Below are 223,777 nucleotides of genomic sequence, written 5' to 3'. Positions count from 1 at the left end.
ATGGTGGTGCTGGGGGGATAGATTTTTTTTTAATCATTGGTTGCAGTTCTTGCTAGTTGATCTCCAGTGGCATTGCACGTGGAGAGTCAAAACCAGTGCAACTTTTCACATCAACCAAGGGAGATATTTGAACCAAGACAGGGGAGAGGGTGAGAACAGTGAAGGTAGACTGAGTGAGGGGTAGGGAAGGGAAAGGCATTGAGGAGGAGGACAGCAGAGGGGTGGGGAGAGGATGATGGTAAGAGAGAGGGGAACGGAAAGGAGGGAAGGAATAGAGAGGGAGCAGGATGAGAGAAGGAGGAGGGAAGAAGGTGAGGTGGAGAAGGAGAGAAGTGATTTTATGATCAGTGCTTCCTAACAGCATCACTGCTGAGGGAAGACTCAGCTGAGAAAAAAGAAGGACCTCTAGTAACTTTGTTGTGGAAAATAGATTTATTAGAGCAGATATCACAGAGAAGGAGAAAATTAGAGAAAAGGATGAAGTATTTACTGGAATTGGGGTGGGAGGAAACACGATCCAAATAGTTGTGGGAGTCCGAGCTCATAATAAATATCTATGGACAGCCTATTGCCAAAGATGGAGAGAGAGAAAGCCAGATAAAGGAGGGAAGAGATGGACCACACAAAGGCAAATAATGGATGAGAATTGGAAACACATTTGGAGTTCTATCATTTTTATTAGCAAAACAGCCAAGTTCTTACAAAATGTTATGATTCTTCCAAGTAACTTGACTGCAGAATATTCCAATATTTCAGATGATGTCATCATTCTTAAAATATAAGCTTGTGCACACACTCAACACTGATTCAGGATGTTAACAATTGATTATTTTCAGTTTATTTAATTTAATTGAGTGATGGCTGGAAGAGTGAATAGAGACCCAACACAAACAACTCTCAGCCAAACATTTGCCTGAGAGAACTGAGACCAGCTGCAATCCATGAGATTTTCTTGGGGTGTGTCAATCACAATGAGCCATGCTGCATTGAATCTCACCTCCGTTTCACTGGCGAGTTTGAGAAGGCATGGGAAACCCGTGCAGGTAAGTTAAAATTCATTTCAAGTTCAGAAAATTATCTAACTTAAGTATTTGAAGTAGGATGCGCATGCGCATCCAAATGCACCTGGGTTAAACGCAGAAGTGGGCATGTTGGAGCCAGGTATGTGATCCCGCTGATGAAATCAACCATTTTTACTATCCACCCGCCCCCAGCCCACCCGTTCTTGGGAGTTAAAATTACCCCGAGATGTTGGCTTCCCAAGCCTCTGCTGATTTATCCCCTCAGGTTTTTCCACCTTTTGAGGAAGTATACATGTTCAGTGCCTTGATGTGGTTTCTTTTGTGGAGGGGGGAGGAGGGGAGAGAAGCTTTGCTCACCCCGGTGGAATATTTGCAGCAATGGGTCCTGTTTGTTAACGACAAATTACATAAGTACGGTGCAAATTATGTTGGGGGAACAAAATCAGTTTTCAAACACGAATAAACGCTTTTTTCAGACTTTTACAGAATGCAAGTATCTGGCAAATTAGTAAACTTGTTAGGTCTTGCACACTTACAATTTCATATTTCGCCAGTAAATTGCAAGTTGCATGATCCACTGTAATAAATAAGTTTATGCTTTATAATCTAATCCAGTGACAAAAGTATATTAGTAAAAGTAAGAAGAAAAACTATCTTGTGCATCCATATTTCATGAAGTCTTCTGTCACTGCAAGGAGTCATCTGTCTTCCTCAGGCGCACAGAAAAAATTATATGGCACTGTGGAGCAGAAGGTGAAAAATCAGGAATTCAAGTTATTTGTGTAAATGCAGAGGCCAACGTATGTATATTATTAAGCAACCAATTTGTTTGGTAACTTCCCATTTCTGAGCTCTCTTTGCTGGAGTATTTTTGTCTCAATTAATATTCTTGTTTTTTTATTTAGCACAAAAGCAGGATAGCCTAGAAGGTTAAAAAAAATTACAGGAAGGTAGGTCCAAGGTTCACTCCCTCGACTGTGCAGAGTTATCTGATCTCAACTGATGATGAATCAGTACAGTTTCCCTCAGCGTTCTTGGGTTAAGGAGGGGGAAATCGACCAGGGCCGACCGATCCCTGCTGGTTGTGTATAAGTGTGGATGTCATAGAATCATAGAAAGGTTACAGCATGGATGGAGGCCGTTCGGCCCATCGAGTCCATGCGGGCTCTATGCAAGAGCAATCCAGCTAGTCCCACTCCCCCATCCTATCCCTGTAGCCCAGCAATTTTTTTCCTTTCAAGTATTTATCCAGTTCCCTTTTGAAAGCCATGATTGAATCTGTCTCCACCACCCCCTCGGGCAGTGCATTCCAGATCCTAACCACTCGCTGTGTAAAAAAGTTTTTCCTCATGTCACCTTTGGTTCTTTTGCCAATCACCTTAAATCTATGTCCTCTGGTTCTTGACCCTTCCGCTAATGGGAACAGTTTCTCTCTATGTATTCTGTCTAGACCCTTCATGATTTTGAATACCTCTATCAAATCTCCTCTCAATCTTCTCTGTTCCAAGGAGAATAACCCCAGTTTCTCCAGTCTATCCACGTAACTAAAGTCCCTCATCCCTGGAATCATTCCAGTAAATCTTTTCTGCAGCCTCTCTAAGGCCTTCACATCTTTCCTAAAGTGTGGTGCCCAGAACTGGACACAATACTCCTGTTGTGGATGAACCAGTGTTTTATGAAAGTTTATCATGACATCCTTGCTTTTGTACTCTATGCCTCTATTTATAAAGCTCAGGATCCCATATGCTTTTTTAACTGCTTTCTCAACCTGCCCTGCCACTTTCAACGATGTGTGCACATATACCCCCAGATCTCTATGTTCCTGTACCCCTTTTAGAATTGTGCCCTCTAGTTTATATTGCCTCTCCTCATTCTTCCTACCGAAATGTATCACTTCTCATTTTTCTGCGTTAAATTTCATCTGCCACGTGTCCGCCCATTCCACCAGCCTGTCTATGTCCTCTTGAAGGCTATCGCTGTTTACTACCTTTCCAAGTTTTGTGTCATCTGCAAATTTGGAAATTGTGCCCTGTACATCCAAGTCCAAGCCATGAATATATATCAAAAAAAGTAGTGGTCCTAATACCGACCCCTGGGGAACACCACTGTACACCTCCCTCCAGTCCAAAAAACAACCGTTCACCACTACTCTCTGTTTCCTGTTAGTTAGCCAATTTTGTATCCATGCTGCTACTGCCCTTTTATTCCATGGGCTTCAATCTTGATGACAAGCCTACCATGAGGCACTTTATCATTTTATGTTAGCTCAGGGCAGGAACTATGCTCTGCTGTCGTGCATCTTGTGGTTGAATTGCTGGCCTAACCTCACTGACTACAGTGGCTAATAAGTCATGGTCACCTGGACGAGATAACGGAGGGTGACTGCTGCCTATGGAACTGAGTCCCTGTAAGGTGTCAATGCCTCCTGGTGAAAATTGGTGAGATGAAAAAAAATGTGAGCACCCATTAACGTCCCTTTATTGAAAAGCGGGGTACGTGCTATAATTACTTGTGCTCTGTTGAGTAGTGTAAATTCATTTAAGATGTTTTCTCTGCTCTTGAATTCATGCTGCGATATGGTTTGTAGGGTGCTGCCAGCCATCTTGCCCTACTGCCTGTTCTTCATTTATAAACCTAGCCAGTAGTCTATTTGGTCCTATCCTCACCTACATCCACATATGTACTTTCTACTAGGAGTCACTAGAGTGGGTACACAGACTGATTTTTCCTCTCCCTAATTGGGGTCACCGAGGCCGATTATTGTGCCCCCCACCATTGCCCTGTCTGAGATAAACTACCTCAGTACAGATCAGGGACTGAACCTGGCACCTTCCTGATCTGTACAATTCAATACTATACCACATAGCGCATTTATTCTGCACCATCAGGAATAACAGTCTTAATAAGCCAGACTTGAAGCTTTTCATCATTGGGAATTGCTGATAGCTTGGGTCTGATGGGTGATGTGATTGCTTTTTACACAAATATTAAATAATACTGATTCTATTCTAGAGGTTTGCAAAGGAACTGGAACTAAACAAACGGGGAAAAAAAACCCAGGAACTTTATTGTATAACTGCCAGTTTTGATCCGCAGTGATTAACAGCCTCACTGTTTTCAGGAAATCTCCTTCCTACTTTTAGCCGATGCACACATTCAACTAGGTACTTTACTTTAAACATAAACAGCCTGTTTTAGGGACTTTTCCTGTATTTAGACAGATGTAAAATTACATCAGTGCCCCATAAATGATTATACTTGGAAAGTTTCTAACTGTTTATCTGGACTATTAGAATAAGTTTTTTTTTAAAAAAACAATTCATACAAATATGTAGGCAATTCATACATATGATGGTTGTCAGTGCCAAGAAATGGGACACTTTCCCTTTCAGGTGTTCAGTGTCAAGATCAAGTACCTCGAAGTTAACCATAATGCAAGTCAGATACAGAATAAAGCTCCCACTACTAATGGCCCAAACGCAAAAGCACCTGCTGCTGGACTATTGAGACATGCCCAATTCCTACTCCAGCCGTATTTAGAATCATGGAATGATACAGCACAGAAGGAGGCCATTTGGTCTATCATGCTTATGCCGGCTCTTTGGAAGAGCTATCCAATTAGTCCCACATCCCTGCTCTTTCTATAGCCCTGCAAATTTTTCCCCTTCAAGTATTCATCCAATTCCCTTTTCAAAATTGCTATTGAATCTGTTTCCATCACCCTTTCAGGCAGTGCATTCCAGATCATAACAAGTCGCTGTGTAAAAATTTGTTTCCTCATGTCGCCTCTGGTTCTTTTGCCAATTACCTTAAATCTGTGTCCTCCAGTTACCGACCCTCCTGCCACTGGGAACAGTTTCTCCTCATTTACTCAATCAAAACCCTTCATGATTTTAAACACCTCTATTAAATCTCCTCTTAACCTTCTCTGCCCTAAGGAGAACAACCCCAGCTTCTCCAGTCTCTCCACATAACTTAAGTCCCTCATCCCTGGTACCAGTCTAGTAAATCTCTTCTGCACCCACTCTATGGCCTTGACGTTGGTTAAAGAATCAATTACAGTTGTGAGAAGGGATGATATGCTAAATGGATCATCATTCGAGGCCATACGGGTTGAGCAAAGAAATAAAAAAGGGGCAGTCACACTACTAGGAGTGTACTATAAACCCCTGAATAGTGAAAGGGAGATAGAAGAACCAATATGTAGGCAAATTTCCGAGTGCAAAAATAAGAGGGCAATAATAGTAGGGGACTTCATCTACCCTAACATCAACTGGGATTCAAACAGTGTGAGGGGCACAGAGGGCGCAAAATTCTTGATCGGTGTCCAGGAGAACTTTTTTTAGCCAGTACGTGACAATCCCAACAAGAGGGGATGCAATTCTAGATTTAGTCCTGGGAAATGAAGATGAGCAAGTGGGTGAAGTTACAGTGGGTGACCATATTGGGGATAGTGACCACAATTCAGTTAGTTTTAGCATTATTATGCAAAAGGACAGAGTTAACTCAGGAGTAAAAGTTTTAAATTGGGGGAAGGCAAATTTTACAGAACTAAGAGGTGATTTGGCAGAAGTGGACTGGACACAACTACTTGAGGAGAAATCAGTGGCAAGCCAATGAGAGGCACAAAAAAGTGAAATTCTACAGGTACAATGCAGACAAGTCCCCTCAAAGAAAAAGGGTGGCACTGCCAAATTTAGAGCCCCCTGGTTGTCTAGAAGTATACGGGGCAAGATAAAGCAGAAAAAGAAAGCTTATGACTGTCACAGAAAACTAAATACTGCAGAAAGCCTAGAGGAGTATAGAAAGTACAGGGATGATGTAAAAAAGGAAATAAGGAAAGCAAAGAGAGGGCATGAAAAAATATGGGCTAGTAAGATTAAAGAAAACCCAAATATGTTTTATCAGAAAATTAAGAACAAGAGGATAGCTAAGGAAACGGTGGGACCTATCAGGAATGATGAGGGTAACTTGTGTGTAGAAGCAGAGGATGTGGGTAGGGTTTTAAATGAATATTTTGTCTCCGTATTCACAAAGGAAAGGGATGATCCGGACGTAGTAGTTAAAGAGGAGAGGTGTGAAATATTAGATACGTAAACATAACAAGAGAGGAAGTACTAGAGGGACTGGAATCCTTGAAAGTTGATAAGTCACCAGGGCCGGATGGATTGTTTCCTAAGCTATTGAAGGAAGCCAGGGAGGAAATAGCGGATGCTCTGATCATCATTTTCCAATCCTCGCTAGATACAGGGAAGGTACAGAAGGACTGGAAGACTGCAAACGTAGTACCATTGTTTAAAAAGGGTACGAGGGAAAGGCCGAACAATTATAGGCCGGTCAGTCTTACCTCGGTGGTGGGCAAACTATTAGAATCAATACTGAGACATAGGATAAACTGTCACTTGGAAAGGCATGGTTTAATCAGGAATAGTCAGCATAGATTTGTTCAGGGAAGGTCATGCCTTACAAATCTGATTAAATTCTTTGAGGAAGTGACGAGGAGGATTGATGAAGGTAGTGCATTCGATGTTGTCTACATGGATTTTAGTAAGGCATTTGACAAAGTCCCACATGACAGACTGGTCAGAAAGGTAAAAGCCCAAGGGATACAGGGAAATGTGGCGAATTAGATCCAAAATTGGCTCAGTAACAGGAAACAAAGGGTAAAAGTCGATGGATGTCTTTGCGAATCCGTTTCCAGTGGTGTGCCACATGGCTCAGTGTTGGGTCCCTTGCTGTTTGTGGTATATATTAACAATTTGGACTTGAATGTAGGGGGCACGATTGGCAAATTTGCAGACGACACAAAAATTGGCCGTGTAGTTGATAGTGAAGAGGATAGCTGTAGACTCCAAGAAGATATCAATAGGTTGGTGGAGTGGGTGGAAAAGTGGCAAATGGAGTTCAACCCAGAGAAGTGTGAGGTAATGCACTTAGGGAGGGCAAACAGTAAAAGGGAATACACAGTAAACGGGAATATATTGAGAGGGGTCGAGGAAGTGAGAGACCTTGGAGTGCATATGCACAGGTCCCTGAAGGTGGCAGTACAGGTAGATAAGGTTGTGAAGAAGGCATACGAAATGCTCTCCGTTATTAGCCGAGGTATAGAATACAAAAGCAGGGATATAATGATGGAACTGTATAAAACGCTGGTAAGACCACAGCTGGAGCATTGTGTGCAGTTCTGGTCACCACATTACAGGAAGGACGTAATTGCTCTAGAGAGAGTGTTGCCAGGATTTGAAAATTGCAGCTATGAGGAGAGATTGGATAGGCTGGGGTTGTTTTCATTGGAGCAGAGGAGGCTGAGGGGTGACTTGATTGAGGTGTACAAAAATATGAGGGGCTCAGATAGAGTAGACAGGGGAAGTACCTGTTTCCCCTAGCGGAGAGTTCAAGAACCAGAGGACGTAGATTTAAGCTGATTGGCGGAAGGATTAGAAGGGACATGAGGAAAAACTTTTTTACCCAGAGGGTGGTGGGTGTATGGAATTCGCTGCCTGAATTGGTGGTAGAAGCAGGGACCCTCAACTCTTTTTAAAAGTACCTGGACCTGCACCTAAAGTGCTGTAAGCTGCAGGGCTATGGACCGGGTGTTGGAAGGTGGGAATAGAATGGGCACCTGGTTGTTCTTCGAGCCGGCGTGGACACGATGGGCCAAATGGCCCCCTTCTGTGCTGTATCTTTTCTATGGTTCTATGGACATCCTTCCTAAGTGTAGTGCCCAGAATTGAACACAATTCTCCAGCTGGGGCAAACCAGTGTTTTATAAAGGTTTAGCATAATTTCCTTGCTTTTGTACTCTATGCCTCTGTTTATAAAGCCAAAGAACCTGAATGCTTTTTTTAACAGCTTTTTCAACGTGTCTTGCCACCTTGAAAGATTTGTGTACACACACCCCCAGATCTCTCTGTTCCTGCACCCCTTTTAAAATTGTACCATTTAGCTTATATTGCCTCTCCTCATTCTTCCTACCAAAATGAATCACTTCACACTTCTCTGTGTTAAAATTCATCTGCCATGTGTCTGCCCATTTCACCAGTCTGTCTGTCCTTCTGAAGTCTGTTACTATCCTCTTCACTGTTTACTACATTTCCAAGTTTTGTGTCATCTGCAAACTTTGAAATTATGCCCTGTATACCCAAGACCAGGTCAGTAATATATATCAAAAAGAGCAGTGGTCCAAATACCGACCCTTGGGTGTCCTTGTGGCCTCCATGAGTGACAGCGCCAATTAGTCTCAAGTTGGGAACAGTTTTGCGCTATGGTCCAGACCAACTAGGTGAACTGGATTGAGATTGCCACTGATTTAAAATGTCTTTACAGCCAGCAAATAGAGAGGAGATTTTCATTCCATCACTCTGGGTAGGATTCAAACCCAGGTCCCAAGAGGTGACAGTCTAGTGACTAACCAACTGCACCAGTCTGTCCCCATCAAAAGAGGTTTCTCATTAATTCGATAGCTTATTAGAATTTATAATGAATGATTGATTTCCAACTTTCCGTTTGCTTCAATGTCAGATCAATCTCAAACTTTAGCTGCTGATTTAAGAGTAAATAACAGAAAAAATTCTGTTTTTTTAAAAAAAATTTAACCAGTTAAATTGCTGCTTTATCTTTTGATGTTGCTCATTTTTTATATTTTACACACAAAAGAACAATATTATGCTTTGTTAGTATCATGTAGTCATTTAATTGTAGCCTTTTATACAATGTCTTTTTTTTTGTAAGAGTAAAAGTTGTTAAGAACATCCCATCTTTATTAGATTTTCTTTTTAAACATCAACCTTGCCTATTTTTTATCTCTCTTCTATCCAACCCACAAGCCCATACTGTGTTTCATGACTGGAGAGGGTGGGTGGGGGGAGTGGCCAAGAAGCAGAATGCAGTCTGGATCTAGATTGCCAGTCTTGATCCTAAGGACAAGAAGAGACATTAAAAAAAATTGTAAGTTCATTGCCATCTTTTCCAACCCCTCTCCCTGATGGCACATTTTTTCAAGCTGCAAGTATTAGCCAGTTAAGTATGAAAGAGAAAAAAAAATGCCAGTTCATTCTCCTCTCGCATTTCTTGATAACGGCTTGAGAAATAACAAAGAGGAATGAAGGTTTTAAAAAAAAAAGCAATTGTGAGAACTGGGTGGCACATTTGAGTTAGCAAACTGTCTCCTCTGCTGGCTGTAAATATCCTTGGTGAAATGTGTTTGGGTAGTCTGAAACCAGTTTGCAGTAAGCACAACAACACTGCTCTGAATTTGACACAACTGGCATTAATATGACAAATCTCCTTCAAGAAATCCACTTGAATGGCTTGCACAGAACAAGTACAGTAGAGATTGCTGTTACGAGGTTGGGGCTAAAGCTTCTTTTTGGGGTAGAGTAAAGGAAGGTTTATTCTGCACCTGACCGTGCTGACATGGGGTGAGAAAAGTGGAAATATGTTCCATTCTTCAGCATGCATATCCCTATGAAAAACACAATCTTCCCCTCCAAAAGGAAAATTAAGATGAGGGTAAATTGAGGAAATCAAGTGAAAGAAAGATAAAGTAAAACATATTGGCTAAATGAAGGTAAAACTGGTTGTGTTAGAGCACCTTTGGTAGTGTACATAGAGCTGTGCACTTCTTGTACTTCGTAAGAAAGGTACACTTATCTTCTACTAGTTATTTTTAATTATTGTTCGTTGACAACACCCCAGCTCTACCTCTGCACCACCTCGCTCAACCCTTCCACTGCCTTTGTGTTGTCAGACTGCTTGTCCAACATTTAGTCCTAGATGAGCCACAATTTCTTCCACTTAAACAATGGGAAGATTGAAGCTGTTGTCTTCAGCCTCCATCACAAATTCCATACCCTTGCCACTGATTTCATTGCCCCCCCCGGCATGGTTACTGCCTTAGGCTGACCAGTCTATTCGCAACCTCGCGTCCTATTTGATCCTGAGATGAGCTTCCAATCCCATATCCTCTCCACTACAGAGACCGCCTACTTCCACTTCCATAATATTCCCTGTCTTCGCCCCTATTCAGCCCATTTGCAGCTGAAACTCTCATCCATGTCTTTATTTCTTGCAGACTCTACTATTCCTAGTACCTTCCCATTAACCCTACTCTCTGTCGCCTTTCGCTCAGCCAACTTCCTAACCAAGTCCATACTTTTCCCTCGATTCCATGGGCTTCTATCTTAGCTGACGGTCTCTTATGTGGGACCTTATCAAATGCCTTCTGGAAGTCCATATAAATAACATCCATTGACATTCCCCTGTCCACTACTTTAGTCATCTCTTCAAAAAATTCAATCAGGTTTGTCAGGCACAACCTACCTTTCACAAATCCATGCTGGCTCTCTCTGATTAACCGAAAATTCTCGAGGTGTTCAGTCACCCTATCCTTAATTATAGACTCCAGCATTTTCCCCACAACAGATGTTAGGCTAATTGGTCTATAATTCCCCAGTTTCCCTCTCTCTTTCTTAAAAAGCAGAGTGATATGTGCAATTTAGTTGGCTAGGCTTTGCACTCTGCTTTTCCTTCCATAAACCCCTTCACCTCCATCTCCTCCTTTAAAATCTTTTTGACCAAGATTTTGGTCACACCTAATAATCTCCTTCTTTGGCTTGGCTTCCAGTCCTTTGTTTATGCCTCTGTGAAACGCCTTGGGGCATTTTTCTACTTTAAAAGTGCTATATAAATGCAAGTTGTTTTTTTTAAATTACTAAAAATGCATAATGTGGCAATAGGATCTGCATGGTTAAATTTGCTAGAACAAATCACACAGATTTATACATGTATACAAGCGACATTTGAATAACGTCTGTGAAGGTTTTTTTTACTTGACTCCACGTGGCATGTCCTATCACTAGCTGAGGGCAGGCCCTCATCCAATTCTGCTCTTGCTGCAGCTGGTGGGAAGTGATTAAAAGCAGCTTGTTGTGATGGCCTTATAAGGTTCATTGTTTCCCTATGGGGTAGTGATGTCCTACACGCTCTTTCGGATGGTGATGAAATGTGCCACGTGCAGTCAAATAACAAAGAGAAACATAAAGGTGGCACCAGCTGCAGCTGACTCATGCTGACATCATGTCATACATACGTGTGTTACAAATGGCAGCCTGAGTTTTGGAGGAAAGTCAAAACCAATAAATCCCCAGGGCTGGATGCTATACACCTGAGGGGGTATTGATACTAGGGATGAAACCCATTAAGTACTGACAGTCATCATGAAGGAGTCAGTAAATACAGGAGAGATCCCACTGGATTGGAAACAAACCAATGCAGTACCTATTTTCACTAAAGGCAATAAAACAAAACCTGGGTATCATTAGCCTTATATCAGTAATGGGCAAAATAATGGATTCCATCATCAGGAACAAAGTTGGGAATTTTCTATATGACAAGAACCTAGTAAGTGGCAGCCAACACTGCTTTTAGAAGGGGCAGATCATGTGACCAAACTCCTTGACTTCTTTGAGGAAGTAACAAACTAAGTGGATGTTATGGTATAATATGCCTGGACTTCCAGAATGCCTTTGACAAAGTTCAATATGAAAGCTGAAACACAAGCTTAACACATTGGGTAGCCTAGGTAAAACTTGAAGATGAAAACAGTGGCTACCAGTTAGAAGAGTGATGTCAGGCTGGGGAGATGTACTGACTATAGCACTCCAGCGATCAGTGCTCGGGCTCCTACATTTTCCAACCTAAATGACCTGGATTCAGCAATGTAATGTCAGACTTGCATATACAGTAATAACAAACTACAGCAGGCAGTAGAGCCTGATGAAGCAGCCAAGGAATTACAGAAGGACTGAGACTGTATTTGCAAGTGGGCAGAACTATCACAGATGAAAGTCAATACAAATAGCTGCAGGATATTACACATTGGGAAAAAAATGGGAACATGCTTAAAGAATAGTGCTGAATTAGCTAGGGGGAGAGGATTAGAGAGATCTGGGAGTGATAGTAGACTCAGCACTGACCACATTTCGTCATTGTGCAGCAGCAAATAAAGGTGTCAGCTGTGGCTCAGTTAGTTGCACTCTCACCTTTGCACTGAAGGGTTTGTGGGTTCAAGTCTCACTCCAGACAGTTGAGCCCAAAGTCTAGGCTGACACTCCAGTGCAGTATTAAGGGAGTGCTGCACTCTGAGATGCTGTCTTGTGGATGAGATGTTAAACTGATGTCCTGTTTGCCCTCTCAGGTGGATGTAAAAGATCCCATGGTATTATTTTGAAGGAGAGCAGGGGAGTTCTCCCCAGTGTCCTGGCCAATATTAATCTCTCAGCCAACATCAATAAACAGATTATCTGGTCATTATCACTTTGCCGTTTGTGGGAGCTTGCCGTGCGCAAATAGGCTGCTGCGTTTCCTACAATAGTGACTACACTTCAAAAGTGCTTAATTGGCTGTAAAGCATTTTGGGATGTCCTGAGGCCATGAAAGGTGCTATATAAATGGCAAGTCTGTCTTTCTTTTTAGTTTGTGTGGAAAGTCAGTTAAAAATCAAAGCTAGGATTTCTCCAGGCCAATATGGAGTGTTGGAGTGATGGGTTGGGCTTTGCACTGGCCTGACTGACACACTGCTGACCCCAGTGAAGTTTCTGGGATCAGCCTCATTTGATTTGATTGCAGTGAGCTCTTGGTAGTATTCCCGCCTGGGAGCTCAACGCTGTGAGGTGTCAGTGGGAGCTGGGAAATGGCAGCAGTCGCAATACTCAGGTATTTGCAACTGCTTCAATGGTGTGGCTCAATCACCAAGGTTTCAATCCAGCTGCTTCCACTAAAGAACTAACTTTGCTGTATTTATAGTTTTATCCCTTGATCCTCTTCTGATTAAAGTGGTTGCTGTCTCCAAAAGTTCTTTATTCTGGATTTCTTGTCACCTAATAATAACTCCTGGGGGAAAGGCCGAAAAATGGGGCAAACCCAGCAACAGGGCAGAGAAAAATCCAGCCTCATTATCAGATGCACAAAATCGCTGCTTTGTAGAGCTACTTCTTTCCTTATATTCTACCCATGTGTTAAAGGGGATGAAGACCCACAGATTAAGGTTTCAATCACTCTGGAAGTGCCCAGTTAAAAAATGATTGCAACAGAAACTGGTAGAATTAGAAATCTGCCTGTGAACCTGACGTCTCCTTTATAAGGCCTCTGCCAAAGGTGATTGAGGGTTTCAAATAACTCAGCCTGGTTAATTATGTGATCGCAGGTGAATATTATGAAATGGAAGTCACTGGAATGGCAAATGAACAGCAATGAATCAGGAAACTTAGACGCATGGTTTTGTCTCAACGGATTGTGCATTCATAACCAGTCCAACATAAGTTTAACAACATCTGGGAACCATTTTTGGAGTATTGCAATTTGTTCCAATGCCAGTTGCTTTCAATGTGGATGCAAAGTTTGGAAAACCCTGATATCTGGTTGTAATGTAGTATTATGTAGAATTACACAAAAATTACAGCACAGAAACAAGCCATTTGGCCCAAATGATCTGTACCAGTGTTAATGCTCCACATAAGCCTCCTCCCACTCTATTTCATCTAACCCTATCAGTATAAACTTCTATTCCTTTCTCCCTCATGTACATATCCAGCTTCCCCTTAAATGTACCTATGCTATTCACCTCAAATACTCCTTGTGGTAGCAAGTTTCACATTCTAACCACTCTCTGGATAAAGAAGTTTCTCCTGAATTTCTTATTGGATCAATTAGTGACTATCTTATATTTATGACACTTAGTTTTGGATTTCCCCATAAGCAGAAACATTTTCTCTATGACTACCCTATCATACCCTTTCATAATCTTAAAGACCTCTATTCGGTCACCCCTCAACCTTTTCTTTTCCAGAGAAAAGATTGTATATTATATAATATAAAATAGTAGATTGTATTATCTTATTGTAGTCAGTACCATGAAAAAACACTATAGAAATATTGCCTTAAATTTCTTTACAAATTTAAACAAGATCCTTTTGTTCCAAAATTAATATGAAATCATTGTAATATAATCTTACAGTGACATACAGCATGAAGCATTAAAGGCTATTTATTTCTGAAAGTGAGTGTATACAGCAAAATAAAATTTCTTCATGCAGGGCTGTGTTTATGTTAGTTTTTGATCAGGGTAAGAATTGAGTTTTCAAATATCCATATTGCAGTTTAAACAGAACTTAAATAGTCACTGATTCTCTTACAGACATGTTAGTTAGCTGTGAGTATTTACTGTGCATGTTTGGTCTTTTGTGATTTGTTTATGGCTAAAGTGTTTTTCACTTTGTGTTGTGGTCTTGTATGTTTTTGAAGTATTTTTGGATTTCCTGGGATATATCTGCTGCGGATGTCCTTTGTGTAATGATCGTGGAGTACCTGCTTTGTTTAGGGATTGTAAATCAATCCTGGAATTTTCACCTTATAATTTTCTTTTTGAGCAACTGTGAGATTTTGTGTCAGAGATCGTTTATAAAGGTGTGTTGCAATTAGTATATTGGTCTGTGATCCATAGTTTTTAGTGAGGTAGATATTTCTGTCTTGCTATTTCAGAGTCTCTGTTAAGGCAAAAAGAAGGCAAATAGGCATTACTTTCCTCCTTTAATGTGAATTCAATGTTGGGTTGGGTTTTTCAATTGTTCTTGGTATTTCACTCAAGTATGTATTATCTAGATAGTTTTCACTTTTGGTTTGATGGAATGTTCAGCAGTGATTTACTGAAAGTAGTAAAGGTGCTATTCAGTACTGATTGAAGAAACAGACAAACTCCTTGAGTCATTAGATAGATAGTGAGTACAGAGAGAAAATACTAATGCTGTATGTGAGTCATCATAGATTGCTCTTTGGGCAGTATTGTTGGAGAACTGCCTATGACATGAGAAAAACCAAGCGAAAACAAAGAATAACTAATTAAGCAACCAACAATCCCATCAGTAGACAATTTATTTAAAACAATTTATTTCCACAACAGTAGAAAATATTCTTTGGGCAGGAGTTAGGTGGTAATTCCACCAAATCCTTTTAATGTAATTCCATGATCAATTTTCTTAATTTTTACAGAAGGCTTTTGGGAGGATCCATAAGAAAAGGAATACACTTAAATTTCCTTTTTGCATATTAGGTAGCTTAGCAAAAGGGTAAAGCTAGAGACAAGTATAACAAGTACAGATGTCTTTTAAAATTAACTCTATTGATTGCTGACAGCACAAAGGGTCACATGATTTGTTGTGGCATGCCATGGAAATATCCAGGGTTCTGTTATGGATCAATGCATATTCCAACAAACCTAGTTCAGCAAGTGATAGAAGTTCAAATGCAAAGTTCAAGGGAGAGAATTCTGAATGATGTCACTGTCTGGGAGACAGTTCCAAAGATATCAATGGCAGTGTGTAAAGCTTTATTGCTAGTATTCCATTGTGACCGTTTGGATTAATACAAAATCTTGAAATGCAGCTGCAGTAGGTCTTGTATAAAGGTCTGGTTTAAGCATCAACAACTCATCATGCTGGTCATGATCTTGCAGAGGACTTACATCTGCACTGCTGGTATTTGATGGAGACTTTTTGGATTGATTTAGAACATTGAAATACAACTGCAGTTTGTATTGTATTCCTAGTATAAATATGGAGCGTCAGCAAGTCATGTTGCTGATCCGGTCATAATTTTGCTTTGTAGCACCTCGGCAATTATGTAGATGGACTTTGGTATGGAGCATATCAACCACCAAGTTCAATGATTTCAATACCTTTGGACAATTGTGAGTTCAGAAACAAGAATTGTTTTTTTTTCTGCAGCCTTATGAGTTTGAAGAAGACATTTAAAGGTGGGGAGAACGGAAACAAGGCAGAGTGGTTTAGGGAGGAAGTTCCAGAGCGTAGGACCAAGACAGCTGAAAGCTTTTACGAATGGTGGAACAGAGGGAGGGGGGGATGCATACGAGTCTAGAGTTTGAGGAAAAAAGGGCTTGGAATGGTTCACAAGAGTAGAGGAGGTCAGAGAAGTAAGATGGGGTGAGACCATGCAGGGATTTGTAGAAGGCGATGAGGAGTTTGAAATCAATGTGCTGGGGGGACACAGTGCAAATATAGGTTAGCAAGGAATGGAGTCCTGGGCAAATGGATCTTAGTGCAGGACAGGGTCTGAGTAGCAGAAGTTGGGTTTTATGGAGGGTGGAGCTTGTAAGGAGAGCATTTGTTGAAGGTGACAAAAGCATAAATTAGGGTTTCTGTTGCAGTAGCAGTAAGGTAGGGGCTCTGGGTTGTGCAGCACTCTGAGTTTTGAGGATTATCAAAACTCAGCTTCAACAAGCAGTCGCAGAGGGAGCAGAATCAGTGACAAGAGTACAGAGATTTTGGCATAGGCCAAATATGATTGCTTCAGCCTTCCCAATGCTCAACTGAACTATATTTCATCTCATCTAAGACTTAATGTTGGACAGACAGTCTATCAGCACAAAGGTAGTTGTGGAGTTGAAGAAAGTGGTGGAGAGGCAGAGCTGGATGCGTTTTTACCCTAAGAATGCTAAGGTCGATTATAGCACTGCCTAACTTCGATCAGCTAACTAACCACAGATTAGAAATCTAATTTGGGACCGTCCTGCTCTGTATGGCTTAGTGCCATATCATGTAGTGAACCAGGCAGTGACCATCTCCAACGAGAGAGAGCCTAACCACCTCCCCTTGACATTCAATGGTATTACAATTGCTGAATCCCCCACCATCAACATCCCCGGAGTCACCATTGACCAGAAACTCAACCGGACCAGCCACAAAAATGTTATGGCTTCTACAGCAGGACTGAGGCTGGGTATTCTGAAGCGATTGGCTCACCTCCTCACTCCCCAAAGCCTCTCCACCACCAAGTCACAAGTCAGGAGTGTGATGGAATACTCTCCATTTCCCTTCATTGGTGCAGCTGCAACAACACTCAAGAAGCTCAACACCATCTAAGACAAAGCAGTCTACTTGATCAGCACCCCATCCACCAACTTAAACATCCACTCCCTCCACCACCACTTGCTACCTACAAGTTGCACTGCAGAAAGTCGCCAAGGCTTCTTCAGCAGCACCTCCCAAACCCGCAACTCCCACCATCTAGAAGGAAAAGGGCAGCAGATGCATGTGAACACCATCAAGTTCCCCTCCAAGTCACACATCATCTCAACTTGGACATATATTGCCATTCCTTCATTGTTACTAGGTCAAAATCCTGGCACTCTGTATCCAACAGCATTGAGAGAGTACCTGTGCCACATAGACTGCAGCGGTTCAAGAAGAAGGCCCACCACCACCTTCTCAAAGGCAACTAGGGATGGGCAATAAATGCTGGACTTCCAGCGAGATCCATATCCCAAGAATGAAAAAAGCTTTACTCAAGAAGTCGAAAACTTAATTTTTTGATTGGTAGATGTGCTGCTGGTGAGACACCAACTTTTTACTTATTCCAATTTTCCATGTCGAGCACCTAAACGTTGCACGGTATTTTTTCAAAGGTGCCAATAAAGTGGTGGTAAAGTGTGCCAATTTTGCTTTATTGAAACTGTCAGGCCATCAGGAGGATCAGTCAATGTTAACTCTAATGGGGGAACATTTAGGGAACAGTGATCATAGTATCATAAGGTTTAGATTGGTTATGGCAAAGGACAAGGAGCAATCTAGAGCAAAAATACTTAATTGGAGGAGGGCCAATTTCAGTGGGTTGAGAATGGATCTGGTCTGGGTAAAATGGAATACAAGATTGGCAAGCAAAACGGTAATCGGACAACGGGCGGCCTTTAAAGAGATGCTTCGGGTACAGTTTAAGTACACTCCCAAGAGGGGAAAAGGTAGGGCAACCAAAGCCAGAGCTCCCTGGATGACAAAAGAGATAGAGAGTAAGATGAAGCTTAAAAAGGGGACGTTTGACACATCAGGTTGATAATATAAGTGAGAACCAGGCTGAATATAGAAAGTACAGAGGATAAGTGAAAAAGGAAATGAGGGGCAAAGAGAGAGTATGAGAACAGACTGGTGGCTAACATAAAATGGAATCCAAAAGTTTTCTAAAGGCATATAAATAGTAAACAGGTAGTAAGAGGAGGGGTGGGGCCGATTAGGGACCAAAAAGGAGATCTACGCATGGAGGCAGAGGGCACGGCTGAGGTACTAAATGGGTACTTTACATCTGTCTTTACCAAGGGAGAAGTTGCTGCCAACATCACAGTATAGGGGAAGGTAGTTGAGGTACTGGATAGGCTAAAAATTGATAGAGGAGATACTCGAAAGGCTGGCTGCACTTAACGTAGATAAATCACCCGGTCCGGATGGGATGCATCCTAGGTTGCTGAGGGAAGTAAGGATGGAAGTTGCAGAGGTGCTGACCATAATTTTCCAATCCTCCTTAGATATGGGGGTGCTGCCAGAGGACTGGAGAATTGCAAATGTTACACCCTTGTTCAAAAAAGGATGTAAGGATAAACTCAGCAATTACAGTCAGTTTAACCTCAGTGGTGGGGAAGTTTTTAAAACGATAATCCGGGACAAAATTAATAGTCACTTGGACAAGTGTGGAATAATAAAGGAAAGCCAGCACGGATTTGCTACAGGCAAATCGTATTTAACTAACTTGATCGAGTTTTTTGATGAGGTAACGGAGGGGGTTGATGAAGGCAGGAGTAAATGTTTTAAATTGGGGGAAGGCAAATTTTACAGAACTAAGAGGTGATTTGGCAGAAGTGGGCTGGACAAAACTACTTGAGGAGAAATCAGTGGCAAGCACTAAAAAGTGAAATTCTACGGGTACAATACAGACACGTCCCCTCAAAGAAAAAGGGTGGCACTGCCAAATTTAGTGCCCCCTGGTTGTCTAGAAGTATACGGGGCAAGAAAAAGCAGAAAAAGAAAGCTTATGACTGTCACAGAAAACTAAATACTGCAGAAAGACGAGAGGAGTTTGGAAAGTTCAGGGATGACGTAAAAAAGGAAATAAGGAAAGCAAAGAGAGGGCGTGAAAAAATATGAGCTAGTAAGATTAAAGAAAACCCAAATATGTTTTATCAGAAAATTAAGAACAAGAGGATAGCTAAGGAAAAGGTGGGACCTATCAGGAATGATCAGGGTAACTTGTGTGTAGAAGCAGAGGATGTGGGTAGGGTTTTAAATGAATATTTTATCTCTGTATTCACAAGGGAAAGGGATGATCCGGACGTAGTAGTTAAAGAGGAGAGGTGTGAAATATTGGATAAGGTAAACATTACGAGAGAGGAAGTACTAGAGGGACTGGAATCCTTGAAAGTTGATAAGTCACCAGGGCCGGATGGACTGTTTCCTAGGCTATTGAAGGAAGCCAGGGAGGAAATAGCGGATGCTCTGAGGATCATTTTCCAATCCTCACTAAATACAGGGGAGGTACCGGAGGACTGGAAGACTGCAAACATAGTACCATTGTTTAAAAATGGTACGAGGGAAAGGCCGAACAATTATAGACCGGTCAGTCTTACCTCGGTGGTGGGCAAACTATTCGAATCAATACTGAGAGATAGGGTAAACTGTCACTTGGAAAGGCATGGTTTAATCAGGAATAGTCAGCATGGATTTGTTCAGGGAAGGTCATGCCTTACAAATCTGATTAAATTCTTTAAGGCAAGGAGGATTGATGAGGGTAGTGCATTGGATGTTGTCTACATGGATTTTAGTAAGGCATTTGACAAGGTCCCACATGGCAGACTGGACAGAAAGGTAAAAGCCCATGGGATACAGGGAAATGTGGCGAATTGGATCCAAAATTGGCTCAGTAACAGGAAACAAAGAGTAAAAGTTAGTGGATGTCTTTGCGAATGGAAATCTGTTTCCAGTGGTGTGCCATAGGGCTCAGTGTTGGGTCCCTTGCTGTTTGTGGTATATATTAATGATTTGGACTTGAATGTGGGGGCACGATTGGCAAATTTGCAGACGACACAAAAATTGGCCATGTGGTTGATAGTGAAGAGGATAGCTGTAGACTCCAAGAAGATATCAATGGGTTGGTGGATAGGGCAGAAAAGTGGCAAATGGAGTTCAACCCAGAGAAGTGTGAGGTAATGCACTTAGGGAGGGCAAACAGTAAAAGGGAATACACAGTAAACGGGAATATAATGAGAGGGGTAGAGGAAGTGCGAGACCTTGGAGTGCATATGCACAGGTCCCTGAAGGTGACAGTACAGGTAGATAAGGTTGTGAAGAAGGCATACGGAATGCTCTCCGTTATTAGCTGAGGTACAGAATACAAAAGCAGGGATGTAATGATGGAACTGTATAAAACGCTGGTAAGGCCACAGCTGGAGCATTGTGCGCAGTTCTGGTCACCACATTACAGGAAGGACGTAATTGCTTTGGAGAGAGTGCAGAGAAGATTTACATGAATGTTGCCAGGGCTTGAAAATTGCAGCTATGAGGAGAGATTGGATAGGCTGGGGTTGTTTTCCTTGGAGCAGAGGAGGCCGAGGGGTGACTTGATTGAGGTGTACAAAATTATGAGGGGCCCAGATAGAGTAGACAGGAAGTGCCTGTTTCCCCTAGCGGAGAGTTCAAGAACTAGAGGATATAGATTTAAGCTGATTGGAGGAAGGATTAGAGGGGAAATGAGGAAAAACATTTTTACCCAGAGGGTGGTGGATATATGGAATTCGCTGCCCGAATTGGTGGTAGAGGCAGGGACCCTCAACTCTTTTAAAAAAAAAAGTACCTGGACCTACACCTAAAGTGCTGTAAGCTGCAGGGCTACGGACCAGGTGCTGGAAGTTGGGATTAGAATGGGCACCTGGTTGTTCTTCAAGCCGGCGCGGACACGATGGGCTGTATGGCCCCCTTCTGTGCTGTATCTTTTCTATGGTTCTAAGGCAATATGGTTGATGTTGTGCATATGGACTTTCAAAAGGTTTTTGATAAAATGCCACATAATAGGCTTGTCAGCAAAATTGAAGCCCATGGAATAAAAGGGACAGTGGCAGCATGGATACGAAATTGGCTAAGTGACAGGAAACAGAGAGTATAGACCATAAGACCATAAGAGACAGGAGCAGGAGTAGGCCATTCGGCCCCTCGAGCCTGCTCCGCCATTTAATGAGATCATGGCTGATCTGATTTTTACCTCAACTCCACTTTCCCGCCTTTTTCCCGTATCCTTTCACTCCCTTACTGATCAAAAATTTGTCTAACTCAGCCTTGAATGTATTCAATGACTCAGCCTCCACAGCTTTTTGGGGTAACGAATTCCAAAGATTCACGACCCTCTGGGAGAAGAAATTCCTCCTCATTTCCGTCTTAAACAGGCGACCCCTTATTCTGAGACTATGCCCCCTAGTTTTAGATTCCCCCATGAGGGGTAACATCTGCTCAGCATCTACCCTATCGAGACCCCTCAGAATCCTGTATGTTTCAATAAGATCTCCTCTCATTCTTCTAAACTCCAATGAGTATAGACCCAACCTGTTCAATCTTTCCTCATAAGGCAACCCTTCCATACCCGGAATCAACCTAGTGAACCTTCTCTGAACTGCCTCCATTGCAAGTATGACCTTCCTTAAATAAGGGCACTAGAACTGTACGCAGTACTCCAGGTGTACTCCTGCACAGTTGTAGCATGGTTGCCCTGCTTTTATACTCCATCCCCCTAGAAATAAAAGCCAATATTCCGTTTGCCTTCTGGATTACCTGCTGCACCTGTATGTTGACTTTTAGTGTTTCATGTACGAGGACACCCAGATCCCTCTGTACCGCAGCATTTTGTAGTATTTCTCCATTCAAATGATATTTTGCTTTTTTATTTTTCCTCCCAAAGTGGATGACTTCACATTTTCCCACATTACATTCCATCTGCCAAATTTTTGCCCATTCGTTTAACCTGTCAATATCCCTTTGCAGACACTTTGTGTCCTCATCGCAACTTGCTTTTCAACCTATCTTTGTATCATCAGCAAATTTGGCCACAAGACACTCTGTTCCTTCATCCAAGTCATTGATATATATTGTAAATAGTTGAGGCCCCAGCACTGAGCCCTGCGGCACCCCACTAGTTACAGATTGCCATTTTGAAAATGACCCTTTTACCCCGACTCTTTGTTTTCTGTTCGTTAGCCAATCCTCTATCTATGTCAGTATATTACCCCCAACACCATGAGCTCTTATCTTGTGCAGTAATCTTTTATGTGGCACCTTATCGAATGCCTTTTGGAAATCCAAATATACTGAATCCATTGGTTCCCCTTTATCCACCCTGCCCGTTACTTCCTCAAAGAACTCTAATAAATTTGTCAGACGTGATTTCCCCTTCATAAAACCATGTTGACTCTCCTTGATTGTATTATGAGTCTCCAAATGTCCTGCTACTACTTCCTTAATAATGGATTCTAGCATTTTCCCAATGACAGATGTTAGGCTAACTGGTCTATAGTTACCTGCTTTCTGTCTCACTCCCTTCTTGAATAGGGGTGTTACATTTGCGGTTTTCCAATCCGCTGGGACCTTTCCAGAATCTAGTGAATTCTGCAAGATTACAACCAATGCATCCACTATCTCTGTAGCCACTTCCTTTAAGACCCTCGGATGCAAGCCATCAGGTCCAGGGGACTTGTCAGCCTTTAGACCCATTAGTTTACCCTAGTACTTTTTCTCTAGTGATAGTGATTGTTTTTAGTTCCTCCCTCCCCGTTGCCCCTTGATTTTCTACTATTATTGGTATATTATTAGTGTCTTCTATTGTGAAGACAGATACAAAATATCTGTTAAATTCCTCTGCCATCTCCTTGTTTTCCATTATTATTTCCCCAGTCTCATCTTCTAAGGGACCAATGTTTACTTTAGCTACCCTCTTCCTTTTTATATACTTGTAGAAGCTTTTACTGTCAGTTTTTATATTTCTTGCCAGTTTACTCTCATAATTTATTTTCTCCCTCTTTATTATTCTTTTCGTCATCCTTTGCTGGTTTTTAAAGTTTTCCCAATCTTCGGGCTTACCAGTAATCTTTGCCATGTTGCATGTTTTTTCTTTTAACTTGATACCATCCTTGACTTCCTTAGTTAGCCACGGTTGGTTCAAACTTTTTGTGGAGTCTTTCCTCCTCACAGGGATATATTTTTGTTGCGAGTCATAAAATATATTTTTAAATGTTTGCCACTGCTTACCATCTAATCTGTTTACCCAGTCCACTTTAGCCAATTCCGCCCTTATTCCTTTATAATTGCCCTTATTTAAGTTTAATACAGTAGTTTCAGACCCAAGATCCTCACGCTCAAACTGGATATGAAATTCTATCATGTTATGATCACTGCTTCCCAATGGATCCTTTACTTTGAGATCATTCATTAATCCTGTTTTGATTATTACCTGAGCCATGAGCAAATTGGCACAGGGTAAATCAGATCAGAGAGATGAATGTGTGGCTCAAAGATTGGTGTGGGAGAAGTGGGTTTCGATTCATGGGGCACTGGCACCAGTACTGGGAAAGAGGGAGCTGTTCCGTTGGGACGGGCTTCACCTGAACCATGCTGGGACCAGTGCAGTGGTGAACGGCTGTTTTTCGTTCTGGACAAAGGTATACAGTGGTGTTTCCAGGGGTCGGTACAAGGACCACTGCTTTTTTTGATATAAATGACTTGGATTTGGGTTTACAGGGTACAATTTCAAAATTTACAGATGACACAAAACTTGGAAGTGTAGTAAACAGTGAGGAGGATAGTAATAGACTTCAAGAGGACATAGACAGGTTGGTGGAATGGGCAGACACATGGCAGATGAAATTTAATGCAGAGAAGTGCGATGTGATACATTTTGGCAGGAGGAATGAGGAGAAGCAATATAAACTAAATGGTACAATTCTAAAGAGGATGCAGGAACAGATCCTGGGGGTACATGTGCACAAAGCTTTGAAGGTGGCAGGACAGGTTGAGAAAGCGTTTAAAAAAACATACAGGATACTGGGCTTTTTAAATAGAGACATAGTGGTCAATTTTCGGATGGCCGAGCAGGTGCATTTGTGGCGGGGGGGCTCCTAAAATTGGGGATTCCCGCAGAGGGTCCGGAGCCCGGCTCCAACCCGCCCACTTCCGGGTTCCCTAATGACGCGAATCGGTGCGCGCGCAGCCTCTTCATGCGGGACTCCCACCGGCAATCAAAGCCGGTGGGATCCCACTTAAGATCATTATCTGGGTACTTGAGGTCGTTTACAGACCTCATTAGTTGGAGATTTTAGGAGGATTCGGATTTTGGACTACCCAGAGCGTGTTTCCCACGCTGGGGGAGACACTCCCTGTTTAAACAGACGTGTTGCAGCCAGCAGCAAGTGGTCCATTTTAACAGGTGCAGGGTAAACCCTCATTCATTGCAGCAGGGCACTCTGTCACCTCAGAAAAAGTTTTGCCTGCCATACCGTTGTCTCCACACTCCAAATTATTAAATCATACCCTAAACTCTGCTGTCCAAACACATTTACCTACTTTGTGGACCCCCTCACACTCACACCGTCAGGATGGTGGTGGGGGGGGGGTCCATTGCTGCATTCATCACTCCACTGGAGGATGAGCAACATCACCAGCCTCGCCAGGCATGCCGTCCACCTCCGCCATGTGGAGCTACACAACACAGTGTTGCGCAACAGGCACCTGCACAATGTAGTCGTGAAACTACACATACACCCACTGTAGGGTGACCCAATGGGTGGCATCAAGGGTCTTCATGGAGAACCTCATGAAAGGGCCTTATTGCACAAGTCAGTCAAGAATGGCCAAGACGTGGCAGTAGTGGTGACAATATAATATGTAATGTGAATTGATCAGAAATCAAATATAAGTAAAAACCATGACAAATCCTCAAACACCCTTGTGCATCCCCTTCATGCTCACAACACGTTTGCCTTACGCTTCCTACTACACAAACGTGATGCATGCCCTGTGGCTGCAGCACAGGTCGCGGCAGGTGCGGTGAGGCTGACCGTGAAAGAGATGCACGAGAGGGTGAGTATGAGACAGAGCCATGAGATTGTATGAGGATTGGGTTGAGTGGTAGTGGTGGGATGAGTACTGGGGAGATGAGGAAGTGCAGGTAAGATGAGGATGAGCTTTGAGTGGGTGTGAGGAGTGATGTGATAGAGTAGTGTTGGCAGTGCAGAAGGAGATGTGGGGTGGGGACAGTGATGTGGCAGACAGAGTGTAGGGGAATGAGTAAGAGTACTCACTTTGGCTGACCTGGTTGGGTCATTGAAGCGCCTCCTGCACTGTATACAGATGCGTGATATGTTGGTGGTGCTGGTGACCTCCTCTGCCACCTCGAGCCAGGCCTTTGTGGTGGCAGAGGCAGGCCACTTCCTCCCGTCCGCCGGGTGGAAGATCTCCCTCCTCCTCCTCCTCACCCCATCCAGTAACACCTGGAGTGAGGCATCATTAAACCTGGGAGCAGCCTTCCCCCTGGGCTGCTCCATGCTGTAATTTTGCCTATTTTCTGCAGCATCAGTCAGTGGACTTTGATCAGTCAGGGCTCCTCCAGCTGACAGCCCATGATACGGGTTCGCAGCCCTCCCACTGCACAGCTTTCCAGCGTGAAACCAGCCGACCCCCCCGCTGCCAACCTGCCTCCCTCCTAATATTGGGCCCATAGAGTACAAAGAAGGAAGTTATGTTGAACCTTTATAAAACACTGGTTCAGCCACAACTGGAGTAATGTGTCCAATTCTGAGCACCAGACTTTAGGAAGGATGTGAAGGCCTTAGACAGGGTGCAGAAAAGATTTACTAGAATGGTCCCAGGGATGAGGGACTTCAGTTACGTGGATAGACTGGAGAAGCTGGGTTTGTTCTCCTAAGAGCAAAGAAGGTTAAGAGGAGATATGGTAGAAGGGTTCAAAATCATGAAGGGTTTAGATAAAGTAAATAAAGAGAAACTGTTCCCATTGGCAGAAGGGTCGAGAACCAGAGGACACAGATTTAAGAAGAATGGCAAAAGAACCAAAGGCGACACGAGGAAAAGCTTTTTTATGCAGCGAGTAGTTATGATCTAGAATGCGCTGCCTAACAGGGTGGTGGAAGCAGATTCAACTGTGGCTTTCAAAAAGGAATTGGATAAATACTTGAAGGGAAAAAATTTGCAGGGCTACGGGGAAAGAGCGGGGGAACGGAACTAACTGAATTGATCTTACAAAGAGCCAGCATGGGCTCAATGGGCCGAATGGCTGCCTCCTGTGCTATAATTATTCTATGATTCAATGATTAATTAGGATTTTCCACTGGTTGGAGAGCAAACCAGCTGTGTGAGTCCATGCCCACTGTGACATTTTTGTTTCTTTGCCAATTATCATCGTGATAGTTGAAGTTCCAGACAATAAGAATAGTAAGTATAGGTATAAACGATCAATGAGATAAGTAAGCAAAGGTAGAACTGCCAAAGGGTGACAGATAGTAATCAGTTGCCAAAAACACTTTATCGCCTGAGAAGTACTTCAGTTCAAAGGACTTTAAAGATGCTGGATTCGAAGTTTTGCCTGTGGTATGGTGCCAGTTCTGAGCTCTGTATCAGATATAATCACATATCTATTACAGCAAATAATTTCTGTGGTACAATTATTCAGTGTGGTTGTGAATTATTGTATACATATACAGTGTTAGCTCTTATATTCAACAGGTTTGAAGTACAGATAGAAACACAGCATGTAAGCAGGCCAGAAAAAAACAGTACAGCTTTACTATTACGTTTTTTTACGTCAGGAACAAAATTCGGAATTGTTAACCATTTCCATGCGTCAAGGCAGCGTTAGGAATTGGCTAATAGTTGATTTCAGATAAACGCAAAACCGATCCAAGCATAGAATTCCAATGTACCAAATGAAGTCCCAGTCATTCCACTGTGTGGAATCCTTGATCTAATCATGAGATTTAAGTTTAAAATTTTAATCCAAACATAAAATATCGCCCAATTATCCATTTTTAATGTTCAGCACAGAAAGTATTCAATTCACTGCTAAATTTAATCAGAAGACAGTGACATATCAAAGACATCAAACCAGTTTTGCATAAATTTTGTGTGTGTTTGCATTCCTTTGTTGAATGAATTTTAAATGGTCTGCGGTATGAAGATTTGCAATTTGGCTATTTAGAACTACTGACAGAAGTGTAACATGATAAACTGCTTATGCACATATTAATATTCAACTGTACCATTATTGTGCAAATTACATAAATGTTAATTAAGGGGTTATTTCATGACATGAATGTAGGATTCCAGTTAAAACTAATGTAATTAGGGGAATTCTAGTTCTTAAAACATCAACACATAAATTCAATAGAATACATAAATTTATCTAGAGGCCTTGTTGGTATTTTCAGTATCTGATGATGATATTGCACATCAGGGAAGGAAGATAGTACATGAATGAGAGAGGGAGGTGGGCAGGTGGGATTCTATCAAGGAAGGATATGCCTAATGACCTTTTTCGGTTCCTAACAATTTTAATTTTCTTGTGTGAAAACAGTATTCCACAGATTGCCATCTATGAACAACTATTTTGTGGTTTATGATCATGGGAAGCAGGGTGTATGGATCCAGATAGAATTAGTTTTAGTGGCACTTCAGCACTTGGAAATAAAAAAAATAGTGAATGTTTAATTGGTGTCCCACTGCACGTTTATTTATAGATAATGACCAAGTGTATTATACAATTATATTTACAGAAATATCTCCTGGAATTATTTCTCCTCCTGCCCTCACAGTCACCTCCGAAGTATCCCAAGGTAATACCATGGGCCCTGTTCTTTTCCTTGTTTACATTCTGTCCCTTGAAGACATTATTTACAGACTTGTGGTCAGTTTTCATACAAATGCTGACGACACTCAGCTATACATCTCTACCATCATTCTCGATTTTATGACCATCTCCATGTCGCCAGACTGCCTATCTGAAATCAAGTTACGCATGAGCCGAGAACCTTCTCCAGTTAAACATTGAGAAAACGGAAGTCATCTTATTTGACAAAACAACTCCATGTCTTTACTCATGACTCCATCTTCCACCCTGGTTGCTCACTCTGGTTGAACCAGAGGGTGTGCAATCTTGGTGTCCTGTTCAACTCAGAGCTGAGCTTCAAACTCCATATCCTATCGCTCACTAAGATTGCATACTTCTACAGCCTTCGCCCATGCCTCACCACCCCCCGCCCCCGCCCCCGCCCCCCGCAATGCTGAAACCCTTAACTGTGTTTTAATTACTCGAACATCTTCTCATTGGCTTCCCAAGCTCCAACCTACACAAATTCCAACTTGTCCATAAACAAGTCCTCCTCATCCGTTACTCCTCTCCTTGCCAATTTCCACTGGCTCCCTTCATTTCGAATTCAAAATTCTTGTCCTCATTTACAAATTCCTACATGGTCTCAATCCACCCTATGTCTGAACATCCTCCAGCCCTATATTTCAGCCTTTCAGTCCTCCAGCTTTGGCCTCCTGCATGTCCCTCCTCCTGGTGTTCCTCACATGATAGCAGAGCTTTAGCTGCCTTGGTTCTACCCTCGAGAGGTTCCTCTCTAAATCTCTGCCTTGCTACGTCCCTCTTTGCCTTTAAAAGTCTCTTAAAACCTATCTTTTCAACTGTCCTTTTCATCAACTCTCCTAATTATACTATCGTGGACTGTACTATAAAATGCAAGTTGTTGTTGAGTGAGTTGCAAACTCATTAAATAATTTAAATAACCTATGATCTGTGAGTGAAAATCTTTTCCTCGTTTACATGCTGTCCCTGGGAGACTTTACTTGCAGACACATGGTCAGATGTTATACCCTATAGTGGCATAGTACCACAGTTTGCTTTGCTTGAGGTGATCAAGCAAAGCAAAGTGTGGTATTATGCCATTAGGCAATCAAAGATTAGCAAAATAGCCTGGTTTTGTTTGGATCAGGCAATGAAGCATTAGCAAGAAATCAAAGCATCCCTGCTACTGTGCAACTGGGTAATCAACATTAGAAAGCAAGCAAAGCAAGCCCCAATACTATGGGACTGAGCAATCAAGCATTAGCAAGCTAGAACTCCTAGTTTTATGTGAGAAGGAAATCAAGCATTAGCAAGCCCTGGTACTGTGGAACTGGGCAATCAAGCATTAGCAAGCCCTGGTGTTGTGGAACTGGGCAATCAAGCATCATCAAGCCCTGGTATTGTGGAACTGGGCAATCAAGCCCTAGTATTGTGGAACTGGGCAATCAAGCATTAGCAAGCCCTGGTATTGTGAGATTGAGCAGTCAAGCCCTGGTATTGTGGTACTGGGGAATCAAACATGGTCAAGGATGGTCAGGATTGGGAACTAAATATACCGGGTTATAAGGTCCATAGGAGAGATACGGAAAATGGAAGAGGGGGAGGAGTAGCCTCAGTGATTAGAGATGAAATCACTTCAATGATAAAGGAGGATATAACGAGGGGTAAGCAGCCAACAGAGACCTTATGGGTTGAATTGAGAAATAGGAACGGATCTAAGACTATAGTGGGAGTTGTGTATAGGACCCCTGGCAGCAGCTCTGAAGTGCTAGATTGTATAAATGCAGAGATTAGACAAACGTGTAACAAAGGCATAGTGGTCTTAATAGGGGACTTTAGCCTTCATTGGGAAAAGCAGACTAGCAACTGTCAGAAAGGTAGTAAATTTCTTGAGTGTGTCCGGGATAGTTTTCTACAACAGTATGTCCTAGAGGCAACAAGGGGGAAAGCCATACTAGATTTAGTAATGAGTAATGAACCAGATTTAGTTAACAGCTTAACTGTGCGTGAACATCTATCCAATAGTGATCATAACATGATCGAGTTCAATGTAGTGTTTGAAAGGGAAAAAAGTGAATCAGCTGCTAAGATTCTAGACTTGGGTAAGGCCGACTTCAATGGGATGAGTCAGAGACTGTCCACAGTAAACTAGGCAAATCTGTTAATGGGTAAAACGACTGATGATCAGTGGGAAATGTTTAAAGAAACATTTAACGTGATACAGAATCGGTTTATACTCCTGAGGGGCAAGAACTCTACTTGCCAAAAAAAAAGCCATGGACAACTAAAGAGGTAAGGGACAGGATAAGACATAAGGAAAGGGCATACAAAAAATGGCACAGATCCTGGCGAATGGGAAAGATACAAAGATCAACAAAGGGTCATAAAACAGATAGCAAGAGCTACAAAAGGAGAGTATGAAAAGAAACTTGCAAGGGATATCAAAACCAATACGAAGAACTTTTATAGTTATATTAGGAAAAAGAGGGTGGTCAGGAGCAGTGTTGGCCCCTTAAAAACTGAAAGTGGGGATACTGTCATTGACAATGGGGAAATGGCAGACATGTTGAACAATTACTTTGCATCAGTATTTACAGTAGAAAGAGAGGAGAACATGCCGGAAATCCCAAGAAAACTAATATTGAATCGGGGACAGGGACTCAATAAAATTAACATAAGTAAAACAACAGTAATGAAGAAAATAATAGCACTAAAGAGTGACAAATCCCCAGGACCAGATGGTTTCCATCCCAGGGTTTAAAGGAAGTAGGTGAGCACGTTGCAAATGCCCTAACTATAATCTTTCAAAATTCTCTAGATTCAGGAACTGTCCCGTTAGATTGGAAAATTGCACATGTCACTCCGCTTTTTATGAAAGGAGAGAGAGGGAAATCAGGGAATTATAGACCAGTTAGCCTAACATCTGTTGTGGGGAAAATGCTGGAGTCTATAATTAAGGATAGGGTGACTGAACACTTCGAGAATTTTCAGTTAATCAGAGAGAGCCAGCATGGATTTGTGAAAGGTAGGTCGTGCCTGACAAACCTGATTGAATTTTTTGAAGAGGTGACTAAAGTAGTGGACAGGGGAATGTCAAAGGATGTTATTTATATGGACTTCCAGAAGGCATTTGATAAAGTCCCACATAAGAGACTGTTAGCTAAGACAGAAGCCCATGGAATCGAGGGAAAATGTACGGACTTGGTTAGGAAGTTGGCTGAGCGAAAGGCGACAGAGAGTAGGGATAATGGGTAGGTGCTCACATTGGCAGGATGTGACTAGTGGAGTCCCACAGGGATCTGTCTTGGGGCCTTAATTATTCACAATATTTATTAACGACTTAGATGAAGGCATAGAAAGTCTCATATCTAAGTTTGCTGATGACACAAAGATTGGTGGCATTGTAAGCAGTGTAGATGAAAACATAAAATTACAAAGCGATATTGATAGATTAGGTGAATGGGCAAAACTGTGGCAAATGGAATTCAATATAGGCAAATGTGAGGTCATCCACTTTGGATCAAAAAAGGATAGAACAGGGTACTTTCTAAATGGTAAAAAGTTAAAAACAGTGGATGTCCAAAGGGACTTAGGGGTTCAGGTACATATGAACACATGCAGAAAATAATCAATAAGGCTAATGGAATGCTGGCCTTTATATCTAGAGGACTGGAGTACAAGGGGGCAGAAGTTATGCTGCAGCTATACAAAACCCTGGTTAGACAGCACCTGGAGTACTGTGAGCAGTTCTGGGCAGCGCACCTTCGGAAGGACATGTTGGCCTTGGAGGGACTGCAGCGTAGGTTTACTAGAATAATATCCGGACTTCAAGGGTTAAGTTATGAGGAGAGATTACACAAATTGGGGTTGTATTCTCTGGAGTTTCGAAGGTTAAGGGGTGATCTGATCGAAGTTCATAAGATATTAAGGGGAACAGGTAGTGTGGATAGAGAGAAACTATTTCCGCTGGTTGGGGATTCTAGGAGTAGGGGGCACAGTCTAAAAATTAGAGCCAGACCTTTCAGGAGTGAGATTAGAAAACATTTCTACACACAAAGATACTAGCTCAATTGGTAAATTTAAATCTGAGATAGATAGCTTTTTGGCAACCAAAGGTATTAAGGGATATGGAGTTAGATCACAGATCAGCCATGATCTTATCAAATGGCGGAGCAGGCACGAGGGGCTGAATGGCCTACTCCTGTTCCTATGTTCCTATTAGCAAGCCCTGGTATTGTGTGACTGGGCAATCAAACATTAGCAAACCCTGGGACAGGGCAATCAAGTATTAGCATTCAAAGCTAGAGCTCTCTGGATGACTAAAGATATGGAGATTAAAATGAAACAGAAAATGGAGGCTTATGACAAATGTAAGGTTAATAATACAGTAGAGAACCAAGCTGAATATAGAAAGTACAAAGGAGATCTAAAAAAAGGAATAAGAGGGGCAAAATGAGAGTATGAGAATAGATTAGCAGCTAACATAAAAGGGAACCCAAAAGTCTTTTATAAACATATAAATAGTAAAAGGATAGTCAAAGGAAGGGTGGAGCTGATTAGAGACAAAACAGATCTTCTTGTGGAGGCAAAGGGCATGGCTGAGGTACTAAATGAATACATTGCATCGGTCTTCATTAGAGAAGATGATGCTTCCAATGTAGCAATAAAGGAGAAGTTAGTAGCGATATTGGATAGGATAAAAATAGATAAAGAGGAGGTACTTAAAAGGTTGGCCGTCCCCAAAGTAGAAAAGTCACCCAGTCCAGATGGGATGCATCCTGGGTTACTGAGGCTCTGGCCACAATCTTCCAATCCTCCTCAGATAATGGGGATGGTGCCAGAGGACTTAAGGACTGCAAATGTTACACCTCTGTTCAAAAAAGGAGAGAGGGATAAACCTGGCAATTATAGGCCAGTCAGTCTAACGTTGGTGGTGGGGAAACTTTTAAAGACAATAACCTGGGACAAAATTAATTGGCACTTGAAAAAGTATAGGCTAATAAGTGAAATCCAGCACGGATTTGTTAAAGGAAAATCGTGTTTGCCTAACTTGATTGAGTTCTTTGATGAAGTAATGGAGAGGGTTGATGAGGGTAGTACGGTTGATGTTGTATATATGGACTTTCAACAGGCATTTGATAAAGTACCACATACTGTAATAGACTTGTTAGCAAAATTAAAGGATTAAAGGGACAGTGGCAGTGTGGATACAAAATTGGATAAGGGACAGAAAGCAGAAAGTAGTAGTGAATGGTTGTTTTTCAGACTGGAGGGGAGTGTACAGTGATATTCCCCAGGGGTCAGTGTTGGGATCACTGCTCTTTTTGATATATATTAATGAACTGGAGTGGGATATACAGGGTATAATTTGAAAGTTTGCAGATGACACAAAACTCGGAAATGTAGTGAACAATGTGGAAGATAGTAACAGACTTCAGGAGGACGTAGACAGACTGGTGAAATGGGCAGACACATGGTTGATGAAATTTAATGCTGATAAGTGTGAAATGATACATTTTGGTAGGTAGAGTGAGGAGAGGCAATATAAACTAAATGGTACAATTTTAAAGGGGGTGCAGGAACAGAGAGACTGGGCAATTCAGCATTAGTAAGGCCTAATACTGGGCAATTCAGCATTAGTAAGGCCTGTTGCTGGGCAATCCAGCATTAGCAAGCCCTGGTACTGGACAATCAAGCAAGGTCTTATACAGGGCAATCAACCATTAGCAAGGCCTGGTACTGGACAATCAACCATTAGCAAGGTCTGGTACTGGGCAATCAACCATTAGCAAGGTCTGGTACTGGGCAATCCAGCATCAGCAAGGTCTTGTACTGGGCAATCCAGCATCAGCAAGGCCTGGTATTGTGGGTCTGGACAATCAAGCAATAGCAAGCCAGCCCTCGCCTTGTCCCCTCCCCAATTCCTTACGAGTTTCGTCTCACGCTTTCGGTCTCCCTTACGCCAGCTCTTGCTGTGGTCCGAAGCAGAAGGAGGTGCATCCTGGGAAAACCAACATTGTGGGGAGCGGAGCGGGGAGCGAGAAAAGAAAATGAGAGAGAAATAATCAGACCGTTGGTTTCGAGCACGACCGCTTCTCTCGCGAGCCCTAGGCCTCGCGCGCGCACACACTTACACACCGCAGCGTTCAACGGCCGCCGCCGCGCGAGGACCGCAGCTTCCAACGGCCGCCGCCGCGCGAGGCATGTGACGGAGGGGCCCTCGCGAGCGCGGCGCACTCGGATCATGGATAGGAATTACCCGGCGCCCAACTTCACCGACCCGCTGGTTCCTGGCGGGCAAGCGTGGTCGTACGAGCGGCCGGGGAGCGGCGTCAAGTCCAGGTAAGAAGGGCTGAGAGCGGGTTAGCTTTTGGGGTGGGTGGGTTGGTTTTACGGAGGGACCGGGGATGAATGTGTCGTTTCTTCCCTCCCCCTCTTGTTTTTCTTGTAACTCTGTGTGTGTTTGTATTTTAAAATACAAATCAGGGGGTTTCGAGGCCTGGTGCAAGACAGCGAGCTTTGAAGGAGGGGAGGGGGAGGGGAATCAAACCTGTCACTGTCCAGCGGCGGAGAGAGGGAAGACCGCATTGATAGGCTTAGGAAAGTCCGAGGCTGTCGGCCACTGCATTTCCCAAGACAGTTAACAGCCGATTGCCCTGGATTAATTTTCTGCGGGAGTTTCCCCCCGGGAGATTTTTTAATTTATTATTTACTCTTCGAAGGAGGGCTGATGGAGTTTGCTAAAGGCTAACGTGCAGAAGGGTCGGTGGGTGTGTTAAAAAGCGCCTCTTGCGCTGGGCTCAGATCGGGGCCCCGTCGTCGAACCTTTTGGAAAATATTTCCACCCTCCCCCCCCCCCATCTCATTTTATCTTTGCCCTCCCTCCCTTAAAAAATGGAAGCAAAACCAGATTGTTCATTTTTTAAAAAAGTGTGTTGGTGATTTAGTGCGAATTCGGGGTCGGTGTGTGACTACTTTGAGTTTTTCAAATAGAAAACAAAGTGGAGAAATTTTCCAAGTTTGCAAGAGTAGGCGTGGTCTGCAAGAACTACATGAGTTCTTTGCCGGGATTTCGAAGAGTTCCCAACAAGTGCTTCAAACTTTATCATAAAAAAAATCCAAGAGACCAACATTCGCATACACGTTTAACTTCGTTCTTAAGGCGCACATGTTTTCTGGTGTTATTCCAGTTTATATTAAATTGACAGGTTACGCATGTAAAATTAATTTAGGATTGCCACAGGACTATTTAATTGCTTCACAAGGTTTTAGTTGACTACATTCTGCTATTACAATTAGTTTTGTTTTAGGCAGAGGTATAAAGGCTGCTTCATCCATATTTTAGTTGCTTGAACTGTTTGCAAAAGAAAAAAAATCCGAGGTTGGATTGCTGTGCTATCACCAAAATAGCTGGATGCCACGTTTTCTATGTAAACATGGGGCCTTGTAGTAAAAAAACTTGCATTTATATAGCAGAGCTCAGGAAGTCCCAAAGTGCTTTAGAGTCAATGAAGTACTTTTGAAGTGTTGTGAGGAAACAGCAATGTATTAATGACCAGACAATCTGTTTCAGTAATGTTGGTTAAGTGATAAATATTGACCAGGACACCGGGGAAAACTCCCTTGCTCTTCTTTGAAATAGGATCACTTACCTCCACCTGAGAGGGCAGACAGGACCTCGATTTAATGTCTCAACCAAAAGATGGCACCTCCGACAGTGCAGCACTCCCTCAGTACAGCACGGGAGTGTCAGCCTAGATTTTGTGTTCAAGTCTCTGGAGTGGGACTTGAAACCACAATCTTCTGAGTGGCAAGAGTGGCACTGAGCCATGGCTGACACACAGGTAGTACATTTGTTTAAGTGTCTGGGATTTTCACAAAATTCCTTAAATTGGAATATTGGGAACTCTTAAAATTAAATCCTGTTTTTCCTTTCCCTGTAAGTTTCAAGATAGAAGATCTGTTGGCAGCACATTACTTCTAACTGAAGAATGTTATACTTCAATTCTGGACTCCATGGTTTAAATTCTAGACCAGTTCAGATTCAGCTAAGCTCTCTCACAAGTTTAGCTGCCTCTTAGCCAGGTCATGAGAGGGACAAGTACTTCACTATACATCACAGCACGCTGTATCACGGAGGAAAAATTGTCAGTGAAATCTGCCTTGTCCTTGGAAGCACACCTGTCAAGTGATGTATTGACATTGATAGTGGTTCTGGAGAAGTTTATAACCTAAATTTCCATTTACTTCTGACTGAATGAAGACAGCAAGAAGGGAATGAAAGGTGTGAAATAGAAGATCAAAAAAACACGACCACTAGATTATGATTAAAAGCTTATTTTATATTTACTTGATTTTAATTTTTATTCCAGGAGACCAGTTCCCATGAACTGGCTTCTAGTTTTTACATTGCCGCATCCATTTCTGTTATCCTCATAGCAGCCTTGTAGACCCATTTTTCTCATGTCTGAGTCTGTCGCCAGGATAAAGGAGCCGGATTTAGTTGTGTAAATCTTGGCAGTTGGCGCATGCCAGCCTCCTGGAATTTGAATTAAAATCAGGCCAGTATAAAGGAAGCTTTAGAGTAGTGTTGGAGTTTAACTGGCTTGCAAAACCTCTGCATGCATTCTAGCATGAATGAAATGTCACGGATTATTTAAATATTGGTATCAATTTGCTGGTTGTGTGATGTTCTTAATTCATACATTGAATTACTACCAACAAGCATATACCCCGATGCTGTATATCTCCTTTGCCAAAGTTGTTTCCAAGAAAGCTCCTCTTTTCCTCAAAAACTCTCAATTCTGTATGAAGGCCAAGTCTGTCGGTAACTTGAAAATTCCTGCTACATCTGGGAAGGTGCATCTAAAAGCCTTTTTTGCATTCCTGGACAAGTTGTTGTCTGAAAGATAATTCCCCCTTTCATCTCTAAAGTACCTCTCTGTCACAATCTTTCTGTATTTTAGCAATACTACTATGGTCAGTACTTCTCTAAGCTTTCCTCTAATTCCTTCAGAGCTACAAATATGCTGGCCTAGTTACTCTTTTTCCCTACTTTGTTGAGATCAAGACTCGGCAAATCTTTCTACTCTTAACTCATTCTTTCCTAGGATTTCAAAACTGTGCAGTTCCTTCCGCCTTCAATCTTCAGGCTGTTAAAATGCAAGCCTTTGTCACTTATCTTTTACTCCTGAACCTTGGTCATGTCATATGAGCTTCGGCTGTTCACCTTAGTTTCTCGATAAAAAGAAAGTGCTCTCCAGGCATAACCCAAGCTTGGAAAGACAACTATAATCTGCACTGCTGGGTCTTCTGCACAGTTCAAAAATTTCACGCATTCACAATTATGTTTTGCTGAAATTCTTTTGGGGAATCATCAAAGGTGTGGCTGTGTGAAAATTTCACTCCCCCGCTCCCCCACCCCCCCCAATTACACTTTACTAAAATCTGATTGTCAATATTGCAAAGAATGCTTATTCCACTACCTCCAGCAACACAAACCTTTATTTTTAATCCCCTTATGAACATTCGTGTTTATAAGCTGCACTAAGTTTGAAAGCATGTTTTTTTTTAACTGAATGCCAGTGACCTTTGCCAAATACTGATTATTTTAAAACTGATTGTTAATGAACATTTTTGAAGTATAAGTTTATTATATACAGCAAAGGCTATGGGCCCCGACAACATCCCGGCTGTAGTTCTGAAGACTTGTGCTCCAGAATTAGCTGCCCCTCTATCAAAACTGTTCCAATACAGCTACAGCGCTGGCATCTACCTGACAATGTGGAAAATTGCCCAGGTATGTCCTGTCCATAAAAAGCAAGACAAATCCAATCCGGCCAATTACCTCCCCGTCAGTCTACTCTCAATCATGAGCAAAGTGATGGACGATGTCGTCGACAGTGCTATCAAGCGGCACTTACTCACCAATAACCTACTCACCAATAACCTGCTCACTGATGCTCAGTTTGGGTTCCGCCAGGACCACTTGGCTCCAGACCTCATTACAGCCTTGGTCTAAACATGGACAAAAGAGCTGAATTCCAGAGGTGAGGTGAGAGTGATTGCCCTTGACATCAAGGCAGCATTTGACCAAGTGTGGCACCAAGGAGCCCTAGTAAAATTGAAGTCGATGGGAATCAGGGGGAAAACTCCAGTGGCTGGAGTCATACCTAGCACAAAGGAGGATGGCAGTGGTTATTGGAGGCCAATCATCTCAGCCCCAGGACATTGCTGCAGGAGTTCCTCGGGGCAATATCCTAGGCCCAACCATCTTCAGCTGCTTCATCAATGACCTTCCCTCCATCATAAGGTCAGAAATAGGGATGTTTGCTGATGATTGCACAGTGTTCAGTTCCATTCACAACCCCTCATAATGAAGCTGTTCGTGCCCGCATGCAGCAAGACCTGGACAACATCCAGGCTTGGTCTGATGAGTGGCAAGTAACATTCACGCCAGACAAGTGCCAGGCAATGACCATCTTCATCAAGGGCAATTGGGGATGGGCAATAAATGTTGGCCTCGCCAGTGACGCCCACATCCCATGAACGAATTTTTAAAAAATTTATAGCTGCATTCTGCGACAAGCATAAGCTGCCTTTCCTTGCGATACACACTTATTATTCTAAGGTGTTGGTATTGTTGTGCCAGACTTAGATGTTTGACTTGAATCTTACCTACAAGTCTTGTTAAGTAATTTGCCGGGAGACATAAACATTTGCTGTGTTATCAAATGAAAATGGCATGGGGGTAAGCTCATGAAGGAGTTAGGGTCCTTTCATTTTATCCCCCCCCCAGGTGAGTTGGTCAGACCTCAAGCAAAAGAGTTAACTCATCTAAATTATTAGATGTAAAAAGTCTGCAAAATTGTGTAAGCCCATTAAGTAACTGCATTGTAAACATTTTTGAGATACATTTAATATCAATCTAGCCTAAGCTGAATACCAAGGTGCTTAATAATGATAACTAGCATAAATATAGCAGAGATTAACTTGATTATAATTCAAGGTGTCAATTTTCGCTACTGTAACTTTGCCTTGCACATCTTAACAATGTTGCATGATTTGTGATGGGATAAAATTTAATTGTGGTATGCAATAGTATATGACCTGTCCAGGGATGGAGGTGGGGAATAAAGGACAATTATGGTATAATTTATTTCACTGCTTTATGAAAAAGGTCCGATACTAGAATTGTCCAGTTAGCAATCTTGGACTGTAAAACTGAACTCCGAATTTATTACTGTTGGAAAATCAGTGTGTAAAAGTTGAGGTCAGAATTGGAGATTTGTTTTTCATGTTTAAATGGAATCAATAAAGGGAGGGATATCAGTGTTGGGAAACCCTGTTCATTTTCTGTTCCTGCTAAAAGAAGATTTACACTGTTCCAATGCTGTCCATTTGTCTGCAAAATCTAATTTAATTAAAAAAAAAATTATTCTTGGGATGTGGCCGGCCAAGTGGAAGAAGTGCTAGTAGGTGAGCACTTTGGTGACGGTGACCATAATTTGGTGAGATTTAAGGTGGTCATGGAAAAGGACAGGGAGGGGCCGGAAATAAAGGTTCTAAATTGGGGGAAGGCCGATTTTAATAGGATACGGCAGGATCTGGCCAAAATGGACTGGGATCAGCTGCTTGTAGGAAAATCCGCATCGGAGCAATGGGAGTCTTTCAGAAGGGAGATTGAGACCATACAATGGCAACATGTTCCCGTAAAGGTCAAGGGTGGTTCCAAGAACTCCAAGGAACCTTGGATGTCAGGGGATATACGAGAATGGATTAGGAAAAAAAGGAGGGCTTTTGGCAGATACAAAAGGCTAAAGACGGAGGAAGCCCTCGAGGAGTACAAAAAGTGCAGGGGGATACTTAAAAAAGAAATTAGGAGATCAAGGAGGGGCCAGGAAATAACACTGGCGAGCAAAATAAAGGAAAATCCTAAGATGTTTTATAAGTATATTAAGGGTAAGAGGATGACAAGGGAAAAAATAGGGCCCATTAGGGACAAAAATGGCAATCTGTGTGTGGAGCCGGCAGATGTAGGAGGGGTTCTAAATGAATTTTTTGCATCTGTTTTCACTATGGAGAAGGACGATGTAGACATAGAAATACGGCAGGGGGACTGTGATATACTCGAACATATTAACATTGAGCGGGAGGAGGTATTGGCGGTTTTAGCAGGCCTAAAAATGGATAAATCCCCAGGCCCGGACGAAATGTATCCCAGGCTACTGTGTGAGGCAAAGGAGGAGATTGCGGGGGCTCTGACACATATATTCAGAACCTCTCTGGCCACAGGGGATGTGCCAGAGGACTGGAGAACCGCTAATGTAGTACCATCATTTACCTGACGAAGGAGGAAGCCTCCGAAAGCTTGTGAATTTAAAATAAAATTGCTGGACTATAACTTGGTGTTGTAAAATTGTTTACAATTGTCAACCCCAGTCCATCACCGGCATCTCCACATCATTATTCAAGAAGGGGAGTAGGGAAAAACCGGGGAACTACAGGCCAGTGAGCCTAACATCAGTGGTAGGAAAATTATTGGAAAAAATTCTGAAGGACAAAATTAGTCTCCACTTGGAGAAGCAAGGATTAATCAGGGATAGTCAACATGGCTTTGTCAAGGGAAGATCATGTCTGACTAATTTGATTGAATTTTTTGAGGGGGTGACTAGGCGTGTGGATGAGGGTAACGCAGTGGATGTGGTATACATGGATTTCAGTAAGGCCTTCGATAAAGTCCCGCACAGGAGACTGGTCAAGAAGGTAGGAGCCCATGGAATCCAGGGTGCCTTGGCACTTTGGATACAAAACTGGCTTAGTGGCAGAAGGCAGAGGGTGATGGTCGAAGGTTGTTTTTGTGACTGGAAGCCTGTGGCCAGTGGGGTACCACAGGGATCGGTGCTGGGTCCCTTGCTGTTTGTGGTCTACATTAATGACTTGGATATGAATGTAAAAGGTATGATCAGTAAGTTCGCTGATGATACAAAGATTGGTAGGGTGGTAAATAGCGAGGAGGACAGCCTCAGTCTGCAGGACGATATAGATGGGTTGGTCAGATGGGCGGAACAGTGGCAAATGGAATTTAACCCGGAAAAGTGCGAGGTGATGCACTTTGGAGGGACTAACAAGGCAAGGGAATACACAATGAATGGGAGGACCCTAGGCAAGACAGAGGGTCAGAGGGATCTTGGTGTGCAAGTTCACAGATCCCTGAAGGCGGCGGAACAGGTAGATAAAGTGGTAAAGAAGGCATATGGGATACTTGCCTTTATTAGCCGAGGCATAGAATATAAGAGCAAGGAGGTTATGATGGAGCTGTATAAAACACTGGTTAGGCCACAGCTGGAGTACTGTGTGCAGTTCTGGTCGCCACACTACAGGAAGGATGTGATCGCTTTGGAGAGGGTGCAGAGGAGATTCACCAGGATGTTACCAGGGCTGGAGCGCTTCAGCTATGAAGAGAGACTGGGAAGATTGGGTTTGTTTTCCTTGGAGCAGAGGAGGCTGAGGGGGGACATGATTGAGGTGTACAAAATTATGAGGGGCACAGATAGGATGGATACTGAGGAGCTTTTTCCCTTCGTTGAGGGTACTATAACAAGGGGACATAGATTCAAGGTAAAAGGCGGGAGGTTTAGAGGGGATTTGAGAAAGAACTTTTTCACCCAGAGGGTGGTTGGAGTCTGGAACTCACTGCCTGAAAGGGTTGTGGAGGCAGGAACCCTCACAACATTCAAGAAGCATTTGGATGAGCACTTGAAATGCCATAGCATACAAGGCTACGGACCAAATGCTGGAATATGGGATTAGAGTAGACAGGGCTGATGGCCGGCGCGGACACGATGGGCCGAAGGGCCTCTATCCGTGCTGTATGACTCTATGACTTGCAAGGCTGGCATTTATTGCCCATCCCTAGTTGCCCTGAGAAGGTGGTGGGCCTCTTTCTTAAACTGCATCAGTGGTTTGATACAACTGAGTAGTTTGCAGTTAAGAGTCAACCACGTTAGTTGGGACTGGTGTCACATATCGGCCAGACTGGGTAAGGACAACCGGTTTCATTCCACTTGGGTTTTTAACAATCTGACCACGTCATGGTCACTTTTACTGATAGTAGCATTTTATTTCCAGAGGTTTTAAACTGAATTCAAATTCTCAAACTGCCATGGTGGAATTTGAACTCATGTTCTTGTGAGTTCATTTGTTGATTAAATAACTTTTTAATATGCTTTCTTAGACTTTCGCAAACTCTTTGGAAGTAATTTTTATTCAGATGATGTGTTCCTTTTGAAAATGACAATAGAAGAAAATTCATATATTGGCTATGCAGATAATGTGAAGCTTGAATTTAAAAAAATCTCTGCTGTGGACATGATATGGAATGTAGGGTTAAACGATTAGACTGTCCGATGGAGAGCGTAGCATTTTGATATTGAAACCGTCCGAATCTCTTTTGTGATTTTTGGTTATTCTTTGATTAGATTTGAGAATTATGAAGGACAATTTAATTTTCGTTGGACCAGTCGTAAGCAGCATAAGTGCAACATCTGTTGGTGGGTTATCAGGTGACGTTGCTGCGCTAGATATTTGTGCAGTAAAATTTTCATAACTGGTGCGAATGTGGAACTGCCACATAGTGGTTGGAGCAGATAGCATTAATGCATTTAAGAGAGGTTTGAGGGATACGGGGGGCAGGGTGGGGAAGTAATTAGAGTGGGAGGAGGATCGTATGGAGTATAAGCGATATGCCAAATGGCCTGTTGTTGTAGATTCTCTGTAATTGCATGTGGCTATGGAGAAGTTGTTGCCTGGATTACTCTCCTATCGCTACTGAAGTAGGAAGTGTGGAGTGGACTTGCAACATTAGGGACCTAGAAGGCAACTTCATTGATTTTATTTTTGTGTTAATGATGTGTATTTCTCAGCTGTGTTTCTAACTAACATCAGCTCATTGGGAATCATCGATATACCGAAATTCTGAATATCTTAAAATATTGGACTGCCACCAAACTTGAAAACACGTTTTTTTAAAATTGAAAGCGTGCACACGAGGAATCCCTTGTACCTCTAACTATGCATCTGTAAACAATGAATTGTGATCTCAACTGGGTTTTTACCAAAATTCACAATTGTGAAGTTGCTTTTTAAAATTAACATGCTGGCAATGCCTGTTCTGTATCTAAATGTCAACTTAATCACATTTAATAAAATGTATCACAACGACTTACAGAAACCAACTAAATATTTGATGACTGAATCTTTCCATAGTTTATGTTCTGCTTGGATAAACTTATTGGATTGATAGCTGTGAATGGATTAAGCCCTATTTCCTTTGGTTTATTGTGACTTGGGTGAACGGTACTGGAGGTCTTGTGTAAATTATTCTTTAGTATTTTTAGATTATTTCAGGCAAGTGGTAACTTAAGTTATTATAGTCTATTTTGGCATTGTGTAGCAGAGTGAAACTCAATAACTGAATTATAATTGAGGCTTTCTGTTGTCCAGGTATATGGTATTCCAATGTTTACATTTTGGAAAGGTAATTCAGTAAATTTTTAGTCTGCTTTGATTCTATTAGCAATAAAACTTGTTTCTGGATAAGTTTCATAATCAGTCTACTTAGACATGTGATCTGCTGTTGGATTTTTTTTACTGTGAATGCAATATTGAACATTACTTTGCTTTTACATTTTCACGTGGATTGTTACTCATTCACCAATGATTTTAGTTTTGATCTGCCTCGTAAAATCTCTTCTATAAACAACTTTTGCTAAGGGAGTTCTGTAAATACTAATCAATTTTACAGGTTAACTGTAGTTACTGATAACCTGCCTGAATGAGTAGTGCTTGATGCTGAAGTTCACATAAAAGCTAGAGTTTCCGTTCCATTGTCTAAAAAGGGTGCCATGCACCAATTGGACATTTACATTTCCCAAATTCATGCAGTATTGCACTTCCCACTTTCTACTAAATTGTAGGACAGTTTTGTGCATGTCCAGATTGGGATTTGGAACAAGACAGGCCAAACCTGCTGAGGATCAGAGAAATGAGATGTACAGCTTGATGGATTTTATTTAACAAGTATCATTTAACAAATGTTGTTGATTGAACATCCTAGCTAAAAATGTACTGAGAAAATGTCAACAGGGTAATGTTTCTGTTAAGGAAAATAATTGTATATAAAATAATTATACATATTTAGTGGAAAATCCCAACATTAAATCCAAATTGTGCTTTTTTTTTTAAAGTAATGCAGATTTAAAATACTATTACATGGCAACTGATTAACATATATGGAAAATTGCATGTATTAATGCAGAACATTTTAAACACCGAAAGAAATTACATGGGTTGTCTATTCTTTATACCTGGTATTTGAGTTATTGTGTATAAAATTTAGGAAAGAAAACTTTATGTAGATGAAACAAATGAAATTTGAAATGTGACTGGGGGAAATCATCGATAAACCAAATCCAGCTTTTCAGTGAAATCTATTAACTGTCTGTTATGAAGTAAAAGTACAATTAAAATTAAGTCACTAAATTAAAACATCCCTTCATTTTAAGGTACATTTAATGTGTTTCAACCTCAGCTTAGTTTGCAACAGTCATATAGTTTTAGTGAACTTCTTAAAAAGCTTTGTATAGTTGGACAGAGGATATTTTATGGTTTTAAAATTATATGTGTTGAGAATTCCATCTAGTCCTTCATGCAACATGATGCAACAATGTATTGGTACTTAACTATGTAGTGGAAATATGCAAAATGTGTTCAACAGCTGTTTTTATTTTTTAAAAGTGCATGTTAGAAGAAACCTCCTACCCTGTAAGTAAGGGTGTTAAGGCATTGGATTCAGATTCTGTGTACTATCCAGTCTCTTTAATGTAAGTCTCCTTATTTAGTGTAATAGTTTTTTTTAAAAAAGTGTACCCATAATGTGGGTGATCAATTGTAAGTAGTACTAGTTTAGTCAGCAGCTTCACGGAGAGGGGTATTTGCAGCATTTATCATTAGTTGTGAGTATAGTTGATGCAAGTGGTAACAGAAACGTTCAGTGCCCTGTTGCTCTTCTGCATGGTAAGTGGAATTCTTCTGGTGTGTCTAGTATTGCTGTGTCAAAATGACTTATTTTGACAGATCTTCACAAATTTCATCAAGTTTTTTTTAGAGACTGAGTTTCTTTCAAGGTTGTATTTGTCTGGAAAAACAAATTATGAAGTTTGTCAGATTAGTTCCATCAAGCTATTTACTACGACACTCAAGAAAAGTTGTGCACATTAATGAACAAAAGTAGAAAAAGGACATATAAATTCCTAATAAATTTCCTTTTATTTGGAAAAAAAACAGTAATCAGATGGGAACTCTTGCTACAAGATTGTAGCCCTGATCTGACCCAGCCATTCTGTTGTAAGTCAGTTTATCTAAGTACATCACTTAAGTAAACATTATGCAAAACAGAAAGGGTCACCAAGGTTTAATTTCTTGATGACATCTCATCAGGAGCCGACTATAAAACATTGTAGCTGTGCAGATTGCAAGTTCCCAGGTTAAGTACTGTACTTCAGAAGTGATTGGTTTCAACACTCTAAGCATGTCTGCACTTTCCAGTTGTTCAGCAAGATTTAATTAAAATACACTAACAAAAATGATGCCGAGATGCATTAACAATCTTTACTGTAGTATGTTAAATTGTGTTATTCATCCAGAAGAACAGTTATCTTGCAAAACTACTGTAATCACAATTTTCCACATGTCAGTGTTTGGTTTGTGTGTACTACAAACTGCATGATTTTACATGATAATGGAAGGGAGACCTTTAAGATAATTCCCAGTGCACAGTCTCTGTCTCTGTATCAAAATATTTGTCAACTGTAGGCCTAGTTTTAAGTTTAACTAACTAACTATACAGTAGAATTTGGCCAGTATGTTTTATTCATGTCCAAGTCATGCTTATTGTATAACTAGTATCTCTGTGTCGCGAGTGCACGCTTTGTCACATTCCCCCTTTCAAATTCCTCATTTCTTGTAGTATATCTTTACATACATAAATCTTATTTATTGTACTTCCATCAGTTTGGCAAGGATAGGGATGATGGTTAAGTGCACTCTTGCGGGACAGGATGCAGGTAGTGGAGTTCATACAGCATGAAATTCAGGACACCAACAAAAAGGGCACTGGAGAAGTTAAGCCTGGAAGTAGTGAAAGTGTGGAAAAGGACTTCAGTGGTGAGGGTGTGGTAATGTTGTGCAAGTGGAAATAAGCAGCCTTCATGGTGCATAGTATATGGTGAGGAATAGGAAACACATGTGGGGGTAGCATCAGCTCAGGCATGAGGTGGTGGTATATCAGAAGTTGGAATCTTCCCTCATTCTATTGTTTACGAACTATACTGAAGCAGCGGGCCTAGACGGTCAAAAAAATACACAATATTGATTATTCTTTTCTCCCCCATTTTTCTCTGCACCTCTTCCAAAATATTGACTCCTTGGTGGGGTTACAGTTCCATTGGTGCATGTTGCCCTCCCGAACCTCACAAATTCTACTGTGAGCTAAATAGCGAGGGTCAGCAAGCTATTTAATTACAGATGTAATCGCCACCAAGCCTGATCCTGTCCTTGTCTTTTATCCACAAGTGCACTGCCTGCAACGACATTACCATTGCCGAATCCCCCACCATCAACATCCTGGGGGTCACCATTGACCAGAAACTTAACTGGACCAGCTATATAAATACTGTGGCTACAAGAGCAGGTCAGAGGCTGGGTATTCTGCGGCGAGTGACTCCCCTCTTGACTCCCCAAAGCCTTTCCACCATCTACAAGGCACAAGTCAGGAGTGTGATGGAATACTCTCCACTTGCCTGGATGAGTGCAGCTCCAACAACACTCAAGAAGCTCCACACCATCCAGGACAAAGCAGCCCGCTTGATTGGCACCCCATCCACCACCCTAAATATTCACTCCCTTCACCACTGGCGCACAGTGGCTGCAGTGTGTACCATCCACAGGATGCACTGCAGCAACTCGCCAAGGCTTCTTCGACAGCACCTCCCAAACCCGCGACCTCTACCACCTAGAAGGACAAGAGCAGCAGGCACATGGGAACAACGCCACCTGCACTATCTCCTCTAAGTCACACACCAGCCCGACTTGGAAATATATCACCGTTCCTTCATCGTCTCTGGGTCAAAATCCTGGAGCTCTCTTCCTAACAGCACTATGGGAGAACCGTCACCACACGGACTGCAGCGGTTCAAGAGGCGGCTCACCACCACCTTCTCACGGGCAATTAGGGATGGGCAATAAATGCCGGCCTCGCCAGTGACGCCCACATCCCATGAACGAATAAAAAAAAAGAACCTTGAAAAAGTGTTCACTTCAACCAAGGGCATTGAGACCAACTGTTTTGCCCTAACTTTCAATTCTATTCTTAATCCGACAATTGTCCCAGTCCTTTTTAAAAAGAATTTAATCAACATAGGAGTGACTATTTTTGATGTGAGTCTACTCAACGCATCTACTACCCTGTAGGAAAAATAATTATTCTAATTTTAACAATTTGGATTTATATAGCACCTTTAACATAATAAGTGTCAGTATGGCTCAGCTGTTAGCACTCTCACCACTTAATCAGAAGGTTGTGGGTTCAAGCCACATTTCAGGATTGTGCGCGTAATCTAGCTTTACGCTTGAGTGCAGTACTTGAGGAAATGCTGCATTGTTGTATGTACCATGTTTCAGGTGAGATGTTAAACTTGTTTTGGTGCTTCAGGGGAATGTAAAAGATCCCATGGCACTATTTGAAGAAGAGAATAGAGTTCTTCCAGTATCCTGATCAATATTGCTTTCTCAATCATTACCACATAAAACACATTAACTGGTCATTCATTGGATGTGAAACGCTTTGTTACATCTTGGGAACAGAAGGCATTATATAAATGCAAATTATTTTTTAAATTGTCCCAAGGTGCTTTACAGAGATGAAAACAGACATTGATCAGTAGAAGCAGAATAAGAGGTGGTGACTAACGGCTTGGCGCAAAGAAGTAGGTTTTGAGGAGGCTTTTGATGATGGGGCGAGAGGTAGCCCAGTAGTGGGGTTTGGGAGAAACTTTCAAGTGTTGAAGGTCATATGAAATCAGACCTGAATGCGCCATAACGCCTTACAGTATAATCTTAGCACAAAATGAAGCCATCTTTTTTGGCAACTACATGATTCTAGCCTTGTCTTCCATCAAGCTATCCAGTTGCCACCTTAAGTTTTAAAAGATGCAGACCCATGATGTACTCCTCAACTACAGGCTCAGATTTCTCCACCACATCTTACTTGTCACTCAAACTTTTTATTTCACCTCTGCAGCACTGAGCCCCTCCCTCCTACTACTGCCAACAAAATCTTAACCTGTGGCTTCATTGACTTGAGCCATAACTCTCTTCTAACTGAACTCTGACTCTATCCTCAACCAGTTACAACTTATTCAGAATGGCACAGCCAACATGCTTTCTTGCATAAAGCTTAAAATCCTGTCCTCTCCAAGCTCCATTGGCTTCTCATGCATCAGGAGTTACCTTTAAAATTCTTGTTCTCACACCCCCTACTCCCTCACCTTAGTGACCTCCTCCAGCCTTGTCCCCCTGCTCCACCTAAGGTGGCTGTTCATTCAGCCACTATGTTCCTGGCCTCTGAATTTCCTTGCTTTGTTTCCTTCATCTTGTCACCTCCCTTCCTGCTTTCAAAAACCTTAAAATCCTATAACTGAGACTTCCTAGCAGTTTCACATTTCCTGAATGATTTTAAGGTGTAGTTCACCTGGCCAACGTACACTGAATAGATACCTTGAGTTTCTTCATAAATGCTTTACTGACCTCTGTGTTTGCTATAGATGCTTGAAATAAAAATAGAAAATACTGGAACTGCATGGTGGCTCAGACAGCACCTGTAACTAGAAAAGACAGGTTAGCATCTTGGGTATAGATCCTTTTTCAGAACTGGGGTTCTGAAGAAGGATGTACACCTAACTGTCAATCTGCCTTTTCTCTTGACATATGCTGTCTGACCTACAGTGTATTTCCAGCATTGCAGTTTTTTTTATATAGATTCCTAAGACACAATGACTGGTGCTGAGATATGTCCCATAGTTTTAGTTGAAGGAGAATGTGGAAAATTAATACTATTCCCTGATTTCTGCTCCCCCAACCATCCCCAGTAATATTTACTTTATCCCTTAAAGGTCCATTTTTATTTTAGGTACTCTGTCTACTTTGATCATGGCAAAAAATGATACCGGGGAATTTCTAGTTATCAAGTCTAATTGTTAAGATTTTTGTCTGTCCTCATGTTCTCTGAGTCCTTCCAGCTGACCTTTCTGTGATTTGCAGTCTTAAGTCACCACTTTCTGATTCCACATGTATCTTTGATGCTTAGTCTTGTAAACCATTACTGAGCCTGTTATTCATATTTTTATAGATTTAAAAAAAAATGTAAATCGCATTTGTGTCAAAAGATTTTTTTGCTGTACTTAAGATTATATCTAAGAATAGTGTGCCTGTCTTATGTTGATCTTCATTGCTGAGTGGAAAAAATTCAGATCTCTACCTTGATGTGTTTGTTAGCCAGGCCTCAATAAATGTGTCTGGTTCAGACTGCAATTTAAAAGTCTCTCTCTACATATTAGCATTCCCAAGTGGAGGAGTTAATTTCTAATGTGTTCTTTTAACACCTGGTTTCAATATATAAATGTGTTGTGTGCTACTGGTAGTAAACTTGGTAATGAGTTCCTATGTACATATTCTTTTGGAATTGATGCTGATTCTTTGTGGGGCTGAATTGATTTGCTTCAGGGTTAGATCAATGTGTAATTTCATAAATGGTAGTCCTTTTATTCATTAGGTTCTAAATCTCTTTAGAATAGTAGTGTGTTATCCTGGTGACTGGTTCTCAGTGGATTTTGTTGGATATTCTTCTGTAGAACATTTAATTTTATCATATTTTCTATTTTGATTGGTAGTTGGTATTGGTGAACTTTTATTTGTGTCCCATGGCAATGTTGTGCATTTTTGCTCAAATAGCAGCAGTAACTACACTTCAAAAAGTAATACTTTGGCTGTGCAACACTTTGGGATGTTCTGATGATGTGAAAGGCACTGTATAAATGCAAGTTTGTTCCTTTTACTCCTTTGATTTCAACTCTACATTGACTTATTCTTTTGTGAAACTTCTGCATACATGTATCCACAGGGGATCAAGGAACATATTTGGGAATTAGTCTTCAGGTCTGCTAATTGTGTTACGTAGGTTGTTTCATAAATGTGTTTTTTATTCATGTTCATTGTGCTTTTGTAAGTTTCATTGATACTGACAATGTAGAATGTGCATAAAATTGAAACCGCCTATTTTGCATTGAGAGCATTCTTCATTTTTTTGCTGTACTTAAGAACCACCAGGTTCTGTAGAGTGTAATTTAATGATTTTTTAATAAGTTTGTGCAGTGAACGTTTTTGTGCTGTTGGGCTATAGTTGTGCAACTGTAAGTGTTCATTTGTGTATTTGGATGTTGACAGTTGTAGCATGTGTAACACCAACTTGCCTGTTGGCAATGACTCCAGGAGTGATAACTTTCTGTTGTCATCTATTTCATATATCAATTCTACTTCTGAGTGTAGGTTATTCTATTGTTTGCAGAAGTCCTGTAATTAGGGTGGGGAACTGGGTGTTGTGGGTAGAACACTGACAGGAATCCACCCCATTAAGGCTTTAAAGATTCTATATCAAATAAGTTTGATGAAACAGTCTCAATCTAGTTTCTAGTGGGCACTTCCCACAAATTGGAATTATTAGTACTTTCACTCAAAAGGTGGGTGATGTAGAAGTGGAAAAAGCTGCACAAGAAGTGGCTAGGATCCTCTTGTAAAAGTTTGGAATTAGACACATTGTCGGGACAGAACAGATTGAGCTTTGCTATGCACCTAACCTGTCCAACATTTCAACTGGGAATCCTTGGTGCTGGCAGTCAATGCCCAGAGTGGAAGAATATCAATTCTTCAGATCTAATGTCGCTTGCTTTGAGCACAAAAACTGTGAATTTGCTTTTTAAAAAAAACATTAATTTTTTTCATGGCGTATTTTGTGTGTGTGTGTGTGTGTGTGTGTGTGTGATCTACAAATATATCTCATATTTTGAGTTTGATGGTAATCTTTTCCAACATTAAATGTTGTAGAATGTCAATATGCCATTGCAATATTATCTGCTTGCTGTTGGTACAGATCAGCTGATTTAGTGGACTGCAGTGAGATGTACTGTAGCTGTATGCTCACTTTTAGCTCTTTTTGGTAGTTTTTATGACCTCAAGATGTTGATTTATGGATATATTTATATAATGTGAAGCTATATTAAACGGGATGAATATTTTCCTCATTGCTTCTGTCTTGAATGTAATATATGGATGATAAATAGACTTTATATACGTTTCAGATATCTTGCTGCCATTTTTTAAAAATGCGCAACACTTGATTCTGCCTGAAGCTGAAATATTAGGTGTAAATGGGTAGTTCTTTTTGCATCTGTATTCCTTATAATTGGGTGATATATTTGAATTTCAGTTGATATGTTTTGCCAGTTCCCTACTTAAAGCTGCTTTCTTTCTGATATCCTGACTCTGCATTCAGGCTGAATTGTCATTATAAGTGCAGCTTTGGTCTGCAGCAAAACTGCTTTGCACCGACTTCTGTTATAGTGAGAGAGTACTCTAAGGAAATGGTGTGAAGCTGATTAAAAGTGGGTGTCCAAAAAAGAAATTGAGTAGTACAATGAAATACCCTTACATTGATCAGATTTATTTTCTTAGCTATTGTAATATTTGTTCTCTCCAAATGTAATTGCTAAAAGCGAAAGTCCTGCTTCGCTTGTTCCGTGAAGCCGTTTAAATTTCTACTGGTAACCACGTGGAATGCAAAATCTTTAAAGTGCAGCCCTTTCCTTGTTATGGAGGCTCTTGAGTAATGTTCCTTCTACTTGACATCCACAGGAAGGCAAGCACAGACATTTCATCCTAATCTCTTGGATTATCATCAGGATACAGTTTGAATTATGCACAGATTTCTAATTGCATCAGTAATTTGAACACACCAATTTTTTAAAAAACACTGATCAAATCCTGTTTTTCAAACAGTTTTTCTTTCATTGGATTTGACTTTTAAAAGTCATACTTCAAAAATGTTTGCATGGTTTCCAAATCTGAATTGATTAGAACTGGCTTAAGTTTGTTAAACAGTATTGAAAAATAACTGTCATATCAGTTTCTTTTAGTGAAGTTCAGCATTCAAAACAAAGCTCTCGCACATGATGCAAAGCCAAGTATCTAATCTATCCATCAGAAAGAACAATCTGCAGTAAATTTAAACCAGTGGAAATTTTAAAATAAATTTCTAATCTTAACCAAAACATAACTGGTATAGATTGTAATTCTTCTACAGCAGCAAGAAGAATGGTACCAGGTTAAGGTTCATCTTAAATATAATTTCTTTGAAAAGCTTAATTAAAAAAAATTAAACATGGACTGCATTACCTTACAGTTCCTATTGTTTCAGTTTATTTTCTCTAAGCTGGTTTAGGTAAGCATAGCTAACTTTATTCTTGTCAAGTAAAACCCCCTGGTATGCAAAAATCCTTCATGGAATGTGTAATAATTAGTGTTTGTAAAGTATCCAGGACAATATCGATTGATGTATTTGTGTAATAGCTGCCCGAGTCTTAGCCAATTACTTTAAGTTGAATATGGCAAAGTAAATCTTATGTTATAGTTATGCTACCATTTTTGTGTTAATGTGAAGTTGTTTTGCCTGTGCTTTGATGTGAAAGTGGCAGTAAAACTTGGGGTTCAGGTTCTCATCTCACTCCTGAGTGTAATAAAGCTAAGTGCGGTAAGACCCCTTTATTGACACCACTGTCAGACAATGAGTTGTTGCACTGTGTCAGCCAATAAGTTGGAAGCGGGGGCAGGACGTAAGGCAGGACCCATAGCAAACAGTGTATTTTACAGCACACAAAGTCTATTTACTCAGCAAACAGTCGGTTTAAATAGCGCACTACAGCAAACAGTCTACAGAGTCTATTTAAAGAGTCTACGAACTAGAGGAAACCGAAATTGCAGCAACATCTCCCAAAAAGCAGGGTGATTTCTCCAGTAAAATGCAATGAATGGAGGATAGTTACGTTATACAAATTGATTATTTCTCCAGCAAAATGCAGTGAGTGGCAGATAGTTAGTACAAATTATGTGCATAAAATCAATCCCAGTCACTTACAGCAGTCTAGTCTGGAATAGTAGTGCCACTATATTCTCCAGTACACATTGGCTGGAATATAACTTGATTGGTTAAGCTTCCTGGGCACTTCATAAACTTAGTATTGATTCTTTTTAATTTTATGAAGCAGCATATGTTGCTGTACGCACTCTCCTAACATAAAAAAAAAATCATTGGGGAGCAGAACTCTATTTATATATTTGCAGCTCGATCTCCTCTAGGCTGCAATTTTCATTTAGCCTGCCAGTATAACTCCAGTCTTGCTAGCTGTATTTGTACTGCCTATACTTGGCCCATCTATACAGAGATATGAACTCCAGGGTATTAAATAGATGAATTGCATTATTTTAATTAAAAGTTTGTGTTTTAAAACTGAAAAGCTCATTGCTGTTGCTTAAAATATGTATTTTCTGGATCCGCTGAAACATTTTTTTGGGTGTGTACTGAACCAACTTATGCATATTCAATATTTCTTTGTTCAGTTTGCTTAATGCTTTTGAGAAGTAGCCCTTTGTATCTATCCTAGAAGCTGTTAACTCCTAAACAATTCTATTTTATCCCAAAAGCACTGACATGGGAACAAATTGATCTAGTGCTTGTTTATGGAGCAATATAGTCCAAACAATAGCCACTAGCCGTGCATTTTTGATTAGTAAATAAATAATAGACACAATCGTTGGGCATGTGATCTCAATGCCCATTTGCATGGCGTATGCATGTGTACTTCAACCGTTTTGTATGTTTGTTAGTAAAATGGTAAGACTAGAGCAGAGTGTGTGGATGTTTTTTGATCATTGTGTGGGCATTACTTGTTTGGTTACTGCTTTTTGGTTATAGAATCATAGAATGATACAACACAGAAAGAAGCCATTTGGCCCATCATGCCCATGCCTTTGCTAATATGGTGTGTGATGCGGAAACACCGGCAACATTTTATGGCGAGGGGAGCTGTCATCGAGGTCAGCTCGAACAACTGAAATAACCACTCCAGGGCAGCAGAAGAAAGCAAGCCCAACCAATAACTCGCAACTCCAACAGGGCACACCATGGCAAAGGGCAAACAGCATCCAACTGCATTCTGGATAGGGAGCAGGGGCGGGTCTGGCGTAACTTGTTGCGAGAGTCAACATCTCGGCAAAAATGCTGAAGAAGTCAAAGTATGACTCGCAACTGCTGGACAAAAACCTAGGAAGCTGCAATAAGATGTGCTATGCCTGATAAATTCATGCTAGAATTCCAAACTTTGTTTCTCATTGTTGTTGTTTTTGCTTAAGTAAATATACACGTGTAGTACATTTACCTGTATTGTGTGTAATGCATTTTCTACTAAAATTGGTGCATATGACTAAAATGGTGTCGCCATAGCCACACCTGTGGCTGGTCAGTGATTTCCATTGGATAATACAGCTATCGAGGCCTGTAATCATGGGTTCTGTTCTGTGGAGTGTCAGGAGGTGACCAAGAGTAGCTTTTACTCAGAACAGCTACTGATATACAAAGGGAACAAGAATGTGGTTTATTTATTCATAATACTAAAAGACTCCAGGATAGGCACCTGATCGATTTACCGGCTGCTCGAACATAAAAACATAAACAGACGTTCATAAAAAAAATTGAAACAAAATCATGTTATTTCTCTTTTATGAGCACAGTAAGCACAGGGATCAGTGCTGGGGACCACAATTGTTCACTATTTAAATAAATGATTTGGACTTGGGAATCATAAGTACAATATCAAAATTTGTGGATGACACCAAATTGGGGGGTATAGTGAAGACTGCGACAAAATACAAGATGGTAATAAACTTGCAGAATAGGCGTGTAATTGCAAATAAATTTCAATGTAGATGAGAAGAGGAGCAAAGGGACCTTTGGGGTACACATTCACATCATTAAAAGTAGCGACACAGGTAAATATGGCCATTAAAAAAGTAAACAGCACTGGGATTCATTTCTAGAGGGATACAATTGAAAAAGAGGTTATGTTAAACTTATATAGAACCTTGGTTAGACCAAACTTGCAGTACTGTGCACAGTTCTGGTCACCATATTATTAAAAGTATATAGAGACACTGGAAAAGGTGCAAAAAAGATTCACAAGGATGATACCAGAACTGAGCTATATATATCTATCAAGAAAGACTGAATAGGCTGGGGCTCTTTTCTCTAGAAAAAGAGAAGGCTGAGGGCTGACCTATCTTTAAGATTATGAAAGGGTTTGATAGGGTAGATGTAGCGATGCTTCCACTTGCAGGGGAGACCAGAACTAGGGCCGTAAATATAAGGTAGTCACCAATAAATCCAATAGGGAATTCAGGAGAATTGTTTTTACCCAGAATGTGGCACTCGCTACTACAAGGAGTAGTTGAGGCAAATAGCATAGATGCATTAAAGGGCAAGCTAGTTAAACACATGAGGGAGAAAGAAATAGAATGATTTTTTTTATTCATTCATGGGATGTGGGCGTCACTGGCGAGGCCAACATATATTGCCCATCCCTAATTGCCCTTGAGAAGGTGGCGGTGAGCCGCCGCCTTGAACCGCTGTAGTCTGTGTGGTGAAGGTTCTCCCACAGTGCTGTTAGGAAGGGAGTTCCAGGATTTTGACCCAGCGACGATGAAGGAACGGCGCTATATTTCCAGGTCGGGGATGGTGTGTGACTTGGAGGGGAACGAGCAGGTGGTGTTGTTCCCATGTGCCTGCTGCTTTTGTCCTTCGAGGTGGTAGAGGTCGCTGGTTTGGGAGGTGCTGTTGAAGAAGCCTTGGCGAGTTGCTGCAGCGCTTCCTGTGGATGGTACACACTGCAGCCATAGTGCGCCAGTGGTAAAGGGAGTGAATGTTTAGGGTGGAGGATGGGGTGCCAATCAAGCGGGTTGCTTTGTCCTGGATGGTGTCGAGCTTCTTGAGTGTTGTTGGAGCTGCACTCATCCAAGCAAGTGGAGAGTATTCCATCACACTCCTGACTAGTGCCTTGTAGATGGTGGAAAGGCTTTGGGGAGTCAAGAGGTGAGTCACTCGCCGCAGAATACCCAGCCCCTGACCTGCTCTTGTAGCCACAGTATTTATGTGGCTGGTCCAGTTAAGTTTCTGGTCAATGCTCATGTGGAGTGTAAACACTGGTATGGACAGTTGGGCCGAATGGCCTGTTTCTGTCCTGTACATTTTATGTAACTGGGGGACGTGCAAATTCATACATCTTCATATATCATCACGAAGTAAAAATAATGGCCAGTGATTGCAAAACCATACCGCTGTCTGCCTATGCGTGTTACAGCTTGACTGCAGCCAGAAAAGACGGCAACCTCTTCCAATAGTGACAATGCTTATATTTGCTGCTGGATCACTGGTGCCTCTGGAGTTCCCAACAAAACTAACTTCCTTTGGTGGGTCTTGATCTCTGGATGCAGTGGCATTCCTTGTTTACTTTACAGTGCTATCATCAAAGTTGGTGATACTCTGAGCCTGGAAGTGTTATAAAGTAAATGGGCCACTAAAAAAAAATTGTAGTTGCACAGTTTAGGGCTACATATTCCTGTGAAGCTGAATCTTAATAGGATATCTGAGATTGGATTCCCATTAAGTAGCTCAGCAAAACCAGTTTAATGAACGTAGAGCACCGTAAGACTTTAACACTTCAGTTCTGCTTGTTTCTCTTATCCGCTCCTCCCCATTACCTGATGTGTTGATCTGTTTTTGTCTTTAAATTGGTAGCGGGAAGTTACTGAAATTCTAAAATAGAGGGAGGCATGGCTTGATGAATAGGTGTAAGGAATCTTACAACACCAGGTTATAGTCCAACAAATTTATTTTAAAATCACAAGCTTTTGGAGATTATCCCCTTCGTCAGGTGAATGAGTGAAAAGGTTCTCAAATCGCATATATATTTTCATGCACAAGCTCGAGCACGACTTCTTCACTGCACAGGACTCCAACCAATGCTATACACCAGATACATCGACGACATTTTCTTCCTATGGACCCACGGCGAAGAATCACTGAAGAGACTACACGATAACATCAACAAGTTCCATCCCACCATCAAACTCACCATGGACTACTCCTCAGAATCTGTTTCTTTCTTGGACGCACAAATCTCCATCAAAGACGGGCACCTCAGCACCTCACTCTACCGCAAGCCCACGGACAACCTCACAATGCTCCACTTTTCCAGCTTCCACCCCAACCACGTCAAAGAGGCCATCCCCTATGGACAGGCCCTGCGAATACACAGGATCTGCTCAGACGAGGAAGAACACGATGGACACCTACAGATGCTGAAAGACGCTCTCGTAAGAACGGGATATGACGCTCGACTTGTCGATCGACAGTTCCGACGGGCCACAGCGAAGAACCGCATAGACCTCCTCAGAAGACAAACACGGGACGCAACCAACAGAGTACCCTTCGTCGTCCAGTACTTCCCCGGAGCGGAGAAACTACACCATGTTCTCCGCAGCCTTCAACATGTCATCGATGACGACGAACACCTCGCTAAGGCCATCCCCACACCTCCACTACTCGCCTTTAAACAGCCACCCAACCTCAAACAGACCATAGTTCGCAGCAAGTTACCCAGTTTTCAGGAGAACAGCGTCCACCACACCACACAACCCTGCCACGGCAACCTCTGCAAGACATGCCAGATCATCGACACGGATACCACCATCACACGAGAGGACACCACCCACCAGGTACATGGTTCATACTCCTGTGACTCGGCCAACGTTGTCTACCTCATACGTTGCAGGAAAGGATGCCCCGGAGCATGGTACATTGGCGAGACCATGCTGACACTGCGACAACGGATGAACGGACACCGCGCAACAATCGCCAGACAGGAGTGTTCCCTCCCAGTCGGGGAACACTTTAGCAGTCAAGGACATTCAGCCACCGATCTTCGGGTAAGCGTTCTCCAAGGCAGCCTTCGAGACACAGGACAACGCAAAATCGTCGAGCAGAAGTTGATAGCCAAGTTCCGCACCCATGAGGACGGCCTCAACCGGGATCTTGGGTTCATGTCACGCTACACGTAACCCCACCAGCAAAAAGGGATAAAAATTTATGTTTTTAATATTCTCTCTCTCTCTCTCTCTCTCTCTCTCTCTGCCTGCCATTGGGGTTTCTTTCTGTCTGTCTGTGTAATTGACACAATGTATATCCAGTGTACTGGGACGTGCTGTTCTCCGTGACTGGCCTGTTTGAACAACAACGACACCTTTTGATTGGTTTGATGCTGTCCCAGCCTAGTATAAGATATGCGATTTGAGAACCTTTTCACTCATTCACCTGACGAAGGGAATAATCTCCGAAAGCTTGTGATTTTAAAATAAATTTGTTGGACTATAACCTGGTGTTGTAAGATTCCTTACATTTGTCCACCCCAGTCCATCACCGGCATCTCCACATCATTGATGAATAGGGCAAGTGATTTGTTGCAGTGTGGCGTTCCACGACAAATCCTGCAATTTTCACACAACAGTGTGACTTTCCTTTTCTCCTCTTACTGGTGCTTTAATTTTAATAAGCAGAATTTTTTCTTAAAAGTGCCTGCATTCTATCTCTCTGCCTACCAGAGTGTGAAGATGGTTTCTGGCTGGTTACTCTAATGGCAGCTCATACACGCGGACATTTGGTTCCACACGGCTCACTGGCCCTTAATTCAAACTCTCCAATGCATTTTAAATAGTTCTGGTGAGCTGATGGCTTTCCAAATGTTACAGTAACTAGCTGGAAAGTTTCTTCACTCTTAGATGGACTGAGAGTAGCAGAACAACCAGCAGTTTAAAATGTACCTGAGGAAGGAGGAAGTCTCCGAAAGCTTGTGAATTTAAAATAAAATTGCTGGACTATAACTTGGTGTTGTAAAATTGTTTACAATTGTCAACCCCAGTCCATCACCGGCATCTCCACATCATGATTAAAATTAAAGCGCTGGTGAAGTGAAATACTAACTGACTACCAGGAAAGTATCCTCTACAACTGTCCACAACTTCAGCCATTTCTTTCAGAACTGCCCATTGATTTTTGCGAGTTTTTGCTGTGCCAAATCACTTGCCCTAATGATCTGTTTCAAAATGTGCTCGATCCCGGCTTGGTGGACATCTCTCCTTTTAACATGCAGGTACAGCAAGCAATTAGGAAGGCATATGGTATGTTGGCCTTTATTGCAAGGGGGTTGGAGTACAAGAGTATGGAAGCCTTGCTGCAATTGTACTGGGGTTTGGTGAGACCATACCTGGAGTACTGTGTGCAGTTTTGGTCTCCTTGCCTAAGGAAGGATATACTTGCCTTAGAAGTGGTGCAATGAAGGTTCACTAGATTGATTCCTGGGATGAGAGGGTTGTCCTATGAGGAAAGATTGAGTAGATTGGGCCTATGCTCTCGTTCAGAAGAATGAGAGGTGATCTCATTGAAACATATAAGATTCTGAGAGGGCTTGACAGGGTAGTTGCTGAGCAGATGTTTCCTCTGGCTGGAGAGTCTAGAACTAGGGGACATGGTCTCAGGATAAGGGGTTGGCCATTTAGGACTGAGATGAGGAGGAATTTCTTCGCTCAGAGGGTCGAGAATATTTGGAATTCTCTATCCCAGAGGGCTGTGGATGCTCAGTATAATCAAAACTGAGAAATAGATTTTTGGACACTAAGGGAATCGTGGGATATGGGGATAGGGCGGAAAAGTGGAGTTGAGGTTGAAGATTAGCCATGATCTTATTGAATGGTGGAGCAGGCTCTAGGGTCCATATGGCCTACTCCTGCTCCTATTTCTTATGTTCCCTCATACTGCAGTAGGCAGCATATAAAACAAGTCAGCTCTCTGTCCCCATGGCTTCCTGAAAAGATGTCAAAGAACACCATAAAGTGATGGATTAGAGTGGGTTCATGCACAGATGTTTAAATTTACTTCCCACTGGAACTGATAAAATGTATAGTACCCAGTTGCTACATATTCTTAAGTTTTTGCTTAAAATTTAGAAATTAATATGTCGGGGAAATAAGTTGTTAACATTACACTTTACACCAGTGCTGCGGCTACACTACTGGTCCAAAACCGGAAACTGCAGAATGTAAAAATGTATAAGCATCTTGCCAGCCTTTGCAAATGAGCCATATCTGTCATGAAGTACACTTTTTTTCAACAATTTTACGGAAGGCATGCACATGATGTTGGAAACTTGGCTTATCAAGGAATCATTTCGAGCAGAGTTTGACTCTGTAAGCATGATAATCATGATCCTGCATATCAGACTATTGTATTGAAATACAAGAGCCCAGTTAGCGTGGACCCTGAATCTGTTGGCAGGATGAAAGTGGCATGAGAGGAGATAACTGAACGTTTGTACAAACCACACCCCTTTTAGTTTTTTTTTAAAAGTTCCCAAAAGTGTTCTACTTTCAGCTAATAATCTTACTCATTCACACGAGTTGTTGTACTGTGGGTAGATTTGAATACAAACCAGATAACTTTCAAGAGATTGTCTTGTGACACTATAAAGATTTGTTGGCTTACAGTGTAACTGCCAGTCGGCATCTCTAAATTGTAATGCAGTCCCACAGAAATAATTTTGGCAAGCCAATATATGAGCTATTTTGAAAATGTAAACCCACCAAGATGATAGCAGTTAGAGATAGAAGATTGAGAGAAATAATAGCAAGAAGAAAAAGGAGCTAAGAAAAGGTGTGAGACAGGCAATTACAATAAACTTCAAAAGTGAGAAGAGGACAATGGATGAACTTGTGTTTATGCAGTGCCTATTAGGACATCCCAAAGTGCTTCACACCTAATTAAATTATTTTGAGGTGTAGCCAATGTTACGTAGGCAAGCATGGCACCAAGGTCCTACAAGCAATGAGGTAAATAACCAGTTAATCTGTTTTGGTGGTGGTTGTTGAAGGGTAAATGTTGGCTAGGACACTGGGAGAACGGCCCTGCTGACCTTTAACGGTGCCATGAGATCTTTTATGTCCACCTAAACAAGAAGACAGGATTTTGGCTTTAAAGTATCATCCAAAAGATGGCACTTCCGTTTCTGCACCGAAATGTCATCCTAGATTATATGCTCGTCCTGGAGTGGTGCTTGAACCTGTACCTTTCTGACTAATGTAAAGGTGATACCAAGTGAGCCAAGCTGATGATGGAGATGATTTTAGGAATTTTTAAAATTCAACAATATCTAGGTTCTTTTCCAATCATCCCATGTACAGACAAGCTGTATTTACATTTGCCTTTGCAATCCTGACCAATGGCTAATGCTGCTATATGGAGTGATCACCATTGTATTCTGGCTACTGAATTACACCTGTACCATAGTGTGGCAACCAAATTGTTGCTGCATAGGGATGGAATGATTGAGTGGGAGATAGAGGCTGAGGAGGCAGGCCACATAGGAGAAATTTGGGGCTGGAGAGTGTCGAGGTTGGCCACAATCAGGTGGGAATCGGGGCTGGAGGAGTTGCAGGGTGAACCACATGTACAAGGGGGTAGGCCAGAATTTGGTAGAAATTGGCAGTAAGCCACAAATTTGCAGAAGTCTGAGGTTGGACAGGTAGTTCAGATTCAAGAGGGAGTGGCCTCAATTGGGCAGGAATGGTCCGAGTGAAAAGGCATCATTCTTAAAAAATCCACGCTGCACTCCCTCCAAGGCCAGTATATCCTTCCGAAGGTGCAGTGCCCAGAACTGAACACAGTCCTCCAGGTGTGGTCTAACCAGGGCTTTGTATAGCCGTAGCATAACTTCTACCCCCTTGTATTCTAGTCCTCTAAATATAAAGGCCAGCATTCCATTAGCCTTTTTGATTATTTTCTGTACCTGCCCATTATATTTTAATCTATGTACATGGACCCCCTGAGTCTCTCTGGACCCCCACTGTTTCAAGCTTTTCACCATTTAGAAAGTACTCTGATCTATCTTTTTAGGTCCAAAGTGGATGACCTCACACTTATCTACATGGAATCCGTTTGCCACAGTTTTGCCCATTCACTTAATCTATTAATATCTCTGTAATTTTATGCTTCCATCTACTTGCATTTATATAGTGTTTTTCACGATCTCAGGACGTCCTAAAGCGCTTTACAGCCAATGAAGTACTTTTGAAGTGTAGTCAGTGTTGTAATGTAGGAAACGTGGCAGCCAATGGCTTTGAGGGTCCTGAATATAGTTGCCATCTGTGAGTAACAACCAGTTTGGCTTGCCTCAATTGATGGCAGAAGGACAGATTTCACTCAAGTTCTAATCTCAAGAAAGATGCACAATATTGCAGGGCTCAGAAGAAAATAATAAATTAATACATGAAGCCTGAGTCAGAGGAATGAAGAGTTTGGCTGGAGGAGGTTAGAGATATAGGGAGGGGTGAGACCATGGAGGGATTTGAACATAGGGTTGAGAATTTTAAATTTGAGGTATTTGGGGGTACCAGGAGTCGATGTAGGTTAGTGAGGATGGAGGTGATGGTGAGCGTGACTTTGTGGGAGATAGTACATTGATGGCTGTGTTTTGGATGAGGTAAAGTTTATAGAGGACAGGAAGCCGTAGAGCATTGGAGTAATCATGTCTGGAGAGAACAAAGTTACATCTGAGGGTATAAGAACCAGCAACCACTGCAAAGCAGACCAATCAAATTACTCTTTTACAAAGCTCCCATTTACAAACCAGGAAGTATCACAAAACCAACTAATCAAATCATTCAAAAGATTTAGTTCCAAATTTCTTTTAGTAATTATATTGCTTTTTGAGCCCTGACTGTATACCAGCTGCTGATTATATATGTTTTAAAAAAAAATAAAAGCCCAACATAATCAACCCATTTTATCTTAGAAATGCCTGCAACAACTTTCTCTGGAGTTCGAGTTCCCAGTGCTAGCTGTGTTTAAGCCTTCCTGCCAATGCTCCATTTCACTTTGTAGCCTGTGACAATTGGGTTGCTGCCATTTTCATGTCTGGAAAAATGTTACTGCTGGCAAAAATCTTTCTCTCCACTGCTGCAATAGATTTTCAGTTATCCAAACCTCATTTCTAAAACGTCTATTGCAAAAAAAAATCAAGCTGGGCTGACAAGTGTATCAGGAAGCAGTGTTTAGCGTGTTTACATGGGTCCTATTTTTGAGGGAGTTCTGCATGGTATCTAATCAATTTGTTGGAATTGGGTGTTTAACAGCAACATTGTTTTTACTGCCTTGATGGGTTATGAGTTTATTTTAAAAATGGTCACCAAAAACAAAACTAGTGTGCACAAACATGGAACTTTATTTCAGTGCAAACATCTCTACTTTATGGCTTCTATCCCATACTCCTAGCTTCTCAGCCCTTGAATGCACTCAGACATGGCCCCTCTCAGACAGTAATAAGTAATGATGTGGAGATGCCGGTGATGGACTGGGGTTGACAATTGTAAACAATTTCACAACACCAAGTTATAGTCCAACAAATTTATTTTAAATTCCACAAGCTTTTGGAGGCTCCCTCCTTCCTCAGGTGAATGGTGTGGAAATGAAAATTTCGAATCCTTCGCATTTGAAAATCACAGAACAACGCCTGGTGATTACTGCCCGTTGCCAAGGCAATCACAGTGAGCAGACAGAGAGGTGTCACCTAAAAGGCCACCGAATATACAAACCCCCCCAAAAAAAGAGAGAGAGAGAAGGAAGACAGTCAATGGCCCGTTATATTAAAAACAGATAACATTTGTTCGCTGGTGGGGTTACGTGTAGTGTGACATGAACCCAAGATCCCGGTTGAGGCCGTCCTCATGGGTGCGGAACTTGGCTATCAATTTCTGTTCGATTTTGCGTTGTCGTGTGCCTCGAAGGCCGCCTTGGAGTATGCTTACCCGAAGGTCGGTGGCTGAATGTCCATGACTGCTGAAGTGTTCCCCGACAGGGAGAGAACCCTCCTGTTGGGCGATTGTTGCGCGGTGTCCGTTCATCCGTTGTTGCAGCGTCTGCATGATCTCGCCAATGTACCATGCTCTGGGGCATCCTTTCCTGCAACGTATGAGGTAGACAACATTGGCCGAGTCACAGGAGTATGAACCGTGCACCTGGTGGGTGGTGTCCTCTCGTGTGATGGTGGTATCTGTGTCGATGATCTGGCATGTCTTGCAGAGGTTACCGTGGCAGGGTTGTGTGGTGCCGTGGACGCTGTTCTCCTGAAAGCTGGGTAATTTGCTGCGAACGATGGTTTGTTTGAGGTTGGGTGGCTGTTTAAAGGCGAGTAGTGGAGGTGTGGGGATGGCCATAGCGAGGTGTTCGTCATCATTGATGACATGTTGAAGGCTGCGGAGAACATGGTGTAGTTTCTCCGCTCCAGGGAAGTACTGGACGACGAAGGGTACTCTGTTGGTTGCGTCCCGTGTTAGTCTCCTGAGGAGGTCTACGCGATTTTTCGCTGTGGCCCGTCGGAACTGTCGATCGATGAGTCGAGCATCATATCCCGTTCTTACTAGGGTGTCTTTCAGCGTCTGTAGGTGTCCATCGCGTTCCTCCTCGTCTGAGCAGACCCTGTGTATTCGCAGGGCCTGTCCATAGGCGATGGCCTCTTTGACGTGGTTAGGGTGGAAGCTGGAAAAGTGGAGCATCGTGAGGTTGTCCGTGGGCTTGCGGTAGAGTGAGGTGCTGAAGTGCCCGTCTTTGATGGAGATTCGTGTGTCCAAGAAAGAAACTGATTCTGAGGAGTTGTCCATGGTGAGTTTGATGGTGGGATGGAACTTGTTGATGTTATCGTGTAGTCTCTTTAGTGATTCCTCACCGTGGGTCCATAGAAAGAAAATGTCGTCGATGTATCTGGTGTATAGCGTTGGTTGGAGGTCCTGTGCAGTGAAGAAGTCCAGCTCGAACTTGTGCATGAAAATGTTGGCGTATTGGGGTGCGAATTTGGTCCCCATGGCTGTTCCGTGTGTTTGGGTAAAGAACTGGTTATTGAAGGTGAAGACATTGTGATCCAGGATGAAGCGGATGAGTTGTAGGATGGCGTCTGGAGATTGGCTGTTGTTGGTGTTGAGTATTGATGCTGTCGCAGCGATGCCGTCATCGTGGGGGATACTGGTGTAGAGTGCCGAGACGTCCATCGTGGTGAGAAGTGTTCCTGGTTCAACAGGTCCGTGGGTACTGAGTTTTTGTAGAAAGTCTGTAGTGTCGCGACAGAAGCTGGGGGTTCCCTGCACGATGGGTTTCAGGATGCCCTCGATGTATCCAGGGAGGTTCTCACACAGGGTTCCGTTGCCTGATACGATAGGACGTCCGGGTGTGTTGGCTTTGTGTATCTTTGGGAGGCAGTAGAAGTCTCCCACGCGGGGAGTACGTGGGATGAGAGTGCGTAGGATGTTCTGAAGGTCTGGATCGAAGGTCTTGATCAGTTTGTTGAGCTGATGGGTGTGTTCTTTGGTCGGGTCTGTGGGTAACCGTCTAGTGTTCCTGGTTGTCCAGTTGTCGGTATGCTTCTTTGCAATAGTCCGTTCTGTTCTGTATGATGATGGCTCCTCCTTTGTCCGCTGGTTTGATGACGATGTTGCGGTTGGACTTGAGAGCTTTGATGGCATTGCGTTGTGCTCGAGTGACATTCTGGACTGTCTTCCGAGTGCGGCTGATGAATCTGGCATAGACGCATTTCCGGACAGCTTGAGCATACATGTCAAGCTGAGGGCAGCGACCCTCTGGAGGAGTCCAGTGAGACTCTTTCCTCTTCGGTTGCTGTACCCCGGATCCCTCTGTCTGCTGTTCCGGATCGTTGATTGTCTCATTGGGTTCGCTGCTGAAATCTTGGGGTTTGTGGTAGAATTCCCGGAGCCTCATTCTCCTGATGAATTCCTCTGTGTCTGCCGCGAGACTAGTGGGGTCCATTTTGGTAGTGGGGCAGAAATTGAGCCCTCGGCTGAGAACTTCGATTTCGTCTGGTTGAAGGGTGTGGTCGGACAAATTGACGATAGACTTCCCTGTGGTTGCAACCGTGGTACCAGGGGAAGCTTGGTCGATGCTGGTGGTGATGCCGAGTTTCTCAAGCTTCCTGCTCTTGGTTTTCATGTAGGCAGCGTAGTTCCGTTGCCTCGTCTGTTTGGCGGTATATCGTAGCTGGTCTGCTGTGTCCTGAGTACAGGTTGAGAGTATGGACTCTATCTTAGTTTCGAGGTTGCGGCGTCTGCTGTAGAGTTGGTGTACGAGATGGTTGCGGAGTGTGCGAGAGGTACGACGGCAGAGTCTCTCAGCGTAATCCGAGTTGTATGTGGACTTGAGTGGGTTCGTGATCTGTAGTCCTTTCGGGATCTTGTCTGCTTTCTTGCAGCTCTGTAAAAACTTGATGATCCAAGAAGATCGCGCATTTAGACACAGACATCAAGTTTTTACAGAGCTGCAGTTTTGGTCTCCTTATCTGAGGAAGGATGTCCTTGCCATGGAGGGAGTGCAACAAAGGTTTACCAGACTGATTCCTAGGATGGCAGGACTGACGTCTGAGGAGAGATTGGGTCGACTAGGCCTATATTCACTAGAGTTTAGAAGAATGAGAGGTGATCTCATCGAAACATAAAATTCTAACAGGACTGGACAGACTAGATGCAGGGAGGATGTTCTCGATGGATGGGGAATCCATAACCAGGGGTCACAGTCTCAGGATACAGGGTATGCCATTTAGAACAGAGATGAGAAATTTCTTCGCTGAGGGTGGTGAACCAGTGGAATTCTCTATCACAGAAGGCAGTGGAGGCCAAGTCATTAAATATATTCAAGAAGGAGATAGATATATTTCTTAATGCTAAAGGGATCAAGGAATATGGGTAAAAGCAGGAGCAGGGTACTGAGTTAGATGATCAGCCATGATCATTTTGAATGGCGGAGCAGGCCCAAAGAGCCGAATGGCCTACTCTTGCTCCTATTTTCTATGATTCTGTGATTACTCATCAAATAGTCAATTGGATATTTGTGAAGTAATCAAAAATAATGATAAGGAATAAGTAATCGGCAGTAAATTGAACAATTAAATCCCTCAATTTAAAAAAAATTACCATTCACAAAACCAACCTATCAAATAGTTTGTTTTTGGCTGCTCTTTTCCTCCTTCATTCAGGTTGTATGTAAGGCTAGAAATAACACTTTTATAACCAAACAAGCAACCAAACCATTACATAACTGAAGGTATAAATAAACTTGCCCATAAAGTTGGTTATTTAATGTTAAAATGCCTGCAAGAAGTTTTTCTCCTTTCCTTCCCTCCTTGTTTTGTCTAGAGCATGAGTTGAAAATTTTAACTGTGAGGTGTGGGTGGCAGAAAAAAACAATCAAAACACATTCTGGGGGAACTGATGTCTGCACTTCGGCCAGAAGGGGATATTTATGAGGTGCTTTGATGGTGACTTCAAACATTGTGGGCAGAGTCGGCCATGCCAGAAAATGTGTGGGTGTGGATGTCTGGTAAGTTCAGGATTGAGTTCAATGGTGATGTTCCTATACCCTCTGTGGTTGAACATTTACTTTCTAGGTTCTTGGATGAAGTACTGAAGGTGTCCATGAAATCATACCCCAGCAAAGAGGCAATACCTTCACGAGAGGAAAAAAATTAATAGGAAAAATGCATATATTTAAAAAGCCTATTTCAGTTCTACAGAAGTGGAAAGGTTTTGCATTTCTTTGAATGCTCTCTTGTACTTGTATGTGGATTGCTTATTTCCATTCTATAGTAACACTTCTGAAAATGTTGCCTTGTAACAGTACACTTTTATAATAAACTATAGAGAAGAGAATGTAAAACATGAAAACTCTATGGTGTGTGAAATATGGGTAGGCTAATGCATCTCATTCTATATTGTGCTGGACATACTATGATATGCGTTGTATCAAGTTTTTTATTATATATTTTTCTACTTTATATTTTAAGTTGACGAATTAGATTTTAAATTGCAAGTGTTGTGAAGTAAGGGAATATTTGTTTAGGTTTTGATGTAATTTGAAATGTAATTCTCTTTTAAAGCTCCAACTGTTTTTCCTCAGATTATGGCTTAGTGTGTTGTGGAAAACAGAATTGATGGGCCGCTAACTCAGTGCTTTGGTGGTGGGACAATTCTTCACGTGGAAGTTTTCTTGATTTTGGGTGTCAAGTAGAATAGTCAAACAGATGAATAGTAAAAGGGAAGTAGGGGGAAGGGAAAAAGATATAGCACATAATTAACTCGGGTTGCTCTTCTGCGATTTCTAATGGAGGATTAAGTTGGACTCTTCCATTGTTCAACATTTGATTTTTTTTCTGTCGCTTGCGTCTCTCTCTCTCTCTCTCTCTTTTTCTCTCTCTCTTTCTCCTCCCCCACCCACCCCTATATAACTGAAATACTTTTTACAAACTAATCTCCATGATTACAGTTTAAAAAGTGCAGTGGGAGACCTGAACACAGATATAGCTGAGGAAAAAACTGATGTGGGGAAGGACTTAGGCGGTAATTACTTGTATTAGTTTTTATATTGCGTAATGTCTTCTGAATGGTTACATTAACTACATTTATTTTATTTATGATTTATACTAAGAACTAAAGCAACCATTGTTTATATAAACAGTAGTAAGTTCTGGCAGGCTGTACTATTCAAGTTTAGAGGAATAAAAGTCACTCATATCAATCTTGTTGAAGTAGAACCTTAAGGTAAAACTGATTGAGTTATCTGATAAAGAATGAAAGATATCATTTAGTTTAATCTTCTTAACCTTTGCTTTAAAACCCCACACCTAAAACAGATGAATAGTAAAAGTGGAATTGCTCACCCACAGTACGTTGAGGTTTATTTACTTATTGTAAGTATGGTATGTGATGTGTACCTATTTAACTATTTATAACCTGCAGTTATAAATACTGTGGGGGTCATTTTAACCTAACCCACTGGGCGGGTAATGGGTGGATTCAGGTCGATCTCTCATTTTGCACCCCACCCTATTTTTCTCTATTGAAGTCCATGGCCAGTAAAATTGGGCAGGGTGTAAAATGGATATCCAGCCCAAACCCGCTTGCTTCCTGTCTGACTGGTTAGGTTAAAATGATCCCCTATGTATTCTCCAGCAAGCAATCAAAAATCACTTTATCATCTCTTAGGAGATCTCTTACAACCTCTTTCCAAATCATTTCACTGGCGATGTATCCTTCTCTGCCCAGCATTCCCTCTTTGTAATGGGGTAATCTCTGACTCATCGCGAGTAAAGATTGTGTCTAGCATGGGCCTATTGTATTTCAAAGTGTTGCACGTCAAAGTATTACACAGCCACCTGATTTCTGAATATAAAATATGATGCAACCTACAATATAGGGAACAAAATCTACCGAGCATTGCTAGTGGCTTGTGAAAACCACCAAAGTCAACACTTAATCAATGAAATAATGAGACCCAAAGGCAATGAAATCACAAAGTACATTTTGAAAATCTTCAGCTTCTATCCTGTTCTCACTAAGCAGAGAAATTAATACCTAGACATAAAATTACTAAACTTACGAGATGTTGCTAATAACATTTTGTAGCAGGCTTCTCTGTCTTTGAGAAACCTGTGTACTTGGAACTTGCCAGAGCTATCATACTATCAGCTGAATGAAAACGCTCAACCAAGCAGCAGACTACCACTCTCCAAAGGATCAATGAAATTCCGTGAAAGCAAACTGTGTACTAAAATTCCCAGCATACAGTTTAAGGTTGGCTCCCTTGTGAATCTAATGAACACCACATTTTGCAGAAGAGGTGCAGGGCACGTAGCACATCAGGATTTTTTTCAGGACTGACAGCAAGACTGGTCATTCACAAATTTACAAAGTGCAGGGCATGCTGCTTTGTAAGCTTTGCCTCTTGCTGTACGGCCGCCCCCCCCCCCCCCCCCCCCGCAAAAAGAAGTCAGACAGTACTAGAACTTCATTGGATGTCAATGTTAGTAGCAGTGAATAATTGAAGGGAACTGATTTTTTTCATAGAAACAAAAAAACATGAATTTATCTCCATCTAAAGTAACTGACAGGAAAGACAATAGTAAATACAAAGGCTAAAAACAGGCTGAAATTGAAAATAAAATAGTTCTGATAATGAAAACATGCTAATTGTTGTGTAAAACTGTCCTTGCCACTCTCATGCGCCTTGACCGCAAGAAGGCCTAGGATTTTGCCACTCCCAGATACCAGATAACAGAAAATAGTACTTCTGTGCACTGCTCTGGCCCCATGTCCAGCTGTTCCCAGCTACTGTATTCCCTTGCTTCATGTTGCTTTGCCCACTTGACTGTTTGTTTTTCTCTGCCTCTGTGCTCTACTCCATCTGATTACTCCATTCCCTGGTCTGCATAGTGGACTAACTGCAAGCAGCGTCACTGATTTGACATGGAGAAAATAAGCAAAATAGATAAAAGGAATAAAGGAATGGATGACAAGTCATGGTAGGAAAGTAGGAGACGTTACTGAAACTATTGTAAGATAACTTCTCAAAGTTTTATTTTTCAAAAACTGCAGACTTTTGTGAAATGCAGCTGTAATTAGTCCACACGTTTGCGTGTTCTCCTGGGAGGAGGGGGAAAACAGAGAGGAGTCTTTTATTAATATATTGTCTTTTAAAAACGTAAATGATTATATAATACAAATGTATGAAAATGACAGACCGGAAAAGGTCGGCTAATCCATCGGGCCTGCCCCATACGGTCATGGTGCAACTGGGCACCATGATCCTCAATGTTCCTCACCTAACAACAGTCACTTAATCTCCTGGGAGTGGCAAAAAAAAATGAGATTAAAAAACCCTAGACCAATTCAGGGGAAATAAAATATGGGAAATTCCTCTGACCCCTGAAGGTGATCAAAATGAGAACCAGGAGGCACATCACCCAATAGCCCACTTAACTTTTGTAGTGTGATATTGGCCATAGCCAGGAATTCATTTGGCTACCCTTTGAATTCTTAGAGAATCTGCACGAGCTGACAACTTGTTCCAAAGATCAATGACCCCCTGCAAAAAGAAAAACCGACTGACATCTCATCTAGTTCTATGCTTAAATAACTTAACATGCATGTCCCCTAATGTGCTGAGGCAGGGGTACAGATGGATTATGTTAGGGAGGTGGAATTGTAAAAAGACTGAGTATTTTTACCAAGTATATTATTACTGGTTTGAACAGATTCCAAACTGTTGAGTTGTAGAACTTAGTACAAATATGACCAAGAACCTAATTAAATCTTGTGTAGAACAAACATTCATAATGTATGTAAATGCACACTAAAATATACTGTGGCCATATAACTTTTCCCAGTTAAAAACTGTTGTGAAATAGTAATTTACTTAAATATAATAAAAGTACAAAATAGTGATGCAGATAAGATGGAAAGGATTGTGCATGTATTAATAATCAATAATCTTACTCTGATCTAGAATTGCCATCGTCACTACAGTGCAGAGTCTTCACACTTAATGAGCAGGCTGTTATGGAAAAAGTAATTTTAAAGACTAAATGATATACTTAATCTGTTAAAATACTATTTCCATAAGTGAGTGAGAAGGTTGGTGTTAATAAAACAGAGACCACTGAAGTGTCTGCTTGTTTCAGTTGGTATTATTCCTTGCTCTGAATCAAAGTCATGGGTTCCTGTCGAGGGTAGAGCACGTATTCTTGGTTGACACTCCAGTCTAACTCTGAGGGAGTGCTATATTGTTGGAGCTGCTGTCCTTTGGATGCAATGTTAAACCAAGGTCCCATAGTGAAGACCCTATCATTGAAGTAAAGTAGCCCATGAGAGTTTAATGCAAAGTTTTACATCACATCCTCCAACTCTTTGGAGTGCAGTTTTGTTAATTTCAATGCTGAGCCAGTTTTGTGCCCAAGCACCCAGACTCTCAGACCTGGCTTAGCATATTTTTTTTTATTCGTTCATGGGATGTGGGTGTCGCAGGGGAGGCCAGCATTTATTACCCATCCATAATTGCCCTTGAGAAGGTGGTGGTGAGCCGCCTTCTTGAACCGCTGCAGTCCATATGGGGAAGGTTCTCCCACAGTGCTGTTAGGAAGGGAGTACCAGGATTTTGACCCAGCAACGATGAAGGAACGTGGATATATTTCCAAGTCAGGATGGTGTGTGACTTGGAGGGGAACGTGCAGGTGGTGTTCCTATGTGCCTGCTGCCCTTGTCCTTCTAGGTGGTAGAGGTCGCGGGTTTGGGAGGTGCTGTCGAAGAAGCCTTGGCGAGTTGCTGCAGTGCATCCTGTGGATGGTACACACTGCAGCCACAGTGCGATGGTGGTGAGGGGAGTGAATGTTTAGGGTGGTGGATGGGGTGCCAATCAAGCGGGCTGCTTTGTCCTGGATGGTGTGGAGCTTCTTGAGTGTTGTTGGAGCTGCACTCATCCAGGCAAATGGAGAGTATTCCATCACGCTCCTAACTTGTGTCTTTTAGATGGTGGAAAGGCTTTGGGGAGTCAGGAGGTGAGTCACTCGCCGCAGAATACACAGCCTCTGACCTGCTCTTGTAGCCACAGTATTTATGTGGCTGGTTCAGTTAAGTTTCTGGTCAATGGTGACCCCCAGGTTGTTGATTGTGGGGGATTCGGCAATGATGATGCCGTTGAATGTCAAAGGGAGGTGGTTAGACTCTCTTGTTGAACTTGGTCATTGTCTGGCGCGATTGTTACTTGCTACTGATCAGCCCAAGCCTAGATATTGTCCAGGTCTTGCTGCATGCGGGCACAGACTGCTTCATTATCTGAGGGGTTGCGAATGGAACTGAACACCGTGCAATCAATTTTACTTCAATTTTACCAGGGCTCCTTGGTGCCACACTCAAACACTGCCTTGATGTCAAGGGCAGTCACTCTCGCCTCACCTCTGGAATTCAGCTCTTTTGTCCACGTTTGGAGCAAGGCTTTTAGGTCTGGAGCCGAGTGGTCCTGGCGGAACCCAAACGGAGCATCGGTGAGCAGATTATTGGTGAACAAGTGCCGCTTGATAGCACTGACGACGACAACTTCCATCGCTTTGCTGATGATTGAGAGTAGGCTGATGTGGCGGTAATTGGCTGGATTGGATTTGTCCTGATTTTTGTGGACAGGACATACCTGCGCAATTTTCCACATTGTCTGATAGATGCCAGTGTTGTAGCTGTACTGGTACAGTTTGGCTAGAGGCGCAGCTAGTTCTGGAACACAAGTCTTCAGCACTACAGCCGGGATGTTGTCGGGGCCCACAGCCTTTGCTGTATCCAGTGCACTCAGCCGTTTCTTGATATCACGTGGAGTGAATCGAATTGGCTGAAGACTGGCTTCTTTGTTGGTGGGGATATATGGAGGAGGCAGAGATGGATCATCCACTCAGCACTTCTGGCTGAAGATGGTTGCAAACGCTTCAGCCTTGTCTTGTGCACTCATGTGCTGGACTCTGCCATAATTGTGGATGGGGATGTTTACAGAGCCGCCTCCTCCCGCTAGTTGTTTAATTGTCCACCACCATTCATGACTGGATGTGGCAGGATTGCAGAGCTTTGATCTGATCCGTTGGTTGTGGAACTGCTTAGCTCTGTCTATAGCATGTTGCTTCCGCTGTTTAGCATGCATGTAGTCCTGTGTTGTAGCTTCACCAGGTTGATACCTCATTTTTAGGTACGCCTGGTGCTGCACCTGGCATGCTCTTCTACACTCCTCACTGAACCAGGGTTGATCCCCTGGCTTGTTGGTAATGGTAGAGTGAGGAATATGCCGGGCTTTGAGGTTACAGATTGTGCTGGAATATAATTCTGTTGCTGCTGATGGCCCACAGCGCCTCATGGATGCCCAGTTTTGAGCTGCTAGATCTGTCCTGAATCTATCCCATTTAGCACGGTGATAGTGCCACACAACACGTTGGATGGTGTCCTCAGTGCGAAGACGGGACTTCATCTCCACGAAGACTGTGCGGTGGTCACCTCTGCCAATACTGTCATGGACAGATGCATCTGCGACAGGTAGATTGGTGAGGACGAGGTCAAGTAGGTCTTTCCCTTGTGTTGGTTCACTCACCACCTGCCGCAGGCCCAGTCTGGCAGCTATGTCCTTCAGGACTCGGCCAGCTCGGTCAGTAGTGGTGCTACCGAGCCACTCTTGGTGATGGACATTGAAGTTCCCCACCCAGAGTGTATTCTGTGCCCATGCTACCCTCAGTGCTTTCTCCAAGTGGTGCTCAACATGGAGGAGGACTGATTCATCAGCTGAGGGAGGACGGTAGGTGGTAATCAGCAGGAGGTTTCCTTGCCCATGTTTGACCTGATGCCATGAGATTTCATGGGGTCCAGAGTCAATTCAAGGACTCCCAGGGCCACTCCCTCCTGACTGTATATCACTACCGCCACCTCTAGTTGGTCTGTCCTGCCGGTGGGACAGGACATACTCTGGGATGGTGACGGAAGAGTCTGGGACGTTGGCTGAAAGGTATGATTCTGTGAGTATGGCCATGTCAGGCTGTTGATTGACTAATCTGTGGGACAGCTCTCCCAATTTTGGCACAAGTCCCCAGATGTTCGTGAGGAGCACTTTGCAGGGTCGGCTGGGCTTAGTTTGCTTTTGTCATGTCCAATGCCGGGTGGTCAGTCCTGTTTTAGGTGATGGCGGATTGCTCCACCTGTGACAATGTGGGTGTATATTGTGAATGGGAATTGGGTCACTTATATTTGTGAATGCTGTCAACGGTAGGAGTGCAGTGGTTTTGTTGTCAATGACACTCTTAAGATAAAAGTGTCTGTACACTTCATAGGGTATAGTTTTCACCTTTTGTGAACTTTTCAGCCTAAAAGAGCACATACAAATCCAATTGTATTGCAATTTGATAGCTCAGCTTTGGAACAATGCTAATGGTTCTTGAACTAGAAACACCCACACAAAGTAATTTTAAAAGCCAAGATGTGATTTAAGAAAATCTTGAAGTTACTTATATATAAATGACCTGGTCTTTGGGTATAGGGAGTACAATTTCAAAGTTTGCGGATGATACAAAACTTGGCAACATAGTAAATAGTGAGGAGGATAGTAGCAGACTTCAGGAGGACGTAGACAGACTGGTAAAATGGGCAGATGCAATTTAATGTGGGTAAGTGTGAAATGATGCACTCTGGGAGGAACAACGTGGAGAGGTAGTATAATGTAAATGGTAGTATTTTGAGGGGGGTGCAAGAGCAGAGGGACATTTTTATATCTTTGAAGGTGGCAGGACAAGTTGATAAGACAGTTAAGAAGCCTTGTGGGTTACTTGGCTTTGTAAATAGGGGCATTGAATACAAAAACAAGGAAGTCATGCTAAATCTTTACAAATCACTGGTTAGGCCTCATCTGGAGTATTGTGTACAGTTCTGGGCACCACACTTTAGGAAGGATGTCAAGGTCTTGGAGAGGGACTTCGGTTATGTGGAGAGATTGAACATATTCTGGGTGGGGGACATCAATGTCCATCACCAAGAGTGGCTCAATAGCACCACGACTGACTGAGCTGGCCGAGTCCTGAAGGACATAGCTGCCAGACTGGGCCTGCGGCAGGTGGTGAGCGAACCAACACGAGGGAAAAACCTACTTGACCGCATCCTCACCAGTCTACCTGTTGCAGATGCATCTGTCCATGACGCTATTGGTAGGAGTGACCACCGCATAGCCCTCGTGGAGATGAAGTCCCGTCTTCGAACTGAAGACACCATCCAACGGGTTGTGTGGCACTACCATCATGCTAAATGGAATAGATTCAGAACAGATCTAGCAGCTCAAAACTGGGCATCCATGAGGCGCTGTGGGCCATCAGCAACAACAGAATTATATTCCAGCACAATCTGTAACCTCATGGCCCGCCATTTTTTTTTCTCTTTTTCCTCACTCTACCATTACCAACAAGCCAGGGGATCAACCCTGGTTCAATGAGGAGTGTAGAAGACCATGCCAGGAGCAGCACCAGGCATATCTAAAAATGAGGTGCCAACCTGGTGAAGCTACAACACAGGACTACATGCATGCTAAACAGCGGAAGCAACATGCTATAGACAGAGCTAAGCGATTCCACAACCAACGGATCAGATCAAAGCTCTACAATCCTGCCACATCCAGTTGTGAATGGTGAACAATTAAACAACTAACGGGAGGAGGAGGCTCTGTAAACATCCCCATCCTCAATGATGGTAGAGTCCAGCATGTGAGTGCAAAAGCGTTTGCAACCATCTCCAGCCAGAAGTGTCAAGTAGATGATCCATCTCTGCCTCCTCCCGATATCCCCACCATCACAGAAGCCAGTGTTCAGCCAATTCGATTCACTCCATGTGATATCAAGAAATGGCTGAGTGCACTGGATACAGCAAAGGCTGTGGGCCCCGACAACATCCCGGCTGTCGTGCTGAAGACTTATGTTCTAAAACTAGCCGTGCGTCTAGCCAAACTGTTCAGTACAGCTACAACGCTGGCATCTACCCGACAATGTGGAAAATTGCGCAGGTATGTCCTGTCCACAAAAATCAGGACAAATCCAATCCAGCCAATTACCGCCACATCAGCCTACTCTCAATCATCAGTAAAATGGTGGACGGTGTTGTCGACAGTGCTATCAAGCGGCACTTACTCACCAATAACCTGCTCACCGATGCTCAGTTTGGGTTCTGGCAGGACCATTCGGCTCCAGACCTCATTACAGCCTTGGTCCAAACATAGACAAAAGAGCTGAATTCCAGAGGTGAGGTGAGAGTAAATGCCGTTGACATCAAGGCAGCATTTGATAGAGTGTGGCACCAAGGAGCCCTAGTAAAATTGAAGTCAGTGGGAATCGGGGAAAACTCTCCAGTGGCTGGAGTCATACCTAACACAAAGGAAGATGGTAGTGGTTGTTGGAGGCCAATCATCTCAGCCCTAGGACATTGCTGCAGGAGTTCCTCAGGGCAGTTTCTTAAGCCCAACCATCTTCAGCTGCTTCATCAATGACCTTCCCTCCATCATAAGGTCAGAAATGGGGATGTTTGCTGATGATTGCACAGTGTTCAGTTCTATTCACAATCTCTCAGATAATGAAGCAGTCCGTGCCCGCAATGACCATCTCCGTCAAGAGAGAATCTAACCACCTCCCCTTGACATTCAACGGCATTACCATCACCGAATCCCCCACCACCAACGTCCTTTGGGGTCACCATTGACCTGAAACTTAACTGGACCAGCCACATAAATACTGTGGCTACAAGACCAGGCCAGAGGCTGGGTATTCTGTGGCAAGTGACTCACCTCCTGACTCCCCAAAGCCTTTCTACCATTTACAAGGCACAAGTCAGGAGTGTGATGGAATACTTCCCACTTGCCTGGATGAGTGCAGTTCCAACAACACTCAAGAAGCTCGACACCATCCAGGACAAAGCAGCTCGCTTGATTGGCACCCCATCCACCACCCTAAACATTCACTCCCTTCACCACTGGCGCACAGTGGCCGCAGTGTATACCAGCCACAGGATGCACTGCAGCAACTCGCCAAGGCTTCTTCGATAGCACCTCCCAAGCCCATGACCTCTATCACCTAGAAGGACAAGAGCAGCAGGCACATGGGAACAACATCACGTTCCCCTCCAAGTCACACACCATCCCAACTTGGAAACATATCGCCATTCCTTCGTTGTCTCTGGATCAAAATCCAGGAACTCCCTTCCTAACAGCACTGTGGGAGAACCTTCACCACATGGACTGCAGCGGTTCAAGAAGGCAGCTCACCACTACCTTCTCAAGGGTAATTATGGATGGGCAATAAATGCTGGCCTTGCCAGTGATGTCCACATCCCATGAATGAATAAAAAAAAGATTGGAGAAGCTGGGATTGTTTTTCTTCAAGCATAGAAGGTTAAGGGGAGACCTGATACAGGTATTCAAAATAATGAGGGGTTTTGATAGAGCAAATAGGGAGAAACTGTTTCTTCTGGCAAGTGGGTCGGGAACCAGAGGTCATAGATTTAAATAATTGGCAAAAGAACTGGAGGGGAAATGAGAAGTGTTTTTGAACAGAGGTTTGTTAAGATCTGGAACGCACTACCTGAAAGAGTGGTGGAAGCAGATTCCGTCGGAACTTTCAAAGGGCAATTGGACATTGAAGCTGACTAATTTGCAGGGTTATGGGGAAAAGGCTGGGGTGATTCGACAGCTCTTTCAAAGTGCTGGCACAGGCACGACAGGCCGTATGGCGGCCTCCTTTGCTGTAAGATTCTATGATTCTATATGACATTTCCAATAGCATGTAAAATGGTCCCAGAGGATTAATGCTTGGGCTCGTGACCTCCTCGTGCCACACTTCCGAATTTACCTTTTTTGGACTGCTATTCCAACTTGACGGTGGATGCCAGTAATTCCCATAGGGACTGCTTGTTTTAACTAAAGATCCAAAGGTAGCTCGCAAGACTCATGAAAATGTGGGTCTTTAAATCTCTTGAGCTACTGGAAGTTAGACTGGTGTTGGTGGCATGCGCATTTGTCATCAATGGCATTCTATCAATATAAAACCACCTTTACAGAGCCTGTTTAATAAAAAAAGCAGTAGGAGGTGGAAGACAACCAAATGTTAAGTGTCAGCTAATTTATTGTGTAATGACTCAATCTGCCCTTGGTTCAGAGAATGACCCATCAAGCCTAGAAAAACTGCATTTAAGTTTTAAAAAAAAATCTATATAGATGTTTTAGCTTTTCTTACTGTAATGCCGTTCCAATACAATAATTGAGGTAGTCAAGTGAACTCAAAAAAAAGCTATCTATTGTCCATGTATTGCAGTTATAATCAGCTATTATTTTTGATTTTCTTCCAAATAAAAGGCATATTGTATTTACCGTAAATATTATGCTTTACAAAGGCCCTGTAGTTTCAGTTGTGTGCTTTTAAAAACACCAGTCTTATCCAACGGATAAAAACATATTCAACTGTGTGAAAGCATTTTGCTTAGTTGCATTTAACTTTTTTTGAAAAAAAAGCTGCATCATTATAATAGAAAAATGCCGACACATGCCTGCAATACAATAATTTAAATTACTTTTGTGAATAAATTTTTGCTTGCGATATGCTTGGATTCTCATACCCAAGTTCTAAAATCAATTTTTACTGAAAGTGGGTCAAGGAAATTTCATGCAGCTAGCCTTAATATTCTGTGTAATACTGAGCTGAATTTCAAATCCTCATCTAGTCCATTGTCAGGATGGCGAATTCACTTCTGAAACATCGCATGCTCATGCCTTGGGCTGCCAGTGTCCTATCCGTGATTCTGATGGTATGCAATGATGGTACAGTGTGGAATGATAAGTATGTTGATTTTTAAAATCAAATTTCCCATTTCCTTACACCGGGAAGTTTGAATTCAACCTGTGTGCTGACCGTTCCATGTGCTGATACTGTTGCACACCAACAAAAGGTGAGTGGGACTTGAAGACTTGCTAACTGTAAAATTAATTTTTATGTACGTGCTTCTCTGATCTCAATGAAATCAGCAATCAAGTGGCTGTACTATAGTAGAAGAATCCAATCAAATAGAACAGCTTTAAAACTATAACTATACATACTTTGCAAATGTAACAGTGATCCCTGTCTTTAGAGCATAGATTATACTGATAGGTTATCTCAAGTCATGAACATATCACTCTTTTGTATCGAAGTGTATATACAGTAATCAAGATAATTGTGGTTCCTGAAGAATCTTGGTATTAACATTAAATTTTAGATAATTCCTTTTTCCATACCCATAGATTTGCTGGTCATGTTAGAAGTAGAACAGCAGCTTCCTGTGCTTGTATCAAGTGTAAATAGAACAATTGAATTCTGCCTACATAATTTTTAATTTAAAAAATCTAACAACATCGCTTATGAAGATGTTCAAGTTTTCACAACAGGGTCAGTTTTTATTTATGTGCTTGTGTTCCTTCTGCCTACGATCTAGCTCTACAATTGCCAAGGACCCTGAAGTAGAGTGGAAATCAGTATAGCTGCAATGTAAAAAAATATAAATATCTGCACAATGCAGGTCATTAGCTAGAAAAATAAAACATTTTAGTGAGTAAAAGTTCTAGCTTATTTTGCTCAAATCTCAAAACATTTGCTCAGTACCTCCTTTCAGATTTTTGTAAATTGACTTTTGCATTTATATAGCACTTTGTTACATTTTGCAAGAAGACACAAAGTGCTTCACATCCAGTGCAGTCACTCTTCTGTGAGTAAACATGGCTACCAGTTAGTACATATTAAGGTACCACAGATAGCAAATGAGATGAATGATCGGTTAATCTGTTTTGATGTTGGTTGAGAAAGGAATACTCCAGGACACTTGGCTTAATCCCTGCTCTTCAAATCATGCCGTAGGATTTTTAACATCTATTTGCGCAATTATAACAGGTGGACAGAATCTTGGTTTAAAGTCTCATCTGAATTGTGGCACCACTGAGAACGTAGCACTCCAGATGCTTCAAAGAGGCATAAGGGTAAATGGATAACAAGCCAAACAAGGAAAGATTTGGAGAGGTGACTGATAGCTTGGCTAAAGAAGAGGATTTTAAGGTGGGTCAGAGGGAAGTTGAGGGGTTTAAGGAGTGCATTACATAGCGTGGGACCTAGTTGCTGAAGCATGGTTGCCAGTGATGAGATGAAAGGCTGAGAAGATGCATAAAAGGCTGGAGTCAAAGGAATGGAGAGTTGGGAGGGGGAGTTCGGGCTGGAGGAGGTTATAGGGATTGGTGAGGCCATGAAGGCCACAAGGTTGAGTTTTTTTAAATTTATTCGTTCACTGGATGTGGGCGTCGCTGGCAAGGCCGGCATTTATTGCCCATCCCTAGTTGCCCTCGAGAAGGTGGTGGTGAGCCGCCTTCTTGAACCGCTGCAGTCCGTGTGGTGACGGTTCTCCCACAGTGCTGTTAGGAAGGGAGTTCCAGGATTTTGACCCAGCGACAATGAAGGAACGGCGATATATTTCCAAGTCGGGATGGTGTGTGACTTGGAGGGGAACGTGCAGGTGGTGTTGTTCCCATGCGCCTGCTGCCCTTGTGTGTTTTATTTGAGGTGTTATGGGACCAAGGGGCAAGTACAAAACCTGGTTCGGAAAAGGATATTGGCAACCATTTTGGATGAACTGAAGTTTAGAGTGTGGAGGATGGGAGTCCGACCAGGAGAGCACTGGACTAATTGAGTCTGGAAGTGGTGAAGATGTGAATGAGGATTGAGGTAGGGCAAAGGCAGGCGATAGAGGTGGAACAAGCATAGTTAATAGCTTGCTTATAAACGACCAGGACTATTAATAGCACTATACATTGTAGGCCACAGTTCTCTTCTATTAGAAAAAGTCTAACTGCAACTTCAAACTTTGTTGCCTTTTTTTTGCATGTTTTAAAGCATGGCGCCACTATGTATTCCATGATTTGGGCAGGAATGTTAACATTTTAATGTCTTCAATTTAGTTGAACATTCTAATCCAATTTCACATTAAATATTTATCCAGCCCTGACCATTGTTCATGTATTAAATTAAATATTTGGATTCTTAATGAAAATAAACCAAAATGGTTGTCCATGTTACAGAACTATTCATTATTTTACATATTGCACACAATTGTAGAAAATCTTGTGCAAATAGTGATGAATAAAATGTCAAATGCGCATGAAAAGTTTTAAAAATGAAAAACCTATTACTCATTTTCACAAAAATATACCAAGCTAACATCACATAATCAATTTCATATGTCCAAACTATACATTCTGTAATTATGGATGAAATTTATTTTGGGTGCGCTCACCTACACAGAACCCATTGCTAATAAAACTGGTAATTGTGTCCCATTTAAGAACAAGCTGCCATTAGAGCAATGTTACCACTTTGAAATGCCTTCATGTTAGTACGGTTAGATTCTTTTTAATGTAAGATAACAGTGGTCTACTATGTGTAGTGCTATTAATAGTCCTGTTTGTTTATTAGCAAACTATTAAATATGCTTGTTCTGCGAGTAGTAGCTTATAGAATCTGTTGTAACTTTATAGATCAGCATGCTAAACTTTGCTTTAAAATGTTAAAACTCTGTGTGACTTCCGTTTATGTAAAATTGATATATAAACTATTTTGGTAAAAGGAAGTTAGCTGTGTCAGTTACACAATAACAACTTGCATTTATGTAGTGCCTTTAAGGTAGTAACACGTCCGAAGGCACTTCAGGAGCGTTATCAAACAAAGTTTGACATATGTTGACATTTCTGCCCAAATCATGGAATACATAGTGGTTCCATGCTTTAAAACATGCCAAAAAAGGGAACACAGTTTGAAGTTGTGTTTAGATTCTTTTTAATATGAGAGCTGTGGCCTACAATGTATAGTGCTATTAATAGTCCTGGTTGTTTATAAGCAATCTATTAACTATGCTTGTTCCACCTCTAACATCGCCAGCCTTTGCCCTACCTCATTCCTTATTCATGTCTTTGTCACCTCCAGACTCAATTAGTCCAGTGCTCTCCTGGCCAGATTTTGATCCTCCACCCTCTGTAAACTTCAGTTCATCCAAAATGGTTGCTGATACCTTTTTCCAAAAGCTTGGTCAAAGAGGTCGGTTTTAAGGAGCGTCTTAAATGAAGAGAGAGGTAAAGAGACAGAGACAGAGATTTAGGGAGGGAATTCCAGAGCTAGGGCCTAAGCAGCCAAAGGCATGGCTGCCAATGGTGGGTCAGTGAAAATCGGGGATGCAAAAGAGGCCAGAATTGGAGGAGTCCAGAGATCTCGGAGGATTGTAAGGCTGGAGGAAGTTACAGAGATAGAGAGAGGTGAAGCAATGGAGGGATTTGAAAACAAGGATGAGAATTTTAAAATCGAGTCATTGCCACACCAGGAGCCAATCTAGGTCTGTGAGCGCGGGGGTGATGGGTGAACGGGACTTGGTTCAGGGTTAATGTCAAACTAACTTAGCCCATGGCAGGTTTCAACTTGTTGCTTGGACTTGACCAATCCAAGTTTTGGGTGCTTGAATTATTTAAATGTTTGTCTTCCTCCATTTTCTGCCAGTTTACTCTGTTCCCCATCTGCTCTCCTGAGGGATTTCACTCTTTGCTAGTTCCATGGTAATTGGTTGCTTTCCCGTTTTCAGTAGCCTGCCCAAGTGGTCTGTCTTGTGTAATCCTAGGGAGAGTAGGCAATCTATTTTACTATAGGGGACATCACAGCCAAGCCCAATAGTGATCTCTTCATGACATCCATACATGCGCATGCACAGATTTCCAGTGGAGGGGCAGGAATCCTGACCTTTTGATTTTTTTCACTTGTTCCTTATTGCTCACCCGGGATGCAACACCCCCACCGCAAGCCCAACTAAGATCAGCTGACTTAGCACGAACCAAGTATTGAACTTACCTAGTCCATGGCAGGTTTTTATGACTCGGGTCTTTATGATTCAGCTACTCATTGCCTTAGTTAATTACAAAGAAAGCATTTATATAGCGCCTTTCACAACCTCAGGACGTCCCAAAGTGCTTTGCAGCCAATGAAGTACTTTTGAAATGTAAGCTATTGAAGGAGGACTATTTTAATTTTAGTTCTTAAAAAAAAAAAATTGCCGCCTTGTCTTGTCCCCTTTTGTGCCTGCCAAAGTCTAAGCAACAACTTTATTAAATTCCCACACTCTTGGCTCTTTTATTGTACCCAGATTCACACTGCAACAAGAATTCCAGTAAATTTGTAGAGCTACATGATGTTAGAATGGAATTATGTTGACAGTTTCATATTTGAGTTCTTGATCTTTACTATTCTGTTTTCGTTACGTGCTAAGTGAAGGTCAGGTGGTTTGTTGGAGATCCAGTTGCCCTAGGTTACCCCCGTGCATATTTTGGCAGCCAACTAGCTTTAAGGCTTTTTTATATGATAGGAATGCAGCCGACATGAAATGCATAGATCTTCTGCCAGCTGCAGTCAAAAGTATAGAGACCCCCATGTTCAGGGAGCTAATGGCATTGTAGAAATGTGGGTCAACAATTGTGCCATTGATTAAGGGAGACTGTTTGTGAAGTCAAAACATGGAACCAGTAACCTGCATTTCCTCTGATAAAGCAACTGGATCTCCACATTTTGCAGCAGAGCTCAACATGAGCAGCACTTGATTTAAGAGTAAAAATGGGTTGCCCTCAATAGGAGGGAAGCAGCTAGGCAACATAAAACGTCTGTAGAGTATCATGGGCAACGAGTAGCTACTAGCCTGACAGAAGAATGTATATGGTGCTGGGGAGACTTTAGAAAAATAACATTCAAAAACTTTGTTACAGACTAGCTTCTTTTCCTTGTTTTAAATTTCGTAGGTTGTCCAGTTTAAAATTACATTTTCAACTTTATTTTGCCAAATATTTCCCATTTGCTCCACTACTTCTGTCTGAACGTGTTGACTGTTGCTGGCATACGATTCTTCAACATACCATTCAGTACTATATTGAGATACCACTCTTTGCGTAGGCTTAGACAATCGGTGAGTGGGAAAGTGTCATGGTTTGTTCCTGTTCTCACTTAATGTAGAAATTTACAGCACAGAAGGATACCATACGCCCCATCGTGTCTGTGCCAGCCATTTGCTAGAGCAATCCAAAACTAATCCCCCTGCCTTGCTCTCTTCTCAGAGCTTCAGTGATTACTCTTCCTTTTAAAGAGGCAATGGTCTCTGCCTCAGTCACTCCCTGCATTCCATACTCCAACTCTTGTGTAAAGTAATTTCTTCAATTCTCTCCACTTACTGTGTCAATTTTAAATTGTAAACAATTTTACAACACCAAGTTATAGTCCAGCAATTTTATTTTAAATTCACAAGCTTTCGGAGGCTTCCTCCTTCCTCAGGTGAACGTTGTTGATCACCCCTTGTTGCCAACACCCCAACCAAAGAAAATAGTCTTTTCCTATACACCCCATCATAAGTTTAAAACGTCTATTAAATCTTCTCTTAGCTTTCTTGCTTCCATGGAAATCATTTGTCACTTCAGCCTCTCCTCATAACTATATAAGTTCTCTTCCTTGTCTACATGTGCTCTTTCCATAGGGGATCACTGAATAGCGAGCAGGAGCATTGGCTAATTTTCCTCTTCCTAGCTCAAAGGTGCTAGGACAATTGTAGCATATTTGTTACCCCACTCTAGATCAGCTAACTTATTACAGGCTGGTTAACAAATGTTTGTTCTGTATGCTCAATTACATGCTGACTTTACCAACTAAGTCATTGGTTAGAGCCTGCCCCACCCACTTAAAACTGTAGCATAAAATGTTACAGTACAGCAACAGGCCATTTGGTCCATCAGGCATGTGGCAGTCTTTTTATTTAAATGCACCATCTAGTCTAATCCCACTCTTCAGCTTGCTTCCATACCATTTGGTTCTTTTTCAAGCAACAGTCTAATTCCTTTTAAAATTTATGGACTAGGCTTTAACAATGATTTGTATCAGGGAATTTTGTATTATGACTACCTTCTGGGCAAATAATTATTTTTTAACCTTTTTAATTCTTTTGAGATTTATCTTAGTGGTCTCTCATTACCATCTCATTGACCAGCAGGAACAATCTATCACTGTTTACCTAATCATAACTCTTCATAATCTAATGTAAACGCTTGGACTTCTCAATTCTGTTGTTATAGCTGTAACCCTTTTATTCTTGATATTCTAGTGAATCTACCCTGTCCCTTTCCTGTTGCTTTTAAATCCTTCCTATAATGGGGCACCCAAAACTGCACACAGTACTCCAATTGAATCCTAACTAGGATCGTGTACAAGTTCAGTATTACTTCCTTGGTGAAATCATTGATTGTAAAATTCTGGTTTGTGCCGTAGCTCTTTATAAACTTATTTTTTGCATTATTTTCTTTTTATTTGACCTTCTAAGGTGTATAGGATTGGTCACTGAAGCTACCATGGGGCCTAAACATCATAGCTATTTTTCTCTTTATATGCTTGTCCTAAAAAGAACAGTACAATATTTTCCAGAGATTCCTGCTTTGTGCCAATCTTAAGCATTTTGCAAACCTAAAAAAAACACAAAAATGTGGACAGGGTAAATTAAACAACATAAAATGTAATGTTCTAATGCCTCAAACACTCCTTGCCAAGCTGCGACAGACACTGGGTTGTATCATAGCCAAGTCCAATACGGACATTGACACACTTATACTTTACAGCAGTTTGGAGTTGGTCCCCTGGCTGTTCCCTCTCTGATGGAGGAATCATAAGGCTAACCGTAATGTCTGTAACTCCGCCATGGCTGAGATCAAGGCTTTTTAAAAAATTGTTTAATGTCATAAGGACAAATCAGGCTCATAGCATTTACTGATTCATAGTGTAAGGGAGCTGAACAAAATTAATTTTAACCTAGGATGTTTCAGCTGCAGATGGCTGTGTGCATTTATGGCGATCACTCATACCATAGCTAACTCTTCCAAGTCATTTTTTAAAAAAGCAATGTCAAAGCTGGTTGAATTTTAAAAGGAGACAATGTTGACGCACATTTTAAGAAGAAATAAAATTGGGTTTGTTCAACTACATGCAATATGTAAATTTCCATCTTTTTAAGTAGAAAGACATGGGATTTACAAGACCTGTTTTACCTTGAACCCCAAATTTAACCAAGCAGTTATTTTTTAACAAAGCTAACAACAATCCCATGATAAAGGATAAATGGTTAGCATAGCAGCAGAATATTTAGAACACTGATGTGTTCCACCGTTTACCACCATGTGCAATATAAGATCAAGCTCATTCATGTAGCTGCAGGATATGTCAAAGACAGCCAAGGGGGAAAAAGAACTTCAGTTAAGAGTTTCTGGATTTATAAAAAGACAGTGCAGTGGCACACTCAGACATCACACTGTTAGAAATGCAGAACAATCAACATGCTTGGTGCTTTTGAGCTGCAACCTGAAACTGACAAGCAAATTCCATGGCATAGTAATGCTTCCAAAATGGCGCATTATCCAATTTACTGTGAGCAGCCCTGCAGGAGGTCCAGTGGTATTTATTGTACATACATACTCCAATTTATATGGAGTTTCAGAAAGCAATAAGGAGGAATCACATAAGAGGCTTGTAGCACAGATAAAAGGTACATAGAATAAGGGGAATGTGGCTGCATTGCTACAGAGACAGTTGGTAGGCAGGAAGCAAAGGACGGCTGAAAGGAAGTTTCTCAAATTTGAAAAATATAGTGAGTGATGTTATACAGGGGTCTGTATTGGAGCTATTATTTATTACATATATAAATAATCTAGACTTAAGAATTGAGGGAACAATGTTGAAATTTGCTAATGACACCAAATTGGGGGGTATGGTAAATTGTGACACTGGCTATGAAAGACTACAAGAGGACATAAGTAGCCTAGTAGGGAGGGTAGACAGTGGCAATTGCAGTTCATTGTAGAAAAATGTGAAGTAATACATTTTGTAAGTAAGAATAGGGAAAGCAAATACACTATAAATAGTAAGAGTTTAAATGGAGTGGAGGAGCAGAGGGCCTTTGGTGTGCAGGTGCACAGATCATTAAAGTAGATTAAGCAATAAAGAAGGCAAATTGAGTCCTTAGTTTTATATCAAAAGGCATAGGATACTCGAGATGGGGCTGTAGTCATATGTTGCATTCTTTGGCATGCGATACGTAGCCTGCATCAAAACAAGCTAAGTGCCCATGGTTGGGTCAGCATGTCAGCCAATATATACCAAAGGCTTTAAATATTGTGTAAAATGTAACAATATATACGCACTCATTGAAGCTCACAATTGTATAAAATGCTTATTGCCTAAACAACATACCACAACTGGCCAAATTTGCCTCCGGCTTGAGAAGTACACCTGTGAGGAATGACTGCACAATGTTTCCTGCATTGTTCACAATAAGACATCCTATTCAAAGAAATCCAGTCATGGTCAGTTAGGTATCGTTGAACAAACACTGGCACCACAGGATGCAGAGGGATAAACGACTTCGCTTGGATCAAGAAATTGTTGTTTCGCAGTTTCATCCACCACAGCACAAGTCAGAATTAGAATGTTTTCACTGTGTAGATGCTTGTAGAACCTTAAATAGTTAAATGTCACACACAGCAATTTAAAAACCTCAGCAGAAATATGTTTACTATGGTAGAAGTATCCAGGGCAAACAGGTGACTAAGCAACAGAAAGTCATAGTAGGAATGCATCCTACATTGCTATTATGGAAGAAAAGGAGCCCAGGGGACAAGTGAATGATCATTCCTCCTGTTCCACTGGTTCCAGTTGGTAGTATATGCAAGACTGCCACGTTGCAAGATCCTCAGACGTTTGCTGAACATTATTATCTGGACTCGAATGCAGCACTCAACAACGCAGTTGGTGGTTCATTACTAACAGCTGATGTTATGGCTGCACTGGGACTTCCCTATTCCTAAACCTGTGCTAATGTGTGTGAGGGACGGATGTTGGAAAAGTAGATTTGATTACTGTGCAGGGCCATCATTCTTAGAATAATTTGCAACCTCCAAACCTGTCCCTACAGGTTTTTTTTATGGGGGTGGGGAGAGAGTTTGTGTTGGGTGGTTTGTTACTTCTAGTTTAGCGTCAGATCACTGGTGTAATGGCACAGGTACCAAGTCTTAATATGACATTGGAGTAGAAGACCATATGCAGGATCATATGTCTTGACATTTTCATGTGTGCGCTCAATACAAAATTTTCCCCATGCTATGCTAAGTATCTATGGTATGTGCATATTGCTTGAAGAACAAAGCAAAACCTATGCATATTTTTGCTTGAGAGATTTACATGTGGCTGGAAGATCATTCTAGGCCAGAACTAGATGAAGACTTTAGATTCCAGAGATGAAAAGACCATCTTCTAATTCACCTTTTACTTTGCATTTCTGTATTTCTGATTTGTTACTGCTTGGTTCAAATTTCATTGATAAATCAGCTACAAGAATGACAAACTTTTAAGTGATACTGTAAAATGTGCCAGTGCTGGACACGACTTAAAATAGCAGATCTGTGGTATTTCTCGTGATGAGTCAGAGGATATGCTTTTTATAACTCTAGTCGAGTTATGACATGTAATACATCATATATCGGGGCCATCAATTTACAGTCAGTATAGTAAGTCAGTTTTTTTTTGTTACTTGGCATTCTGGGATTTTTACCAGTGGCTTGGGGATCGAATTCCACGACTAACCATTTTATTGTGAAAACTGCAAATAAGCAACCTTGATTAATATATGTTCCTTTACTGTGTACTTAATTTTTTATCTCTCAACCTTTTTTAATGCCCAGGATACGCAGTGAGATGATAGGCAAGATGTATTGGATTGGAGGTAGGTACCTGGTATTTACCACACTGGGGAAAGGGAAGGTTGTGGAGTTTGGCAGCAGTTGGTGGGAGTCCTGAAGTTTACCAAAACTGGGGTAGTTGTCCTGAGGTTTAGCAATACAAGGGGTTCTGAGGTTTGGCAGCACTGGAGGATGAAATACGGGTTTTGGCTTACTGAGGGATTCTTGGGCATGTCAGCACTGGATGTCAGCACCAGGCAGCACTGATTTGTAAGATCTACCTAGAAACATTCAATTAGTTGCTTTTTGATTGGTATCTGGGAAATATATAAATAAATACGACAGCTGCATAAATAAATATAAAGATTCCACTGTGTGTCGCCCCCCCCCCCCCCCTCCCTTGTGCCTCTGCGGAATAGTAAATAAATAAATGCATGGATACTTTTAAGAAACGCATTTTTTTGCTTTCAACCACCAGCGAAATTGTGTCAGCAGTAAATATAAACAATAGACGGGACAGGTGCTCAATGTGTATGTTTCTTTTTTACTTAGCTTGATTCGCTTTCAAATGAAGAAAATGTTAACAGCTTTTATGTAAAACTTTAGCTCTAAATCTTATTAAATTCATACTCCAGTTTATACTCATAATTTTCAAAACGCAAACTGAAATACTGTTGTTTATAACACAATTTGCCTTGTCTACTGAGAAAAATAAATGAGATTGTTTTGGAATTTGTGGATAAATAAAAGCAAGCACAGCTGTGCAGTCAGTATTGTTTGTCATGTTTGAAATGGTCTCTGTTCTTTTTATGTCACTTGTTTGTTTTTTCTCCTTTCTCTGTGTGGGCGACTTAATAGCTTTACCTGAATAAAGCATTTGAAATTCTCTAGTTTACACAGAGACTGATCTCCCTTCAGCTGACCAAGTCATAGTTTGGGATGTGAGGGAGATAAATATAGAGTCCAAAGCCCAGGCTTTTGAGAAACGCTGAGACCTTCAAGTAAAAACATTAATTTAAGTACTCAAAATTCACATTTTACTGTTACATTTATTGGGTTATATGTAATTTTTAACTATTTTAAGCCTTTAGTTCGGAAGCTTGGGCGGGAATGATGGACAAACATTTTTAAAAAAGCGTTTTGAGTAATTTGATTTATTTGCACTTTCCTTGGTAAGAAATGTGCATATAACTGAATTATAATTAATACATTTGGCCCAAAATTAATAAATTTGTGCACCGACCAATCGAGTAGAAAAAAATTAAATCAAGGCGGAACAAATTTGGCAAGAGAGTTGTAAACATTTGCATTAGGTAGTGCCTTGTGTTTGAAGTGTGACAGTTATTTGAAATGTGATAGTCATGAAGTGCAAGCATACTTAAGCTATTAGATACCAGTAGATCTATTATGACGTTGCTCACAGTGCTCAGAGGATGCACCATCTTACCATCTATTGTTTTCATGTTGATCCTTCTCTCTCCTCCCTCTTCTGCTTCTCTACCTTCCTGCCCTCTGCCCTCTCTTCCCCCTCACCTCCTTTTCTTTGTGCGTGTGTGCCTGTCTCTCGCTCTCTTTATCTTCTGTCCATTTGGACAGCACGTAGTGTGGTGGTGTAGGGAAATTCTAAGGGCTACGGGCTGCATTTTCTTGCAGGTGTCGGACTTTTCAGGACAGAGGCTGCATGTTGGAGTAGTATGAAAGCCCTGTGAATGTATCTCTGTTTCTCACTGCTTTGCTTAGGGCACTATATGTTCGAATGTCATGATAAAGCCAGTATCCCGGCTATTTCTCTCTGCCCCCATTAAGAACCAAGCGATCTTGTTTTTATGGTCTCCATTTAATATAACACCTACACACTCTCATTTATTAAGAATGAAACAGAAAATGAGAACTGCCATGATAAAAATGTCTTAACTATGAGTGGCTTAATTCCCATTTAATGACTACACAATAGTTTTAATTCATTGCAAAATCATTGAATACTTCTGTGAATTATAAGACTGTAATCCAATCAAGGAACTTCAAACAACTTCTAAAACTACAAGATTGATTGCTCAGATGGTTTGGCTTAACCAGACCGTGATGTGTAACTACTGCTTTTTCACTAAGAAGGGGTATTGGGCCCAGTGCGCATATATTGGGAGTTTGTTATATTTTCACACACTTGAGCAGCTGGTCTATGACCTTGAGAAAGATCTGTTTTATGGTATAACTTACCTGATTATGAAGTTATATTGGTAATGAATTACAGAAAAATTAACAAATATATGTTACAGTTTGGGCTTTTTCCCACCACCTATTTCCATGTTTATGACTTGACAGTTTCCATAAGCAGATCAAATCTCTTATGAACTGAAACCAGCACTGCTGTATTCTGCCGTGTGAATTAGCGTAGCCCAGGTCTGTTATTCCCAAATTGCATTGAATCATTTATTGGAAAATACATGGTGCCCACCACGTTCTCCTGTCATCTCAGAAGATGGAAAACACTGCACTGTTAGACCATTGCATACAGGTTAATATTACGATCATGATTTATTTACAGATAAATAATACATAGAACTGGAAAGATTGGTAAAATGCCATACAGTATAGAAATCAAACTTATACAACGTACAGACTTGGTTAGCTGCTTAGCAAAATAAAATCTGAGGTTCTTTCAGCTTCTCTCAACAAGTTCTTAGAAAGGTGGTATACAAACAAGCTGTTTTTTTAGTGGAACTCTAGCTCCTTTGAAGGATAGAGGTATGATTGATAGAAAACTGAAGACCACAAGGAAGTCTCCAAATTATAAGGATGTTTTTGTTTTGAAGTTGAAGTCCTTTCCTTGAAGATTATATCAGTTGTCATTTTTGATTGCGTTAGGCTCAGAATGTTGTCAAGTCAGTGTTTTACCCTGTGACTGATATCATTTTGAAAACAAACTTTATATTGACGTATATTTTTGCTCAGCATTAATGGAATACAGAGCCATTTACCTCCAGTAGTTGTGTCATTGGAACACCATTAAAATTAGATCTCTGTCTGAATCATAGAATCATAGAAAATTTACGGCACAGAAGGAGGCCATTCAGCCCATCGTGTCCGCGCCGGCTGAGAAACGAGCCATCCAGCCTAATCCCACTTTCCCGCATTTGGTCCGTAGCCCTGTAGGTTACGGCTCTTCAGGTGCACATCCAGGTATTTTTTAAATGAGTTGAGGGTTTCTGCCTCTACCACCCTTTCAGGCAGTGAGTTCCAGACCCCCACCACCCTCTGGGTGAAAATTTTTTTTCCTAATTTCTGCACTTTAAATCTATGCCCCCTCGTTATTGACCCCTCCGCTAAGGGAAATAGGTCCTCCCTATCCACTCTATCTAGGCCCCTCATAATTTTGTTCACCTCAATCAAATCGCCCCTCAGCCTCCTGTTCCAAGGAAAACAACCCCAGCCTGTCCAATCTGTCATCATAGCTAAAGTTCTCCAGTCCTGGCAACATCCTCAGAAATCTCCTCTGCACCCTCTCTAGTGCAATTACATCCTTCCCATACTGTGGTGACCAGAACTGTACACAGTACTCAAGCTGTGGCCTAACTAGTGTTTTATACAGTTCCAGTATAACATCCCTGCTTTTATATTCTATGCCTCGGCTAATAAAGGAAAGCATTCTATATGCCTTCTTAACCATCTTATCTACCTGTCCTGCTACCTTCAGGGATCTGTGGACATGCACTCCAAGGTCCCTCACTTCCTCTACACCTCTCAGTATCCTCACATTTATTGTGTGTTCCTTTGCATTGTTTGCTCTCCCCAAATGCATTACCTCACACTTCTCCGGATTGAACTCCATTTGCCACTTTTCTGCCCATCTGACCAGTCCATTGATATCTTCCTGCAGTCTGCAGCTTTCCTCCTCGCTATCAACCACACAGCCTATCTTTGTGTCATCTGCAAATTTTTTAATCATGCCCCCTACATTTAAGTCCAAATCGTTAATGTATACCACAAAAAGCAAAGGACCTAGTACTGAGCCCTGCGGCATCCCACCGGAAACAGCCTTCCAGTTGCAAAAACGCTCATCGACCATTACCCTTTGCTTCCTGCCACTAAGCCAATTTTGGATCCAATTTGCCACATTCCCTTGGATCCCATGAGCCTTTACTTTTTTGACCAATCTGTCATATGGGACCTTGTCTAAAGCCCTGCTAAAATCCATGTAGACTACATCAATTGCACTACCCTCATCGATCCTCCTTGTCACCTCCTCGAAAAATTCAGTCAAGTTAGTCAGACACTACCTCCCCTTAACAAATCCATGCTAACTGTCCTTGATTAGTCCATGCTTTCTAAGTGACAGTTTATCCTGTCCCTCAGAATTGATTCCAATAATTTGCCCACCACCGTGGTTAGGCTGACTGGCCTGTAATTACTCGGTCTATCCTTCGCTCCTTCTTTAAACAATGGTACAACGTTAGCAGTCCACCAGTCCTCCGGCACTACGCCTGTATCCAGTGAAGTTTGGAAAATGATTGTTAAAGCCTCCGCTATTTCCCTCCTGGTTTCTTTTAACAGCCTGGGATACATTTCATCCGGCCCTGGTGATTTATCCACATTCAAAGATGCTAAACCTCTTAATACCTTCTCTCTCACTGTCTATCCCATCCAAAATTTCTCTCACCTCCTCCTTAACTTCAATCCCTGTATCATCCCCCTCCTTTGTAAAGACAGATGCAAAGTATTCATTAAGAACCATACTCACATCTTCCGCCTCCACACATAGTTACCTTTTTGGTCTCTAATAGGCTCTACTCTTTCCTTAGTTATCTGCTTGCTCTTAATGTATTTATAAAATACATTTGGGTTTTCTTTTGATTTTACCTGTTAATATTTTTTCATGCCCTCTCTTTGCTTTCCTAATTTCCTTTTTAACTTCACCCCTGCACTTTGTATACTCCTAAGCTTTCTGTGTATTGAGTTCCCGGTATCTATCATAGGCTTTCTTTTTCTACCGTATCTTACTCTAAATGTTTCTTGACATCCAGGGGGCTCTAGATTTGGCAGTATATTAACACTTTTAGACCTGTTGGCTCAACCAGCAGAAGGCATCTTTTTATCAGATATCTGTTTCTCATAGACTGAGTATCTTTAAACAGAAAGGTCCTTTTTAATCCTAGCTATTTAAAAATCATAAACAAAGACCAAAATAACCCTACCTTTGTTACAATATATAATACAGTAATGTTTGTTTGAGTGCTACTCTAAATAAAGCCTATTTCACTTTTATCTTTGCTTAAGTTGCTCAACTAATGTGACAATAATTGTGCCTTGCTCTATAGCTGTGATTTTCAGTCCAGTATGTTTCAAGTTCTCTGATCTCCTTACCCAAATCCATATGAACCATAGATAGTGAAGAAAGTCTAGCAAATTCATTGCCTTTAAATGTAGATTTGCATTTGCATCTTATTATCCAGTTAGTTTGAGTTGCTGCTGACCAAGTTTATAATCGGCAGTCGTGAGTAGGATTAATCAGCCATGTAAATATAATGGAATCTTTGACAAAAGCACTAACTTCTATCTTGTAAGAACACTGATTAATACCCTGACAGTATTCATTCAGGGCACAAGATGAATCTGTAACACTTAACTTTAACTCCTCATCAAGGATCTGCGATTTATCACCCAGTTTATGCCTAGGAGTTAATGACGTCTAAATTTGGCTCGTTGAACTGTCTTACATCAACCAGTTTGGATAACATTAGTATTTACACTACCAACCTCCCATCAGGATCCGCACAAGCTACTGAGTGAATTAATTAATCCTTTCTTGCCAATTATCAAAGAAGTGAAACTACAAAATCATGAACTAACAATTGTTCATTGACCTTAGAATCATAGTTAACAGCACTTAAACATTAAATATGCAAATAATTAGTAAGGTTAATTGACAAAATAGGTAGCAGAGTTTACAAAAGCAGTTAAGCTATGTCACAGTAATTCAGTAGTAAGAGCTTGCTGATTACCACAGAATCATAGAATGGTTATAGCACCGAAGGAGGCCATTTGGCCAATCGAGCCTGTGCCAACTTTTTGCAAGAGCAATCCAGTTAGTCCCATTCCCCTGCTCATTCCCCATAGCCCTGCAATTTTTTTCCCTTCAAGTATTTATCCAATTCCTTTTTGAAAGTCACAATTGAATCTGCTTCCGCCACCCTTTCAGGTAGCACATTCCAGATCATAACTATTCACTGCGTTAAAAAAAAAAAAAGTTTTTCCTCATGTCGCCTTTGGCTCGTTCTCCAATCTCCTTAAATTTGTGTCCCCTGGCTCCCGACTCTTCCACCAGTGGGAACAGTTTCTCTTTATTTACTTTATCTAAACACTTAATGATTTTGAACACTTCTATCAATTTTTTTTATTTGTTCATGGGATGTGGGTGTCGCTGGCAAGGCGAGCATTTATTGCCTATCCCTAATTGCCCTTGAGAAGGTGGTGGTGAGCCACTGCTGCAGTCCGTGTGGTGAAGGTTCTCCCACAGTGCTGTTAGGAAGGGAGTTCCAGGATTTTGACCCAGCAACGATGAAGTAACGGCGATTATATTTCCAAGTCGGGATCATGTGTGACTTGGAGGGAAACGTGCAGGTGGTGTTGATCCCATGTGCCTGCTGCCCTTGTCCTTCTAGGTGGTAGAGGTCGTGGGTCTGGGAGGTGCTGTCGAAGAAGCCTTGGCGAGTTGCTGCAGTGCATCCTGTAGATGGTACCTACTGCAGCCACAGTGCGCCGGTGGTGAAGAGACTGAATGTTTAGGGTGGTGGATGGGATACCAATCAAGTGGGCTGTTTTGTCTTGGATGGTGTCGAGCTGCTTGAGTGATGTTGGAACTGCATTCATCCAGGCAAGTGGAGAGCATTCCATCACACTCCTGACTTGTGCCTTGTAGATGGTGGAAAGGCTTTGGTGAGTCAGGAGGTGAGTCACTCGCTGCAGAATACCCAGCCTCTGACCTGCTCTTGTAGCCACAGTATTTATGTGGCTGGTCCAGTTAAGTTTTTGGTCAATGGTGACCCCAAGGATGTTGATGGTGGGGGATTTGGCAATGGTAATGCCGTTGAATGTCAAAGGGAGGTGGTCATTGTCTGGCACGAATGTTACTTGCCACTTATCAGCCCAAGCCTGGATGGTGTCCAGGTCTTGCTGCATGCAGGCACGGACTGCTTTATTATCTGAGGGGTTGCGAATGGAACTGAACACTGTGCAATCATCGGCGAACATCCCCATTTCTGATGGAGAGAAGGTCATTGATGAAGCAGTTGAAGATAGTTGGGCCAAGGACACTGCCCTGAGGAACTCCTGCAGCAATGTCCTGGGGCTGAGATGATTGGCCTCTAACAATCACTACCCCCTTCCTTTGTGCTAGGTATGACTCCAGCCACAGGAGAGTTTACCCCCTGATCCCCATTGACTTCAATTTTACTAGGGCTCCTTGGTGTCACACTCGGTCAAATGCTGCCTTAATGTCAAGGGCAGTCACTCTCACCTCACCTCTGGAATTCAGCTCTTTTGTCCAAGTTTGGACCAAGGCTGTAATGAGGTCTGGAGCCGAATGGTCCTGGCGGAACCTAAACCAAGCATCGGTGAGCAGGTTATTGGTGATTAAGTGCCGCTTGATAGCACTGTCGATGACACCTTCCATCACTTTGCTGATGATTGAGAGTAGACTGATGGGGTGGTAATTGGCCGGATTGGATTTGTCCTGCTTTTTGTGGACAGGACATACCTGGGCAATTTTCTACATTGTCGGGTAGATGCCAGTATTGTAGCTGTACTGGAACAGTTTGGCTAGAGGCGTAACTCGTTCTGGAGCACAAGTCTTCAGCACTATAGCCAGGATGTTGTCGGGGCCCATAGCCTTTGTTGTATCCAGTGCACTCAGCCGTTTCTTGATATCCGTGGAGTGAATCGAAATCTCCTCTCAACCTTCTCTGCTCCAAGGAGGACAACCCCAACTTCTCCAGTCTATCCACGTAATTGAAGTCCCTCATCCCTGGAACCATTCTAGTAAGTCTCTTCTACACCCTGTCCTAAAGTGCGCTGCCCAGAATTGGACACACTACTCCAGTTGTGGCTGAACCAGTGTTTTATAAAGGTTCAATATAACTTCCTTGCTTTTGTACTCTATGCCTCTATAAAGCTGAGGATCCCTTACCCTTTTAAACAGCTTTCTCAACCTGTCCTGCCACCTTCAAAGATTTTTGCACATATACCCCCAGGTCTTTCTGTTCCTGCACCCCCTTCCGGATTGAACCATTTAGTTTATATTGCCTCATCTCATTCTTCCTGCCAAAATGTATCACTTCTCACTTCTCTGCGTTAAATTTCATCTGCCATGTGTCAACCTGTTCCACCAGCCTGTCTGTGTCTTCTTCAAGTCTATTACTATCCTCCTCACTGTTTACTACGCTTCCAAGTTTTGTGTCCTCTACAAATTTTGAAATTGTGCCCTGTACACCCAAGTCCAAGTCATTAAAATATATCCAAAAAAGGCAGTGGTCCTAGTACCAACCCCTGGGGAACCCCTGTATACCTCCTAGTCCGAAAAACAACCATTCACCACTACTGTTTCCTGTCACTTAGCCAATTTTGTGTCCATGCTGCTACTGCCCCTTTTATTCCATGGGCTTCAATTTTCCTGACACCTATTATGTGGCACTTTATCAAACAACCTTTGAAAGTCCATATACACAACATCAAGCACATTGCCCTCATCAAAAAACTCAATCAAGTTAGTTAAACATGATTTGCCTTTTAACAAATCTATGCTGGCTTTCCTTTATCAATCCACACTTGTCCAGGTGACTTAATTTTGTCCTGGATTATAGTTTCTAGAAGCTTCCCCACCACCGAGGTTAAACTGATTGGCCTGTAGTTGCCGGGTTTATCCATGTACCCTTTTTTTGAACAAGGGTGTAACATTTGCAATTCTCCAGTCCTCTGGCACCACCCCCATATCTAAGGAGGATTGGAAGATTATGGCCAGCACCTCTGCAATTTCCACCCTTACTTTCCCTCAGCAACCTAGGATGTATTCCATCCGGACCGGGTGATTTATCTACTTTAAGTACAGCCAGCCTTTCTAGTACCTCAATCAATTTTTAGCCCATCCAATGTCTCAACTACCTTCTCTTTTACTGTGACTTCGGCAGCATCTTCCTTGGTAAAATGAAGCAATGGCACCCAGTCATGCCAGGTCGCATGTTTACTCCCTTGCTTCTTGGGTCTTTGCTAACAATGGATTGCACAAAAGTCCAGTTTTAGGCAGGGCATCTTTATATCCCTCTTAGTGAGTTGTCCTTGGCTCAGTTTTCTGCTCCTCTGCTGGGAAGTTTTCACTGTATGCTGAGCTAGCTCCGTTCTGTTTCTGTCTGCTTCTAAACTGCTCTGTATTCTGCTCAACTGCCGTTTTCCACCTGCTCCCCATTGTCATTGACTCCATTCAGCCCTGATATACTGGACCCTTGATGTGCGCTATTAATCACCGAGACCACTACTCACCTCTGCTGGACTCCTGGATCAACCCATGTCGACTCATGGTCGATTCTCCACATCTCCTTTGCTCTCCATTTTCCACGGAAAACTCCAAAACTCTTGCAGTTTGCTCACTGATACTCTACCCTTTACTATTCCTCTACCTTTTTACTCCCCTGCCCCCGTCCTAGGCTTGACTCCCTCTTGGATAGGCCCACAGCTTCCCTCTGTGCCCCTCTCGGCATTCTCTATAGGACCCATCGAGGCTATCGTCGCTGTCTCCTTCAGAGCAGCAACCCCAACTGCCCCATCCCGCTCTCTTGCTGACCTTCCCACTGGGGGCTAATCTTGCCAACCTCTTTTCTGTCCCAGTCACCGCTCTCATCGCTGACCCCGTGGACTCAGTCAGCAAATCAACATTCACCACCCCTCTCCGCACTACCCTCTTGAATGACCTTTCGCTTGTAGTGGATGACTGTATTGACATTATTGGCTTGACTGAAACTTGGTGACAGGTGATGACACCTTTCCCCCTTACTGAAACCTCCCTGCCTTGCTATGCCTTCGACCACCTGCCCCGCTCAAACAGTGTATCCTTTATCATCAGATCTCACCGTGTTATTCCCCCTGCTCCTCTGAGCCGTCTAGGCCTTAAGCTCTGGAATTTCCCTTCCGTCTCTCCTCCTTTAAGGCGCTGCTTAAAACCTACCTCTTCAACCAAGCTCTTTGTCACCTGATGTAGTATCTCCTCCTTTGGCTTGGTGTCAGTTTTTGTCCGATTATACTCCTGTGAAGCGCCTTGAGACGTTTTACTACGTTAAAGGTGTTAAATGCAAGTTGTTATTGGTAGCATTCTCACCTGAATCAGAAGGTTGTGGGTTCGCGTCCAGAGAATTGAGCACATAATCTAGGCTGACACTTCAGTGCAGTACTGAGGGAGTGCTACACTCTCGGAGGTGCCGTCTATTGGATTAGACGTTAAACAGAGGTCCTGTCTGCTCTCTTAGGTAGACATAAAAGATTCCATAGCACTATTTGAAGAGGAGAAGGGGAATTCTCCCCGGTGTCCTGGCCAATATTTATCTCCCAACCAACATAACTGAAAAAAAACATTATCTGGTCTTTATCTCAGTGCTGTTTCTGGAACCTTGCTGTTTGTAAATTCCCTACATTACAACAGTGACTACACTTTGAAAGTACTTAATTGGCTGTAAAGTGCTTTGAGACCTCCTTGAGTTGTGAAAGGTGCTATATAAATGCAAGTTCGTTCTTTCTTTCTAGCTCTGGGAAGCTATTCTGCAGATCACACCTCTCTGCTTTCTGGGTTTTGTGTCTGGTGAGAAAGGGAAATACCAATAATTGGAAAGTACCTGTCTATGCAACTTCTGCTCTGACCACTTACTCATAGCTATTATACACAGTTACCCAGCCAGGAGCTTAATAAAGATGCATATACAGCAGATCAATATCCTAGCAACAGCACAGAGTTGGTTAATGCATAGTCGTTCACTGACAGTGGTACAGAAACACTAAATCAGAAATGAGAAACCATCAATTAGCTGGGCGCAGGGAAATAGTTGGAGTGGAGTGGAGGGGTGGGGAGGGGGAGACTGTCTGTTCAATCCTTAAAAGCCATTATTTTATAATCAAAAAGTAACTAGTCCCCTTAAAAACCCAAAACTTGATGGGGGATGTTATCATCAGACTTTTGAAAGGAAAAACTCTTGCATATATAATCCCCACCACTTAAAACGTTCACGTTTAAAACAGGCAGTCACTTATATCGGTCAAAAAGTGATAACCATTTCCATTTGCATTAGCTTCAGATTCGAAGTTGCCAGTTATAGCATCGTAAGTGCACCGTTCACACCTCGTTAAGATAAACTGAATCTTAAAATAAAATTACATCACGTAGGCTGGGATTATCAAGAATGCTTCAGTTTTAATCCCAAACAGGATTTTTAAAAAATTGATATGTATGTATTTCACAACCAGGCAATAATCAGCCCACTAGAATGGCACTAGCCACTATTATCGCATTGGATCAAACTGGAACAGGAGTGTTAGTTGTTCAGGGATTGTTTTATTTACTAAAGCGGTGGAGCTACATACACAGGCAAAATAAACTACGTGACTTTTCATAAAGGCTCTGTATTTCATGCATATTAAGATTCCAACTGTTCTGAGAGATCAAAGATTAACATGGTACAAGACCAATCGCCAAATGAGCTAATGAAGTTGAAGTGTTTATTTTAATTGTTTTCACCTTTTGGTCAGACAGCTACTCCTACAGAAATGTTTTACATTATTTTGCAATTTCTCATTTTGTTGTAAATATATCAGTGTTTTAATTTCACGGTTATTCAGTATGTGACTTTAATGCTTACCATAAAATATTTATATTATTATTTCCCACAAAGACTTCATTAGATATTAACCAAATTTATAAATGACTTGCTTTCATCAGATCCTGGATTTGTTTTTTCCCCTCAAATCAAACTGTTGGAAACAGACTATTTATGCGAGGTGCTAAATTTGCACAAAATCATAAAATGCCCAAACATCTATCACTGGTCCAGAGGGATTGATACTAATGGTGCACACGCAATAGAAGAAAAGACAGAAAAGGTTACAAAAAAATAAACAAGGGAGTTTGCAGGTGTATGTAGCTTCTTGTTACAAGACTTTTAACTGCATTTTGCATGCAGACAATTCTATATGTGTCTGAGGAAGGGAGGGAGGAACTTTTTGTCGTTGATCATGGTTGTAGTTGGTAACTGAACTCCTTTTACTTTACAAAGAACTCTATCCTAGTTTTTCTCTCAGGCCTTTTTGGTTTTATGTTCAGTTAAGAGCACTGTAACAATTTTAAAAAAAAATCTTCCTGTTTCATTGCAGTGGACTGACCTGTGTGTGTTTTTATTTTCACCACTGCATCAAATCCTGATGAGACTATGAAGATTGCTGTGCAAATGAGTCTCTAGAGAAAGACAGCATGTTGAAACAGAAAATTCTAGACCATCCCACAATGTAGTAGTTTGCAATGCAATCCATTGCTATGCAGTCAAATCTTTGTGATGGGCCTTGTGCCAACTTGCCCAGTGGATTGGAAAAAATTACTGAAACAGCATACAATTTATGCGAATACAATAATTAGGGCATTTTGTTCACCTATTGTTAGTATTTAACTACTAATGAACTTTGCCATAAAATCAGGCAATATTCAATGAGAAAGACTGAAAAAGAAGTGTTTTACAATCCCATGATTGCATTTTAGTTGCATATTTAGAATTTGCGCAGTCTGGGTTAAAAAGTAATTTTATGTTTGCAAATACTTCTTCATTAGGACTGTTTACTGCGGTGTGTATTCTAGCATGTGTCAGTCATGCTCCAGAATTCTCACACCAGATTTTTTTTTATTCGTTCATGGGATGTGGCCGTCGCTGGCAAGGTCAGCATTTTTTGCCCATCCCTAATTGCCCTTGAGAAGGTGATGGCGAGCCGCCTTCTTGAACCGCTGCAGTCCGTGTGCTGAAGGTTCTCCCACAGTGCTGTTAGGTAGGGAGTTCCAGGATTTTGACCCAGCGACGATGAGGGAACGGCGATACATTTCCAAGTCGAGATGGTGTGTGACTTGGAGGGGAACGTGCAGGTGGAGTTGTTCCCATGTGCCTGATGCCCTTGTCCTTCTAGGTGGTAGAGGTCACAGGTTTGGGAGGTGCTGTTGAAGAAGCCTTGGCGAGTTGCTGCAGTGCATCCTGTGGATGGTACACAATGCAGCCACGGTGTGCCAGTGGTGAAAGGAGTGAATGTTTAGGGTGGTGGAAGGGGTGTCAATCAAGCGGGCTGCTTTGTCCTGGATGGTGTCGAGCTTCTTGAGTGTTGTTGGAGCTGCACTCATCCAGGCAAGTGGAGAGTATTCCATCACACTCCTGACTTGTGCCTTTATAGATGGCTTTGGGGAGCCAGGAGGTGAGTCACTCACTGCAGAATACCCAGCCTATGACCTGCTCTTGTAGCCACAGTATTTATGTGGCTGGTCCAGTTAAGTTTCTGGTCAATGGTGACCCCCCAGGATGTTGATGGTAGGGGATTCGGCTATGGTAATTCCGTTGAATGTCAAGGGGAGTTGGTTAGAGATGGTCATTGCCTGGCATTTGTCTGGCACGAATGTTACTTGCCACTTATCAGCCCAAGCCTGGATGTTGTCCAGATCTTGCTGCATGCGGGCATGGACTGCTTCATTATTTGAGGGGTTGGGAATGGAACTGAACACTGTGCAATCATCAGCGAACATCCCCATTTCTCACCCTATGATGGAGGGAAGGTCATTGATGAAGCAGCTGAAGATGGTTGGGCCTAGGATGCTGTCCTGAGGAACTCCTGCAGCAATGTCCTGGGGCTGAGATTATTAATATCACACTTTTGTTACAGATGCAAAACCATACCTTAAGAGAAAGAAGCATTGACCAGTAGCCTGTAATTTACAAGTAGTTACAACTGTCCCCTGACCTCAATTATCTGGATTTGCCTATCTAGAGGAACAGGCCAACTTTGTAGCTAAACATCACAACTGTTCCCTAACCATGACTACCACGGTGTAGATCATGGGAAACTGCTGTTATCTATATAATATAATTAAAATGGTGCGTTAGTGCACATTTAGTTGCATTTTCTTGTATGCAAATTTCTAGGAGATAATTGGGTTAAATTTCATATTTATAAAATAGCTTCAAATCATAACTGAAAAGGTAGGCACCGTACAAGCATTATAATCAGTGAGCAGGAACTGCCAATCGTGAAGTTTCAAAAAACTACATATTAAATGGACAGTGAACAACAGCTACCAATAAATGAAAGGGAAAACTAATCAAATTGCTCCAAATATATTTTTTGCTTTTTTCGCTTCAGCCAGTTTTCTTTAAAAATAGTCCTTTGCAGCCTGACCTAGCCCTAACCCCTAACTGCCATGCCAGTTCCAGTCTACCCACACCCAAATCCATTCATAGCCTATTTGGCTAAGAGTGGGAGTGGTGAGCCTGTCAGGCCCATGCCCAAGCTGTTGCCAGACAGTTTGGCCCACCACCAAGCTGGTTTTCAACTATATGTGCTTTTGTACTGTATTTGCCAAATGTAGTCACAGCAAATTGACTTCAGGGACTGTATTGAGGCAGAGCAATCTGTTTTGGAATTGATTGGGATGGGAATGTCAATGATCCTCAGTCCTCCTCCTTACAATGCAGCCAGATTCTGAGTCCCAACTTGACTGCTCAAAGGACTTGGAAGTGGGAGGAAGGGAATTCTATTATTTTGACTCGTTCTTTTTAGGGTGGTTGTCCATTATTCATTGGCTACATTTTACTGTACAGAAAAAGAGAGATAGTGAGAAAATATTTCTCCAGATATTTTTTGTAAATAGGAGGTTATAGCCAATCAATCTACTTTATCCCTGAAGGCCAAGTCAGAAGTGTTGCCACACCCCACAACTGTGTGTCACATTCAAATAGATGAGATATGCAGTCTGGAGTGAAGGAGATTGCAATGACTAAGGTTGATGACAGGATCATTATTTAGATTGCCATCATATTTAAATATGTAATTGTGGGCATATTAACCAGGCTTACCAGTTTTATAAAAGATTATGGTTACAATAATGGTTTTCATTTCCTATTAGTGCTGTTATTTTCATCTTGGTTTTGGCTTTTTTTTATATTTGACTCTCTTCATTTATCCTTTAAAACTTGAAATTGACAAGAAAAGATTTTGACTGTTTTATCTGTTTTTAAGAATTGTTGTAAGTGTGCTACTTCTCTGCCATTTCAGCAACTTAATTTGGATGCTTTCAATTTCAATTCCATTCTAGTTTTGTCTTTGCTCTCTGCTTTCCTTCTCTTTCCCCCCCCCCCCCCCATTAAAAAATAATCCTTTTTGTTTCTTTTCAGTTTGAGCTATGGAACATCACATCCAGAAACTGACCTCCTTCATAGGCAGGCTTATGCAGCATCTCACCAGCTGCCTGGCTACACCACTACACATCATCCCACAGGTACAAAATAATTTCTATTGTGGTTTTGAGTTTTTAAAAAAATGAAATAGTTGATGTCTGTGCCATTTGTAAAAGCATATGATGTGCATGAAGAAATTAAATAAAAACAGAAAATGCTGGAAATACTGAGCAAGTCAGGCAGCATATGTGGAGAGAGAAACAGTTCAGGTTGATGACCTTTCGTCAGAATTGGAAGAAGTTGAAGATTTAACAGTTTTTGAGCAAGAACAGAGCCAGGTAGGTGAGAGAGGAAGGGGAGGGGAGGAAAGAACAAAAGGGAAGGGCTCTGATAGGGTGGAGGGCAGGAGTGATTAAATGACAAAAGGGATAATGGTGCAAGGCAAGGAGGGTGGTAATAGGACAAGTAAAGAAACAAAAGATGGGTCTAGAGGAGCTGTAAATGGCAACATCAGAACCACTACCAGCACCTGCTGTCCGAAAAAAATGGGAGCGGTGGTTATAATTTGAAATCAGTGAAAAAATTTCAAACATTTTCTGTTTTTATTTCAAATTTCCAGTAGTCACAGTATTTTGCTTTTGATTAAGAACTTCGTTTTTTTTTAAGTCACCTATTCCCCTTTAGATTGATATTTGTTTCAAAATTTCTTTGAAAACTGTATTTTAATGTTGCCGCAATTTTGGGGATCTTATCATTTTTTAACCAACAAATAAATATGAAGTGTACTTGCTGATAGCATGATTTTTCCAGAGTCAGGTGGCTCTGGATTGGCTCCCAACTCAGTCCAAAGTCAGTTAGTTATAAAATAAATCGAGCCACTTCAGAAAGTAGGCAGCACCTTCACCTTGAGGGAATAAGAGCCAACATGGTAGGTCTCTTTTTGGTAGGAAATTATTAATTTTTAAAACAAATGTATTTCTAATATTTTTCATGAACACATTAGGGAAGTACTTGGAACAAAAAGTGCTTCTCTCCTCTCCAACCTGCTGATTTTTTTTTTCTTCCTCAAATTATTGATGACTACATTATCCATAGACATAATATTGTAGAAGGCATATGTACAGGACAATGGTCTATAATTTCAGAACATTACACGTACATTCTCGCAGTCTTTTCCTAGTAGCAACTGGCACCAGAATTTTAACCCATCATTTTTAAAAATTCAGTATTTACTAAAGAAATCAGTTGAACAATTAGGATTTGCTGGAATATAACTACATTGCGCAGTTTGTAGTGCAAGATTGCATTTTAATGATTTAACTAAAAGCTATTAAGATGAAGTTGCATTTTGAGTTCAGTCAGGAAAATCATTGAAGCATTACTTTTAATTAAATTGGTGGCTAGCTGAGGATGCAAGATCAGGACGATGAGTGTTTTGGAATCACAGAATTTTACAGCATGGAAGGGGGTCTTTGGCCCATTGAACCTGCGCCAGCTCTCTGAAAGAGCTATCCACTTAGTCCCATTTTGCTGCCCTTCATGTCCTTTTAAATTTTTCTTTTTCAAATATTTATCCACGATCCATTTAAAAGCTATTGTGGATTCTGCTCTACCATTGTTTCTGGTAGAAAATTCCATGGCCTAATCCCCTATGTATATATAAAAAAAATCTGCTGACCACTCCCTTGTTCTTTCAGTGGTGATCTTAAATGTATGCCCTCTAGTTACCAATTCACCAATCAGTGGAAATAGCTTTTCCCTATTTACCTTACCACCACCCCATAATTTTGAAAAATGTCATCAGATCTATGCTTTCTATTCTAGTGAAAAGAACAGCAGTGCTCGAGTGTTTCCTCAAAACTGAAGTATCCCATCCTGGTATCACTTCCCATTTTGCCACATTAAATTTCATCTGACATTTATCTTTCCAATGGAGTAACCTGTCTGTGTGTTCCTGCAGTTGCTTGCAATCCTCTTTAAATTTAACCATGCTTTCTTTTTGTGCAAATTTTGATGTTGTGTCTCCTAGGCCCTTGTCCAGATCATTTATTTCTATTTTGAGACGAGCAATGGTTCTAATGCTGATCCCAAGCAAACACCACTGTTTACATTCCTCCAGTCTGAGAAACATCCAATAACCATCACGCTTTTGTTTTCTTCTTTAGCCCTGTTTCCTATTCACGTTGCCACATTCCTTTTTAATACCACACACCATAGTTTTATCGATTTTTCAACAGTTCTGTGTGGCACCTTATCAAATGCCTTTTGAAAATCCATGCACTTATCCACTGCATTTTCTTCATCAATACTCTTCTTTGAGAAAATTTTTAAAAAACTCTCTCAAATGACTGTCAGTGGTTTTCCACTTTTCTGTTGGGAGGGGGGGAAATATGGCTAATTTTCTGTGGACCTCTTAAAATCGTGACACAGGCCCCCCCCCAAAAGGTCTGAAAGATAGTGTCCGCTACCCAATGGAAATGTAGGAGACATTTATATTTGGTTGTCCACGACAAAAATACCAATGATACAGAAAAATATGGAATATAGAATTCATGAAACACTGTACTCACAGCCCATGGCTGGCCTGAGACGAACAGAAATCTAACCTGACCAACCCCAGAGATCTCCACGGATCCCTGTACTCTGCATAAATGTGTATTTTTGTGCATGTTGCTTCAGTTGCCACCTTTTTACTGTTAAACTTAAACCAGTACTAGGTCCAAGGATATTGCTTGTCAATTTTCCAGCAACCTGAAATCTTTCTGTTCAGCAATTTTTCTTCCACTCTGTTTCCATTCTCTCTACAGACTGGTCCAATTTTCTAGTGCACACGTCTGTGCTCTCCTTGCCTTATGTGATCAAAGAAAATACATGTAGGGAAGAGCAGTCAAGGAGACAGTAGAAAAATCAAATGGAAATCAGAAAGTTAGTAAGCAAGCATTAGAAGGACCAAAGATTAATTTGATGATAAAGGAACAAATAAAACCAGGAAGAGATTTTTAAAAACTGAACTGACTAGATAAGTAGAAATAAATAATTGTAAACAATTTTACAACACCAAGTTATAGTCCAGCAATTTTATTTTAAATTCACAAGCTTTCGGAGACTTCCTCCTTCCTCAGGCAAATGTTTCAAGAGCCTGAGGAAGGAGGAAGTCTCCGAAAGCTTGTGAATTTAAAATAAAATTGCTGGACTATAACTTGGTGTTGTAAAATTGTTTACAATTGTCAACCCCAGTCCATCACCGGCATCTCCACATCATGACTAGAAATAAATACAGAACAAAGGATAAAATTATTTTTAAAAAGGGTAATGGAAGGAGAGAAAAAATAGTTCAATACCCAATATCTCAGAATTATAAAGTCTTTGCTTCCTTTGAAGAGTCTGGGTTTTAGTAGTGTACATATTGAAGATTCAATTTTTGTTTGTGTATTTTTTGAAGTATAGTTCAAAATGAGCTCTTAGCCCAGTCCAATAGTGCGCCACCTCTAAACCGATCAGATGTGATCCATGTGAAGTTGATTCCTGATGTAATTTGTTCCAGATGTGGTGATGTAAACACCACAAACTTTTTTATATTTCATGAAAATGATGAAGAACAGATGATGCTAAAAAAACTTTCACACACCGTATTGCCAGAACCAGTCTGCAATCCATGCACCAGCATTATTCATTGTTGAAATTCATATCTAACTTTTAAGTGCTTGCCTAATGTGTAATGCAAATAGAATGCATGATGTGGAGCTATGGGTACAATGTGCATCCTTCTCGAGGGCCTTGTTAAAATTTTGTTGTTAACTAGTTATCAGACTGGCCTACTTATGGGTTATAAGTGATATGTTACGGCAGTTTATCGTATATTCTTTATATTCCCTTTAAATGAAGCAGATAGTTTTATTGTAGCTAAGATAGCTTCGGATATTCTGCTGGCCACATTTTAGCGGTATTGTATGTAGTGAAGGTCAATCAATGTGTTTCAGTTCAAATCCAGAACTTAAAATGTGTTTGTTCATTGAAATTTGTCTCAGAATCATAGAAATTTACGGCACCAAAGGAGACCATTCGACCCATCATGTCTGTGCCGACCGAAAGAGAGCTATCCAGCTTAATCCCACTTTCCAGCTCTGGGTCTGTAGCCTTGTAGGTTACAACACTTCAAGTGCATTTCCAAGTACTTATTAAATGCGATGAGGGTTTCTGCCTCTACCACCCTTTCAGGCAGTGAGTTCCAGACCCCCACCACCCTCTGGGTGAAAAAATTTATCCTTAACTCCCCTCTAATCCTTCTACCAATTACTTTAAATCTATGCCCCTTAGTTATTGACCTCTCTGCTAAGGGAAATAGGTCCTCCCTATCCACTCTATCTAGGCCTCTCATAATTTATTACACCTCCAATTAAATCTCCCCTCAGCCTCCTCTGTTCCAAAGAAAACAACTCCAGCATATCCAATCTTTCCTCATAGTTAAGATTCCCCAGTCCTGGCAGCATCCTCCTAAATCTCCTCTGTACCCTCTCTAGTGCAATCACACCTTTCCTGAAATGTGACCAGAACTGTATGCAGTACTCAAGCTGTGGCCTAAGTGTTTTATACAGCTCCAGCATAACCTCCCTGCTCTTACATTCTATGCCTCAGCTAATAAAGGAAAGTATCCCATATGCCTTCTGAACCATCTTATCTACCTGTCCTGTTACCTTCAGGGATCTGTGGATATGCACTCAAAGGTCCTCTATTCCTCTACACTTCTCAGTATCCTACCATTTGTTTATTCTCTTGCCTTGTTTGCCCTCCCCAAATGCATTACCTCACACTTCTTTGGATTGAATTCCATTTGCCACTTTTCTGCCCACCTAACCAGTTGATTGATATCTTCCTGCAGTCTGCAGCTTTCTTCCTCACTATCAACTGCACGGCCAATTTTTTTTATCATTTGCAAAGTTCTTAATCATGCCCCCTACATTTAAGTCTAAATCATTTGATATATACTACAAAAAGCAAGGGACCTAGTACTGAGCCATGCGGCACCCCACTGAAAACATCCGTCGCCCATTACCCTTTGCTTTTTTTTATTCGTTCATTGGCAAGGCCAGCATTTATTGCCCTTGAGAAGGTGATGATGAGCCGCCTTCTTGAACCGCTGCAGTCCGTGTGGTGAAGATTCACCACAGTGCTGTTAGGTCGGGAGTTCCAGGATTTTGACCCAACGACGATGAAGGAATGTAGTTATATTTCCAAGTCGGGATGGTGTGTGACTTGCAGGGGAATGTGCAGTTGGTGTTCCCATTTGCCTGCTGCCCTTGTCCTTCTAGGTGGTGGACTTCGTGGGTTTGGGAGGTGTTGTCGAAGAAGCCTTGGGGCATTGCTGCAGTGCATCCTGTAGACGGTACACATTGCAGCCACGGTGCGCTGGTGGTGAAAGGAGTGAATGTTTAGGGTGGTAGATGGGGTACCAATCAAGCGGGCTGCTTTGTCCTGGATGGTGTCGAGCTTCTTGAGTGTTGTTGGAGCTGCACTCATCCAGACAAGTGGAGAGTATTCCATCACACTCCTGACTTGTGCCTTGTAGATGTTGGAAAGGCTTTGGGGAGTCGAGGTGAGTCACTCGCCGCAGAATACCCAGCCTCTGACCTGCTCTTGTAGCCACAGTATTTATGTGGCTGGCCCATGGTGACCCCCCCCCAGGATGTTGATTGTGGGGGATTCAGCAATGGTAATGCCATTGAATGTCATGGGGAGGTGGTTAGACTCTCTTTTTGGGGATGGCCATTGCCTGGCACTTGTCTGGCGCGAATGTTACTTGCCACTTGGGAAGTAAGCCTGGATATTGTCCAGGTTTTGCTGCATGCGGGCATGGACTGCTTCATTATCTGAGGATAATTGTTTCAGTGGCTTCCTGCCATTGAGCCAATTTTGGATCCAACTTGCCACTTTTCCTTGGATCCCATGGGATTTTATTTTTCTGACCAGTCTGTCATGTGGGTCCTTGTCAAATGCTTTGCCAAAATCCATGTAGTCTACATCAACTGCTCAACCCTCATCGACCCTCCTTGTTACCGCCTCAAAAAATTTAATCATTAGTCATACATGACCGGCCCTTAACAAATCCATGCTGACTGTCCTTGATTAATCAGTGCCTTTCTAAATGACGATTAATGCTGTCCCTCAGAATTTTTTCCAATAATTTTCCCACCACTGAGGTTAGGCTGACTGGCCTGTAATTACTCGGTCTATCCCTTTCTCCCTTTTTAAACAGGACAAGGTTAGCAGTCCTCCGGCACCACACCTGTAGCCAGAGAGGATTGGAAAATGATGGTCCGAGCCTCTGCTATTTCCTCCCTTGCTTTTTTTAACAGCCTGGGGATACATTTCATCTGGGCCTGGCAATTTACCTACTTTGAAAGATGCTAAACTCCTTAATATTTCTTCTCTCACTATGTTTATCCCATCCTATATTTCACACTCCTCCTCCTTAACTACAATGGTCTGTATCGTCCCCCTCTTTTGTGAAAACAGACGCAAAGTATTCATTAAGAACCATACCCACATCTTCTGCTTCCACACGTTATCTTTTTGGTCTCTAATAGGCCCTACTCTTTCCTTAGTTATCTTCTTGCTCTTTATGTATTGTCATGAAATGTCTGAGATCGGTTTTGATATTAAAAATTTGCTTCTAACTTTAGCGTGAGATTTTAACCAAAAATGATTCCAACTTCAAATCCACTTTAAACATTTTAAGGGAGAATCTTGGCAAGAGTGCAAGAAACTAACTTTTATGTACAGTGTAGACTAGTTACCTCCTTATTAAAGTGGCCTCCTACAAGCTCAATTTCCTCTTGTGCCAAACACTTTTTACCTTCAACATTGTACAAAATCCAAATCTGTCAAAGGCTCAAGTACTGTTGCCACATCGGAGAAGCTCTTCTGTCACCTCTCTGGATAGGATAGGTTATCCATCTCTCTGCTGTAGCTTCCAATCAATCTTGCACTCAGGCTTGTGTGCACTCTTCTCTTGCACACTCTTACTACTGCTGTAGTCATTTATTCCTCTGAACTTCCCTGTCTTGTTGCTCCTAAAATGCAAAATCGGCCGTCCTGTGCACTTTTCCTTCTTCCACCATCCCTTTGTTGAAATTAAGGCTCATTGCATCGCCTCCTACTTTAATTCTTTCTCAGGACCTAAAAGCAGTGGAACTGTGGGTTGGCCATAGGAGTTTCTGCCTTTATTTCATATGGCTTTTTGAAAATTAGCTAGAGTTTAAAAAATATAGCTGCTTTCTATTCGCTAAGTTTCAGAATGGAAAACAGGAGGTGGTCTGTGTGCTAGTAATGACAGAGTCTTGTGTTTGGAAGATAGTTACTTTAGTAGCTGTGATGGCTTATTTGAAATGTGAATGCCATGCAGTTTAATATGTTGATATGAGCAGTTTGACAAACTCAGTTGTAATTTTTAGCCATGATTTGGTGTTGAGCCCAATCTGGGGAAAATACAATAAATAGCCTTACATAACAGAAGTTCCATGGATGAAATCACAGTTCTGATTGCTAAATTTTAGTTTGAGCAAAAACCTTTTAGCCTCCATGAGATGCGCAACTTGCCTTTGCTAAGTGTGACAATCCCATGATGGAACCATTTCTTGCCATCGACTACAGGTAGTAGATGCTAAAAGAAGGGTATATTAACCTGTTGTAGGCTGGTTTCAATTATTTCTACTTATGTATATTTTATTGATAAATTAATCTGTTTGCCTATATCCAGTGGTCTAGCAGTGTGGTATTTTTTTGCCTGCTGAAGTGATGGAAGAATATGGCAGGCATTCCATGTATTCTCCAGTAAGCAATTTACCTTAATTCTGGGATATTTGTTGGACCCAAGCTACATTAGCCCCTCCACACAGACTAATCCAAAGTGTGCCTATGCCTGGTAAATCGAAAGGCTATTTTCTGTTGAGAAACCTCAGTGAAAGGCTAAGTGCAGACCACCCGAAGTTGAAAAAGCATTGGAGAGAAGATGAGATCAATCATCTAGAGTGACTAACGCAGCATACATTTTGTAGATTGCAGGAATAAGAAAAACAGAGCAAAGCAAGGTGCGTTACAATTGGAACTTTTCCCCCCACTACCTTTTATCTTATTTACTGCACTTCAGAAGTACTTCATTGGCTGTAAAGCCCTTTGGGACGTTCTGAAGTTGTGAAAGGCACCGTATAATTTATAAGTCCTTTCCTTTTTCCTTTAACCAATTTGAGTGTTGGCTTCTGTTACTATGTGAGTTGATTTCATCACAGGATAGTGGATATGTGGAACAAACTCCCAGAGAAGGTAGGTGAATCAAGTAAATTGACAACTTTTAAAAAGAAGCTGGATTGATATTTGTTGAGAAGGGGGTCTGATGGCTGTGCACTTTTTCCAGAGAAGGCATTTGATGGAAATTTCCTAAACTGAGGATCAAACCGATTCTAGCTGGAATAGTTTTATGGACCAAAACGGCCTTTTCTCATTCTGGATTTTCTTGTATTTATTGTGGTTGTCTTCCCAAGGTTACCATAGCCATACACACAACCTTATTAAAGTTTTAATTTATAAGTTACTTCAATTAAACTTTTAGATGTCAAATATTAAGAAGTTTGAAGACATTTCAATGGTACCTTTTAGGATTTTGGCCCCATTGGTTGCTATAGTGGGCTTTCCTCACAATGCAGTAATGTATGCATGCACACACCAGATTATTGGTATGACGTACCTCCTGAAAAGGCATTACTTCATATGGTAAGTTTCTACAGATCTTAGGATTTCAAAGAGATTTGGCACAAGTAGCCAGTCCTAGGTTTGATGCGTTGATACACTAGCTTACTTGCTGTTTCGGCTAGTAGACATCAGTTGATAGTTATGGCTGACCTTTAACTAAGTGTGAAATTCTAATGAAAGTGGCTGATTATACATGACAGATTACATCCTACTCTGACATCGGCATTGCCTAAGACTGTTTTTGTCTGCATTATTTGTTTTCTCTGCTTGTGCAGGGCTATCCAGTTTGTTTGATGCAACCATGCAACATTCTGGCAGTGGTACATCTGAGTCTTCGGTTATGAACTTCCTTTCAGCTATTGAATCACGCAATCCTCAGGCTGGACCCGCTGCGGCCTCCCTGCTACCCCAGTTCAGAGCTCCTTCGTGGCAGACAGGTAAGATTAAATTATGAAGCTGGGAGACTTGTACTGCTTTTGTGAACTTGTATTGCACATGGGGGTTTCCCAATCTCAAGAGTGGCATCATTGGAAAGCACAGAGCAGACACCACTGTAAGTGAAGATAATCTGGCACACTTTCTAACAACTATTTACAGCGTGTAACTGGTGGAAGCCTGGAATGTGTGGAGGTAGAAGGGGAGAAAATGCAAAATAATTTTTTCTTGTGCCCCCACCCATCCAAAAGAAATTCCGGTATAATTTAAGTTTTTTGTTACAATATTTTTATTGATGACTTGAAAGTATGGTTAAAAAATCCTTTTACCAAAACTTAAGATAAAAAGCATGCTTACAAAGCAGTATGCAGTTGTGTATATTAGTGGATTATTGCATGTATTAGAAGAAGCCCATCAGCCAGGCTGCTATTTCAAACATCTCTTCCTTTCTTTCCCCTCCGTCTCCCCAAAGCACTCACACCATGCACCATTTCTGAGCTGATAGTGGCAGGAGCCAGCATTCGAGGGCTTTCCCTCTTCTGTTTCCTCTGCCTACTATGAAATGTATAATCTCTTGGAGCCTTAACCTTGAATGAACTATTAGCATGCCTCTGATGTGTTTAACAGCTTCATCCAACAACCTATCTTGTTTTGACATGGAACAATGTGTAAGATTGATATGGTTGCATCCTCTGACTTCCATTAAATCAAAGAAAAATATAGTTTTTTTAGCCAGTTTTTAAAAAAAAGCCATTTTTGCCTCCGAAATGAAACATTGGAGTGGGGAAAAAGCAATGAATGTTTAAAAGTGTGTTTTGATAGAGAAATAAGATAGGGAAAGGGTTAAATTAAATTGAGTAGGAAAATTTTTTTTAAAAGACATTGGGAGTGTGTGTATGGGGAGGAATGAGACAATAAGGTGAACAAAATTGGTGGTTAATTTTTTAAAATTAAAATTGCTAATTTATTTTGTAACTCCAGATTAAAATTACAATAATAAAGCTATTCCTGACCTCCAGGTAGCTTTTACTGACTGGTTGAATGCCACATTGGGCCAGAAATTGCACAGAGTGATGTGGCAATGCTCACCTGCAAATTAAATTAACGAAAATACTTACTGCGGGCTCTATCGTGTCGAATTGCTTGATTTTGAATTTTAAAAAAGTCATGCGCTATCAACCCAGCCTCTGAGCAGCCTGAGTTGATGTCCGTGGAACAGTCTGAGAGAACAGAAGATACGCCCACAAAATCTGTCAGGAAGAGAAGTCCCGCCCACAGATTCAGGCTGCATTGCTCAAGCAGGCAAGCAGACTTCATCCATTTAGTATTCTGGATGTCATTGTAGATTTTTAAAAAAATTTAAGTTTTTAATTTTGTTTTTAATGACCAAAAGCTATCAAAATAAGGAGTAATATGAGACTCCACATTTTTAAATTTTAATTTTTAGTTGTTTGGCAGTCATTAAGACTCACAGCAGGCAAACCCTGAGAATGACCAGAAGAATAGCTTTGTGTATGGCTAATAGAAGACAGATTCTGTGGTTGACCAGAATAGTTATCAGTGTTTGGTTTTGTAATTAGTTACTTTCCAGCTGGGCAGATTAGCAAGTTTGCATTTTTCAATGATTTCTCTGATTGCAGCGCTCAATGGCCCTTTAATTCGAAGATGTTAAATCGCTGGCGAACCAATAGGAGCAAGTTCACGATTTCCGTGTTTTAGTGCACATGTGCAAACGCGGGAATTTGCTCCTTCAATTCACCATTAAAAACGGAGAGCACTGTTGAGCTCCCTCGTTATTTGGGGAGCAATTTCTGGCCCAAAGAGTGTCTCAATGACTGAGCACTTAAAACCCAGTCAGCCTTGGGAGATGTTCATTTCTCAGGATCTATCTACAATGTAAAAAGTTGTATGTGAAAGTGTTAGTGAGATTGAGGTCCAAATTATGGAGTAATATATGAATCAGGACATAAGCTGAAAATCAAGCTAAAAATTTACTTTTATATAAGTTGTCAGTGTTTTGGTATGTGAAGAGAATTTTGGGTGGTTTATGCGAGTCAGCAGATGCCTATTTGATATTAGTATGTTTGAACAGTGCCTTTTTTTAAATTGTCTAGGTATGCACTCTTCAACACCTACAGAGCTGTTCGTCACTGGAGCACTGCAAGCTTCAGGAACATTCCCACCATCAGCTCTCACAGCGTATCAGCATCCTTCTTCCTTTAGTAGTCGTAGTTTTGCTGGTGCACAATCTCTGACTCTACAAGATGCAGCTTTCAGCCCTACAACAAATGGGCTTCTTTCTCCACATGATCCTTTGCTTCAAATCAAGTCTTCTCAAACAGCTTCCCCATTGACTTTTGACAGGATTGGTAGTACTGTTTTAAGTACGAGCATACCCCAGTCTTCAACATATCGTTCTGCTCAAGAATCTGCGCCTCATCACTTACAACCACAATTTAGTTTGTTGCCTTCAGCACTTGGGCCAGCTCAACAAGCCTCTCAAGCATATGGCACATCAGTCTTTTCTAGTTCAACTGCCTCCATTGAAAGGGCACTTCAAAGAGAATGTAGTGTTATTAAGCATCACCAGCGGCCTTCCAGCTCACACTCAGTGCAGGCACAATTACCAAGCAATCACCATTCCTTGCAAGGTTATCTTACCAGTGGGAGTGGAGTCGATTTTCAGGAAACATCAAGGCATGCAGGTTTGGTATGTAGCCCACTTGGAGACCAGTCTCAGGTGAGCAATGGAGGAACGCAGCAGAAGAACTCTGCAGTAACAGTTGAGCAGTCGCAGAGTTATTCATCCACAGTTCAGTCTCCTGATTATTCTTCAAAAGCTAAGAATTGTTCGTCAAGATCAGCTCAGCGTTCTACAAAAACTGCCAAATCCCAAAGTGCGACAGCTACTGTGCAAACACAGAGTTATTCAACACCCACACAAAAGCAAAGTTCAGTAATAGCAAGCCAGTCGCAAGTGTACTCTTCGGGACCGGCAACAAATCTGATAATAACAATTAGTCAGTCCCAGAACTATGTTTCATCACAGTCTCAAAACATGTCAGCTGTCAGTCACTCAGAGGTGTTCTCTTCCAGTCAGCCTGAGAAGCTCACTACTTTAAGCAAGTCACCAGCTTCTTATTCTGGCCAGTCACAAAACCTAACGCCTGTTAGCCAAACGCTCAGTTACTCTTCTGACCAGTCACAGGTATTGCCTTCAGTTAGTCACACTGATAACTATTCTGGTCAACCACAGAATCTGTCTTCTATTAGCCATACACAAAGCTATTCTTCTGGTCATTCTCAGGGTTTGCCTGCTGTGAGTCAGCCGCAAAACAGCTATTCTGCACAGACACAGGGCTTGTCACAAAGTTATGCTTCCGGACAATCTCTCACTTTGACATCACATACCCAATCATTACCATTTTCTTCATCGACTCGTGCACAGAATTTGTCTGCATCAAGTCCTACTCAGAACTTTATGTCTATGCATTCTTCACCAACCAGTCAGTCACAAAGCGTTCCTTCACCCCAGTCTCAGAAGTTCTTGTCAGGAGTACATTCACCTACTTTCACTTCATCGTCTCATTCACAGAACATGCAGAACACTCAATCATCCACAGACAGAAAGCAGTCTTATATTAAAAGGAAGTCCGATTCAAATTTGTTTGTTCCATCTAAGGAAGGTGATGAAGGTTTTCCTATTCAAGATCTGTTACAGCAGCAGGCTTCTCTTGATGCATCCACTCCAGGTTTAACAGAAAGTGGAATCGGGGAAGAAAGTGCTGTTTATGCTATCTCAAGAGCAGATGACCGGTATCTATCTCAGAGTGTCATCAGGAGTAATTCTCGCCTAGAAGACCAGGTTGTAGGTCTCACTCTTCAGGGATCAAAAATAGACGAAAGAAAACATGAACATGTAAAGCAGTTTGATGTGACACGATCCATAGAAGCAATGGTGACTCATCATGGTCAGCCAGTTGGTAGTAACAACAACATGAACACACATGACATGAAAAAGGTAGCTAATCCATCACAGTCATCGCATATAATTATGGGTGCTGAAGAATTGAAGCAGCCACATTCTCTTTTACATAAGGCACAAGAGCCTAGACCACAAGCTCATCAGGCACATGTAATTAATGCGCCACAACAGTTGCAGACTCATACTGTACGCCAGACTCCACGGTTACAGCTGCCTGGTGCACAGGTACTCCTCGATTCATCCCGTGAAATGCCATTGTCTTTAATACAGCAGTCAGTAGCACAGCAGCCCAGGTTACTACAGTCAGGCCTAGGTCAATCCCAAGCATCAACACAGTCGCAGCAAATACAAGCTCAGTCTCAGGCATCACATCATCAGTCACAGTTTCTTCAACTTGAGAGGCACATTGCCCAAGCCAATGCAGCACAATCTCAACAACAGCTTCTGCAACAGAACTCTGAGGCAATGAAGCTGGATGGTACTGAATCTTCAAAACCACTACAGTTAACAACAAAAGATCATTTTGATCAATCAGACAGACAAGATTCAAAGTCTCAGTTTGTTGGCCTTAGTTCTGTCTGTTTTTCAGAATCTATGTTGCTTGGTGTGGAGAGAAATCTTTTCTCTGGTGTTGAAGATGTATTTTCTGCCAACGAGGAACAGTTTGCCAAATCTGCCTGCGGTGAATCTAGCATTCAATCAGTCGAATGTGCTGATGGTTCAAAATCCACATTTCAAACTGTGGCTGTAAGGCATGTTTCGCCAAATTTTCACAGCTCACAAACTGTGCTACCAGATCAACAGAATATGCATAACCTGACATTAAGCAATAGTCAAATTAATTTGGATCTAGAGGCAGTACCATTAGATAGTTCAGCTCAGTCTAAAACTTCAAGCCTTGATCAGCATACCCTGGGAACTTCAGACCAGCACATCCAGCCTGGGCTAACCTCTCCAAATTTGAACTCCATCCAAGATGCCAATGGTCAGGGTATTGAAGGCCTTAAGAAACAGTTAAGTGCTAATCCAGAATCTGAAGAAGAGGATAATGATGACATTCCTGATGATGGTGCCATAAATAATGCAAAGGATCCAGACTTCATTCCTAGTGGTAGAAGTAACACCGACGAGAGTGCTGTGTCTGATATTGATTACAGCCTGGGTGATGAGATTACTGCAGGATCTGGTAACAAAAGGAAATTAAAGAGACCAGTAAAGCCTAAATTAAAACTGGGCGTACCTGTAGATGGGTGGCCTCACAGTTTGCCTGAAGAAGAAGGAAATCTAGACTTGTCGCTAGATGGCAATCAGAAGAAACGAAGAGTAAAAGTGCGACCTAAAGAAACTTTAGAGGATGACATTTGTAGCCAGAAACCAGTAAAACGAAGTGGGCAGGGTAAACGCCTGAATTCCAAAGATGCAAATTCATCTCATACATCTAATGACAGTTACTATGAGAGTTACCACCAGCAAGAAAGAATAAATCAAAAAATTAGAGAAGTTGAGGAAAATCAACCAGAAGTTAAAAGTGGTTTCATTGCATCCTTTTTAGACTTTCTTAAATCAGGACCTAAGCAGCAGTTTCCAGCACCTTCTGTGCGCATGGCGCATCGCAGTAGGCGTCCATCTACCAATACTATTCATACTCCCCAGCTTCTGCCAGTTCCAACACATCAGTCAGCGTCCACTGCCTTAATATCTACTGTAAGTGGATCTACCAGTCCTTGCAAAAGGTTGGATGATGACCTGAAGAAAAACCTGGAAACGTTACCTGCATTTTCCTCTGATGAGGAAGATTCTGTTGGGAAGAACCAGGATCTTCAAAAGAGTATTTCCTCAGCACTTTCTGTTTTGGATGATCCTTCTAATAAAAAAGAAAAATGGATCAAAACAGGTAAGGAAGATTACAGTATGGGCATACTTAAAATAAGTAATAGGCCCCATGTGTAGTTGTGAATATATTGCTGTAGGAAGGCATCTGCTCACTGTCGAATATAAAATTTGGTATTGTGATTCATAGTGTGTTTCGTGGTCACGTGGGTGCAGTCTTGCTGTTCCTTCAGGATAGAATATATGTTTTGTCTCACTAAAGGAAGTTGTAGAAATGAAGCTTCAGAAAGTTACCTTTAAAAAGAAAGAATTAGTATGATTAAATATCGGACAGACTGATCTGCAATTTATTTGATGATTTGTAGCAAAACTTTGAAGGGCTGTATATGACAGGATTCCTTTTTATTAATAAACAGATGATACCAGCATTTGAACATGAAGTTGTCATTAATTTTCTTAGTTGCTGAGACCTTAAAATCTAGTTCTACATTTCCAGAGGGCACATGCACAAAATATTTGTGCAGAGTTTAGTAAATCGAAGGCCTGGGGTGAACATCATGTAAGGAAATTAAAAGCATACTGTGATGATGTGTTATAAATTCCAATCTAATGCATGTTAGATTTCATTTTCTTCTACTTTAATGGAATAGAATCAGAGCATTTTACACCATAGGTGTAAAATTCACCCCCATCAAGTCCTGCGCCAGCTCTCAAGCCATAGTCCAGGTTCACTGCACTTTCCCATACCTTTTTTAATTCTAAAGGAAGACACTGGAAACAGTTTTTCCTTATTTACTGTGTGAAAGCCGTTCATGATTTTGAACACCTATTTCAAATCTCCTCTTAACCTTCTCTGCTATAAGGAGAAGAACCCCAGCTTCTCCAGTCTCTCCACATAACTCCAGTCCCTCATCTGTGGTAACTCGGGTCGCTAAGTTCAGAAATCAGCTTCATGGTAGTAAACTTGTATTTTTTTTAAAGAGTTGGGGGGGTGGGTGGGAGGAAAGGGAAGTAAAAATAAGTTAAATGGTTATGCTTTAGTGGCAAAAAAATTATTTCCAATTTTAATTGCTATATTGTATAATAAGTTTTCTCTAATTCCATTCATCCTGCTGAGAAGTTTTGCTGGTAAATCTAAATAATGTGTTTTAAATTTGTTGTATAAATTAATGATGAATTATAGCACCATATTTATTTGTTATAGTCAGATTTATATGACAAAGTTGAATACAACCAAAATATTATTTACTTGATAAAACTACTAGATATTTGGCAGAATACCTTCAAGAGGTATAAATGTACTTAGTTTTTACTTTATCCACATTCAGTATATAATTTTCTTTACTAGAGTCCGCTACTAATGGAGAAAAGGATTCCAACTCTTCTGTTTCTGCTGTCATACAGCAAGAAAAAGTTGCAAATCCTTCTCCTCCTTTAAAAGAGGAAGCACATGAGCCAACAGAAGCTCTAGAAACCCCAATGCAAAATGAACAAGATGACCTGAATCCTGCAGAGCAAGCTGCAAAGCAAGAATTACTTGCTGTGGAAGGTTCAACAGATGAAGATGATATAGAAAGTGGAGGGGAGGGCATGTACAGGGAACGAGATGAATTTGTTGTAAAGATGGAAGACATTAAAGCTCTTAAGGTAATGCAACATGATTTTGCTTTTATTCTATATTTTCCATCAGGTTTGAATGGAAATGATTAAATGTTTAATGCTAAGGTTGATCACATTCTGTGCATTGAATAGTGGTGCTTCCAAAGTCAAATTTACCTGGAAAGTGACCATTCTGCACACCTCACTCACCATATAAGACCATTAGTTGCTGAAGTGAAGTGTCTATCCTGGTCTGACAACACCTATCAACACAAGCTGCATCTTTTCTAAAAAAAATATATATTCATGTAACTATTGAGGCACTGTCACTGTACGAAGTGGCAACTTTTTCCTTTTGCTAATTTTCTCACTTTTCTCTCCTACTCACACTATGGAGGAAGCTGTTAACCTCTAAGGTTACATGAGCACCAGTCACTTTTCAGTACCTCACCAAAGTGGTTATTCATTTCTGAGCCTTAACCATGAGTTGTTGGCAGGAAAATTGTATTGAGGTGCATCACAGCTGAGCTGTATCCTGTCTTCACCTGATGTCCAAACACATGTGCTTCCAGCAGCAGTTAAAACATAAGAAATAGGAGCAGGAATAGGACATACGGCCCCTCGAGGCTGCTCCACTATTCAGTCAGATCATGGCTGATCTTTGACCTCAACTCCACTTTCCTGTCTGATCCCCATATCCCTTGATTCCCCTAGAGTCCAAAAATCTATCTATCTCAGCCTTGAATATACTCAACGACTCAGCATCCACAGCCCTCTGGGGTAGAGAATTCCAAAGATCCACAACCCTCTGAGTGAAGAAATTCCTCCTCATCTCAGTCTTGAATGGCTGACCCTTTATCCTGTGACTATGCCCCCTAGTTCTAGAATCTCTAGCCAGGGGAAATAACCTCTCAGTATCTACCCTGTCAAGCCCCCTCAGAATCTTATGTTTTAATGAGATCACCTCTCATTCCTCTAAACTGCAGAGACTATAGGCCCATTCTACTCAACCTCTCTTCATAGGACAACCCTCTCTTCCCAGGAATTAATCTAGTGAACCTTCGATGCACCGTCTCTAAGGCAAGTATATCCTTCCTTAGATATGGAGACCAAAACTGTATGCAGTACTCCAGGTGAGGTCTCACTAAAGCCATGTACAACGGTAGTAAGACTTCCCTACTCTTGTACTCCAGCCCCCTTGCAATAAAGGCCAACATGCCATTTACTTTCCTAATTGCCTGCTGCACCTCCATACTAACTTCTTGTGTTTCTTGTATGAGGACACCCAAGTCTCTCTGAAGACTAACATTTAATAGTTTCTCACCATTTAAAAAATATTCTATTTTTTTGTTCTTCCTACCAAATTGAATAACCTCACATTTCCCCACATTATACTCCATCTGCCACCTTTTTGGCCACTCACTTAACCTGTCTATATCCCTTTGCAAACTCTGTGTCCTCCTCACAGCTTACTTTCTCACCTAGCTTTATATCGCCAGCAAACTTGGATTCATTACACTCGGTCCCTTCATCTAAGCCATTAACATAGATTGTGAATAGCTGAGGTCCAAGCACCGATCCTTGCGGTACCCATTAGTTACAGCCTGCCAACCTGACTCGTTTATCCTTACTCTCTTTTCTGTCCTTTAACCAATCCTCTATCCATGCTAATATATTACCCCCAACCCCATGAGCCCTTACCTTATGTAACATCTTTTTATATGACACCTTATCAAATGCCTTTTGAAAATCCAAATATACTACATCCACTGGTTCCCCTTTATCTACCCTTCTAGTTACATCCTCAAAAAACTCATAGATTTGTCAAACATGATTTCTCTTTCATAAAACCATGTTGACTCTGCCTAATCATATTATGATTTTCTAAGTGCCCTGTTACCACTTCCTTTGTAATGGATTCCAGCATTTTCCCAACGACGGATGTCAGGCTAACTGGCCTGTAGTTCCCTGTTTTCTCTCTCTCCCTTCTTGAATAGCGGGGTAACATTTGTTACCTTCCAATCCACTGGGACCGTTCCAGAATCGAGAATTTTGGAAGACCATAACCAATGCATCCACTATCTCTGCAGCCACCTCTTTTAGAACCCTAGGATGTAGGCCATCAGGTCCAGGGGATTTGTTGGCTTTTAGTCCCATTAGTTTGTCCATACTTTTTCTCTAGTGATATTAATTGTTTTAAGTTCCTCACTCTCATTAGCCCCTTGGTTCCCCACTATTTTTGGTATACTTCTTGCGTTTTCTACTGTGAAGACAGATACAAAATATTTGTTTAACGCATCTGCCATTTCCTGATTTCCATATTATAATTTCTCCTGTTTTTGCCTCTAAAGGACCAACGTTTACTTTTGCTACTTTCTTCCTTTTTACAAATGCCATCTCTCAGTCCATTGACTTAACCTGAGATGGTCAAGGATAGATCCTTGTTGGAGTCCAGCGATAACAGTGTGGGGGTGGGAAGAAAAGCCATTGCTAGAGATACTCTGACTGCAACCGCAGTTGCTGAACTGCGATCAGGAGTGTGAACCCTGGGTAACACGACCCTCCCTAGCCCAGGGCCACTGAGGGTAGCTGTAATGCTGCTACTGCCACACTGCCTAAGAGCAATCAAATCTGTTCCATAGTTCTATCACCGTTAGTAAAAAATGTATGTTGCTCAGTTTATTTTTCCTTTGACACCCTTAACTTTAAATTGGGCCACCTAGCCCTCAAAAGAGCTGAATTCGAGAGGTGAGGTGAGAGTGACTGCCCTTAACATCGAGGCAGCATTTGACAGAGTGTGGCACCAAGGAGGTCAATGGGAATCAGGGGGAAAACTCTTCAGTGGCTGGAGTCATACCGAGCAAAAAGGAAGATGGTAGTGGTTGTTGGAGGCCAATCGTTTCAGCTCCAGGGCATTGCTGCAGGAGTTCCTCAGGGCAGTGTCCTCGGCCCAACCATCTTCAGCTGCTTCATCAATGACCTTCCCTCCATCATAAGGTCAGAAATGGGGATGTTCGCTGATGATTGCACAGTGTTCAGTTCCATTCGCAACCCCTCAGATAATGAAGCAGTCTGAGCCCGCATGCAGTAAGACCTGGACAACATCCAGGCTTGGGCTGATAAGTGGCAAGCAACATTCGTGCCAGGCAATGACCATCTCCAACAAGAGAGAATCTAACCACCACCCCTTGACATTCAACAGCATTACCATTGCCGAATCCCCCACAATCAACATCCTGGGGGTCACCATTGACCAGAAACTTAACTGGACCAGCCACATAAATACTGTGGCTGCAAGAGCAGGTCAGAGGCTGGGTATTCCACGGCAAGTGACTCACCTCCTGACTCCCCAAAGCCTTTCCACCATCTACAAGGCATGAGTCATGAGTGTGATGGAATACTCTCCACTTGCCTGGATGAGCGCAGCTCCAACAACACTCAAGAAGCTCGACACCATCCAGGACAAAGCAGCCCGCTTGATTGGCACCCCATCCACCACCCTAAACATTCACTCCCTTCACCGGCGCACCGTGGCTGCAGTGTGTACCATCCACAGGATGCACTGCAGCAACTCTCCAAGGCTTCTTCGACAGCACCTCCCAAACCTGTGACCTCTACCACCTAGAAGGACAAGGGCAGCAGGCACATGGGAACAACACCACCTGCACGTTCCCCTCCAAGTCACACACCATCCCGACTTGGAAATATATCGCCGTTCCTTCATCGTTGCTGGGTCAAAATCCTGGAACTCCCTTCCTAACAGCACTGTGGGAGAACCTTCACCACACTGACTGTAGCGGTTCAAGAAGGCGGCTCACCACCACCTTCTCGAGGGCAATTATGGATGGGCAATAAATGCTGGCCGTGCAAGCGACGCCCACATCCCACGAACGAATAAAAAAAAATCCTGCACCCGACAGAAGAACTTTCCTGGATCCAAATTCTCCATTCCTATGAAAATCTTTTAGACCACTGTTGGGTTTCTCATTATCCTCTTCTCTAGTGAATAAAGTCCCAGGGTTGACCATTTTTGCTGATAACTCGGCTCTCTAAGTTCAGAAAGCAGCTTCATATCCCTCCTCTGAGATCCCTCCAGAGAGAAAAGCTGAACCAAATACTCCAGATCTGGTCTCACCAAAGCCAAATAAAACTTGAACATCATCAACTTTGAATTTTACAGCACATCCCTAGCTATATGCTCTAACACTTTATTTGCTTTCTTGGTACTTGTGAATATTGAACCCCCAAATCTCTTTCCTACTGTATGACCTCAAGAATGTTGTTATTTAACGTATACACATTCTCACTAATACCTACTCTCATGACATTGTACTAATTAATTTTGAATTCTGTACGCCATCTCTCTGTCCATTGACTTAACCTGAGATGGATAGATTATGGATAGATCCTTGTGGGACTCCAGCGATAACAGTGTGGGGGTGGGAAGAGAAGCCATTGCTCGAGATACTTTGGCTGCGACTGGATAGGTAAGAGTGGAACCAAGCGCGTAAGTCCCATTCAGCTGGACGTCGGAGAAGAAACGTTGGAGGATGGTGTGATCAGCCATGTCAAAAAGGACAAGCGATGGTGTACCATGGTCACAGTCACAGAGGGTGTCATTTGTGATTGATTAGGATCATTTCTTTGCTGTGACTGGGGTAAAAATATGATTGGAGAGAATCAAACAAGGAGTTAAACAGGGTCACAGATTTGGGACGCCAGAACATGTTCAAAATCTTGGAGAAGAAAGGGAGGTTGGAAATGGGGCGGTAGTTTGCAAGGACAGAGGTGTAGAAGGTAGGTTTTTTGAGGAGGGGTGTTGACTGCAGTTTTGAAAGGAAGGGGGATAGAACCTGAGTAGAGGGAACCGTGGCAGTGTACTTATGCTGGTGTTTATGCTCCACGCGAGCCTCCTCCCACTGTACTTCATCTAACCCTATCAGCGTATCCTTCTATTCCTTTCTCACTCATGTGTTTATCTAGCTTCCCCTTAAATGCATCTGTTATTTGCCTCAAGGACTCCATGTGGTAGAAAGTTAATTGGTAGATTGAGTGGGCAAAACTGTGGAATATGGATTTCAATGCCAGTAAGTGTGAGGTCATCCATTTTTGACCAAAAAGGATAGATCTGAGTATTTTTAATCAATAAAAGGAAAGTGTTTTCATATTCCAGCTTTCTTTGCTGTTAGCAAATGCACAATTGTAAAAATGTTACCTGCTAACTTTTCTAGTAGCAATAGGAGTTATTCACTTTACCCATATAGGATATATACAGAGCTGCAGAACTGTATAAAATGTGAAAATGTGTTTTGAGATTTGGTTTCAGACCTGTTATGTGGCAGAGTACCAGGTTCCTGTTTATCTTTTGAGTTGCACTACTGTGGATGGCAAATGTTCTATATGTAATTATTTTCTTTTAGAAAATTCCGTACATGCTTTTCTTCTGTCTTTTTATGAGTACAATATAAAAGTACATATTGTAAAATTCACAACTAACGAGGGCAAATATTCCTAAAAGATCCAAATATGCCATTCATTTTTCAACATTATTTGCATTTAGATAACAGAGAGCAATTTCTCCTGTATCTTAAACCCCGTTATCTCCGTAACTATGCTACTGATCACCATCACACTTTTCTTTCTCTCTCTCTCTCTCTTTCCCCCCCCCCCTTCAAATAAACAGCCTTGCTTGACGTTCCTGAATGCCTTTTCCCTTCCTACCCCAAATAAATTGAACTGACATGCAGACCTGAATCTTAAAATTAAGTTAGAAGAAAATTTGGCAAATATATTTTTTTACATTCTTTTCAGCATTTGTTTTTGGAAATGTTGTCAAGAAGAAGCTTATGCTGTGTTCAGGTGTGAAATATGGCTTCTATTTCACTTGGATTATAAAATTGCATGATTACAAATAAAGCTGTTTTCGTATACTATCTTGTTTGAAATGGAATTCAGCTTTTTGTTACAAGAAGGAAACCTCACAGTTTGAGGGGAAATCGTGATTTTCAAATATTGCTAGTGTCTATTTGTTGTGAGCATTAAGCATTGATCAGATTTTACTGACGGTCAGTTCTGCTATATTAGCGGATAACTGTTGGCATGGTTTAAAATCCTTGTCTAACTGAAGTGCTGAAAGCCTGGAAAGTTAACAACACTGATATTTAAACTGTGGTTTATGATGTTTGCAAAGTGCACAAGCGTGATTGTGTTAATCCTTTTGAAGAAATCTATTTCTTTTCCTTCCTTCACTCTTGATTTATGTATTTTAAATATTTTATTTACACACTTATTCTTCCTTGTGCTACTTCTGATTTTTTTTTTGTGTGGTTTTTCTCAATACTTTCATTCATCATTCTTTGTCCATCGTTCTTCGCCCCACCTATCTATCTTTCATTCAGGTGGGCATTAAAGATTCCATTGTACTGTTTGAAGAAGAGGATGGAGTTCTCCCAGTGACCTAGCCAATATTCTTCCCACAGCCATAATCAAAAAAAAAAAGGCTGGTGATTCATTTCATTGCTGCTATGGAATCCTGCATGCAAAATGGTTGTTAGATTTGCCTGCAAAAGTTGCTGCACTTTGAAGTAATTCATTAACATGAAGCCTTTGAGACATTGCTGAGAAATGTAATATGATGTATAAATGCAAGTACTTTCTATTTATGAAATCTGCTGTTTTCCAAGTTCTTGTCAGTTTAATGTAAGCTTCAGCTTTTGAACATCTCCAAGCACCGCAACTTCAATTCATAAACAATCAAGAATGGCTTCAGCAAAGGAGAGTTCCCGGCCAAAAAAGTGAAATGATTAGAATTTTTCTGGTAGTATCATATTTTAATACCAGTGTTGCCAGCCCCTGCAAAGAAGAATTCTGTTTTTTTTTATATCTTACATTTTTCTATAAATGACATATAATGTTCCCATATAAATGGTTTTCAGATTCCAGATATCTACATTGCGTGTCAAAAAAATGTGATGGCCAGTCCAGAGTAAATGTCATTAGATAATGAGTCCTACTGTGTTATTTCCCACATATGAGTTTCTGTTCTCAGCTGGGCTGTCTAAAGTAAAGTATAAATGAGCCAATTGCCTAATGGATAGGAGAGAAAAGAGCCTGAGTCAATCTGTATTGCTCTTAGGCACCTGCTTGTGTCTAGTTCAAGAATATTGTTGATGGAAACCTTAGAAAGTGGTCCCCTGCCCAGTCAAAGAATTTTTGGACACTAAGAGAATCAAAGGATATGGGGATAGGGTGGGAAAGTGGAGTTGAGGTCGAAGATCAGCCATGATCTTATTGAATGGCGGAGCAGGCTCGAGGGGCCGTATGGCCTACTCCTGCTCCTATTTCTTATGTTCGTATGTATGAATGCTGTTGTGGGGAGGAAATATCCCAGAGGGAATAAAACAACTTTTTTGATGTCAGTAGAAAGGAGAGAAAAAATGATATGTTTGAGTAAAAATGTTGGCCAAACTATTACTATTAGTGATGTGTATGTTTCTTCATTTATCCAGGAGGGTTGAATTCGTGACAATATGGTAAAAATTGAACTGAAATTAGAAAAATAAATGCATTTTGGTCTGATGCTGGTACCAGCATATCCCTTTGAGCTTAATGCAAATCATTTGACCACATTGTATACAGAAGTTAATTCGTAGCCTATGTTGGCCTTTTTCTCATTACTTCCACAACACAGCTGTTCCACTTTGTGTTCTACAAATCTGTTTCTCTACCTTCCTAGTGTTTTTATTTGTTATGAAATAATGGCAAGAATTTTATGAAGTATGGTTCTGTTTTTCTAAAGTTAAAAGACTAATATTTTATCATGTAGCAAAACAATTATGATTTAACAGGACAAAAACATATTTCAAATTCCATTTAACTTCAGGATTTGTGAAGGGCCTAGTTTTGTAATGAAGCTAATAATGCAAAATTATTAAATCATCATAGCCGTGTATGTATAGCTTTAAGCAAGTGATTGGGTCTAAGGGAACATTTAGAAGAATGAGAAAACATTGAAACATCACAATTTAGTGGTGGTAACACGAGGACTTTGAATAACTCAGTCAGTGAACCAATTTGTAACACATATCTATTTCCTTTAGCAGAATTAATATAGTGGAAATTTTAAAAGCCTTTTAAGAGTAGTGGAGGCATTTGAATGAATTATTGGTGTTTGCATTCTTTGGAAAAAAACATTCTAATTTTACTGGTGCAGAATTTAAAAAGACTGGACTAAGAAACTGAAATGTATCTACTTGTGAGCTTTGTCAGGATAATTGACATTTTCCTTTGAAATGGTTACAAGTGAATTATAGAGCTCAAGATGGAATTGACAGCTGAGACACATATCTGTAGCAATTAACTTAATTATATAATATACAGAAATATGCTCATTGTACAACATCGTGAACAGATTGTAGACCAAATAGTCATAGATGGATATGTGGATACAAATTTATTTTAAGGAATGTGCATACTTTTACCAGATCTTTCTTATCTATAAGATGCATTACTTAAGATGCATTCCCCAGTCACCAAAGGCATTTTGAGAGCTCTGTCAGTAATATACATAACTGAAGAGTGCCATTAACCTAATATTGTATTTTGTTTCAGCAATAAACACTTGAACAGATTACATATATTACAACAGTGATAAGTATGGTGGCGGACTGGGTCAGGGAGATCCCTAGAGAGCCAGCTAGTGTGGTGATTAGTGCAGTTGTTAAATTTTAAAAATAAATCTTAAGCCAACTCTACTCAGTCAGTTTCTGATGTAGTGGGGGATGGATGGCGCTCCTGAAGAAATACACCAAGTAGGGGTTTCCAGTATAGTTCCATTTTGATCTTTCTGTCATACTTTCTGTCTGACCCTCTCAGAAGAGAGAAAGTACTACATTGGGTCAGTGTATATGCTTGAAGCCCACCTATTCAGGAGAGTATTCTTTAAATGTAAGAAGCTGTTTGAAATTGTGAGTGTCATTGATCAAAATCTAGTATTTCATGTTGCTTTATTTGTAGTGCTTCAAATGTGTTATTACCTGGTTGGGTCATAACCATGTAGATAATTTAGTTTTCCTGCAGCTGTCATCTGTTTATCAGAATCTAAAAAACTTTAAAAGTGATACTTCAAACAATTGTGGCCGTACTTGGATTTTCTTTTCATTTGAAAGTTATTTTAGGAGTTTGACAATGACGACTATACTGTAGCAGCAGTGTCTTGGTTCACTTTAGTGTGCTATTTAGGGTGATTGGTCACCCTACAGGGTCAGTTTGATCATGGAGTCTGTTGGCCATAAATTTCCATTACTTTTTAAATTACTGGAAAGATGAAGTTTTGGTCTTGACCACTAGAACTCTTAAATTGTTATTATGAAAATTACTGTAGATGTGACTGCTGCTGTGCTGGCTGACCTTAAATTTACATAGAATTACATAGAATGTATAGCACAGAAGCAGGCCATTCAACCCAGCTGGGGTTTATGCTTCACATGAGCCTCCTTCATCCCTCCCTACTTCATCTAACGCCATCAACATATCGTTCTATTCCTTTCTCCCTCACGTGTTTGTCTAGCTTCCCTTTAGATGCATCTATGCTAGTCGCCCCAACTGCTCCTTGTGGTAGCGAGTTCCACATTCTAACCACTCTCTGGGTAAAGAAGTTTCTCCTGAATTCCCTATTGAATTTATTAGTGCCTATCTTATATTTATGGCCCCAGGTCCTGGTCTCCCCCGCAAGTGGAAACATCTTCTCTATGTCTACCCTGTCTAACCCTTTCATAATCTTAAAAGACCCCAATCAGGTGACCCCTCAGTCTTTTTTCTAGAGAAAAGAGCCCACCAACCTGTTCAATCTTTCCTGATAAGTGTAACCTCTCAGTTCTGGTATCATCCCAGTAAATCATCTTTGCCCCTTCTCCAGTTCCTCTATATCCTTTTTATAATAGGGAGACCAGAACTGTTCACAGTACTCCGTGTGGTCTAACCAAGGTTCTAAAGAAGTTTAGCATAATTTCTCTGCTTTTCAATTCTGTCCCTCTAGAAATGAACCCCAGTGCTTTGTTTGCTTTTTTAATGACCTTATCGCTACTTTTAATGATTTGTGTATCTGTACCTCTGGATCCCTCTGCTCCTCTGCCCCATTTAGACTCCTATTTTCCAAGGAGTATGTGGCCTCCTTATTCTTCCTACCAAAATGTACCACCTCACACTTACCTATATTGAAATTCATTTGCCAATTATACATCCATTCTGCAAGTTTATTAATGTCTTCCTGTATTTTGTCCAGTCCTCCTCAGTATTAACTATACCCCCAATTTGGTGTCATCTGCAAATTTTGAAATTGTACTTCTGATTCCCAAGTCCAAATTGTTTAAGTAAATGGTGAACAACAGTGGTCCTAGCACCGATCCTTGTGGAACACCACTTCCCACCTTTTGCCACTCCGAGTAACTACCTTTAACCCCTACTCTCTGTGTTCTGTTATGTAGCCTTAAACTTGTTAGAGCTTTCCTACTTTAAAACCTTAAAACTCACATCTTTTACCAAGCTTTTAGTCACCCCCTTAATATCTCCTTCTTTGGCTCTGTGTTGATTTTTGTCTGATTACGCTCCTCTGAAGCACCTTGGATGTTTTTCTACATTAAAGGCGCAATATAAATGCAAGTTGTTCACGTCAGAAAGTCTTTTTTAAAAAAAGAGATACCAAGCATTGATAGATTCATTTGATTAATTTATTTTAAATAATGCTCTGGACTATTAAGTGCCTATAAAATCGCACCTGGACATAGTTAAGAGAATCTTAACTGGTTAACAGCATTAATGTATATTCAGCGGTACCCTTGAATATAGTTATATATGTACTGATATATGCAGGCAGGTTATGTGTAATTCCCCAAATTTAAGCAAGACTTTTGGACTTTCAAGTCCCTGCACCCCACCCACAATCAGTTTAGATATTTTGAGTTCCTATGTTCAAAAATCTGAATCTACAGGACAATACCATCCAAGTTGATTTAGTTGCAGTTTGAATATTTTAAATGTGCACTATTTGGATTCTCAAACTGTTTCTGAACTCATCCAGACAGCTGCGGTATTGGTACAAGTCAGGGACTGAAAAGGAAACTGCTTTATTTTTTCTTTCTAATGCTAAGTTGTTTGTTTGTAGGTGGCCTTAAACACAGGTAGAGAACCTCCTGCTATATGGAAGGTACAAAAAGCTTTGTTACAAAAATTTATGCCTGAAGTAAAAGATGGACAGAGACAATTCTCTGCAACCAATAGCGTGAGTGAAATCTCCTTTCAAATAATTATCTGTATAATAGGAAGTATGCTCAATGCTTTGATACGGGGGAACAATATAAACAGTTGTTTACTTAAAAATGTTTTTGTTTTCACATTTTAATAAAGTCTAAGGTAGCGCGTAGTAAATTTTCTAATCTTTTGTCTATTGTCTTGAAGCATGGTCTGATGAAGCTTAAATAGATGTGTTGCTTCTACATAATTACCTTAAAATACTCTACTCTGTTCCAGTAATATGTCTAAAATACATTAGAGAGCTGTACTCTCTCCCCAACTGTGCTTTACTTGTTCTGGTAATGCTTGATACTGGCACTGAGTGTGTAAAACGAAGAGTGTCCCATTTCTTTGTCTGAGCATAGCATTTTGCAAATTTTTTAAAAAGGAGACTGGTTGTGCTTGTAACTTATTTACTTACAAATTTAAAATCTTTACCTACCTCAGCCTTCATGATTTCCCACGTTGCATACCTCTGCTGCTTTAATTTCTACATGTGACCCATTTTAAAATCAGCACAGTTGATGTCACCTGGAGACTGAGAGTAAAACTCTACTATTGCATATGTGCTGGCACTATTATTAAATTCCTTGGACGTCGTGGTTTTCAGACATTCTACACCAGTGACTATAAAAGGAACAGAATTTGTTATACATGTGGAAGTTTTAATTTACCACCATTACCATGCCAAGCATTCCAGTGACTCCTCAAGACCAAGCTGCAAACAATAGGACAGCAGACAACAGTCAGTGGGATCCTGACACCAATTTACTTTGTACATCAAAGTTTTACAAATATTCCTCATTTTTTTTCCTCTTCAGTTGCAGAGTTTCTCATTATTGGTATCAAGTTGCTGAGTTTAAGTTTCCCAAGATAATGCAGTGCCTGAGGTGCTTGTAAATTATAGGACATTCATGTATTATTAAGCAGAGACCAGTATCCTACATTTGTTTAGGCGTGAAGACTATTCTGTAAAGTGTTGAGAGAAAGGAATGGTAAAAATAGAATAGAAATAATACTGCAGTTCTTGCATTTTTTTAAAATATAAGATAGCAGAATGACAACTTTTTAAAATACTTTGGATAAGTGGCTGACAGATGCATAAACATAAAGAAGTTGCTCTAAAACAATGCTCTTTGCAAAATGTTTTTTACATTTCTTAATTTATAGTATCTTGGATACTTTGGAGATGCAAAAACCAAATACAAGCGGGTGTATGTAAAGTTTATCGAAAATATAAACAAGAAGGATTATGTTCGAGTTTGTTCCAAAAAGCCAAGAAACAGACAGTTGCAAACTTTAAGGTATGGAAAATATTTTGATTTTTGTCCATTTTGATGTTAATGAGTTGTTGGTATTCATCTAGCTTGACTCGGCATAATTTCTGAGTGGTTTATTAATTAGAACTTTAAATTCTTTCAGGAACCGTAAGCTTTTGTACAAATTGAATAATACCATTAACAATGCAAGATTGGCTGAATTCACGTTTCAATTTTGTAAGGAAATGACTGTACTCACTTTGAAACAGGAAGGCAAAGAACAGAAGTATAACTTAACGAGCAACCAAGTGTAGATGCTATAGCAGGAGTGAGGAAAAATACATGTGGAATTTTACTACACCAACTATTCTTAATTGTCAACTAAATCTATCAGGAACATATAGTTTCCACCAACCTCATTTTTTCCTTCCCTCTCATTCTTTTTGATCTCTACAAAGTAGAATGTGTACCTTATAACAGGGTAGTAAATTGTTCTGCAATTCAATATCCAAAATGACCTGACAAAATTCTCTTTAAGGTGCTGTGTTATGTGGTAGTACTTTTTATCTTCAATAAAAAAGACAATGTCTAATAAATTTGCTACCATCAAGTGAAAATAAATGGTGTAATTATTTTGTCAAAAATTCAATATCCACTATATGTTATAGCCTATTATCTCTCAGTAAGTAATCCAATTTGGGATTCAGGTAATAAACTATTACTACTCGCAGTCCATTTCTCCTCTGTGAAATGTTATGGGATGTTTTCTTTGTTAAAAGGCACTTTAGAAATGTGAGTTGTTACCCTAAATAGCTTAAGCTGACCTTCCTTCCTCCCTCCTTCAAAAAAAATCCAATCTTTAAGTTAGATTCTAGGATTCCTAAAAGTACTGCTTGATTTAAGGGTATAGGATTAGAACACATAGTTGGTTTATTCTAAGGGATGGGGTCTTTATCTGATGATCATATCTAGAAGGACGTCTAAGATTCTTTTGGAAGAAAACTCGGATATAGATTATAACAGGTTGAATTAGGTAGAAATATTTCAAACTAGATCCAACTATTTATACTTGTCCTTTAAAGTGCCTGTCACTGGACTTATTGACTTGCTATATTAATTGTAAGTTCAGCAATGCAATGGTAACTGTTGATGATAGGAGTGTTTATTCTGAAAGACTAATTTTAATTTGAGGTTCAATTAAAAGTTTATCCATATCATAATTATATAAGTTGAACAATTAGAGCTGTATATTTGTCCAATCTAGAATTAATTTAGAACTGTTCATCAGGCTGTTTTTCTTCATTATATATTTGTCTTCAGGCATAGCCAATCAAAGACGGGTTCTAGTAATAAAGTCTCTGTCAGTAACTCTGCAGCGCCTAAAGTTTCATCAGCAAAATCCAAAGCTAGGCCAGTTAAACAAGTAAAGGTAAAGGCTGAACCACCACCCAAAAAGCGAAAGAAATGGCTGAAGGAGGAGTATTCATCCCACTCAGACTCTTCTCTAGAAACTCAGAGTGATGATGAAGATGGTAAGGCCTTATTACATTTTTTTATTTGTTTTTTAATGGGTTTTGCTATGAACGTAGTCCATCTCTAAGTGATGTCATCCCGGAATAGGAACCAACATAAGCTCTGAATTTTTCTGCATTAATCATTTGGATTATTCCATTAAAACTTTTAATTTGCTAAAACTTTCCCCATAGCTGTTGCAACTTAATTGTATCTTCAAAACCATGCTTAAATGAGTATTTTGCAAGAAACGGACATGTGGAAATCCCAAAGGACTCTTGATGATTCCATACAATCTTTTGTCACATTGAAGTGTGCAATATCTGGATTCACGGTGGGAAGAGGGAGAGGGGATTCAGTCAAGAATCTACATTAGGTTGTCCGCTCATTTGCTAAAATGAAGAACTGGCATGTAGCCTGCACATGTTCAAACAAGTTCGGAACAGTACCAGTCCAGCATGCATAAATACGTTACACTTGGCTGATTTCAAGTCTTATTTGACTCCTGAAAGACGCAGGAACCCTGATCTAAATTATGATTTCTCATTTGCTTTTTTGATCACTGAATACAAGAAATAAAATAACTGCCTCTAAATAGTGTAAGAGTTCTTGTTCTATTAAAAGAAAATTGACTTTTTTCACAAGATGAAGGATACCAGTATTGGGAGTGAAAATTTTTTCCCAATCAGTGTCGGCATCAAGCACTCCCAACTATAACACAGACCATGCAGAGTAAAGCTCCATATACTCTGCTGCAACAGTGTTCCTTATTGACAACCTCAGAAAAGCACTACAACTGTACCAGTATAAAGATATAGCTTCAGAATAGTCAAACTCTTCTCCAATCTGTACAGCTGGCACACTTTCATCTAAACAGTCCGAGATAAAAGAGCAGTTTCCAACACTGAAACCCAATTCCACTTGCTATCAAATTTTGACATAACAGAACTTTTCAAATTTTACAGGTACTTGTTCATATGCTGATAATCACAATTTTGGCCCTTGAAAACCCTGCACTCTCAAAGGCAGCATTTCCCAAAAAAAATCTCTCCTAACCCATTAAGATCTGTGCAAGAATAGTACAGATTATACTTGCTCTCTTTTTTTAAATCTTCATTCTCTTTGTTGGTGTGTGCTTCTCTAGATTGAGATCAGGAACTCTGTGTGGGAAATTAAAGGTTAAAATTGTGTTTAAAATGGAATGGAACTGTTTATGCATAAAGACTAACCTTAACTTAAAAATGATTCAACAAGATTCCCCACCCCGGTCACTCAATTGAAAAAAGAGGTGCTTGGTGATCATGGATCTGTATCCCAGCAAAGTGTTGATATCTTTGGGAGGAGAGGAGAGGAAAGAAAACTTGACAGAACAGAAGAGGGGAAGAAAGAAAAATATTACAGGTCTTTAACAAACCTTTACAAATGCTTTCTTCTTCAGACAATGGATTCCTTTCAAAAGTGACTACACAGGGAAGGATGGCCAAAACCCTTCAGCAAAAATCAGGTTTGTGAATTAAATATATTTTTGCTCCATAATTGTTGTATTAAACATAGAAAATAGGAGGAATCTTACAACACCAGGTTATAGTCCAACAAATTTATTTTAAAATCACAAGCTTTCGGAGATTATCCCCTTCGTCAGGTGAGTGAGTGAAAGGTTCTCAAATCACATATCTTCTATTAGGCTGGGACACCTTCACACCAATCAAAAGGTGTCGTTGGTGTTCAGACAGATTAGCCACGGAGAACAGTACGTCCCAGTACACTGAATATACATTGTGTCAAATTACACAGACAGAGAGAAAGAGACCCAAATGGCAGAGAGAGAGAGAGAATATAAAAACATAACTTTTTTTTACCCCTACTGGTGGTGTAGCGTGTCACAGGAGTATGAACCAGAAGACAAACACGGGACGCAACCAACAGAGTACCCTTCGTCGTCCAGTACTTCCCCGGAGCGGAGAAACTACGCCATGTGCTCTGCAGCCTTCAACATGTCATCGATGACGACGAACACCTCGTTAAGGCCATCCCCACGCCTCCACTACTCGCCTTCAAATAGCCACCTAACCTCAAACAGACCATCGTTCGCAGCAAATTACCCAGCTTTCAGGAGAACAGCGTCCACGACACCACACAACCCTGCCACGGCAACCTCTGCAAGACATGCCAGATCATCGACACGGATACCACCATCACACGAGAGGGCACCACCCACCAGGTACATGGTTCATACTCCTGTGACTCGGCCAACGTTGTCTACCTCATACGTTGCAGGAAAGGATGCCCCGGAGCATGGTACGTTGGCGAGACCATGCAGACACTGCGACAACGGATGAACGGACACCGCGCAACAATCGCCAGACAGGAGGGTTCCCTCCCAGTCGGGGAACACTTTAGCAGTCAAGGACATTCAGCCACCGATCTTCGGGTGAGCGTTCTCCAAGGTGGCCTTCGAGACACATGACAACGCAAAATCGTCGAGCAGAAATTGATAGCCAAGTTCCGCACCCATGAGGACGGCCTCAACCGGGATCTTGGGTTCGTGTCACGCTACACGTAACCCCACCAGCAAGGGGAAAAAAAAAGTTATCTGTTTTTAATATTCTCATTCTCTCTCTCTCTCTCTCTCTCTCTCTCTCTCTCTCTCTCTCTCTCTGCCATTTGGGTCTCTTTCTCTCTGTCTGTGTAATTTGACACAATGTGTATTCAGTGTACTGGGACGTACTGTTCTCCGTGGCTAATCTGTCTGAACACCAACGACACCTTTTGATTGGTGTGATGGTGTCCCAGCCTAATATAAGATATGCAATTTGAGAACCTTTCACTCATTCACCTGACGAAGGGGATAATCACCGAAAGCTTGTGATTTTAAAATAAATTTGTTGGACTATAACCTGGTATTGTAAGATTCCTTACATTTGTCCACCCCAGTCCATCACCGGCATCTCCACATCATAGAAAATAGGAGCGAGAGTAGGCCATTCGACCCTTCGAGCCTGCTCCGCCATTCGATATGATCGTGGCTGATCCTCTATCTCAGTACCGTAGTCCGGCTCTCTCCCCATACCCCTTGATGCCTTTTGTGTCTAGAAATCTATCTAGCTCCTTAAATATATTCAGTGACTTAGCCTCCACAGTCTTCTGTGGTAGAGAATTCCACAGGTTCACCACCCTCTGAGTGAAGAAGTTTCTCCTCATCTCAGTCCTAAATGTCCTACCCCGTATCCTGAGACTGTGACCTCTCGTTCTAGACCCCTCAGCCAGGGGAAACGTCCTCCTTGGATCCAGCCTGTCTAGCCCTGTCAGAATTTTATATGTTTCAATGAGATCCCCTCTCAATCTTCTAAACTCGAGTGAATATAGGCCTAGTCGACCCAATCTCTCCTCATACGACAGTCCTGCCATCCCAGGAATCATTCGAGTGAACCTTCGCTGCACTCCCTCTATGGCAAGCATACCCTTTCTTAGGTAAGGAGACCAAAACTGCACACAATACTCCAGGTGTGGTCTCACCAAGACATTCTTGCTCCTGTACTCACATCCTCTTGCAGTGAAGGCCAACATACCATTTGCCTTCCTAACTGCTTGCTGCACTTGCATGTTTGCTTTCAGTGACTGGTGTACAAGGACACCCAGGTCCCTTTATACATCAACACTTCCCAATTTATCACCATTTAAATAATACTCTGCCTTTCTGTTTTCCTTTTAGAAGTGGATAACTTCACATTTATCCGCGTTATACTGCATCTGCCACGTATTTTCCCACTCACTCAACTTGTCCAAATCGCCTTGAAGCCTCTTCGCATCCTCCTCAAAACTCACAATCCCACCTAGTTTTGTGTCATCAGCAAACTTGGAAATGTTACATTTGGTTCCCTCATCCAAATCATTGATATATATTGTGAATAGCTGGGGCCCAAGCACTGACCCTTGCGGTACCCCACTAGCCACTGCCTACCACCCCGAAAAAGACCCATTTATTCCTACTCTCTGTTTCCTGTCTGTTAACCAATTTTCAATCCATGCCAGTATATTACCCCTAATCCCATGTGCTTTAATTTTGCACACTAACCTCTTATGTGGGTCTTTATCAAAGGCCTTCTGAAAATCCAAATACACCACATCCACTGGTTCTCCCTTACCTGTTCTACCAGTTACATCCTCAAAAAAACTCTAGTAGGTTTGTCAAACACTATTTCCCTTTCATAAATCTATGTTGACTTAGAAAATAACAGGATTAGACAAAGTGTCCTGTTATTGTATTGTTGCCATGGACTATCTTGTAATCTTCCCCCAATAAAATATATTGTATGCAAACAAATCCAATATGGATGAAGAAACTGCCCTGCAATTTCCAGTAGGGCAATTAGGCAGCGGTCAGAAGTGGGAACACTGGCTAATTTTCCCTTCCCATCTCAGTAAAGATCAGCAATCAGATCAAGGACTTTCTGATCCTATGGCTCAGTTGTGTGCTTCCTTGCACACTTAAGCCATTGAGGGAACAATTATAATGTTTTTAAAGCTCGGAGGATTTAGCAATGTGTTAAACTAGAAGGGAAGTTTACCGATTTCTCCACAAACAAAACAACGCCATGATTTTACAATATGTAGTGACACGGTTCTGATGTTTAGAATTGACAGCATACTAGGATCTCTTCCTAGTTGAAATGTTTTTCTTTGATACTGTTGGTGATTACCTGGAAGTTTTGCCAATTATCCTAATCCACAATATTAAACATTAGAATAATCTTGTCCATGCCTTTTTTGCTTATTTATAAAGTGTCAGTCTTGGCTCAGTGGTAGCACTCTTGCCTCTGAGTCAGAAGATTGTGGTTCAAGTCCCACTTCAGAGACATTAGCACATAATCTAGGCTGACATTCTAGTGCACTGGAGTGCTGCACTGTCTGAGGTGCCATCTTTTGGATGAGATGTTAAACAGAGTCTTTCCTCTCAGGTGGATGTAAAAGATCACATGGCACCATTCGAAGAGCAGCAGGGGAGTTATCCCCGGTGTCCTGGCCAACATTTTATCCCTCACAACCAACATCGCCAAAACAGATTATCTGGTCATGATCTCATTTCTGATTGTGGGACCTCAGCTGCTGCATTTCCTGCATTATAACAGTGACTACACAAGTTACTGTAAAGTCTGTAAAGTGCTTTGGGATGTCCTGAGGATGTGACAGGTGCTATATAAATGCAAGTTCTTCTTTCTTAACTAAGTTGAATAAAATATGTTTGGTGTCAAGCTTTGCTTGCTTTAACTGCTGGACTCCTTTGATTCTGTGGCAGAAATAGTAAGGGCAGTTGCACATCAGTATTGGCTGAGATTGCTGCAGATAATTCTCTACATTTGTCATGCTTGAATCTGAAAAGGAAACCTGGAAAAAAGTGTGTGCTGTAGATAGGTGTACGGTGATTTCTATGACAGATGGAAGTTGTTTCCCCAGAGACTGAACAATTCTTAGCTTGTCTGGGTAATCAAAACACCTCACACAAGTTGTGTTGGAAAATTCTTTGATCCTTCTTTGTAAAGACTGAGATGAAAAGAGAGATGCAGGGACACAAGCGGACAGGCTCTTTTTGAAACTTGTAGACTGCAGGTAATCAGGTTTGTTAAAGGGAAAGCTGTGAGATCCTTTGCGGAGATTGAAGAGGTTAGAAATGCTGGAGGATAAATAGAAACCACCATATTTAAGTCATTTGCGTCGATTCATTGATGTGGGGAAGTGTGATGCGTTCTTTACTTTATTATTTTGTTTGAAATAAGTGAATCTGGTCATAACTACTGTTGATGATTCATTTTACTGTAAAATAAAGTAGCTTATTTTGTATCAGGCCTTATCTTACCAAGTGTTTGCGCAATCCGCCTTTGGAGATATTGAAGAAGCGTTCAGGCAAAAGACACTAATATTCGGCCCAGATTGCAAAGAGTTGCTAATATGTGACTGGCTTGTGCTATTGTGCAAGTAGGTATAGGGCAGTGTGGGACAACTCTCATAAAAGTGAGGTGCTCAGATAGCTTATGGGAGTAATTGACATCACTGAACCTGGGAAGGTATCTATGGTATGAATTTGCAATGAGCACCCGAGGATATGTCCCAGTGGATTTGTTAGTCTTCAGTTCCTTTAGTCTAGTAAGTACCTCTGCCACAATGATTTCAAAACCCTCTAATATATTAATTGTGCTCCAAAAATTGGCTAACACTTCAGTATTTTCCTCCTTGGTGAATACTTCTAAGAAACAATTAGTAAAAGGGAAGGAAAGTTTATGGGAAGTACTTTTGTCTTCTTGGCAAGAGTCAGCTTGGCTCAGTAAATAACATCTTGCCTCTAGGTCAGAAGGTTGAGAATTACCATCTAAGACGTCCCACATTACTTTCCAGCACTGTACCAAGGAAGTGTTGCATTGTCGAAGGTGCTGGCCTTTGGATAATACATTCAACCATGGCCCCTTTCTGGTGGCTCAGGAGGACATAGAATCCATGGTACTGTTCAAAGATGAGCAGCGTTCTCTTAGAGCCTTAGCGTTTCTCCCTGAGCTAATATAGAAAAACATTAATTGGTCATCTCATTGTGGGATCTTGCTATGCAAAGGTAGTTGTCACATCTGCGACACTTCAAATTAATTCATGTTATGTGAAACATTTAAAACTAATCAGGTACTAATATAAATGTCTTATTTCTCAGTATTGCTGCTTTTTATAAAGGAAGCTGATAAACGTTTTTTTGAAAATATCAATTTTGTTTCCAACATGGAGAGCCTTGAGTAATGCCTCCTTCTCTGGTAGGCCACTTGGGTGATGCCATGGATTGTTTTGGATTATTTATATTGCAACCAGTGATGGAGTGGAGGGGCTTCAAGCTTCTGCAGGGCCAGTTGATCCCAGCAAATAACAGATTTCCTAACATTTTAGGTGGCTCTTGGATCAGTTTGCAGTGGAGCTGCTCCGGATTGCATTGGCAGCTTCCCATAATTGACGTCATCAGCACTGCCTAAGAGGCACACCCAACTCTGGATTCCCCGTGCTGCCAGCAAACTTGATTTTTTTTTTAAAAGGAAGAATGTAGATTATCATTTCCTTTTAAGTAATTCTACTGCGTTCCTTTCATCAGTTTCTCTACCACTTTTATCCTTTATAATTCAGGCTTCCTTCCTAAACATTTTTATGTAATGTGAAATAAGATTCTATTATTGTTTAAAGTCTTTGGTTTATTCATCTCCAGGGTCCTCTTTCCTCCCCATTTTTTTAATAGTATTTTCCTATACTCTCAATGTTCTCCATCCCCCTTTCTCCCTGTAGACTTTGAATTATTTTTGTTCCTATTTCATTTACTCTACTCACTCGTTTTGGGGACTAGTTTAATGTATATGTACTTTTCTTGTATATTTAAAAAATATCTTTTTTCAACCTAGATATCTTTTAGCAATGCATCTCACTTATTTTAGTTTATCCCTCATTTCCATTGAAGTTCGATTTAAAAAAAAAAATGTATTCTGTCCTGGTCATTGCTGGTTCTGATTGCCACATAATCTTAAATGTAGTCATATTGTGGTTACTTTTCCCCAGAGGTTCTATTACTACTATATTATGGAAACCATGCTTATTATTTGTAAGAACCAGGTCTAGATGCAAGTTCCCCTAACAGGGTCTGTAACATATTGTGATCAATCTTTAAAATGATCATGCTCACAGCAATGATAAATGGATGATTCACAAGAGGATCTCCTTGGCCTAAGATTACCTGCTCCATTATTTAACAGCTGAAATGACAGTGCACAGGGTTCCAGGGAAGGTACCAATAAATGGGAATATTTATAAATAATTTTTTCTGCATTTTTAATTATTAGAAATCAACTGGATTAAGTACTTAATTATACATTAAAGTTCTCCTTTTAGTGCTTTCTGTTTTGAAAGTGTTGGTATCCATTGATTAGTGCTGAGGTTTTCATTGTAAGGAGAATGGGAGTGTTACATTTTATTTAGTTAATCAAATGAATTGAGCCTCTGGGATTTCTGAACAGTTCACAATATCCAAGTTTCACTAGATCCCATTATAACTGATCACATTTTTGCTTTCACTCCTACAATATTTTTATTACTGAATATTAATATTTATTTGGAGGCCTGCCTTTTCAATTCTGGAATCTGTTTAATGGGTCCTAGATAAAATGATTTCAAATCATCAAGCCAGTTACTGGTTGACGTAAGTTCACAGCGTAACTGAACAAATTGACAATCTCACTCGGGTTTTAAGCATGCTCGTTGTGGGAAGTGCAAAATTCATCCTAGTGCAGTAGGGGTGTCAAATCTGAGTTGGAAATAAGGCGTTTTTTTGAAACAAGTGGGGGAAGCATTTCCTGCATCAGGCAAAGTTATATCTTTCCAGAGACTACCTGACGGCAGTACTACCAAAAAGTAGTCCGTTCCTCTGTAGCCCTCACCTCAAGCTCAGAAGTCACCAAAAGTATGTAAACTTAAGCTGAAGAGACTGTTCTCGTATTAATTGAAAAGTAAGTGGGAAAATGTAACAAACAGAAGTATTTAGGGCAATTTAGTATAATGATTCAAGTTCCCTGATTTCCATGGTAAGTATTGACTTGAATAGAGCAGAGAATAAGACATTACATTTATCTTAATTATCTAAAACTGAAGAAATCAGTTATTTTTGATGGGGGTGCTGGGCAGAGAGAGGCTGTAGATATTTCAGGGTTATTATGTCATATATATTTAAAGCGGTATCATTCAGAAGATAAGCTGCTGACTAAATAGCTTGAACATACTTCGTGCTACCTTGATTGCTGAGGTCAGTGAATTTGCTGAGACTTTTTTTTAAGGTGCAGATTTTGATGGGTTAAAAGAGAAGATTGCAGTGTTTTAAATTCTAATGATGTCTATTAAAAAGATGGGGTAGAAATGTAGTCTAAATAATTGAAATGGCTACTGGAATGTTGAGCTTTATATTAGGAGGGCTGGAATACAAAGCTGTACGGAGCTCTGGTTAGATCACATCTGGAGTATTTAGTTCTGGGCACTGCACCTCAGGAAGGATATAATAGCCTTGGAGGGAATGCAGTGCAGAGTCACCAGAATGATACCGGGGCTAAAAGCGTTAAATTATGAGAACAGGTTGCATAGACTAGGCTTGTATTCCCTTGAGTATAGAAGATTAAGGGGTGATCTAATTGAGTTGTTTAAGATGATTAAAGGATTTGATAGGGTAGATAGAAAGAAACTATTTCCTCTGGTGGGGGAGTCCAGAACAAGGGGGCAAAACCTTAAAATTAGAGCTCGGCCATTCGAGGGTGATGTCAGAAAGCACTTCTTTACACAAAGGGTAATGGTGGTACTGGCTCGAGGGGTCGAATTCCTGTTACTATGTTCCTAAGTGTTGTCTGTCATTACAAATGAAGAAGAATTCTAACATGTTTGAAAGCAGGAATTTCTTACTTAGCTAAAAACATTAAAAATCTTCTGACTTAGAGGATGTGACTAGTTCTATGTAGCAGCAATCAAAGCAATTAAAATATGGAACTATATGTCTAAAAGAGTAAATGCTTTTTGAAGGATGTTATTTTAAAACTATACAGTGCTCTGGTCTGACTGCACCTTGAGTATTTTGGGTCATTGAAACAAAATGGTGGCATTCAAGCCCTGGAGATGGTATGGACAAGCCACAAGGCTAATCCCTAACCTGAGTGGACTAAGTTATGAGGAAAGCCTGGAAAAACTAGGCCTATTCAGTATTGAAGGGTCTCAAAGAAGTATTTAAAATAGTAAACAAAATGGAAAGAGGAAATCGGGAACACTACTTTAAGCTAAGCTGTTAGAGTAGGACAAGAGGCACTGTTTCAAACTGATTAGGCAAATTTAGGACTAATGTCAGGAAGTTCTACATACAGTCAGCAAGAGGAATGTACTTCCTGGTACATTAGTGGATGTGAGAATCCTGGAATATTTTCAGAAATGGTACTCTAAGGGCATCCATCATCTTTGTTCCTGTTATGATTGAATTCTAAATCAGAAAAATGCTTATGAGCAGTACATTCTATTATAGTTGTATCTGTTTTAACTTGATAACATTTTGTTTTGAAAAGCACTTGTATTTTTTAATGTGTGTAATTAAACGTGGGTTGTACAATATTCTGTATTTTATAATATCTAGCTGGAGTGGAGCAACTCTTAAAAATCTTCCATATTAGAGTGAACTTGCAGGCTGTAGAATAGGACCAGATTTTGCATCTTCTAATGGAACTGCCTGCTGTAATTTAAAATCAGAAAAATGTACTGGTTTGCTGTGCAGGGCTTCTATTATTATACTTTATTAAAGAAAATGTTTTACTTATTCACTGGTTCTTTTTCTTTTATAAAGAGATCATTTTCATTGGTCTGCCTCCCTAATATTGCCAGCTTCATTATTTTAGAATAATCAGGATGCCAAACACTTGCTATCCTATTGTATATTTAGATTATTAGTATACTAACTTTTAAGTACCCATTACCACATGTGGTAATGAGTACGGCCTTGATTAAGAGTTACCATATTTAAATTGGAAAATAATCAGTAGGTTACTGGAAAATGCTCAGAGGAATCATTTTCATGATTTAAGGCAGGCTCCATTATGGCATATGGTTCCTTTATTATATTTTGTGCATTAAATCACAATTTGCTATTATTCCATTATATAAAATATAATTTACATATATTGGTTTTGCATACCATGCTCTGCATGCATTGCTTAATACATTTGAGCAAACACCAATGTGGTAATGGGTATTTAAATACATGTCTAAAAATGTAGTAATTTAATACATAGATTTTTATTGTGTATTTTAGAACGTCCTCCAACAACTCCATATGTAGCTCGCTTCCTGAATACCAGAACAATGAAGGAGACATTTAAGAACTATGTGGAGCTGCTTGTGAGTACAGCCTTGGATCCTGACATGATTGAGGCATCAGAACAAAGCAATGGTAAATATTGATGCTCATCAGTGATTTTGGTTTTTACTTATTTCATAGCATCAATAGATTCTCTAATCACTACTTTGAGTAATACATAGAATAGGGATAAATTAGCCTGTCACTTTATGGTCATAGCAAATAATTTCTGACATTTTTGTAATTTTCTTCTTACATTTCCTTTTCCCCCACCCCAGTAGATGCACCTTTTATTGTTCTTCAACTCAAGGCGGGCAACCAGGTTTCTCCCAAATCTACTCTTTAGCCAGCTATTAGGTGATTATTGAGAGTGGCCTGGGTTGATTCTCATTTAGATTTATTTCAGGGGAACTGAACTCCTGCACTTGCTGGCCCACCCCAATTTCACAACAAGGTTCAAAAAATAATTTAAAAGGCTAATGGAATGTTGGCCTTTATCTCGAGGGCTGGAATACAAAGGGATGGAAGTGATTCATCAGCTGTACAGAACTCTGGTTCAACTCCATCTGGAGTATTGCATTCAGTTCTGGGCAACTCACCTCAGGAGGGATATATTGGTCTTGGAGGGGGTGCAGTGCAGATTCACCAGAATGATACTGGGGCTAAAAGGGTTAAATTATAAGGACTGGTTGCATAGACAAGGCTTGTATTCCCTTTTAATATAGACAATTAAGGACTGATCTAATTGAGGTGTTTAAGATGATTAAAGGATTTGGTAGGGTAAATAGAGATAAACTATTTCCTCTGGTGGGAGAGTCCAGAACAAGGGGGCATAACCTTAAAATTAGAGCTAGGCAGTTCAGGGGTGATGTTCAGAAAGCACTTATTCACACAAAGGTAGTGGAAATCTGGAATTCCTCCCCTCCTCCCCCCGCCCCCCTCCCCCCCAAAAAAAGCTGTGGCTGGGGGTCAATTGACAATTTCAAAACTGAGATTGATAGATTTTTGTTAGGCAAGGGTATTAAGGGTTACGGAACTGAGGCGGGTAGTTAGAGTTACAATACAGATTAGCCATGATCTAATTGAATGGTGGTACAGGCTTGAGGGACTGAATGGCCAACTCCTGTTCCTATGTTCCTTCCTAAGGTTGGGAATTCCCCATAAGAATCTCCTGGTGCTGGGATGCAGTGCTTTTGTGGACCAGTGCACTGTGCTGCTGAGTGACACTTCTCTAGTATTTAATGTTCCAATGAAGAACTTTACTAATATGAAATTTGCCAATTTCAGTCAGCTCAGTTTTGAATGTCTAAGGTGCTATATGTAATGTAATCTTGTTACAAAAGCAGTTTTCTTGTTTGTGATGTCATTGTGAAAGCAATTTGTTTGATGCACAAGCATAAGAATATTCCTGGTTTCTGCAAGTCTTCTCTGCTGCTTTCTTGTTGCAGTACCTAGTTGTGGTGTCACAATAGCGGTGAGAATATGAGTTCATTCTCTCAGACAGCCCAGCTCAGTTCTTAATCGTAAACATATTTTTGAGGGTAGAGGCTGGAAAAAGACAAAGTTGCTTCCATAGGAAATAAGGGAGAGCTGTTGGAGAGATGCCCCATGGCCAACCTTACAGATTTTTTAATAGCTGGTTCAGACAAGTATTGTCAGAGGCCTTGAAGCAGGTCAACTGTTTACAAAAGCATAGGGAATCCTTGGCTTTATAAATAGAGACAAAGAGTACAGAAGCAAGGAAGTAATGCTAAACCATACAAATCACTGACTAGGCCTCAGCTGGAGTAGTGTGTCCATTCTGGGCACCACACTTTAGGAAGGTTGTCAAGGCAGAAGAGATTTGCCAGAATGATACCAATGATGAGGGACTTCAGTCTAGAGAATCTGGGATAGCTCTCCTTAGAGCAGAGAAGGTTAAGGGGAGATATAATAGAAGTGTTCAAAATTATGGTGGGTTTTGATAGAGTAAATAAGGAGAAACTGTTTCCAATGGCGGGAGGATCAGTAACCAGAGGACACAGATTTAAGATATTTCAGCAAAAGAACCAGAGGGGAGCTGAGATTTTTTAATGCAATGAGTTGTTATGATCTGGAATGTACTGTTCGAAAGGGTGGTGGAAGCAGATTCAATAGTAACTTTGAAAAGTGAATTGGATATATACTTGAAAAGGAGAACTTTGCAGGCCTTATGGGGAAAGATCAGGGGAGTGGAACTAATCTTTCAAAGAGCTGGCACAGGCATGATGGACCGAATGGCCTCCCTCTGTGCTCTGATTCTATGAACTACTAGCTCTCTTGTTGGTTTAAGTCGTGGGACACTGGAAAAGAAAAAATGATGGGAGTTTGCACTAAAGGTGGTTAAGAAGGCATACGAGATACTTTCCTTTATTAGCCAAGGCATAGAATATAAAAGCAGGGAGGTTATGCTGGAACTGTATAAAACACTAGTTAGGCCACAGCTAGAGTCTGTGTACAGTTCTGGTCACCACATTGTAGGAAAGATGTGATTGCACTAGACAGAGTACAGAGGAGATTTACGAGGATGTTGCCAGGACTGGAGAATTCTAGCTATGAGTAAAGATTGGATAGGCTGGAGTTGTTTTCTTTGGTACAGAGGAGGCTGAGTGGAGATTTAATTGAGGTGTATAAAATTATGAGGGGCCTAGATATAGTGGATAGGAAGGATCTAATTTCCGTAGCAGTGAGGTCAATAATCAGGGTCATAGATTTAAAGTAATTGGTAGAAGGATTAGAGGGGAGCTGAGGAGAAATGTTTTCACCTAGAGTGTGGTGAGGGTCTGGAACTAACTGCCTGAAAGGGTGGTGGAGGCAGAAACCCTCATCTCATTTTAACAAATGTAAGGAATCTTACAACACCAGGTTATAGTCCAACAGTTTTATTTGAAAATCACAAGCTTTCGGAGGCTTTCTCCTTCGTCAGGTGTCACCTGACGAAGGAGAAAGCCTCCGAAAGCTTGTGATTTTCAAATAAAACTGTTGGACTATAACCTGGTGTTGTAAAATTCCTTACATTTGTACACCCCAGTCCATCACCGGCATCTCCACATCATTTTAACAAGTACTTGGATATGCACTTGAAGTGCCATAACCTACAAGGCTATGGATCAAGAGTTGGAAAGTGGGAATAGGCTGGCTAGCTGTTTTTCGGCAGGCACAGACACGATGGGCCGAATGGCCTCCTTCTGTGCCGTAGATTTCTATGGTTCTATAAAAATGGAGTTTGTACTAATGTAAACAAAACTGTCATTTCCAATTATCTTTTTCATTGCCTGTGCTTTGCAAGCTTAATTTAAGTTTATCTGCTTTCAGCTCTCAAGCAGCACATCTTTTTTCACCTCTAATGTTCCCTGTTGTGCCTTTACCATGGCCCCTGTCGTCTGGAAAATATCATTTTTAAATAAACCGTATGGAAGGGGAAGAAATTAAAATAGTAAAGGGCAAAATTTTTTAAAAGATTGAACCGAATCATGCAAAAAAATAATTATGAACTGAAGTTTAATAATTCAGAAATTGAATAGAATGACCGAAGATGAGATGCACAAGGATTAGATTGTGAAATGTGGCTTATAGGACTTGATCTTGGTTTCAATCATTCTTTGTGATGTAGGTTAATTACATAAGTTTGTCTGCTTGAGTTTAGGCCGCAAAGCTGCAAATGCTATGAGTAAATGAAGCAATTTTTTTTTGTTATCATCTCCATCTTGAACAATGCTTTCAAATTCACTGGAAATACAGTTTTCATTTGTTTTAATGTTAATTGATAATCATAGAATAGTTACAGCAATGAAGGAGACCATTCGGCCCATCGAGCCTGTGCCGGCTCTTTGTAAGAGCAATCCAGTTAGCCCTACAAATTTTTTCCCTTCCAATATTTATCTAATTGCTTTTTGAAAGCCACGATTGAATCTAACTACTTGCTGTGTAAAAACGTTTTCCCTCATACCACCTTTGGTTCTTTTGCCAATCACCTTAAATCTCTGTCCTCTGGTTCTCAACCCTTCTGCCAATGGGAACATTTTTTCTCTTTATTTGCTTTATCTAAACCCTTCATGATTTTGAACACTTATATCAAATCCCCCCTTAACCGTCTCGGCTCTAAAGAGAACAACCCCAGCTTCTCCAGTCTATTCATGTAACTCAAGTCCCTCATCCATGGAATCATTCCAGTAAACCTTTTCTGCACCCTCTCTAAGGCCTTCACATCCTTCCTAAAGTACGGTGCCTGGAATAGGACACAATACTCCAGTTGTGGCCAGAACCAATGTTTTATAAAGGTTCAATGTAACTTCCTTGCTTTTGTACTCTGTGCTTCTATTTATAAAGCTCAGGATCCCGTATGCTTTTTTAAACCGCTTTTTCAACCTGTCCTGCCACCTTCAAAGATTTATGCAAATATACCCCCAGGTCTCTCTCTTCCGGCACCCCCTTTAGAATTGTACCATTTAGTTTATATTGCCTCTCCTCATTCTTCCTGCCAAAATATATCACTTCGCACTACTCTGCATTAAATTTCATCTTCCATGTGTCCGCCCGTTTCACCAGCCTGTCTGTGTCCTCCTGAAGTCTATTTCTATCCTCCTTACTGTTTACTACACTTCCAAGTTTTGTGTCATCTGCAAATTTTGAAATTGTGCCCTGTACACACCCAAGGGCACAATTTAATTAACTATCGTAATATATTATAACATTAAGGTACTGACTGTAACAATTTTTAATCCATCCATTACAAAGCACCTGGAGTAAGGAGTCCTCTATTTATAACCAGGATATGTCTCTTCTAAATCTCGGTCATGGCAATGTACCTGTAGTTTCTTCTGTGTCCATTCATGTGCACATTTTCGTTGGCGCTCTGAACCCAAGCCCATTAATCCCATCTCACAGTTTTTCTTTGGACCCCTCTTGAGGCTTCTCTCCTGTCTCGTCCCTTACCTGTCACCCAGTCAAGCCACCTTTCATTTCACCCCCAATCCCGAACCTAGCCCATCATTACTGCTCTACCTTCCTACACCTGGGTTGAATCCCCTTGAAAAAGATCATAAGTAGGAGGAACAGGAGTAGGTCCATACGGCCCCTCAAGCCTGCTCTGCCATTTGATAAGATCATGGCTGATCTTCTACCTCAGCCCCACTTTCCCGCCCGATCCCTATATCCCTTGATTCCCCTAGAGTCCAAAAATCAATCTTTCTCAGCCTTGAATGTATTCAATGACTCAGCATCCACAGCCCTCTGGGGTAGAGAATTCCAAAGATTCACAACCCTCTGAGTGAAGAAATTCTTTCTCCTCTCAGTCTTAAACGGCTGACCCCTTATCCTGAGACTAAGCCCCCAAGTTCTATACTCTCCTACCATGGGAAACAACCTCTCAGCATCTTCCCTGTCAAGCCCCCTCAGAATCTTATATGTTTCAATGAGATCACCTCTCATTCTTCTAAACTCCGCCGAGTATAGGCCCATTCTACTCAACCTCACTTCATAGGACAACCCTCTCATCCCTGGAATTAATCTAGTGAACCTTTGTTGCAGTGCCTCCATTGCAAGTATATCCTTCCTTAGATAAGGAGACCAAAACTGTACACAGTGCTCCAGGTGAGGTCTCACCAAAGCCCTGTACAACTGTAGCAAGACTTCATTACTGTTGTACTCCAACCCCTTGCAATAAAGGCCAACATACCATTTGCCTTCCTGATTGCTTACTGTACCTGCATGTTAACTCTGTGTTGCTTGTATGAGGACACCCAAATTTCTCTGAACATCAACATTTAATAGTTGCTCACCGTTTTAAAAAAATATTGTTTTTCTGTCCTTCCTACTAAAGTGAATAACCTCACATTTCCCCACATTATGCTCCATCTGCCACCTTCTTGCCCTCTCACTTAACCTGTCTATAATCCCTTTGCAGACTCTGTTTTGTCCTCACAGCTTACTTTCCCATCTAACTTTGTATTTTCAGCAAACTGGATAAATTACACTCGGTCCCTTCTTCTAAGCCATTAATGTAGATTGTAAATAGCTGAGGCCCAAGAAGTGATCCTTGCGACACCCCACTAGTTATAGCCTGCCAACCTGAAAATGACCCGTTTATCCCTACTCTCTGTTTTCTGTCTGTTAAACAATCCTCTATCCATACTAATATATTACCACCAACCCCATGAGCCCTTATCTTGCATAACAGCCTTTTATGTGACACCTTATCGAATGCCTTTTGAAAATCCAAATATACTACATCCACTGGTTCCCCTTTATCTACTCTGCTAGTTACATCCTCAAAAAACTCTAATAGATTTGTCAAACACTATTTGCCTTTCATAAAACCATGTTGACTCTGCCTAATCATATTATGATGTTCTAAGTGCCTTGTTACCACTTCCTTAATGATGGATTCCAGCATTTTCCTGGTGACTGATGTCAGGCTAACTGGCCTTTGGTTCCCTGTTTATTCTTTCTCTTCTTTCTTGAATAGTGGTGTTACATTTACCACTTTCCAATCCTTAGGGACCGTTCTAGGAAGATCACAACCATTGCATCCACTATCTCTGCAGCCACCTCTTTTAGAACCCTATGATGTAGGCCATCAGGTCCATGGGATTTGTCGGTTTTTAGTCCCATTAGTTTCTCTAGTACTTTTTCTTTACTGATATTAATTACTTTAAGTTCCTCACTCTCATTAGCCCCTTGGTTCCCCACTATTTCTGGTATGCATTTTGTGCCTTCTACTATGAAGACCAATACAAAATATTTGTTTAACATCTCTGCCATTTCTTTATTCCCCATTATAATTTCTCCTTTTTCAGCCTCTAAGGGACCCACATTTACTTTTGCTACTCACTTCCTTTTTACATACTTGTAGAAGCTCTTACAGTCTGTTTTCATATTTCTTGCTGGTTTACTCTCATTCTATTTTCTTCCTTTCTTTCAATTTTTTGGGTCATCCTTTGCTGGTTTCTAAAACCCTCCCAATCCTCAGGCTTATTTCTCCTCTTCGCAACATTATAGGCCTCTTCTTTTAATCTAATACTACCCTTAACTTCTTTACTTAACCATGAATGGATCACTTTTTCTGTGGAGTTTTTATTTCTCAATGGAATGTATATTTGTTGAGAATATTGAAATATTTCTTTAAATGTTTGCCATTGCTTATGTACTGTCATACCCTTTAATCTAATTTCCCAATCAACCTTAGTCAACTCGCCCGTCATACCTATATAATTGGCTTTCTTTAAGTTTAAGATTCCAGTTTCGGACTTAGAATTTCACACTGAGTTTGAGAGTTATCATTATGATCACTCTTCCCCAGAGGATCCTTTACTATGAGATTACTAACTTACCTTGTCTCATTATATAAGACAAGACATGGCTACTCTCTGTGCCTCAGCCTTGGTTCAGTGGTAGTACCATTGCCCAAAGGTTGTGGGTTCAAGCCCCACTCCAGAGTCATGAGCTCATAATCTAGGCTGACATTGCGGTGCAGTATTGATGGAGTGCTGCACTGTTAGAGGTGCTGTCTTTCAGATGAGATGTTAAACCAAGATCTCATCAGCCCTGTCAGCTGGATGTAAAAGATCCCATGGCACTATTCAAAGAAGAGGAGGGGAGTGGTCCTGGTGTCTTGGTCAATATTTATCCTTCAATCAACATTACTGGTCAGACTGCTTGTCTGACATCCAGGCTTAATTGAGCTGCAATTTCCTCTAGCTAAACATTGGGAAGGCAGAAGCCATCATCCCCGGCCCCCACTTCAAACTTTGTGCCCTTGCCACCGATTACATCCCCCTCCCCCGATCACTATCTCAAGGCTGAATCAGACTTCTTGCAACCTCTGCGTCCTATTCAAGCTGAGCTTCTGACCCCACACCCTCACTATCATAAAGACGCCTACTTCCACCTCTGTAACATTGCCTTCCTCCATCCATGCCTCAGCCCATTTGCTACTAGTGTCTTCATCCATGCCTTTGTCACCTCCAACCTCAACTATTCTCCTGGCCAGCCAACAATCCTCCACCCTTCATGAACTTCATCTCATCCAAAACTCTGCTGCCCTTGTCCTATCTCACGCCAAGTTCCAATCACCCATCACTCCTGATCTTGCTGATCTACATTGGTTCCCAATCCTTAACACCTCAAATTTCAAGTTGTCATCCTTGTGTTTAAATCCCTCATTGTTTCCATTAACATCCTCCAGCCTTACAATTTCCCCCAGAACTCTCCATTCTTCTGACTATTTGCACCTTGTGCATACCCCTTCCCGTCACACCATTGGAGGCTGTGCCGTCAACTGCTTATGCCCCACGGTCTGGAATTCCCTCCTAAACCCATCTCCTCCCTCTCCTCCTTTAAGACCATCCTTAAATACCACCTCTTCAACCAAGTTTTTAGGCACTCCTAAGATCTCCTTTGGCTTAGTGTTCATTTTTTTTCCTTAAGTCTCTGTAAAGCAGCTTTGGACATTTCTTCTACGTTAAAGGTGCTATATCACTTGCAAGTCATTTTAAATAGTTTGCCTGTTATAAGTATATCACATATTGCTGGTCAAGTAATGGCATTGCCTTTATAGCCTTACTGAGTTTAGAAAATTCAACGAAAATGTCATATTCAGAACAACACTAAAGTTAAAAATGTTACTTATTAGCCTTCCACACATGGAATATTCTGCAGAGTTTTAAATTTATGTAAGCAAAATGCAGAGATTATATAGTGGTATTATACTATGACGCGTGGTGTTCATGGGGTCTCGATCCAGCCACAAACTTCAGCGTTCTGCCCCATTCCCTCAGTGTGGCTCTAGGCTCCTCCCCTCAATGCTGCTGCCAGTTTCTACCACCTCCACCATGTGATTGAATGCAGCTGTAGACTGTGGGCAGAAATTCTCAAGATATCAAGAATTCCTACCCATAGTCTGCAGTAGTATTCAGTTATTTGCAATATGACCAGCAGGAGGTAGGAACCAGCAGCAATGTTGAGTAGACATCAGCTGGGGGTGCAGGGGGAGAAGTGTGATATCATTAATTGGGGGAAAGTGGAGAACAATGCCAGCTTGACTAAAGGGTATGGGAGAAGATTGCTACCTTGAATTTGGGATTGGATATGGGAGAAGAACACCATCTTTAACTGGTAGTACAGGAGAAGAGTGCTACCTTGAACTGGCGGAGAAACATACTATGTTGAACTTGTTTTGGGGCAGGTAGAAAGGGGAGGAAAATGCCAAAGTTTCAAAGGAGTATGAAAAGGAAAAAGAACTGGGCCATCCTGAGCAATTTCCAAATGTGGCAATATGCAAGATTAGTCATAGTGTGCAGATCTTTTCTGCAGCCCGTGGGCTCAATGGTGAGCAGTCAGTGGTCCACAAAGAGACATGGTTTGGGCACCCTTTGTTACCCTGTTGCAACAAAATCAGTACTTTATTCTTAGATACTTATGAGGTCTTGCATGACACCTTGTATCACTTATTTTGGATCACATTTTCCCACATTTATCATTAAAGCAAAATAAATGTGAAGTGTCCAGCACCATTATTTTTTTTTACAAAAAAATTAATTCTGGGTATGTGGCCATCGCTGACAAGGCTGGCATTTATTGTCAATCTGTCGTTGCCCTGAGGTGGCGGTGATGGGCCGCCTTCTGTTTGATACAGCTGAGTTGCTTGAGAGGCCACTTCAGAGGGCAGTTAAGAGTCAGCCGTGTTGGTGTGGGATTGGAGTCACATGTAGGGCAGATCGGGTAAGAACGGAAGGTTTCCTTTCTTAAAGGTCATTAGTGAACCAGTTGCATTTTTACCACAATTGGACAACTTCATGGTCACTTTTACTGATGATAACTTTTTTTTAAAAAAAATTCCAGATTTTTTTAAGCTAAAACTACACAGAAAGCTATTTGCTGGAATATACTGTAGTATAGATTGGAGACGAAATGATGAATTGAACAACCTTTCTAAGGATGGCTATCAACTCACTTCTTCACTATAAAGAACATTGCTGATCTTCCAGTTGCTATTAAATAATTGTAGGATGGATTGTTGTAGCATTTAAGTATTAGTGAAAGAATATAAGAAATGGGAGCAGGAGTAGGCCATATGGCCCCTCGAGCCTGCTTCCTCCGAGTATGCCTTTGAATTTCAATAACTACTCTTTAATATAAGATTAATTTAATCTCTTGTAGATGAGATGTATTTGCCACATATGAGGAAGATTGATGGTATGCTGAATGAGAACAAGAAGCGAATGATTTCCAAGTTCCCACTGGAGCCAGCGCTCAAGGTGAGAACCTTTTTAAAACTGTATTTACCATTCTCTGAAAATAGTGTCTTTTAGCAATATATTTTATAGCTGCTGCGTCCATACAAAGGTATGGTTCTAGTACTTTAAAGAGATATTAGTTACTGCTCCTGATCGGACAGTGTTTAGGGACAGTTGACTATAGTGTGGATACTGGTAGTCCTATGGTTTGTGTATTGGAATCTGGGGGAGAAAATCTGTTTCGAAACTGTTTTGATCAAAGCAGATTTGTTTCTGCATGTTACATTGAGGTGATCATGCAACATTGATTTGACATCCTGTGACAGTCATTAACAAGTCCAGCTTGAAATATTTAAAGTTTTGAGAACTTTAGGTTTATGATTATTGATGCCCTTTATTTGGTTTTGAATCATAGTTAAGACTTGGTGCTTTGTGGTTGAAAACTTAGGCAGTCAACTGCGAGGAATCATTCAGAGGTTGCAAGTACCTGCATATAATCTTCAATCTGTCCCCACACAATCACCTCAGGAGTCTCCTCAGGATTTATTTTAGGTTCCCTACTCATGCTCATTTACATGCTGCCTCTCAGAGACATCATCCACAGGCATGGGGCCGGCTTCCACGTATATGCCAATGACACCCAGCTCTTTCTCAACCCCACAACCATCTCCATGCTCTCAAACTGCTTGTCTGACATCCAGTGTTGGGTCAGTTTCACTTTCCCTCAGCTAAACGTTGGGAAGACTGAAGCCATCATTTTTTGGCCCTGCCATAAACATTCTCCTTCCCCCTCCTCAGCCACTCACTCAGATTGAATCTCATGTGCAAAACCTTAGCATCCTGTTTCACCCTGAGTTGAGCTTCAAACTCCCCATCGTATTCAGTACCAAGATTGTTTGTTTCCATCTTCACAGCATTATGTTCCTCTCTGCCCTTACCTCAGTCCATCTGTTGCTGAAATCCTAGCCCATGTTTTTGTCACCTCTAGACTCTATTTCTCTAATATAGTCCTTGCTGACCTCCCATACTCCACCCTTCATAAACTCCAACAGATCTAAAAAGCTATTGCCCATATCCTGTCCCATATGCCCATCACCTCAGTCCTTGCTAACCTACATTGGCTTCCATTCCCCTAATGCATTAAATACAAAATCCTTGTACTTGTCTTCAAATTCCTTGGTAGCCTGGCCCTCACCCCACCTAGTCTCTGCACCTTGCCCAGCTTTATATTCCCTACTGCGACCTACGGTCCTCTGACCACCTATGCATTTCCCCTCCTGTTGCCCCACCATTGGTGGCAGAACCTTCAGCACCGTGGCCCTATTCACTAGAACGCCCTCCCTAAACTCCTCCACCTCTCCTCCTCTCCACCTTTCAAAAAAACTTCTGAAAACCCATCTTCAATCAAGCTTTTGGTCACCCTGTATCTTTACATAACATGGTTTGTTCTCTTATTTGCTTCTGTTTTTAATCCCCCTTCAGTAACGCGCCATGGGACGTTTTCTACGTTGAAGACGCTATGTAAATGCATATGTCCCTTATGTTCTATGGTCTTTCAGTTCATATGCTCTCCACTTGAGAGCAGATAGTTGCATATACCCCTTCAGCTGTCTGTAAGAGTGGTAAGACTGATTCACCTCTTCTTCCTCATTCTCTGTCATCGTGGGGCGATTCGGCATCTCCCCATGATGACAAATCAGAGATTAATGACAAGATAACAAGGTCTAGGAAGCAACAGGTAAACCCACATTCTTCCATTTTAAAAGCACAATCAATTGGAGTACCTTTATGTTGCCACATTAATTTCCTATTGTATTGGTAAAACTGTTATTTACCTCTTTAAAAGGAACAGGAAATTATTTTATAGATCTATAATCACTTTGTTCTGTTCCTTAACATAATTCTGGGATTTGTCTGTTGGAATACTGCATAATCTGGAGTAGGCAACCCTACCTGCAAAATAAAACATTTACAATGCCATTATTTTGTATTGTTTTGTTCTGTAGACTGCACTGGAGAATTTTCCTGAACTGACAACATGTGCCTCAGGAACAAAGAGTGGCAATGCCAATTTGTCCAAAATTAAAATGAGTGGTAAAAGTTACAACAAGAAAACGCTCCAGTCAGTAAAACAAAATGCTAAGGGCCAAAAGGTAAGGTCTTATGTAAACTTCTACCTTTGGTAAAGGTAATGTACTTTTTCCTCTGAATTGATGGTTATTGATCCATGTGGTCTAGGAACTGTTGAAATCTTTCAAATATTTCCACCACAATGCAGTCATAATTATTCAGATGTAGGGAATAGTATTTACCTATTGGTCCTTCAATCTCTGACTCCTTGTCTACCCTCTTCCTTTCCATCACTCACTCCCTAAAAAAATCTTAAAGTACTGATATATCAAGTGTTCAAAATAATTGCATTGAAATTTAAAAGATGTCTCTTTGAAATACTCCAAGTATGTCACATAAGCAAAATACTTGTGTAATGTTTTTCTAACCTTGAGACCGGCATGATTGGTGAAGGGGAAATGCAATATTAATTTATAAAAAGAGGCCCAAAAAAATTCTAGGAACTACTGGCCAGTTTGTCACCTGTAGAGGGCATCCTGAAGGAGTGAATAGTGAAGCACCTAGAGAAATATGGATTAATAGAGAGTCAACATCAAACATATATTTTCTCTGTGCACTTTCCTCCTGTTCTGCCCCTGAAGTTGCCTTTACTTTCTCCATAATCAAAAATAAAGCTGATCCTATACCTACTAAAACAAAAGAAAAAAAACAAAACTCTTATTTACAGAAAAACTTGCACAAATAACTTTCTATTATTCATGTCTAAATGACCAGGTTTATACCAACCAGCCAGGTTCCACACAGATACTAGCATCAGCCATGCAGTTGAAACAAAGTCTGGGATGGGCACTGTTCTGCTTTTATTATAGAAGTCATTCTGTATTATTCTGTCCTTTGCTGTTATGCTGCATTTATTTCAATAAACTGATTTCCCACATCTTTATACTCCGTTCCCTAGCTACCGATTTCATCCCTCTCGTGGGCCACTGTCTGAGGCTGAACCAGACCGTTCACAACCGTGACGTCCTATTTGACCCTGAGATGAGCTTCCAACCATATATCCGCTCCATCACCAAGACCGCCTACTTCCACCTCCGTAACATCGCCCGTCTCCACCCTTGCCTCAGCTCATCTGCTGCTGAAAGCCTCATTCATGTCTTTGTTACCTCCAGACTGGACTATTCCAGTGGTCTCCTGGCTGACCTCCCATCTTCCACCCTCCATAAACTTGAGCTCTTCCAAAACTCTGCTGCCCGTATCCTAACTTGCACCAAGTCCCGTTCTCCCATCACCTCTTAGCTCGCTGACCTACATTGGCTCCTGGTCCAGGAACGCCTCGATTTTAAAATTGTCATCTTTGTTTTCAAATCCCTCCATGACCTCGCCCCTCCCTATCTCTGTAACCTTCTCCAGCCCTACAACCCTCCGAGATCTTTGCACTTCTCCAATTCTTGCCTCTTGCCCATCCCCGATTTTAATCGCTTTACCATTGGCAGTCGTGCCTTCAGCTGCCTAGGCCCTAAGCTCTAGAATTCCTTCCCTAAACCTCTCCGCCTCTCCTTTAAGTACTCCTTAAAACCTACTTCTTTGACCAAGCTTTTGGTCACCTGTCCTAATACCTCTTTGTGGCTCGGTGTCAAATTTTGTTTGATAATGCTCTTGTGATGCATCGTGGGATGTTTTACTACGTTAAAGGCGCTATATAAATGCAAGTTGTTGTTGTGTAAAGTTGGTCAGAATTCACCTGTGACTACTAGGAAAAATTTAATCATATGGAAGCCTGGGTGTAATTAGGTTTATGTAGAAATATTTTTTCATTTTTGTGATAATTTGGGAAGCCTAGAACTACAATGCGTTTTATTTTGTTTGATATAAATGAGAAAGGGATGTCATTATCAAATGTCATCCCACCTTTTTGAAGCCAAAAAGCTGTGCATGTCATGTAGTTTTTGAAATAAACCTCATCACCATATGAGCTTTATATAAACCCTCAGACTATACTGCAGCCACTCTTAGTGCTCATTCAGGGCAGGATCCCAATATCTGAGGCGCATGTATATTTGTTTTGGAGCGAACGGTAGCAGCAGCATCACCAAAAGGATACATCTGTTATTTTAGGTTATGTACTTGGGAAGAGAATTGGCCATCAGGCCCATACAGGCTGACCTCATTTTATTTTTGCCAGACTCATCCCCATGTACCTACCCTGTTCCTATTTCTTTATGTCCTTACCCTTCTCACCCCACCCTCCCCCCACCACAGCTGATTCAGGAATCCTCTGTCAAAAATTCCTCCCTGTTTAATTCGTTTCCAAAATATGTTCTTCAGCTGAGAATATGGGAAATGCTTTCCAAGGTACATATTATTGGAATAGCTAGATAACTATTCTGTTAACTAATTGATTGTGAAGCTTGGAATCAGTGGTGCATTATTAGATAATACAATGCTGGTGATGGGTAAACAGAAAGTGTGGCAAGGAAGCTGTAACTATTTCAGATTATATTTTCAATTACTTCCCTCATAAGTTGTCCAGGTAATAAACTAAAGAATAAAAGTACATCTAATGTTTGTCATCCCAATACTGTCCTCAGTCATTTGTAAAACAGGAGTTTAACCATCTGATCAAATGTTTATTATATTGTATTATGACCATATCAGTTGGCTGAGTGATATCAATATTTAGAAAATCTTTCTATTCTGAATTTTAAAAAATCATTTTGTTCTGTATTTTAAACTCAGGAGTTTACTGTAGATCAAGAGAAATTGCAGTGCTGTACTTTATATCACCCTCTTCATCACTATAAATATCACACCTACCTGATATGCAAGAAAGAGGTGAGTATTTTATATTCTGTAATGTTGAGCACTTGGTTGGATTCATATTTTTTTTATTAAATTGCAACAAGCTAAAGCAGATCCTGGGGTAATCCTATAAATCCTGGATTTAAAACTTGAGCATTCTACTTCTCTTCCAAAAAAGCACAAATGCAATCCAGCACTTGTTCAGAAATGTGTTCTTGTTAGAATTTGGTGCAACATTTCACAGCACAGTTCTTTCATAATATATGTTTGCTGCAAGTTAGTACTGTAAATTAAATGAAGTACAGAAATCCCACTGAGATATTCCTTTTTGTGGTGGTTGTAAATGTGGTTAACAGTTAATTATTTGTTCTGAAAAAGATTGATAGTGTACAAAATTTGCTAACAACAAATGGTAACAGGGTGCATGCATATTTTGTCTGTCTATAATATTTTGATATTGTTACTTTGAATGGAAGTAAGTTGATCTACAAAAAGGCCAGTTACCAAAAATTTTATACTATTTGTATGTTGATCTGTTGTATGCATTCCTTGAACTTTCTTTCTAATGTTATTTCAACTATTCTTTGGCCAGGCTGCTTCCATTCTCAAACAGAATAAAGATCTCGGCCAAGTTGAAACAATCCAGCAGTGCATGGAAAATGAGAAATGGGTGGAGGACCTCTTTGAAAAATTTGGCGACCTTCTAACACAAGCACAGCAGAAGTGTTTATAATGTACATATGAGATTTTTCAACGGTCTTATCTATGGCACTAATAAAATATCATGGGGACATATCGAAATGAACATTGGCATCCCTAGTGATGCTAGACTAAGCTTGTAATAGTGGCACATGGGCTCTGATGGACCTTGTATTTTGCCCATAGCTAAGCGGTCGTGGTGGCCAAGAAAACACATTTTGGCGTTGGGAGTATTCTAATTATTATGTCTGTAACCACATTTTTATGATGGCCAATGTTTTTGATTTATTTGTATTCTGTGAACTTGAGGTATTGAGTAATGTTTATTTCCAAAAAAAAGAAAAAAAACATTTAAAAAAAAAACTTTGTGACCGATCAAAATGGCAAGGCATGCACTAAGTATATTATGATTTTCTTTATTATCTAGTTTAAACACTTTAGGAAACTCTTTTGTTCAACAAGAAATGCTTTAAATCTAATTACTTGCCTCTTACTGACCTACAAGACGAGGAAGGTAGAAGCAACAGTATGTTTCTAGTATCTGCCTACCAAATTTTCATACATACTGTAAAGAAAGTTGGTGTGTCATGACATTCTTTACAGTAAATTTGCCATCAGAAAATATATAAGTTTTGTTGCTTTACAGACTCCTTTTACTTAATTAAAAAAACAAGTTCAGGAAACTGGACGTGGAGTTGGTGCAATCCTATGACAATTTGTTTCAATTCTGATAACGAAAATGTGATGAACACATCTATTTTCCCTGTTGAAGAAAAAATTATTTTGCCTTTATACCCATACTTTTTTTAAAAAAATTGTACATTTTATCTCATCAATAGTTGTATTTTTCACAGAGAAAATATTGTGGTTTGAATTCTGTTCATGTATCTTTGTAATACACTTTGCATTGTTTCCAGTAAATCATTTTCATTTATATGTAGATCACACATTGTATACTTTATATACTGAGGTAAACTACTATTTCTGTTTTCTTGTTAATACAAGTTTGCTTCAGTGTTTACCTGATATGCATATTGGACTAATTTTGCCTTTTAAGTGTAGCTGTGTTACACATTGCAATTATTTTCTGATACCTGAAAATAAATTTCCTACTAAACAAATACCTAATGCCAAAAAAAATCAATTTTTATATTGTACCATGATATATGTTTAACAATTCAGCAATATGTACAGTGCATTTGTAAAAGTTTAATTCCACTTCTTGGTTTTGACTGTTACTATGGATAATGTTTTCTAGAATATTGTCACCCTGGTGGTTTATCTTCTGCGCTAGTTGTTACTTTGCATTCTGTGAACTGTGACGATTTACTCTACCAAATTAATCCTTAAACTGATTACCATTTTAAAATTCCTCTTCCCACATTGTTTATTGCTTTAGTTGTGTCTTTAAATCATTACTGTTGTACATTCCAGATATTTCAGAAGCAATGATGATGCTAAACTATTTTTGTGACTTTTTATTTGTTCATTTGTGGTAACAAGCCCAAGCTGGGAATAGAACATTTTTCCAATTTGAGATTCAGTTTCAGATCAACTGCTCCCCTGTCACTTTTAAGCACAGCAGGATGTAAAGTTGTCATCAACAATAAGCTTTAACCATAACTACAAAAGAATGCCCACTCAGTGAAGCAGTGTGACTTTTACCTACATCAATTGTCTTTATCACAATTCTGAATGAGATTGCCAATATTATGGGGTGGTGTTCAACTTGGACTCATGGGAACTTTTGACTATGCCCGGACTTGACAGCACCAACAACTTGCATTTATATAGCACTATTAATGTAGTAAAATGTCCAAAGGCGCTTTACATGAGTGTTATCAAACAAAATTTGACACCGAGCCGTGTGAGATATTAGGACAGGAAAGAGGCAGGTTTTAAGGAGTGTCTTAAAGGAGGAGAAGAAGGTAGAGATGTGGAGAGGATTAGGGACAGAATTCCAGAGCTTTGGGCCTAGATAGCTGAAGGCACGGCAGCCAATGGAGGGGCGAAGGAAATCGGGGATGCACAAGAAGCCAGAATTGGAGGAAAGCAGAGTTCTTGGAGGGCTGTAGGCTGGAGGAGGTTAGAGATTTGAAAATTGCAGCATTGCTGGTCCGGGAGCCAATGTAGGTCAGTGAACAGGTGATGGGTGAAAGGAACTTGGTGCACATCAGCATCCGGGTAGCAGAGCTTTGGATGAGCTCAAGTTTACAGAGGGTGGAAGATAGGAGGCTGACCAGGAGAGCATTGGCATAGTCGAGTCTGGAGGTAACAAAAGTATGGATGATGGTTTCAGCAGCAGATGGGCTGAGGCAGAGGTGGAGACAGGCAAATATTATGGAGGTGGAAGTAGGTGGTTTTGGTGATGGAGAGGATATCGACTCGATTTACACAGGCCTTTTATATCCGGTAGAAAACAAATTTTTCTTCCCCTCGGAACCACCTAGTTACCTAGTCTTCCTTTTGCAATTTTGTTTTTGATGCCTTTTCTGTTTTTAATGACCTGTGCAATATTAATTTGCTACCATTAGACGTTGCTCCCGTACTTTGTAAATACTAGATGAAGTGTGGCATTTCACATGGGGATTCAACACTAGTGTAGTCTTCAGGTGAATGGGGTCAGAGGGCAGGGGATATTAGGATCAGGGTGTGCAGATGTAATTCAGTCCAACTGCCCAAAGGAAACCAGTGCTATATTTGTAGAAAATGTTTTATTGTTGGCATATATAGCAACAGCAGTGAAGTGCTAGTAAGTCAACCTATGCATAAAAATATAGATTTCTTGATTCAGTGTTTAAAGCATGTTATCTCATTATAAACCCCAGTCTAAAAATCTGTTCTATGAACCCCATCAGCATAACAACTGCACCTATGAGGTTTTGTTGAGTTGTAAGTGGTATATTTAATGTCTTTGTGTTCTTTTATTAGCACTGGAGATCTCCATCATATGAAAAGAATTGCATGTGGCGCAACAGTGCGTTAAGAGACCATTGTAAATAACTAGTGAGAAAATTGACACTGCAACTCTTATGCTGGACAGGACTTGGTTTTTCGGTTTAATACAAAGTCAGCCAGTTGGCTCTGTTTCCTCCCAAGGTATATCGATCGACCTTTAGCACTATCGAGATTACAGCATCCCGCAGTGACATCTAGTGACGGAGAAACTTCCACTACAGAAATGCCATCTGAATGAGATTTGGACTGAGGTGATACCAGAATATGATTCCTTTTACTCCCAAAATTTTTCACATTTTATTTTTCAATAACAACTTGCATTTATATATCGCCTTTAATGTAGTAAAACGTCCCAAGGTATTTCACTGGAGCGTAATCAGACAAAAATTGATAACAAGCCAAAGAAGGCGATATTAGGACAGGTGACTAAAAGGTATGTTTTTAAGGAGCATCTTAAAGGAAGAGAGAGGTGGAGAGGTTTAGGGAGAGAATTCAATGCTTAAGGCCGAGATGGCTAAAGGCACGGCCTCTTAATGGTAGGCGAAGGAAGTGGGATTTGCACAAGAGGCCAGAATTGAAGGAACGCAAGAGTTCCGAGAGATCATGGAGGGATTTGAACATGAGGATGAGAATTTTAAAATCGAGGTGTTGGTGCACCGAGATCGTGAAAAACTGATAGAGGACGTTTCTACATCAGCAGTTGGCTGGCAAATGGGGTTCAGTGGAGAAAAATGTGATGTAATAGTTTTTTTAAAATAGGGAAAGGAAATACACCTTCAATGATAAGATTTGTAATGGAGTAGAGGGACCATGGAGAGCAAATTGACAGAACAACTGAACTTCAATTTTCTAGTGCCTTTCATAACATCCCAAAGTGCTTCACTGTCAGTTAAGTACTTTTTGAGGTGTAGTCACTGTTGTAGGGAATTGCAGCAGCCAATTTTCTCTCAGCAATTTTACAGAGTATTTTGTAAAAAAAAAAGCAAATTCATTTTCTGTTAAGTTTGCATTGCCAAGTCACTAAAACCACAATTGGGGTTGTGTTACTGATGTCAGTGCAACATCATCAATGGTAACTGGACCTCATTTTGATTGTGGTGTTAGTAACTGACACTTTATGAGGTCATATATAATTTAGTTGCTAATATAAATAATTAGCAGATGTATAGCCACTTGGGCAGTGCAGAACTTAATGGAGAAAATTACCTTGATGCTTTTTTTTAATACTTTGATACCTAAAAGGCCTGAGCACAAAATTGGTGAGCTCTGTAAAAATTGTACCCATGTGAGATTGGTATGGACAAATAATTTATTTAGCCTTTCCAAGCTTAGTAGCCAGGAGAGAAAAACACAGCCCCTCTGACTACTAAATGATTCCCAAAGTTTTTACTCCATTACCCTACCTTGAAACCGACCACATTGTGATTACTTTTTATATAAGGAACTTCTTTATATTAGTCCCAACTTTGCCGTTCACCACTTTGATCCAGTGGTGCATCATCCCTCCTCATCCTTGTTTGCAGCTTTTGACAGGGTCGACCACACTATCCTACAACGCCTCCCTGTTGTCCAGATAATTGGGCCTGCCCTTGCCTGGTTCCACTCTTACCTTTGGAGCCCACACTAGCCAATCTCCTGCAATCGTACCCGCTCCCACACCGTTACCTCGAGTTCCCCAAGGATCTAACCTTGGTCCTCTTCTATTTCTCATCTACATGCTGCCCTTCAATGACATCATCGGAAAACACATCAGATCCCACAGACCAGCTCTGCCTCACCACCTTGACTCCTCACTGCTTCTGTTTTGTCAGATTGCTTATCTGACATCTACTCCTAGATGAGCTGAAATTTCCTCTAATTAAACATTGGGAAGATTGAAGTCTTTAGCCCCTGCCACAAACTGTTTCCCCCAGCTACTGATTCCATACCACCCTCCCTGGCCCCTGTCTCAAGCTTAACAGGACTGTTGGCGTCCTAGTTCACCCTGAGCTGAGCTTCTAACGCGCTATCCTCTCCATCATAAAGACCGCCACTTCCACCTCCATAATATAGTCTGCCTCCGCCCCTGCCTCAACCCATCTCCTGCTTAAACCCTCATATGGCTTTTGTTACCATCAGGTTTGACTATTCCAATACTTTCTTGACCAGCCTCCCATCTTCCACCCTCCATAAACCTAAGCTCATCGAAAACTCTGCTGATTGTATCCTAACTCACACCAACTCCCATTGACCCATCACCCTGTGCTCGCTGACCTACATTGGCTTCTGGTCTAGTATCACCTCAATTTTAAAATTCTCATTCTGGTGTTCAAATTTCTCTATGGCCTCGCCCTGCCCTATTTCTGTAACCTCCACTAGCCATACATTAGTACCACTGGAAAAGGATTAGACATATTTGCTTTGAAGGATGCTTAATTCTACAGTCCTATTTATGTTTGCCATTCACATTCTAAAGCCAGCCAAAGTTAAAATAACATTGGTTTATGATGTGGAAATATCCAGCGCTATCACAACAGCACCCCCCCCCCTTCCCAATCATTCGTTTAACTGCATTCTTGGTTTCACAATTCAGAAGGTAGATTAAAATCATTTCTTTAATTCCGCTACTGTAGGAGGAGATAAACATAACTTTCAAGATGGACTTTAATGTCATATTTTCACATATAAATGTATCATATTTAAATCTGTTGTGAATTTGTAAAACGAAACATAAAACGTCCACCTTGGAAATGCACTGTGGTTTGGAACCTATGCAGCGTGTATTTGTAAATGTTTTGATGGAAGTAGCCCCCGCGCCACCCGCAATCTCGAGACTGCCGGCTCAAGGTTCCAATTATAACGGGCCGGCTTCCGGCTCCCAATTGGGAATGTACCATCGCCTCACTTACGAGCGGGGAAGGGGGGGGGAAAGGAGTTAGAGCCAAAGTTATGGTACCAGCGTGATGAATAAGATACCGAGTCAACGATTTAAAAAGGAAAATTAAAAACATATATTTTGACCTCTGAAGGTGTGTGTGATTGAGTTTGGTTTTCTTTGGACACATTGTTGTGGAGATTTCTCCCCTCCCTCCTCCCCCCCCCCCCTCTCGGTGCCGGGGTGGTAGGTGCGGCGCGGGGCGGCGCGGGCCCATCTGTTGGTCACAGTGGGGAGCCGGCGGCGTTGACGACACGAGGCGCTGAGGGGGAGACAAACGCGCCCGAAAGCAGCGCGGCGATTGTGGTCCGCCGCCGCCGTCGGTAGAAGAAGAAGAAGAAGAAAGCCTAAAGCGGGGTGGCGTGGCCCGGCCGGTGGCGAGGCGGATGGGAGCGGCGGTACCATGGCGCAGCCGGGCTGTGTGAGAGGCCGCGCTTCGGCGGAGAGGCTGCGCTCCTGGTGGGAAGTTCCGGCGATCGCTCATTTCTGCTCCTTGTTCCGGGCCGCCTTCGCGCTGCCCGACTTCGAGATCGAGGTGAGACTTTTACTCGGAGACGGAGGAGATCGGGGCCTGTGAGTGAGTGAGTTGGGGTGGGGACATCCTCCCTCCACCGTCGGGCGGGGGCGGGGGAGACACGGATCGGGCCGGGCCGGGCCGGGCCCCGACCGAGCGGCGCTTTGTGTGTCCGGAGCCCGAGACGCATTAACCGGATGATGACTGTTGTTATTTGCCGCCGCTTTCACCATACTCGGCGGCGGGAGGGACGAGTTCCCACCCTGGCGCCGATTGTGTTGAGGGCCGAGGCTCAGAGGCCCAGTCTCTCCTTTTGATTTGTAGACTTGAGGTTTATTTCCACGGCCCTCTGGCAGCCCCGCGTTTAAACCGCTCCGCTGTGGCCTCGACATGGGGGGGTGGAGAGGGAGAGGAACAGCCGCGCTTTAAAAATTAAAGGGAAGAATCCACCCCCTTCCCGGGGGCGGGCTTGGGTTTAATTGTCCCCTTCCCCGTGGATTTGGGATGAATTGGTGTCCTTTTCACCTTTTGGGTTTAATTGTTGTCCCCATCCCCTTGGGTTAGGGTTTAATTATTGTCTTTACCGTTTGGGTTTGTTGTCGTCTTTATCCTTTGGGTTTGGGTTTGTTTGTTGTCCTCTTCGCCCTTTGGGTTTATAGGGTTTAATTCTCCCCTCCTCCTTGGGTTTGACTTTAATTATATTCCCCTCCTTCCTTGCGTTTGGCTTTAATTATTGTCTCCTCTTACCCCCTCCCCTGGTTTGGGTTTCTTTGTTATCCTCTTCACATTTTGGGTTTGTTAGGTTTAATTATTGTCGTACCCACCTTGGTTTTAAGTTTAATTGTCCCCTCCCCCTTGGGTTTGGATTTCATTTATTGTCATCTTCACCCTTTGGGTTTGATTATTGTAATTATTATCCCTCACCCCACTTGGGTTTGGGTTTAATTACTGTGTGTCTCTTCTTTCTCTCCCCTCCCTCCCTTTGGGGTTGTTGGGTTTAATTGTTGCCACCCCCACCCCAGAACATAAATAGGAGCAGGAGTAGGTCACATGGCCCCTCAAGCCTGCTCCACCATTCAATAAGATCGTGGCTGATCTTCAAGCTCAACTCCAATTTCCCGCCCAATCCCCATATCCCTTGGGTGTGTTGGGTTTAATTGTTGTCCCCTGCCCCTTGGGTTTGGGTTTAATTATGTTCCCCTCTGCCTTTGGGGTTGTTGAGTTTAATTGTTACCCTAACCTATATCCAGGGCTGGATTTACACTGATTAGATAAACTACTCTTCCTCAAGTTTGATTTTGGTGCCAGTTTGAGTAGGTTACTATGAATCCCAATTAGTTTGTTGAATAATCTAGGTGGGCCAAACCATGATACAAGTGGATTGGAACTACTAACTGCTCCTTTTGAAGTCTGTTTACATTTCTGTTTAAAGATTCATTACATTACATTTAGTCTACCACACAAAAACAGGCCATTCAGCCCAAATGGTTTATGTCAGCGTTTATGCTCCACACGAGCCTCCTCCCTCGCTACTTCATCTACTTGTGTCAGCATACGTTTCTTTTCCTTTCTCCCTCATCTGTTTATCAGGTTTCCCCTTTCCCTTTATGCTATGGCGGGCTAGTGGGATTGGATTGCTTTTGCATAGAGCCAGCGCGGACTTGAAGGGCTGAATAGCCTCCTTCTGTGCTGTAATCTTTCTATGATTCTATTTGCCTCAACTACTCCTTGTGGTAGTGCTTTCCACATTCTTACCACTCTTTGGATAAAGAAGTTTCTCCTGATTCCCTATTGGATTTATTAGTGACTTATATTGATGACCTATAGTTTTTGGATTTCTGCACAAATGGGAACATTTTTTCTTCCTGTACCATATCAAACCCCTATGTTATCTTGAAGACCTCTATCAGGTCACCCCTCAGCTTGAACTGCTCACAGTACTCCAAGTGTGGTCTAACCAAGGTTCTATACAAGTTTAACCTAACTTCTCTGCTTTTCAATTCTATCCCTCTAGAAATGAATCCCAGTGCTTGATTTGCCTTTTTTATGGCCTTATTAACCTATGTCGCTACTTTTAGTGATTTGTGTATCTGTACTCCACAATCCCTTTGTTCCTCTACCCCATTTAGACTCTTATTATCCAAGCAATATGTAGCCTGCTGATTCTTCCTACCAAAATGTACCACCTCACACTTGTCTATATTGAAATTCATTTGCCAATTACAAGCCCATTCTGCAAGTTTATTAATGTCTTCTTGCATTTTAATGCATTCTTCCTTTGTATTAACTACACCCCCCAATTTCGTGTCTGCAAATTTTGAAATTGTACTTCCGATTCCCGAGTCCAAATCATTGATGTAAATTGCGAACAATAGTGGTCAGTGTTGATCAATTTTGCTTGGTTAGTGTCAGATTTAGACAATGCAATATTTGGGTAGAGTTTAGGTGCTATAAGTTACTTAAAAATAACACTTAATACAATTTGTTTATTTATTAAGTGTGGAATTATTGTGATTGTTCGTTTGTTGTTTTTGTTTGAACATTGAGGTTTAGTGACTCATCTTCCCTTAATGTAAAGCATGACGTTATTCGTTTTATAATGTCTCTGTGTAGGCGAGCTGTGGGAAATGGTGAAAATTACCTTGAACCCGAGCCAGTGACGCAGTAATACTTCCTTTTAAGCAAGGTGTTGCTGCATAGTCTTACCGACGTATGTGGCTGTGAAGATTACAATTTCATGAACCTTGATCTAAAACCTCCTTATCGTTTTTCACCCTTGTTAATAATGTGTTGCATTCATTATGATGTGAATTCTAAAATTTAAGAGGAAAGCTGAATAATTAAACCAGAAATAGGAATACAGTATTAATCTAAAAAAAATTAATGATTTTTGAGGGTGCTCTGAATAGCATATAATGGTTTGGTTTTCTAGACGATTTAATTTGCACTTTTTTTTAACGTTTTCATTCAATATAAAATCAGTGTATCTCCTGAGACACTTCTATCCCAGCACAGATTGTAAATCATTGCCTGCTGGTGCTGTCATGACAATGATACCAGCCATCTGATTGTGCCCTCCTGGTCATCTCTGCGTGTGTGGGGGCAGGTCACCAAGTTATGTTGTTGTTAGGCTCCTTTTTATATTAAGAAAAAACTTGTATTTATATAACGCCTTTCACAACCTCAGGACGACCCAAATCCTTATACAGCCAATGCAGTACCCTTTGAAGTGTAGTCACTGTTGTAGGAAATGTAGCAGCCAATTTGCGCACAGCAAGGTCCCACAAATAGCAATGTGATAATGACCAGATAATTTGTTTTAGTGATGTTGACTGAGGGATAAATATTAGCCAGGACACAGGGGAGAACTCCTCTGTTCTTCGAAATACTGCCATGAGATCTTTTACATCCACCTGAGAGGGCAGACAGGGTCTCATCCAAAGAACGGCACCTCCTAAAGTACAGCACTAGATTTTGTGCTCAAGTCTCTGAAGTGGGCCTTGAATGCACAATCTTCTGATTGAGACGAGAGTGCTACCACTGAGCCACAGCTCAATTCTTGCCCCTCTGCAGTTTTCCAGCCCAGAAGTACAGCCAAACCTCCATTTCACCATGACTCATTCCTGATTCACTTGTTTGCTGACTCATTCCTATACTGGAATTGTGTTTTTTTCTGCTAATTTTAATAGAAATCTTCATGAAGGTTACTGCTAAAGAGATTAAATAATCCCAGTATTTCCTTTTGAAAATTTGAATTTAAAAAAACTTTGAAATGTTGCAGTCAGCAATCAAAGCTAATAGATGCTCACAATAATACATTTATAATAAGGCCTTTTAATCTCAGAATGGCAAAATAATACCACTGTGGGTTAGCGCCCTGTCGCCTGTGGAACTGGGTTAGAATCCAACTCAGAATGATGGCATGAAATTTGCCACTCTTCCAGCAGTAAATGACCTGTGTGAACTTAGCTCAAAGTAGATGAATCCAGTTCATAGTAGGAAAGAGTCTGCAGTGCCAAGTTATCAGTATAATGCCAATTTTACTTCAATAAGTATCGTTGATATGAGAAGTGTCGTAGTGGTGCAGTGGGAATGCTCTTCTGTGGTTTAGGGCTACGATGCATTATAAGTTAGATGCATGTTATCCATGCTATACCTGAGGGGCTTGTTGCACTATATGAAGATACAAACATATGGAAATGATGGAGAGGAAAAGACTAACTGGTCCATCGAGACTGTCCCATACAGTCACGATGCTTTAAGCATCGTGATTCATGACCCCTCCATCCACTAGCAGCCATGTAATCTCCTGCAACGGGCAAAAAAGCAGATTAAAAAACAGGGAACTACAGGCCAGTTAGTGCGACATCAGTCGTCTGGAAAATGCTGGAATCCATTATTAAGGGCGTGGTAACAGGGCACTTAGAAAATCATATGATTAGGCAGAGTCAACATGGTTTTATGAAAGGGAAATCCATTAGTTTTTTGAGGATGTAACTGGCAGGATAAATCAGTGGATGTAATATATTTGGATTTTTAAAAGGCACTCAAGGTGCCACACGAAAGGTTGTTACACAAGATAAGGGCTCATGGGGTTGGTAATATATTAGCATGGATAGAGGATTGGTTAACGGACAGAAAACAGAGAGCAGGATAAATGGGTCATTTTCAGGTTGGCAGGCTATAACTAGTGGGGTGTTGCAAAGACTAATGCTGGGGCCTCAGCTATTTACAGCCTATATTAATGACTTAGATGAAGGGACTGAGTGTAATGTATCCAAGTTTACTGCCAATACAAAGCTAGATGGGAAAGTAAGCTGTGAGGAGAACACAGAGTCTGCAAGGGGATATAGACAGGTTAAGTGAGTGGGCAAGAATTTGACAGATGGAGTATATTGTGGGGAAATGTGAGGTTATTCACTTTGGTAACAAGAATAGAAAATCAGAATTTTTTTAAATGGTGAGAAACTATTAAATGTTGGTGTTCAGAAGGATTTGGGTATCCTTGTACACGAAACACAGAAAGTTGACATGTAGATACAGCAAGCAATTAGGAAAGCAAATGGAATGTTGGCCTTTATTGCAAGGGGGCTGGAGTACAAGAGTAGGGAAGTCTTACTACCGTTGTACATGGCTTTAGTGAGACCTCACCTGGAGTACTGCATACAGTTTTGGTCTCCTTTCCTAAGGAAGGATATACTTGCCTTAGAGGCGGTGCAACGAAGGTTCACTAGATTGATTCCTGGGATGAGAGGGTTGTCCATTGAGAGATTGAGTAGAATGGGCCTATACTCTCTGGAGTTTAGAAGAATGAGTGGTGATCTCATTGAAACATATAAGATTCTGAGAGGGCTTGACAGGGTAGATGCTGAGAGGCTGTTTCTCCTGGCTGGAGAGTCTAGAACATGGGGGCATAGTCTCAGGATAAGGGGCTGGCCATTTACGACTGAGATGAGGAGGAATTTCTTCACTTAGAGAGTTGTGAATCTTTGGAATTCTCTAATGGTGGAGCAGGCTCGAGGCCTTATGGGCCTACCCCTGCTCCTATTTCTTATGTTCTTATTAAGATGCAAGCTGAGCTGAAACCAAGAATAAGCATGAAATAATTAACATATACTAAATGATTACTTTGTCCAGGTATTCACTAGGAATATCACGAGCAGCATGGCCTCCTCAAATTGCAGTTACCAAAGTAGAATTAACTAGATTGTTAAGTAGAATTAACCATGCTATTAAAAGAGACTAGAGAAATTTGTGAGGCAATAATGCTTACTGTGAGGGTGTTGATGAACACCAGAGAGGTCCTATGGATTGGAAATAGGCTTAACGTGGTGCCCATTTTCAAAAAGGGTGACAAATCAAACTTGGGGAACTACAAAACAACTAGTCTTACTTCAGTACTGTATCAAATGGTGCAATCCATTATCTGGTGTCAAGTTGAGGATTTTGTGCAATAATAAATTACTAAACAGCAGTCAGCAAGGAAGTGGCATCCCAAGCGGATTGTGAAAAACCGTGTGACGTTATGTGCTTAGACTTCCAAAAAGCATTTGACAATAAAAGGCTTGTAGTTACGCTGCAAGCAGAGGGCATTCAAGGTAAAACTTGAGAACGGATAAGGAATTGGCTGAAGGGCAGAAAACAGCTCGTACTTATTAGAAGAGTTATGTTAGGGTGGGGCAAGTGTTGAATGGGGTGTCCCACTGATCAGTGTTGAGAGTCCTTTTGCTTCTACTTCACATTAATTATTTGAAATTGGAAACTCAATGCAAATTAATGAAATTCGCAGATGATGCCAAACTACAAGGGAAGGCTGATTCTGATGAGACAGCTCCAGAAGTCCAAAATTAGTTGGACCAAATACGTGTGTGCAGAGTAATGGCAGATCAAATTTCAATGGACAAATCTAAAGCAATTCATATAGGAGGAAAAAATTGGGTGCTATAAATACACCATGAATGGTGTCAAAATAGCAGAGGGTGAAGTTGCAAAAAAGTTAGGGGTCCTAGTAGATTTGATGATAAACATGTTCAACCACTGTAGAACAGCAACCAACAATGTTAAAAGGATGTGGAACTATATAGCCAAAACAATAGGATACAAATCAGAGGAACTCCTGCTCATACTGTACAGTGCTCCGACCTGACCACACCTTGAGTATAGTCCCCACCACTTACATTGTACTGTCCTCGTTTATCCTGGACAGCTGCCTATAACGGGCAAATTGTGCTAACCATTTTGTATTTCCATAGGCGTCAATTACAAAGGTGCCGCTTATACCGTATTAAGTGGGCTGGTTATTTCGCGCAGTTCATGCAGCTGTTCGTACCTTGTGCTTACCTGTCATTAAGTTACTCACTAAGTTAAGGACTTTCGTTTTGAGCATTCCTTAATTAATTTTCCCTCACTGAAACAAATGTTTCCTGAAGTTTAACAAGGGGAAATAACTTTTAAAAAGCCTCTAGAACTCCTGCCACTGCTGCGAGCCCTTGCTGGCTTGCTGACCTGGATACCTTCTAGCTCTGCTTTGAAATTAAATATTAAATACGGAGGACTTGTTTGAAAAATGATCTGAATACAGGAACGCGTTTTGATGTTACTGCCTGCAGCTTTTGTTAATTTTTTGTTGGGTGCTGTTAACTGCCTCCCCTATATCAAAATTACAATTTTGGCCTCGCTCCAGCCATTAAACCAGCCATCGGGTATCGCAGGCAAATTGCACAAGCACGCCTGCTACAAGTGGTGGGGACTACTGTGTTCAGTTCTGGTCACGGAGGCATTCTGGCCCTGGAGGCAGTTTGGAATAGAGCCACAAGGCTGATCTCTCATGTCAGTGGATAAGTTGAGGAGAGATTGGAGCGAATTGGGCTTTTCAGCCTTGAATGGAGATGTTTGACGGTTGACTTTGTAGCGATATATAAGATAGTAAACAATACAAGAGGTAGATTCAGAAAATTACTTAAAACTAAACCATTAGAGTAGGACAAGGAGTCACAATCTGAAACTAGTAAATGTCAAATTTAGGACTGATATCAGGATGATTTTTGCACACTGAGTGATTAACACATTGAATGGAATTCCAGGTAGGGTATTGGAGGTTAAAAAGCCTGGAATCATTTGAGAAACAATTTGTTGCCATTTGTTAATGTAAGGCCTTTCTAGAAGGATGAGCTAAGATGGCCTGAATGGCTTTCCTTGCTTGCATTTAGCTTGTGGCAGGTGTGGGAACGGCTGTGATGGCCCCGGTGAGATGATACTTGCTGTTCAGGCTAGTGGATGGAAAGAAATGGATAGTTGGGCAAGGTACTGGAAGGCCCTTTCTTTGTAATTGTATCTCACTGAGTCATTTTTATTCAGATCAGGAAGGTGAGAAGATTCAGAAGAATGTGAGAACCTTGGAGTGGGAAGGGAACCTGGTGTTGGTGATAAGATAAGATGCTCAGTAAAACCTGGATCTGAAAACTTTAACATGGAAGCAAACCTATTCGAGGCTGTGATACATGAAGGATTTAGAGGCCGTGTTAGCAGCTTGAGCTTTCATCTCATGATTTTATGGTGTCATCTGGATCCCTTGTGTGTATCACGGCCTTGAATGCATTCACAAGCACTTTTATTTTCTATATTGATCCTTTTGGTTTGTTTACCTTTTTGGAGCCTTTGGATACTCACAGCCATTGTTCTGCGTTTTGTTCATTATGGTATAGCACTACAGTTTGAGTCACTTGATATCATCACAGGTACCTGTCACACTGCTCAACTCTGCTTCCAATTTTTCATGAAACTAGTGCATCTCATTTGGTATTGCTCACTAAGTCAGATGATGTGGAGATGCCGGTGATGGACTGGGGTGGACAAATGTAAGGAATCTTACAAATCACAAGTTTTCGGAGATTATCCCGTTCGTCACCTGACGAAGGGGATAATCTCCGAAAGCTTGTGATTTTAAAATAAATTTGTTGGACTATAACCTGGTGGTGTAAGATTCCTTACATAAGTCAGATGATACATTGTATTATAAGGAGAATGGAACATTGTGCCATCTAATGTATTTATTCCGCTGCTAAGATGAAGCTGTGTCCCTTTATGGTTATAAAGTTTGATACTAAGTAAACATTTGGTGAGCTTGTTAATTGCTATTTCAGGCTGGAGATCAGAAACCCTGGCTTTGTTTGCAGGAAAGTCAATTAAGAATCTGCAGACTTTGTGGCTCTGGTAATTTCTGTTCATGGACAGTCTTTTTGTATATTCCAATTGTGACGATAATTTAAGCTTATGTTCAGATGATGTCTGTAAGATGCTCAAGCTTTGCTGATGTAGCTAATGAGATAATTTGAATCTTTTATTAAATTCCACCCTTATTGCTCACCCCCAGCCGTGTATTGTATTACTTGGGTGCAGTCAGAACTGGAAGTATTTTCCATGTTTCAACATTTATAATACAATCAAAATATCAAATGTAATAGTTTGTCTTTAAAATTGATTTTATTTTGTGACAAATGGAATATTGTATGGGATGGTCCGCATATTAGGGAAAATGTGCCTAATATTTCACATGCCCTTTATCTGTACTGTGCAACTAAACCTGACTCGCTCATAACCTCACAACAGAGTAATGCTGAGCTGTGGAGATATACAGCAGTACTGTGCATGATATATTTTGATCACACAACGTTCTACTTTATGATATCAAAAAAAACAAGCATGTCCTCTCAGATTGGTGTGGATGGACTTTTTATTCCATCATTACTCCTCAGCTCAGTTGCTTTCTGCATAATATTTTTCCAACAAGATTTTTTTTAAAAAAATCTTAAAACAAAACAATATCATACCTCAGGATTTATTATGTCTAGCCATATATAAGGCAATGCATGTATAAGTTGACCCACTCACTTTGCAGCCAAACAGCTCTTCAAACAGCAGCAGGTTTATATTTCAACTGGAGTTCTGTAGGAACCGTTAATACAACACTGAATTCTCTCTCCTATGGCTCCCAATCTCCAGCCCCCCCGCTTCACTGGAGAGGCATGATGTGCTTCTCTCTGGTGATTTCCTTTCCAAAGACTTTCTGTAAATAATTTTATTGTCTTTATTGGCAATATCTGCTTTGAATTCTATTTTGTGCAAGGCTGTCTCCAATGATGTCAGCTGGCCTGAAACTGCTGTGGCACAATAATTAAAATGCAACCATGGAGAATGATGCATGATGTCGTGTCATAAACGCACCTTAGTATCTAAAGATAGAGATCTATGCAACACATCTGGCAAATACAAATAGCGTGTAGTTATTGTTTTGGGGCTAGGCTAGAAGAGCAAAGTTCAAGAGGTTTTTTCATGTATGAGGTCTGCAATTGGATTACACCTTTAATTCTATTTAGGGGTTTCATATATTAGTGTTGGAGTATTCTCATTGTATAAAATTTGATGATGCTTGGTGTGCAGTCTTGTATGTACTTGAAGCATAGTAGATATTTTCAACTGACATTTTGTTTGGATATTTCCATCCTGCACAGCCACCTCAAATTAAACTATACTATAATCATGGAAGTCCTATTGTGGGTCAGTTTTACTCTTTTTAAAAAATATTTATTCTTGGGTCATAGTGGGTGACACCAGCAAGACCATAATTAATGTTTACCCATGGTGGCCCATAGACTTTGGTGGTAGACCTTCTTCAAAAGTTAATTTTGCAATTTGGGCAGCTGGAGCATTAAGTCAAACATGTAGTGTGGACAAGAGACTTTCTTAGGCCAGACGGGGTAAGGGTGGTAGGTTCCCTTCTCTGAAGGATATTACTGATCCAGTTGGATTTTTATGACAATCCAGCAGCTTTCATATGAAAATGACGGACAGGAAAAGATCATCATGGTGCAACTGAACATCATGACCTTGTCGCCCCACCAGCAGCCACCACAATCTCCTAGGAGAGGCAAATTTTCCTGAATTCCTGGCCAATTCAGGAAAAATTCCTCTCTAACCCTTAATGGCAATCAAAATGAGTTCTAGGAGAGCACATGAAACACAACCAATACCCCACCTACCTTTTTGTATATTATGGTATCACCCACAACTAGGAACTTGTCCCGCTTTCTTTTGCACGTGTGCAGTGAATCGGCATTCACTGCATGAGCCTACAACTTGTTCCTAAATTCAATGGCCTCTGCAAAAAGAGAAACTTCATGACACCTAACCTAGTTCTATTTTTACATAACTATACGCATGTTTCCTGGTTATCCCTAACCCGTCTAACTAAAATAGCCTATCCACACGGACAAAATTTAGTCCTTTGATTATTTTAAGACCTCAATCAAATCGCCCTGAAGTCTACACTTTTCTAAAGCAAAAGGATCCAGTTCCCTAAGCCTATCATGGTAACTAAGGGTCTTTATGCTAGGCATCAATCTAGTGCTGCTTCTCTGCGCCTTTTTCAGGAACTCCGTACCACCCACCATGTGAGGGGGCCAAAACTGGATACAGTGTTCTGGGTGATATACAAGGACAATATAGTATCTTTTGTTTTGTATTGGATTGTCCTAGCAATACATCCTAATATTCTACTTGCTTTTTCTATCGCCTTGAGGCACTGGTGAGCCTTTAGTGTTTCATGCGCTACAACACCCACTCAACTGTCTATAGTTCGGAGCCCTGCATGGTATACACATGCTTGGTGTTAGCCCTACTCATTTACATAACACTACATAGGGACTGAGTGTAATGTATCCAAGTTTGCTGATGATACAAAGGTAGGTGGGAAAGTAAGCTGTGAGGAGGACAAAGAGTCTGCAAAGGGTTATATATACAGGTTAGGTGAGTGGACAAGAAGGTGGCAGATGGAGTATAATTGGGGAAATGTGAGGTTATTCAATTTGGTAGGAAGAACAGAAAAGCAGAATATTTTTTAAATGGTGAGAAACTATTAAATATTGGTGTTCAGAGAGATCTGGGTGTCTTCGTACAAGAAACACAAAGTAAGCATGCAGGTACAGCAAGCAATTAGGAAGGCAAATAGTATGTTGGCCTTTGTTGCAAGGGGGTTGGAGTACAAGAATAAGGAAGTCTTGCTCCAATTGTACAGGGCTTTGGTGAGACCACACCTGGAGTACTGTGTACAGTTTAGGTCTCCTTATCTAAGGAAGAATATACTTGTCTTAGAGGCGGTGCAACGAAGGTTCAGTAGATTGATTCCTGGGATGAGAGGATTGTCGATTGAGTAGAATGGGCCTATATTCTCTGGAGTTTAGAAGAATGAGAGGTGATCTCATTGAAACATAAAAGATTCTGAGGGGGCTTGGCAGGGTAGATACTGAGAGGTTGTTTCCTCTGGCTGGTGAGTCTAGAACTAGGGGTCATAGTTGCAGGATACGGGGTCGGCCATTTAAGACTGAGATGAGGAGGAATTTCTTCACTTAGAGGGTTGTGAATCTTTGGAATTCTCTACCCCAGAGGGCTGCGGATGTTGAGTTATTGAATATGTTCAAGACTGCGATAGATGGATTTTTGGACTCAAGGGAATCAAGGGATATGGGGATCGGGTGGGTAAATGGAGTTGAGGCCGAAGATCAGCCATGATCTTATTGAATGGCGGAATAGCCTCGAGGAGCCGTTTGGCCTACTCCTGCTCCTATTTCGTATGCTCTTATATGTTTGTATTTAAGAACATAATGCAAGTTGTTGTTGATAAATGCTTTATAAAGCATCTTTAACGTAGGAAAACCTACCAAGGCGATTTACAGGAGCGCAATCAGATAAAAATTGACACTTGAGCCAAAGTAGGACATATTAGAACAGGTGACTAAAAGCTTGGTCAAAGAGAAGTTTTAAGATTACTGTTAAAAACTAAATCAAGTACCTGACTACCTGCAGGGTTGTCATTAACATTTGTGTTAAGAAACAACCATTTATGATATCTATAAATGTTTGTGCTGTCCTGCCCTCAATACCAGATGACTCACCATTGGACCACTGAATGGCTTGGAAATTAAAATCCCTCCTTTTATACAGACATTACATTATTTAGATTCCTTTGTATTTGGATGTCCACAGATTACCAGATTTTATTGAATGCAGTCTTATGATTCGATGAGATTTGAACTCATGACCTCTGGGTTACTAGTCTAGAACTATACTACCATATTCTACTTCAGGGTTATGTCTAAAATTGACCTTTATAATGACTTCAGTTTTTCTGTAATAGTAGAGTGCTGTGCAAGTGCCATTGGGGTCAGCAGATGTGTTTGTTTAATGCCTATCTTGCAAAACAAAAACTACTATAAAGATGGGGCTTATTCAGCTTGGCAGTGGCTATTTGGTCTGTCATAATGTTCACCTGAATTATGTTTTTAAAAATCTCTGAATCTATTCAGAACAATTGCCGCTGCCTTTATGTTGAATGCCTGAGTCAGCATAGTCTTTACAACTAACAGTTTCTGTTTACAGATTGTGCATATATTATGTATTTTATAATTGCAGGATAATATAGCTCCTTTATGTGCCACATTTATATAATTATAACGGTTCTGAGCTTTTTGCTGTAAAATAATAAGTAATCAGAGGGCAAAGTCCTGATGGTGTTCAGAGATGGTGGTTTAGAGAGCTTTTTTTCAGATGCGTGATATACAGTGGAGAGCAGTGATCTATGGGGAAAACAAACCTTTGGGTGACTTTGGAATTATTAAATCCCAAATGCTGCAGGCATAAGTACTGATACCACTGTTCTAACAACAGTTTGACCTTGGAAAGGGTGTGGAGGAGATTTAGCAGAATGATGGCAGGGATGAGGGACTTAGGAACATAGGAACAGGAGTAGGCCATTCAGCCCCTCGTGCCTGCTCCGCCATTTGATAAGATCATGGCTGATCTGTGATCTAACTCCATATACCTGCCTTTGGCCCATATCCCTTAGTTATGTGGAGAGACTTGAGAAGATGGGAGAAGGTTATGGGGAGATTTAATAGAAGTGTTCAAAATTATATGGGGTTTTGATAGAAAGAAAGACCTGCACAACCTTTCACAACCTCGGGATGTCCCAAAGTGCTTTACAGCCAACTAAGTACTTTTGAAGTTTTCACTTTTGTAATGTAGGATACACGGCAGCCAATTTGCGCACATTGGATATGGTAGATAGAATAAATAAGGAGAAACCTTTCCAGTGGCAGGTGGATTGGTAACCAGAGGACACAGATGTAAGATAATTGGCAAAAGGGCCAGAGGGTAGATGAGAAATTTCAACGCAGTGAGTTATGATGAACTGGGATGCAACGCCTAAAAGGGTGGATTCAATAGTAATTTTCAAAAGGGAATTGGATATATACTTGAAAAACAAAAAAATTGCAGGGCTATGGGGAAGAGCAAGAGAGTTGGACAGCTCTTTCAAAGAGCCGGCACAGACACGATGGACCGAATGGGCTCCTGTTCTGTAAGATTGAGTTTAAAATGGCCATTGGAGACTAGTGGTTTATGGAGATTGAACTGCTGAGTGGTGCTCATCAGGCTGCATAACTTTGAAGTGTTTCAGGTTCCAGTCAATAAGGATGTTTCAGCTGTTGTGGCAGTATTTTCCACAAAAGTCCTAACCCAGGTGTCTATTATTTTTAAATAGCTTGAAATTTGGCTAGTTTACAGTGCCATTTGGAGACTGCGTACTATATTGAGGTCTGGGGGACGTGCACCTGTGTCTAGTTGGAAATCTACAGGTTAAGATTAGGTGTCTTAGTATGGGGGGAAATCAGGATTTAATTTGCTTTGTATCATCACAATTGCATCATTGTTTTTGACAGATTTTGGAAGGGGAAGTGATGATGTGTATATTTGCATGATGCAGGTGCTACTTGTGCGATGTATACATCACTAGTTTAGAGACCACATGTACGAGAGTAGTTCACATGAGCAGGAGCTTGATGAAGGGTGACGGCAGTATTCTCTATGGGGGGGTGCTGTATTATGAGTGAACAAAGGCCACAGGTGGTATAAGATAATACTGTAATGTTGTCGCTAGGATTTCTCAAGTGAAATGGCAATGTCAAGTTTTCATTAACCGTGGAAATATGCCCGGCAGCATAATTATTAATGTTTGTTCTTCTAAACTGAGACTTTGCAGAAAGCGTTTTGAGCTGCAAAGTACTTAAGGTGAATTCTTGGTGGTTACAGGTCTGTCGTTGTTGGTGGAAGCGAGATCAAATTAAAATGAAGAATTTCCGGGTTAACACTCTCGAAAGCAGAGACTGGTGGTGAATGATTATTTTTCAGACTGGAGGGAAGTATGCAGTGGTGTTCCCTAGGGGTTGGTATTTAGGACCATTGCTCTTTTTGATAAATATTAATGACCTGGACAGGGGTATACAGGGTATAATTTCAAATTTGCAGCTGACACGAAACTTGGGAATGTGGTAAACAATATGGAGGATAGTAACAGACTTCAGGAGGACATAGACAGACTTATGAAATGGGCAGACACATGGCAGATCAAATGTAATGCAGAGAAGTGTGAAGTCAAACATTTTGGTAGAAAGAATGAGGAGAGGCAATATAAACTAAATGGTACAATTTTAAAGGGGGGTACAGGATCAGAGAGACTTGGGGGTGTATGTATACAAATCTTTGAAGGTGTCAGGACAAGTTGAAAAGGCTGTTAAAAAGGCATAAGGGATCCTTGGCTTTATAAATAGAGGCATAGAGTACAAAAGCAAGGAAATTATGCAAAACCTTTATAAATCACTGGTTAGGTCTCAGCTGGAGTAGTGTGTTCAATTCTGAGCACCACACTTTAGGAAGGATGTCAAGACCTTAGAGAGGGTACAGAGGAGATTTACTAGAATGGTAACAGGGATGAGGAACTTCAGTTATGTGGAGAGACTGGAGAAGCTGGGGCTGTTCTCCTTAGAACAGAGAAGGTTAAGAGGAAATTTGTTAGAAGTGTTCCAAATCATGAAGGGTTTTAAGAGTAAATAAGGAGAAACTGCTTCCAGTGGCAGAAGGGTCGATAACTAGAGGACACAGATTTAAGGTGATTGGCAAAAGAATCAGAGGCGACATGAGGAAACATTTTTTTACGCAGCGAGTTATGATCTGGAATGTACTGCCTGAAAGGGTGGTGGGAGCAGATGCAATAGTAACTTTCAAGAGAATTGGATAAATACTTGAAGGGAAAATATTTACAGGGCTATGGGGAAAGAGCAGGGGAGTGAGCCTAATTGGTTAGCTCTTTCAAAGAGCTGGCACAGGCACAATAGGCTGAATGGCCTCCTTCTGTGCTGTAACATACTATGATACTACGTAAGCCATGCCTTTTTTATGAATTTATGTGGTGTGGCCTAAATGCACATCAAATACTGCAAGAGTACTACACAAGAAGGAAATTGCACAACATTACAATGTTGGCACTGGTACCATTTTAATAGCAGTCATACTAGTTGAAGTTTTGTTAAAAAAATGATTAACATTTTAACTCAGTGATAAATGCATTTGTAGGAATAGCCCTGTTTTAGTTGCCAATGGAGTCTGCAGATCAAACTAGTATTTCCGGCAGTATATTTGCTGATAATTTAAGTTGCCTAAATCCGAAGTTAAGCTTCCTGTTTGTATGGAAAGAATGTGCCACATCACTCCGACCAGAAGAATCAGTGCATTTAAACAATGGTGCAGTAAAATCTGCTTATTCGTCATTAGAATACTCTGGACAAGAACTTTTAGCAGGAAAACAGTTCACAAAAAATCAACAGAGCTTCTCTGGTGAGCTGTGAGCTTTCAGTTCAATCACTGCTTGTTAGGAGTGTCTGTACCTTGAGATCAAATGAAATGGCTGGGTAGGAGTTTGGATTTTGTTTTTCCGCTGTTCCTGCTATTGCTTTGATATGACTAAATTCAGCGCATATGTTGATCATACATTGGTGTCAAATGGGGCTTTTGTGTCAGCCCAGAACACTCAACCACTGTGATGAAACTTGTGTCTTGGCAAGTTTTTCAGTTACCTGGCAACATAGATGCTAACAGATGGTGTCACTGACATCATTCAATTGGTGGCTTTCACATCTCACTTAGCATGGATGGGGGGGGGGCGGAGGGGGGGCAGTGGTGGCTGATCTATTGATTTTACATTTTTATTTAAAATACTGGAGTTATGATCAAAGATAAAACTCATGTCTCCTACATGAACGTGCTATATTTACACAAAAGTTAAAAGGTGAGCACGCAGTGTAGCCACTGAGAATTTACATTTTCCAGAAACTCTCTGAAAACCAAAACAACTTGGAATTGTGGTTGAGGGAGGGGAAGAGAAAGTTTCAGGCCAGCAGCCTAGTGTGACAAGTGATATTTATGTAGGGATACCGTGGACTTGAAGCTTACAAATGGAGGGAGTCCATTCGAAGGAATCATTCTTTACTCTGTAGCTAAATACAATTTTTTATTTTTCCATTTGATCTGCTTCACTTTCAAGTGGATTACCCCCTCCCTACCCCCATTTGTAAGCTTCAAGTCCACGATATTTCTCCATAGCGACCATACAGCTATGTTCAGATATCAGTCAGAAATACTTCCCCAATTCCAAGATTCATAGTTTTCACAAAAACATTATTTAAAGTTGTGAAATGTCATTTATTCTAGTGGCTACACTGTGTGCACTTGCCTTTTATGTAAATATTTCATAAATGTGCTACTTTATAAATGAGAGTGTAAAATAAAATACTTTTTTCCAGGTGATGTTCGGTTTGCTGTGCAAGTTTGCTGCTATTGAAGAATCCAGGCTGAGCTCTTGGCCCGAAACGTTGTTCCCCCACACACGATTCCAAATTTGGTTATTAAGTGTTGTAGTTAACAGATTATATCTCTGTATATTCCCATATCATTGCAGTATTTGAAAGAGGAAAAGAAAAAAAAAACTTGCATTTATATAGCACCTTTCACGATCTCAGGATGTCCCATAGCACTTTACAACCAATGAAGTACTTTTGAAGTGTGGTCACTGTTGTAATGTAGCAAACATGGCAGTCAATTTGCAGACAGCAAGCTCCCACAAACAGCAATGTGATTGATAATGGCCAGATAATCTGTTTTTAGGTGTTAGTTGCGTGTTAAACTATTGGACAGGACACCAGGGAGAACTCCTACTTTTCAAAATAGTGCCATGTGATTGTCCAGAATATTGATGAACAACTGTCATTACGGATAAGTGAATACCTTGCTGCTGTTTAACGATTCACAAATATTAATGATGTTTAAGAGCCATTTTAGGGATGCAGAAATCTGGTTTCTGAAAACTGAAGGTGGCAATGAAAATTCAGGATTTCTTTACCAAGCGGTTTGAGCAGATCTTGACTTTTCAATCCTTGCCACAGAAGGGAGGGGGAAAGAGATTAAGAGAACTTCTTACCAGCCAGTAAGACATAATGGTTTATATTTGGACTATTTGTCCAGTTACCTGAAATATTTTTCAATTTGTGATTGGCCAAAGAACCAGAGGCGACATGAGGAAACATTTTTTTAATGCAAAGAGTTGTTCTGATCTGGAATGCACTGCCTGAAGGGTGGTAGAAGCAGATTCAAAATAACTTTCAAAAGGAAATTGGATCAATATTGTAAGGGAAAAAATTTACAGGGCTACAGGAAAAGAGCTGGGGAAAGGGACTAATTGGATAGCTCTTTCAAAGAGCCAGCACAGGCACAATGGGCCGAATGGCCGCCTCATGTGCTGTAACTTACTATAATACTAGTCATGGATGAAATTGACTTCTGATGAAAATAAAAAAGATTCAGTGATCAGAATTTTAATTCTTACATGTGTATTGTTCCAGGAATTCGAAGATGCGTTGCTGGTCAATAACTGGGATTTCTTAGAGGACTTAGTTTCCAAACTGCTTCGAGGATGCTATCAACGCAAAGATATTAGGTAAGCAGTGTAGCTGGACCGGAGTACTGTTTATTAATGCACGTGCATTTTAATTTGTTCATTTTGTACTTCATATTGGAATAATTGAGCTAATTACTGCTAGTTTGGTAAAAGTGAGGTTTCACGTTGCAGACTATCCATACTGTTGTGCATCAATTTGTTGCCTATGTGGTGTTTGTTCACTAAAGAAAGTTTGAAGAATACAACCCAGTAATCTTAAAGTAAACTCTTGTATATTGCAGAAGATGACATGGTTGGAATACTGTTTGTGAGAAAGCTTGTTCTCACAAATTAAGTTTTCATTATGAAATCTCAAATCCAAACTTTTTGTTATCTGACTTCACACGTCTTTTCAGTTTTTGAATGAGTGGCAAAAGGCAGTGTTTCTGCAGTGTGTAATCCTAAACACTCTAATATAATTATAACTATGGTTTTATCATCTGATTGTCTCAAACTGTTGTAGAACTATTTGTTGTGTTGCTCCCCATCCTACAGCATCTTATATTTTTAATCTCCTTGACAGACATAGAAATATTTTTGGTGAGATAAATTTAAGCAATAATATCACGAACCACTCTACTTCATATTTTGTCATTAGAGCAATAATAATTACATTTTAAATTGTAATTTTAAGAGTGATACACAGAATACTATATTAGGAGTGATGTAATGTGCTCGTGCTCCTGATGCTGCTGGTAACTCACTTGATGCTTTGTTTATTCGGCACACAGCTGTTGAACTGTCTCCATATTCACTTTCTGGGTTGTTATGATTCTGACCTTGTTTCCCAGTGCTAGTTGAGCAGATGTTTACTACAGTGAAAGTAAAACTTGTTCTGATTTTTGCAGATCTAATGGAGTACAGCAATTAATTGCAACTCTTAAGTTCCAGTGGAAAAGAAAGTGGAGGATGTACATTATAAACTACAAATCAGTACATAACAGCTAATTCCAAACTATAGCTCAGTACCGTATTTATATGTCTGCATTAAAATCTGTTTGTTTTAATTGAGTCTGTTGATGACTACTTGGAATTTTCACTGCTGTCCTATGAAATTCAAACATAACAACCCAGAAACTATGTTGTGGATAATTGCTTTAATATGTTTGATGTTCCTTTCCCCGCTATTTTAATGGAGCTGTTAACTCATTTAACATGAATGGGTTAATACCTCTGCTGAAATAGCAGAAAGAAAAATTTCAGGCAAATGCATTAAGCATTTATACCTATTATCCCACTGCGTAGTCTGAAGGGCAGCTTTATTCTGCCCCCTCTGAGGAGGCAGGAAAGCAACCCCTCTAGTCCGTTCAGTGTAACTTTGGGTATGTGTGACATGTCTACTTTTCCTCTTTTGATATTTCCTCCCTCCCACAGGAGAGTGGCTGCCTAACTGAGGTCAGCTCACCACAGCAGGGAATCTTTGGCTCAGACTCGAGTCCAGCTGCTCCTGGACACTATCTGCATCTTAATTCACCGCACTGTGGGGAAACTGACAGTTGAGACCAACTGATAATTGAGTTTTGTCAGTCCTGGCTTACAGTGTTTGGTAAACTGCCTCATCTCTAGAAAAACAAATATCTCATCCATGTCATCGTCATTAAAAAAATCCACACGTAACCGCTAAATGTGGAGTGGTGTGGGCACTGATTTCCTATGTGCAACAATACCCTTGTCGTAGAAAACGCAGGCAAGAATTAAAGATGATCTTAATTGGACTGCAGCGTAATGTGTCATGACCCATGCTATCACTGATGTTTCTAAAGCTTTCTCTGTCTTCTGATGAAAATGAATTATGAAAAGTCTCAGAACACTTGATCAACTTACTGTGGTGTTGTTGATATGTTTCAAAATCTTTGCACTTTCAACAACTGTGTCAAATTATGTTTTTTGTGTTCCTGCACCAAACATTCTAAACTGAAAACTCACTCTGGAAAATTGGCTTCGCTGTCTGAGATCTAATTTTCCCGATGGCACTATGTTCCATGTCAGAAAATAAACAGATAATATGCTGTAACTTTGCAACAGCTCTCACAAGGCTGCATTCCTTTTACATAGTCGTTGTAGCAGGGCACATTTTGTTGACAGTTTCAGCAAAATACTGTGGGGGAGGACTTTTTGTACTCTTATAGTTAGGGGTGTTCCAGTTTGGGTACTTGAGTTGAAACGATTGCACCTATACTCTAAACCACAGCATTTACAATCCAGTCTAGAGTTATTGCAGTATTTCTACCTTTTTAATTCTGTAGTTGTAGCCACGTAATACAAACTTCTATAAATACAAACACGTTTCAGCTGTTTTGGGTGACATGGCCACCAGTTTTTGAGGTTGGGCATGAATCTCTGCAGACGTGATCAGCATCGCAAATGAAAGAGCCACACTAAATTAATATGGGAGAATTGCCTTTTAAAAAGCTTAACATTCTCTCAGAATACAATACACCATACCACACTCATGTCTTGTTTTAACTTGCTGGCCTCACTGAGAGAACTGGGTGGGAGAAGCTGTGATGAAGTTAAATTGATATACAGTTGAAATAACAAGATCAGTGAACTAATTCTTCCGAGCACTTCCTGTGCTGATGTCAACAGTGTGTGCCATTTAATTAACACACACTGATTTTGATGCTAAAGGTTTTCCCTCTGTTTCTTAATCTTGTTATTAAGGTTTTGGATCTAAAACTTGAACATCTGTGCAGTTGGCACATATAAGATCTTCTCCAGTGCATCAATGTCTTTTGAAGCCAAGTTTTGTTTAGCCTGAAGCCTCTGAGTGGTATGTTTTCCCTTCACTATCAGATCTAGAGCATGTGTCCTCTCGATCTCCAGAATAGCATCAAATAACTCTCGAGAAATTCAAGCAAATGTCATTACAATTGCAGAATTATTTGACTCAGATTGCTACAAAAACTCTAGGCACAGTATTTAGTAAATCGAGCTTTGTAGGATGGGAGGTGGCATCAACAAAGATACTTTGTTCATTTCTGAGTTGAATGCACGAGTAGACCACTTATGAGTACTTTGTTTGTCTCATCAGCATAGAGAATTTCCACATGTACCTTGAAGACATCATACGGCATCGATGGGAACTCGAAGAGGGGAAGGAAAACCCACTGCAGGGAATACAATTTAGGGCTCTTTCTTCCCGATTAATTGTAGAAATTTTGCACAGACTCTGTGATTACCGTCTGGATGCCACAGATGTATTTGACCTTCTAAAGGTGAGGGATTTTTTTTCTTCTGTTGGTTTATTCCATACGTTATGGTACAAAGGGTTTAAACTATGTACATTAGAGTGGAACAATGTTGCATTTTGTAATTAAAATATTGACATTCCTGTAAATGTACAAGTTCAGTGTAAACAATTTTACAACACCAAGTTATAGTCCAGCAATTTTATTTTAAATTCACAAGCTCAGTGTGGTTCAGTGATCAGCCACATCAAGTTCAGTGTGCCACCATACGGGGATCGTAGAGTGTATTTACACTACAAGCTTGATGTTGGTGCAATGTGGTTTTTGCTGGTTGCTAAACTTGTGTAGTGTGAATTCGAGTTGCTGCCCTGCCCAATCCAACTCCAAAGCTGGGTAAGTATCCCTGCTCCAAGGAATCTTGCTGCACTTTGCTCTGGTATCTGGTCAGGTTCTAACTCAAGATTTAGGCTACATTTACACTATTTCCTTGTATCGAATTTACATATGTAGTGTAAATGCCCTCCCGGATTAGTGAGAGTTCTCATTTTCAATACACACACAAAACAGCTGTTGAAATAAAGTTTAACCTGAATAATTAAGTTATAGTTTTATACTTTTATTTTTAAAACTGTGCTGTTGAGAACATAAGAAAAATCCACAGCCAAGGAAGGACATCTGGCCTATTGAACTTGTCTCTCTAGTATTTCAACACAGTCAGCCCAGCAGTCAACTTCATCTTGAACTTCCTTAATATCTGATTCCACTATCCTACCTAATAAATTATTCCAAACATTTATCACCCTTTTGAATTTTTTTTTCTGAGATCTGTTTCAAATTTATTTTACACTAATTTAATTTATGTCTTCTTGTTCCACTGACTTGACTGACAACATAATATTCTGGGTTCAACTTGTCCATGCCATTTAATACTTAATATACCTTGATGAAGTTGCCCGTTAGCCTCTACCTCTAGACTGTCGAGTTCAAGCTACTCTAATCTTACTTCATACTTCATCTCATTTACACCTGGGATTATTTTTGTTGCTCTTCCCGCACCCTTCCCACTGTGCGTATGCTCCTTTTGAATTGTGGTAAGCAGAACTGCACATATTTTTCCAAGTGAGGTCTGATTAGTGCATCACAAAGCCTCAGTATAACCTCTAGACTCAGACAACACTATTCCTGGCTATGTAAACCAACATTCGATTTGTTTTTTATTTGCTTCTCCATATTGTCTTGATATTGAAAGTAGTGAGTCGGTTAGCACTCCCGGGTCCCTTTCAAAGTCTCACTTTGCCAATTCTGTTCCCTTCAGCTGTCAGCTGAGATTGCGCACTTGCCTCTAAGTCAGAAGATCATGGGTTCAAGTCCCACTCCAGAGACTTGAGCGCATAATCTAGGTTGACACTTCAGTGCAGTACTGAGGGAGTGTTGCACTATCGGAGGTGCCATTTTTCGGATGAGACGTTAAACCTAGACCCCGTCTGCCCTCTCAGATGAATGTAAAAGATCCCTTGACACTATTGGAAGAACTTCTTTTAATCAATGTTTCTTAATTTAAATTATTTGGTAATTTCATTTTTAGCGCTAAATTCCCACTATTCAATTCAAATTATTGAATAAGTGAAATTTTTAGCATAAAACCACTTTAAAGTATCAGGAATAGACTGTGTTCCAGATCCTGGCTGATCTTTTACCAAAAGATAATTTTGTGGACTTGCCTGGCTTTCAAAACCTAAATGTAACCAAAAGAAAACTACTGGTGTGCTGTAATGATTCTTTTTCTTTTATTTTAATATAATTACCACTGAGTAATTACTTACTTGATGTTTGTTGATCAAGCAAGCATAATTGCAACATGCTTGCAGCTTTCTTTGGCGACATTTAACTTTTGAAAGCATAAAGCTACATTTTGGTTAAAATAAAACAGTGAGGATCTAGGCATGTTTATAAGTTTTTAAAAAAAAATTTTTTTTCTTTTTCAAATATTTATCCATTTCACTTTTAAAAGTTATGGATTCTGTTTCCACTCTGGTAGAACATTCAATTCTAACAGCCCTCTGCATTAAAAAAAAATTCTACCCTTTACCTTCATTTCTTTGATTATCTTAAATTTATGTCTTCTAGTTACCGACTTACTGACCGGTAAAAATAGTTTTTCCTTGTTTACCTTATCAACCCCCCCGCCACCCCATAATTCATAACACCTCTAACAGATCTCCTCTTAACCATCTTCTGTTCTAATGAAAAGATTTCAGATTTTTAGTTTCCAGTTTTTGGAAGATGGGAAAGAGAAGTTGGATTGTTAACCAATTTTGTATTGATCTGAATTTGTTAGGCCAGTTTTATATCGTTCTAAAAAGCTGCAGAATTTACACTGTCAATTTGCAATGACCTTTACATATCTACTTTCTTTCCACAGTTCACCTATTTTGTGGACACAGTGTTATCAGTTTAATGAGAGCTTACATTTCTAGTTGATGTGATTATAGAAACAAAAAACATTGGCTTGAGGCACAGTGCTACAAAGCAGGGTTTTGAATCCAATTCTTAGTACCATATAACATTGATTTGTTTCAGGGTCTTGAAGCGGACAGTTTAAGAGTAGAGGCCCTTGGAGAGGACAGCATCGGGGCACGATACTGGTATTTCTATGGCACCAGGCTGTACAAAGAGCTGCCTCCACCACCACCGCCAAAGGAGGAACCAAAACAAAAAGCATCAAAGAATGATAACAAGTAATGTAAATTCTGTGTTGTAATTGGAGGTTAAAGCTTTTTAGCACAAGGCTGGCTCTAATCTGCTGTGAATAGATAAACAATGTTAAGCTTTTGAGATTGTTCTGTGTTTAATACTGTTTCTTAAATGCAATGTAGGAATGGGAGAGGGTCACGTGATTTGGGAATATAAACTCCTTGAAGGGTTGCTCTCTGTGATTTCTTCCCCCCCCCCCCCCCCCCTACCGGATGAATAATGAGTCCATTCTAAGGATAAAAATTGTGGCAGGTTCAGACCAACAACCATATACGCTAATAGTTTGCCATGGCTCTAGTTGAAATTTGTGGTATTCTAAATATTAAAAGAAAACAAATTAAACAAATTATTATATTGCTGGGCTGTGACTTTGCCATTAAACAAAAGTAAGAGGAAAACCCAGTATCATCGTTAGGCTTCAATCTTCCTTGTTTTCTTTCTCTCTTCCCTTTTCTCTCTCGCATCAATCTCCTGCGGCTTTGCACAAGGGAGATCACGACCAAGTGTATTTTTCAGGTGAAGCAAGGTTAGCAGGCGGGGAAGAGAATCGTTAAACCAGGGTGCACAGATGTAATTCAGCCCCCCCCCCCACACACATTTTAAAATCATATTTTCTATCCTTAATGTTATAATTCACATTATAAATTCCCATGTCCACATTTTTAATGGAAACTTTCTATGTAAACTTGTCACTCTATAATTACACCCTCCTGCCACTGGTTTGCACTATAAACATGGACATAGGAATTTATGATGTTGACAAGAAGTGTTTAGCCACAAGATTTTTAATATATTGTTAGTCCCTGTGGCAATGCACACGAGTATTCGAGATCAATTTCAATTGTTCAGACTAAGCTGAATTAGGGGTTGGGGGATAATAGAAACAATGTAGGGAGTGGATGGGAGGGGAGGGCAGGTGGAGGAGCACAGGAGATGAGATAGGGGAGAGAAAGAAACGAGGGGAAAGAGAAGACAGTAGAAAGGGAGGGGGGAGAGGAAGGGAATGTTGAGGAAGAGGTTAGGAGGATTTAGGAATGGAGTAAGCAGCCATTGGGGGATTGGGTTAGAATGGGAAATGCAGCATGGTGTCCTACTGCAACTCACTCTCAAAACCGCTACACAATGGAACTCCCTACCTCCCTCAGTCTTTTCTTCCTCCGACAGTCTTCGTTCTTTCAAAAACTCATGCTTGGTATTATTCAAGCTCTAATTTACCTTGTCTACTCATTTGTTCTTTTTGGCCATCGTGGTATTCTAGGCCTTGGCTTTCATCTTCAAAAAACCCTCCCCACTTCACCACTTTCTCATTTTTAAACATTTATTTTAAAATCTCATTGTATCACGAATCTAAAAATTTAGATCAGTCTTGTGACAAACTGTTAAATATACCATTTTGCATTAACTGAGGCCGTTCTGGGGCTTGAGTGGGATAGGAAATGGAAGCCCATTGCACTACACATTTATATGTGGTTTTACACATTATTTTCATAAAACCGCTCTCAACAAATAACTACAGAGAATCAGTTTGGTTGTAATTCCTGAAGATCAGGTACAGACCAGACTACCACATGTATCCTGTCTGTAGTATAAGGATTTACTGGCTATCTCATAACTGCCAGAATAAAAATTCCAAAGCATTGGGTGAAGACGACATTGGGTACACCTGCCCAGCCCAATTTCAGTGTGGATAGCCAACATAATTAACCTGACCCCTCAGCACCACATATGTGGAATCAGAGTCTGGACCTGGTGCTAAATGCACATCGTGGACATAATGGAGGCATTAGTCCCTGCTCCTACCCCTGAATTACTTAAATGAAGAAAATGTGCTCAATGCTTTGTACACTAAAAGTGAGTGTTATAATCATAAATATGTGTAACAGCTTGAAACATTAATGCAGCATAATTTCCTCACATTTCATGGTATTGGCTTTCTGCAGTGAAGCGTTTCAAATCTGTCAACATAACATTTGCTTCCTAGGAAAGGAAAGAAACTTAAGGAAGAAGGAAAAAAGAAAAATTCCAGAGTCTTGCATAAAAATATTACAACAAAGGGCAAAGACGAGAAACAAACGAAAAAGTGGAAACTTCGTTGTAGTATATCTAAAACAAGGTAGAGTAGAACATGTAAACAAGCGATCCTGTTTCATTCAAATTTCTTTGAAGCATAGTGTCTATAATGTGCTACAGGCCAGGGTTTTTAAAAGAACAAAGTGCGATTTATGTGATGTGCTTTCCTGGCTATTTAAAGTGGAACTGTACCTTGAAGGGAATAGTGCTAATTAAAAGAGAAATAATTATGACCACTTTTTAATATTACTTTGTTTAACCTCCCTTTCTAATTTCTTTGGCATAAAGTTACCACAATTATAGGCCTAAGTTTTCTTACTCATATTCAATGATGGAAAATCTAGCCCATACTCTCTTCATACTGTTCAAATATTGGATTGTTTGTTTGCATAGTACGCTGATGTAACATTACCAGGCACTGTCATAGGATGTGTTTCAGGCCCATGATTTCCAATGTGATGGGTCACTGATTCAATTTTGTCTTAAGATGATGACCCCCATGTGGAAAGGAGATCTTCCCACCCTCCCTGCCTCCCCAAGAGTGAGTAGGGAACAAGGGAATAATGACCGAGGTGCAAGCTTGTGTCGTCTTATCCTTTTGGCCAAAGGATTGACACATGGCACAGAAAGTGCACTTAGAAGGTTGAAGGTAAAATGGTGAGGGTTTCACAGATAAGTTTAATAATTGTGTCAGTGTAGCCATACTCCAAAATGTACTTTTGGTTACAGCTTTTAAATGTTCAATTATCCTATTTTAACAGCGGTAAGTTTGAGAGAGTTGAAAAGGGAAACGGAATGATTGATGAAACCTCTGATGAAGGAACGAATGTGCAGAAGGAGAATGATGCTGCGGGATATAATGGTAAGAACATATGAGGGTATAGCAACTGTTGGTAGAACTTAATGACAGATTGATGGTTATGGAATTTATTAGCTACATAACGTTCAGTAAATTGAGAATTAAATGTAGGTTAAAATTGGGGCTGAAACAGTTCAATGTTACGTCATACTTCAACTTCATTAAGTACTGATACTATTAGAATTTTTCAAAACAGAATGTACAATATTTTAACTCCAGAGGCAAAGTCTTCCTAAGTAGAATTTAAGTCATAATGCCACAGAAGTTCTTAATTTGCAACCCAACTTTACAAGAAGGAGGGAAATTTGTTGTAGCATTATCAGTCAATGCTAATTTGTCGCCTTATTAACTCCCTTCAACGGACATTAAGCAAAGATTGCGTGATGTCTTCTACCGTTACATATTGAACACCTGAAAATAGGTGGTGACCATCCTTGCATCACATTCACATGAATGTAATATCTCTTGTTGCTAACGTGAGCTAACAGACATTGACCAAACTTGAACAATTTTTGTCTCATTTGCAATTAGCCACTTTTTGAAAAGGGGCCTGTTGGGAAGAATAATCTGTTCATGCTTCCATATAAATTTGTACAGTAATATGTTGCTGTAGCAATTTAAAATACTTCAAAAGATAAGTGACCAACTTTCATCAAACTTTTAGTTCCACGGTGTTCACGAGAATCTTTAAATATTTGTGTGTCTGAAACAATTACTTGTCACCTCAGTGACTTAAATGCTTGTCCAATGGTACCTGTCACTAAAGCTTTTATATTGGTTTTGTCTTGTGTCACTGTTACTTTTATGGGAGTTGTTTGACTCTCACTGCCCTATATTTACTTGTATAGTAGCAGGTTTAACAATGGAAACGACTTGTGATCTGGACCAGATCTCCGTGTCTTTCGCATGTGCGTTTCTTCAATCTTTTCGAAGGTGGACTGAGTTAACACTAGATGAGATGAGACTTGGCTCAGATCATTATGGGGCTTTATTTCCACAAGGTGAAAGTCCACAGAACCAGATATAATCAGATTCACTTAGTTCAATTGTAAAATGGGTCTGCATATAATATTAAAAACAATGAATGTACAAAATCACCCCACTTTGGTGGGGCGTCTTACTTAAACTAAATAACCCCTCTATGTTCTGTCCTACAGGCCAGGCCAGAATCTCCCCTCCCTGCAGTCTCCTGTGTTCTGTAGCCTTTTACTGCCTGGCAACTTACGCAGCTTCCTGTTTCTAAAATTCAGGCAGCTCTTTTTGGATGTATGACATTTTGCATTACTGACTGTTCACAGAAGTTTAAAAGGATGGATTTGATTTTTAAAAAAATATTTTGCAATTTACAGTTGTATTTCATGTTTTGAATGGTTTGTGCTTTAGCTTGTGCCATCACTTCACTTTTTTTGGGAGGGGGTTTCTTTCGGCCTTAGCATACCTTGTATGTGTTTTGTCCTGTGGTTTGATTGTGTTCCTGAGAAGTGTAATGATCACAACATTTCATAATAGCCTTCAATGCCAGTGATGCTAACTACCTCCTTTTATGTTTGATTTCTGACACTAGTCTCTCCAGTGAAAATACACCTAGAAGAAAGGAGCACTTGGTGTCTTGTGTGTCACACTTTGGAAGAGTGGCAGAATCTAGCCGATTGTTTTAGAGAGAGTCAATGTTCAAAAGAGCGGAAGCTGTACAAAATTCTGGCTGAGAACTTCATCCCCGAAATCAGCAATCTGATTGTACAGAAGGTCAGTTATGAAGTTGGTTCCTATTTCAAACAGTAAATTGTTAATGAGTTAGGAAGCTCATTTCTGCTTGGGTTATCCCAGGTGATATCGCCAAAGGGGAGGGTTTCAAGGCTCCAGGACAATCAGTGGCATGTTAGCAAGACCCGGTTTTAAAAAAAAAAGTATTTCTGACTGGGTGGAAAACAAATCGACAGGTTTATTATAAAGTAGGCGTCAGCTGCACAACGTGTATTACAGGTGTCGGCAGCCAAAGATCACCGTAAAGGCAGCTTAAGTCACTTTATACATAGTGACAAATCAAAGATTTGGTTAGTTTACTGTATCTGTGTAACTTGAATAACTGCTAGGCTTATCGTTCTGTAGTCACAAAAGTTCGTTCTTTAAGTCCGCTTGCAAGATCAGGGTTTGGATTCGGTTTTTTTTAAAGAATTAATTTCAGTTTGGACTTTAAAAAAAGTTAAAGAAAGAAAAACTTTTACCTTTTATCCACTAGTCGATCTCTCGTGGTGTTGACATGGGGAGTCAAAACTGAGTTGTAGTCTTGGGGCTATGTGGGGTTAGTGGGTGGGGAATAATTGACCCAGTGTGCACAGATGTAATTTAGTCCCCATTTTAAAGTCATACATAAGTCTGTCCTTATTTTTAAGTTATACTTTAATTTTATATTATTTATAGCACAAAACCAAAAATTGGCGAGCAGAGAGATAGAATTAATTGGAGCAGAGGAGTTTCTCTGCAGCACAGGCTGAGAAGGTGGATGATGTAATACTGAGGCAATGTGGTGCCACCAGCGTTGGTAGGGTGTAATTACGATATGACCAGTCTACATAGGCGGTCTCCCTTGTAAATGTGGACATAGGAATTTATAACGGGAAAAAGTCGACAGGAGATGCATGCAGAAGTGAAATTTTTTATCTGCTCGTGTGTATACACTATGAAATAATCCAGTAGTTATCATACATTGTTGCACACTTAAGTTTTCTTCTGTCTTCAGGAGAGACAGTTACAGAAGAAATTTGCAGAAATTGTTCCTCGCAGAGCCTCTGATCGTCTCCTTGTGAAACGTACTCAGCAGGAAGATCTGGTAGGTGGTTTTTATTTTATCTTGACCATCTCTTTCAAAATCTACAGTCAAGAAAGTGGCCAAGTGACCCACTCCCAAGCCTGAACCAAGACCATTATCATCAGCAAGGGCATGTGTGAGGGGGGGCCTAGAATGATCAGCTCCCCAATTTTCCTACCCCCCTCCCCCTACTTCCTGCGGGGAAGTGACAGGCTTGTGCTTGGGTCCCTTCCCACTGTGGCTTGCTGCATCCTATCTGTTCGCTGCTTAACCCTTCAGAGGTTCGTGGCCGTCTGGGAAATAATATTCGACTGGTACAAATGTCAGGCATGTACTGGTGCTAGTATCGAGATTACTGCGTCTAGATATTCCAGATGTTGAATCTTGGAAGCACTAGCACAAGATACGGCATAAAGTGTCATACATCCCCTCAGAAAAGCAGACAATTAATTAAGGTTGGGAAGGCTGCAAGTAAAAGTGTTACTTCTATCCTAGTACCGTAACTCGCCCAATAAAGGTTTTTTCTAAATCTGTCCTGTATTTGTGTTTTTATTTTTTGACCCAAGACTTCTCTGATTTTGCAGTTTTCTTCTCTTTTGAAGGAGAGGCAGGCTGTATTTGGTAGACTGGGGGAAAACAGAATGAAAGATGGGTACTACTTTGCAGCACAGCGGATGTATACGCCACAAGAAATTAAACGTATTGAGGAAGAAGGAAGAATTCTTGCGCGAGAAGGTGAGCACTTACACCTAGATGTGTTCCATGTGGTCTCTTGTTTCTATAGAAGTCTGGTAGAAAATTGTATTTGAAATGATGCTCTGCAGGCCAGAACAGGTTTATTTTCTCCATCCAGAATTGAAGACTCAAAAAAAAACCTTTAAAGGTAACAAAAACCGCTGTGCTCCAACAAACATAAGCATGCAGCATATTGGCACATACGCCTTAATCCGCTCCATCACCAAGACTGCCTACTTCCACCTCTATAATATCGCCCGTCTCCGCGCTTGCCTCAGCTCATCTGCGGCTGAAACCCTCAGCCATGCCTTTGTTATTTCTAGACTTGATTATTCCAATGATCTCCTGGCCGGCCTCCCATCTTCCACCCTCCGTAAACTTGAACTCGTCCCAAACTCTGCTGCCTGTATCCTAACTCGCACCAAATCCTGTTCACCCATCATCCCTGTGCTCACTGACCTATGTTGATTCCCATTCCAGCAACGCCTCGATTTAAAAAAAAATTCTCATCCTTGTTTTCAAATCCCTCCGTGTCCTTGCCGCCCCTCCCTACCCCTGTAACGTCCTCCAACCCCACAACCCTCCGTGATCTCTGCGCTCTTCCAATACTGGCTTCTTGCGCATCCCCGATTTTCATCGCTCTACCATTGGTAGCTGTGCCTTTGGCTGCCTAGACCCTAAACTCTGGAATTCCCTCCCTAAACCCCTTTGACCTCTTTGACCAAGCTTTTGATCACCTATCCTAATATATCCTTACGTGGCTCGGTCTGTGAAGCACTGTGGGACGATTTACTATGTTAAAGACGCTATATAAATGCAAGTTGTTGATGCATGGTATTAAAAAAGACAGTTATTACCATTAGGTTTACTTGGCTTCTCTCCCTCTCCAAAACAGAACGAGCAAGGCGTCGTCAACTGCGAGAAGAGAAAACAATGCTGATATCAGAGGTGAAAAATGCCCTGAGGAAAAAGCATAATCGAGCAGTACATTCTCCAGTCAAACTAGAGGAACCTGATGAGAAAAGGCCTGAAGTGTAAGCATCCTTCAACTCTGCACGGTGTTGTTGACATTTTTACATGTGGAGCGTTGACGTTTTAATTCTTATTACCATTCTCATTTTATCCTTTTCTACTTTGACTTTTTTATTTCCTCCAAGAGTTTCCTTAATGGCTTAGTGGGTATATGCACTCCTGATATGATACCAACTCAGATAGACCAGGAAGAACTCTGGTTCGATCCCTGGTCTGTGGTGAATTAGCTGATCTCAGCCAAAGCTGCAATTGGTCTCAGCACCTATGGGGTATGGAAAGGGAGAATCAGCTGTAGTTCCTGCTCCTTTCAGCTGTCTGGGCCCTGAGGTCTGGAATTCCCTCCCTAAACCTCTCTACCTCTCTCTCCTCCTTTAAGACATTCCTTAAAACTTATTCTTTGACCAAGGTTTTGGTCACCTGTCCTAATACCTCCTTATGTGGCTCGGTGTCAAATTATGTTTGATGATGCTCCTGTGAAGCACCTTGGGACGTTTTACTACATCAAGTCTACGGCACAGAAACAGTCCATTCAGCCCAACTGGTTTATGCCAGCATTTATGCTCCATACAAGCCTCCTCTCTCCCTTCATCATCTAACCCTATCGGCATTCCTTTATCATGCATGTACTTATCTTGCATCCCCTTAAATCATCTATGCTATTTGCCTCCACTACATCTTGTAGTAGTGCGTTCCACATTCTTACCACTCTTTGGACAAAAGTTTCTCCTGAATTCCCTATTGGATTTATTAGTGACTATCTTATACTTATGACCCCCAGTTTTGGACTCCCCCACAAGAGGAAACATTTTCCCATCAACAAGGGCTATCAAACCTTTCATAATCTTAAGGACCTCTATCGGGTAAACCCTTAGCCATCTCTTTTCTAGAGAAAAGAGCCTCAGCCTTTCCTGATAAGTATATCCTCTCAGTTCTTGTCTCAGCCTTCTGAATCTTTTTTGCACCTTCTCCAATGCCTCTATAATATGGAGACCAGAACTGCACAATACTCCAAGTGTGGCCTAACCAAGGTTCTATACAAGTTTAACATAACTTCTCTGCTTTTCAATTCTATCCCTCTAGAAACGAACCCCAGAGCTTGGTTTGCCTTTTTTATGGCTTTATTAAGCTGCATCACTACTTTTAGTGATTAGTGTATGAGTCCCAAAATCCCTTTGCTGCTCTACCCTGTTTAGACTCTTATTATCCAGGCAGTATGTGGCCTCCTTATTCTTCCCACCAAAATGCACCACCTCACACTTACCTATATTGAAAATCATTTGCCAATTCCACGTCCAATCTGCAAGTTTATTAATGTCTTCTTGCATTTTGACGCATTCTTCCTTTTGTATTAACTACAACCCCCCCCACCAAAATTTGGTGTGGTCCGCAAATTTTGAAATTGTACTTCCGATTCCCCAAGTCCAAATCGTTAATACAAATTGTGAAAAACAGTAGTCCCAGCATTGATCCCTGTAGAACACCGTTTCCCACCTTTTGCCAGTCTGAGTAGCTACCCTTAACCCCTACTCTCTTTTTCTGTTTTGTAGCCAGCTTGCTATCCATTCTACTACCTGTCCCCTGACTCTACATGCTCTGACCTTAATCATAAGTACAAAGCGGACCTTATCGAAGGCCTTTTGAAAATCGAAATATATTACATTTACTGCATTGTGCTGGTCTACTTTTTCTGTTACTACTTCAAAGAATTCAATAAAGTTGGTCAAGTATGACTTTCCCTTCTGAAATCCATGCTGACTACTCTATTATATTTTCGTTTTCTAGATGTTTTTCTATTACATCTTTGAGTAAAGATTCTATTATCTTTCCTACCGCTGATGTTAGCTAACTGGTCTGTAGTTCCCTGGACTTATTCCTATATTTAAAAAAGTAGATAGACCAACACGTTAAAAGCGCTATATGAATGCAAGTTGGTTGTTTTTAATGATTGCTATCCAGCCCAGTGGATGAGATGGAGATTGCACCCAGCTGCAATACCTGGTTGAATAGACTACCAACACTCATCTCCTGGCTCCAATGTGAAAATAGCCATCTGGATGAAAGATAATGGTATGCGGCTAACATCTGTGGAGTGATACCCCAATGGGAGTTGGCAACTTTTTTTTATTCGTTCACGGGATGTGGGCGTCGCTGGTGAGGCCAGCATTTATTGCCCATCCCTAATTGCCCTTGAGAAGGTGGTGGTGAGCCGCCTTCTTGAACCGCTGCAGTCCGTGTGGTGAAGGTTCTCCCACAGTGCAGTTAGGAAGGGAGTTCCAGGATTTTGACCCAGCGACAATGAAGGAACGGCGATATATTTCCAAGTCGGGATGGTGTGTGACTTGGAGGGGAACGTGCAGGTGGTGTTGTTCCCATGTACCTGCTGCTCTTGTCCTTCTAGGTGGTAGAGGTCGCGGGTTTGGGAAGTGCTGTCGAAGAAGCCTTGGCGAGTTGCTGCAGTGCATCCTGTGGATGGTGCACACTGCAGCCACAGTGCGCCGGTGGTGAAGGGAGTGAATGTTTAGGGTGGTGGATGGGGTGCCAATCAAGCGGGCTGTTTTATCTTGGATGGTGTCGAGCTTCTTGAGTGTTGTTGGAGCTGCACTCATCCAGGCAAGTGGAGAGTATTCCATCACACTCCTGACTTGTGCCTTGTAGATGGTGGAAAGGCTTTGGGGAGTCAGGAGGTGAGTCACTCGCCGCAGAATACCCAGCCTCTGACCTGCTCTCGTAGCCACAGTATTTATATGGCTGGTCCAGTTAAGTTTCTGGTCAATGGTGATCCCCAGGATGTTGATGGTGGGGGATTCGGCGATGGTAATGCCGTTGAATGTCAAGGGGAGGTGGTTAGACTCTCTCTTGTTGGAGATGGTCATTGCCTGGCACTTATCTGGTGCGAATGTTACTTGCCACTTATCAGCCCAAGCCTGGATGTTGTCCAGGTCTTGCTGCATGCGGGCTCGGACTGCTTCATTATTTGAGGGGTTGCGAATGGAACTGAACACTGTGCAATCATCAGCGAACATCCCTATTTCTGACCTTATGATGGAGGGAAGGTCATTGATGAAGCAGCTGAAGATGGTTGGGCCGAGGACACTGCCCTGAGGAACTCCTGCAGCAACTTCAGGAGAGAGGAGAAGTAAATTGGGGGACCAAAAAAAAAGAGTAGGATGTAAACAATTCCTGGTGATTTTCCCACATGGTGAGCCTCTGAGATGCTCTCACACAAAGGGGGGGAAACTTGGATGCTCTCCTAGTTGCAAGGTCTACCGCACGATCATCTGCCTTCCCTGGCACGTGGGAAGTTCTGTAACGGGGGAGAAATTCAATATATGAATTTTTTTTATATATAAAGTCAATGAATAATGCAGTACTTTGATTTTAAAATGTCAAATTTTCATAAAACTGGAATTTCTCTCAGTTTATGTCTGAATGCAGACTTTTATGTTTGTTTCCAGGCATTATACAGATGATGAAGAGTATGTTTCTATGTATAAAGGTTGGTAATATTTTTTATAAACTTGATATTTCTGTAATATCTATTGACTTCATGACTGTGTAAGGACAAATTTGTTCAAGCTTCTACATAACAGGAAGCTTTTCGCTATATTTGCTTGGACAGCTAATATTTGAAAGTTAACTTACCGATACTACTAGAGCTTTTGACTTCAATTAGCACCTTGTTTGAACCAAGGAATCCACTGACTGCACTCATGAACATGTCAGCCAAGTGGATCGATCCTGCTGGTTAAGGAGAACGGTCCGACTTGGGTGTGATGGTGGTTAATTAGTTTGATCATCTATGAAAGGGTTTGATAGGGTAGACTGGGGGGGCGGGGGGGAATAAAACTGGAGGCCATAAATATAAGACAGTCACTAATAAATCCAATAGGGAATTCAGAAGAAACTTCTTTAACCAGAGAATGTGGAACCTGCTACCACATGGAGTGGTTGAGGTGAATAGTATAGATGCATTTAAGGGGAAGCTAGATAAACACGTGAGGGAGAAAGGAAAAGAAGGTTATGCTGATAGGGTTAGATAAAGATGGGCGATAGGAGGCTCATGTGGAGCATAAGCATTGGCATAGACCAGTTGGGCCAAATGGCCTGTATATGTGCTGCACATTCTATGTAATGTTCATGCTTGAATGCATTTAGATGGCTATGCAACTAACTTCCATTGTGTTGGGTGCAATGCTGAGCGAGCTATAATGCTACTTTCACTCATTTGTGCAATACACATGTTTGCTTGAACCAATGGACATTTTGTTGTTTGCAGTGCTGGATACTGTAAAAGTTCACAAGGATTCCTGGCCCTTTAATGAACCGGTGGATGAATCATATGCGCCAGATTACCACAAAATCGTTGAGGTATGTCAGATTAAAGGAGCAATTTTTTTTTTAGCAGCATTGAGTTTAGCTTTGCCGTTTATGGTTCCAGCAATGTAATTTTGTTTTTTGGAGTATAACTCATCAGCATGTACATGTAGCACTGCCTAGAGCATCAAGACAGCAGTGTGACTTTTAGTGAAGATTATGACTCTAAAAGCAATGGAAGTTTAAAACTGACATTGTATTACATCCAATAATGATGGTGACTGATGCATGTGTACACAGTAGCATTTGGAATATAAGCAATTTTAAAAGGAGCATGCTGATTTAATTCGGTGCCGGGGGTTATTAACCTTTTAAAATTGTTTCAATCCTCTCAATTTCAGCAACTTGGGTATGCTGTGAATTTGTTGTGTGACCTAGTCATTTTCAACTAAATTATTTTCTGATATAAAATCTTCCTTTGCTGCATAACTTAAAGGTCTGTAGAATGTAATGCAATGCCAGACTTGTTAAAATTATGTCAACGGGGAGGAGAAATTCAAGCATATGGGCTCTTGGGCTTTATTAATAGAGGCATAGAGTACAAAAGCAAGGAAGTTGTGCGAAACCTTTTTAATACACTGGTTAGGCTACAGCTGGAGAATTGTCTTCAATTCTGGGCACCGCACTTTAGGAAAGATGTCAAGGCCTGAGGGAGGGTGCAGAAGAGACTTACTAGAATGGTAGTAGGGATGAGTGACTTCAGTTATGTGGAGAGACTGGAGAAGCCAGGGTTGCTCTCCTTAGAGCAGAGAAGATTAAGATGGGGTTTGATAGAGGTGTTCAAAATCATGAATAGTTTTGATAGAGTAAATAAGGAGAAACTGTTTCCATTGGCAGAAGGGTTGGTAACTAGAAGACACAGATTTAAGGTGATTGGCAAAAAAAAACAGAGGCGACATGAGGATACTTTTTTTAACGCAGCGAGTTGTAATGATCTGGAATGCACTGCCTGAAAGGATGGTGGAAACAGTTTCAATTCAAACTTTCAAACGGGAATTGGATAAATACTTGAAGGCCTTAGAGAGGGAGCAGAAGAGATTTACTGGAATGATTCCAGGGATGAGCGACTTTAGTTAAGTGGATAGACTGGAGAAGCTGGGGTTGTTCTCCTTGGAACAGAGAAGGTTGAGAGGAGATTTGATGGAGGTATTTAAAATCATGAAGGGTCTAGACAGAGTAGATAGAGAGAAACTGTTCCCATTGGCAGAAGGGTCAAGAACCAGAGGACATAGATTTAAGGTGATTGGCAAAAGAACCAAAGGTGACATGAGGAAAAACTTTTTTACACAGCGAGTGGTTAGAATCTGGAATGCACTGCCCGAGGGGGTGGTGGAGACAGATTCAGTCATAGTCTTCAAAAGGGAACTGGATAAGTATTTGAAAGGAAAAAAATTGCAGGGTTATGGGGATAGGGCGGGAGAGTGGGACTAGCTGGATTGCTCTGCATAGAGCCGGCGCAGACTCAACTGGCCGAATGGCCTCCTTCCGTGCTGTAACCTTTCTATGATTCTATGAAAACATTTACAGGGCTATGGGGAAAGAGCAGGGGAATGGGACCAATTGGATAACTCTTTCAAAGAGCCAGCATAGGCAAGATGGGCCAAATAGCCTCCTCTTGTGCTGTACCTACTATGAATACAGTGTATGGGTTTTTTTTTAAAGTGATGGAATTTAAATTGGAACAGTGGGCCAATTTAGAAATGGCTGTAATTGCATGAGGGCCTTTCCCTTAGTGTCAGGTTTCCACAAACACTCCAAAATTAACATCAGAAGATTTTCAGCAGCTTGTTCTGAACAAGATATTGTAATGCATACAGGAAATTCATGGTAATATTACTCAGACCGGTTGTCCCTTATGTATATTTAGATTGTGCTTTCTTTTATGTGCTGGGCCAAGACTTTTTACATTGTATTTCTATGGCAATGGTAAATTCTCACATATGTTTGAATAACTAATAATACAGCTGTATTATACAGTGAAGTGACAGTTAAAATTATTTGTTGCAAAAACTGGGAAATTCTATTTGACTTGTATATGGTTTGACTCTTGCAATCACGTGATCCTCAGGTTCAGCAATTTTTCGCGATAAAGTTCCCTTCTCTCATGTCTCCCTTCATCAACTAATATACAGAGACGTGCAAAATAAATTTTAATTGGTATTAAGACACCGCGTAACCATTGCAGATAAATGCATGTGCATTTTCCTCTGTTTACAATGGAAATGGGGTGGCAAATAATAGTTGACTAACTTTGTACTGTTGAAAGTACAATATACTCTTCATATCTCTGACAAAACATCTAGTGTCATGATTCTGTAATTGTCCTGGACTGGTAACATTTATTTCCATTTATTCATTCTGCTATTTATAGGAACCGATGGATCTCTCGACTATTGAGAATAAGCTAAGCGAAAAGAAGTACAACAGCAAATGGGCCTTTATATCAGATTTTAGGCTTATGTTTGACAACTGTGAGCAGTACAATGGGAAAGGAAACGGTTAGTTTGATATCTGATTGTGTAAAATGCACATTATAGTCCTAGTTAACCTGAGAAAGTGTTTACCTTTTGAACCTCAGCTACTCCTAGATACTTTCAATTGTGTTTTTCTAAATGCCTCTGAGCAAGGATGGTGCTGTAATTCTGTGAAAAGATACACGTTTAATTCTGGTCAGTATCCGGTCTGAACCTAGCCACGCATGGAGGGAAAGATTACTGGTGAGCATCTTCATTGGCCTGCTGCCATGTGTCCCTGAGCCAGATAGAACAGACATTCCTAGTGGTCTGGGAACCACCATCTCGGCTTCAGAGATACATGGCAAGGGGCTGTTGGGGCAATATTTTTGAGGCTGCATACTCTTCCCTGGAGGGCACATACCCTCAGACAAAAAAAAAACATTAAAAAGGGGTTTCACTGTAAGTTTCCTTTTGACTTGGAACAATAAAAAAAAGTTCTAGATTATTATATAAAAATTTTTGCTGCAGGCTAAAAGCAAACTAATTAATTTTGCGCCCTTAATAAAAATGGTTTAATATAAGTATTACATTGGGCTGTGGTAGAAGAGGAAGAATTTCAGTTGTACTTTGAAAATCTTGATTTAAGTGATTAATTTCCAACTTTTTAATTTGAGAATCTCTTTCCTATCCTACTTTACTCTTATTTAGAGTACACCCTGATGGCCCGTGCTGTAGAGAGATGCTTCAACAAAGCAATGGCCAAGTATTTTCCCAAAGATGAAGTGGACAGTGATGAGGAGTTCCAAACTAAAATGATGTGGGAGAAGAAAGACAAGCACAAGAGCAAACCTAACCACTTGGCTAAGGATGAAACTGAGGTTCTGACTAACGCAACTGATCATGTTCTTGGATTGCAAAAAGTCAATGGTTTTGTAAACAGTCATCCAGCCAGTGATGTCCCGCAAATAGTTGCTGATCCTAAGAAAGAGGGAAATTCTCAATGGCAGCTTTGCAACATGCTACCTTTGCCAGGTCAAACGCAAACTATGGAGGAAAAGGCAAGAACATTTTCTAGTTAAAGACTTTTCTTAAGTAATATTGTATTTTGCCACCTTTATCCCTGCCCCATTCAGCGAAGAAGTCAAATAGCTCATGCAGTAGCCAACAATACAGCTCAGTGATTGATTCCTAATGCCCTTTGAAATGACCTAGCCAAACAGTCAGTTGTGTGGGGGGGCAGGGGGAGAATTCATCGAGCTACATTGGCTTGTTTCTGTGCTGTAGATTCATTCAGCCCAGCTGGTCTATGCTGCCGTTTATACCTCACATGAGTCTCCTCCCTCCCTACTTTATCTAACACTATCAGCATATCCTTCTATTCCTTTTCTCCCTCATGCTTATCTAGGTTCCCTTTAAATGCATCTATTCTATTTGCCTCAACTACTCCTTATGGTAGCACTTTCCACATTCTTATCACTCTTTGAGTAAAGAAGTTTCTCCTGAATTCCCTATTGGATTTATTAGCTACTTTTGTATATTTATGACCTATTTTTGGACTCCCCCACAAGTGGAAACATTTTCTCTGACCACCCTATCAAACTCTTTCATTTCCTTAAAAACCTCTATCAGGTCACCCCTCAGCCTCTTTTCTAGAGAAAACAGCCCAGCCTGTTCAGCCTTTCCTAATAAGGATATCCTCTCAGTTCTGGTATCATCCTTGTGAATCTTTTTTGCACCCTCTCCAATGCCTCTGAATCCTTTCTGTAATATGGAGACCAGAACTATTTGCTATGATGAAGGCCCATCGATCCCTTCTTAGGGCAGCTAGGGCTGGGCAATAATTGTGGCCTTGTTAACTTCGCCTATATCCCAAAAACAAAAAAATATATATATTTATGGAAGAAAGAGGCAGGGTTCCTATTTTTCCCTTCCTCCTATTTGCCATTTCCTGCACCCAACTGAAACAATACATTTGTGAGGTGTTTATTTTAGTCTTCCAGCTGGGAAATGACCAGGCCCACTACTATGCAAGTTAAATTCAAGTGACAGGAAATGCTGGACTTGGCACTTGGACATATTGTAATGGTTATTGACTAGATGTTAGAGAAAAGTTATTCTGTTGTTGGAGTTGAACTGGTGAATAGTTTCCCACTTGCTTCTCCTTTTATTCTCCCCCTCCCTCTTTACTATTTATCACACTCACTTGGACTGTCCGGCCTACTTCCCCAAGAACCTTCAATGCTGATTTTTATTGAGCTGCTGGGTGTGTAGATCCTTACACTGCTTTTTGTTTTAAATTCTATCTTTCTTCATCACCCTCCCTCCCCCAAGTCTGGTACCTGGTCTCCTACTGTGCTTGGGGTTTCAAACAAAATTAGAAAATTACCACCCAACCACAGCATGGATGTTGCCATGGAACCCAGTATTTGTCACAGTGCACTATCAAAACAGATCATGTAATCTTTGAATCATAGCACGAGGTGTTGTGAACTGCCATCACTAAGACCAGGCAGTGGATGGTTGTGCCAACCTAGATTTATGGAGAAACGGAATAGTCTTCCATATAGTTTGAAATATTTGAAAAGCTAGGGTGGTTGGAAGTGACACATTGTGGGAAGATGAACAATGCTAAGTATCATACTAGCAGATACATGTGATACTCATGTCACTCAGTTCCAAGACCCAAAAATAGAACTGCATTTGGGGCACAAAAAGTAAGCTCGTCTGTAAGATTGTGCTGACATCATACAACCTATAAAATTGGAGCACATTATTGCAGATTGGTTAATGACTGAACAAAGACCTTGAAAGAGTGGAGGTTTTCCTGTACTTTAGCTTCTGATCACTTCTATCTGTGGTTACTAATCACATTATTTTTTGAAACATGTAGCAGAATTCAGCCAATGGCCCACAATCAAGTTCTGAAATCATTCATCAGCCTCAGGCTCTTGGCGTACCAGGACGGACCGTTATGGAACCAATACGAAAACGGCTTCAGCAGCAATACCGGATGCAGGTATTCTGAAGCATATTAATAAAAGCATCGCTCCTGATCTACAGTGGCTTTTAAAAAAAAAACAGAAGTATTTAATTCTGTGAAGTGGCATCTTTCCATTTGAAATAATTTAATAGATCTTAAGCTATTTGTCAAAGCTGTTGACATGCCACCAAATTATTTTGTCATCTCAATGCTATCCTGTGTGAATTGTAGCAACTAAATGGAGTTATTGCAATGCAAAAGTTTTTTTATTAAACTTACTAGTTAAAATTTATTGAAATGCAACCACTGGTGTGTAGAATACTGATGGTATAGGATACGTAAATGTATGACTGGGTGACACAGTAGCTTGTCTACTGTTATTTCACCTTGGGAATTCATTTTTAATTTATCCCAGTCAGATTTAGATGAAGCCTCTTCCTCCTGTTGGCTGTTGGAGGTAGGGAAATCTCAACCATGTTTTCTGTGGGTGCAGAGGCACAGACTGGGGCATAATTCAGCACTAATTGACTATCTCACTTAGGGAGGTTATAATGGCTGCTGTGGTGAATGGAAAGATACCTACTGTCACGGAAGGGGATGCTCTTCTGATATTAAGACACATTGTAGGGGCAGAGTATTGGGAGCTTAACTTTGCATCTGTTCCCTGCTATAACCGACCTAGAAGGTGGAAAGGGTTCCATTCCCGGGAACTGACATCCTTCACTTTTATGATGAGTATGTGAATTTACCAGCAAGCAATCTCCATTGCAAAAATATAACGATTTTTGGTATGAAGAAGGATCTGTAACCTGAAAAAGAATTAGGATTGGACCTTGTTTCATTTGAGGGCAAGATCTATCTATTTCGCTCACTGATCTGTATTATTTCATGATGTGGAGATGCCGGTGATGGACTGGGGTTGACAATTGTAAACAATTTTACAACACCAAGTTATAGTCCAGCAATTTTATTTTAAATTCACAAGCTTTCGGAGGCTTCCCCCTTCGTCAGGTGAACAATGTGAACGATTTCACATCGTTCACCTGACGAAGGGGGAAGCCTCCGAAAGCTTGTGAATTTAAAATAAAATTGCTGGACTATAACTTGGTGTTGTAAAATTGTTTACAATTGTATTATTTCAGGGTGAGCTCCATCTATTTCCTTCTGCACTGTGCGTCAAGGGTCGCTGTGAGGGTTGATTGGCAAATAATTTGTTCTCTGGCTTCTGTCAATGCAGCTCTGAGCTAGCCATTAATTCAATAATGGCCTGGGGATGATTCTCCAAAGAAGCTTTTTGGAATAATGCAAAAGATATGTTCATGCAATGAACTATGTAGAGGTGTTTTAAATACTGTCATATATTGAAGAGGGGATTCCAAGAAATCTGAAATCATAATATAATCCAAGTGTTTTTGTGGTGATGGATAGTGAATAATATTTGCATTTAACTTGGCTTTGAATGTGGCACTTAATTTCACTTACATTAAGGAGAACAGTACTGACAGGTCATCAGCATCAAGTGCTTCCCACTTTTGTGTGTCTCAAAGCATTGATGATTCATAGACTTGCTTCTCTTGCAGAATTAGGATGAGTTGAAGGTTGTCTTTATAGAGCCTAGGAGACAATTCTTTCTTCCAAGCAATGGACTCCACTGATATCCACGAAGGGGATTCTACAGTTTTTCTGTGTCCCTAAATAAAACTTGTTGGGGGCTGAGCTAGAAGGAAATACTGGCCCAATTGTCCAAGGATTCCTCTATCTGATAGCAACAGAACTCACAGATTTCTTTCACTTGGATGAAATGTCAGCCTGTTGGAATCTATGAAACATCCTTTGAACTAGTCTTTATTCTACAAACTTTGAAGCTTCTTGTGCCCTGCAATTTTCAGGTTGGGGCTTCTCACTGGTGGTTTTTGCCTTGATATTAATGTACTACAGTAAGTTGTTAGTCTGTGCGGTGAATTGCTTTGGTGTTACTCTAAGTGATTAACTGCTTTCATTTTTTATTTTTAAAAGAATGGTTTAGTTATACTTATTTTCTATTTCATAAACTTTTTCCCTTTTAGCAACAAATGTTGATGAATGGGCCAGCAGCACCTGCTTCAGCTGGATGTAATTCTGCAGGCTTACAAACAGCCAGTCTTTCATCTATCAGCTGTGGAACAGCACCTCCTAATACTGGTATGCCTACTATCCCTACTGATGCCCAAGAACCAATGCATTCCCCTGTCTGTACACCAAATAGGCCTACAAATCTTGGCCTTCCACAGACTGAGACAGAAACTCCCAGTTCCCACCCAGCTACTGCTGTCCCAACGACACATGGAAACAGAGGAACAACTGTACCACTAAATCCACCAATTGGTGATTGTCATGTGACAGATTTAAATCTGACTAAAGGACCAGAATGGCCTGGATATTTGTACCGTTCCATTTACCCTCCTCAACACAGACTACCAGCAGGAGAGCCTAATCCTGTATCATCTCAGGGAGTGTCAATGGAGCATACAGGACCTGCTGTGCAGAACCATCCATCGGCAACAAGCAACTCAATAACTGGAACTCGAAGCCCCATTAAAAACGAGATTCTACCCAATACTTGTGGAATATCTGTTAAATATAGCGAACCACTCCCAAGTCAGGCTCAAATGCAAAATTCAGTTTTTAACACGTTTAAATCTTCCCACAATCCTCTTGACCAGACTTCTCAAAGACCACCTGTTAAAGGTAACCCAATTTTATGCCATAGACTGTTGTAAGAATTGACTTTGTAAGTAAACACTTGTTGTTGCCTGATTTTATTTTTTATTTTCACATGTAAAAATTAGAAGTTTATGTGTTGTTCACTTAATATTTCCAGGTCTGCACTCAGCTGATGAAGTACAGCAAAATTATTAGGTGTACAGTGAAATGTAAAAATTTGACTTCACAAAGCATGGGCTTCAGTCACGTTACACTCAGCCCGCAGCCTGAGCTTTGTTGAGCTAGAAGGGAGTGGTGACTGCAGCATTTTCTGGGGAGGGGAAGAGACAATAAATTTAGGGGAGAGTCACTCTTGTGCATTCCCTGGTGTCACCTCGTGGCTGGGATTGGCTGCGAGCTTTACTACAGCCTAGACTTGACCCAATATTTGTGAGAAACAAGTTGGGCTGAGTAGAAAAATTTAGTTTCTAACTCTCTTGGTCCTCTTGACCCCTCTCCATGCTTGAAAAATGCAATCTAGCAGGTCTTTCTAAATTTAGCACTAATTGGTGTGTTTGACAGTAGCAGTACTAATGAAAGCTTGGAGATGATATTTCTTGATGCTGAAGCCTGTATACTCTCCATAACAATGGGACTTTAAAAAAAAAATAGACTGGTGCCTTTTCCTTCCTAAAGCATAATCAGTCACTCTTAAATTTTATACGCCAACTGCCCTAATAGCTAAGTGCGCTGCCGGAATGTCCCAAATTCAATCAGTGATTTGTGCTGAGTTTATTAATCTCATCTGGGACCCTACAATTGGCCTGAGCAACCCTGGACCAGGGAGGGGGGAATCTTACTGGGGTTGCTAATTGCTATCCAGTGACCCTGTTGGAAAGTGAGCATGTGGGCATCTGATGAAGACATGTTTGGGCTCTGATGCGGTGTTCTCAAGAATTGAGTACCTGGCTGGCACTTGTTACCTCAAGTCACATATGAAGAATGAGAATTGTATGCCAACGAAAATCAGGGCTTTCAAGAGAAAATAATAGGGGAATTAATTTAATAAGTAGTGCGGCTGCTTCATGTCAATTCATAGTTCACTGGTCCAGGGATGCTCAGGCCAATTGTAGTGTCCCAGATGAGATTAATAAACTCAGCACAAATCACGGATTGAATTTGGGACATTCCGGCAGTGCACTTTGTTTGGGAGAAGATAGAGGTCAGTGTTCAAATTGAACAGAAAAGTTGTAAAATTAGCTTTTTTTAAATAAATGTTTGGATGTGCAGATGCTGGTAAATTGAAACAGTGCATGACGAGAAGTATTTAGGGCTTCAGTCTTGTGTTAAGGTATTTAGAAATAGCAACAACTTATCTTTATATAGCGCCTTCAACATTAAAAGAAAGGTTTCCAAGACGATTTACAGGTAGGGTGATAGGAATAGATAAGGGAATGGACGGCAAACCATGGTGGGAGAGATTAGGAGGGGTGACCAAAATCTTTGTTGAAAGGTGGGTTATTTAAAGGTGGAGAAATAAGAGCTGGGGGTTCTGAGGGAGTTCCAGCAAGTAGAGTTGAGGCATCTGAAAACACTGCCACCAATGGTGGAGTGAGGCGGGTGGGGGGTGCACAAAAGGCCAAAAGATTGGGGAACAAAGTTTGCTGGCTACGATCAGATAGGTAAGAGTGAAACCAGGCAGGAATGAGACTGAGCACTTTAAATTGTTCCCATTCTGGGCAAGAGAGGTTGATTGGCATTGCATTAACAATTACCATGTCGCTAAAAATTACCAGACCTAATTTTCTGTGGCGAGTTTAATGGGCAATTAATGTGCAAATCCAGCACGTTCTTAAAAAAAAAATAACGTGGAGGCTGAAAGGAAGATGCCGTTTGTGCAAAGCAAACGGCGGAGCTGCACAAATCAACCAGCAAGTTCTGGTGTTTCGCAACTCACAGCGTATCACTTAATCCCCTGAACTTCCTATCTGATTTGCAGATTAATAACTGCGTGCGTCGTTAACGTGCCATTATTTTTCCAACAAGGTCTGTCCCAATGTTTGATTAACTTCGAAGTAAAACAAAACATCTATGCCAGGTGTCATGTCATGCACAGTGTGTATGTATTTTGAACGTATTGTCAGTGGTATGTATCAAATTAGAGGAAATAATGTGAAATCAATATGTCTACTTTGTAGAAACAGACACCGTAGAGAATTCCTTACTCGGTGTTTAAAAATCACACATCTGATTGACTTGGAGGTTCTAAATCTGTATGTATGCATTTCATTCTCCTATAAACTATGGGCACTGATTAAAGAGCAGTAAGATTTTCATGATGAGAAAACTTTTTTATTTTATAAAAAAAACACACAAAACATTTCTACATGCAGTGTTGTCTAGGCCGTGTAGGGAATCTCAACAGAACATTGGTTTTTGAAAACTCTCCGTACACACGTCAATGCAACTCTTAAAGGGTTAAAGTTGCAGGAAAAAAGGTACCTTTGTTGAAGGTGGTTAGGGTACATCCCAGATGCGCACCCATTAAATGTTTTAAGTGCTATGAATTTATATAGCACAGCCTTTGTTTTAGTTTAGATGTCTGAACAAGCTTAAATTTCACATTCTTAGAAGTATCTTTTTCTTCCTTAGCGGAAATCATCTGTTCAGATATTTATCTGGGTGGAGTAAATTTGGCTTCCTTGATTTAATGAGATATAATTGAAGCTTGTCATTTCTAATTCTCCTGCCTTTTAAATCTGCAGGTGCACCTCTAGAACAGGCTGCCTACAGCAATCTGTTTTCTACGGATCAACATCATTTGGTGAACAAGGAACCTGTTTCTAGTAAAGTAACCCCTCTAAATACCTCAGTAGCATCTAATCTACTTCAGCAAGACACTACAGGGAAGAGTGCAGAATCAGAGAGACTTGATGAAAATGGAGCACTTAAAAAGGAACAGAAATTATTCATAAACAATGCAATTGATGAAAAAGACTCTGAAGATTGCAAATTAAGAGAAGGATTGAATTCGGTGCTGTCAAAGGTAGAAGATTGTGTGAAAAGACACACTTACTCTGACATACAGAAAGAAATGGTTAGAACTGAAATAGATCTGAAAAACAAAAATCTCATCAGTCAGAAGGTGGAGAGGCCCAAGTTGGCTTCTGATAAATGTGAAGCCACGTATCTGCAAAAGAGTTTAATTGCAGGTGGAAAGCATAGCATGAAAGATCCCAAATCAACAGAAAATCTGAGACTAAAATTAGCGAGCAATGCAGAAGCTCTTACAGATGTGCCTAATGGTAGCAGTGAAACTGCTGGCAGTGTTCAGCAGAGGAACCCTGCTATGCTTGTAGCTCACCCCGAGACAAGGCATCAATTTGGACCAGTGTCAGCGTACATGCACTATCTTGGTTGTAATCCCGAGAACCTGCCATCGGGTCATTCATTTGTCCAGCACGCCCCTCATCTTATGGTCGTTCATCCAATGCAGGGACAGACCTCTCATTTTTACCAGCATCCAACACAACAGCAGCAAATCTCCTCTCAAATGAGCAATCTTGGTTATCATCCACAGCAGCCGATTCAGTCTGCTGTAATGTCTGATAGGGGTTACCTTGCAGGGCAATCTGGTTTATACTGCCAGTCACCGCTCATGTTCTTGAGAGAGGGCAGCGGGCAATCACAGACAAATCTGAGAGACAGAACTGATGCATTTTCTGAGCAACTAATGCCAGAAAGAGATGAATGTAAACCTTTGCACGAAGCTTCAGTAAAGAAACAGAAAAATGAGGCAGTAGAGAGGAGAGTTGCGGCTTCCAAGATGGAAAGCAACAGTGAAAAAACTAGTAAACGGGGCAGACAACAAGACTGTTTAGATCTTGATGGCCAAAATACAACCAAAAGGCAAAAGGTTATTCATGCAGCTTCTGCAGCTTATAATACTAGTCAAATGACCAGTGGAATTTATTCACATCAAATTCCACATCCTGCACTTTATGCTAATGCCCCATCCCACAATGTACAGAGACTTCCTTATGGTCAGCCGTACAATCCACAACTACTGCGTGTACATTCAGTGATAACTTCAACTTCCAACCACATGATACCCCATCAAGTGATGAATCACAGTCCTATCGGAATGCAATTGTTCAGTCAATCAGAAGTGAAACCCAACCCATACCCTGGAACTGTAATTGTACAGAGACCACAGTTCAGTACAAGTGGGGATCTCTACATGGTGAGAAGGTGAGTATAATTTATGACTTCTTTGCATTATAATATTGAGTATTATTGTAATACAATGGAGTATCTTCTTTGCAGGAGTACAGTTTCTTTAAAATAAATGTCATGTCAATAATAGTATATCTAAAGACAACATTTCTGATCTGTTTTATTTGCTGACTCTCAATTAAGAATGTTACACAAGGTTCAGCAAAGATCATTTGATTTAGTCTTGCTTGTATGGCATCACCATGGCAATGAGGTTGAAAGAATCCTACTTGACATGTTTTTACTATTGTTACACTGGATTCCTTTTGTGCTTTATTGTTGTGACTTAACTTTCCATAAGGGACCAGCAATTTGGTTGTCAGAAAATGCCGATTTAACCCCACCCAAATTTACCGACAGGCATGCAATATAAAGGTTACCACAGGAATGATACTGTCCATACTTCAAAATGATAAGATGGGTTGTTCTCTTGACTGGATAAATAGAGAGGAAATAGTATTTAAGAAAGTAACAAAAAAGTTATTTTTTAATCCTCGAGAAGCTTTGGTTGTCTCCAGCAGTGCTTGACAGTTCAGAGTCTTCTCTCTCAAGTGCTCCCTATGTTGTGCGCCATTGCTCTCAGTTGAGTTAGTCTTGAGGTTTTTCTAATGTTAAGCCATTCATTAGGAGGCACCCAAGACAGGTGAGGTGCCTTGCTCCTCAAATTTACTGTTTCTCCATATAGGAAACATCTAATTGCCATCACCAGACAAATGAAGTTACCCTGTATACAAGCGATGGTGGAGACCAATGTTCTACACTGCATCGTGTAGCAGGTTAATATACCAGAAAGTTAACACTGACAACTGTACCATTTGAACTTCAGTCTATTGTGTTGTGTAAATGTTCACATCAGGGTATACAGTGTAGTGTACTGTACAGTACTGAATGGGCCAGCTTCCCCAGTAATGCAGTAAGAATGAGAGAAGGGAGCTTGGTTCATCCAAATCTTCAACTACAATCTGGCATCTCAACTAATGTGCCAGAAAGATTACTCCCCTGGAAATAGAGAAACTTTAGCTATCAACTCAGTAGTTTATTCCTATTAATTCTAAGTTTTTTGCTCAAAAGAAAATTTGAATTATGTTTTTTGCACCATTTCAATTCAAATTAACAGATGATTCAAATTAAGAGGAATAAACTGTATTTCGATATTCAAAGTCCGCTGCAATAGTGGAATTTATTTGATACAAAAATCTCCCAGACTACATTTTGGACATGTACAGAATAAACTGTTCGGTATCTGGCTGAGTATGTTTCATGCTTTCATTGGAAAGAAAATGGAAACGTCACATTTCCTGGCAGTGCTATTTCTCCCTTTGGCCCCGTATAATTAGAAAATAAGCGAATGTTCTGTGGCTGTGACTCAGAAGGCATGTTGTTTTATAAAGACAGGAATATTATGCCATATGACACAGTATATTATTCTGCTGCTAATAGGCAGCTGTGTGTAACCTTGCTTGTCCCTTTAAGGCAACAAGATCTGATGTCACTTGGAGGATAGTTGCTTATGGGGATTTTCCGAGTCCTGGGGTCTATTACAAGGCATTTGCTGTTGTTGGGAAATTTATAGATGGAAATGATTGGCTTTTGCTCTCTTTTAATTTTTATTATTTTCTGTGTGACACACACATTTGTCCAGAATGATGATTACAGACTCATGCTACATGCAATATATAATATACACTGTAGGGTTGCTTTAAATTTAATTTGGGTGAGGGGGATAGTTAGAAACTGCCTCAAGTGATGTGATTTTTATATAAATTCATTAACAGTAAGATTCACAGATTCAATTTTTATATTCACTGATTGTAAACAAACACATTACACCTCGAAATATTGAAACCCATAGAAATTCTGGCACAGAAGGAGTTCATTGTCATAGCACCTGTGCTGGTGCTAGTTCTTCAACTGGAACTATTTACTCTAATCCCATGTCCTTGCTCCTTCCCATATTCTTTTCAAATATAACCCAAGTATTGTTCAAGATGAAAAGTTAAAGAAGGTGGTATGAATAGTTTGCCTGTTTAGTGCTGTTGGTAAAAAGTTGAAATTCAATTGAAACAAGGTATTCTTCTGTTTGTTTAGTCTGATGCCTGATTATCCAGTGCTCAAACAGATGGGGAGAAGGGATCCTGATACAATGCCACAGTCTCAAGATAAAACAGCGCCCCCTCTTTGTATGAACCAGGTATGTTTCAGATTTTTCTTGCAAATAAACCTTGTAAAAATCATTTGTGCTAAGAATTGTTAGGATGTTACAGCACAGAAACAGGCCATTCAACCATCAAGTCTGCACCGGTGTTTCTCCCCATATGAGGCACCTAGCCTAATCCCTTGTCAGCTTGACTCAGTGGGAGGAGCACTCACTTCTAAGTCAGAAGGTTGTGGATTCAAGCTCCACTACCAAGAGTTGACCACATAATCAAGACTGACACTTTAGTGCAGCACTGAGGGAGTGCTACATTGCCAGAGGTGCCATCTTATGGATGAGACATTAAACCGAGATCATGTCTGCTGTTCGGGTGGATGTAAAAGATGCCATGGTGGTATTTGAAGAACAACGAGGGAATTCTGCTGACGTCCTGGCCAATATTTATCTCTTAATCCACACCACCAAGACACATTAACTGGGCATTTATGTCATTGCTGTGCGTACATTGGCTGTCGTTTTTACCTATTTAACAACAATGACTGCACATATTTCAAAATAAATATGAATTAGTTCAAACGTAATTCATTGGCTGTGAAACACTTTGGGACGTCCTGTTGATGTGAAAGACACTATAAAAATGCATTTTCATTCTTTCTCATTTTCATTTTGAATGAGTAAGCAATCAATATAAATTACAGATTGTAACACCCAGCAAGCACATAATGTCCTATTATCTCACAGCTGCTAGATCTATTCCTTAAAAGAAATTTCTACATGAGGTGACACAATGTGTTGGAACACCAGTACATGAACCAATAAATTCTGTAACTGAGCTTCCCCTGATCTGGTCCATATTGCTGCAGGGAAGTCCAGGATAGAGGAGAAAAAAAATAGGTGGGAGAGTCTCCTAACCCTCGAGTCACTTGTGCTGATCAATTAGCAGCCGGGTCAGAGTGGCATAGGTGGGGCCATTGGCCTTTGCACAGAAATAGATACTGTATGGACACAAGGATGGGGGTGAAATAACTTGCAAGAGAAAAGGGAGTGATATTTAAATTTTTAAATCATTTTCAAGATATTTAATAGTTGCTGAAATAACCTGCTATGAATTTTAATGGAAATTATAATGTTCAAAGAGGGAAATAAATATATGGAACCCATGGAATATTTGTTAAGTCAGGTTACAACAAAATTTTTACAATAACCAGAATTAGGGAAGTTTAAAAAGCCCCTCTGTTTTCTACACTTTCCTGATCTCAGCTAGCCTGTTTTCAGGCCTTTGCCCTTGCCATTCTTTCCCATGTATTAGGTCGGGGGGCACACAAGATCATATTGGGATGACTCTTATTGATTTCTCATCTCTTTGTGCAGAAATGTCTGGCCTCCAGTCGGCTTTTCCCAATAGGAGGGCTGTTGTACTAAGGCAGTCCAGATTAAGCACATGTGGCCGATGGAGGGAGATGGCAGACATAATACCGTGCCACATTAACTGGGGTTCCCTGAGCTGTTAAAATTTTAGACCTGTACCAATATGGTTGCTGTCTTAAAAATTTATGCTGATCAACAGTGATACTTGGTGACCCAGAGCCTGCAACTGTTTACTCTCAATCTAGTACAAGAGCATTGTATAACTTGTCACGTAACGTTAAGTGACGTCCATTGTTTTCAATCTGTCATATACAGTTTAGTTTGCAGCGCCACCTACTGATGCAATGCTTTTGGAATCTTGCGTCTACTCTCTGACTTAATATACAATAGTTAGATATTTTTTAGCCAAATTTTCTACCTGGGTAGTTTTTAAAAAAAATAGGTATGTAACCATTTGGGTAGAGAAATTTTGGCACTGAAATATTTGAGTATTCTATTACTACTAGGTGTCTTTCATATGAGACTATTTTTCAATGATTTTTTGTCTGTATCATTTACAAAATATTTAATATCCACTAAATACATTTAATGTGAAATTCTCTTTCTTTTCACCTCTCCCCACAGCCCTGAACAAACATCTTGGCACCGCAAGTGGATGTGGCTCAGGAAACTCATTTTAAAGCACTGAAAATACTGTAGTAGTATTACAGCTGATTAACTGTGAATTGTAGCCAAGGACCATTTCTGTAGTGGGAGCTTAAACTCAGGTTTATATAGTGTGAATAGAGAATTTTCAATAATAAGAATTTGAAATAAAGTTGACAGTTTGTTACACATTTATTTTGACCTGAAAATGTTTTGTAAACTGCCTTAAAAAAGACTATGTAAAATTGTATATAGAGGTTGCATCACCTTGCTTGCAAATGTGAGAAAATCATAAAGAGAAAAAATAACCAGAACTCTTAATTTATTAATTGTATACGCTGTTCATTCCAACTATTAAAGGTATGGTTGCCACTGGAAAGAAAAATGAGGACAAAAGTGTGTTTAAACGCACTGTGACGTTGGCAAGCAGCTGCTAAACTGTGACATATTAGATTTCTCTTGTGTTTACTTTAGTATATGGATTCAGGAAAGGTTTACAATTAGTGTTGTATTCACTGTACTTTATTACCTTGTCTGCTGTGAAGCTGCATTTGGAATGCTTTTTGCAAAAGACCTTTTGAAAAGGTGGCCTTTCTTTCTCAATTTTCCTAGCTAGGACTATTAATGGATTGTAGAGGTATATGAATTCTATTTTGTTATTTATGTATTAAATGTTTTAAAAGAAAAATGGTCTGAGGAGTATACACAGCTAATGTCAAAAAACAGATGTTTTGTAAACTTTAGTGTAGAGTACTGCTGTCTGTCTCTGTACCAGCTGCACTGTGTTTAAATGGCTCTTCTCAGGAATAAATAAAACTATTTGTGTATTCCAACTGTTATTCAACATGGCAAAAATCCTTAATTGTTCACTGTGGAGAACTGAGGTATGATTAGATTTATTTCTGAGAGGGAAATATTGTTTATTCCACTTTGTGTCTCAAAAGAAACGCAGTTTATAATAAGACAATGGGCAGAGTTAAATTATGAGGACAAGTTGCATGGACTAGGCTTGCATTCCCTTGAATATAGGAGATTAAGGGGTGATCTAATTGAGTTATTTAAGATGATTAAAGGAGTGGATAGGTTAAATCGAGAGAAACTATTTCCTCTGGTGGGGGGGGGGTCCAGAATAAAGGGGGCATAACCTTAAAATTAGACCTAGGCCATTCAGGGATTTTGTCAGGAACCACTTCACCCACGGGGTGGTGGAAACCTGGAACACTTTCCCCCCCACCCCCCACCCCCAAAAAAAAGCTGTTACGGCTGGGGGTCAATTGAAAATTTCAAAAGCGATTGATAGAATTTTGTTAAACAAGGGTGTTAAGGGTTACGGAACCAAGGCGGATAGATGGAATTAAGATACAGATCAGTTATGATGTAATTGAATGGCAGAACAGGCTTGCAGGACTGAATGGGTTACTCCTGTTTCTAGAGCTTCCTATGAACCCACAGGGCCTTGGAAACAGCAGGCTACTTATCGGAAAACTGCGGTTGCTTTGCCCATGATTTTCCAACCAATGTATGGAAATTAGCGAGCAACGCACCCATAATTTCCAGTCAGCATCCTTGTATTTGAGGTCCCGCCCATGCCACGGGGTGGGGGGTCTCAGAAAATTACGTCCAATATCTCTCATTGATCTGTTGCGGCTGTTTTACAGCCTCTGCATACTTTGGACTAGAGCACATATACATCAATGTAGCAGATTGAATATAAATCACATGATCTGGATTTACAGGCATCCCAGCCCACCTCTTTCCTGGTGTATACACAATTCTTCCTGGATGCCATGAGGCTGCGTGGATGGTTGCACGTCTGAATGTTTTACCTCCATGTGAAATCTCACGCCGAGGTGGCATATTGCAAAGGCACGTGTGAAACGAATGCTGTTCAAAAAGCGAGAACTTTGTGCTGTAGTAAAAGCTGTTAAAAGTTCAAGTGAAGAGGTTTGAAAAATTCTGTGCTTGTCAGAAGGTTGTGTTATGGGGAAGATATAGTCATCTGGGTTTGATTTTGCCCGTAGTTGTTTATCTAGAAGATCTGTGCTGTTGCCAGAACCCTTGAGATCTTGATCCAGATGTGATGGGGGAATGGGCCCGCATCTGGCAGATAACTTTTAATGTTGATGAACGTAGTGTAATAAGAACATAAGAAATTGGAGCAGGAGTAGGCCAATCGGCCCCTCGAGCCTGCTCCGCCATTCAATAAGATCATGGCTGATCTGATCCCAACCACAAATCTAAAGAACACAAGAAGTCGGAGCAGGACCCGGCCACATAGCCCCTGGGCCCTCTCCGCCACCCACAGGGCATTGACCGATCCGAACTCAGCTTCATGTCCAATTTCCTGCCCGCTCCCCATAACCCCTAATTCCCTTTACTTCTAGGAAACTGTCTATTTCTGTTTTAAATTTATCTAATGATGTAGCTTCCACAGCTTCCTGGGGCAGCAAATTCCACAGACCTACCACCCTCTGAGTGAAGAAGTTTCTCCTCATCTCAGTTTTGAAAGAGCAGCCCCTTATTCTAAGATTATGCCCCCTAGTTCTAGTTTCACCCATCTTT

General features: G+C 40.9%; 2 protein-coding genes across 5 annotated transcripts; both read left to right on the top strand.

Annotated features, from left to right (window-relative positions):
- The first annotated feature begins 33,675 nt into the window (after positions 1-33,675).
- qser1 (glutamine and serine rich 1) lies at positions 33,676-163,434 on the top strand. The gene is made up of 14 exons (XM_067994172.1): positions 33,676-34,094; positions 104,697-104,800; positions 113,720-113,881; positions 115,994-119,758; positions 121,043-121,341; positions 132,455-132,571; positions 133,753-133,886; positions 135,162-135,373; positions 136,792-136,857; positions 146,197-146,334; positions 156,418-156,515; positions 158,501-158,647; positions 161,304-161,399; positions 161,959-163,434. The coding sequence occupies exons 1-14, from the start codon at positions 33,997-33,999 to the stop codon at positions 162,097-162,099; spliced, it is 5,577 nt and encodes a 1,858-aa protein (XP_067850273.1). The 5' UTR covers positions 33,676-33,996; the 3' UTR covers positions 162,100-163,434.
- A 4,720-nt stretch (positions 163,435-168,154) lies between these two features.
- On the top strand, positions 168,155-222,054 carry LOC137328055 (chromatin remodeling regulator CECR2-like). Of its 4 annotated transcripts, none has more exons than XM_067994169.1 (19): positions 168,155-168,472; positions 186,736-186,830; positions 189,865-190,048; positions 192,602-192,759; positions 194,757-194,888; positions 195,607-195,707; positions 197,269-197,450; positions 198,445-198,534; positions 199,116-199,248; positions 200,144-200,282; positions 203,736-203,776; positions 204,557-204,648; positions 207,026-207,152; positions 207,819-208,168; positions 210,001-210,126; positions 212,157-212,817; positions 215,538-217,023; positions 219,136-219,238; positions 221,195-222,054. In XM_067994169.1, the coding sequence occupies exons 1-19, from the start codon at positions 168,341-168,343 to the stop codon at positions 221,198-221,200; spliced, it is 4,338 nt and encodes a 1,445-aa protein (XP_067850270.1). In that variant the 5' UTR covers positions 168,155-168,340; the 3' UTR covers positions 221,201-222,054. The 4 variants fall into 4 exon arrangements, with proteins under 4 accessions (XP_067850270.1, XP_067850269.1, XP_067850268.1 ...); XM_067994168.1 differs by having other exon boundaries at positions 199,098-199,248; positions 210,004-210,126; XM_067994167.1 differs by having other exon boundaries at positions 199,098-199,248.
- The last annotated feature ends 1,723 nt before the right edge of the window (positions 222,055-223,777 follow it).

This window comes from Heptranchias perlo, chromosome 12, assembly GCF_035084215.1.
Source record: "Heptranchias perlo isolate sHepPer1 chromosome 12, sHepPer1.hap1, whole genome shotgun sequence".
Taxonomy (NCBI): Eukaryota; Metazoa; Chordata; class Chondrichthyes; order Hexanchiformes; family Hexanchidae; genus Heptranchias; species Heptranchias perlo.
Note: the sequence above shows the minus strand (reverse complement) of the source record. Positions and strands in the feature narration are given on the sequence as shown.

Coding starts and splice junctions, on each gene's coding strand:
- qser1 (XM_067994172.1), top strand. CDS start 33,997: ATGGATAGGAATTACCCGGCGCCCAACTTCACCGACCCGCTGGTTCCT. Junction 104,801..113,719: donor CACTACACATCATCCCACAG/GTACAAAATAAT, acceptor CTGCTTGTGCAG/GGCTATCCAGTTTGTTTGAT. Junction 136,858..146,196: donor AACCCTTCAGCAAAAATCAG/GTTTGTGAATTA, acceptor TGTGTATTTTAG/AACGTCCTCCAACAACTCCA.
- LOC137328055 (XM_067994167.1), top strand. CDS start 168,341: ATGGCGCAGCCGGGCTGTGTGAGAGGCCGCGCTTCGGCGGAGAGGCTG. Junction 207,153..207,818: donor GTACAATGGGAAAGGAAACG/GTTAGTTTGATA, acceptor ACTCTTATTTAG/AGTACACCCTGATGGCCCGT. Junction 208,169..210,000: donor CGCAAACTATGGAGGAAAAG/GCAAGAACATTT, acceptor TGAAACATGTAG/CAGAATTCAGCCAATGGCCC.